At 52.8% G+C, this 274,980-nt stretch overlaps 13 protein-coding genes and 1 non-coding gene across 35 annotated transcripts in view; 9 read left to right on the forward strand and 5 right to left on the reverse strand.

Annotated features, from left to right (window-relative positions):
* HROB (homologous recombination factor with OB-fold) overlaps positions 1 to 9,217 on the reverse strand; it is a 12,940-nt gene extending 3,723 nt beyond the window's left edge. The window contains exons 1-8 of the mRNA XM_054592893.1: positions 9,144 to 9,217; positions 8,140 to 8,190; positions 4,297 to 5,478; positions 3,065 to 3,148; positions 1,709 to 1,849; positions 957 to 1,065; positions 682 to 767; positions 188 to 313 (exon numbers count right to left, since the gene is read on the reverse strand). Coding sequence (XP_054448868.1) covers positions 188 to 313; positions 682 to 767; positions 957 to 1,065; positions 1,709 to 1,849; positions 3,065 to 3,148; positions 4,297 to 5,478; positions 8,140 to 8,190; positions 9,144 to 9,146 — 1,782 coding nt within the window. The 5' untranslated portion in view covers positions 9,147 to 9,217. The remainder of the gene's footprint in view (positions 1 to 187; positions 314 to 681; positions 768 to 956; positions 1,066 to 1,708; positions 1,850 to 3,064; positions 3,149 to 4,296; positions 5,479 to 8,139; positions 8,191 to 9,143) is intronic.
* Positions 9,218 to 23,416: 14,199 nt separating this feature from the next.
* Positions 23,417 to 58,897, forward strand: HDAC5 (histone deacetylase 5). 10 transcript variants are annotated; one of them, XM_054593182.1, is made up of 27 exons: positions 23,417 to 23,567; positions 29,192 to 29,402; positions 36,277 to 36,351; positions 46,855 to 47,114; positions 47,199 to 47,337; positions 47,445 to 47,559; positions 47,839 to 47,969; positions 48,101 to 48,247; positions 48,335 to 48,447; positions 48,759 to 48,890; positions 49,115 to 49,337; positions 50,536 to 50,750; positions 51,012 to 51,299; positions 52,000 to 52,165; positions 53,010 to 53,143; positions 53,505 to 53,625; positions 54,129 to 54,178; positions 54,340 to 54,447; positions 54,884 to 54,939; positions 55,079 to 55,166; positions 56,117 to 56,236; positions 56,503 to 56,600; positions 56,774 to 56,892; positions 57,401 to 57,534; positions 57,796 to 57,880; positions 58,007 to 58,172; positions 58,253 to 58,893. In XM_054593182.1, the coding sequence occupies exons 2-27, from the start codon at positions 29,381 to 29,383 to the stop codon at positions 58,290 to 58,292; spliced, it is 3,345 nt and encodes a 1,114-aa protein (XP_054449157.1). In that variant the 5' UTR covers positions 23,417 to 23,567; positions 29,192 to 29,380; the 3' UTR covers positions 58,293 to 58,893. The 10 variants fall into 10 exon arrangements, 9 of the variants coding, with proteins under 9 accessions (XP_054449157.1, XP_054449158.1, XP_054449155.1 ...); XM_054593183.1 differs by having other exon boundaries at positions 47,196 to 47,337; positions 48,101 to 48,232; positions 58,253 to 58,890; XM_054593180.1 differs by having other exon boundaries at positions 47,196 to 47,337; positions 58,253 to 58,887.
* A 1,433-nt stretch (positions 58,898 to 60,330) lies between these two features.
* Positions 60,331 to 64,691, reverse strand: G6PC3 (glucose-6-phosphatase catalytic subunit 3). Of its 2 annotated transcripts, XM_054593308.1 has the most exons (7): positions 64,185 to 64,691; positions 62,280 to 62,386; positions 61,798 to 61,888; positions 61,505 to 61,623; positions 61,177 to 61,318; positions 60,804 to 60,942; positions 60,331 to 60,572 (listed from the first exon to the last, which is right to left on the reverse strand). In XM_054593308.1, the coding sequence occupies exons 1-7, from the start codon at positions 64,400 to 64,402 to the stop codon at positions 60,345 to 60,347; spliced, it is 1,044 nt and encodes a 347-aa protein (XP_054449283.1). In that variant the 5' UTR covers positions 64,403 to 64,691; the 3' UTR covers positions 60,331 to 60,344. The 2 variants fall into 2 exon arrangements, with proteins under 2 accessions (XP_054449283.1, XP_054449284.1); XM_054593309.1 differs by having other exon boundaries at positions 60,504 to 60,942.
* Positions 64,692 to 67,177: 2,486 nt separating this feature from the next.
* LSM12 (LSM12 homolog) lies at positions 67,178 to 88,183 on the forward strand. The gene is made up of 5 exons (XM_054593361.1): positions 67,178 to 67,380; positions 69,224 to 69,357; positions 84,149 to 84,258; positions 85,631 to 85,757; positions 86,517 to 88,183. Exons 1-5 carry the CDS (start codon positions 67,257 to 67,259, stop codon positions 86,607 to 86,609), a joined length of 588 nt encoding a protein of 195 aa, XP_054449336.1. The 5' UTR covers positions 67,178 to 67,256; the 3' UTR covers positions 86,610 to 88,183.
* Positions 88,184 to 97,206: 9,023 nt separating this feature from the next.
* Positions 97,207 to 101,419, forward strand: TMEM101 (transmembrane protein 101). 3 transcript variants are annotated; one of them, XM_054592950.1, is made up of 4 exons: positions 97,207 to 97,247; positions 97,675 to 97,855; positions 98,657 to 98,803; positions 99,579 to 101,419. In XM_054592950.1, the coding sequence occupies exons 2-4, from the start codon at positions 97,712 to 97,714 to the stop codon at positions 99,885 to 99,887; spliced, it is 600 nt and encodes a 199-aa protein (XP_054448925.1). In that variant the 5' UTR covers positions 97,207 to 97,247; positions 97,675 to 97,711; the 3' UTR covers positions 99,888 to 101,419. The 3 variants fall into 3 exon arrangements, with proteins under 3 accessions (XP_054448925.1, XP_054448923.1, XP_054448922.1); XM_054592948.1 differs by having other exon boundaries at positions 97,219 to 97,372; XM_054592947.1 differs by lacking the exons at positions 97,207 to 97,247; positions 97,675 to 97,855 and adding an exon at positions 98,077 to 98,538.
* Positions 101,420 to 101,568: 149 nt separating this feature from the next.
* NAGS (N-acetylglutamate synthase) lies at positions 101,569 to 105,978 on the reverse strand. The gene is made up of 7 exons (XM_054592946.1): positions 105,523 to 105,978; positions 104,712 to 104,986; positions 104,386 to 104,599; positions 103,956 to 104,136; positions 103,209 to 103,380; positions 102,930 to 103,112; positions 101,569 to 102,188 (listed from the first exon to the last, which is right to left on the reverse strand). Exons 1-7 carry the CDS (start codon positions 105,949 to 105,951, stop codon positions 102,035 to 102,037), a joined length of 1,608 nt encoding a protein of 535 aa, XP_054448921.1. The 5' UTR covers positions 105,952 to 105,978; the 3' UTR covers positions 101,569 to 102,034.
* A 4,709-nt stretch (positions 105,979 to 110,687) lies between these two features.
* Positions 110,688 to 135,783, forward strand: PPY (pancreatic polypeptide). The gene is made up of 4 exons (XM_054593105.1): positions 110,688 to 110,754; positions 135,147 to 135,337; positions 135,525 to 135,596; positions 135,759 to 135,783. The coding sequence occupies exons 2-4, from the start codon at positions 135,147 to 135,149 to the stop codon at positions 135,781 to 135,783; spliced, it is 288 nt and encodes a 95-aa protein (XP_054449080.1). The 5' UTR covers positions 110,688 to 110,754.
* LOC129086717 (small nucleolar RNA SNORA19) lies at positions 112,999 to 113,126 on the forward strand. Its single transcript, XR_008530839.1, has one exon. It is a non-coding gene; the product is annotated as a small nucleolar RNA SNORA19 (small nucleolar RNA).
* A 17,175-nt stretch (positions 135,784 to 152,958) lies between the features above and the next one.
* On the forward strand, positions 152,959 to 175,896 carry MPP2 (MAGUK p55 scaffold protein 2). Of its 3 annotated transcripts, XM_054593252.1 has the most exons (14): positions 152,959 to 153,042; positions 154,264 to 154,327; positions 155,297 to 155,359; positions 160,349 to 160,467; positions 169,895 to 170,047; positions 170,178 to 170,327; positions 170,707 to 170,934; positions 171,762 to 171,893; positions 172,002 to 172,107; positions 172,185 to 172,253; positions 172,476 to 172,637; positions 173,282 to 173,484; positions 173,854 to 173,982; positions 175,238 to 175,896. In XM_054593252.1, the coding sequence occupies exons 3-14, from the start codon at positions 155,329 to 155,331 to the stop codon at positions 175,412 to 175,414; spliced, it is 1,659 nt and encodes a 552-aa protein (XP_054449227.1). In that variant the 5' UTR covers positions 152,959 to 153,042; positions 154,264 to 154,327; positions 155,297 to 155,328; the 3' UTR covers positions 175,415 to 175,896. The 3 variants fall into 3 exon arrangements, with proteins under 3 accessions (XP_054449227.1, XP_054449225.1, XP_054449226.1); XM_054593250.1 differs by lacking the exons at positions 152,959 to 153,042; positions 154,264 to 154,327; positions 155,297 to 155,359 and adding an exon at positions 158,651 to 158,785; XM_054593251.1 differs by lacking the exons at positions 152,959 to 153,042; positions 154,264 to 154,327; positions 155,297 to 155,359 and adding an exon at positions 158,651 to 158,785 and having other exon boundaries at positions 160,349 to 160,449.
* A 6,709-nt stretch (positions 175,897 to 182,605) lies between these two features.
* On the reverse strand, positions 182,606 to 194,313 carry CD300LG (CD300 molecule like family member g). 7 transcript variants are annotated; one of them, XM_054593401.1, is made up of 8 exons: positions 194,169 to 194,312; positions 191,677 to 192,012; positions 188,983 to 189,081; positions 187,907 to 188,180; positions 187,138 to 187,250; positions 185,472 to 185,524; positions 183,551 to 183,673; positions 182,606 to 183,033 (listed from the first exon to the last, which is right to left on the reverse strand). In XM_054593401.1, exons 1-8 carry the CDS (start codon positions 194,209 to 194,211, stop codon positions 182,923 to 182,925), a joined length of 1,152 nt encoding a protein of 383 aa, XP_054449376.1. In that variant the 5' UTR covers positions 194,212 to 194,312; the 3' UTR covers positions 182,606 to 182,922. The 7 variants fall into 7 exon arrangements, 6 of the variants coding, with proteins under 6 accessions (XP_054449376.1, XP_054449379.1, XP_054449380.1 ...); XM_054593404.1 differs by having other exon boundaries at positions 187,907 to 188,045; positions 194,169 to 194,311; XM_054593405.1 differs by having other exon boundaries at positions 187,907 to 187,991; positions 194,169 to 194,310.
* A 1,694-nt stretch (positions 194,314 to 196,007) lies between these two features.
* MPP3 (MAGUK p55 scaffold protein 3) lies at positions 196,008 to 228,052 on the forward strand. Its single transcript, XM_054593106.1, is given in 21 exon segments — positions 196,008 to 196,016; positions 197,789 to 197,919; positions 205,075 to 205,297; positions 205,299 to 205,336; positions 205,338 to 205,464; positions 205,721 to 205,798; positions 206,939 to 207,019; positions 207,244 to 207,381; positions 210,519 to 210,600; positions 211,724 to 211,809; positions 213,353 to 213,427; positions 215,955 to 216,151; positions 217,915 to 217,979; positions 219,105 to 219,125; positions 219,755 to 219,796; positions 220,897 to 221,061; positions 221,166 to 221,246; positions 223,626 to 223,719; positions 223,930 to 224,038; positions 225,428 to 225,550; positions 227,749 to 228,052. Coding segments are annotated over 21 exon segments (2,142 nt in total). The 3' UTR covers positions 227,926 to 228,052.
* Positions 228,053 to 234,860: 6,808 nt separating this feature from the next.
* On the reverse strand, positions 234,861 to 238,226 carry CFAP97D1 (CFAP97 domain containing 1). 2 transcript variants are annotated; one of them, XM_054593226.1, is made up of 5 exons: positions 238,067 to 238,226; positions 237,451 to 237,521; positions 237,047 to 237,165; positions 235,463 to 235,519; positions 234,861 to 234,971 (listed from the first exon to the last, which is right to left on the reverse strand). In XM_054593226.1, the coding sequence occupies exons 1-5, from the start codon at positions 238,188 to 238,190 to the stop codon at positions 234,875 to 234,877; spliced, it is 468 nt and encodes a 155-aa protein (XP_054449201.1). In that variant the 5' UTR covers positions 238,191 to 238,226; the 3' UTR covers positions 234,861 to 234,874. The 2 variants fall into 2 exon arrangements, with proteins under 2 accessions (XP_054449201.1, XP_054449200.1); XM_054593225.1 differs by lacking the exon at positions 234,861 to 234,971 and adding an exon at positions 236,011 to 236,134.
* A 1,502-nt stretch (positions 238,227 to 239,728) lies between these two features.
* On the forward strand, positions 239,729 to 250,026 carry DUSP3 (dual specificity phosphatase 3). The gene is made up of 3 exons (XM_054593305.1): positions 239,729 to 239,930; positions 242,843 to 243,069; positions 246,384 to 250,026. The coding sequence occupies exons 1-3, from the start codon at positions 239,785 to 239,787 to the stop codon at positions 246,587 to 246,589; spliced, it is 579 nt and encodes a 192-aa protein (XP_054449280.1). The 5' UTR covers positions 239,729 to 239,784; the 3' UTR covers positions 246,590 to 250,026.
* A 4,245-nt stretch (positions 250,027 to 254,271) lies between these two features.
* SOST (sclerostin) lies at positions 254,272 to 257,697 on the forward strand. The gene is made up of 2 exons (XM_054593039.1): positions 254,272 to 254,536; positions 257,276 to 257,697. The coding sequence occupies exons 1-2, from the start codon at positions 254,317 to 254,319 to the stop codon at positions 257,695 to 257,697; spliced, it is 642 nt and encodes a 213-aa protein (XP_054449014.1). The 5' UTR covers positions 254,272 to 254,316.
* Positions 257,698 to 274,980: the final 17,283 nt, after the last annotated feature.

Here is a 274,980-nt window from a genome sequence, read left to right on the forward strand (position 1 = left end):
TCAGGGATCACTGGGAAGCCAGCTGTTCCTCTAGGTCCTGTTACTGTGCCATCTGGCAGGCAGCTGGACTAGGGACAGGAGGAGACGGCGCTGCCTCCAAAGGCATCTCGTCAGCGCAGGGTGGAGGAGGGGGAGAAATCAGAAGACTCAGGCAGAAAGTGGCACTACCAGTCCCCGTGCCCCTTACCTTGGGGAAGGGCTGAGGCAGCGTGAGGACGTTCCCATCCCCAGAATCTGGGCTGTAAATATGGACCAGGTTGTTGGGCGTCACGTTGAGGTAGTGGTTTCGGAGGGAAGGAGAAAATACTCCAATCTGGAGTCAAGAAGGGGAAAAGCAGTGCCATGATGAAGCAGTAGGCGCTGCTAAATGGCCACCTGGTCCCCGCCTGTTTCTCCCTTGGTGGCCTCTGCCCCCTGGGCCACATCAATCGCTCTTGCCTCAGTCCTGGTGTCAGAGTAGAACCACTTAAGACACGCGCTCTCCCCCCTCTCCCCCCACACAGCACAAATTGCCCTCCCACCCACTCCTAAAGAATAGGCTCAGCCTCTGCTCAGCTCCGGGAAGCCTGGGTCCAGCACCAGCCCAGCCACTCCTTGCCTGGGTCCTGGGAGGGAAGGAGCCACACACACAACCCAGGGGCCTCCTCCAGGGCAGGAGGGGTAGAGAGCAGCACCCTATACCTGCTTCAGCAGCAGCACGGAGCCAGGCTTCAGCTCATTCTGGCGTGTCTCAAGCAGCAGTCGGTGCACCGTGCCCTGCATCTCTCCTGCAAACACCACGTGGCCCGTCAGTCCCAGGGTCAAGGGCCGCACAGGGACTGGTTTGGGCCCCAGCTGGGAAGTGGGCTGCTCGCTATTTCAATTTTCCCAACTACAAACAGAAAGGGTGACTCCTCCTCATCTCCTGCCCTCAGTGAAGCCCACCCATCAGATACCGCCAGGACCTAACTCCTCACCCGTGGGGTCCTTGAAAACCACACTGGCATCCATCGTGCTCCGAGTCAGGGACTTGATCATCACTGCCATGTTGGGGACCTTGTTCCTGGGAAGCTGCTTCAGGGCTGCCTGGTTGCAAGGAGAGGCATTTGCTGAGCCAGCCACGTCCCATCTGTAAGTGTCCCATCTGTATGTAAGTTTCCCACATGTTCCAGGGCAAACTGGGAAGTGGTAGGGATGGGGTGGGGATAGACAGGGGGCAGAGTACAGGTGTGACAATGGCCTTCCTTTGTGAGCACAAAGAGGCAGTTTAAAGGGCTCACCTCATCTACCTCTGGCAGACCTTCATTTCTTTTCCCTGCCTCATTTCTTTTGTGTCTACGTATTTATAGAGAGATCTCTATCATGGCAGGCCATGGGCAAGGATATATTGGCACATGTACTAACATGTATGTGTCTGCACATGACACCTGACCTCTGGGCAACTCTAAGGGTGAGAGTGGGCTTATCCCACCCCATCTAGGCCCTGGATGTGCACAGACATGCCCATAATACATTCCCTCCTTCTGCCTGTGCCCAATGCTGTGAATAGTAGTGGACAGGTAGGTGAGTGGAAGGCATAACCAAAGGGACTTCATGCTGCTATTCAGAACAACACCTGTGGTCAGAGGAGGTAAACAGAGGCCCCATTTCTAAGGTGGAGTAGGGCAGATGGGTGATAAAAAGGACAAAAATGGTCTTCCTTTCAAGTCCTAGCACCCAGGACCCTTACCTTCCGCAGCACCATGACGATGCTGTAGGTACAGAGGAAGCAGGTGGGGTCTCTCTCATCCAGGCCCAGAGCAGATTTCATGGTCAGCCACGGCCCACGCCCAAAATCATCCTCCACTGATGCCTGGGAACTGGTAACAACCTGGCACCGCAGAGCAGAGGGGGAGCCTGCATGAATGGGTCCACCTCGCTACAGACCTCACCTGGGCCCGGGTGGAGGCGTGGAAGAGAAAGGGCAAGTTCCCTGTAGCATGGTGGCCCGTGTCTCCTTTCATTTATCTCCAAGGTCAGAAAATGATGTGTGAGGTCTTGCTGCGTATCACATCGTAATCACACTGAGCAGCAATAGCGAAGATACGCTTTGTTTTCTTTTATTTTAAATCAGGGCCTGCGCTGGCTGATGTGGCTCAGTGGACTGAGCGCCGGCCTGTGAACCAAAGGCTCACAGGTTCAATTCCCAGTCAGGGCACATGCCTGGGTTGGGGACCAGGTCCCCAGTAGGGGTCGTGCAAGAGGCAATCACACATCGATGCTTCTCTCCCTCTTTCTCCTTCCCTTCCCCTCTGTCTAAAAATAAATAAATAATCTTTTTGAAAATTTAAAAAATAAATAAATCAGGTCTTTACTGTAACTATATTGAAGCAAAATGCTATCCGTGCTCATTTCTTGTATTAGACTTGAAAAATCTCAGGGCTAGGGAGCCCCCACATACATCTATAGGCTTGCAGAGCGCCTTAGCCATTTTGAAACTAGTCATATTCTATTTGGGGTGCCTCTGGCTTTAATTATTAACCTTCTAATATTAAAAAAAAAAAAGATTCAATTCAGTTGAGTCTTTACTGCTTTGGATTTGAAATGGCCTGGTGGATCTGCGAAGCTGTGGCACAGAGAAAACCTGCTGTCGAGAATTAGAAGCAAAAGCAGGTCTGAGGGCAGAGCAGGTCAGCCAGGATGCCAGGGGGAGGGAGGCCGGGTCTCACCCACTGAAAGGAAGCCCACTTGAGGCAAGCTGAAGGCAGGCCCTTCTCAGATTGGTTCCCAGAAACCCGGGAAGGGTTCCTGAGATATAATTTCCTAATACTTATTCACTCTTCTCCCGAGAAAAGATGGCGTTGGCTGGGCCTTTCTTAGAGGGCAGAGATGGCTGGCTCATGGCATCACTTACCACTTGGTTGGCATCAGGATGGGCTTCATTTTATGCCAGTAAAATTGCCACCTCTGCAAACGCCCTGTGGTGTGTGACCCCAGAGAACAGGCCTAGTAGCACCAACTCTGATTCTCAACTCCTGAAACATGCATGGATGTCCCTCCCTCTTAAACAATGCCCAGGACACTAACATTGCACAGCATTAGTTACCTCTGTCCCCAGTTTAGCCAGAGCACCATGAGTCGGCGTGTGGGGCGTGGAAACCATGATCTCCTCGAGATTTTTCCCACTGTGCTGCAAGGAGAGAGGGAAGAAGGTGAGAGCAAGCTCAGCAGCTGTTATTTACAAGTGCAGCTTCTCATCTGGGTTACATAATGAGTTCAGGAAACTATCAGGGACAATTAACACATATTATGTCTCTCCTAACAAAGTCTCAGGAGCTTGTTGGTGGCTTAAAAAAGACACTTTGGGGATTGTTTTGGGAATGTGAGGAAGTTGGAGCTAGTCCAGGAGCAAAACCCTGAGCTTCCAGAAGTGGGCAATGACCTGAATAGAAACGCCTGTGATATGCAAAAGGACGGCTTTTGCCAAGGCCCTTCTCTGGGCCCTCACCCTTCCCTACGGAGACCTGGCCCAGGAGGAAAGCAGATGGCCTCCTTGGATTTCTCTGGAAGAGCTGGGGGAGAGCAACGAACAACTAGAAGCTGTTTCAAACACCTTTAAAACGCTCAGAAAGGGGCGCACCTACCGTGACCTGCAGAGATCCGAACTCCCAGCACAGCCCCAGCTTCCCAACGTGGACTCCACACTCATCACAAGGAACGGTTCTGTGGCCCTCTGAGAGCATCCCGCTCCTAGGCCTCTGTGCCTTTGCACACACTCTTCCCTGTCTCCCCACTGAAATGTCCTCCGAGGCCCAGTCTTCCGACACACGCACCTATTAACCTCCCACTTGTCCGTCCAAAACCCACTCAGCCAGCCCAGGGAGCCCTCTCAGCACCCAGGAAATGACCTCTGCTCACACTGCGCATTTTATACATAATCGTTTGTTTGCATCTGCTTCTTCCACTAGAAGTTCCTTAGGACAGGAACTATTTCTATTTTAATCTGTATTCTGTTCCAAGTAATTTGCCCAACTTAGCAAATATGAGTGAATGTTCCTGCCTCAGTGCTAGCAAACAGTAGGTGCTCAACAACGCATGAAGATTGTGAACGTAAGCACCCCTCTCGTGTGGCTTTTCAAACATTCAGTTCTTCCTTCCCACTTTGATTCTTCCACAGATCTGAAGAGCCCGCCCCCTCTGCACTCCCTTCCTCCACTTCCCCAGGGAGTGAAGATATTCTGGGACCGGACAGTGCTGGAACTCTGCTTCGTTCCCTCGCCCCCCCCCCCCCCCAACATCCTGGATGGCCCTGCTTCTGTCAGAGAAGCTGCCACTCACTTGGTGAGGTAGGATCCCTGCAGGGCCCGGGAAGCGGCGTGTTTTGGCTCGCGGAGCGGTGCGCGTGGGCTGCTGGGGTGTCCGGTTGGCAGCGGTGACCAGCTGAACCAGGTGGTTGGTGACTATGGGCGTCTGCAGAGCTGCCTGGGGAACCGGGGAGGAGTGAGGACCCTTGGGGGTGCTGACGGGAGACTCAACAGAAGACGCTGGCACTCGGGGTTGTAAGGGCCCCCGAGGGAAAAATCCAGAGACAGTCCTGGAGGGAGTAGAATCGTTTGAGTTGGGAGTTCGGGGAAAATTAGGTTTGCCACTCAAGTGGGCATTCGGAGACTGGAATGACTGCCTGGGGACACGATTTTGAGGGCTACTCTGAACAGGCCTGCCAGCAGCTTGAAGAGGCGAGGGTCCTCGAAGTGGGGAGCCTCTGGGACAGACTTCCCAGTGGGGTTGCTGAGCAGGAACTGTGGAGGCCGTTGGGACAGGAAGGTCACCCACGGCACCAGGTCTCAAGTGGGGCTGCGGAGACCTACAGCAGACGACAGGACCTGGAGGCGGAGCCCGGGCTGACATGCTACCAATTATGTGGGTGGCAGGCAAAGGCCCCTTTCGGCAAGATCTGTTCAGGTCAGCTACCCGAGCCTTTTTAGCCAGTATTAAGTCTTCCCGCTGCCCAGTGGGGAGAATTCTGGAGGCCTCGCTGTTGAATCCAAGTTCCAGCTCCGTGCCAGGCCCTTCCAGCTCCATGCTTGCCAGGACCCGATCAAATTCGTCTTGTTCAGGTCCCTCAAAGCCACCCATCACCTGCTGTTTGTTCTCAAAGGTAAGCAGGGGGTGAGATGCCGAGGGCTGGAGTCCGGCCGGCTCTCTGAGCGCTGCTGTCGGCGTCGCTCTCCTTTGATTGCCAGGCCAGCTGCCGGAAGCTGAGACGGGCCTGAGGGGGCTTGTTCCCGTGGAAGGTGGGCCCCTGGTGGCCCTGAGCACGCTGGAGGTAGGAAGGCTGAGTCCCAGGGTCGGTAGGGCCGAAGCCATGGCAGGAGCAGTGCGGCATGATGGCAGCGGCCCAGAAGACGGTGGCTGCGCAGTCTCTTGCGCCCTGGAAGGGACAGGTCTGAGGCATCCAGCATTCACAGGTCTTGGGCCAGCACACTGGTTCTCTGCATCCTCCACAGCAGACAAGAAATCCTACAAAGCAGCGGAGACAGTGGGAAATGAAGAAACACTCCTTTACTGTTTCAGGCATGTGGTGTGTATGTATGTGCAGATATGCACAAGCCATAAACCAAGGCAAGAAAAGCAATGGCAGAGTCTCCCCACCTTTGACCTTGCCTATGAGCCCACTACCAGGTTTCTACCAGAAACATTCCCAGGCTGAGTCTTTCAATAACTCCTCTTTCTTTATTCAATCTCAAGTGGGGGTTGGGAGGTGGGGAGTGGGCAGCGGTGCTAGTTGGGGGAGCAGCAGGAGAAGCAAATGTACCGGGGCACCAAGGAGTCAAAATCACCCAAGGTCACAAGGAGACTACCTTTTTGGTGTCCAGCTGGTCATGCTGCTTGTCCTCAACCCACTCCTCACCCCCACCATACACACACGCACCCTCAGTAAGCCAGAGAGGCCTAATAGGCAGAAGTTAAATATAGCTTTCCAGGCAAGTTATATTAAGTATGGATTCCAGTTGTGAAGCAAGGTGAGGCTGACACCTTCAAGAGCAACAGACCTGTTCCGAGGGTGTTTTTGAGTCAGAACTGCTGATTTAACTGACAGGAAGGTCCCCACGGCCCCCACCCCCTGCTGCTGCACTGGATTGTCTGGGCTCGAGAAATGTTTTTTCCCGCTTTGTGTATGATCAGGAGAGTAGCATAAGCCAGCACTACCTCAGGATGTAGCAGTAATAATAATAGTAACAGCAGAATTACTGCAACAATCAAATCCTGATGACCCTGGGGGTTGATGAATCCCCCTTTTCAGGAAGAGCGCACTTTCAGACACGATGCCACCTGACTTGGGAAGGGGGAAAGGGACTGGTTATGGACAGAAACTTGAGCTGCCAGAGTCTTCCTCTCTTAATTTCATTACTAGCCTAGCAGTCTTACCCTCCCTCACCCAGCAAGATCCAAGAGGGTCACTTTAACAGTCACTTTTCAGCCTGTAATCATCATACATCTCGAAAGCTGAAAGACAAAGACAAGGACACATCTCCTTGACAAAGCTGGCAGTTCTGTATTATTTGTAAAAATAACAGTCAAGTCCCTAAGTGATAACAAAAACAGTTAACATTTGAAATCTCACCGGGTGGCAGGTACCGTAAACATTTTACCAGAATTTCCTCAATGAATTCTCACATTGGCCCTATGAATAGGTGCTGTTATTTTTCCTGTTTCTTGGATGCAGAAACGAAGACTCAGAGAGGTTGAGTAACTTCACAGGATCAGCACTAGAACCTATATGTGCCCTTGTCACTATGTCTTAGGAACTCAGTGAATGGACTGATTTTTTTAAGAGGTCTGACGAAGGTTGTTTTTCCCCCTTCAAACCTCATGTCCCAAAGCCTCGGAGGAAGGGAATATGTTGGGACTGTCAGACGGGCCCCTGATGCAGCATTCACTGTCATACTCAGCACAAACTAGGCATCTGGACAAATTCTAAATGTGATTTTTAAAGCAAAGCACCAAGAGACGAAAAGTAGGTTTAAATGGCTTGTCATTGATAGAATAGAGCGATCTTATTCTATAAATGTAGTTTAGTAGCTTCCATGTATGTTAGACTCGAGTCAAAGGGCCAAGACCCCACCCTGGCTATTGGTGCTTTATTCTTAAGTAGGTTAACTTACCTTTTTGGCCTTTACTCACTCAAATCCTACTTCTCTGTGAAAAGGATTTGAGGTGGCAATTTTTGGCCTCCCAAATGAAACTATGGCCTTTGGATCTAAGCGGGAAGAGAGCTATGGTGATTACTAGCTCAGTGATCACTAGTCTCTAGCTGCACCCAAAGTTTAGAAATACCCCTGTGCCTGGGTCCGTCCCCAGGAATTATGATTTAATCGGTGTATGGCAGGCCCTCAGATGGGGTGATTCTCATGAGCCAGATTCAGATCCAGGCTAATCCCTTATCTTCTGAGGAGAGATAGGGAAGGAAAGAGCATTTGAGGCAAAAGAATACCTCGCATATTGCAGAAGAGAAAACAGAAGACCAGAGAATGAAGTAATCTGCCCTCGTTGACGTAGCCAGTTGGTGACCCCAGGCCTCCCCGCCATCTAATAACCGTGTTGTCTCTGGCTCTCCATTCTCCCTACTTCAAGTATGTCATCAAGAAGGTAAATCAGCCCTGGCTGGTGTGGCTCAGTGGATTGAGTGCTGGCCTGCAAACCAAAGGGTCACTGGTTTGATTCCCAGTCAAGGCACGTGCCTGGGTTGCGGGCCAGGTCCCCAGTAGGGGGCACATGAGAGACAATCACACATTGATGTTTCTCTCCCTCTCTTTTTCATTCCCTTCTCCTCTCTAAAAATAAATTAAAATCTGAAAGAAAGAAAGAAAGAAAGAAAGAAAGACTAATCCTTAAAAAAAATAAAAATAAAAAGGTGAATCAAATCATCCACAGACACAGCTTCCAGGCAAAGGCCCTTATAATTTAAAGGTATGACAATCAGGGAGCTCATCTCTCTGGCTTTTTATTTTTTTCTATGATGGTTAAACAGGTTTACATTTCTCATCATTCCTCAGCCTCTCACAGACCAAAAACAATGTGCACATCAAGTAAAAGGAGACTGCGGTAGATTGCTTCAAAATGTTCAGGGCCTGGGTGTTTACATCTTAAGGCCGCCTTGGTTCACCAACACTTCCTTACCTCATCTTCAAACTCCTCTTCCACAGCAAATAGCTTCTGCAAACTGCATGCCTGAAAGGAAAACAAAGCAATTGAGGTTGGAGGAGAAATACTGTTTGCAAGTACATTCTGTCTTCACGCTGCTTCTTCCTAATTGTGACAAGGCCATCAAGTGTACTGTTTTTGGTTTGTTTGTTTTGCTAGTGTTGCCGGAGGAATAAGGGATGCAGAGAGACTGAGACGATTTCAAATCCTTTTTCTGTAAAGTAATCCAGTCAGGTCCATCTGCACTAATCTTGGAACAGGAGGGAAGAGGTAAAGGAGAGATTGCCAAAGGAAGCATGGGTCATTCTTTAGACTCAGCACTGCACCAATGGGCATAAAAGGTTTTGCAACAAAGGTCTGGCCTGATGGACCTTTGTCAAACATATGACACAACCGTGAATCTCAGCGTGCAGAGCACCGTGGCCTTGTTTCTGAAAACCAAGCCAGGGCTTTCCTTCTATCTAATCCCATGCCCAAAGGCTGGGGTCCCAGGAAGGTGGGGTGCCCCAGACCACAGTTCCTTCTTTGGAGGCGGCAGGGCTGCCGAGGCCAGCTCTGAGATGTGTGTCAAACTCAGAACCAAGCGTTGTGCTTAACCCCAGATGCTCGAGTAGCAAGAGGTACAGTTAGGGACACCGACCCCCACACGTCCAAGGCTCAGATGGACGGGCTGGGGAGCGAGGGTCGGGCTCCGGAGGCGTGACGTTTGAGTCACGGGGGAGGACGAACAGGAATTCGCCAGGAAGGGAACGGGACCTAAAGAGGCAGAGGCCGAGAGGGAGGTGGGTGGGTAGAGACTGCCTACGGCCTGCGGGGCATCCCTGCCAAGCCCTGACTGGAGTCCAGGCCTCCCGACCTCACTGAATTCTCACCCAGACCCTAAACCGGCCCTGCTGCTCGCCCAAGCGAGCAGCTGGAACCTGGAAGGCAGTTCCCGGGCCCCGGGATCCCAGGCCAGGCGGCCCCGGGCGCGGTATTACCATGGCGAAGGCGGGTGGGCTTTCGGCCAGAGGGTTAGCCGGACAGGCCCCAACTCCAGTGGTCGCAGGGGCCTCAGACTAGGCCGGGCTCTGCGGCGAGGTCGGAGAGGTCCCTGCGACCGGGCGGGTACCAAGAGGGTCGTAGTTAAGCTGAGGGCCAGCGCCGCAGGCCGCATTCGAAGCCACCGCCACTTCAGCGTCTCCGCCCTCTTAAAGGGGCGGGCCTATTTTATCCCGCCGACACCAAGGCCCTTCATCCGCCAGTCTTCCGCCCTGGCCTTAAAGGGAAACTGATGGGCTCTCGGTCGCCCCCGAGCGGCCGCTCGGGCCGGATCGGCTGGTTCTACAAGCGTTCCTTGAGAGCAAGTTTGGCGATTTGGGCCCACTACGCCCCATTCTGCGCATCCTCCTTTCTTGTGTTAAGCACACCAGGCATTGAGTACTTGGGCGGGACTCATTCACACCAGAATCCACCCCTACCAGAAAACAGAATTGTTTTTTCTGTTCATCTATCATCCATCCATCCATCAATCCATCCTTCGATCTTCGCAACACATGTATTAAGTATCAGTGGTTATTTTTACTTTTATTGTTCAAAGACATTTGTCTCCATTTACCCGCCAGCACTTTCCCCTGCCCCACCCACCCCCACCTCCCTCCCTCAATCCTTCCCCACTTTGGTTTTGTCCATGTTCCTTGACTTGACCCTTCCCCTTTCTCTTCCGTTACCCTCCTCCCTCTTTCCCTCTCGTTTCTGTTGGTTTCTTTTTTCTTTCTATGGTGCTGGTTATATTTTCCTTGCTTGTTTGTTTTGTTGATTAGGTCCCACTTATAGGTGAGATAAGTAAAAGTGTTCTTAGTCTGACTCTTTTCAGCCTTCATGTTTCAGCTTAGATCTTGGATCTTCCCTGTCATCCATTCTTTCAGGTAACATCCCTCTCCCATCACTATTTCCTTTTCAGCACTTTATTGTGTCTTTCTCACTAGAATATGAGCTCCCTGAAGAAAGGGACCTTATCTGGCTCGTTCAAATTTGTATCCCCAGCACTTAGCACAATGCACAATGGGGTTATTGAATGACACAATGGCTAGTATGTATTAGGCACAGTGCTTGACACTGGGGATAGTGAAGTGAATGACTACTCGTGCCCTGAAGTTCACAAACAAGTCAGGGAGACACAGGTCAAAAGACAGAGTCCAGGAGAGTGTACAGAGAGATGGGCAGAGGCCTAGTGATCTGGGAGGGCCAGGTTTTGTCACTAAAACCTGCTATGGTTAGCGACCCTCAGTTTCTCTTCCTATTTGTCACTACAAGGCTAGTGAGAATGACAGCTAGGGCTGCACAGTTTTGAGGGCTCAAAAGGCAGGAGGAAAGTGGCTGATTTGAGTCCTTAACCATCTGATCTGAGCCAGCCCTGCATCTTCCCCAGGGTGGTCTGGCCTGGTTTCACCTCTGGCTGCCTATTGCTTCCATCATAGCTTCATGCGGATCAGTTTACTTGTCATACGTCTGAACGGAGGCCAGGAGGGCAATGGGAAAGGGACGCCGGGCTCCTAACTTTCTTCCAAGTTAGAAATCCCCTCAAGGCCTCTGGGCTTTTGAAATGGAGGACAAAATCCCAACCCTCCCATATACAGACCTCCTCTCTTCACAGGAACCCCAGGCACAGCTCACCCTGCACCACCGTGGGTAGTCCTGGACACCCAGCTACAGGACTCCCTGTGGATCTGACCTCTGCCAGCTCCGGCCCACAGCAGGTCGCAGAGCCCAAAAGACCAAGAAGAATAGTGATAACTCCTACCCACACCATACGCTGCAGCTTCCAATTTTAACCAATAGGTCATTTTGTCGGAATAAAAATCCTGTAGACTGGGGGCAGGTATTACTTTACGGATTAGGAAACTGAGGCCCAAAGAGGGAAGGGATTTTCTGAGGATCACACAGTCACTCAGTGGTGGATCTTCTGGTTGGAAATCCTATGCTTTCTCCATCACCTTTCTAAGTTAAATAAACTTGGCATCTGTTGCCCCCACCTCCTGTTAGAACCTGGATGGAGGCAGGGGCAGTACCTGGAGCAAATGGAAAATGTGGACCTGGGACATTTTATAGAGGGCCTGACAGAAAGTAGTATGGAGTTTGTCTGTGATTTTAGAGTTGGGAAGGACCCCCATGCTGAAGGGTTCTCCTCTAAATCAAATGTCTTCTCTTTCTCAGTACTGCAATCTTAAAGAAAAGGCAAGGACCAGGTCTCCATGGTGATGCGGCCCAAGTCCCCTTCCTCCTCTTAGGAGTCAGTGGGGTGAACTCCAACAACCAGGCTTTAGGGTAATGGAGACTCATAAAAAGGAAGGGGTGGCTCTGCCCTCTGTGGCTCACTGGTTGGAGCATTGTCCTGTAACCAAAAGGCTGCAGCCTCGATGCTTGGTTGGGACACACACCTAGGCTGCCTGATTTGATCCTGGCCTGGGAGCAGGCACATGCAGTGCCCCTCCCCCGCACCCCCGGCCCCCCCCACCCCATGCATATGGGAGGTAGGCAACCAATCAATGCTTCCCTTTCGCTTTGATGTTTCTCTCTCTCCCTTCCTCCGTGTCTGAAAGCAATGAAAAAAAAAAGTCCTCGAGTGAGGATAAAAAATAAAATAAAACGGAGCCCTGACCGATGTAGCATCAGCCCACAAAGTGAAAGGTCACCGGTTCGATTCCGGGTCAGGGCACATGCCTGGGTTGCAGCCAGGTCCCGGCCAGGACACACATCAATGTTTCTCTTCTTCTCTTTCTCCCTCCCTTCCCCTCTCTCTATGAATAAATAATTTTGTTTAAAAAATCTAAAAAATAAAAAAACAAATAAAGGAAGGGGTGAGTTCAGGGAAAGGGAGAAGTGGGTGCTGGGACTGGAGCAGGAGGACTCACATTGGAAGGCACTAGACCCCCAGCTGTGAAGTGGGGGATGAAGGAGAGTGAGTATAATGAGAGGGTCTCAACAGTATTGTGATATAACCTAGAATAATAGCAGCCAGTACCTCCTGAGCACCTTCTGTGTTCCAGGCAAGATCCGGAGGACTTTTCATGTGTCAACTTACTTGGCCATTGTAACAAGCTTCAAAGTAGGTGCGAGGATAACGTCTGCCTTCCAGAAGAAGAAAGAGTCAATGTCTTGCCCAGGCTCACATAACTAATAGGTGGTGGAGCTGAGATGATTAACCAGGCAGTCGGGCTGCAGCGCCCACAGGCTTAACCACTATGTTGTTTTGCCTCTTATAATTCCAAGGAACTGGGTTCTTATCCTGGGGATTCAAGAAATATAAGTCCCCTGTAATTTAGTGCAAAACAGCATGTGCCTATGCGCACGTGCCTCGTTCTGGGAGAGAATTATGGATTTCATTACATTTTCATGGATCAGAAGTCCGTGGCCTTGCTTTATTTCAGGACCAGAATACACCATACCCTTTCATCCCTCATTTTGTGTAGATGCCTCACTATCTCCTGCCTGGACTATTGCAGTAGCCTCCTACATGGTCTCCCTAATCCAAAAGCTCTCTTCCCTTCTGTCCATTTTTTCTCACATGCATCTGCTTCATTGCCCTCTTGCACCCTCAACCAACCTCCCAGTCAGTAACAACCCCTCTTCCCCCCACTCATTCTTCAGGCCCTAGTTCATGGGCTGCCTCCTCCAAGAAGCCTTAATGGCCCTCGGCAGACTCAGGTGTCCTTCTCCTTGGTTTCCTGCATTTGCGGCATAGCTTCGTGATAGCTTGGGTTTCTTTTTTCTTTTTTTTTTTGAAGTCATCAACTTTTTTAAAAAAAGATTTTATTTATTTTTAGAGAGAGGGGAAGGGAAGGAGAAAAAGAGAAACATCAATGTGTGGTTGCCTCTCACGCTCCCCCTACTGGGAACCTCGCCCACAACCCAGGCACATGCCCTGACTGGGAATCCAACCAACTGGTGATGCTTGAGTTCACAGGGCAGCACTCAATCCACTGAGCCACACCAAGCAGGGTGAGCTTGGGTTTCTTATATGCCCTGTATTGTCTTCAGGTTTCCTTCACACCTCCTTGCTGCACTTCAAACCCCTTCAGGGCAATGACTCTGGCTCTTCACTTTTGTGAAGCAGCACTTGGCACAGAACCTGGCACATGGGAGATGCTCAGCAAGCATTTGTTGAATGACTTAATGCCATTTGTCAGGAAGGAGTGCAAATGAGTCTTGGCAACTCCATGCTCACTTCTGCAAATACCTGCAGTGGCTGGATGAGGAGCTTCAACTTCTTAAGGACTAAGGAGAGCACACCTGGAGAGTGTGTGTGTGTGTGTGTGTGTGTGTGTGTGTGTAAAAAGCATTCTCCCCTTGGCTATGGAGTCAGACAAATCTTGGTTCATATTTGACCCTGCTGCTAGCTGGTTGTGTGACCTTGAGTAAGTTACTTTATCTCTCTGAACCTCAGTTTCTCATCCATGAAAATGGAATAATACATCTTTCTCACAGGATTGCTATGAGATTGAATGAATTAATGCACTGAAATGGCCAACGCCATGGCACGTTGGCAGGGGCTCAGCAATGTGGGTTCCTTTCCCCCTACTTGAGTTTGCAAACATGTGCTGAGATTTGTTAAGGGAACCACATGGCTTGAGTTTGTATCTATTTCAGCATATTTGCAAATGCATTTTGCCCCAATTTGTATTTTTATCATACGAATGGTTGTATGGGAGTCAGTGAGCTGATGGATGTGTTTATGTGTTTCCCTTGACATTTGCTTTGGTATGGAAAGCAGCGTACACTGACACCGAGAATCTTATGTGGTTTTGTTGGTGGGTGGACATTGCATGTTGAGTGAGTGTGTGAAGTGTGTGTGGAATGAAATGTGTATTGTGTGCTGCATACGAGGGTGGGGGTCTGCGTGTATGTGGGTGGGGAAGGGCTTGTCTGTTTGTGTGGCTTTGTGTGTCTGTGAAGGCTGGGCATACCAGCATAGTGGGATAGAACTTTCTGGGTTGATGAAAGCATTTTCTGTCTGCACTGTCCAATAGAGCGGCCACGAGTCACATGTGGCTATTGAGCACTGAAAATGTGGCTAGTGAGAGTGACTGAAGAACGAAGTTGTAATTGTATTTAATTTTAATTAGCTTGAATGGAAATAGCCATAGTAAACTACAGACAGAAACCTCAAACTTGTTCTCCACAGACCGGTAGTATTCATCCCCCTCCCTCTTAATACCGAAAACCCACCCAGCCAGTGTTCTGACCCCAGCAGCTAAGGGGACCGGCTGGAGCCCCGCCCCCGCGTATACGCGGTGTATGCGCGCGCGTGTGCGCACGTGTGAGGTGTACAGAGGGGGCCATCCGCCTCCGTCCTCCCTAAGTCCCCAGCCGAGCAGTGAATCAGCTTGACAATGAGGTGAGTCATTCATGAACTGCTTAGGCCGACCCAGCAGGCGGGAAGCGAACGTCAGCCAGCCACCCGACCCTCCCCTCCAACCCCCCGGTGGGATGGCTCAGCCCCACACACTGCAGATGTTGAAGAAACTGACGCCAGCGAATCCAGGCATCAAAGCTCCTCTCCTCAACCCCTCCCTCTGGCTTGCGATCCATTCATTCCCCAGCCCCTTTTTCCCCTCGGGTGGCTTGTGAATCATCTCAAGATCTACACCCCCTCCCCCATCCAACCCCCACCGCCCTCAGCGTCCCTGAGGTGGTCTTCCTCCAAGGCTGGGGTGTGGGGGCAGGGAGGCTGGCCCCCTGGTGGGGTGCTACCGCCTGCCTTTGGAAGAGGCTGGATCTCCAGAGCTGGCATCCAGTTTGCCTGGAGGAGCATCTCCACAAACATGGGGCCCTGGCTGGTGAGGCTCAGTGGACTGAGCATCCGCCTGCAGACCGAAAGGTTGCTGGTTCATTCCCAGTCAGGGCCCATGCCTGGGTTGTGGGCCAGGTCCCCCCACTCGGGGGCATGTGAGAGGCAACCAACTGATGTTTCTCTCCCTCTCTAGAAGTAAAATATTAAAAAACAAAAACAAAAAAACAAACAAACATGGGGACAGCAAGGAAGGAGTTGCTGAAATTGCTGCCTGGAGCACCTGTGGCTGGTGGCTGTGGCTGGTGGCGAGGAGGGGATTTGGAGGGGGCAAAAATATTCCCGTGGTCTCCAGGGAGTCCCACACAGTGTCTCCCCCGTACCTGACAGTCTTCAGAGTCTGAGGGCTTCTGTCCTCTGCCCTCCTTGCCCTGTGGCCCATGACCTGTACCCCACTACTCCCCATCAATTCGCCTTCTTCTCTTGGACTGAACTTTACCTGAGGGTTCTGACTTGGACGGCTGGGGCCCCTGGTGATGGCCTTTACCGGGTTAGAAAATATCACCAAAAGCCTTAAAAATGTGTGACCCCTTCTAAGGATTTATCCTAAAAAAAATAATTATTGATGTGTGCAAAGTTTTAGCTACAACAATGTGCATCACAGTATTACTTAAATTAGTGAAAATTGGAAACAGTCCAAATGCTTATCGAAAGGGGATTGAATAAAGTAACTGTAGTAAAATAGCACCGTGAAATACTAGGCAACACCTGAAGATTATATGGGAGGAGATTTGATGCCTGGGGATATTTTCACGAAAAATTAGATTGTAAGATACTCTGTACAGCGTAATACAGTTTTTCTTGAAAAAAAAAATGAGTATGGAAAAAAGATTAGAAAAGTATTTACGCAATTATTAAGTGTTCTCATTGGATTATGGATTTAGAGGTGATTTTTTTTTTCCTTTGGACTTCTCAGATGATTTCCCCCAGAATTTCTACATTAAGAGTTTGTGACTCTTTACAACAGAAAAAATAGTTTATCAAATGTTTTAAAAAGCCATTTGTGGATATGATAATGAGAATTAACTGTAATGGGCATTATATTGGGGTGATGAAATGTTTTAAAACTGGATTATGTGATGTTTGTCCAACTTGGTAAATTCAATAAAAAACGTTGAGTTGTACACTCAGAATGGGTAACTTTTATGTCATGTAAATTATACCTAAAGTTGTCTAAAAACTCTTAACCAAAGCCATCTTGCTACGCTGTCTGCCATTAAGGTCAGTTTTCCAGCCTGACCGCAAGGTCTGGGGGTAGGGGTAGCAGACAAAATACAGATACACGCTTAATTTCGAATTTCAGGGAAGCAGTGATTTTTAATTTAAGTATAAAATAAAGAATATAAGCTGAAAAAGTCATGAAGTCTTCATATAAGTGTTCTGCGAAATTATTACTTATCTGAAACTCACACTTAGCTGGGTTTTTATTTGCTAATTCTGGCATCCCTAGTCCAGGGTCCTTGCTCTTGCAGGCTCCCTGGGGCTGGGAAGCAGACTCGGGAATGGCCGCTGAGCTCGCACCGCTCCTTCCCCCAGGGCAATTCTGCGGAGGCTGGGAGAGGGAGGTGGAGCTCAGGAGCCGGAATCAGCAGGTGACAGAGGGCAGGGGTTGCTGTCATTTCTACTGTGGAAGGTCAGTACTTTGCTAGGAATGAACGTGGCCAATAGCGTCTCAGCTGGTTCACAACCAAGGAGTGGAAACGCCGAGGCTGGGGGAGAGGGGGCGCTTACCCTTGGCCGTGCTGTGCTGGCCCTTCACACAGGTCCTCTGTGTCATGCCCCAACAACCCAGTGAGGAGGGCGTCATCGTCCATTCTTACAGGTGAGAAAACAGATTCTAAGAGAGTAAGTACATTTCCAAGTTCAGAGCTAGTAAGTGTCAGAGCCTCAGTCAGATCCTTGCATCTACATTTTCTGGATTTGTGGCTTTTGGCAAGTTCGTAAACTCTCCTGAACCTCAGGCCCTTCATCTTACAACTGGGGATAATAGTCAGAATGCTAACACATCCTTTGTGGGGTTGGCAGATGAAATCCATGTCCATTGTCGGCTGCTCTGTCTCCTGGGCAGGAAATGTCCTCATAGACGTGCCACCGACCCTATTGCATAAGGATGGTGGAATGTGCTTTCTAGGCATGTGAATTGAAGACTTCCTGCCTGGGTATCCTGGGTCTTCAAAGAGTCCCAGAACAAAGAGGGCTTGGTTGTCTCTGTCTATTTGGGGGAGACCCTTCAAACGTGGGGAGACCTCATCTGGCACTGCGCCCAGGAAGCCTGGGTCCTGCCCTGGCCCTGCCACTCATTGTTTGACCTTTCTGGACCTCGGTCTCCTTATACATTGGAGTATATAATATCTACCTAATAGAACTGTGAGGATAATAACACATACGACGGGGCCTTTCAAAAAGAGGCTGATTAATAAATGTTTACGAAGAAAGAGGAGTGAAAGGTATGTCAGCTGAAGACTACGTGCTGGAAGAAAAGCAGCTGGGCCCATTTCTGTGTGGCTGTAGTCCACGTCCTGCCCTGTATCATGTAAGTGCACTCATCTTGTTCTCGCGTCTCATGACCTCAGGGCCAGGAAGGCCTTCAAGAATCACATGATACAACCCTCCAATGACAGAGGGGACACTGAGGCTCAGAGAAGAGAAATGATTTGCCTGAGCTTCTCTGGGTAGAGTTGGCCTGTGTCTCCCAGGCCCCTCCTCCACCCCCTCCACCCTGCTGCTTGGGGCTCTGTTGTTTTTATGGGATTTTAATCTCCCAGAGGGCAGGCACATTTGCACCCTCTGTCCCCTCCCTGACAAGCATGTTCTGCTCAGAAAAGACACTGAAGGAATCTGCGACGTGCAGGACGGGACTGGCCATAGCTGTGCTTGCACGGTTGTGTTCGTGTGGCCTTGTCTCATCAGGAGGCTGGTGGGGATCCTGCACAGTCCAGGAAACCCCGGGCCTCAGTTCCAGGTCCCCATCCAGGTCCCGGCTGGGAGGCAGGGGAGAGGAGAGGCTCCCTTTCCAGCTATCCCCTGGACCTCCTGATCTTCTTGCTGCTAGAGGGGTAAGAAGGTGGCATGTGGCCCACTCCATGTCCTTGAGGGGAACTGGGCTGAGAAGCTTTGTCCTCGGGTCCCACCTCTGTCCGAGGCCTCTTGGTCACCTGCTGTCTTTTAGCGGTATCTGGCTGCTATGAGGGGCTCTTGGTTGATGTGGGGCTGTAGACCAGGGGACTGGCAGCTTTCTTCTGCTCTCTCTCTTCTTCTTCCTTTTTAGGCACCAAGAAAAATGGTGGTAGCTGCATCCAGAATAGTTTTTTTGAATTTTTTTTTTTTTAAGAGAAAGGGGAAGGGAAGGAAGAGAGGTAAAGAAATACTGATGTGAAATAGATTTCCTCTCACATGTGCCTCTACTAGGGACTGAACCTGCAACCCAGGCCTGTGTCCTGACTGGGAATCGAACCTCTGATTTTTCAGTTTACAGGACAATGATCCAACCAACTGAGCCACACTGGCCAGGGCCAGAATAGTCTTCATTTTTAAAGAAATTCACAGATTGTTCTAGAAGCTATCATGTTGGTTTTCCCCAGGCTTGGCCATCGCTGAGTGTAGAGACAGTAGCCTGCTCACAATCTCTCAGCCACAATGCCGGAGCTAAGAGGCCTGGGGAGGGACAGGAAGGCCAAGGGCCAGGTAAGGCTGTCAAGTAAGGATTGACTGAGGCTCTCATCTCCAGGCAGGTCCTCCATTTTTGGTTATTTATTTATTTACTGGGCTACAACTCTAGAATTGTTAGTTATCAGAGCTAGCAAAGTCCTCCAAAGCCATCCATCCAATCTTGCCATTTTACAGTGAGCAAAATGAAGTCCAGAGGGGGCTTGCCTAGGAACCTGTCTGTGGCTTTTCTGCGAAACATCTCAGTCAAGTGTGACTGCTGGATGGTGCCCTCAGCGCAGAGGAGAAGGGGGCAGGGAGGAAGGAGAAGGGGGGGAGGAACAATTTTGCCACCCTTCCTTTTCATCTTCACCTGTGGGACCATCTGGAACTGTCTCCGGCTGGAAGGAAGGAATCCCATCCCACCCTCTCACCCTACAGGCAAACCAAAGGCCCACAGAAAGGAAGGGACTGGTCCAGGGTCACACAGGGACGCCTGGGCCAAACTCAGGCACCCTGAGTTACACTCTGCATGACTCAGTTCTCAAAGACATGCCTTTGCTTTGTGCCGTGGGCACAGGAGTTGTTTTCCCTGAAATAAACTCTCCTCTGGTCCTTGAGTACATTGTAAAAAGGTCGAAGGGCAGGACTGGCCCTTAAAGCATCCTGAAGAAATGAAGGCCCAGCCTGAACTTTGAAACCGAGTGCTGTGCTGGATGTGGTCACATCTGCCGTCACGTTGACTGGGAATTCACGAGGGTCAGAATTTAGGGACCTCAGAGACTAGAAGTCTGAGTTCTGTTTCCCAGGTAAAGACATTAAGTTCCAGAGAGGAAACGACTCCTCCAACAAGACACAGGGATGCAGCGGATCCTAAGACCCATGTTTTCTCACCTCCTGCCCTGTTTTCTTATTCATTCATTCATTCATTCATTCATTGTAGTCCCTACAGTAACTGGCATTGTGCTGGTCTCATAACTCTTCTTTCTTTATTTCTTTTTTGTAGCGGTAGTAAGGACCATTTATTACTATGCCTGGTTTTGGGCTGTGTTGGGGGCTTTTTGGTGTGTGATTTGTCACATAGCTCTCACCACAGACTTATAAAAGAAGTACCATTATCCCCATTCTACAGGTATGCACACTGAGGTGCCCGAGATCATGTAATTTAACAAAGCTGCACAGATAAGAAGTGGCACCATCAGTCTCCCACTTTCAGTAGCAGGCTTCACGCACACTAAGCCAAGACTCTCAGAACCCAGAGTTCTCCCCCAATCACCCCCCCCCCACCCTAACCCCGAGCTGACGGCAGGGCACCTCCAGACCCAGACCCCCGACCCGCCCTCAGAGCTTGGTGCTCAGGGGTGTGTCCTCAGCAGTGGTAGCCCTACCGCAGAGCCACAGCCCCCAGCTGGCTCCACGACTTCTCAGTTCGCTCTATAAAATCTTGCTGAGTGGGATAGGAACAAGGTGCTTTATGTACAAGCTGCCCTTGGTCAATGTAAAAGCTTTAAAGAATGCATATTTCTTTTCATAGATATCTAATGAATGCTCATCACTTGGGTTTGTCAGTTCCGTTCTCCCTGGTTCTGTATTATTTTCTGCCCGAGGCTGTATTTAGGCAGAACTGCACTGTTTCCATCCCAGGCACTCTTTGGAGGCCAGCGGGGCCACTTAAGGATGGGTCCACCAGGGACCAGAAATGTGGGCCCCACCACTCTGGCCAGAGCATCCCAGAGCCTCTAGGATCCTGCCCACGGGTCTGAGGATTTCGGCCCAAGAGAAATTCCGGGTGAGAGTCTGAAGGTGAGGGAGGGCTCGTTGGTACTCGGCGCCCTGCCTGTTCCCCAGGTAATGCTAACTTGACCGGACACCCTGGGTTCGTGAGAGGGGCTGCGGAGAGGGACGTCAGCTGCCACTACAGCTGCGTCCACCAAGCAGAGAGGAATGTTGCGCCCTCTGTCCTGCTCCAAGTGCTGGCCAGGACACTTCTCATGATTGCAGCTCCCTGAGTCCCTGACAGTGCTGCTCGCCCCTCCTCCTCCTCCTCCTCCCCGGGCTTGATGCCTCCTTCTCAAAGTCCAAACGGTGCCATCAACCTGCCAGCTTAAATGCCTGGCTCTCCTCCAAAACTGATTTTCTTTTACCAAGAAGCCAAATTCACCACTAGGTCCCAGGGGCAGAAGTTCTATATCGGGAAACTGAGGCAGTAGTTAACAAAACAGCCGCATCACACCTGTTTCCATGGTGAATGGTTCTACCAAGGGCTTACCCTATGGACTCATAACAAAAGACGTTTTATTTTCTCTGAGGAACTCTTAAGTTCCTTAAAGGCAGATTCATTTCTATATTCCCAGCACCTACTACACATACTCAAGAAAGATGTAGAATAAATGCGGAATTATTTAACCCCCACTTACCTGGGAAGGGGAAATCCAAAGGCTCATTGGGGCCCCATAGGGAGAATTCTATTAACTTCTGAGACATGTGACCACCGGAGACCAAGGTGATGATCCCAGGGGCCTCCAGAGAAGAGGGCCAGTGCGCTGGGCTTCAGAGCCCGGCTCCGCCAGGCCCTGCTCCTTGTGTTTGGGGGACAGGGAGAACGGGGGTTGGATCCCTGTTTTCGTTTACGTGAACTCAGTGACTTTGGGTAAGTTATTTACCTCCCTCATCAATGGAAGGGAAGTGCCAAGTGGAGGTGTCCCACGAGACAGTTATTGACATACTGTCATACCAGATGGAGAGATTCTTTACTCATGTTCTGAGATCTTGAGAGAAGAAATTCTAGTCTTCAGTGTCCCCAGCCTTCACTGAGTACCTGCTATGTGTGAGGTGATGTATCAGGTGCTGGAAAGGCAACAAGAAATATGATCTTATCTCTTTTCTCAGGGGGCTCATACTCCAATCGTGGAGGCACAACATAAACACTGAGAAAGCCAAATCCCAGCCCAATCCAACCAACAGCAAGGGACAACACAGGTTCTATAAAAATAATGGCAAATGGGTGGTACCATCATTACAAGACAGAGGCAAGAGGACCCCTGCCTTGGAGTGACATGGGATAACTTTGCAGGGACAGGCTTTCTGCTCAGAATTCATTTTCCAGTCAAGAAGTGCTCACCTTGGCTTAATATTTTAACACTCATTCATTTAATAAATATTCATTAAGTCTTTTTTCCCCCAGGTACTGTGTTGGGTGGAAATGTGTGGTTTCTGCACTTAAGGAGCTTCCAGAGATGGACACTGAACCATAAATAGCGGTATGTTTACAAATCGTTATCAGGATCAATAAAAGCATATATGAAGTAAGCTCTGGAGAGAGAGTTCAGGACTTAACATTTCGAACAGACTCCTCAGGTAATTCATAAGAACCCTAAAGTTTGAAAATCGCTCTTCTGGGCCAGATACAGATTTCAGTGAGAAAATTGCAAAGGTTTTAAACCCTCTCTTGATTAGGTTGTATTCTAAAAAAGGTAACTCTGGTTTTGGGAGAAGGCTAGGATGGATGCAGGGAGTGGACTAATTGAGGAGGCAGATACAGTATCTCAGGCGAGGGATAACTTGACCTAGTACAAGGGGTGTGGCTGGAGGTTTGTCAGAGGGAACTGACTCGTGAGATACTTTGTAGAAAGAACCTTTATTGTTTATACAGAAACATTTATGTATGTCATTTACTTTTTCTGATGAGATAAGTAATGTATGATAGTTGCAAAACTTGAGACATACAGGAAAAGAGAACAAAACAAAGGTAAATATTCTGGTATTTATTTTTCTGACTTTTTCTATACACACATACTCAGACATATGGATCTAGTTTGTTGTGGTTTTACTATGATGGAGCAATTCTGTAGTACTTGATTCCTGATTTTCAAGAAAACAATATATCATAAGCATCTTTTCAGGTGAGTATAGACGATATCATTTTGAGTATCTGAATGGCATTCCACCGAGTAAATGTGCCCCAGTTTGCCAATCTACTGATGAATATTTAAGTTGTTTCCAACTTTCCACATCATTACAAACAATCTCTTTCCTTCCACACTCGTTTTTGAACACATAAATGTTTACTTCCTTAGAATAAATTTTTGTTAGTGGGATTACGGGGTCATTGACAAATTGTCTAGGTTTAATCACACGTACTCACACTGTGTCCTAAGGGGAGTCTTAGATGAGGAGAACATCAAAGTCGGGGGCCGGAAGTCTTCCTTTTGAAGGCCTTGGACTGCTACAACCATACCCTGGCTTTTCCCAAACTTTCCATTCCCTGGCACAGACGTAGTGTGTGCGGTCCGAGCTCAAGACCAGTCCCAGCTCTCCACCCCCAGGCTGGCATTTTGGATGGGGCCTCCGCAGCCTTCCCAGCCCTTAGGAATCCGTCCCCCTGTTCCCCTCCCCCACCGCGGCAGGGCGTGTTAGGAAGCAGCTCAGGCAGGCAACGATTGCACCATCTACGGTTTGAAAAGGAAGTCGAGGAAGCGCGGGGAGGAAAATCAAGCGTCCCAAAGGCTGAGCCCCAGCAGCCAGACCAAGCCGCCTGCAGCTCTCCTTCCAGCCCTATTCGCTGGCCTCCGATCCCTCGCCTTCCACCCCCTCCCCAGCCCAGCCCCTTTGCTTAGGTACCAGCCCTTTAAGAAGCTGTCAGGGTGGCGCTGCTGGCCCCGCCCCGCAGGGAGGGCCTCGAGGGAGAGGAGGGGTTGGTGGTGGCTGAAGTTTGGGGGGGGGGGGTGGAGCGGGTTTGGGATCTATTTTTAGCTCCGGGTCGAGTCACGTGACGGGAGTGACGTCTCCGAATGTTGTTGTTGGTGGCGGCGGCGAGCGGAGCCGGAGGAGCCGCCGCAAAGATGGAGGAGCCGTCGGGGAGGCGCTGCCGCTGCTGCCGCCGCCGCTGCTGTCGCCGCCCCCCGCGAAGCCGGAGCTCGAGCCACAGGGGGTGAGCGCACCGCACCACCCCGTATCCCACCTTCCTCGGGCCCCCGGGACGCGAGGCGGCGCACCCTCCTCCTGCCGTCGCTGCCTGCGGGCGCCCAGCGCGCGCGCCGAGCTCCGCGCCCCCCTTCCTTCCTCCCGGCTCCCGGTGCCGGCCGGCGCCCCTCGGGAGCATCGCCAGTCCGGGAGCCGGGCCTCGGGGTTACTGCGCCTGCCCCTCCCCGCTCCTCCCTTGCAGGGGCGCCTTCCTGCAGGTAAGGGAGGGGCCCGCTTTCCCGGGACCCGCACTCCCAAATGGCTGGGACACGGCCGGGGCTGTCTGATTTGTCCCCTCCCGAGTGGCGCATGTTGCGTTGCAGAGCGATTTGAGCTCTGCACCCGGATTCTATGCAGACCCCTCTTCGCTGGACAACCCTTTCTCGGTACTCTGAGGTGAGGGGCGCTGCCCACTGCCCGGCGCTTCTTCCCGTACCTAAGAACGCATTCTTCATTTTGTGTCCTAGAGTTTCGTGCATGAGGAGGGGGCCTACGGGCCCATATTACTTCTCCTCTCTCTCATTATTCTCACCCCCCTCCCCCGTGAGGCGTTACTGCGTTTGTTCCCACCCTCTTCTCCCGTCTGACACCCTGAAGCGAGCGAGAGAGAGAGAGAGAGAGAGAGAGAGAGAGAGAGAGAAAGAGAGAGAGAGAGAGAGAAAAAGGAGAGAAGAGAGAGAAAGCTGGGAGATGCAAGCTCCCTGCTTCTTGTCTCGGGTAGATGCCCCCCATTTTTCATCCTGGGTCTGTATCTCATGGAGGCGGTGATACTGCCTGTGTCTTTTAACTTGGGGTAGGCTGCTTCCCTTCCCCACCCTTCTCTGGGGCCCTGGGGAAATGAGAACTGGCTGGATGATAAGTAATTAATTTGGGAGTCTGGTTGGTGGCGGGGAGAAGGGAAGGTGGGGATGTCCCATTTCGGGGAGGAGGGGACCACCTCCCCCTACTATTGGCCTTTTGAGATGATGTGATGGGTAGCAGTTGCAGTTGCTTTTAGGGGGCGATGCTCAAGAGACTCTGACAGTGACCACTGTTCTCCTGGGGCTTGGAATTAGGTCTAGCAATTGGGGTTGGTGGTGGTGGTGGTGGTGGTTGGGTTCAAGGTCCAGCAGGGAGGGAGGATGGAGCGAGATCGTAGGAACAAAAGGAGGCAGGGGATGGGAGGTCCAGGAGTCTTGGTTAGATAGACTCCTGACCAAACTGCCTTGCAGGACATCAGCTAGGGGCTGGGTCATGCCCTGGGCCTCTTCACGATCACAGGATATAGACAAGGCAGGTCCTCTCTCTGTGTTCCAGTCACCAGGTCCCCTGAGCCTATGCTGTTAAGATGCTGCGCTGGGGATGGTGGGTGAGCCATGTAGGGGGCCACCTGCTTCTCCATTCCAGTCTTCCCTCCTTCCTCTCCCTCCTAAACACAGCTTGGGGAGCTCTTGGTGTTCTCCAGCTCCTTTCCTTGAATCCTCTTTTCGCTCTGTCCCGGTTGGACTTGGATCTGGACTGTGTCTTGACAAGCCAGGCAGGGGTCTCTGTGAGTTAGAGGGGCGGGTGCCCGGCGTCTCCACCTCATCCTGGAACTGTGTGCTTGCCAGGGACCAGAGAGACAGATACCAGGTGCAAGTTACTTGGGGGCAAGGAAGGAGGAGGTGTTAACTCTGTGCCAGTTTTCCCTTCCTCCCCAACATTTCCTCCTCTGTGGCTGGACCCCATAATTTGGAGGAGGGGGGTGCAGCAGTATCACATGCCCCAGCCCCTCCAAGTAGTGCAGAGACAAAGGTTTGCTTTCCCTTCTCTAGGGGTGACATCTTAGCTGTGTGTTTAGAAATGGGGCCTGGGGATGGGGGGGTATTTTGTGTTTCTTCATAAGGGGGGAGGGGGGCCAGCTCTAGGAGCTGGGGGGGAGTACAGTCGGTGCTGAAGTACCAGCTGCTCTTTAATAATTAATTCTTCCTACTCACATCCCTTTGAGGAGGGATGTCTGGAACACGGCATCAGGCTGAGCCAGCCTGCTAGAGGACGCACTCCTGTTGGTGGGGGGGGGGGGAGAGACTGCAAGGGGGGGCGGTTCTTGGCATTTTTGGAGCACTGTCGCTTGCTCATGAATGAAAACCTGATGCAGCCTGTGAGGGGGCCTATTGTAGCCTGTAGCTGACTTTGGCTAATTAAACTTTCTCTGCCTTTCTTCTCCCCCACCCCACCTCACCCCAGTCCTGGCTTCAGCCCTCTCTTGAATGGGGACCCTGTCTGGTAGTGCTGGGGAGGGGGTATCATTCTGCCTGAGGTTTTAGGGCAAACAGTCCGGGTCTTCTGCCCTCTGTCTCTGCCTCCTCCCTCCTTTCCCTCTCACCCCCCCCCTTTTTTTTTCTAGAAATAGCAGCCTCCTCCATCTGGTTTGTGCAGATGCCTGGAGCTGCGTCTGAGCAGACAAACAGAAATGGGCCGGTTGCAAAAATGAATTTGTTAGCCTGGTGCCTTTTTTCCCTCCACTGTTGCCCTCCCCCTTCTCTTAGTTTGGGGCCTGGACATCCAAGTCGGCTACCCCTCATGGCTCTGGTGGTAACCCCAGGCTTCTGGTGGCCCAGCTGGGGGAAGGTACAAGGCGATGGAAGCTCTTGGAGGCTTGGGAAAACGGTCTCCCATGACTACAGTCAGGAGGAGTCAAGTTGAGAGGTCCTTTGTGCCGTGGGATGGGAGGTCTGGGCCGGTAGCTTTTTGGTGAAGTGTCTGGGGCCAGATCTCAGATTGTGGGCAACCTCAAGTTCACAGGATTTGGTTCAGATGGTTCACCTGGCTGCCTGTGACCTGGGGAGGGGACCCGGCCACAGTGCTCAGCCCTTGGGCTGCAGGGCCCGAGTTGGTGAGTTAGGAGAAGGCTGCCAAGCTGATGCTGGAGTCCAGGTTCCAGAGAGGCCTTCAGAGGGACACCTGAGTCCCCAGGAATTCCGGGGGAGCTGTTTGAGGGACAAGATCCCTGCAGGGCAACCCTGTAAACTCGTGGCCTCTGGGGCATTGCATTGCTCAGTGTCTCCCTCACTTGACTGCCCTTCTCCTCCCACCCTCTGCCAGAGTCTTTACTGCTCATGAATGGGGTGGGGGTGGGGGTGGGGGTGGGGTGTCCCCCTAGGGTTTTTGCCCTAACTCCCGTGTCTTAGCCGTGAGCTTAAAGGATGAAATGCTTCGCTCACTCCTTGCCCTGCCATCCTGGCTGGAGGCTGTAGGTGGGTTTGGATCCTGCGGTGGGACAGGGGCTGACTGAGAGAGTTGACAGGGTGCGGACATGGCATCTGCCTACATAGGATGTCGGGGGAGCCGGGCTGCTCCCTAGTTTGCGATCCAGGAGCCACACAGCTGTTGGTCCCCAAACTGCCTGATGAGACCCTCATAGAACAGTGGTCGGCAGTGATTATTATACAGCAGAGGAGGGACCAAGCGGCTCCGGGTTTAACCATCACGCTGCCCTTTCTCTACTTTGTGCCCCACCCCTGACAAGAATCTGTGCCTGTCCTGATCAGGCAGTGAATGCCGCTTTGTTTCCCACGGAGGCCCCTGTTCGCTGGGGAGGCTTGATGTGGGTATTGGCAGACACTCTGCAGGTGGACAGGGCCCAGGGATCTGCCGCATCCTTCAGGGTGGGGAGGTGTCCTGAGCCCTTGGGAGTTCTAGAAACCCACCCTTTCCTCATCTTCCCAGGGGTGAAGACCGTGGGGGCTCAGGACTTGGTATTGACTCAGTTTTTGTACCTTCGAGGCTCTGCCCCTTCTGAGCATCTTGCTGTGGAGGTGTCTTTTACTAGGCAGATGGGTTGGGCCACTTGGGCTGCTGGGAATCGTGGGAATTTCTGAAGCTGTGTTCCCCAGCCCACGGGAAAGGGTGTGAGCGGGACTGGGCGCCAGCCCCGGGTGGGCACGGGCTGAGCTGCCTGCCTACGCTGCCCTGCCAGAGCACCAGCAGCCCCACCTGCTGCATTCCTGAGCCTGGCCCCAGCCCTGCACAGCCTCTTTTGTCTCTGCCCCACACCTGCGTCTGTCAGGAGTCATTCAGCCCCTTCACTCTGCTCCCTTCCACCTCCTCAATCTGAGTGCATCTTTCTCCAGCTACAAAGTCCAAACCATGTGGGCAAGCAAGATCAAGGAGCAAGGAGGCCTGTGAAGACGTGAGGTTTTCCTAGTTTGTGTGTGCGTGTGTGTACGTGTGTGTGTACGTGTGAGTTCTTGTGTCCCCGCCATGGCTGACTCCCAGGCTGCTCTGCTCCATATGGACCTCACCCCTGGGAATCCTTGATGAGAATTCAAGGCTTACTGAGAATTTGTCTTGCCAGGGGGTGGGGCTATGCAGGGGCAGAGCTCATTGCCTGTTCCTCGCTGGGGGAGTGCAGTTGGGGCTTAAACATCCAGCTACTCTCAGCCTCATCTGATTGCTTTCTGCTGCCTCACTTACACTGGGTATTGGAGGGCTTACCTTCATTTGCAAGAAAATGAATGAGATCACGTCTGGGGTGGATCGTAGGCTGTTTAGGGATGGGCCCAGGTGGGTGCATGTGTAGTATCTGAGGCTTGAAGACTAGTTCTGGGAGGAGTGGGGACAGGTTGGCAAACTCATGGCCTTTTTTTTTTAAATCCTCGCATAAGAATCTGTATATTGATTTTAGAGGGGAGGAGGAGGGAGAAGGAGACAGAGAGAAAGAGAAAGAGGAACATCAGTAGGTTGTTTCCAGTATGTGCCCCCACTGGGATCAAACCTGCAACCTTTTGGAGTATGGGACAGTGCTCCCATCAGCTGAGCCCCCTGATAGTTTTTTTAACACTGGGACGCTGTCTATTACTACATCGGCCTTGGCAGGCCTACTGCGGGGCCTTTGGGTGCCTTATTCTGGTTAGATCCATAGCCTGGGAGGCAGAGCACTGCCTGGATTTCAGACCCTGCACAGGGCATAACTTACACAACACACATAGAGCCTTGGGCTTGGGTCCCCTGGACCCAAGTCTAGGGGGCGCTGGATGTGGGGTGAATGTCGCTGCCTTTCCAAATTCCTGGAAACAGCATGGGTTATGGGTAGAAGTGGGCTGCTCTCTTTCTCTGACCAATTGTTAAAAGGGGCACATTGCATTTCGAGAGTTGGGTGGCACAAGGATCAAAGAGTAGGGAGATGACACCTGGGAGTCCCAACACAGGCTGCTGGGCTGGGATACCAGCTTCTCCCTTAACTTTCACCAGAGACTCCCGGTCAGCCCTGCATCTCCCGTCCGCCATGGAAGGAGTGGAGTTCGGAAGCCTTTCTGCCCTTTGTTCTTTGTGCACATGCAGCCCCTTGGGAGTCTATGAGGTCTCTCCACCTGGCGGTGGGCACTGTCACCTGAAAAGGAATTTGTGGGGGTGTGACTACTGTAGCCATTTCCCTTCTCTTGAGCGCTGGCAGCCCGACCAGTTAGAAAGAGAAGAAACCCGGGTTTGGTCCAGTTCTGTTGATTCCCTCTGTGTCCCTAGGCAACTGTCCCTCCTCCTCTTCACCAGGTGTAAACTAACAAGCTCTGAGGTCTCCTTCAGCTCCCAGATTCCGGAGTTGGGGGCCTCTAACCCTGCTCCATCTCTCCCCAGGGATGCTGTTTTGAGTGCCTGACTGCCTCGCCCAGAAGGATGGCCTCGGATGGGCATTAGAGGCACAGCGGCCCCGGGCTCCTGTCCCGTCCGTCTGTCTGTTATCGTCTGTCTCGCTTGACATCATCGCAGCTCCATCCCCTCCTGTCCCAGCCCCCAGCGCCAGCTTCCTGCAGGCCCAGAGCCGGCATGAACTCTCCCACCGAGTCGGGTAAGAGCTGGGAGGCTGGAGAAGGGCGCCCCGGGGTGGCTTGGGCTGCGATGCACACACAGTGCGGGCTGGGAGCCCAGGCCCGTCTCAGCTGTGAGGGAACGAGGGGGTCAGGAGTGGAGGAGCATTGTGGGAAAGGGCAGAAGTGAACCCGAGGTTGCGGATCCCAGGGTACAACCGCGAATTGATGGGTCAGCAGCCTGAACTGGCCCTTGGAGGCCGTGGGTCCGACTGCTGTCCCCATGCCTGCCCTGAGAGGGGCTGCGGGTCCCTGAGTCTCTCTGGGGGGTCTGGGCATGATGTCGGAGGAAGTTCCCTACCATAGCTGAATGCCAGGCCTCCTTTTTGTGGTGATAGCTCTCTTCCTGGTGGCGTGTTTCTGTGTCTCATACTTTTCTTTTTTTTTAACAGAAGTTTGTGGGGTCTTGGCCTCGGTCCGTGTTGGGGCGTGTGGTGTTGGGGCGGGGTGCGATGCCATGTAGTTAGAGGGGTCTTGGCTTTGTCCTTTGAGTCAGGTGCACGACCCCTGCTCTGGTTGGGCCCTAGACGTGGTGGATTCCCAATTTGGGGTCTTTGACTCTGAGATTTCCTATTCCTCTCGGCTCTTAGGAGCCTGCCTCCAGCCGCCAGAAATAGTCTCTGGGTGGGACTCCAGGCCACTTTGTGTGTGGGTGGGTCTGGGTGTATGCCCGTGAGGATGTGTCCAAGTGGCCTGAGCTGGACCCTCAGGAGTTTCACAGAAGGGTCATGGGTCACTGTGGTCAAAGTAATAACTGCCTTCTCCCCTTGGCTGTCTCCTTCTGTGCGGCCTTAAAGGGTCAGAGTCCTTCTTGCTCAACAGCCTGTCCTGTCTCCCACGTCTTTTCCTGTAGGGGCGGAGGAGCAGTTTTCCTTCTTGTGGCGATGGGAAAACTAGGGTCTGGAGAGGAAAACCTGTTTGCAGGAGAGACGGAAGCGGCTTCAGGGAGCCGTCCGGGGCCCCCCCTTCTCGCCTCCTTCCCTGCTCTCAGTTTACTGGACCTGCTGCTTTCTGTTGTGGGGCCCCGGTGCTGGTGACATGTGGCAGAGGCCCTCACCAGGTCCTGGGGGTCCAGCAGACTCAGCGAAACTGGAAGCTGGTGGGGGTTGTTTGGCTTTGTGCCATTAGTTTTGGTCAAGGCTGCGCCCCCTCCCCCTTCCCTTTCCAGCATCACACGCCCGGGGCACAGGCTGCGGGCAGAGTGGAGTGCCCGCTGGAGAAGGCTGCGCTCCGAGACTCGCTGAGTCTGCTCCACCTGATGAGCCCCTTCTGCAGGGGTGGTGCTTTCCCTTGCCCTCGCCTTCATTTGACCTCTAGGGGCCGTGGCAGGCGATAGACATGGGGAGGTCGGGGTGGGCTGTTGAGCTCGGACTTCCTGCTTCCTCCTCTGAGAGAAGAGGCGGGGAGGGGGTGGGTGGTGGGGGGGGTTCTCATCACTTCCTGGGGCATCTCAGTGGGACACTGCCTCGAGCAGGGTTGTTGTCCTCAGCAGTAGCGCCAGCGGTACCTGCCCTCTGAGCTACTGTGTTGACCTGTCCTTGGAGCCACCTCCAGGCACAGGGGGGCTGGGGTCGGAGCCAGGGCCAGCGGAACAGAAGCTGCCCAGAGGCATCTGTTGGTGGCTTGGGAAGGACATTTCCCAGTTTTGGGATTTTATTCCCTTAAAAAAAAGAGGCTAAAATAATCAGCTTCGGATAGATGATGTCACCGGGTTGCCTTCCAGATGCTGGTGGTCCCAGTTTCCTTTGCAGCCACTTCTGCAGGGGTTAGTGGGAGTGTGGCAGTAGCTGAAGGCTTCCCCCAGCACAGGAGCCAGGTGGCCTGGGAGCGACCCCTGAGCCCGCCAGGTGGGGGCTCCTGAGTGGGGCCTGTGGAATAGGCTACGCCTGCGGGCCAGCTTTCCCGCTCCCCCCAGTAGGGGGAGATGCTGTCCTCTGGTGTCTGCGAAGGAAGGAGAGGAGGGGGCCAGAGGCCGGGGACCTCATTTTAGGACTGTGGAGAGGCCTCAGGTGGGATCATTGCTTGGGCGCACGCCGTGAGGCCCTTCGCCCCTGAATTTTCTTGGGGTTCCGGGCTGGCTCTCCCACTTGTGGAGTGAGAGCCGCTCTGGGGACGGCCACCTCCACAGGCTCACCCTTGTCAGCGGGCCCAGCATCTGCTATTCCCAGAGTTCAGGGTGGCATTGGGGCTGGGGCTGGGGGTGCCCAGCGCCAGGCAGAAGCTTGGATACCACGTGCCTTTGGACTCCACGGAAGTAAAATGAAACCATGAGTTGTAGCTAGAGCACGTGGGTGTCTACTTCCCCTGTAGACACCCTGTGGAGAGGCCTGGGAACAAAGGTGGGTACAATGAGCACCACTAGTCCCTGCGGCCTGGGGGGCCCGGCCCCTGAGCATTCCCACCGCCTCCCGGTCCCCGAAGGCCCGTTCCTCTTCCCTTCGGACGAGACCAGCACTGCTCTTGGCTTTCCCTCAATTCCTCCCAGGGCAGGAGCTTTCCTGTGCGTTAAGTCCTCCCTGACTGTCCCTAGTGTGTGAAGCCAGGAGCTCGGCCTGTGAGGAAGAATAGAAGGTGGTTCAACCCTGGCCTCGGAACAGACAAGTTGGGAAAAGGGAGTCCTGGGTGAGGGGCGGCAGGCAGGGACCCGGGGCCATTTGCCTCCGGGGCGTACCCCTCCCCCTCGGCATGTGGGAGCCGATCGCCTTACCTCTAGGCTGGGCTGAACGCCAGCATTTGACCTGATTTGCCTCTTTTCTAGTCCTGGGTATAGGCAGAGCCCCCTGAGGGGGCTGCCTGCTTTCCTGAGGGGGCCACTGCCTGGTGCCTGGCTTCTCTTCAGGCGAAAGGGGACTCCAGTTAGGCTTTCTTTATTTTTCTGGAACCGATCACTTCTGCTTCCCTCAGTGCGTTGAAGTGCTGGCAGAATCTGTGCCCTTCCTGGGTTTGGTCCCACTGATTGGAGGAGCTGCCATGAGCCCTGGGACCTAGGCCCGCTCTGCTGCCCAGAGGAGAGGGCAGGAGCGAAGCCCGCTGTGCGAGCCAGTCTAGATGGCGACAGGGCCCCAGGAGAAGGCGGCCAGCTTCCTTGTTCCCAGCGTGGGAGGGAGGCAAGCTTCATGACGACACCTGCTTGCCCAGTACCTCCCAGCACACTCCACACTTTCTCTCCTTCCCTTTCCCAGGAGGGAGGGAAGGAGGGCCGCTGCCCCCTCCTTTCTGGGTGACCAGAGAAACTGGGGCATGGGCGTGGGGTGGAGCCAGGAACCTCGGCGTCCTGCCTCCCGGTCTCCAGCTCAGGCTCTGCCTCTGAGCCCCTGGGGAAGGCGGGCGGCTGGCCCTGAGGAGGTGAAAGTGGGTCAGGGCCAGGGGTGGGGGGTTTGGGAGGTGGACTCCTGGCATCCCTTCCCCACTTAGGTGCCTCTGGCACACCTCTGTGCTCACCAGGGATGGGGGGGTCTACTCTGCTTCCTCTTCCCCACTCAATCATTCCAAAGGGATTGAAGGCTTAGAATGGGATGGTGGGAGGAGGCAGGGTCAACCTTGAGGGGATGTGGAAGATGCCAAAGTAGGTGTTCATGTTTTTGCTGGACTTGGTTTCAAGTGAGAGGGCTCAGCTAGCACCTAGCATGGGACCAGGCATACGGCAGCACCCAACCGAGACCAGCGGGCTCCAGCGCGACTGGGCTCAGAGGGCAGGAGAGGACTGGAGGGCGGGCGGGCCTCATGTCCCCAGGATCCCAGGGAAACTGGTGCCCCGCACTCCATCTGGGGTGCTCTTGGGCCAGCCTTCAGCTTTCGTACTGCCCGCAAAACACACTGCTTTTTTCCTTTTGGTTAGGCCGCACCCCAGCCATTTGGACCCAGGAAAGGGGAGACTAGAGGGGCCCAAGGAGCCTGGTTGGGTTCCCCTCCTCTACATGTACGGGTTAGGAGGTTTGACCCCAGCTTCCAAGGGACAGAACAAGGTCATTGTGGTTCTGAGGTGATGCTGGCTCCGAATGAGGCTCGTGCACCCCATGCTTGGTGGGCACTCGCTCTGTAAGATTTGTAGGGTGACATGTGGGAGCGCCGGACGGGTGCGGATGCAGGAGAGGCATGAAGCGCGAGGACAGGGGCTGTAGAGCAGGAAGGATTGAGGTTAGGCATCGGGAAGATCTTGTTGCATCACTGGAACCTCAGAAGTGAAAAAAGACACTTGTCCTTATCCCAGGCCTCCTCTCTGACTGCCCTGGAGGATCTTGGGAACTGCACTGAGGATTCCCTGGCTGTGTCTGATGCTTTGTTTCCCACTTCTTGCTGTTACTAGAAGTCATAACAGTGCTGGGAATTGCCCCAAGCCCGGGCTCTGGCCACTTTTGGGTGCCCAGTTTCCTGGGTGCTTTTATCTTCCCTAAGCAGAGACTTCTTTGCTTAGGTTTCTGGCCACTCGAGGTTCCGGGGGCCCTGCTTTGAGTCATTGTAACTGGTGACTTCCTCTCTTCCAGGACAGGGCTCCTCTGCCACACTCGCCTGTGCCTGGGGCAGGCAGAGAGAGCCAGGACAGGGTCAGCCAGCCCTTCCGGTTGCTCCCAGCGTGGGTGGGTGGAGTCCTGGGCTGGGAGGGGCTCCTGCCCCTGGCTTTCTGGGCTCCCTCGAGTCTGCTGCCCATCACCCCGCTGAGGGGACCCTGCCCTTCACTTCCCCTCCTTTTGAGAGAGCCAACTGGGCCAGGACGAGTTAGGGGTTGAGGGTGGGGAACGAGGTCCCCAGACCTACCCCGAAGGTGTCCCTCAACTGCAGACCCCCGTGAGGGCGCTGCCTCACCACCATTTTTCTAGAGGCAGCCTCGGCTAAGAAGCTGAGGCTCCAGATGCTTGTTTAGGTCCCGTTCCCCCCTCGCCCCCAAATATACATCTTGCCAGCCAGCCTGTGGCCTGGCAGTGGCCACCTCTGCCACCGCCCCTGTCCATGTGCACCTCCACCTGAGGGCAGGGGGCACCTTTGCGGTCCCAGGCTGAAGGAAGCTGACTGGGAAGATGGGCTCTAGGAGCCACAGCCACCGTGTCCTTGGTTGGCCAGCTCCTGTCGGACTCCCGACAAGAGGGTGAGGTCATCCAGTCCAGGGAGAGGACAGGTGTCCCTGGCTCCATGCCTGGAGTTGGGGGCAAGAAGGGGCCAGGAGGGGGCTCTAAAATAGCAACTGTGACATCAGGAAGGGGGAGGGGGACACCGACCCAGGAATAACCAAGCTATTAAAAGGCTCCAGTAAGGTCAGGGGGCCAAGCGGGATCTCTGTACCAGTGGGAGGCACAACCTGAGGAGAAGGGACGGGGTCCACAGTGGGCAGGGTAGGTGGGTAGCGCCGGTTCTCATGGGGCACCGGCCCCAGGTCCCAGGGGCACCCAGAACAGGAGCTGCTCTCAGGTGTGCGGCTGGTGGGGAAGAACTGGCTGCTGGCAGCCTCTTGGTTCTTCTTAGAGGGGCTCCAACCTCAAGTGTATTCTACATGGGTGCTGGGGGCCATCGCTCCCGTTAATGGGAACCCTGGGCAGCTTCGCACACTCCCTTATGCGGGACGCTGTGGTCTGTGGTAGTTAGAGCTAAGACGTTTCGGCCCGACGTTGAAGCGGTTATATGGCCAAGGGTGAGTGACTTCATCTCTCAGTTTCCCGATCTGCATCTATCTTGTGAGGTCATCGTGCAGAATAAATAAGTTGATGTATGTGCTGCTGTTAGCGTTACACCTGGCACGTTGCCGCTGAAGAGCTACCTGTGCTCTGAGAACGGGCAGGTGCTCCCAGGTCCCCTTCCCTGGACCGGTGTGGGGCCTGTCTAGGAAGAGTCTACTGTCCCCTGGAAGGGAGCTAAGCAGCCTCTGGAGGTGACCCCAGTAGGTAGGAGGGAGCTGCCATTTAGCTGCTGCCCAGGTGTCTCTCTGCTGGTTGAGGGGGTGAAGAGGCACCTCCCAGCTCTAGGGAGAGCAGAGGTTAAGTAAACTCCCTCCAGGCCCTGCGAAGGGCTCCAAGGGAGGAGGCCAGGTGGCCCTGTCCGCCATCCTCTTAGAAGTCCCTTCCTCTTCCTGTACCTGCTCTGGATGTGAAAGGGAAGATAGAGGATAGAATTGTTTTTTGGTCTCCAGCCCCTCACCTGCGAAGAGCAGGGCCAGAGCCGCTCTCAGATGCGTGGGTACTCTGGTGGTACCTTCCCCAGCCTCGCCTCTGGCCACCCGGCTCTGTGGCCTTGGCCCTGAGTGCAAGCCCTCCCCTGTTCCCATCCCCCTGCCTGGCGCTTCCTCCTGGGGTGGAACGCGCCTCCCCCCATGGGGCCTCCGCCAGGCCCGGGCTCCTGGCAGCCAGCCGGCGGCTCCCTGAGCATGCTCCACCTATTTATAGACAGGGCCCTCCCCCAACTGCTATTTCAGTCTCCTGCCAGCTGCCGGCGGCTCATTCGGGAAGGAGGAGCAGGGAGCCGGTTCCATAGCTGTCACCCAGGGCTGGGAGGGAACACAGAGAGCCCGCCTGCCTGCTGAGCTTCCCTTCCTGTCCCCTGAGTGCTCAGCCATACTCCAGCTCCTGAGAGCTGGGGACAAGCCGCTTGTCCAATGCCCCTCTAGGGGTGAGCTGGGCCTGTGACTCGGGCCTCTGGGCTCTCCCTGCCACTAGGGGTGCCTAGGCCGGATGAGGCACCTCCCCGAGTGTGGGTCCCGGCAGCAGCGGCCTGAGGGAATCCCTGAGCAGTGAGGGCCAGCCCGACCACCTTCCCTGTGTCTGACTCCCGCCTCGGGCGGCCCCCTCCCTGGCATGCTGCTGGTGCCCAAGGCTCAGGGGCTCGTGGAGATGCTGCAAACCATCTATGAGACGGAATCCTGTTTCTCAGCAGATGGGATGTCAGGCCGGGAACCATCCTTGGAAATCCTGCCTCGGACTGCTCTGCACGGCATCCCTGTGGCAGGTAAGTGCCTCGGTGTCCTCACCTGCCCTCTGCCATTGGGCACCCATTCCCTGGGGCTAAGCATCTGGCTCTGAGATTCACTTGGGGGGTCTGGCTGAGATCTCTCAGGGACGCTTTGTGCTGAGAATGTGGGTAGTCAGGGGAGTCGCACTCACTGAGGTGGGCTTTCCTGCCCTCCCTTCCGCTACACTGTGCTGCATCTCTTCAAACCCCTCCGGCGGGGCCGGCATTGGCTGCTGGGGGCTGTAGGTTGCTAGAGGATCCTGGCCTAGTTGGCACCGTGGTCAGCGGGGGGAAGTGGGTCAGTGACCTGCCTCCAGGCTGCCCGCCCCCCAGGCTTAGGTAGGGGAAGAGGCCAGAGCTGAGTGTTCACGCGAGTAAAGGCTGCCTTAGCTCCTCAGGCTGGGGGTTCTGAGGAGCAGAAGTCCAGTGCAGTGATTTTTGCAGGTCCCCAGTTGGGAGTCCCCTGGGGATAAGCCACCTGGGCAGGAGGCTTGTGCATCTGTGGTAGAGTTAGGCAGAGGCTGGCGGCTGGGATGTTGGGGGCCTTTGCTGCCTTAGGTCTTCGCTCCCCACGTCTTTCCTTTCTCGGGGCCTCAGTTTGTTCCCGTCGCATGAGAGCAAAGCAGGGTCTTCACATAGGCTTGAGGACCCCCTAGCCCTGTCACCTTCTGAGCAGGGACTTTCTTGGCTCTCGGCTGGAGGTGGGGTCCCCCAGACCTGGGCCACTCCCTCCCTCGCTCCCAGGAACCTGTTGGCAGCATCAGGCCTTTCTGGCACAGCCTTCCCACCAGGCCGGCACCACAAGATGCTTCCTCAAGGGAGGGGCCCGCTGGATCCATGCCCGCTTGGCCCCTCCTGGCAGTGGCTCGGCACTTGGGTGTGGGTGTCTGTGTGTGTGTATGGGGAGTCTTTGCCTCTGGGTACGTGGGTGTGGGTCCCAGGCTTTGAATTGGAAGGTGGGAGCCGTGATTTGGCTTTAAACCATCGAGGGATAAGGTTGCAGCTGAACTGGGATGTGTCAGAGGATAAATAAATGTTTTGGGTAGATTTGGAAAACTCTTGGAACAAGGCCTGCCATCTGCCTGGGCAGGGATGCCCATGCAGTCTCCTAGGGTAGGGGCATAACCCTGAGGGTCAGCCCTGCAAAGCCCTACATGGTCCCCTGGGAGGGAGTGTGAACATCGAGGGCTGGTCTAGCCCTGGTCTAGTTGAGTCTGTAGCTCTAGCTAAAGACCCTGCCCAGCGGCGCTTGTCCCAAAGCCTCTAGGAGTCAAGGTGGTCTCTCGGGAAGCAAAGGACTGACTCTGCAGCGCATCTGCTTGGGGGCAGCTCTATCCCATTTGGCAGATGCGTATCAGTCCACCCATCCTGCCCTGTTCCCGCAGTCCCTTGCCTCCCAGCAGGAGCTGGGGGTTGTCCTGAGGTTTCCCCTTCAGCTTGTTCTCTCACCTTCTTTCAAGGTAAACCCCAGAATCCTTACAGGAGGGAACCCCACTATCTCTGTCCGCGCCCCAAGGCTGCCCGTGGCTGCAGAGAACCCCGCAGCCAGCCTCTCTCTTCGGATCCCCGTCTCCGCACGCACCCCCAACACGCACACTGCCTAGCCTTCTGAGCGGTGGCGTGGTCAATGCTGGCAGGAGGGAGACATGAGTCACCTCAGCAGCTCGGGGAGAGGGCTAAGAATGTCCCCCCTGCGCAACTCTGATGCTGTGTCTGTGACGCGGCTGGGGACAGATATAGGCCGGGAGCTCGGCTGCCTTTTTTTTTTTTTTTTTGGACTCTGGAATGTAAATAGACGTTTCAAATAGAAACACTTTAACCTTTGGGTTAAAAAAAAATCCACCCCGGATAAACATGGCCATGAGGGCCCAGGCAGCTTGGTCTCCCCCCGCACCCCCACCCCAATCTCTTGATCAGTCTCCAGACAGGATGCAAGAGCCTGTGGCTAAAAAAGCAGGTGTCCAGGGACGCCTTTTGGGCAGTGTGTGTGGCCAGTCTTCTGCAGCACGGCAGGACGGGGAACAGGGGCTTTCCAGGGTGCACTCTGCCTGCTCCGGCAACAAGTGTGGAATCCCGTTTTAGGGGAATCCTTTGCGCCCTGGGCTGTCTTTCACGGCCATGTCCCAGCATTAGCACAGTGCCTGGCACACGGATGAATGAATGATGCTTGAGGGGCTGGCATCCAGGGCTGATGGCAGGACTCCTAGGCTCTATTCCGGGGCTTGGCCCTCGGGGTAAACAGACAGATGCGGTGAGTTGCCCGAGTCGGGGAGCCAGAGCCTTGGCAGGCAGAGCCTGTGACGGATGCGGGGTACACGCTGCCGTTCCTGCCTGGGGAGGGGGACAGAGTACAGCTTAGGTCCCCCTAGGTCTGGTGCCATCCCAGGTCTTCCTGAAGGGCCTCCCCACAACAGCCTGGCACACAGTGGGGCACCCCCTCAGCTGGGCTGGGTCCCAGTCTGGGGAGCCTAGGAGCTTGACCTCGGGGGTGAAATTCCCCAGGATGCAGTGCTGGGAGATCCCCTGCCTCCCTTCTGTGGGCCCTGGAGTCCCGTCCGGCCCAGGCTGGGCAGAGCTGGTGCTTGGGCGACGTGCAGGACATTATGAGCAGGCACGGAAGGGGATACTCCTTTCCCCAGCCAGGGCGGGCGTGTGTCCTGCCGGTGCCAGGAAGGGATACTGTGGATATTGGGACATGCACGAGTGCCATGGGGTGTGGGTTTGGTCTTGGGGTTTCCCCTGGATATTCTTGCTCATGTTCTTCAGACCATTCCAAGCTTGGCTGGGTGTGTGGGTGTGTAGGTTGAGGGTGTAGGGTGGGTAGGAAGGGTGAGACTGTGGTGGGAAGGGAACTAATATTATAGTGTATTAAGTGACAGGGTGTCAGGTGCTTTCCTTATCTCTTCTAGGAAGGTATTAATAGCCATGTTTTAAAATTGAGAAGGATCAGAGAGGTTAAGGAACATGTCCACGGTTGCAGAGTAAGCAACAGCTGAGACTCGGACTCGGGTCTCTGTTAGGGCCACTGCCAACACTCACAAGAGCTCCTTTGTGCAAATTTTAAAACGTGGCCCTTCTTTCAGGTGGATCCATTCTCATGCCAGCGTGCATGGCTTAGCGGTTGGATCATCAGCCAGATTCCAGCCCCAAATTTGCCCTCCCAGTCAGGTGCCCTGGTGCAGCACACAACCTGCACAGCCTCGCGTGGCGGGCCTGTCTCCATGCCTCCAAAGTTTCGGCTCCTGGAGAATAGAGACCAGTCTGCTTGGCGAGGCTCCTGAGAAGAGGCTGTTTTCCATAAATACTGGGGACCGCTTCGTCAGCTGTTCCCCTTCCTGCGAGGGTTTTGGCCCAACAGGAGAAGGGGGCTGAGGCACAGAGTTGTGCACCCTGTCCCATTCCGACAGCCTCCCCTGCCCCCATCCCCTCCTACCTCATCCCCTCTTCTTGTTTTTGAGACCCTCAGCTGTCCCTTTCCTGCTGCACAGCTGCCAGACAGGAAATCAGATTAACCGTGTCCACGCACACAGCTGTAACAGCTGTCAGGTTGGCAGCAAAAATGAGTGGAGCCAGCCCTGGGACACTGTGAGAAAGTAGTTCTCAAACTTTCAGTTGTATCAGAATTACCAGAGGAATGGCTTGAAATGCAGGTTCCCAAGCCTTGCCCCACCGCCAGGTTCAGGTCCTGTACAGTTGGCCGCAGACCAGCGTTTGAACGCATCTCGGGGGGTTCTCATGGCAGCAGACTCAGACCGTGCATGAGCAGGGGCTGTGTGGAGGCAGGGGTCATGTGGACAGTGGTCATGGGGCCTGCCAGCCTGCCCGTGGATGTCACCAGCCGCCCTGGGAGGCCCCGGTGGGCGTTAGGACTCTCGGGAGAAGAGCCTAGTACAAAAGGAGGGAGGTTGTTACCCCGGCCAGAATCAAATCCAGCTTCTAGCCTGGCAGTCTGGGGAGGGAGGATGTCTTGAGACGCTGGGGAGCAGGTGGCTACCCCCCTGCCGGGGTGGGGGATTGTGGCAGGCGGCCAGGTGGGCAGGTGGGCAGGCTGCCCTGCTGGACGCTCGTGGCTGGGTTGTGCCCTGAGGCCCCTGCTGTCCGCCCCAGGTGTGGAGTGAACAGCCCCAGCAGCAGCTGCAGGCTCGGAATGGTTAGTGGGCCTTTTCTTTGCCGCCAGCTTGGTGCCCAAGTGTTTCCTGGACGGCTGGGAGGCTGTTTCTCCTCCGCACAGCCGCCCGAGATCAGCGACGAACTCCAGTGAGAGCCGTTGTGCCTTCCACGTGGGCTCCGTACCCCTGAGGCTTAGGGTCCTTTGGAGACACGGCCTGCCTCCAGGTTTCCGGGGGCCCGCCCACATGGCTTCCCTCTCCCCTGTGCTCCTGGGCTGTCGTGTTTCGGGGGCCCTTAAGATCCCTGGATCTGTAATGTTGAGCTTGGCTCCTCACTCCGTCTCTCATTAAATTCAGGAGCAACCCTCAAGGTTTCTCCTATTTCGTAGCGGGAAGGAGAGAGAGAGCCAGGAGAGCTGGTGTTAAGCCCTGGCTGGCTCCTGTGCCTTCTTTCAGGTGACTTTGGACAAATCTCTTCCATTTGTGGCCCTGCTGTTCCCCTCTGTCAACTGGGGAAGTTAAGTTGCTGATTTGCAGCCCCTTCCTGTACTAACATTCTAAGAGTTTCTGAAGTTGGTTGCACATTGCTTGGGCTGTGCAAGAAGAGGGGCCTAGGAAGACGTGGAATAGAATGGGGAAGGGAAGTGTCGCCTGCGGTGGGCACAGTAAGGTTAGGTACCAGGGAACACTTTTTGGCTGCTTGGAACTGGGGCCCCGAGAGCAGGACTCAAAACTCACGCTCGTCTGTGCCAAGTAATGCTATTGAGGGAGAGGAGGGATTCCACCCCCGTGGGCTGAGCCACAGAGGACAGAGTGGCCTTTCTTGGAGGGAGTGAGGCAGGAGGGAGAGCCTGGAAGAGCCACCTTTGGAAGGAGTCTGTTCCCAGAGATTCCTTCTGCAGCCCTGGGACCCAGCTGCTGGCCACGCCAGCTGGTGCCGTACGGGGCCTGCAGGAAAGGCTTTGATTGGGACAGGACCGTAGTGTGACCTTGGGACAGTCTGAAAGCAGAGAGCTAAGGCCTCACTCTGGCAGAGGTCTGAGCCTGACTTCCTTAGAATTCAGGTGGTCTGTGAACTCGGCCCCACGTGATTCTAAGTATTTCATTTCATTCACTTTAGAAACATTCTGAGAAGTGGTCCATAGGTTTCCCTGGACTGCCAAAGGGGTCCAGGAAACATCAGGAGCCATTAATAATAGCCCTGACTAGCACCTCTTGAGACTTTTCCCAGGCCCTGTGCCAAACTGTTTTGCATGTGCTATCTCTCCTGAGCCAATGGCTCTGGGAGGCAGGTGCTATTCTTACTCCCATTTCACAGATGCCTGCACGGAGCACAGGGAGGTGCCTGGTCCCTTGTCCTAGGAAGTGGTAGAGCCTGATGTGAACCCTGGTTTTCTCCTACTCCAGAGCCATGCTCTTATTCAGTAGGCTACGTGTGTCACACATGTAGACCTTGGGAAAATTGCTAGGTGAGAATCATCCCCAGCCTGCACGTGTGGAAATGCCGTCTGAATTGTGGTAGTACCTGTTGAGCCTAAATTGGCCTTGCTAATCTTGTAAGAGCCCAGAAATAGATCCTGGGAAAGAGTCCTTAGTGGGGAGGGGTCATTGGCGTCATGGGGAGGAGTGTGAAATGCTGTTCCTTGCCTCCTTCCAAAGTCCCTCAAGACCAGGAAAGGGACAGGAGCCTTTTCCCATTCTCCAGAGGGACAGAATGAGGTCATTAGACATTTAAGGAATCTGCTGACGCCCCAGCTTGCTGCTGAGGGTGTTGGTGCCGGTAGAGGATGCTGCGCTTCCTGGGGCGCTGCCAGCCTGTTGCTCTCCTCCGGAGGGACCAGGCACCCAGGCCTGGTGTGCGCCGAGTCGCTGGGGTGCCTGCAGTGGGGCCAGGCGGCACAGGCTAGTGTCTGGAGGCAGCCTGCCTGAGCTGAGAGTCAGGGCGCCTGGGTTCGAGTCCCTGCTACTAAGCTGGTGGGACCTTCTGCACAGGAGCCTAAGAGGCTTGGTTTCTTTATCTGTGTAATGAGAGAGTTGAAACAGGCGATCTCAAAAGCCCCTTTTACCATCTCCCCAGATTTGTTAGGGTGACTCCTAAGATCGAGGGCTTATCAACAAAGGTCTCATTTTTGTCCTCTGTAGGAATTGCAAACAGTTTAATGCATGCCTCCGTCACATTCTACGTACCGTAGTCCCCTTAGGCCCCTTTTCTCCCTAGACCTCTGTGGCCTATGGCTCCTGGGAGCGGGGCCTTTTAGAGCCGCCTGTTAAGCTTTTTTGGTCTGCTCTGCAGGTCCACACACGGGGCCACCCTGTTCCCTCCAGGGCTTCTTCAAGGGAGACTGAAGGTCTCCATTTCCCTTTTTACCATTTACCATTTTTCCATTTACCATTTCCCTGCTGCCAGCGTTGGGGTCACAGGGATCCTGGAGCTGTTAATTTCTCCAAGAGAGGGCTCGGAGCCAGGACATGGCTTGTGATGTGTTCCTAGCAGGAGGGAGGCTTGGCCCTGAACTGTTACTCCCAAAGGTGCTGCTGAAACCTGCTCCTCATGTCCTAGAGCTACTTGGGTGCTTGGGGGTGGGTCCCTTTGCTTGGACAGTCTGCACACAGCCTAAGGCTGTGCTGGTGGATGTCCCAAAGATCACCCCGTAAGCACCTGCATTATCAGCCCCCGTCCCCCGAGGAAACAGGCTGTCCCAGGTTGTGCTGCCCGAAGAACCTGCTGTGGGAGCTCCCACTGGACTAAGGGGGCTTATGGAGAGGTAGGAGGCCCGGCTGGATGGGAAGAAAGTGTCATCACTGCCCAGTTGTGCCCATAGTCTGGGCAGGGAGGCTCCTTCTGAGCCAGAGCCTGGCATGTGTGGGCCACTGTGATGGCTGGGGGTACTCAGCCCTGCCCACCCAGCCACCTGGGCTGGGCTCCTCCACGGGGACAGTGTCGGTCACGCCTGCAGAAGGCCAGAGGACAAGATAGTGTTGCGGCTTGTTCCTAAGGCCACCACTCCCAGAGGAAGGGTGAGAGTCCCCAGGAGGGAGCAGAGTCTGGAGCAGGGGAGACGACGCTTCCATCTCCCCCTGGAGGAGGTTGCTGGTTGGCTGTCTGGCTTACCTTCTGTTCCCTGCAACTCTGTCGGAGGAGGTGTGAGGAGGTGTGAGTGTACGGGGAGGACCCAGGGCCTTGCCCTTCCACGTGACCCCTCCCCCGACCTTTCAGTGGTCTCCCTGCTAGCGGATTCCCAGCCCGTCCTCTAAGAAACAGGGCCCTTCTGCCCACTCTCCCCTTCCCAGGGGTTCTCCCACCTTCCTTGGTCCACCAGGAGGTGATCGGTCGACAGCTGCCTCTCGTGGCACACCCATTTCCCCTCCCAGGTGTTGGTTCTGATGGCAGCCACTGCCACCTGCTCTGCTCATGCCAAGCTGGCAGAGGGCACAGGTCCTTGAGGGGGTGCAAGGCTATCCAGGCTGTAGGTTTCGTGCCAAGGAGACTACTCAGGGGCTCTGTGCTTCTCCCCCACCCTTTCCTGGACTCCAGCTGCGCAGTTGCAGCCCCTTCCATCCTGGATGGAGCCAGGTTGCTACCTGGTAGACCCCTGGCTGCATCCTGTCTGGGCCCCATAGGGCCTGCAGATCAGCATTCTCCAGTCGCCCATGCTTCCTGCTTGTGTGGGAACAACACTGTGTGGTGGAGCCCACTGGCTGCCCCACCACCTGCATACCAGTGGGGCTGCGGTTCTCACGGCTGCACAGAGCCTAGCATCTCAGTGGCAGCAGTGGCGGCAATGGCTGTGCAGGAGCCCTGGTGGGAGATTCCCCTCCCCTGAACCCATGTCCTCTCTGCAGGGCTCCTGCAAAGGGAAGCCAGCGCTGCTGGTGGCAGCTCCGTCCTGGGCGGGACTATCTGCTGGGAGCCAGGGGTGCTTGGGCCCCTGCCCTTCCCTGGGTGGGCAGGCTGGCGTTGGCTCCCGCAGCCCCGGCATTGCCGGGAGCAGCAGGCCAAAGCCCGTCCACTTCTTGGCTGAGCGATGGGAGTGGCTCAGGCCAAGTCAGGCTTTCCTAGAAACAGATAACTGTCCCTCCAGCCTGGGGCCTCGATGACCGTTTCCAGGGCTGGGGAGACCCAAGGCTGGCTGCTGGCTCTTTGCTGCCACCCTGCTTTGTACCCTGGGTGGTGCTGGCCACCTCCAGGAGGGCCCTTTGCAGTTTTCTGGTGCTGGGACAGGCCATGGGTTAGGCGCAAAAGTGGATGAGAGAGAGAGTGGGGGGAGGCGGCAGAGGGGGAAGAGAGTGTGTGTAGCTCCACCCTCTTGGCCACATCTGGCCACTCCTGCAGATGTGGCTCTGGCCTCCTGGCCGCAGAGTCGTCAGTGTGGCTGGCGGGCAAACCACAGAGGAATGTGCCCAGCAGTGCAGGGGGGAGAAGGGGCTGGTGGGGACTGAAAGAGACACTCTGCTCAGGCTTCGCCACCCCGCCCCCAGTGGGTCCTAGGGGCCCTGTTCAGGCAGGAGGCTAGCAAGGCCTTGGCCTCAGCACGCCTAGGCCCTGCCTTGGCGACACTCTTGCAGTGCAGGCTTCTGGAGAGATCTAGGCTCACAGATTGCTCAGGGCACTGGAGCCCCTCCCTGCTCCCTGCGGACTCCCGAGGAGGGCGGCGGTGGGGGCCTGCTCACAGGGGCAGGGGACACAGCCCTCAGGATGTGGGGGTCCTTTCCTCTCTAGGCCCAGGCTGGAGTGGGCCCTTGCCACAGAAGTCCTCCGAGCTCCCTGCGGCCTCCCTGGGCTGGAGTGTGGAAAGTGAGGGCTTTCTTTGGAGAAAGAAATGGAAAAGAAACAAGATGGGTTGGCCTTGCTGCTCTCACTTCCTCCTTCCCGGCCAGTGGATAGCCTGCCTTCCCCTTCCTGCTGGCGTCAGGAGGCTTGTGTGGTGTGGGCTGGGTTTGGGGCTCCTTGCTGGTGTGGTGTTTGCCCTGGCAACCACAGGGCAGTCAGTGATGGGAAGTGACATTCAGTGACCAGTGGACGGTGTACAGGCATCAGGAGGGCAAGACCTATCCTTCTCATTGGAGTCTTTTGCCACTCCCTGGAGCCTGTCAGCCCACTGGCCATGTGGGGGCCTGGACCTAAGGTCTTGGGACCCAGTAGGCCCCTCGGCCCCTTTCCCCTTCCCAGCGGGTCGTCCCTGGGACGAGAGTTCTGAGCAATCTGCCTCAGCTCCTGCCTCCCCTTGCTGTTACCCTTCTTCCTGTCTGATTCCCTTTCCTTTCCTGTCTCCTCCTCCCACCTCCGCTCTGTGCATGCCCTCCTATTCTCCCATTCTCTCGTTCCCTCCTCCCCCTAGGCACAGCTGCTGTTTGGCTCACTCTATATATAGCGGCATTTGCAGGGTAATTACAATAAAACTGTTGAAAGGAGATAATCCAGCAAAGGAAGCAAGTCTGACTCCCAGCCCCCTCCTGTCCCTGGTTTGGTGCAGCCCTGAACCCCCTTTCCCTGAGGCCTCCTGCCCCCACCCCACCCCCAAATCTTAGCCTCTCCAGGTGGCCTCACCTTCCATCTGCCCTAGTCGGGCATGGGGAAGAGAAAAGGGGCGGGGGGTGGGGTGTCTAGAGGGTCCCCACAGGCCCCTCCTGGGTTTACCGAGGGCCATGGCTGCCAGCCCCATCAGTTCTAGAACCAGCTTCTGTGCCTCAATTCTTCTTCCAGTGTAGGCTTCTTGGCAAGGAGGAGTGTGTGGTGTCAAGAGGTCGGGGAGGAGGCACAGCGAGGACAGTGGTTAAAAGCATAGGGTTCGGATTCGCATCTTGGTTCATCAGTCACCTGGCTGTTTGCCTTTGGTCATGTTACTTGAACCTCTCAAAACCTCAGTTTCCTCATCAGTAAAGTAATTCTTAGAAAATACCCAGTGGCATTAACTATCAATGACAGTCGCGTGCACTCAGTCTTTTAGGTACTGTGCTTCACGCGTATGCATCTTTTCTTACTGAAGTTCATGACTTTGACCTCATTTAATTAAGGCAGAGGGCCGTATTCCCAGAGCAAGAGATTTGACTGCCCACCTCTCTCTGTTCTCTCTTCGTCTAGTAGCCCTGCCTGGTAGCTCTCTGAGCGCCAGGCATGGTTGCCAAGGCCTAGTGGGGTCTGGGATCAGGCCTCCCGAACCCTTTAAAAAATTTTTTTAAAAAAAATTATTTATTGATTTTAGAGAGCGGGGAAGGGAGAGAATGAGAGAGAAACCACTTTGTTGTTCCACTTACGCATTTATTGGTTGTCCCCTGTATGTGCCCTGACCAGGGATTGTGCCCTCACCCTTGGCATATCGGGGCGACGCTCTAACCAACTGAGCTAGCTGGCCAGGGCCTCCTGACCCGTTTCTGTCTCTTCTCCCCACAGTGGAGGTGAAGCCGGTGTTGCCAGGAGCCATGCCCAGCTCAATGGGGGGTGGGGGTGGAGGCAGCCCCAGCCCAGTGGAGCTGCGGGGTGCTCTGGCCGGTCCTGTGGACCCCGCGCTGCGGGAGCAGCAACTGCAGCAGGAGCTCCTGGCACTCAAGCAGCAGCAGCAGCTGCAGAAGCAGCTCCTATTCGCTGAGTTTCAGAAACAGCATGACCACCTGACACGGCAGCATGAGGTCCAGCTGCAGAAGCACCTCAAGGTGAGCAAGGGGGGCGTGGGGGGGCCACCCAGACCTTTGACCCCCGCCCGGACCTGCTCACCCTGCCTCCCTGTCCTGCAGCAGCAGCAGATGTTGGCAGCCAAGAGGCAGCAGGAGCTGGAGCAGCAGCGGCAGCGGGAGCAGCAGCGGCAGGAGGAGCTGGAGAAGCAGCGGCTAGAGCAGCAGCTGCTCATTCTGCGGAACAAGGAGAAGAGCAAAGAGAGTAAGGCCTGGGGCCTGCTGGGGCCAGCCGGGACTCCACCCTGCCCCCTCATCGGGCTTTGGGGACCTGGTCCCAATCACCCTGGTCAACTGTATCCTGTCTCGCAGGTGCCATCGCCAGCACTGAGGTGAAGCTGAGGCTCCAGGAGTTCCTCCTGTCGAAGTCAAAGGAGCCCACGCCAGGCGGCCTCAACCATTCCCTCCCGCAGCATCCCAAATGCTGGTAACGGCCCTGGGCAAGTGTGGGGAGCAGAGGTGCCCCGCTTCGGGGCTGCCCATCCATGGGCGGGAAAGGGGCTCCTGGCCTGAAGCCATGTATGGGCCCTCCAGTCTCCTAGGAAATCCTGCTCCTGGTTTCTCTCCTCGCTTCCCTCCTCTAGATCCATTTTTTAATCCCTACATAGAGTGGATATCTCATAAACGTAGATTGCTGGGGGTGGCAGGTCTAGCTGGCTGGGTGATAACTTAGATGTGTCTCTGTCCCCGTCCCCCAACCCTCCAGGGGAGCCCACCATGCTTCTTTGGACCAGAGTTCCCCTCCCCAGAGTGGCCCACCCGGGACGCCTCCCTCCTACAAACTGCCTTTGCTTGGGCCCTATGACAGCCGTGATGACTTCCCCCTCCGCAAAACAGGTGAGCGCCTGCTCAGCCTGGCCTCCCAGAACGTGGCTCCCGGGACGAGGTGGTGGGAACGCGGAGGGGCTGGGCTTCGGTGTGTGCCCATGCGTGCGGATGCGTCTGAGCCCCGGCTCCCCTCTCCCTAGCCTCCGAACCCAACTTGAAAGTGCGTTCAAGGCTAAAGCAGAAGGTGGCCGAGCGGAGAAGCAGTCCCCTCCTGCGTCGCAAGGATGGGACTGTCATCAGCACCTTTAAAAAGAGAGCTGTTGAGATCACAGGTGCCGGCCCTGGGGGTAAGGACTCCTCTCCCATCCCCGTTCTGAGGGCCGGGAGCAGAGGAGGCTCCCGGCAGGCCCAGCTGACGGCCGCTTCTCCCGTAGTGTCCTCGGTTTGTAACAGCGCGCCAGGCTCTGGCCCCAGCTCCCCCAACAGCTCCCACAGCACCATCGCCGAGAACGGCTTTACTGGCTCAGTCCCCAACATCCCCACCGAGGTACGGGGCTGCCGGGGCAGGGAGGGAGGGCCGGGGTGTTCCTTTTCCCTTGGAAGAGGGACAGCAGTGCCCTCCTGCCTGTCTTGCTGAGCGTGCCCAGCAGAGCCCTCTCTTCCCACGTAGGCAGGCTGGAGGGACCTGTTGCCCTGGTGTGGGGCAGGCCCCACAGGCCCCTGAAGGGCTGTGAATCTTAGCCCGCCCCGCAGGTGGGGCTCGGCGGGGGGAGCAGGGCACCTTTCAGAGCCTCAGCCTTGGCCCCAGTGGCCCCCCTGGGCCTGTGCTCACGCCTGTCTCTCCTGACTGCTCCCCAGATGCTCCCCCAGCACCGGGCGCTCCCCCTGGAGAGCTCCCCCAACCAGTTCAGCCTCTACACGTCTCCCTCTCTGCCCAACATCTCCCTAGGGCTGCAGGCCACGGTCACTGTCACCAACTCACACCTCACTGTAAGTATGGGCGCGTACCCTGTCTTCTCTCTGGTGTGGAGCTCCTTGGTCCTGGGTGTCCCCAGCTGGAGCTTTGGTCCTCCCGAGGCCCTGAGAGAGATCAGATGGCTCGCCCCAGAGCTGGGAGGTGGGCAGAGGGTAGTTGAGGGATGCTGGTCCACGGTTGGCGGGCTTGGGGCCACTCTACACCCCTCCCTCATCTCTGTCTTCCCTCTCTGTCCCAGGCCTCCCCCAAACTGTCGACACAGCAGGAGGCCGAGAGGCAGGCCCTCCAGTCCCTGCGGCAGGGTGGCGCACTGACTGGCAAGTTCATGAGCACATCCTCTATCCCCGGTTGCCTGCTGGGCGTGGCACTGGAGGGCGACACGAGCCCCCACGGGCATGCCTCTCTGCTGCAGCACGTGTTGCTGCTGGAGCAGGCCCGGCAGCAGAGCACCCTCATCGCTGGTGAGTGGGCGGGCGCTGTGCAGGCAGGGGCACGAGGCCCCCCCTGCTGGGGCTCGAGGCAGGACCGTCAGGGGGAAGCAGCCAGGGCTGATTCCCAGCCCTGCCATTGCTTTCGTCAGTGGCGTCATTGATCTCTTCATCTACAGATTTAGCACGTGCCTGCCAGGCACTGTTCTCCACAGCATCTGCTGCCGTGACGGAGCTCATGCTCCAGAGCAGCGCTGTCCAAGCCACACGTGTAAAGCTTTCTAGTAGCCACATGAAACATGTAAAAAGGAACAGGTGAAATTAATTTTACTAACATACTTAACTCCCTATATCTAGAATATTATCATTTCAACATAATCAATACAAAGAGTTATCAGTGAGATATTTTTCTTTGTGTTTCATACTGTCTTAAAATTTGTGTGTATCTCACACTGAGAGGATGTCTCAATTTATTTATTTATTTTTCTTTTAAAGATTTTAATTATGTATTCCTAGAGCGAGGGGAAGGGAGGGAGAATGAGAGGGAGAGAAACATCAATGTGTGGTTGCCTTTCATGTGTCTCCCCCCACCAGGGACCTGGCCCACAACCCAGGCATGTGCCCTGACTGGGAATTGAACCAGTGACCCTTTGGTTCGCAGGCCAGCACTCAATCTGCTGAGCCACACTGGCCAGGGCAGGACATCTCAATTTAGACAGGCCACATTTCATTCAAGTGCTCAGTAGTCACGTGTGGCTGGCAGCTGTGGGATTGGACAGCACAGCTGTGGACAGCCAGCCCTTAAGTAGCCAGTGACATCCGAAGAGGTTTTGCTTAAAAGACACATGATCCTGGCTCCCCGGCTCCCCGGCTCCCGGTCTCCCCAGCTTGGTAGGACCCACGTCTATGATCAGGGAGGTCTTGTAATTGGAGAGAACTAGTCATTGTTCACTGTAATGGAGGGCTTGAGACTATATGTGCACATGTTAAGTGGCTCAAAGGGAGAGAATGGAGAATCCAGGAAGGCTTGCCAGAGGTGGTGGCTCTGAGTTGTGAGACTGTTCACTTACAGGGAGGAAGAAGAATGGGGCTGAAGTTCAGGGACAGGGTGCTCCAGGCCCCTCCAGTTTTTCCTGTGTGGGTAGCTGGTGGTGTTTTAGGAGGGGGGAGTCTTGGGGTGGGATGCCGGGGTGCTGACAGTGATGGGTACTCCCCTCCCTGCACCCCACAGTGCCGCTCCACGGGCAGTCCCCATTGGTGACGGGTGAACGAGTGGCTACCGGCATGCGGACGGTGGGCAAACTCCCGAGGCACCGGCCCCTGAGCCGCACTCAGTCCTCACCGCTACCCCAGAGCCCCCAGGCCCTGCAGCAGCTGGTCATGCAACAGCAGCACCAGCAGTTCCTGGAGAAGCAGAAGCATCAGCAGCAGCTGCAGCTGGGCAAGGTGAGCTGGGAGAAGCAAATGTGCTGGGCTGTGCTGGCGGCAGGGCCAGGGTGGCAGGAAGGGAGAGGGGCTGATGCTCTAGGCCACTCCCTGGTGCCGCATCTGCTCAGAGGAGCCACCTTGCCTTTTTCTAATTCACAAAGCTCTGTTCGGGCTGGTTGGCTGCAGGGGCGCGGGGAGGGAAGGGCTGACCTTCCTGGGCCAGTGGCTGCACGGCTGCTCCCCCTCCCAGCTGCCGCGTTCCTGCTGCTCTGCCCTCAGATCCTCACGAAGACCGGGGAGCTGCCCCGACAGCCCACCACGCACCCCGAGGAGACGGAAGAGGAGCTGACAGAGCAGCAGGAGGCCTTGCTGGGGGAGGGGGCCCTCACCATCCCCCGAGAAGGCTCCACGGAGAGCGAGAGCACTCAGGAAGACCTGGAGGAGGAGGAAGGGGAGGAGGAGGAGGACGATGACGAGGAGGATTGTGTCCAGGTCAAGAATGAGGAGGGCGAGAGTGGTGGTGAAGAGGGGCCCGACTTGGAGGAGTCCAGCGCTGGTTACAAAAAGGTGCCCTTTCCCCCAGCCCTTGACCCCCACTCCTCTGCCCTCTCCCCTCCTTTCCACCCCCGGCTTCCCCTCTCCCGAGTCTGGGTGCCCAGGTGTGCAGGGGCAGCTTCCTGAAGAGAGAATGGGAGTCGGAACGAGACCAGGGGCTGTGGAAGGAGGGTGCTGCTGCTGTCGCTCTCAGAGCTGTCTGTCAACACCAGTCTGCCAGCCCCTCCCTGTGTCTGCGACTGCCCCCGCCTGTCTGCGCGCGCGCGTGTGTGTGTGTGTGTGTGGCGCTATCTGTGTTCCTGCCTCCATAGGGTGGGTTGTGCGCTGGTCCCTGTGCGTGCCTGTGTGCACGCGTACCTCCCCCCCACCCCCCGTTACTACAGTCTGCCCTGTGCCTAGCGTGCACTCCATTCATTGCGGACACAGCCCTCCGGGCCTGACTCATCCCACCCCCTCCCACACCCCCGTCCCTCTTACCTCCATGCTACTCTGGCATGACTCATTACTGTCCCCCCCCATCCCTCCCCGCCTCCTCCAAGGTGGAGACATCGAAGGCTGGAGCGTCTTCTCTTCCTGGAGGGAGGAGGTGGGGAGAAGAGGAGGCTTAGACAGGCTGGATTGGGGGCCCCCCTCGGAGGCCCTAGGGCACCTACCCTCACTCCCACTTAGGCTAAGCCTCACCCGGGCCCCCTCCCACTGTCCGCCTTCCCAGGTGTTCTCAGATGCCCAGCAGCTGCAGCCACTGCAGGTGTACCAGGCACCCCTCAGCCTGTCCACTGTGCCCCACCAGGCCCTGGGCCGAACCCAGTCCTCACCTGCTGCTCCTGGGGGCATGAAAAGCCCCCCAGACCAACTCACCAAGCACCTCTTCACCACAGGTGAGCCCCACCACTGCCGCTGTCCGTCCACCTTGTGCCAGGAGCCTGTGCACGGCATTTAGCTTAGAGGGAATCGGGAAGAGATAGTCCCTGTGCTGAAGGGACTTCTGGGCCCCCCAGAGTGTCCGGAAGGGAGGGAGAGCAGGCCTGCCTTCTCGCCCTGCGCACCACAGCCACCTGTGGAGGTGGGGCGGCCTCTGCCCCACTGGGAGGCAGGTGGTGAGTGCCCTGCCCCTACCCGCCAGGGCAGCATCCTTTTCAGGGTCTCACCCGGCGCTGCTGAGGGACCACCTGATTTTGTACCGTCACCGCACGAGCCTCCAGTGGGTGGATAAAGCCCACTGTCTCAGTTGGATCTTGCCCTTCTAGCTTCCCCTTTCTCCCTGCAAGGTCAAGAGTGAGGCCTCGGTCCATTCCAGAAGGATCTTCCATATAAAGTTGCCCTGTGCTGGGCTCTGAGGGGGCCACAGATGCCTGAGGATGGTTTCATCTGACCAGTGGGGAATGGGGGTGGGAGAGTGGCACACAGGCTGTGACAGGAGTTAGGCATAGAGGGTGTGCCCTGAGGGTACACGTCAGGGGCACGGTGGGCGGAGCTCAAACCCAGTACGGGTGTCCCCGGCAGGCCGGTTGAGTCTTGAGGAGCCAGGGAGGTTTGGACAACCAGTAGTGGAGGAAAACATTTCAGGAGAGAAGAGGGGCAAGTGTGTGGGAGGTGGCCCCGAGGGGGTGTGCGGGCCAGCGCAGCCTGGGAAGGGCTCGCTGAGCTCTGCTGAGGGGTGCGGTGGCCAGGCCGTGACACAGGCCGGAGCAGAGCTGGCTGACAGGCGTGTGTCTTGCTCAGGTGTGGTTTACGACACGTTCATGTTGAAGCACCAGTGCATGTGTGGGAACACACACGTGCACCCTGAGCACGCCGGCCGGATCCAGAGCATCTGGTCCCGGCTGCAGGAGACTGGCCTGCTTAGCAAGTGTGAGGTAAGGGAGCCCCTCCTTCCTCCAGCCCCCATCTCAGACCTGGCAAAGGCTTTTGTGTCTCCCTGTTGGTGGAGCCTCCCCTTGTGTCTCTGTTCACCCCTGACCTCAGGACCAGGCCCCCCAGCCACCTCCGAACCTACCCTTTGCAGCCTGTTTCTGCCATGGTCCGCAGCGGAATGGGGGAGGGCCCTGCGTTGGGGTCCCCAGTGGCCCGGGTATGCTTTCTCAAATGCCTTTGGATCTCCTGAGGCCAGAAGTAGCTCCGTGAGCCCCAGGCTGTGGTGCAGAGAGAGGGGTCCAGGTATGAGGCAGTGAGGCAGAACTGGGCCTTCAGTGTCACCCTTCTGCTCTCCTCTGCCAGCGGATCCGGGGTCGCAAAGCCACGCTGGACGAGATTCAGACGGTGCACTCCGAATACCACACCCTGCTCTATGGGACCAGCCCCCTCAACCGACAGAAGCTGGACAGCAAGAAGTTGCTTGGTGAGTGGGCAGGCTGACGGGCAGGGTGTGGACCAGCCCTGGTCTGCTGCCTGGGCGGGACAGGACGCTGTCAGGAAGACTGCCCTTGGAGTAGGCAAGTGGGTCCCGAGGAGCACAGGTCGTCCCACGGCAGAGTTGGCACAGTACCGCATGACACACCTCCAGGGGGCGCCATTCACACAGAATTAACATGATGAGAGCATGCTGCTGGGATGCGTTTGCAGGATGGAAGGTGACAAGGCAGGCTTGGTGATGGAGTGTGTTTTGCTCTTCTCCCTAACCAATCCTGACCCTTTCTCCCTGCCATCTGCCCCAGAGGTAGGATGTCACCCAGAACAGGGGACAGGCGTCTTCCAATTGGTATGGGCTGCAGAAGCCTGTCTTGTGCTTGGGTCTGGTCTTCTTTTTCTGTGACTGAGCTCACTGCCCTCAGCAGATGCAACCTGCAGTCCTGGTAGTAGTGGAGACAGCTTCCAGAACAGCCCTGTTTCTTTTCCCTGCAGGCCCCATCAGCCAGAAGATGTACGCCATGCTGCCTTGTGGAGGCATTGGGGTGAGCGGGGCACCTGCTGGTGGGGGTGGGTGGATGGCTCTCCCAGTTCTGGCTCCTCCTCCTGCCCCACACAGCCGCTGGCTGGCCGGCCAGGTGCCTACCCCGATTCTTGCCCTCCCCCTGCCAGGGGCACGCTGAAGCCTGCTCTCCTGCCCCTGCAGGTGGACAGCGACACCGTATGGAACGAGATGCACTCCTCCAGCGCCGTGCGGATGGCAGTAGGCTGCCTAGTGGAGCTGGCTTTCAAGGTGGCGGCTGGAGAGCTCAAGGTGAGCGTGGGCAGGGGGCTTCCGCACTGCACAGCTCGGGCTGGCCCTGCGCCCTCAGGAGGGGAGGGTGGGGCGGCCTTAGCTTCCCTTCAGGAAGGCGCAGGCCTTTGCGACGGCAGCTCTCAGATGCCAGAGTCTGGAGGAGGCGACAGTTCAGGGCAGCTGGGGGAGGAGGGGAAGAGAGGGCCTGGCGAAGTTTCTCTAAGATGCGGTGCACTCACGGGTGTCTCAAGGCCAGGGATGGGTCTGCCTGTCGGCCCACAGGGCCCACGGGGCCCACGGCTGGCATTCCTGTAGGCGTGTGTGATACATGTTTTTGATCTGTGTTCTCTTTCCTGCCGGGCTTACGCTTCTCTCCTTTTGTGTCCACCCCTCTGTGACCACCTTGCCTGCCTGTCTGTCTCTCGTCTCCGTCCCTCTGTCTGTACCTCTTCAGAATGGATTTGCCATCATCCGGCCCCCAGGACACCACGCTGAGGAATCCACAGCCATGTGAGTGCCACCCGGCCCTGTGCTGGGCCTGCCGCCCGCACCCCTTCTCCCTGTCTGCAGGGCGACGCGTGTGTCTGACTCACAGGGCGAACTGCTGCCGAGGCTGACCTCCCTGCCCTTTTCTCTTCCCTCCCTGCAGGGGATTCTGCTTCTTCAACTCTGTAGCCATCACAACCAAACTCTTGCAGCAGAAGCTGAACGTGGGCAAGGTTCTCATCGTGGACTGGGTAAGCATTGGGCTGCTGGCGCCGGGGTCACCCCCCAGGAAGCCCCCACCCGGCCTTGCCCCTCTCCCTCAGGCGCCCTCGCTGAAGCTGGGCCTGATGGCTTACTTTATGTCCTCCTCCTGCGCAGCGGCCCTGCCCTCCCTTTGTGCGGGGCTCCCTCCTCACTAGGAGACTCAAAAGTGGTTTTAGCCCATGGTCCATCTTGGCGCCGCCCCCCCCCCCCCTTTGCAGCCTCAAGCAGCTGAGGGGACTTTCTACCTTGAACAGTGGAGACCGATACCACCTTTGCTAGAGCCACTTCCAACTGGAGGCTGACTGTGTGTCAGGACATAGGGTGCTATTCACAGCCACCTCGCATAGTAAGAATTAGGATGTCCATTTCTACTAAGGAGACACTGAGGTGTCGGGTGACTTACCAAACCAAGGTTGCTTAGCGTGGGATATTTGCACTGGGGTTCAGATCAGGTCCTTGGGCCCCAACACTCCTGCTCTTGCTCCCACGCGGCGCTCCTCGAACCCGGCCTCTCCCGGTGGAGGGAACTGTATGCCCCCTCCCTGCGAGCCGGCGAAGTAGCCAGGAGCAGTCCTCATCGAGGTTGAAATCTCTCTGAAGCCCCACTTTGGCTTAAAATTTCATGTTAACGTTGCGTTTTTCTTCAGAGTGTATCTGTTTTTAATTTCTCACCAGCCTTAGTGTTGCCCTCCATCGCTTATGTGGGGCTCCGGGGGAGAGTTGCCACCTTCGTGCCGTGGCTTTGTGTCCTCCCTGCACAGACCCTGGTCACAGAAGCATGGGGCGGTGCTGGCGCGAACAGAACACAGATGCCCTGTAGCTAGCGGTGCGCTGCACCCCCAGGGCTGGCCATGTGGTGGGGTGGGAGGCAAGTGGAGTTCTGACCTTTGGGCCAGAACCGGGGCCCATCCCGGACGCTTTCATTCCACCCCACTAGGACATTCACCACGGCAATGGCACCCAGCAGGCGTTCTACAATGACCCCTCCGTGCTCTACATCTCCCTGCATCGCTATGACAATGGGAACTTCTTTCCAGGCTCTGGGGCTCCTGAGGAGGTACAGCTCCTGGGCTTAAACACGGGGCCCCTTGGGGAGGTAGCAGAGTGAGGCCTGGCAAGAAGTCCTGGAGACCCTCCCTGGTGCGGGGACCTGGGGCGTCTGGGCTCCTAGTGGGAGGACCGTGCCGGCCAGCTGCCCGCCCGTGCAGAGCAGAGGTCAGTGCAGTGAGGGCTGGAGGCAGGGCTGGAGGCAGGGCTGAGGGCGGGGGCAACGTCTGGGATCCCCAGGCGGTGCAAGTAACCACTCCCCCACCATGCTGCCAGGTTGGCGGAGGGCCGGGCGTGGGGTACAATGTGAACGTGGCATGGACGGGCGGTGTGGACCCCCCCATCGGAGACGTGGAATACCTAACAGCCTTCAGGTGGGGACTGAGAAGGGCCAAGGGCGGGGTGGGGGCCGCCGCGCGGGCCCTGCCGTGGGACGGGTAGAGCCACTCAGTTTGGTGTAGGTGGAGGGGGTTGTCTTGGGGGGACACAGCGGGGCTCCGCCTGGCTCAGCCTCCCGCCAGGGTCAGCTTGGGCCCTCCCTTTGCAGGACAGTGGTGATGCCCATTGCCCACGAGTTCTCACCTGACATGGTCCTAGTCTCCGCCGGGTTTGATGCTGTTGAGGGACACCTGTCTCCGCTGGGTGGCTACTCTGTCACCGCCAGATGTGAGCCTGCTGAGGGATTAAGGGAGGCTGTGGAACAGTAAGGACGGGGTTGAGTGGGGGCGTGGAGCAGCTGCAGACTGACACTGCGCAGCTGGAAGGAGACCTGGGGAGGCCCAAGACTGGAGTCAGGCTGACGGTGCCCCCGGTCTCCTCCTTCTATCGGCCCTGGCCTTGAGGGGCTGGCAAGGAAAGGGTGTGGGGGGGTAGCAGATGCTGCATCTCCCCCCCGGAGTCGAATGGATGGAGCTTGTTGATCCTCCCATTTCAATGGTGTTCCTTATAAAACATGTAATTGCATTTTTTTAGCCAGTCCGTTATGTTTTGTCTTTAACGGAGCATTTAATTCATGGATATTAAATTTGTTACGGATACACATACACATTTGAGTTTAAATCTACCATCTTATTTTGTGCTGCTTGTCCCACCTCTTGTCTCTATTTCTTTCCTTTCTTACCTTCTCTAGTTGATTTTTTTTAACCATTTAATTTCCCCTTACTCATCCCTAAAGGTTTTGGCCACCTGACCAGGCAGCTGATGACGTTGGCAGGGGGCCGGGTGGTGCTGGCCCTGGAGGGAGGCCACGACTTGACCGCCATCTGTGATGCCTCTGAGGCCTGTGTCTCAGCTCTGCTCAGCGTGGAGGTGAGGGGTACGGGGAGGGGCCGGGGGTGTGGGCCTAGGCCAGGGGCTGAGTGGCTGGGAGGGAGGGCCCCTCCCTAGGTTAGGCAGCACCCAGGGTCCCTGGGAAGGTTGTCCTGGGTCCTGAGGACAGCTGGTGGCCAGGGAGGGCTTTCTGAGTGGGGGTGCCTCCTGTCATGAGAGATGTCTGAGGCTGAATATGCGGGGAGAGCGGCAGGGACCACCTGTCTCCCACCCTGAGCCTTCTCTTCTCTCCCTTTTCAGCTACAGCCCTTGGACGAGACAGTCTTACAGCAAAAGCCCAACATGAACGCGGTGGCCACGCTAGAGAAAGTCATCGAGATCCAGAGTGTGTGGGGACAGGTGGAGGGGCTCAGGCCTTGCCGAGGGGGCGGGACTTAAAGGCGCACCTGGGATGGGCGTGTACACGGAGGGGTTTCTGCCCTCTGATCCCTTGCTTGTTTCTCATCCACAGGCAAACACTGGAGTTGCGTGCAGAGGTTCGCCGCCGGCCTGGGTCGTTCCCTACGGGAGGCCCAGGCGGGTGAGGTGGAGGAGGCCGAGACTGTGAGCGCCATGGCCTTGCTGTCAGTGGGGGCCGAGCAGGCCCAGGCTGCCGTGGCCAGGGAGCACAGCCCCAGGTGAGGCTCCTCCCACCCCTCTGCCCTCACGCCGGGCTGGGGAACCCACTCAATGCCCGTCCCTGTGCTTGTCCCCACAGGCCAGCAGAGGAGCCTATGGAGCAGGAGCCTGCCCTGTGATACCCCGGCCCCCACCCCTCTGGGCTTCATCATTGTGATTTTGTTTATTTTTTCTATTAAAAACAAAAAGTCACACATTCAACGACGTGTGCCGTGTGGGTCTCTCAGCCTCGCCCCTCCTGCTCCTCTAAGCTGTCTCAGGCCCCCGCCCCTGTGGCCATCTCAGCTCTAGAACTTTGTTCCCTCTGTAGGGTGCGGGGGTGCCCTCTGCAGCCCCTCCCCCACGTTGTATCTCACACTCAGTTTCCCGAATTATGTCCTTTTCCCCCTTGGAGCCTGGGCCAGCTCAAGGTGAGCATGGGGGCCCAACTAGTACCTTCTGGTTCCGGAGTTTGCCTGAGTGAGGAGGGAACAGGAAGTTCGGTGCCTTGGATTCAGCTGACTTGGGGGGAATTGCCTTAATTTCACCCTCCTCCCCTCTCTAGCCCTGGGAGGTTCTGGAGGGTCCCTCTACAGTCTAGGATGTAGAGTGGAGGGGAGGTGGGCTCCTGCCTGATGATTCCCCGTCATTCCTTCCCTCTGTTGTTTTCACCATCTCTGCACAGACTTCTCTCCCCCCCTTCCTTCTGGCCTTAGCGCCAAGGGAGGGGAAGGCTTGTGCCCTAGGATGTGGGCCTGAGGTCTGTAGGCAGGGCTGTCTTGCTTTACACTCCTTAGGGCCTGTTTCCCTTCCCAGGGGCTGGAGAGGGTGGGGAGGGTTGGGGCTGGACTCCTGGGCCGAGAGGAGCCGCAGATCAAGGCCTGCTTCCTACCTTACTCTGTCGGCCTCCCTGCCCCTCTGCTGGCCCGGACTGAGCCGTAGGGAAGTGGTCCCTGCACGGGGTGCTCCAGGCTGGCGAGAGCGCCCCTGCTGTCCGGGACCAGATTTCCCCAGTCACCCAGCCCCCTGCAGGAAGGGTCAGGGGCCCGCCCGCCTCCCTCCTGGGACCTTTTGCTCTGAAACCTAGGGATGGTGAGAATGGGGGCTGTAGATGGGGCAGGGCCGGAACCCAGAAACCCAGGAGTCTGCCTTCAGCTGGAGCCTCCCTTCCTGGGCTTCCTTAGCTGGCCACCAGGCCAAGGGGGCTAAGACCAGGAGGGGGTCCATCCTTTCTCTTTCCCAGGAGCCTAGCCTAGCTGTTTCTCGGGCTGGGGGCCCACAAGGCTTCTAGGGAACACTGTCCAGCCTGTAGGAAACCAAAGATGGGAAGTGGTTCCTAGGGGGCTGAGTCTTCCCTCCTTCCAGCAGCACATACACTTTCTTTTGCCCCATCCCTAGGGCCCCACCAATCTGTTTACATATTTATTACCCTAACGGGGGCCTGAGCAGGGTTGAGGGAGCCAGGGGAGGGGCAGGAGTCCCACCACCATCAGTTCATTGTGTGCTTGTGTCTGTGTCGTTAGTTCTAGATCCCCCTGGGGGCTGGGGCTGGGGCTGGGGCTGGGGCTGGGCTCAGCGTGTCAGGCCTCCTATGCTGAGCTCCACCTCCGGACTCCTTCCCCTCCATCTTCCCGTGGCTGGTCTGGCGCTCATGTAAACCCACTCCTTGCTTTGTCTCCCTGGTTATGGTTTTCAGTTAAGTATTTTGTAACCCATTACATTGTGTGTCCTTGCATAAATAAATTTGTTTCTGGCAGTGCCTTCTGGGGCCAGTGTCTCTGTTCTCTGGGCTCCCAAGTAGAGTAGAGAGTCTTATTTACCCTCTTGGTCACAAAACAAACAAACAAAGCTCTCCTCTCCAACCCCTGAACTAACCAACTTAGGAAATAGGAGGCTGGGGTGGGACGGGGTGAGTATCTGTCCAGCAGGTTAAAGACAAGGTTTCACTGAATGTAGCCACAGCACCATATGGGACCTGTCATATGGCCTAGGTGGTCATGGTACCCAGGGCTGAAGGTCTTAACTGAGTACACAGCCCTCCCTTTTCCTTTGACTCTGCCTCTGCAGAGACAGGGTTGGAGAGGGTGGAGAACAGGCAGCCCAGCCAGGATGCTGTCTGCACACACAGGCGAGTTCAGGGAACTACACACAGGTGAGAGTCCAAAAGTGTTCAAGGGCTTTATTGGGGCCACTCAACCCCTCACAGTGATGCAGGAACCCACTGGCCTTGCTGTTGTCTTTGTTTTTTTGGGGACTTTGAAGGAAAAGGAGGAGGGCCAGCCTTTCTGGGAGAGAGGAGGCCCTTCTTTGGGGCTAAGCCAGGTGGTGGGAAAAGTGGGAAATTCAAGATAAGCAGGGCCTTCGGGGGGGCTGGGAGGGGTTGGAGCTGTCTCCTGGAGTGTCGGCTTTGTAGGAGGCACCTGCAGTTAGGAAGAGCGGATGGGCGGTGCTTCCTGGGCACTGAACGTGAGCACCACCCAGGGCACGAGGGCCAGGACCACGCATGGCCAGAAGGTGTATTTGAGGAAATTGAAGATGTAGAAAAGGCTGATCTGAGGGGGGTAGCCCAGCCAATTCAGAGGGCCCAGGAGCGCCATGGCCAGCACAAGGCACGCTACCTTCTGGCCATTTCCCAGGTATGCTCGCCGTACCTGAGCATAGCAGGGAGAGTGCAGGGCGATGCCCAGACCCAGGCTGGCCCCCGAGTCGCGGCTCAGGGAGGCAAAGGGCCGGCTGTCCACGTGCACCCACTCCGGCCGCTCACACCACTTGGAAGCTAGGTGGATGGACCTGCGGGGAAGAAGAGCCTTGGCCAGGAGAGACATTCCCCTAGAACCTAGAGAGCCAACGGCTCTCGCCTCCGTTGGGGTCTACACCCCCCAGCCCCCGTGTTCTGCTGAGACCCCAGGACAGTCTGTGTTTGCGAACACACAGTGTGTCCTCTGCAGTGGGCCAGAGACCCACCAGGCTAGGTAAAGTGAGGAGGCCGGGCCTGGCCTGCCCACGCTTCAGGGCAGGACTTACCAGGAGAGATCCAAGCCCAGTGTAAAGAGGGTCCAGTAGATGAGGCTGGCACCCAGCAAGAGGGCCAGTGAGGTCAGCCCGTAGAAGCTTAGCTCTCGCTCCGTGGGCACCCGGGGGGCCATCAGCCAGCCCAGGACAGCACCTGGGGGAGTGGGATGACAGCAGATTCAAGGAGTTTGGGGACATGACCCCTCAGAGTTACAGCGCAGCTTGGCAAAACAGACATAAGGGAAGCCTTGGGGTTGGCTGTACAATGGGAAGATCCTGGACTGGTCCTCCCACTGCCAACAGCACCCTCTGGGCCCCTCCTGCTGTCCCAGGTGCTCACCAGTTATCAGGCCAGCCAACACCTGGTGGGGGAAATGTGCTAAGAGAAAGATCCGGGACAGACCGACAGCCAGCAAGAAGGTGCAGTAAGCCAGGCTTGGCATCATCCTCACCCAGCGGCTAAAAAGAGAGGCAAAGGGTCCAGGGAATGTCCCGACACAGCTCGGCTTCTCACCACACAAACGCCCAAGGTCCTGAGAACTCCAGCTCCCCGGCTGCCCTGCTGCTGGGTCTCTCAGGTCCAGGGAACCACTGCCCCCGCCCCCGCTGTACCAGGTGGCTACTCGTGTGTACCTGTGGGCCCGAGTAGCCATCTGGGAAGAGATGGCTGTCATTATAGGCCAGAGGGCTGCTCCTGTGATCATGCAGTGTCCAGAAGGGCTGCCTGTGGGGGAGACAGAAGCTTGTGGTGAGAGAATGGGGCAGAACCCAGAGGCCCCAGGTGATAGCTCAACACAGCTCCCTGCCCCTGGCTAGAAGGGAGCCTTCCCCCCGCACTGGCCCATAGCTCCCTCTTCGCTTCTCTCTGAGGCCCCTGCTCTCAGGCTTCTACCTTGCCCCGTGTCTCCTGACTCCCTAAATAAGGCGGGCAGCTGGCTCACCGGTATGGGCGCTCTTCTCCCAGAATTCAACTCATTTTTCCTGGGGTTTCTTTGTTCTCTGGTCTGTTAACTGTGAGGCTGGGCCTCTGGTTGGACCACTCTGGCTGAAAAGTACTCTGAAACACTCACCCAAAACCTAACCACACTGGGCAAGCGAGGTTTGATGCTTCTCACCTGGACCAGTTTCACAAGAAGACGGGAACTGGTGAACCTGGGCTGGGGCCTGGCTGTAGTACCCAGACTCATGGATCCACCAAAAAGGCCTGTCCCCAAAAAGAAACCTAGAAGAGAACAGAAGCAAAATGACATTATGCGCAGCCAGAGCCAGGGGTACAGGAGAGGGGAAAAAGAACACCTGGGAGTACTGGAGGGCCTGCACGGTGGGGTCAGAAAGGCAGCCCAATTCTGCGCTGTTACACTGCCATGGATTTTTATCTTGGAATAGGAGAAAGCACACTTATTTTTAAAAAAGTGATAAAGAGGTAAGAGATTGTGGTTGGTGGGGGGGGGGTGTGTGCGCATGCTCAAGATGCTCAAAAGTCCTCCTCTCGCCCCTCCCACTGCAGGACCAGTTCTGCTCTTCTAATCCAAGGAGAGCCCAGGACCTCTCCCTGGGCTCCTCCCAGAGCTGCCTCCTGCTTCTCCCTCTCTCCATTTCCCAAATTCCAGCCTGAATTACTTAGGTAAGCTTATGTCTGAAAGTGGGAGTGAGGAATGGACAGAGGAGGCTGAGAGAGAATGAGGAGGACAAAACATTCAAAATTTCCTGGCCTAGGAGGTGCACGGCTGGGCCCTGGGAAATCACAGTGAAGAGGCTGCTGTGGCCAGAAAGAGAAGAGGTGGGAGAGCAGAAGAGAGGCTGGCGGAAAATCAAGTGCTGGGGAACAGAAGGAACTGCTGCTCCCTACCCAAAACTGAGCCTTGTTCTTACCCCAACCAAGTGCTCAATACATACTTAGCCAATGAATTGGGGTTTTGCCAAGTGGGGTGGGGGAGGGGGAGGCGGGCATTAAGAGTGTCTACCTAAGGGGGTGGTCTGACTGTTAGGGGAACAGGACTAGAGAGGGAGGCTTATCCAGACGCTGGGGTAGGCGAGAACACAAAGCAACGGGCAATTAGAAGAAAATTATTAGACAACCCTTTTTCCATTTACAGTAGGGGCAGAAGTCTTGCAGAGAAGAGTAAAAGGGAAGGTAACTCTAATTCCGTTTTTCAGCAAGTCACTCCAGCTCATTCAAGCATCTCCTATGAGCCTCCCTTCCCTCCGCCAGGCTGGGGGTCTGGCAACAGGGGCTGAGGTGCCCCCAAGAGAGAACAAGTGCACAGAGAGAAGCCACAAGGGCCCCATCCGCTTGCCTGGGATTCCTGGCGTCTAGATCTGTGTGAAGAGCCTCCTAGTGAATGAAGGGAAAAAGCAGAAGTGCTCTCTGGAAGGCATGCTGGAGCCCAAGGCTTTTCAGACTTTACGCACAAATCACCCGAGGTTCTTGTTAAAATGCAGATTCTATACAGTAATTCCGGCCCTGGACCTGAGATTCTACATTTCTAGCAAGTTTTCAAGTGCTCCCTGTGCTGCTGGTCATGTTCTGGGGACCACACTGTAACCTGCAGGCCGCCTGACTTTAGCAGAGAGCGCAGAGCCTGGTACAAAGCATGCTTCTTAAAAACTATGTCATGTAAATGACTGAATAGATGAATGAAAGTGAGCTGAGAAGCAGGACTATAGGCTACTTAAGTCACCATAAATACTTGTGAAAATATACATTTCCAGCCCCTCCACGGGAGTTTCTAAATCAGTATGTTTTAGGTGGGATGGGTTATTTGCATTTTAAACATTCCCCTTAGGCGATTTCTTATAAGGGCATTCTGAGAAACACTGGTCTAATGAGTAGGTGGGGACTCTGAGGTCAGAATCTAAGATGGGAGGTCTTAAGGCCATGGGGTTCACTGGTGGGGAGTGGGGGTGGCAGGTGGGGGGGATCAGGTCTTTGGGGCACCTGCTGAAAGGTGAGGGCTTGCACAGGAGTCGGGGCCCTTGGGGGTGGGGGAGGAGGACGCCGGAGAGCTTCGCTATCTCACCACTTGAAGACGAGGTTGAGCCACTCGACGATGAGGCTGATCCAGAGCACTGCGATGCCCACGCGGCGAGAGGCGTAGTAGGCCGCGGGGAAGTAGAACAGAAAAAGGCTCTTGGGATCGCCCAGAAAGGTGACCCAGAGCCACACTTTCTCCAGCCAGGGCAGCTGGTTCTGTAGCGCCTCGGCCATCGCGATGCCCGCGCCCAGGGCGGACTCCATGGCCACCCAGGGGTTTACTCTGGGGCAGAAGCCGAGGAGTCCGGGCGACAAGGATGTGACTACTTCACCGCGCTCCAAAGCCCACCGTGGCGAGACCCAGGCCCCACCTTTCCCGCCAGCGGCCGGTTTAAGCCCCGCCCCCGGCAATCCTCGGCTCCCGCGAGCCTGGTCCTTAACCGGTACCGTTTCCTCCAGCGCACTTCTTCGGCCTTCCTCTCTACTGGGCAGCGCAGGGGACAAATCTTTGCGAAGGCGTTTCCGCAGATTTCCACGTGGCCGCTGTTGCTGGCACGTGGGTTTCGGGCGTAGAGAAGGGGCTACCGTTCTGGATCAAGGATGGACTATCCTGAGGGTCTGCAGCACGCTGAGGGTCCCTGCATTGCTCCTGCGAAGATGGATAATTTCCAGGGCCGGGATTCCTTCCAGATCGGACCTCCCCTCTTCAGTACCGCTACCCTCCAAGTATATTCTGAGATCTCTTGGAGAGGGGGCTACGGACACCTCCTCCACCCAGGAGCCAGGCATTTCCGGTTGGCGTTGAAGTGGGATCCTAAATTTACACACATCACTAAAACAGTCCGTGCCTTCCTTCCCAAGCCCGAAACTCTCCCGCCCGAATTCATCCACTATTGATTTGGAGGCTGACAGATAAGCCTTTTGATTTTGAGGAGTCTTTTCTAAAGACTTGAGAATTCTTACACACAGGACCGTCTAAGTCGCTACCAGTTCTAAGCTTGCCTCACTCCCTCCCTTGCATCCTCTTGTCTTCCAAAACCCGCGGAGCAGATAAACCATAAGATAATAAATGTGTTGGAAGAGAAGGGGCACACCCCCCCAACAAAATTTGGAATAATCTCATGGAGGATCACACACAGGAAATAGAAATCTCAGCTCTTCTGGGCGAGTCCCTGCTAGACAGGGGGCAAGGCAGGAGAGTGATGAAGTGACTCCTCAGTTCCTTCTTACCTCAAACAACTTTGTTCTTGGAGTGTTTTCTGATGGATGGATAAAAATGAGAATGTAAATCTGGATTCTTCTTGGAAAGAGATCAATTTCATGAATTAAATAGTTGTGGGAAAGCAAGCTGGATATAAATCTGATTTCACACACTTATATGTTTTTCAGTTGCTCCATGGACAAAGCCTAAGTTGTTTTTCTTTTTCTTCAAGTTTTACTTATTTATTTTTAGAATGAGGGGAAGGAAGGAAGAGGGGCAGAAACATTGATGGCCCCATCCAGGGACCGGGCCCACAATGCAGGCGTGTGACCTGACCAGGAATCTTATTGAACAGCTTTGTGGGACAATGCTCAACTAACTGAGTCATGCCGGTCACAGTGAAAGCCTAAATTTTCTGTCTTTGAGAGTTTGCTCTGGGTTCTAGTCAGTCCAACTTTGACAGTCTACCCCTACACTCCATTTCATAATATTTTGGAGCTACTCTATATTCCTTGGAATCACCAAACTCTCTCATCTTAAGGTGTCCTGGCACAGGTTGTTCCTTCTGTGTAGAACACTCCTTCCCTACTTTTCCTTCAGATCTTAGATTTTTCACTTCCTCCAGGAAGCCTTTCCTAACAGCGTCTGGCAGCTATACATGGAAACCTATAATCGCCATGCTACATAAAAAACGGAATGGTAGTTACATATGACTTGTTATGGGAACCAGACATGAAAGATCTCTGAATAAACACAGGTATGAGAGAGCAGTGTGTTTATTGTACTAATAGCATACACTCAACATTAGGAAGTTGATGTCTCTTGCAGGGCAAGGAGGCACTTATGAACTTTGTTCAGGTTAAGTGGTGCCAGGGCTGGCTCTTTGCCTCCCTCTGGTCTAGAGAAAGGTCAACCTTCTGTTACTCATATGCGAGGCTTCAGAATTTCTATATGGGGGTTGGAGGGTAGGTAGGTTAGGGATGGCAATTGGTGATGATAGGGCTTAAAAATTAATCTACATAGTACTTACATATACTATATGGGTGGGCCCCAAACTGTTGCCCCAAAGCACACTTTCTCACCACCACTGCTCCTTCCGGCTTTCCAGAGAAGAGGGCAAGACAGGATGGAGATGGAGAAGCATCCGGAGTTCCAAGAGTGATGAGTGATCATAGAGTAACTGCCATTTATCTACCTACTACACGTCATGCACTTATGCACTTTATCTCATTTAACCTCCTAACTATGAGGTCTTATCTAATCTAATATAGTGTAAATAGCACCGTTTTTGGAAACAGGTAGACCAAATCCTTGCTAGCTGTGCGACCTTGGACAAGTTTAGTTTCTGTGACTTAGTTTCTTCATCTGTAAAATGATGATATTGATTCCTACCTCAAAGGGTTGTTGGGTGCTCAGTAAGTGTTAATACAGAAGGAATAAAGAAATAGGATCAGAAAAAAGAAAACGGAATGAAAAGTTCCCACTACTATTTTGTAACTAAGTATAGTCATTTTGGGCAAGTTTCGTGTTAAGTGTTCTGGATCACAGATTCCTCACATGTGGAATACAGAGTTCATTCATTAAACTCTTGTGTCAAGGCGTGGATATAATGGAGCCTGCAGTTCCCCCCTCCTTTCCTTTTTCATTCCACGTAGGTCATTTATCTTTAACTTCTGAAACGTACGGTACAAGTACTTTACCAAGAGGGCACAGCAGCACAGACATAATTATTCAGCGTCCCCTTTATTTTCTCTTCCTTCCTCTTCCACCTAGGCTCCCGACCCACCCAGCGCCAGGCCACGCCCCCGGCGTATGACGTCATCACGCCCGTGCGTCGCGTCGCGGCGCTCACTGGGCGCCCGGCTTTCGCCCGCTGCTGCCGCCGCCGCCGCCGCCGGCCGCGGCTGCTCTCCCAAGATGGCGGCTCCTCCGGGCGAGTACTTCAGCGTTGGGAGCCAGGTGTCGTGCCGGACGTGCCAGGAGCAGCGGCTGCAGGGCGAGGTGGTAGCCTTCGACTACCAGTCCAAAATGCTGGCTTTAAGTATCCTTCCCTGCGCAGAGCCCGAGGCCGGGCAGGCGTGGATGTGCGGTGGTGGAAGGGTGGGGGACGACGGCGGAGGCTGGGGCCCTCTCCGGGCCTAGGGGCGACCGGCCACCGCGGCGCCCGGAGCGCATGCGCACGGCCCTGAGCTCCCCTCCCCCTCTGTGGGTCCCTCGATCCGCTTTGGGGACCCTGTCTCCTTCTCCCCCTTATGGGAGCTGGGCCCCGTGCGAGGGTCGGTGGGTGGAGGGGGGCTTGACACGCGATGGCTTTAGCGGGGGGAGCGATATGAGAGGGGACACAGTGATCTGGAGAGGGGATGGTCGTAGGAGGGGGTTGGGGGGTTGAAACCTGGATAGAAGGGGGGCGGATAAAATGAAGTGGGGATGGGGTGTGTAGAGTAAGGAACTGCTAGTAGGGCAGGAGAAGAATATGCAGTTTAGGACCGGGGTGTCTACTGATGGGATTTGGTCCAAGGAACGGCGGTGGGGTGGTGACCAAATGGGCCTTGCCTGTTTGCTGGGGGATAGTAACTGAGGGGCCGAGTTTGTATCTGAACTGGGGATAAGGACTTGTTTTGCTGGTTCGTGTGTGTATGCATGCTGCCTTTGGGGGCGAGGAGTGCTGAATTTTAGGGTTCTCAGTCATTTGAAAATTGCTGTTTGCGGCATGTTTACATTGGAAAACTGGTCGAGACAGAGGACCACGTTTTTCTGGGGCTTATGTTGATGTGTGCGTTACAGGTGAAAGAGTAAGTTATGCTCTCTTGCTGAGCCGAACACACAGGGAGTCCTGACTTTTCCATAGAAGTAGCCTCCCCTTTTGAAAGTAGCCGTGATAAATAGAATGGAAAAGGTGGCCTGCGTCTTTGGGCTGGAAATGATTTCTGAATTATTCCAGGAAACTCAGTCTTGGAAACAAAATAATTCCTGGTTGTAATAAATATGCCACCCCTTCCTTTTATCTGAGCCACAAGTGAGTTTATTTGGATTTTATTTTATTTTATTTTTTTGAGGAGTAATCCTTTATAGCATATTTCAAAAGGAAGTTTCCTACTGAGTCTACTGAATTTAAGTGGCAGGTATTTTAATTCATTTAACCACTAGTTGTAGATTTCTAGCTTAGGAAGATGGCCTCTGAAACTGATACAGCAAGAACAATTACTTTTATAGACATATACACACAAGAATTCATACCTGGACCAGATAAAACCTTTTTATATTAAGTGGTTTAGTTGGAAGGGTTTGGGAATGAGAAATTACTCTGCTTTTCATTGGCATACAGTATGCTCTTAATAAGCTGTTGGAGATGGAGTGAATGAATGAATGAATGAATGAGTTAACTAGCTGGGTCACCTTGAGTCAGCTTCTTTTCTCGTGTTATAGTTCAGTAGTTTTCTCCTCTGCTCAATGGGAATTCTCAAATCTGAAAAAGTGATAAGAGCTCTGTGCAGATAAAGGGAGTATTACACCAAGAGCAGAAAGCACTGCCTCTTCTGTGTGGTTCCTTAGGTTCAAGACAGATAGTGTACATAAAGGCATTAAAACTATATTAGGCCTTTATACAACCGGTAGAGAGAAGGTGACAGAAATCCTTTTGAGGCTCCCAATTTTAATTGTATATGGCTTTGAAAAGCTTGAGATCTTTTGGTTATGAGGTTGAATGGGAGGAAGGTGACAGGCAGAGGTTTCATGAGGAGCGTGTGGTTCTCGTAAGGCTCCCCCCTCTTCTTCATGGCACGCCTTTTACGCAAGCCTTGTGTGAACTGTGTTTTCCATGCCCCTTTCCGGATGTGTCAGCGCTCTGCTTGCCTGTGTTTTCCTTAATTTTGTTTTCTCACCAGAATGTCCCTCTTCCAGTGGAAAGCCCAACCATGCAGACATCTTGCTTATAAACTTACAGTATGTTTCAGAAGTGGAAATAATTAATGACCGAACAGAAACCCCTCCTCCCCTAGCTTCACTCAATGTTAGTAAGGTAAGGACCTGAGGGTCGCTCTGGCGCTCTAAAGTGGTGGGGAAGTTGAGTCCCATGGACTCTTGGTAATACGTACTTTGTTCATTGTTTGTTTGTCATTTTTTTTCATTGACTTAAAATTGCTGCTTCTGATAAACGTTTTTTTAAAGGAGTTTTTTTTCTTATTTTTTTTAATTGGTTAGAGAGAGAGGAAGGGAGAGAAAGAAGAGAAACACCGATTTTTGTTGTTCATCCATTCATGCATTCATTGGTTGATTCCCATACCCATGTTAATGCCCAAACAGAGAAACAGAGTTGAGAGCTTGCCTTTGTCCTTTGTGAAAGAGGGCTTAAAAAAGAAAAAAAAAGGCTGGAGTCCGTTAGTGAACTTCTGCAGTTGGTGGGGTTGGGTAGGGGCGTTGCCTGTGAAACTCCTGAGATTGCATGTGTGTGCACACATGAATAGATGTTTGTCCGGGGTGAAGATACAGAGTATTTGTCAAATGCTTAGGGATTCGTGACCTATAAAAATTTCCAAACCACTGCCTGGGAGCTTGCTTTTGGCCTCTATGTTTGAATTTTGAGCTCTAACAAAATTAGAGGTTTAGGCTATTTTAATCTTGGATGTACAGATTAATCTCTGGGAACCCCCAAATCACTTTTTTGACTCTTTGGTTCTATCAGCCAAAGTACATATTGATTAATATAATAATGATAACAACCCAACCCTTGTTGTAGCCTTTGTTGTCTCCTGCGCTTAGAACACTCCTTACAAAATGACTGGAGCCTTATCCATCAGGACTTAGTTAAATGGCACTTCTTCTACGAAGTCTTTGCTTACCCAGGTTAAAGTAATTTGCCTCCATTATTCTCTCTTTTAATACCTTATCCTTTGAGGTAAAGTGACATATCATTTATAGTCCAACCTGGGACATTCTCCGTGTTTTATACTGAGACAGGTATAGCTCAGTGTGTCCTGGGCATGTTGGGACTTACAGTTACCCTGTTCATAGCCTTTTTGTAATTATAATTGTATATCATTTGTTTACTCTTCTAGCTCATCAAACCTTTTTTTGTCAGGATGGGAACTATACCTGTTTTGTTCATCACTGAATATACAGAACATTGCACAGAGTAGGTGTTTAATAAATATTTGTTGAATGAGTAAGTTAGGTTTTCACTTTTAGTAGCATCTGCTTTTCCTTAAGTCTTTTGGACTAGTGTGGTAGAAGTGTTTCCCTCCAGAGGCGTCTTTTAATAATGTATATTCTTTCTCTCTCTTTTTAAGATTTTGCATATTTATTTATTTATTTTTTAGAGAGAGGAGAAGAGAGGGAGAAAGAGAGGGAGAGAAACATCGATCAGCTGCCTCCTACAGGCCCCCAACTGGGAGCCTGGCCTGCAGCCCAGGCATGTGCCCTGACCATGAATCGAACTGGCGACCTTGCGGTTTGCAGGCCGGTGCTCAATCCACTGAGCCACACCAGCCAGGGCATAATGTATATTCTTTTGCCTGTCTTGGGAAAGTGGTGTTTTTGCTAAGAATTGAGCAAAGCAAGGAGATACTTGGACAGCCGAAACACTGGATGGTGGCTGAGGTTAGCAGAATGTAGTTACCTCGGATGCAGAACTCCCTTCTTTCCAGATTCCAGGGAGTTACCACTTTTTTTAGTGATGGCTGAGGACAGATTTGGAAGCATCTTGGGTTTCACATTAAAGGCTGTTGTGTACAGAACATCCCATTCTTAGAAACGTAAATATTTTTGAAACCTTGACTTAGTCAGGTACCTTCTCCTACAGTATAGGAACTCTTTGGGTTGTCTTTTATTTCTAGTATGTTGAGAAAAATACGTTTTAAGTTATTCTTAGGTGTTTATATGGTATATGAAGTCTGTCACTAAATAAACCTTTAATCTTGGATGAACAAATTAAGACCTTTAGTGAGTAGTGGAGGAAAGATTACCTGAGAGATGATCTCCCCAAATTTAAAAGATACTAATTTCTGCTCTGTGACCAGCGAGTGCCACCATTTATCTGAGAGGACTTGGAGTGGTATGGGTGGGATTGTTAAGAAGTTCTCACATATTCGGCCTCAGATATAAATACAGGGTGGGGCAAAGTAGGTTTACAATTGTTTATATGGAAAATAATACAGTAATTAATAGATATTACAAGAATCTGTTTTGTGTACTTCCAACTGTAAACCTACTTTCGCCACACCCTGTAGTTTGTGGTTATTTAGTTTGTAGTTTACTTTTGCCTTTATGATTGTGCTTTCTGCTGGTCAGTTTTAGCTGTTTACTAGCATTGTTGTAAACTAGTAGTAGTCCCTTGTTCAAGAAAGCAATACGAAGCAATAGGTTGGGGAATACCAGAAATCTTTACTTTTCTTAAGATTGTGGCCTGCTTGCCAAGTCTTGAAAAAGGTTTACTGAGAAGAGGAGCCAGAAACTAAAAACTAAAATTAGTTTGGAGGGCTGTCTTCGGATTCCTTTCTAATTCTTCCTATTTGTAAAGTTGTTTATGAGTAAGTTATATGGGTTTCCCCTTGAAACCAACCTGCGAGGCTGCTTTGTGATTCCTCCTTGAACTCTTTTCATTAAAGGCTAGAAAAGCCTGCTGGGCTGTCACTGAAAACAGCTAATCTGGGCAGCTGTTAACAAGTTGCTTAAATGACATGGAAAGATCATCTTATTTAAGAGCATGGACTTTGGGTGTTTTAAGATGGAGGATTGTTTAAGCACGTTAGAAGGAGCCGGAGTACCCTGAGGTCCGTGAAAGAAAACTGTTGATGCTCGCAGTCTAGGGGAGTACAGTCTGTGACGGCCACGTCCCGTGGAAGATACCATCACATATTGGCTCATCTTGCTGCTGTAGTACTTGCTCTGTTTAATTAAACCTGTTGATGTAAACTGTATATTTGTTTACTCCGACCCAGCAGGAAATGGAAGAGAAGGCCTTTTAAAGGAAATACTAAATTCCAGCCCAACTAGAGAAGGTATGAACTAGCAGTTGGAGATGAGCCTGTTTTGCTTTCTGTTGGCAGTTCACTGCGGGCTAAGAAGTCCTATGTCTCTGTCCACAGCAGTGGGATGTAAGAGGAAGAGGACAGTGGAGTTGCCTAAGGTGGAAGTTTTGAATATCATTTTCTCCACAGTAACGGAAGTTTTCAATATCGTTTTATCTTTTCCACAGTAACATGGTACCTCTCAAGATGTTCCAAAGTTTCCTGAGGATAAGACAAAAGCATTTAAATAAAAGTAGAAAAACATACAAAGGCCAAACATAAGTGAGGTTCAGTTCATTTGCCATGTGGCTTATTAGTTTACTGTGTCATGAGGAAAGTTTAAATACTGCTTGAGGGTGAGAGCCCTGGAGTCCTCATGGAAGGGTGACTTAAGGTGATTCTTAACAAGTTCCTTTGGATTGACCTCATTTCTTGTTTTCTGGGGATGAGGAATGGGCATGTGTTACTAGTGCTCTCAGAAGGCGAATCGGGCCCCAACGGTGTGGCTCGGTTGGGCCTTGTCTCGCAAAGTGGAAGGTCGCTGGTTTGGTTCTTGGTCAGGGCACATGCCTGGGTTGTGGGCTTGGTCCCCGGTCAGGGTGCTTGTGAGAGACAACCAATCCATGTTTCTCTCACATCTATGTTTTTCTCTCACTCTTTCTCCCTCCTCCTTTCCCTCTCTCTTAAAAAAAAAAAAAAAAAAAAAGTGGGGACATGTCAACATTAACAAAGTTCTTTTAATGTAGCATTTATCAAAGTTCTTTTAATGTAGGATTTACTGAAATCCGTTTTGTGCAAGGCACTGCGGTAAGCTGGGGACCATACCTCACATTTTTCTAGTGCTCTGTAGTTTACAAATCTGTAGTTTCATTTCATCCTCACAACCACACTGCATGATCTTTAGAGTGTAGTCTTTTCCTTTTAGTTTAACAGATGACAACAACATTCTTACCTGTTTATGTGGTTTGAGATTATATGGCTAGTAATGTGGGAAGTAATACTTTCACATACTAGCCCCTGAACTAGCAATTGTTGGACATCTCATTTCATCCTAACACCAGTTCTTACGGTGTGGGCATCATCACCATCTTTAGAGAAAAATAAACCGAGACTCAGAGGGGATGAGCCACCAGCTTAAGGTCATACAGCTAGTAAGCAGTAGAGCTGGGATTTGAACCCACATCTGATATGTTGACGTCAGAGTCCCGTGTTTTTTCTGTTTGTGTTTTTAGCCCAGGGAGCTTATAGCATCTTGTGGTGAAATAAAATGAGTACCTAAATATCTGTAATCCCAAGGAATGTTTCTAAGTAAAGAGAAATATCTGTGTTGTGTGATCCGGACCACCAGTGTGGTCTAGTAGAAAGAGCATTGGAACCAAGCAGATAAGTCTTTTTTCTTTTTACTTTATTTAAAAAAAGATTTTATTTATTTAGAGATAGGGAAGGGAGTGAGAAAGAGAGGGAGAGAAACATTGATATGTGAGAGATACATTGATTGGTTGACTCTCGCATGTCCCAACGAGGGGCCTGGCCCGCAACCCAGGCATGTGCCCTGACTGGGAATCAAACTGGCAACCTTTCGGTTTGCAAGCCGGTGCTCAATCCACTGAGCCACACCAGCCGGGGCAGATGAGTCTTTAAAAGTCACTTCTCTGGCTCTTTAACCTTATCGAACATCAGTTTCCTCACTGTAAAAATGAGAAAATGTTGGTACCTACTTCATAGACTTGTTATGAGGATTGGGTCAAGGTGACAAGACTTAACAGATGTTAGTTCTATTCTCCCACATCAACTGTGTGTAGTCAACTGATATCCCTTGAATTATGGAATAAGGGGCAAGATAGGGGGAAGGGTGGCAGTATGACAAAGGGAATGCAGCTAAGAGCGTTGATACTATTACTAGTCAGTCTTTCCTGGCATTGGATTTACATCCATTCAGATGTTGGAACTTGCCAACCCAAGATTGGGGAAAATCAAAGTTGTATCGGGTACCATTAATATGTAATATCTTATACTTAAAAGAAGTTTTTAATAAGAGACTTCCTGGTGTCCAGAATGAACTTGAATTGCCAGGGCAGTGTTACAGTGTGGTATAGTTAAGTGAACACTTGCCTGAGGGCTGGAGGTTAGCGTGAGCGGTCACAGGGCCTGGGAGACTGTGCTTCCCACCTCTGCGACTCCTAGGAAAGAACTCGTTGACACAGCCAAGACAGGTGTATGAGTTCATGTGTTCAGCCAAATTCATCTAGTACAGTGAATGAGATGTAAGTCTTCTTATTGCTTTGCTGAATTGGAGAGCACTTTCTGGAAGAGCTGTTTGTGTGTTGGGGAGGCAGGAAAAGGGACAAAGCATAGAAAATTGAAATCCACAGATAAGCTGTCAGCCCCTTTTATTGTTTTATTACCTGTTTAAATCTTACAAGCATACAGTGAATGACCAAAGGAAACCAGGAAGAGATTCAAAGATTTTATCATCAGTTCCTGGTAATGAAGAATGAGTTGGCTGCCTTTGGATAAAAGTGATATTTGGAGATTGGTCAGTGAGTGGAGGGGCCTGGTAAGGCTGAGAAAGTGGAAGAGTCACAGAGTTCGCTTTTAAAAGAAATGGACATCAGTGCCTTACCTTCGGGTATGATGTCCCACTGAAGGAAGTTCTGCAAGTTTCAAAGCTAAGATTTAGCATAATCTTATGACTTCCTGGTTATTTGAGGGCTAATTCTCAAGTATGAGTGAATTCCTAGGGGAGTTGATGGACACTGCGTCGTGGCCTATGTTCATGGACCTGTCCTGTTAGCTAGGCCCTTGACTGTATATCTTGATCCTAACATGTTCATGTATGGAGGTATCACCACGGATAATCAGGTAACCTGGCCACCCTGTGTTTAGGTATGTGTATGTTGCTAGGAGGTCAAAGGTTTCCTATGTGTATATGTGGGAAGGGAAGTAACCACTTGTGTAAAGAAAGCAAGGCTTTTTTGCTAAATAAAATTCTTCTGGCTTCTAGAAGCTATACTATATAACCTGTTAGCTCACTTGATTAAGGCTACACTCCCAGGTTAGAGTCCACCGGGAAGTTTTGTTCCTGGCTCTGAGCAGGTAGTTGTTTCCTTACAGAAGTGTGATGAAGGTACAAATGAGAGATGAAGGGGAAGAGCCCATCACTGATAAGTAGTGGAAGTGTCAGATGAAGTCAAAGAGGTGGAGTGATTGCCATTTTAGAAATCACTGGCCTGAGGAAGCAGGTCGCATTCAGTGACATTCAAACTTTGGGGCTAACGTGACAGCCATAGTTGGGGGTGTAGCGCTCCAGGCCAGGGCTCACGACTCGACTCAGGCAGGAGCGCGTGGCAGCCAGCCAGCTCGCTCAGCCCTGAGGGCCCCAGTGAGGCTTTCCCTCATTAGGTCAAGAGTTTGGCTCCTAGGAGGGCTTTCTTTCCTTTTCTCTTTTCTTCTTTCGAAACATCGATGTGGGAGAGATAATTGATCGGTTGCCTCACACACGCCCCCAGCTGGGGACCTGGCCCACAACCCAGGCCTGTGCCCTGACCAGGAATTACACTGGCTACCTTTTGCTTTGCGGGACGACACCCAACCAACTGAGCCACGCTGGTCAGGGCTGAAGGGGGCTTTCTTGGTGTCATGGGAGTCTGGAGAGAACAGCTGTCTACCTGAAAAGACAAGTTGCTGAGCCCAAGTACTCGGGCAGGGTTGTGCCATAGGTGTGTTGTTGCAGCCTCCTCTGCGCTCTACGTCTTTGACATGGAGACAGTTCAAAAAAAGGACTTAACTACTGATCAGTGGTGGCATCTCTTCCAGTGTTGAGAAAAGGACATTTAACTGGTTTAATTTTCCTGGCGGAGAACAGGCATGGGGGGAAATGGTGCAGTTGTCCTAGCATTGGAATTTTGAAACCAGCTTAGGTTAATACCAGAAGGTATCCTAGAGAGCGAAGCAAATTTTACCTCAACCAGAAAATGTAAAGAACCTGTGCAGTGCACCGAGCGCTAGCAGTGTGGGGTGGTGGGGTGTGGGGAGTTGGAAGGACTGAAGTCTTTTTCGAGCTGGGCTGCTAACGAATTGCGTGACCTTGTGTTAGTCACGTAACCTCTGGGGACTGTTAGTTCTGTGAACCACTAATAACAAGGTTTTCTTTTCCTTTTATCCACCATCCCCGTTGTTGCTCCTCTCCTCTAGGTGCTGGGAATGTCAGATGATGAAGGCTCCGCCTTTGCCCTTAAGAATCTTGTGCCTGTTGGGAGTAGGGAGGGAGAGCAGCGTTCACCTTAGCGGGACCGCTGTGGCAGGGTCAGGGGTAATGGAGGTGTGCGCAAGATGCGTGATGGCACAGAGCAGGGGCAGCAGCATTTTCTGTGAAGGTCCCAGTAGCAGATATTTTAGGCTTTGTGGGCTCTACATTATCTGTTATAAATACCCAACTTTGCCCTTGTAGCAAAAGTAGCCATAGATCATATGTAAACAGATGGGCATGGTCATTCCAATAAAACTGAACTGAAACAGGTGGTTGGCTGAATTTGACTCCCAGGCTGTTATTTGCCCACTCCTGGCATTGAGTAGCGGACATTTTAGGGAAGGCTTCTCAGATGTAGCATTGAGATAGGATCTTGAAGAATAAATGGTAATTTATTAGATGAAGGGAGGGAAGTTAATGGAATTGATTTGCAAGGTGCTCAATTCATTCATCTCTGCGACTTAGAAACTTGCTTTTCTGTCATTGAGCTAAACTGGAGGTCGTTCTAAAAAGGATGGGAAGGGCTAGTTACGTGCCAGTATTGGTGTTAGGTGCTTTCCATGGACAGTTGACCCATAAACAACATGGGGTTAGGGTCAGCAATCCATGCAGTTGACAACCTCCCATGCAGTTGAAAACCTGGATATAACTACAGTGGCCCTCCACGTGTGCGGGACTATGTGCGTCAGTTGAACAAAATCTGCATATAATTGAAACTTGTTCAAGGGTCCACTGTATGTGTTATTGAACTCCCAACAATAGCCTTTCAGGCCCTGGCCAGGTGGCTCAGTTGGTTAGAGCATCCTACCAATAACGCCAAGGTTGTGGGTTCGGTCCTCAGTAAGGGCACATAGAAGAATCAGCCAATGAATGCATAAATAAATGGAACAATAAATCGATGTTTCTCTCCCTTTCTCTCTCTCTCTCTTCCTCCCTCCCCCCACTTTTTCTTTCTCTATAAAAATAAAAATTTAAAAAAAAAAACCCTTCAGGGTGGGCCCCAGATGAATGGACAAAGGCTCAGGAGAGGTTGTCTTGCTCAGGTTCGTTCATATAGCTAGTAAGTAGTAGGCAGGGATTTGAGCTGTCATCTGTGTGTGTGTGGGGCGGGGGGGGGGTTGTTCTATTTTACTTTCCTTTCTCTGCTCTCTTCAGAGCCCAGGAAGCAGTAGTGTATGGCGTTTTCACTGTCATTGAATAAAATCAACCCTTTACTCAGTAAGTGAAGCCCCCATTTTGTCACACAAAGTTAAAAGCATTTTTCAACTTACTTCAGTTATATTTTGGGAGATACTCTATGTAGGACTTAGAGCCTCTTTAGCAGCTCTTAGAGAAGCCAGAAGGGAGAACACTAAACTCATTGGCTAAAGAAAGGTTGGATTATATGGATTTTTCTGAAAGGACCCACAAGCTCCTTTCTCTGCTAATAATGAGGATGTTACAATAGCAGTGCTAATGGCTCGTATGCTGTGCAGAGCCTGACGGCTCTGCTCGTGCTGTCACGCCCGCCGTCGCCCTCACCCCTCCCGGCTCGTGTGAGATGGCCAGTGTGAGCAGATGCTTCAGAGGCAGGTACGGTCAAATTTCGACTCCCATCCCAGCCAGTTTTCTCAGGGACAGAGCCATGTGGAAGTTATGCCGCAGGACTGGTTTCAGGGTCTCAGGACTAGGAAATGACACTGCTCCTGTCCAGGTCTGTCATAGTTTTGCTGACAATTAGTTTTTGTTTCAAACCATGTGAGAGAGAAAACTTTGCTTATGGCATGTACTGACGGACTGGATGCTGGTCTGTATTGTAACAGCAGCATCGTGATGGTTTGACAAGTACCGTGTTGAAGTCTGGAGACTGAGGAGGTGCTATGGCCCCTGGATTTGAGCTATTCATCATGGCTCATAGCACTCAACGTATCTTTTTTTTTAACTTTTAAAAAAAATCCTCACCCAAGGATATGTGTTTATTGATTTTGGAGAGAAAGGAAGTGTGTGTGTGTGGTGGGGGGGAGATGTGAGAGAGAAGCAGCAATTGGTTGCCTCCTGCATGTGCCCCCACTGGGAATTGAACACGCACTCTTTTCGTATGTGGGATGATGCTCCAACCAACTGAGCAACCTGGCCAGGGCTCGACATCTTCACATTTAAGTGCAGGAGAGCTGCTTGACTTACCTTCACTAGTCTTGGTACATGAGAAAATGATGGATCCAGGGCTACCTATCAGTCATTGACCTGAAATGCTTTCTTACCCAGGATGGGTTCTCTTGAAAGCATTGCTGTGAATTACCTTCAGCAAAAGAAATAAAGGATGGCCTTGACGTTTAGGGTAAGGCTGGGGCTCTTTTCAGAAAGAGGGGCCCTTTGCTGAAAGGCAGGCTATTGTGTTCTGTGGGGACATTGATGGAAATGCCAGAATTCACTAATAAAAAGAGAAGGTGGCATCTGAGTCTTAAGATAGTTTCACTTTTAAAAAATGTTTTCTCCCTGGCTAGTGGGTTGGGGCATTGTCCCCTGCACCAAAAGTTGCAGGTTCGATCACTGGTCAGGGCACTTTTGTACAGGTGGCAACCAATCAATGTTTCCCTCCCTTCCTCCTTCCCTCTCGCTAAAATCAATAAACGTGTCCTCTGGTGAGGATTAAAAGAATTTTTTTTTCTTTTACATTCAGATTGGTAACTTTTTCACAATAATTCAGGCTCGTTTCTCTTTGATGGAACTGTTTGAGTGTAGTGCAGGGTTAAGGACACGGCCTCTGGAATCAGACTGGGTTCAAATCCACTCTCCCACTTGTATAGCTTGGTAAACTTCGGCAAGTTCTTAACAGCTGTGCCTAGTTTCTACAACTACTAAGTAGGAGTAATTTTAGTTCCTATTTCATAGGATTGTTGTGTAGAGAAAATGTTGTTTTTTTTTTTGTTACTGTTTTTTAAAGATTTTATTTATTTTTAGAGATAGGGGAAAAGAAGGAGAAAGAGAAGGAGAGAAACATCGATGTGAGAGAGAAACATAGATCAGTTGCCTCTGGTGCCCCTAACTGGGGACCGGGTCCGCAACCCAGGCACGTGCCCTGATCAGGAACTGAGTCGGCAGCCTTTCAGGTGACAGGCTGGTGCTCAGTCCACTGAGCCACACAAGGCAGGGCTAGATAAATGTTTAATACATGTAAAATGTGCAGCTTTGTGCCTAGCATGGAATAAACTCTTGCTTAACAAGTATAGCTCATAGAATTTTAGCGTTCACTACCAGGCCTTTTTGGCTCTACCATTCTGGTGTTTGATTCAATGTTTTGATTTATTTTTATGTATTCTAGGGCACAACTTCAAGTGGGATACTCTATTTTTTGTGTTCCCAACTATCCAAGGTTGTAAAGAACAGTATATTATTAGAAACTTTCAGACAAGAGCTTTCAGCTAGGAAACAAGAAGACTTGGGGGTATTGGTGGTTAGAAGAAATACTTTTTAAGAGAGTGCTTTGTTGCAAAGAATGAGGACTTTCCAAGAGTGCACCCCAGGATTGAAGTAGCAGGAGCACGCGTGGGCCCTTAGCCTGACAGTTGTCCTTGGCTGCGCTGGCCAGCCTCCCCCCCGGCCTCGCAGGCAGCTCTGGCAGTTCCAGGGCAGCAGCTGCCATGCCTCCTAACCCCTCTGTGGGGGCAGCTGGGGAAGGCCTGCATACACGGGGAGACAAACTGAGAATGGCTCACTGGAGTCGGTAGGTCACATCAAGCAGGTTCCTCTCTCGGCCACGCTTCCCTTGTTCTATCAGCTGTCACAGCCTGCTAAATACTTGCGGGAAGAATCCCTCTGGATTTCCCATGGCACCTGCACTTTCCTGGACTTGGTGTGTGGAAATAAGATGGCCTAGCTGATGACTGACTAACAAGATGAAGTGTGTATTTGGGTTTTGTTGTTGTGGCTGCTTCCTCTACTCCATGTCACTTAGTACAGAAAGGGATGTGTGCCATTGGTATTTATTAATTCATTGACTCAAGGGGTAGCCAGCAGCAGGCATGACTAGCAGCCTTTTAATATTGATGTGCTTTGGTGTCAGGTTCATGCACTTTTCTGTTGCCCCCATCAAGTGCTATATATAAAATGGCCCTAGGAAGAAACACAGGTTCGTAGACTGGGAATAATTTTTTACTAGGTAACGTGCAAAATGAAAGAAGAGGCAGGTAAGCACAGGTTGTCTTGTGCAGTCATTTCAGTTGATCCACATGCACATTAGTAACAAATATCTGTAGGTTTGTTCTTTTTGGTTTGCCTGAGCCAATTGTACTCTTGAAGTTGGTGCCTTTAATATTCTTGGAGATTCTAAGCAGTTAGTGGTTCAGTTTTGATTTAGGAGAAGCCAGCAGCCTACATGTTGGCATTGAAAATGGGTGTAGTATGGTGATCGTCATTGAATTTAAGAAATTGCAGTCCTGATGACCGTCCCACCTCCTTTACTAAGGGCAACTTATTGGTTCCCTCTGGCAGTTTGACAGTACACAAGCTTACTAATTTGGGGTAACTGGGCCATTTATGGATGTGCGTTAGTTTACAGAAATATAATGTGGGGAAATTTAGATCTGCATAGCAGCTAACGTGAGCCTTGCAAAAGGAGGCTCATCCACGTTTTTGTTTGATCCTCACTCAAGGACATGCTTATTGATTTTAGAGAGAGGGAAAAGGAGGGGGGAGAGGTGGGGAGAGAGACATTGATCTGTTGCCACACACCAGCACGCACACCAGCCAGGGACGAACCTGCAACCCTTTGGTTTGCAGGAGGGTGCACAACTGGCCGGGGGGCTTACCCTCATTTCTCATCTGTTGTTTGGGAACATGCCTGAAAAGAACAAGGTCATCTCCCTCTCCTCTCACCCTCAATTTTGAGAAGAAACACTTCTCGATTCTTTTTGTGAGGGTGATCTTCCTCATGCCTGGTTGATGGGGTCTCTGGAAGAAATTTACCCCGTACAGCTTCCTGGTGAAAACGGATCTGTTGAATATAAGATATTAACATTTTTCAGATTGCCATGAAAATACAGTATGTAAACTGACAGCTGGAGGTGTCAGGGTTTGCGGTGAGACCCGACCCTCCCAAAGCACAGTTGCAGGCACGGGTAGAGTGGCTGAGGATATTGGAGCAGATAGAATGTCATCAGCATAACACTGATTTCTGTTTGGTTTTCCAAGGCTCTCCTTTAGGTCATTGAGCTTTTGGGACCTGCTTGCACTATGAATTGACATGGAGAATGATCTCTTCTACTTTGCTTTCAGAGTTTTTAGAAGAGATTTTGCAACTGGTATCTGCGGTGGGAGAGTAGGGGTATATTTGGAAATAATTGTTCTCTAATTATTGTGTTGCCGTTATTCCGGCTGTCCAAAATAATCACCTCTGGCTGAGATTTACATCCATTTTATTCTGCCTATAGCAAAAATTTAAAAGTGACTCCTCTCTCAGCCTCCTCTCCTCACCGCCCTCTTTTGGCTTAATGTGTAAGTTCCATTCTTAAATATCCTGCATAGATGCCTAGTTTCCCGAGCCAGCTCTTCTCTCCTACTGAATGGGTGACGTTATGTTTTTAACCTACTGTGTAGGTGACAAGGATATTTTTTTTACTCTGAGCACCCAGACTATGTAGTCAACACAAGCTTCATAAGGGCAACTTCGACCCAACATTGGGAGATATTTTCGGTTTTCAGAGATGAAAAGCCCTCAAAGTGAGACTCCCCTGCACACCCATAGAGTTCCGCCTGCCTGACCACCGGGCGCCCCCCCGGCACTCTGCAGGGGCTTGGCTGGCCGGCGGGGGAGCGCTGCTGCCCTCCAGCTTTTCCTTCTTTCCTTGGAGACTTCAGGTTTTCTGCCGGGTTGGTGAGAAAGGGAGACTCAAGGAGAATCCTTGTTACCAGGGTTTTCTTGGTGACTGAGTAAGCTTTGCTTGTTGCCACTTAAAATACACCACCAACAGCTCTTTTTCCATAGAAAGTAAGTGCTTTCAAGTTACAAGGCTTTCTCGCTGTGGCTGGGATTGCCAGGGCTCAGAGGAGTGCTGCCAGCCTGTGCTTTTCTTTCTTTGTGAAGTTGTAGCTTGGTGGGGCCAAATGGCAGGGCCGGGCTTGGAAGATGACTTACTGTTGCTCTCTCTTCTCGTGTCCTGGGGACCATGTGAAAATGGAGCTCACCTCAGAGCCCTGGCCTGTCTTCCCTCATTGACCGAGGGAGACTGCCGTGACAGGGTGTATGACCAGCTCTCTGTGCTCGAGCCCCTGCGCCCTCGGACAGGCTTCTGCAGGTCAGAGGCAGGGATGAGACGCCCCAGTTCTAATAACCTAAGTGAAAGCCTCCTTTTCTCCTCTTCAAACCCACACCTCAATAAAGTGCTTCATTTTACCAGCAAACAGTTAAGATACTTGGCTAATTTTTCCCCCTGTAGAAAAATACTTGGTTCCTAGTTTGAAGGGTCACTGTTAAAGCAGAACACACATGTTTAAGAACTCCCCAGTATCTAGGTACTATGGGACTGTGCTGGAAGTATGACTACCTCTCTTTGTATTTAGGGAGCTGGTGTTTCAGGACACACTGTATTGGCTTGCGCATATGTCTTTAGTGAGCAGCATCAGTATACTAAGCTGTTCATGTGCCTGAAAATCTCCAGATCATTTGACTTTCAGATGCATTATCTATCTTTTGTTTTAACCATCTTGTCCAGCCTATTTGTTTTGTCTTAACTCAAAACAAATTTGTACTTCAAAACTCTAGCAACCAACAGTGTGGAGGGGGGATCCGAAACGCATTAGAGGAGCAACAGGGTTGACAGGGTCCCACCCCTGTTGGGAGGTTAAGGAGAATTTCTTTTGATCAGTTTGCCATTGTTCCACTAGAGGGCAGCTAAGGAACAGTCAGGAGGTAGGATGCAGACCCCTCCTTTTCCAAAGAGCAGGATCGCCTTTCTGGTCACATTGAAGGTGGATGATATCCATGGTCAGGTTCACTTGACTCTTGGCTCCCTGTGTGAGCACAGATGATGATGCTAGAAACGTAGAGTCTTTAGAGCTTCCAGTTGTGGTTGTGAAGGTGTGGTCGATGTCAGTTTCCAAACGTGAGGCTCCAGCACAGTAGCTGATAAATAGTCTTCATTCTCTTCTTCCACAGAAATGTTTGTATGGCCTTTCATCTCTGACCGCCGCTTTCCCATCAGGTAGCTCCCCAGTCACACTCTGGCACGTTGCTCTGCTCTGTTTTCTTTCTAGCACTTACCACTGTGTAAAGTTGCCTTGTTTGTGCTTTTGTTTATAGTCTGTCTCCCCTGCCCCCTTCTCTGCTGTATCTCTAGCTTAGCACAGTGAGTGTCTGGCACGTGGTAGACATTCATAATATTGGAAGGAAGGAATCTGTGCCAGGAAAAGCAGTAACTATTCAGGTATAGTGTGTGTATTTGTTTCACTTTTGATCGCTGAGAAAACTGAAACTACCCAAACCTATCTTTTCTGGCCTCCTTTCTTCAACTTTGGTCCTGTCTGTTGGGAAGAATGAAGATGAATGCTTGTCTAAGTCTCTCTTCTCTCCCCCACTCTAGCTTGCCAGCAAAGCACGGACAGAGAAGGAGGAGAAACTGAGCCAGGCCTATGCAATCAGTGCTGGTGTCTCCCTAGAGGGCCAGCAGCTCTTCCAAACCATTCACAAGACGTGAGTTGGGGAATCACAGGGGTCCCTTGTCCTGGGGTGATGCTGCCTGGCTGTGCTCTCTCGTGGCTGACTTTCAGGTTGTCGTGTTCCTGAAAGTCACCAGGGAAGCTGGGTAGTGTGCTGGCAATGCCTCGGCATTCAGGGGTGTGGGTGCTTGTCGCCATTCCATACAGAAGGCTGGTGTAATCACGGACAAGTTGTCCCCTGTGGGCGTCAGTTTTGCGGTTTCCTCTGTGAGACTTAGTTTTGGATTAGATTATCCCTGGGAGTCCCTTCCAGACCTAGTATTCCTTAATTCGGAACTAGTGATTTCTTTGTCCTTTATTATTTTCATCTTGTACCTCTCTCTAAAAGCTTACTAAGGAAACGTTCTATTATACTCTTCTCAATTGTACATTGGGGTAAACACAAGGAGTTCGGGAGAGCAGAAGGCTACCTTATTACCACCTCCTGAAAGACATTTTGTCACAGCACAAGTCATTTGACTCTCCACCAGCTTCCCTAGTTGCTGAAAAACTGAAACATTTGACACTCCCCCGCCCCCCTGCTGCCTTCTGTCACCTTATTTAACCACCTGGGTCTGGTGCACAGATGGCAGCTGGCAGCAGAGTTGTTTGTGGCCATGGTGTGAGTATCTGAACATTTACAGGTATGTGAAGGGACTCTCTTAGTAGTATCAGCTGTCCTGGGCTTCCCCAAGTGTGAACTAGAATGGGTTTTCCCAGCCTGGCCAGTGCCCAGCTGTCTGATAATTGAGAGGGACCGGTTTGAGGAGCAGCTTCCATTGTAGGTGGTGGGCAGAGTACAAATCACAGTAAGATGGGGCGTTTGTTCTCCTACGTTTTCCCTAAAAGTGGCACTTCCCCCTAGGCCAAAGGTTGGCAGACTAGATAGAGCCAGCAGGCCAGATCTGCTTATTCGTGTGTTGTCTGTGGCTGCTTTTTTGGTACAGTGGCACAGTTCAGTAGTTGTGGCAGAGATTGTATGGCCTGCAAAGCCTAAAATACTTGCTATCTGATCTTTTATGTATCCTGCCCTGGACTGTTACTTAAGTCGCATCTAGTGGCCTGAGCCCAGCTCTTTATTTGTAACTCAATTTGGTTTGGACTTCTGGGGCTGCCCGCAAGTTTTCTATGGTTTTGCAGGCACCTAATGCTTCCGAGCAATTCTTCTGGGCCTTCCTCAGAGCAGATGTGCCTCAGTTTCATGGCTTTGCCTAGGCAGCGGTGCCCAGGAAATGTTTCTTGGCTCCTCTTCCTAATGGGCTGCTAGCAACTAGTGTTGGCCGAGTGGTGAGCTGGGAACTTGGGGTCAGCAGGAGGTGTGGGATACCCACAGGAGGTAACTTTCCCCTGCTCTTTTTTCCTTCCAGCATTAAAGACTGTAAATGGCAAGAAAAAAACATCATAGTCATGGAAGAAGTTGTTATTACACCCCCATATCAAGTGGAAAACTGTAAAGGCAAAGAGGGGAGTGCACTGAGCCATGTACGCAAAATAGTAAGTAAAGGAGCCACGAAACTTTAGGTAGAGGATGAGTCCTTGGCCTTCACCCTCCAGCATCAGGGCAGGACAGTGCGCTGCAGCCCCTGCCTCTGACGCAGCCAGCTTTCAAGTAGCCCTGCTTAGCCGCCTGCCTCCCTACAGGGCGCTGCCCTCCCGCTGTGGCTCGGACGCTCCTGCGGGGGTAGAACCACGGGGTAGTATGGAATAAAGTGAGTGGTCATCTGCAGTGTGGTCCTGTGTGTGTGGCTTTTTGGAATTCCTCTCATCTCAGGCTGGATTCTTCTCAGGAAGGGCTGGTTGGAATAAATCAGTTGCCATTGGCATCTCTGACCCTGCATATGTCACCTGACTTTTTAGATTGAGTTGTAGCATTTATAAAAAAACGTTGACAGACCAACATTGTGGATGTGAAAAGTTTTAAAGACTATAACCCCCCACCGACTTTCCATTCCGTATTTGTGTGAAGAGGGGAGAGGGATTTGGGGATCATCATAATCTCTCTTCAGTTTCTGTTTTAGTTTATAGATTCACTTTCTTTTATCCAATCTTAGCTGAAGCTGCAAAAAATGTGACTGACACAGGAGACCCCCCCACCTGCCTTGTTGGAAGGGCCAACAGACAGCAAGGGCAAAGCACCTGACTAATCCGTGGGCTGGTCAGCCAGGATGGGGCTGTTGAAACCTGGAATGGACTGTTTGAGAGGCCCTGCGTGCCTGGCTCCTTTTCTGACCTAGGCTGACTGGTCTCTTTCAGGTTGAAAAACATTTTAGAGATGTGGAAAGCCAAAAGATACTGCAGCGTTCACAAGCCCAGCAACCACAGAAGGAGGCTGCCCTGTCATCCTGAGCCCACATACATGGAGGGCTCTTCCAGCGTCCAGCCGAGGCGGCGGCGGCGGTGGCTTCAGCGGAAGCAGGCCGGGGGAGGGGAGGGGTCCTGTGTTTCCTGCTGGCTCTTGTTCACCAGGGGTCAGCGTTTCCAAATCTTAGACTTGAACAAACAAAACACCCAACAAAAAAGAACAAGAGAATAATTTAAAAGTTGAATCATTACTTGACTAACAGACTTTGGTGTCCACCATGTCCTTTTCACAGCCCCCTTCTGGAACAGTCACCTTGTTAATTTTATTTTTGAAAATTTCTTTCTGGCTCTGCCCTTCCACCCTGACTTTCCTTTCCTAGTCTGTCCCTGCCATTCTGTTTTTATAAGTGGCTACATTTGCCTTCTGAATGAAACTTCTACAAGAAACTTCTGAAAGAAACTTCTACACCTTTTCCAAAATAAAAGTAACAAGCTGACTGTGATACTTAAGTTGAGACTAGAACAGCAGACAGGTCTCACTTTAAATTTTTCTTTTTTTCTTTTTCTTTTTTTGCACAGGGCATGGCTTGAATTAGTTTTATTTTTCTTAACTTTAAATATATATATGAAAATATATATTAAAATGTTCTCTAAATATTTTCTGCTTCTTGCAGGTCTCTTTTTACTAGATCATGGCCACTCTTCCCACCTCATCCCTCTGAAAATAAAAATGTATTGCCCCCCTACCGTCCACAGTCAGGCAACTAACTTGACTTAGTTCACAGCAAGAATCTCTGGCAGCACTTGGTAGAGCCAGTGTATTCAGATGAGAGTTGGCTTTGAGGGGTCCTGATGGCTTTTAGTTCTTAGTTTTTATGTGTGTACCAGTCTCACATTTGGCTGAAACCTCAGGATTCTCCCCCTGTCTTCTGTCTTACTTCATGGTACTAGAAGAACCTCTTCAGCACTCTCCAGTCTCCTCGATGGGAGCGCCAACTGACCCTTCTCCTGTGTCCTCTGCAGAACTATTTTGCATGGCACATCTCCGCTCCTCCTCAAGGGACGATACTCTTTCACCAGAAACCTGGGGTCCACCTGTCCTGACCTCTCTTTAAGTGTGTATCCAGAGTCCCTAGCCTAGAAAACGGCTGGGTTACCTATAGTTTCTCTTCTGCCAACCTCCTGCTCTTATGCCCGTCCCACCCCCTTTAAATTTTACAAGCTTATGACAGTTTGTATGTGCTCAGCCAATGGGCAGAAAACCTGGAAAGAATTCTGGACTTTAGCCCACCAGTTTGTCTGGTTTGAGTAACCTGCTGAGAGCTAAAACTGGCACCCATTGCCCCATGCCTTCAGGGCAGTCCAGTGGGGCAGAACGTGCCACCATCTGAGTACCAGGCACTGAGTGGGATGTGGGTGATGCTCATGTGACTGGCTAGAGCTTTGGGGGTGGGGTGGGGATTAACTACTATTTTTTTGGCCATGATCTCTTTCCCCTCTTTTTTTTAATTAAATAAATGGATCGAAATTAAATAATTCAAGCCCTGCCTTCAAAATGAAATTTTTTTTTTTTTTTTTAGTATTGTTTAGCAAAAACAATAAAAACCCAAATTTTTTTAACCATCACTTATGTCTCGGGTTTGTGCGTGCTTTAGACTCCCCAGAGGGAGGGGATCTGAGAATATGTGTGTTTGGTTTGACTTTTCCCTTTAGATTCTTTGCTTCCTACTCTACCCTCTCTCCTCCCCTCCCTGAGAACTCATCCAGAAATAACGGTCCAAGTGTAATTTAAGAAGGGCGCCCAGGGTTGGCAGTTGTAAGTAGAGTAGGAGAATAAAGGGGCTGGGTACGTGCATATGGCCGTTTGCAACAAGACTGCTTAGAGGAAAGATGAGAGAAGACAGAAGCAAACTTACATATTCACCTGCCATTGGGCAGAGAGTACCATGCCTTTGATTTAGTCCGCATGCAAATGTAGGCTTCTGGAGAAGGGAAAAGAGACCTTGTGAGATCGAGAACACTAAGAGGTATGACTGAAGGCGATCAGTGGGAAATAGCAAGCCCAGGAGGAAGCTCTGTCATGCGTCCTGTGTTGTCACTTATTCCTTATTAGACTCTAGGTCTGTGAATGGGAGACAGTGGATACTAACTCTTGCTGGTAGGAAGCACTTTTGACTCCTTGGCTTCAGCTTACATGATGTGGGGGAACTAAGCAGTTCAAGAGAGTGTGATGGGAAAGACAAGCAGTGAGGTGTAGAAGAACAAAGGCTTTGGAGGTAAGTGGTTGGGTTCCAATCCTTACATCTTTATTTCCTCTACTTTGCGACTGGGTAAGTCATTTCACCTGTCTGGACCTTAGTTTCCCCAACTGCAAACACTGAACTAACAACCATCTAGAGTTGGTGCGAAGGGTTACATGAGGTATTCTAAATGCCTAATACTTTGAAGGTGCTCTGCAAATGTTAATATAAATGTGAGTTTGGTCCTAGGATGGTTAAATCTGGAGATAAGGTTGGATTAGGTGATTCCCCGAGGCTCCAGCTGTGTTTTAGAAGTCTCCGTTTAGATGGCATTTTAAGTGAGGCTCCTGTGTAAAGCCTTGGGGCAGGGGCCTCAGAGCCCTGCCCTCTCCTCTCTCAGCCCTGGCCCCTGCCCCTTCCCTGGAGTCCCTGAGGAATTCCTTAGACTATACTTTGAAAACCACCCGCTTTACAGAAAAAAAGGGAGTGACCTGCTGTGGGTCCCGCTGGCAGAGCTGGAGCAGAACCCCGGGCCTTGTCCCCTCCTGGGCTCCACACGTGCTCTGTGAGTTTCCACACTGTTGGCATGTGTACTGCTCACGTGTTTGCCAGGTTTAGGATGGAGCACAGAGGAGACAGGTGAGTGTCAGAGACTGCCCCCAGGACTGGAAGAACATTGAACTGTTGAAGGGTGTGGTGCAGGTCTCCTGTTAATGATGGAACGTACAGGTAGTCAGGCTCTTTGTCTCCTTGGCTTTGAGACATTCCCATTTCTCTCTCAACGCACACGCGCCTCCACAACCCAGCACCTGGTTACCTCTTTGTGTCCGCTGTTCAGAGCATCCCGTCCGTTCGGTATAAACAGCCTTACCGCACTGAGCTGGTACTGAACCCGCTGTGTGAGTCCGAGCGGCTCATCGCCTGAGTCCTGTCCGGCGTTGGACACTGCTCAGGCCCTTCGGTGCTAGGTCAGAGGTTTCGGCCCGGGAACCCCTTTGCCAGGCAAAGGTTTCTCGGCACTTTCGAAGCTAAGAATGTTTGTGTCAAAATCTGTTCCCCCATAAGACATGCTGGTTAAGGGAGGAGAGGGTTTTCAGCCATACGCAGCAGTAGAATCTGTCCAGTGGATAGGAAGGGCGCTGTGGTGAGGACGTACGATGCCGGACGCAGCGGTATACAGTACAGAAGCCGAGGTGAAAAGTGACCCAGTACTGACCAGGTGTTGAAGGAAGCTTACAGCCAAGTTTCGAAGAGGACACGGGATCAATAAAGGACACAGAAGGCGGCCTCCTTCCAGCTGGAGAAGCAGCCGGGACAAAGGCTGGTTAGGTTGTGGCCTCCCTTTCCCATTTTCTTCTAATTTTCAATTTTGTTGAAAAGTCTAAAGTGGAACAGAATTTTTTCCTGAACTAAGTTGAGGGTAAGGCATATTTCTAGTGACTTCTCAACAACCTCTCCTCCGTTCCTCCCAACCAGTCACTCCGATGCTGACTCCGGCCGGTTGTCCGCAGTGGAGGGACGGACAAGTGGTGTCTTTTTCTAACCTGGCCCACTTTATTCTGGTCTTTGGTTTGAAGTGGTTGCTTATGCTTTACTATAGGAAGGTGCGTATACTGCTTTGAAGGGGGTACTCTGAGGTGGCCTCTGAGATGTGATTTAAGCTGAAATTTGAAGGACAAGGTGCAAGCAAAGAGTTCTCAGGAACAGCAAGTGCTAAAGTTGAGGTTGACAAGAGCTTGGAGTGTTTAGGAACTGCTGGAAGGTAGGTGGCTGAAGCCTTGTCAGCGGGAGGAGGAGTGGGCAGGAGCCACATTACGCAGGGCCTTATGGCCATTGGAGGGACTGGAACCCATTCTTGGCACAGTGGGGAACTGTTTAACCAGGGATTTAATCTGATGTGAGGTTAGTTAAGAGACTGTTGCAGTCTAGGCAAGAGACGGTGGTGACAAGCGATTTCAGGACTGATAGGACTTGCTGATGGGCTGGATGTGCGGGAAAGGTGGTGAGGGAAAGAGGAACTAAGAATGACTTACGGGGGGGCGGTGACGAACCGTGGGAGAGGGGGTGCTTTGTGGAAAGGCCATAAATCCTGTGTTGCCATTTGTCTTGCTCAGGAAACACTGGAGAGGGGGTGGCCGCTGGGTAGCTGGAGAATGAGTCTGGAATTTATAGAGGACTGGGCTGGAGCTAGACATTTAGTTGTTACATTGTCATAAACTCCATGAAGATGGGGGATGAGATCCATGGCCTCAGTAGATATTTAGGCCTGTGATAGGAGGGGGCCCTTCCTTCATTGTATAGAGGAAGGAGGGAGAACAGGTCTTCAACCAAGTCTGCAGGTTTGCAGGGAGGAGAGGGGGAGTGAGGACGTGCCCTGTGGCTCAGTGAACATGTGAGGGAAATACTTAAGATTGCCAAGTTCCCTCTAGGGTTGTGTGCTCATGCATTTGGGTGCAGCCGGCCAGGTGTGCGTTGTGTGACTTCGTGTCACCTGTGTTGAGTGAATGGGGTGCAGACACAGGAAGTGGGTAGTTGGTACAGCCAGGACGTTCATTGGGTCTGTATAGAGGAAGAAGGTGTTTCAGCTGAGGGTATTTGCAAGGGAGTAATTATAGCGACTGGCCTGTCACCCCTGCAGGTGGACGCTGTCCTCAAGTACCCATCAGCGTTTGTTCAGGGTAGCCTTTCTGAGAGTGCTTTGCCGTTACCACCCTGTTCCAGCTCTAGGAAAAGTATGCAGCCGTGCGACTGGAGCGTCAGGATGGGTACAGTGTGCCTCTGGTGCCGGGGATGGCCCAGAGATGGCCCGGGCGTGGTGTCGGAAGCTCGGCACGAACATCCCAGCACTTGGAAATGCCATGGGTCTCAAGCTCGTGTGGAATAGTCCAGCCTCCCAGTTTAAACCTCTCTAGCGTCAGCCACAGACTGCCCCTACGTAAGCACTTTGGCTGATGAGGAGCTTCCTGCCTTGAGAAACAGCATGTGATAGTTGTGCCCTTTTAGCCTCCAAGCAGCTGCTTATTTCTAGAACTAAGGCTAGACTGGATCACGTCTCCTGCACGCTAGTCCTTGCCCTTTAGGATGTTTCCTTCTCTTGTCAGCCCTTGGGTGAGGGGCACAAGAGTTGCTAAACTGGCAGGTGTGACTGGGAGCTGTCTTATATTCTGTTAAATAACTTTTTAGCCAACAATATCAGCCTATTAGGGCTTTTAAAAAATCTTGACACTGTAATATACTAGTTATCCTTCCCAATGTTACATCGGTTCCAATTTTTATAAACTGTCTTCCAAAGGGCTATCATGGGAGACTTTAATAACATCCAGATGTTTGTTCATGGCAGCCATCTAGTAACCCTGTTAAAAAAGGAAATCAAGCCCTGGCCGGTGGTTCTGTTGGAGCATTGTCTCACACCATAAGGTTGCAGGTTCGATTCCCGGTTAGGGCACATATCCAGGTTGCGAGTTTGATCCCCAGTCAAGGTGTGTATTGGAGGCAACTGGTTGATGTTTCTGTCTCATATCAATGTTTTTTTCCTCTCCCTTTTCCTTTTTAAAATCAATGACCATATGCTCAGGTAAGGGGTTAAAAAAGAATTTTTTTTTTTTTTTTTCAAGAAATCAGATGGTTTGGTTATCACTTATTTTTAGTGAAGTCATGTGGGCACCTAGTGGTGGCCATCATGTTTTAGGTAACTAGTCAGACAACGTGCTCAATGAGCCGTTTTTGAATTTTTTAAATTGTTACACTTATTTGTCTGACTGGAAAACTGGAACTTCTGCTGAGCTTGTTTCTGGCAACCTTCTGTTTGCAATGTTCAAAGATTATTGGCAGTGATTTCTTAAGTTTTTCCAGTATAATTTGCTTGAACAAAATCACTTGAATTAATTTGAAGGGCGCAGATTCACGTCCTAGGTTGGTTGGTGGTGGTTCAGCTATTTATTCTTAGAGGGGTGTTTGGCTGGCATTGGGAACAGTGGCCCAGTCTCCCGGGCACTGTAGCTTGCTTAGTGGCGAGGAGCATGGCTGGACTCAGACAGGCCTGAATTGTGTCAGATTTCACCTCTGCCACCAATTAGCAGTATAACTTGGCAACTTACTTGCATTTACCAAGCATCAGTTTCCTCATCTGTAAAGTGTCTCAGTTGAGGATTAAATGAAGCCTTTAATGAGACGCTTTGCCCTTAGTAATCTTTTCTTCCAAATGCCATTATTTTTTTTAAGAATTTGCTGGGTGGCGCTAATGAGCACACTAGGGAACAGAGAGAAAGTAATTCGGCCTCCTAGGACGAGGCAGAAGCACTGGGTACAGACACCTGGCCCCAGATCCTTCTGTTGCAGGAGATACTGGGCATTCTTTGAAAGCTAGAGTGGAGCATCTTGACCTTTGGTCTAGTGAGAATGAGAGAGCATTCCCTTCCTTTGTGTCTAGACAAGAGCTAGGTGAACTCTAGATGCAAGGAGACACCTGGCTCCTTCCTGACTTGAGGGTGGGCTCCAAAGGGCCTCATGCTGCCATCCTGAGGAGCAGAGTGGGGGGTTCCAGAAGGGACGGGGGGGGGGGCTGTTCTTAGAAAAACAGGGCAGGGTCCTGCTTTCTAGATATAAGACCACAAGGCCTTGGAGAGTTCCTCATCCTGTGTCTTACCCCACTCTCAGGGCTCTGGCTTCCCAGAGAGCTGATCTCTTTGCTTTTGGGGGTGGGACTCTGGCCAGAGGTCAGGAGGGCAGGTGACTACAGCTGACATTCTTTCCATTGCCATTCCTGGGCTGGGGCTGCGTTCCAACAGGAGGTGCCAGAAATACAGGTGAGTGCATTGAGCTTCTGAGGCCTGATGCCTTGATTGCAATGGCTAGATTATGCCAGGATGTAGCTGGGGCCCTATTCTGCAGGCAGGGGAAGGCAACAGTTCTGCCAGGGTCATGTGGGAAATACATGAGGTGGGGTGGAAGGTTGGAGTGAAAAAGGAACCTGGAGGGTTAAAAAGGCCTCTTCGTGATCGCTTTTCATTCTAGTAGCAATAAGAGTAGGAAAGGTGACTGGGGGTGGGGGGCACTGGAGTCTCCTCCAGCTGAGTATGGCTCCTGCCAGAAACCTAGACAGCAGATAAAATCATGGAGGGTGGAGGGGAGAGTCCTTGAGACCATATTGGGGGACCTGGAAACTGATAAGATCCCTGAATAATGTCTCTTTTTTTTTTTTTTTTTAAAGGATTTTTATCTATTCATTTTTAGAGAGAGGGGAAGGGAGGGAGAAAGAGAGGGAGAGAAACATCAGTGTGTGGTTGCCTCTTCTGCACCCCATACTGGGGACCTGGCCCTCTACCCAGGCATGTGCCCTGACCAGGAATCGAACTGGCGACCCTTTGGTTCACAGACCCAGCACTCAACCCACCGAGCCACACCAGCTGGGGCTGAAGTCTTTCTGTTCTCTCCTAGCTCCCATGCTTGCCCAGGGTTCTGGGTAGAGGGGTGAGGCACAAGGTCTCAGCATCCACAAGTGCCTGATGCCATGCTCACCCCAGCCCCTCATAGGGCAAGGATGGGGCAGATGTGGCCACTCCTTCCTCGCAGTGGCCGTGGCCACAACAGTGGCATCAGCCTTGCTTGGGAACCTGGTGGCAGCATGCCCAGTACTACATACCTACCTAGCCACGGGCAGTGTGGTGGATTGTGGGGGGCTCCATCTGCTCAGACTATCCCCCAGGCTTCCGGACAAGAGTCTGGCTCTTGGAGTTGAGCCACAATAACCTCAGCCGCCTGTCAGGTAGCTCCTTCCAGGCTGTGGGGTCTGCGGGTGCAGCTGCTTTCTCACAATGTCCTACAGGATCTGGCTGGTGGAGCGCTGGGTGGGGAGGGGGTGTGGGTTTCCTGTAGTGGCTGGACAAACAGATGGCCTGCCTGCCCACCCCCAGACTTCTCAGCCACCCTGGGCTCTCTGCTCTGCCTAGACCTCTCACAGCCTGCTTGCCACTCTGGACCCCTGCAGCACGTGGGGCCTGGAAAACCTGGAACAGCTTGACGTGAGCCACAACCAGCTGGCTGAGCTGGGCACAGCTGGGTTTGGGGGCCTCTTCTGCTTGCACTGGCTCTCACTGGCTGGGAACCAGCTGCAGCAAGTTGGCAGTGAGGACCTGGCCACCATGCCAAGCCTGGCAAGCTGGAATCCAAGGCCTTTGCACGGGCCTCTTCTCTCTCGTAGGCAACAGGCTGCGGTACCCTTAAGTTCAAGGTGATGGTGGGTATCCAGGCAGTGGGCATGGCGCTGTTGCTGGCAATAACCTGCAGGTATGCGACTGTGACCAGCAGACCTTTGGGAAGCTGGACCATCTGCCATATTTGCTTATGCTGAACCTGGGAGGCTGGTGGGGGCAGTGCTGAGCAGTGTGGAGGCCAGGCTTTGGCCAAGACAGCTACTGTGCTGGGTATCATGGGCATCATGCTTGTCTCTTGTGATTGGCTGTGATCATGGCCGAGTAGAAGTATAGTTGGGGTCCCCAGAGGAGCTGGGGAGCAGGGGCTGTTGGAGAGGGAAGTTGATGCAGCTGGAATGGGGAAAGCAGATGGAGCGGTCGGAGAGGAAAACGGATGTTCCTCATAAGTCTTAAGGGCTCAGTTGTCTGCCCATGCAGGTGTGGGAGGAATGGTGGTGGTGGGAGGGACAAATGGCTGCATTCATCTCTCAGGTGCTTGCAGAGTCTTAACTTGAGTGTTGGAAGGTTAATTTGTGTTATAGGATGGTGGGTGGGGTGTAGGAAGATAGTTTGGAGCAGCTTTGCTGTGGCAATCCAAGAATGCCCATAAATTTTACCCATTTTTAAATTCAGCCCTGGCTGGTGTGGCTCAGTGGATTGACCACTGGCCTATGAACCAAAGGGTCGCAGGTTCAATCCCCAGTCAGGGCACATGCCTGGGTTGTGGGCCAGGTCGCCAGTAGGGGGCATGCAAGAAGCAACCACACATTGATGTTTCCCTTTCTCCTCCCTCCCTCTCTGTCTAAAAGTAAATGAATATTTACTTTAAAAAATAAAAAATAAAATTAAAGGATGTAAAAAAATAAATTCAACAAATACTAAATACCTACAATGAATAAGACATAGTGGCAACACCTTTTGTTCATTTTATCCAGCACATAGTTCCTGACCACATCATATATGCTAGGCCCTGAGGATACAGTAGTAAACAGAAACCAGACACTGTCCTTGGCCTAGAGCTCACAATCTGGTGTTAATCTACATATTAATAGAAGAATGACAGATTTATAAATTTGCCAATGCAATTAGTGATTCGAAGGAAAGGTACCTGACAATTATGAAAACAATAGGGGAGCTGAGGTACATTTACACAATGGAATACTATGCAGCAGAAAGAACTCCTATCCTTTGTGGCAGCATGGATGGAACTGGAGAGTATTACGCAAAGTGAAAGACAAACACAGTATGATCTCACCTATAAGTGGTACCTAGTGAACAAAATAAATGAACGCACAAAATAGCACCAGAGGCATGGAAACAAGGAACTGACAGGGACCAGAGGGAAGGGGGGAGGGCGATAAGAGAGGAAAGGAAGGGCCTAGTTAGAGAACAAATATGCATGACCCATGGACATGGACAACAGGGTGGGGACTGACGGCGGGGGGAGGGGAGAGCAACGGGGAAAATTCAGATAACTGTACTAGAACCACAATAAAAATATATACATATAGGAGAGCTGAGCACAAATGAGGAGGCCAAAGGACAAGTGAGGGGGACCGATTGGAAACCTGCTGCAGTTAAACCCACAAAAGATGGCAGTTGGGGCTAGAGTGGGAGTATGGCAGCTGAAGAAAATGGACTGAGTAGAGATGTCCCACATGTCCACACCAGAGCTCTTAGGGGATGTAGAAAAGGCAGACCAAGACCGAGCTTTTCAACAGGTGACCCTTAGGAAAACCCCTTACTATGAAATTAAAGAGAAGCAGAGGATTTCCTCTCGCTTGAGTGTGTACGAACCTACTATGCGCTAGAACCAACGATGTCACATTTAAACCTCAAAACAACCCTGAGGTAAATGTCACTTCCATTTCACAGATGAATCTTGGAAAAAGTGTAGGCAATATGCTCAAAGTAACAGGGTTGGAGCCCGGGTCTAGCTGCGTTCAAACACTAACTTGCTTCATCTTATGGCTCAGGGCTTCTCATGTCCTGAACCCACTGTTCCTTCCTCTAGTTTTCAATTTTGCAGCTACATGGATGGGTCCTTAAGACTCCATGGGCAGAGGGAAAGGCTGAACTTCGCTGGTAGAACACCTCCTTGGGGCCAGAACTAGAGAACGAGCCTTGTTTCCCGACGGAAGGGAAAAAAGCCAACTCCCCGAGACCGGAAGTTGCGTGTCGCAACCCCGCTCCGGCCTCCCTGCCCGGGTTGAGGCCGCAGCGGACTGCCCTTCCCCAAAATGGCGTCAAAGGTGGGTTCGCGGCGGTGGTTACTGCAGCTGCTTATGCAGCTGGGCTCGGTGTTACTCACACGCTGCCCCTTCTGGGGCTGTTTCAGCCAGCTCATGCTATACGCCGAGAGGGCCGAGGCGCGCCGGTAAGCGGGCCCCTGAGGTGGGAGGCGGTACGGCGCGTCCCAGGAACGGGGGTGCGGTGAGGTGGGGGAAGGCGTGGGGGCCAAGAAGTTGGGACCCTCGGGCTGGGAGGAATTGGGATCTCAGAGTTGTTAGGGTGTCTGGCCCGGAGCAAGGCGGGCATCGAGCATAGTGCCGGGGTACCTGGCCATGAGAAGGGGTTCCGGTTTGGGGGAGCAGTGGAGCTGGCGGGAATTCAGGGGGTCTCAAGGCTTTTCTTTCCACTTCATTCTGCCCTCGTTGCGTACCCCCTTCCGGTTTGCAGGAAGCCCGACATCCCAGTGCCTTACCTGTACTTCGACATGGGGGCGGCCGTGCTGTGCGCTAGCTTCATGTCCTTCGGAGTGAAGCGGCGCTGGTTCGCCCTGGGGGCCGCACTCCAGCTAGCCATTAGCACCTACGCTGCCTACATCGGGGGCTACGTACACTATGGGGACTGGCTGAAGGTGAGCGCCTCGGCCCTCGGCAGGACCTGTCTAGGGTGATGGGGAGCCCAAGGCGTGTGGAGATTATTACAGACTGCAAGAATGGAAGGACCTTAGAGACCACACAAGTCTTCCTTTCCGACTGTGGAAACTGAGGTCCACAGATGGGAAACAGAATTACCCAAACTCAGGCCACAGCATTACAGGTGGGACCAGCACCCGGATCACCTGGTTTTCAGAACCCTTTAAACCATTAGTTTACTAATGTCAGACTCATAGGGCAAAATGAACCTTGGAGAGTACCTGGTCCAGCGATCTGATTTTATGAAATTTAAGTAATCCTAGTGCAGCATTTAAGCTTGTATATGAGAGAACCTGTGCCAGGCACTGTGGACTTGGAGATGGGCCTGGACAAAAGGCACTACCCTCAAGGAATGGGCTGTCTGTCCAGTAGGGGTGGCAGATGTGTGAGCAGCTGCAGGACAGTGAGATCAATGGGTTTTTTAGGGAACAGACTATATTATATAGCAGAAAGAACATCGGATTCTAGTCTGCAGGTCTGGGGGTGGGAAGGAGACAGTGCTTGGCATCTGGGTTCTGCCACTTTCTGTAGGATCTTGGACAATTTTATTAACCCCTCTGGGCCACTTCTGATAAAAAGAATTATCTGTTTCTGCTGTACCTGCCCACCACACCTGGAAAAGGTAAGACGGTTCATCAGATGGAAGGGGATGTGTAGAGAGGACAGTTCTGTGTTCTGGGCAGTCAGGAGATAAATGGCAGTTGCAGTTCCTGACTGGGGTCCCCCTTGTCTTGGCCCAGGTCCGTATGTACTCGCGCACAGTTGCCATCATCGGCGGCTTTCTTGTGCTGGCCAGCGGCGCTGGGGAGCTCTATCGTCGGAAACCCCGCAGCCGTTCCCTCCAGTCCACTGGCCAGGTCTTCCTGGGCATCTACCTCATCTGCGTGGTAGGTTGGGGGACTGTTGACTAGAGGTGCTTGACTGGGAATAAAATGTGAGCGCACGCTTGGCAGAACCCAGGGAGGTGGGCAGAAGGAGGCCTTGCATTGGTCCTGAGCCCTGACTTTGGGAGTTGCCCCTGCCAGCACTGGGCCTCACAGGCCCTGCAAGTGCCTGAGACCTGGACAGTATTCTTTCCATATTATTTCTGCCAGGGGGAGAAAAGTTTGGATTGGCCATTCAGTCCCAAGCCTGAGAGCCAGGAGAGCAAGATGGATTGTTTTTCTCAAGGCTCCAGCTCCCAGAGGACTGGGAGAGGAGACAAAGGAGAGGTTTGGTGGGGTTCAGGCCCCAGCTGAGACTCCATCAATTAGAGCTGATGGCGGCTGCCTAGGGTAGCCAATTATGGTCCTCCCTGGTGCTCTTAGGGGAGGCCAGCGTGGATGGAGACGTGAACAGGCCCCAGGCTGCTTGGCCTCATCTTAGGTACTGGGCACCATATTGCATGCATAGCTCTGGATTGGGAGGCGAGAGCCTCAGTCTGACTGTGGAGACACACCTCCTATGTTCTGAGCTCCGAGGGTCAGGAGAGACATAGGCCCTATTTTCACAAAGCTCCCCAGTCTGAGGGGGATATGCAGGCCTTACTTTCAGAGAACCCCGAGTCTGAGAGGAGAGTCAGAAGCCCACCTTGCAGTGGCTGACTTACAGGTGCCATCTCAGGTGGGCTTCCGACAGGCTGAGAACAGAGTAGGACAGTCTTACAAGATGGTGTGTTCCTAGGCCTACTCGCTGCAGTACAGCAAGGAGGACCGGCTGGCGTATCTGAACCACCTCCCAGGAGGGGAGCTCATGATCCAGCTGTTCTTCGTGCTGTATGGCATCCTGGCCCTGGCCTTCCTGTCTGGCTACTACGTGACCTTGGCGGCCCAGATCCTGGCTATACTGCTGCCCCCAGTCATGCTGCTCATCGATGGCAATGTTGCCTACTGGCACAACACGCGGCGCGTTGAGTTCTGGAACCAGATGAAGCTCCTTGGAGAGAATGTGGGCATCTTTGGAGCAGCTGTCATCCTGGCCACTGATGGCTGAGTTGCACAGGGAGAGGCTGACATAGGTGCAGGGAGCCACTGAAGGCCACCCTACCTTCCTTCTTGCTGGCCCAGTTATGTTTATTTATGCTTTTTGGTTGGTTGGTTTGATCCTTTCCTCTGTGTATGTGTGTGTGTGTTGGTAATAGGCAGATCTGTTCCCCAGTTCCTGGGCTCAACCCAGGGTGGGGGAGCCCTGACGATGATGCCTACAGGTTTCTTTTTTTCTTTTCCTGTTTGTTAGGAGGAGAGCTGAGGCCAGCTGCTCCCCTGGGTCTCATGTCTCAGAGAAGAGAGTAAGGCAGGGCTAGGGTGGGGGTACGGAGAGTGGGAGGCAGAGGAAGGAAGACGAACAGTCAGAAGTGAGCAAGAGTAAAAAATGCCTTTTGAACCTGGCAGATGAAACCAGGCTTTGCAGTGCTCTTTGGAGACCAAGAGTGAGCATGCGTGTTGACACGTGGATCAGGCCCAGGAGGAGCAGAGACTGGGCCTCACAGAAGTCACATGGGTTCTCAGGATGGGCCAGGGGCAGAAATGGTACTAGCTGTCACCCACCTTGAGAACAGGGCAGGCCCCAGACGACTCAGGTGCGAGGGGTGGGGCAGGCGGCGGTCAGCGTCCCGCCTTCTGCCTTCTGTTCCCAGTTCCGTGGTCGGCCTGGTGGGAGTGAGTGCCCTCCCAAATACCAGACCACACAGTCTTCCAAAAATAAACACTTTATACAGACATTTGGCTTTGCTTCTCTGTTCTCACAGGGCACTTTGCCATTGGCTGGGATTGATCTTGGTTTTCTAGAAGGGCCATATCCGGTTAAACCCCACCTTGGTCCTCCTGTGATCTTTCCCCTATTCTGAGGGTTCCCACAGTCCCCTGGCTCTTTCCAAGGATCTCCTATTCCTCCCTGTAGTATATTCTTTTGACCTGTCACTTCAATCCCCCTTGTAGCTTATTTTCCCTCCCCATTTGATTTCAGTTTAATGAAATCCTTGGTGAGGGCAAGTAGAGGGAGAGAACTAATATTGAGTGTCCAAGGATTTTACATTTTACAGATGAGAAAATGGAGACCCAGAGAAGGTAAGCAGCTTGCCTCAAACCACAGGGCAAACCCAGCCAGAGAGCTGGGTTCCAGGTCAGGTCTGTCCGTGCCCATGCCTGGATGTGTACTGACCACCACCCCTCTCCTGAGGGAGCACAGGGGCTGCTCTCGGGGTTGGGTTCCCTCACCAGCCCCTGCTGTGCCCTGGTGGCCTCTTAATTGAACTCTCCCTGCCTGTCTGGCACTTCCTGGCAGAAAGTAGCCCCAGCAACCAGTATGGTGCCTGGCACATCATGGGGGTCAAAAATAGTCAATGAAACCAGCTTTGGGCTGCTGCCTTTCGGCTTCCACAAAGATGGAGACCCAACCTCTAGGGGCCCAAGGGGAAAAGACCCAAGTCTGGGCTTGGTTCTGAGCCCTGCCTGAGAGGGAGCTGGGGCTGCTGCTATTGGCCTGGTCTGTGGAATGGAGGGTTTCCCAGCTTAGGAGTAGGGGACGCCCTCTGGGGGCTGCGTGGAGCGAAGTGGTTGCAGCGTTCATCCGTCAGCTGCTCTGTGCTCTCTAGGAGGGCCCCGTTCTCCAGCCCTCAAGATCTCACTCCCAGAGGGCCACTGCTCATTTCCTTCCAAGCGTGAGCTAACTCTCAGTCAAGAATTTGCATTTTAATCAAAGCCTCCTGCAAAGTTGCAAGACCCAAAGGAATTAAAATGAGTGGTGGAATATCAGGCAGATTGGGGTGATATTTGGGTCAAGCGAGCCTCAAAACACAGCACAGAGGCCACAGAAACTGACCTGTTCTTAAAGTTAGTCCTGAGTAGAATACTTGAAGGCAAGTCCTCCCCTGCCCCTCCCCACCAAGTCCCTCGACTGAAAGTTGAAGGCCATTTTGTTGTGGCTTTGGAGCAAGTAGGGGTCTTGGGTGGACTCTTCTCCTTCCTGTGCTTGCCCCACTTTGCCCTCCGCCTCCGGGCAGAGTAGGGGCTGCTTCTTCCTCTGCAGGACACTCGGCCAACAAACCAGGTCCAGCCTGTGGCTGCCTGGAGTTACCTCCAGCAGACATGGCTTTCAGTCCACCCTGGCTGTCCCAGGGCCTGCAGGGCTGGTGGTGAGGGTCAGCTGCCTGGGTCAGAAGCCGGCTTGCAAAAGGAGTCTGGCAGCCCCTTTGCATGGTTGACCAGCTCATAGGAGTCTCGGATATCAGCCAGGCCAAACCAGAAGAAGATCCACTGCTTGTTGGAAAAGCTGCCATCACAGTGCTTGAAGTACCTGGTGGTGGTGGGAGCTTTCAGTGCAAGGCCAGTGCTCATTTCTCACTGGTTTGCTTATTGTGGTCCTCCTGCTTGCTAGACACTCTGCTAGGACCTGCTGTCTGTTACTGGATTTTATCCTCATGGCAGCAGCTAAGAGCTCGGGGGTGGGACGCTTTGACAAAGCAGCAGCTAAGAAGGCTCAGAGAAGTTCGGTAGCTTGCCAGAGCCACATGGCTGTGGTAAGAAGGAGGACACCCCTGGCGCTCTATACACTGCCTTGGCTTTGCAGCCGGGGAAGGGGTCCTTGTTCAACTCTCGGTGCCCACATAGCAGGATAACGGGGAGTGAGAGGATAGTTGCTGAAGGAAAGAGAGGAGAGGGGCTTCTGCTGGAGACGAGTGAGTCTGAGGTCAGAGTGGGCAGCTGGGCCTGGTGTGGAGCCTAAAGGATCAGGATTCTTGGGACCCTGAGAGAGGTGGCAGTGTTGCTTCAAGGAATCCACTGTTGCAGGGTGGGGGTCGGGGCGGGGGGTGTTCTATGTGGCCTGCCTCTCAGGAACTCTCAGGCTCTGTGTGTGGTCCTGGGAAATGCGGGGCCACAGCAGGAAGGGCCTTTCTGTGGGGAAGGGCAGCTAGTAAAAAGAAGGGGGCGCCCAGCCTTTCTGGCTGGTGGACCCCGGGGTGTGGCTGGCAAAGGCTGGAGAGAGGAGGGGGCGGTGCCCAGCCCAGAGCTGGCGGGGGGCGGGGGTAGGACTTACCAGGGATTGATGGGGTTAGTTACTCGGGAGCGCCAGAAAAGCGTCTTCAGGTCCTGACGCAGACATTCCCACAGCATCTGGCCAGAGCCTTGACCCTGGCGGCTGGAGCTCACCACAAACTTGTCCAGATACGGGGTGCCCCCCAGTACAGGCTCTGTGGTCAGAATGGCGGCAGCGTTGTACCTGGGGCAGCAGGGGAGAGTCAGGCTGGGACTTCTCCTTGGTCCAAGGGCCCCGCTCTGACCTTTGGTCCCTGCTCTCTGGGGCCCGCAGGCTCACCCTTCAGAGAAGTAGATAGAGTGTAGCCGCAGGCGCAACGAGGCCAAGTAGTCATCTCGGAGCTTCTTGCCGAAGCTGGTGTTGACCAGGTGCACCAGGCGGTCCTGGTCCAGGTTGTCCAGGCTGCACACCCGCAGCATCCGCTCAGCGTTCTTGAACAGGGTCCCGGACCCTGGGCGTGGGATGGAAGAGGAGGGGTTAGTTCGAGAGCGAGGTCCCATCCTCTCTCTCCTTTGCTTGGGTGGCCTGGTGGGGGTTCAAGACAGAATAGGACAAGGGGCTGGTGGAACAGTCACCCTCATTGGGAGAGCTCCCCAGCGAAATGCTCTCTGTGGTCTGCGTAGATTTTGAATGCGATTTTCACTCAGGGAGATGCATGTCCCAGGTAGTTTGTCCCTGAAGTTCAGTCCACTGCCTGTAGTCCCACCTACTTCCCCTAGTCCCACCCCCCAACTCCACATCTAGTCTGGTCCATTCCACTTGGTTCCGGCCCCCCAAGCTCCGCCCTCTGGGTCCCCCAAGTCACGCCCATCTGTCTAGTTCCATCCAAGTTGCAAACCAGACTCATGCACCTTGCTCACCTCCGCCAGGTTCTGCAAGAGCTGGAAGCTTTTGAGGCGGAGTCCCCTCTGGTCCCCTTACTGGCGTGGAGGCCGCCACCGCCGCTGCTGCTTCCCCCTTCCCAGTTGGCTGGTGCTCACTCCGCAACCCAGGACCCCCCCACCCTGCCCCCCGCACTGTCCTTACCTTTGTTGCTGAAGAGCTCCGTGAGCAGCATGCTGGCGGCGGTGATGGCAGCCGAGGAGTGGTGGGGCAGTCGGCTGAGCACGTCCACGATGAGCCTAATCTGCTGCCGCTCCTTGGTGCTCACCCACTCGGCACTGGTCACCAGGTCCAGATCAGCGGGCAGGTTCACGTTACTTATGACCTGCATCCGGGGCTAGGGAGTGAGCCTCCAGCCCGCAGCCGGCCATGGACCACGCTACCTGAGGGACCCCTCCTTGCCCGACCCTTATAACCCTCACCTCCTCCCAGAGTCCTTGGCCAGGGAGGTCTCAGATCTGGGCACTGCAGGCCGAACCCCTCTCTGACACTCCCTTTTGGACCCACTTGGCTCGAGAGGGCCTCAGCTAGGCCAGGAGTTGCAGGGCGTGAGGCCTGAAAGGAGGGGACACACCTTGTGACTGCTGTCGCGCAGGCCGCCCGTGTTATTGAGGACGATGATCTTGGTGGGCTGCAGCTCCTTGGCCAGGGCTGCCGTCACCTCCAGTGAGTCGAGGAGCACTGAGCGGCGCGCGGTCGTTTCCCCAATGGGGCAAAGGATGGGGATGCTGCCCGACTCCAGGCACCACTGTAGCAGGTCCGTCTCCACCCAGACGATGTCCCCGTAGCTGTGGGCCACACGCAGTGTTCAAGGGGGCCGCCTCCAGGCACGCCAGCCAGGGCAGGATGGGCGGGGTCGTGCCATCTGAGTACTCCGCAGCGGGCAGGGCGGGCACTAACCTGGTGTGGGGCGCTGGCTCAGAGGCACCTAGCACCGACCCGCCACCAAAAAAAGGCACAGCTGTGGCGGCATTGTGCCGCAGCTCATCCACCAGCACCTTGCAATTCTGGGCAAGCTGTGCCTTGGCCTCCCAGAAGGAAATACAGCCCGAGGGCGCTGTGGGAGAGGGCAGCCCCAGGACCACCAAGGGCTTCATGTCCATGCGCTGCAGGAAGGCCAGTGCGAAGGCCAGGCTGGAGACGCCCTGCCGGCACTTGAGCACCTCCTCCTCCACCTGCGGAGGACGGGGGCGTTCAGATGGTGGCCCGGGTCCGGCCTCCTGCAGCACCCTCAAGGTCCTCTAGGTGCCCCCATGCTGCCTAGCAGCTGTCGGGCCCCATTTTTGGCTACTGGCGCCCACCTGCGTCGCCCTTTGCCCCGTTGGGTCTTGCCATCCCCTTATCTCACACTGGTGTTCCTCCCCTCCGCTCCTCCCTGCGACCTTGGACTCTAGGACACCTTGGGGGGAGGGGTGACGCAAGTGGCTCCTGTCCAGGTCCTCACTTGCCATCCTTACTGTGCCCATGGTGGAGGCCTCCAGCGCATCACGCTTGGTTAATATGCCAGGCTCTGCACTCAGGCCAGGTGCTAGACTTTCGGAAGAGCTCAAAGCCTCGCCCAGCCCTGGGCACTCGTCGGTGTCTGGGATCCTCAGGCCCCTTACTGGTTCCGCTGTGCAGCATCTGCTGTCGGCCCAGCCTGCCTGGCGACAAGTCGCCACACAACCCCCATACCCTCGCTGTGACACAGCAGACGCTGGGCTCCTCTCACCTCGATAACAGCAAAGGGCTTGTCCGCAGAGTGGTGGGAGGTCTGGAACTGCGTGAGCCAGTGGCGCGCCTCCCCAGGGCTGGCCCCGCACTGGTTCAGGAAGGCTTGGATGTCCCTCTGCACCAACGAGCGGCCGCCTGGGGGCCCGGGAGGTTCGGGAGGCACCGGGGCCGCGGGGGGTGTCATCCATGATGGCTTGTCGTCTGCAGGTGAGTGGGCATCGTCCTCGGCACCCACGGCCTCCTCCAGCGCTGGCTGGGCAGGTGCCCAGGCGGTGCTGAGCCGGCGCCCCGGGCTGGCGCCCCTCGCCGCCCGCCACCGCCCGCTGCAGCTCAGCCTTCTCCGGGCGCCCCCGGTGCCTCCAGGACTGCATAGCCTCCCGGCCGCAGTAGAGGCCCGAAGGGCCCAGGCCAACTGCATCATCGCCATGACAACCAAACCAGCTCTCCCCCCCACGAGGGACTGTCTGTCCAGAGTTCTGGGCTCTGGGGGACTCTTAACCTGCCGGGGGGCGGGGCTGGCTGGTGGCAGGGGGCTCGGCGTTGGCCCTGGGTGTGTTTGAAGAGGTTCAGACCACGGTTCAGGAGGCGGGGCCCACCACATCCCCCGCCCCGTGGGGGAGGATGGAACCCATTAGCGAGGGTCACATGGCCGAGATAAAGGATGGCGGCTTCTTTAATCTGCTGCCAAGGCTGGTTGCAGGAAGGGATCCGTGGACCCAGGGGTGACTTTGGATAATTAAAGGGGAGTCTGACTACAGCAAGAGGAGAGAGCAGGTGGCATTTACCTCCCCCTCTCGGCCCCACCCCGTCCCGGACTGAGGGCCTGAGGGAAGGCACTGGATAGGAGAGGTGGGGGAAGAGGGAAAGGAGGGTGGGAGGGTGCAGCCCTGCTGGGGGGTGGGGCGCCTTTGTCCTGTTGTCCTGGCTCAACCAAGACTGGGACCATGAAGTTACTGGGGTTGCCACACTCCAGCCATTGAGTACCACCTCGAAGAATTTTGTCATATCCTTAAATTACCCCTTATTAGCATTAAAGGTTTTTTTTAAACTTTTCCTTTACCTATAGCAGAACTGCACCCAGAAGGACAGGATCATGCACCCTAAACTGAGCAAAGCCTTAAGAATAAAGCACAAAGCAATGTTATTAAATTCTGGCTGGACAGTGTTACCTGTTCTCTTGATGACACGGGATGAGTGGTGTTGTTATCCCCATTTTTACAGATGAGGAGCCCGAGGCACAGAAGTATGTCAGGGCCCGGGTCACTCTGCTCATAAGCAGCGGGGTCGGTCTTCGAAGCCAGGCAGGTATGCTGCAGACCCACGCTCTGATGCAAGAATTAAAACGAGTTTGCAAACTTTCACAGGGTGTGACTCATTGTTACTTGTTGTTGTATCCTGGTGTTGCCTCAAAGTACCTAGTGTACCATCAGTTGTACGTACCCTACACTGGGCACATGCTGATCGATGGAGTTCCACTGTCTTGTACAGGAAGACACAAGAACTGTAGAGGGGTGGTGTCACGGCCAGACCCTGGGCACCCTATGTCCCCACCCCCTGTTCGTTTGTTCCTGACTCACAGATCTGAGCCTCCCCCCTGCCCCTGCTGACCCCGTGCTAGGAGACAGGACTCCAGGGGCTCTGCCTAAATGGGGATCAATGGCCTGGGCTTTTTCTCTCCCGCGTGTCCCAGAGGATGCTGGGTGAGCACACCGACCCCTTCTGGGGATCCCCCACCAGCACGCACACATACACACAGGCACACACAGGAGACTTTTGACAGGGTGGCGGGGGCTGACCTTTGTGACCTCCTCCATTAACTTTTTTCTTTTCCTACCTAGAAAGCCTGGGTCCCAACGGAGTGAAGCAGTGGAGTAGAGGGTCTGTACCTCCTACCCTGTGGGGCCACCACCAGGACCTTCTTTTATTTCCCCACTTTAGTGCTGCTCTTTCCACCCCCAACACACACACACACCCCACCCCTACCCCCCCAGAATCCACCAGAGGCGGTGGTTCTAGGCCCTGGGGCACAGTCCTTTTCCTCTCGTTTTCAGAGCCCCTAACCTCCGATGTGCCCACCCACACCATCTGTGGGAGGCCCTCCCCAGAGCACCCATCTTCCCTGCCCGCTGCACTCGGGACCACCTCCCCCTTGTGCTTCTCGAGGTCTCCGCCCCTGCGCTGGCCTTTCTCTACTCCTTCCCAGCCAAATGTGCACGCCTTCCAAGTCCTTCCCTCCAGCTGCGGCTGAGCCCTGCTCAGGGGCCCCTGTGAGGGCAAGGATGGTCTCTCCCTTCAAACTGGGGCTCTTTGAGGCCCGGGCTGATGTGTCTCTCCTCAAATTGGGGGCTTCCTCAGGGCCCACTCGTTTCAGCATCAGCCCCTTTCCCCTGCACATGGGGCAGGCACTGGCTGGGGAGCTGCTTCCCAGTCTGGGCTCTGGCCCAGAGGGCCGTGGCCCTAGGCAGCCAATGGGGCACAGGGATAGCCCATGTAGATGATTAACTCCAGGCCCAGCAAGTGACCCTCGGTCACTGTGTCACCACCGCCTCTCTGCGGAGAAGTCCAGCACCTGGCTGGTGAACGGCCCTGCTTTCTGGAGGAGATGGGTGTAGGAGGTCAGCTGCCCTCCCTGACTACGCCCCTCAGAACTGAGGGCCCGCAGGATCATTGTTGGTCTGTGGTTCTATTCCAATGTCCTGTTTTCCTCTCTGAAGCTGGCTGTTTAGTTTTGTTTTTTAGGACAAAGCCTATTGTCAGTTTGCTCAAAGTCAGGTTGCTGGCTGCTCACCAGGCCACCAGGCCACCAGCCCAGAGTGTTGGGGATGCTGGGAGCAGACACAGCCTTCCGACCCCTGTGGGCACCTGCCCTCAGTGGGGACCTCAGCCCTGCCACGGGAGCTGATCACGTGGGCCAAGCTTCCTCTTCTATCAGAGCCCTCCTCAGCTGCCACTCAGTATAGGCTGGCGTGGAAGTGACAGGAATCTGCACAGGTGAGGCGCCGGGGTTGGAAACTGAGAGCCCCAGTCACAGTGCCTGAGAGGAGACACATCCACAGATACACAGAGCACACGAACGTAGGGACCCACACCGCCTGCTGAGACGCACCCCAATACACAGGTGTGCATGCACAGAGGTGTACAGAGGCACATAGAGTGCACACAGATGTGACCATCTGTCATCACAGAGACACCCATGCGCACGGAGAGATGCGTGTATTGACACACAGCTGCATAGAAGCAGTTTCTCTCAGACTCGTTTGCGTATAGAATTGTGTACGTTCACAGAGGCTCTCTCAGCCACTGTGTCACACATAGGAACACATGCACACGCATGAAAGAGAGAACACACAAATGTACCCCTATATACCCAGCTGTGGTCATCGACGACTGCAGGGACACTTAGATCTGGAGACATGAAGGTACACTTGTGTAAATGCACACGTGCACCATTAGCAGATACGCCCCCTGAGACCATACCCACCTATCCTCGCACAGAGGCACTCGGCTACACTCAATCACGCGCCAGACACCACTCTGGTGTATGAGCAGCGTTCAGTGAGTATTTATAGAACGAATGAATGAACAAGGAGAGGGCAGAGGCAGAAGTGGAGGCTGTGCAAAGTGAATTATGGCTCTGGTTCGCAGAGTCTGTGGACACGTGCTGGTGGGCTGGGCCCAGCACTGCCAGGCAGCCCTCTCCGCCCGTGAGGAGGCAGAGGCCAGTGGGTGCTCTCTCAAGTTGCACCTGGTGGCTGTGACAAGGGAGTGTAAGAAAGGCCTTTTCAGTCAGGCACTTCTTTTTTTAATCCTCAGCCAAGGACATTTTCATTTGCTTTTTTTTTTTTTTTTTAAGAGAGAGAAGAGAGAGGAAGGGAGAGAGAGAAACAGTGGAGCGAGAGAAGCATCGATTGGTTGCCTTTGTATGCACCCAGTCTGGGGATCATAAGCATCCAGACCAGGAGTCGTACACACCCACCCCTGGACTGGGGATGAACCTGAACCTAGATTTGTGCCCTGACTGGGAATCGAACCTGCAACCCTTCAGTTATGGGATGGAACTCCAACCACGGAGCCATGCTGGCGAGGGCCAACCACATTTTTTTTTGAGCGCAGGCTGCATACCAGGTGCTGGACTAGGTGCTCTGAGGATGCAGTCCCACTTTTCCTGGCTGGAGGACAGGACGCCTTTTCTCCGCCACTTCCTAGGCTGCAAAGGTTTGGGCAAGGTGTTTAGCTTCTCCAAGCATTTAACTTTTCAGTTTTCTTACCTGTAAAATAGGCGAAAGAGAATAAAAGTTAACCTCATCGCACTGTGGTGAAAACGAGAAGTTCTCCGTGGGCACGCAGTCACCAAGTCGAGACTGTGGAGAACTTTATAAGACACACAACTTGGTCTCTTCAACAAATAAACTGCAAGAAAAAGAGTAGGAGTAGATAGGATGAAGGTATAGAGTAAAAGATGTGTTTTTACAGTCTCTTTTAATCCTATTTTGATTCTGATTCAACAAAACCATAAAACATTAGGGGCATTTGAGCACAGAGGGTATTTGATACATTATTTTAGGTGTGATAATGATTGTGTGTTACATTTTAAAAAATACTCCGTATCTTTTAGTCCACCGACTGAAAATTTACAGATGACATGGTATGATGAATTTGCTTCAAAATAACCCTGGAGGGGAGAAAGCGGCTTGGGACGGAGGCAGCCAGACTGACCATGACTTAGGAGCTGGTATTTGTCGAAGGTGGACCATGGATTCTGGGGAGTCATTATACTACTTCACTTTTATGTATGCTTGGACATCTTCCAAATGAAAACAATCCAAAGAATTTCCTATGTGCAAGTCTCCAGTCTAACATAATGTAAATACCCAATAAAAGTTAGTTTGCTTCTTCCAGGCATAGTTTTCCTGCAAGGCATAAATCTGTGGGGTGTTACTAGATGCTGCACAAATGCAGAGCTCTGCACAAGGTCCGGGAGGCAGCCCCCTGTGACCACTGATTTTAAGACTGTCAGTTCCAAGTGTGCTATGAGTTTCTTGTCCAGCAGAGGGCTCCCTCCTCCCTGCTGCTCTCTGGCTACTGCCCTGGGGTCCGCGGCGGGCGGGGGTGGGTGGCCGCGGGCGGGGTTGTTAAAAGGAAGAGATTATCAGGAGCGTAACAGAGATACTGCTGACCGGTTGGCGTCTGAAGAGAGTCCTCTCAGAGATGATTAGGAGAAAAGAGACAGGTAGGTAGGTAGGTAGGTAGGTAGGTAGATAAAAGAATGTGTCAAGGCTACAATCTCTGGAGATTGGGGGTACTTGGCAAAGGCTACTATCTTGAGGATAGTAATAGCAACCTCTCCCTCAGGGGCTGTCTCAAGCATGTGGCATGTATCAGCTTGTTTACTTCTCACAGCAATGCCCTGAAGAAGCTGTTACCATTATTATGGAAATCCCAGGAGGCTGGTTGTAGACGAGTGGAGATAAGGTGCTTTCAGGGCGCAGCGGGGGCTTCCTCACAGCCGGGAGCGTGCACAGGAGCTGCCCGGGAACCCGCAGTGCATGTCGGAGGAATCGGAGGAGGAAGCCCACTAGGAAGCACCCAGAACCCACAGGTGGGGAGATTCCAGGAAGGAAGGGGCAGCCCACAGTGCAGACACTCCAAAGCCCGAGTAAAGGCCCTTGGCTTCACTCACTACAGACTCTTCTGAGCCAGTGGGGTGGTGGGGAGCTGGGGTGGCGAAGCCAGGTGGCAGAGGGGTGGGGCAGGGCCCTGGATGAGACCCCAGCGTGGAGCTCCTGGGAAACGGTGGTCAGAGAGAGACGCGGAGCCTGGTTACTCAGCGTGCGGGGCCATGGCACCCCCTGGGACCGACTGGAAATGCGGAGCCTGGGGCCCAGCCTTGGCCTACTGAACAGGAACTTGCATTTTCGTTGGATCCCAGGGAATTCTCTGTGTATTCAAGTTCAAAAAATAGTGGAGCAGAGATGTGCGCTGGTCCCCAGAAAGTGGTGTTCGATATGAGGATGTCCCTGGTGAATCTGAGGCCAAGGAGGAGCTGGGCTGACGCGTGGTGCGGGTGCCTTTCAGGGCTGCGCGGGGCCGGGGCGCCGTGCGGGCCCTGCGGTGAAGGCGGTGCCCGGTGGTATGGCCAACCCCGCCCCACGGCAGGAAGCTCCCCGCTGAGTGCTGTCCGTCTGTGTGCTCCGCGGAGGAGAGGGGAGCGTGCGGAGGTATTGCGTGTCTGCGTGTGTATGAGCGTGACGCGTGAGGCAGAGTTTATGGGTATCTTATGTATGTTTTGTGTGCTTTCACATATTAACAGTCAACTAATGGAAATTTCATATGGTTAATCCTATTATGTGCGTGTCCCAAGGGGAGGCCATGTGTAGGTAGGGGGCCTAGGGGTATCAGGGCTCAGGGAACTGTCATAGTTTGATGAATAGTCAGCCTCTTGAACTTAGCGAACTCAGGGCACAGGTCCAGATCCCAAATTACCGGTTCTGTCCTCTGTGCGTGGAGGACGAAGACTTGGGCGCCGGCAGGTTGTAGTTCCACGCTATTGCCACAAGGGGGCAATGCCGGCCAGGCCACGCGGTGCCAGGTCCGGGTGAATCCCTGCAGGCAGAGTTGGGTCTGCGGGCCGTGCCAAGACTCATCCGAGGGACGAGTGGAATCGCGCTCTGGGTGACGGGTGTGGGGGTCCATTCCTGGTCCCCTTGTGACCCAGCTTACCGCTTCTTCCCGCGGGTTCTGGCCACCTCCACCCCCGCCCCTTACGCACACTCCAATCAAGGCCCTCGTGGAGCCACCCCATCTCCGTGCGCCTCTCTTGGATCCGGATAGCCCAGCCCTCCTCCGTGAAAGTCCAGCTCGAGGGCAGGGGCAGAGTGAGGATGCGGCCTAAGGAGGGAGTCCAGGGCAAAGGCCTTAGGAGGAGTGGGAGGTTTCATTTGGGATAAAGGTGGGACGGGGGCCTCAAGCATCCTCAGTCGGGACACTTAATGGAGCACTGGCCATGGTACAGGCAGCACAGTACAGACAGGGTGTGGGGCGCGTGGACCCCTGGATAGGGCATGGCCCTTACCATGATCTGGGGTCAGGATACGAGGGTTCAAGTCCAAGCCTCATAGACTGGCCTCAGGCCGGCTTTGAGAAGGACTTGCACTTCCACAGTAGATCCTCCGCGTGCATCTTCTTGGTGGGGAGAAAGGTCGCTTCACCAGCTACCTTAGTGCGGTGGGGCGGGGACAGGGCAAAGCAGAAGGGAGGTTGAGGTCACTGGTCTGGGTGCCAGTTAAGGAGACCTGGGGAGCCACGGCAGGATTTTGAGGAGAGTGGCCTGATCCCAGCTGGACTCTTAGAAAGTAGGGAATGGATCGAGGGATGGGGTGGGGGGGCGTGGATTTCAGACAGAGAGACCAGGGACAGTGGGACTGGTAAGTGCAGCCGGTGGTCACAGTTAGGATAGACTTAAAAAAAATCAATAGTGCACATTTCATTGACCTGCTTTCTCATACATGTGAGCAGTGTTATTTCTTATGTGCTATACAAATAGTTGAAGGTTAATTAGCAGTATAACTAAATAGTAATGCTGCCAGTCTCCTTCAGACAAATAATTAAAAAAAAATAAAAAAATCAAAAAATCAAAAAAATAAAAAATTAAAAAAATAAAAAAATAAAAATAAATAAAAATAAATAAAATAAAAATAAAAATAAATAAAAATAAAAAAATAAAAAAATCAATAAAACTGGGGGAGGAGGTTGAAGAGGGTAAAGGGGATCAAATACATGGCGATGGAAAGAGAATAAACTTTGAGTGGGGAGCACACAATGCAATATACGGATGATGTATTATAATAGTGTACACTTGAAACATATAATCTTACTACCCAATTTATTGAATTTAATAATTTAAAAACCCAACAAAAATAAATAAAAATTTTCCACTATAAAAGTAATTTAGGAAAATTACTGAAACTAGATAAATGAAACCTGTCTAAACTACTAATACAGCTGCTATTTGCATTTGGTCTATTTCCAAGCTCCTTTTTATACATTTAGAAAAAACACAGCTGTGTTATTGTGTACATAAAATTAATTTTCCTGATTTTCTACTTATCAGAATGTCATAAACATTTTTTTCAAGAGAACAAATCCATTTTTATTTATTTACTTTTCAATAAGTTTAACTTTTTGAGAGTTACAGCAGTACACGGGTCCCGTGTCCAATGGCCTCCCCAGCACGGTGACTTGGGAATTTAGCCTGAGCCGCGCCACTGTTTCCGTGAGCGGGAGCTGTCTACCTTCCCCCAGGGGACTCTGGTTTTGTTTCACTTGCCACCAGGAGTCACTGTGTGGCTCTTTCCTTTGTACCCAGAAGCACACCTTTTGCCTAGAGAGCATTCAGTGTCAAAGCAAACGTAAACACCTTCAGTCTTAAGAAGAGCTGTGTGCTCCCTCTGGTTCTAAGGACCTCGCAAAAATGGCCTCGGACCACAGCGTTCCAGACATATTTGTTGTTTTAGAAGACCTGTTCCAGCAGCCTCTACGGGCTCTAAGATGGAAAGAGGAAGATAAACATTGAAAAAAACCCTCACCTGAGGCTACGTTTATTGATTTTAGAGAGAGGGGAAGGGGGGAGAGAGAGAAAGGAAGAGAAGCATCAATGTGAGAGGGAAACATACATTGGTTGCCTCCTGTATGCGCCCTGACTGCAACCTAGGTACATGCCCTGACAGGGAACCACATCCACAGCCTTTTGGTCTATAGGATGATGCTCCAGCCAGCTGAGCCACCAGCCAGGGCAAGAGAAACATTTTTTATATTATTCCTGCCTACCACAAACTGGGTGGCTTAAAACTACAGAAATTGATGGTCTCACGGTTCTGGAGGCTAGAAGTCCAAGATCAAGCCGTCGTCAGGGCTGCACACCCTCTGAAGTCTATGGGAGAGAATCTTTCCTTGTCTCTTCTAGTTTTGGTGTTCGCTGGCAATCCTAGGCACTCCTTGGCCGGTAGATCTACCGCTCCAGCCTCTGATTCCATGGTCACACAGCTACCTTCTCCCTGTGGATGTCTCCTCTTCTTATAAGAGCACCAGCCATATTGGCTTAAGTGCCACCCTACTGCCGTGTGACCTTAACTAATTATATCTGCAATGACCCTGTTTCCAAATCAGGTCATATTCTGAGGTACTGGAGGCTTAGGACTTCATATCTTTTGGGGTGGATACAACACAACCCATAACACTTTCTAACTTGCCTTTAGTGACCGCCTAAGATTTCAACAAGAGTAAAATTCTATTTATTTAATCAAATTTTAAAATTATTAAACACTTGATTTGTATCCAATTTATATACGATTATAAATAATGTAATTAGCACCTTACGCATAAAATTTCCCTCATATGGTTGAACTGTTTTTGTTTTTTTTTTTTAAGAATAGATATTTAGAGGCTCTCTTCCTCGAGGATGGCCAGATGATTGTGCAGCAGCCACCCGTGCTTCCCTAATGATGGTATTTTGGATGGGAAGGAACTCTGGGTGCAGCCTAGGATCGGGCTGGCCTGGCGGAGGGGGGCAGGGTTACTACTCTTTGGGATTCTAGAGGGGACAAGCTCTGAAGCAGACGCCTGCCATTCTTCCAAGATTGTGTAACTTTTGTATCTCATGTTGTTTTCCTTTGTAAACTAATCCTATAGAAATAAAATAAAAACTAACAGGGGGACTGATAGAACTCAGGTGTTAAAGACTTTAGCCTAATTGATAGGCTTAAGTGCTTAAAGCTCTAACGAGAGAGTTAATGACTTTAGCCTTAACTGATAGGCTTAAGTGCTTAAAGCTCTAACTAAAGAGTTAAAGACTTTAGCCTTAACTGATAGGCTTAAGTGATTAAAGCTCTAACTAAAGAGTTTTCATAAACTTTTCATAAAGTTTATGAAAAGTTTTAATTATATTGTGTGTTTGGGAAGAGGTGTGGTGTGAAGAAAGGAAGCACAGACAAGCAAATTGAGAAAAGAAGAATTACCCCCAGGCCCATCAGCCAGAGTTTGCTCCTGCCAGTCTGCCATGTATTTTTCTACACTCCCTACCCACGTGTTCTCCCTCGCTGAGATCTCATTGCAGGTTACAGTTTGTGTCCTGCTTTTCCCACATACCGTTAAATCCTAAACAATTTCTCATCTCATAAACTTTACAGTCACCTTTTGGGTGACTGCATAATGTTATAGTGTAGGAACATTGCAAAATTTAATATTGAATATATGCTCTTAGGTATTTATGTTGCTTGCAAGTTTTTACTATTATAAATAAACTGCAGCGCCCATTTTTGTGCTTATATATGTGTATTGGGTTTATTTCAATAAGGGCCCAGAAACTGAGTTTCCCGGTTAAAGTGCATGAATCATTTTAATGCTCTTGAGTCTTTGAAAGTTGTTTTTCAAAAGGATTGTGCTAACTCACAGGCACGCTCACCAGCCATGAGTGCGTGAGGGTGGCTTTTTGCCAGCACCGTTGCCAGCACTGCCTTTTTTACTTTTTTCTTTTTTTTAAATTTTGCAACCTTACCAGGCAAAATACGGTATCCTCCTGTTTTGTCTTTTTTGGTTGCCAGTGATGCTGACTATTTGTTCTTATGCCCTTTTTCCTCTTTTGGAGCCATCTGTTCATGTCCATTTATCTTTTGGGGGTCCTAATGTTTTACTTAGACATTTGTATCTTCATTTTATATATAAAAGATATTAACTCTTTGTCATAGCTGCCATGTGGATTATTTTTGGGTTGTTGACTCTTATTAAAAAAAATAGTTATTGGGAAATACAAATCAAAACGACAGTGAGGTACCACCTCACACCTATTAGGATGGCTACGGCCAAAACCCCCCAAAATAGGTTTTGAGAAGGATGAGGAGAAATGGGAACCCTTGTGTACTGTTAGTGGAGATGTAAAATGGTAGAGCTATGAAAATAATATGGCAGTTCCTCAAGAAACTGAGATGGTTAATTTTATATTATGTGTATTGTAACTACAATTTAACCAAAAGCTTTTTTAACTGGAAAATATAATAGATATCCACCAAAAAAAAAAAAAGTTATTGAGTTCCACTCTGTGCGAAGTTCTCCATCTCTATGCTGGGCATGGAGAATATAAAAATAATAAGATGTCAGGGTGCCCGTGGACCATCAGGATCAAAAGAGAAACCAACATGCAGGCACGATTTCATCTACGCTTTGACAGGGATTTGAGCAGCGCTGCTGGGAGCCCTCAGTGGCAACAGACAGCCCGGAGTCCTGCGGCGAGGGCTGGGGTGGTCATGGAGAGTTCCTTGTGGATCTGAATCTGGGACAAATTAGGTGTTAACATGGCAAAGAGAGTTGGTCAGTTGGTCATTTCAGTTACATGCCTATGACACGCACACACATTTACCGGTTACGTAGTAAGGCTGTTGACCTTTGTCTTTGTGATTTCTTCCCGTGTTTTTACGCTCCTTAAGCTCTCTTACACTTGGGAGGTCTGATCATCTTATGTCTTCCTGGTTTTCTACGGGGCAGTCGATTTTTACATTTAATTCTACCCAGAAGTTATTTTGGTGGTTGGTAAGGGGCCCCCGTGGAAGGGTGGAGAAGCAGAAGGGGAGGCTGGGCTGCTGCGGGGAACCCTGTTTCCATCCTGCTGCCCCCTTAACGGCATGATGGCTCTGGGGCGCCTACGCTCACCGTCTCTCCTCCCTGTGGCTGTTCTAGGTGACGGGGTAAGGTGGGGGTGTGGCCGAAGCCTGGGTGGTTGGAGGCCATGATCCAGGAAGACCGGTTGGCCTTGAAGTCGGAGGAAGGCCGAGCAGACAGACTGCTGTAAGGACTTCCGACACAGCGGTCGAACAGGATGAGACGGGGCGTGCGCCGTCTTCCCCTCTCATCGCCTCCTACCCAAGCTACCCCAGAAATGGACCTGCGCTCTCACCTCCCCTCCTTGCCATAACTTTATTTATCTTTTCATTCACTTGTTCTGGGCCGTGTTCTGGCCAGGTCATAAGCTCCTGGAGTGCACACGCCTTGTCTCTCTTGCCCGCTGTCATAGTCTCCGGGCCTGGAGCAGGGACTGGCACAGAACATGTGCTCAGGGAGCACCGGGGTGAAAGAATGAGAAGGAACAGTGGCCACGTGGCGCTGGCCCCACAGGGGTGCGGGCCCTAGAAAGCTAGGAGGAGCTGTGTCCAGAGCGCTCAGCACCATGCCTGGGGGCAGATTGCTGGGTGAGGGGCTGGGGATCAGGACCTCTGACCTAGAGCAGACCCTTGGCGGTCGGGCCTTAGGGTCTGCCTTCAGTCCGGGGCAGGGAGATGGCAGGGCTGGGAGCCTCTCGCCCACAGATGCCCCCTCTGCAGCTGAAGCGGAGGCTGGGCCAGCCTAGGTTCAAAGGGCAGGGCTGGGGGAAAGGGGCTGAGCCAGGGAGGTGCCACTCCTGCTGAAGCTTCCGGCCTCAGGGGCTCGGAGACATTCATTACAGCCAGGAGAAGTAATTAAGCCAGAGAGCAGGGGGCGGGGAGAGAGGGAGGGCTGATTTCCTCAGGAGGCTCCTGGTGCAATTAATAAGGGCAGGGGAGGGGGAGCTCTGCCCAGTCTGGGAATATCGGGAGTAGAGACGGGGCGGCAGGGCCACAGCCACCCACATCTGTGCTGACCTCAGGGGGAGGAGTGGCCGCAGGGGCCGCTGGGGTCTGGCTCCACGAGGCCTGAGAGAGAGGAAGGGCCGGCCATGCCTGAACTTGAGCCCTGGCGTTGCCACTTCCCTGCTACAGAACTGGGGTGAGAGGCAGGTTGCTCACTGCACCCCAATTTCCTCATCAGAAACGAGCTAATACCACGGACCTCGTGGGGTTGCTCTGGAGGTGAAATGTGAAATGCTCAACAGTGTGCCTGGCCTGCAACAAACATGTGTAGAGCTGGGATTCAGAAAGTAGTTTGTGTGGCTGGGCATGAGATTTGCATGTAAGCGGGCGACTGGGCAGAGGGGTAGGGACAGGCGGGCTCCCCGGACAGTGGCCGGTGGCGCTGAGTCCTGGGACAGGCACAGCAGCCTCGGGTACGGTTTAAGGGGAGCTACTTAGGGTTTGTTCTCCATTCTCTGTGGTCCTCACCGTGGCCCTGCAAGCATTATTCTTATCCCCATGTACAGATGAGAAAACTGAGGCTGAGAGAGCAGAGAGGCTGGCTGAAAGTCAGTGGGCTGTAGAGCTGGGATTCTAGTTTAGGCCTTGTGCACGTCACAGTCCTCAGAGGGTCCTTTCCTTTAGACTGCAAGACTGTAGAAACTCAGGGTGCACCAGGCACAGAAATGACCTGAGCCCGTCCACAGTGAGCCGTGGGGAGTGATGGCCAACTAGCCTCCTCCGCAGGCGCCCCCAGCACCGTCCATCCTGAACGTACACGTGGGACGTGTCTTCAGAAGAGAAAAACCTGGACACTCACCTCTCTTAATGGGCCACAGGGGTGTCCCCACTCTGTTGCCTTATCTTGAAGACTCTGAAATCTGACTTTCCGGGCTCTGGGCGTGGCCTCTGCCTTGTTCCTGCTGAGATCAGAGTCCCTGAGGCCCTCGTTCCTGGCCAGAGGCTGGAACGGGGCTTTGGCACTGGGGCTGGGGGCAGTGATGGTGGTTGTCTTCCTGAGGTCTCATGACAAGATCAGGGGAGAGGGGACAGGGAGCTGCTGGACAGAACAAACCCCTGCCTCACAGACAGAGGCAGGAGAGAAGGCCAGGGCAGCAGGCAGAGTTGGGGCGGGAAGCTTCTGCGGCCTGGCCAGCCTGAGGGCAGCTTTCAGGGAACCTGGGGCCCCCCAACGGAGCAAGTGAGGTCTCCTAGCCCTGCGCAGACTTTAAGACCTAGTTCCCTGGCCCAGACTGCCAAAAACGCAAAGGAAACAGTGCTTTGTGGATCATACATATTTTTTGTTCTCATTTCTTGTTGTTTTTTTTTAAACATTTTTTTATCCTCACCCAAGGACATTTTCTTTTTTCATTGCTTTAGAGAGAGGAAGGGAGAGAGAAACAGTGACATGAGAGAGAAACAGCAGTTGCTTGCCTCCCACATGCGCCCGATGGGCTGGGGATCACAGGCACGCTGACCGGGGATGGGACGCGCAACCTACGTCTGTGCCCTGAGCAGGAGTCAAACTGAAACCTTTTGGTTACAGGTCAGCTCTCCCACCAGCTGAGTCACACTAGCCAGGGCTCGTTTCTTGTTTGTTTTTAATTTTCTCAGTTAAAACTTTTCTGATTATAAAGGTAATACTTATTGTAAAGTATAAAAATTACAGAGAAATATAAAGGAAAAAATCACCTGTAATGCCATTCCAAGAAATAACTACTCTTAACATTTTTATGTATAAAATATCCTTACTGGATTTAAAAAAATTTTTATTTATTGATTTTTTTAGAGTGACAGAGGAAGGGTGGGAAGGGGGGGGGAGAGAGAGAGAGAGAGAGAAACATTGATTTGTTGTGTTGTCTACTTAATCGTGCATCCATTGGTTGCTTTCTGTGTGTGCCCTGACCAGGGATTGAACTGGCAACCTTGGTGTATCAGGACGATGCTGTAACCAACTGAGCCATCCGGCCAGAACCCTACAGGATTTCTTCATATATTTATAGACTTGAAATCATCCTGTATGTACTATTTTTTGCACTATGCTTTTTTCCCCCAGCAAGCATATTTATTTCATAATATTTCATAATATGTCATAAATATTTCATGTCATTTAACATTTTTCTAAAACATGATCATTTAAAAACAGACTATTTATTTAGAGAGAGAGGGGATGGGAGGGAGAAAGAGAAGGAGAAAAACATCAATGGGTGGTTACCTCTAACACACCCCCTACCAGGAACCTGGCCTGCAACCCAGGCATGTGCCCTGACTGGGAATCAAACCAGCGACCCTTTGGTTCGCAGGCTGGCACTCAATCCACTAAGCCACACCAGCCAGGGCTTAAGCATGATTTTTAATGGCTCCACAAAAATAGTACATCTTTCATACATCCTAGAATTTACCTGTTTTTGGACATTTTGAATATTTATATTGTGTCCCTCTTTGTGTGTGTTTTTGTTGATTGCTGCTGAGATAGGTACCCTGCTGCGTATCTCTGGGTGTGTCCACTGGTTACACTCACAGAAATGGCAGCCCAGGCACAGAGAGTACACAGACGTTACTCTCAACTAGCCTCCCCGAAAGGCCTCTTAGAGTCTCATCTCCAGTGTTTTTGAAGGAGCTCACCGTGGCCTGGGCAAATGATGATGATACATGGTATTATCATTTGTAAAAATCTTTCCCCAAATTTTTATTTAATAAAGTAGGTCTTTGTTTAGTTTGTACCTTTTGATTAACAGAGAGATTGAATAAATACTTTACACGTTTATTAGTCATTTGTGTATTGTACTTGCTTACCTTTGAAAATGGGGGTCTCTGTCATTTTCTTATTGATTTGTAGGTACTCCCCATATACTCCAGACCTTAATGCTTTTCTGGTTGTATATGCTGTGACTGTTTTCTTAATCTTGAGGCCTGCTTTTTAACTTAGTTTTTTATTGACTAGAGAAGTGTTACATTTTAATGCAGTTCAATTTATATAAATTTTCTTTATATTTCTCACATTTGTTTTTGTATTTAGAAGCGTCTTTTCTTTTTCACTATAAAAGCCATATAACCATTTTTCTATAACTTTGGAAGAGAAACAACAATTTCATGCCTGCTACCACCCCCTCCTGCCACCAGGCGGGATGTAATTAGGGGCAAAATTGAGATCAACGATTCGGCAGGGCCCTGGCCTAGGCTTCGGACCACAATCGCAGCAACCGCAGGGCGCACTGGTGCCTGACACCCAGACGCAGGGGAAGGGCACAAGAAGGGCCTCGCAGAAGCCTTCCTCCCTGCTGCTTACCAGCTAGGCCTCAGCTTCCTCGCCAGCGAGCTGGGGAGGCTGGGCCAACCCACTAGCTCCTACACTAGGAGGAGGCCAGAGCAGGCTCTGGGGTCAGAGAGCAGCAGGTTCAAATCCGTGTGCGGAGGTTAACTCTGCAAGATGGGAACGATAACAGGGCCCATCTCACTGAGTTGTTGGGAAAGTGTTGGGAACATGAAATCAAACGACAGTAATGCTTCTCAGGCAGCCCTGTGCCCCGGTTAAGCCTCAGTCAAGGTAGATGTTATTATTATAATTAACAGAAGCTGTGGTGGTGGTAGTAGTGTTTGGGAATTCCTCAAGGGCTTCATGCTCCCACCTGCTGGGAATCCAGGTCAAGACCTGGGTTCACAGCGGGAGGCCAGGACAGACAGGTGTATTGCCGCCTGGGCTGGTGGCTGCAGTACCATGGGGGTGGGGGGTGCGGGCAGGGGAAGGCAGGGGAGAGGACGCCCCCGCCCCCGCCCCCACCCGGAGCTGGACGAGCCCCAGAGCGGAGGCGCTGGAAAGGCTCCCGGCCTCCCCCCAGATGGGGGCCCCTTAACAGCGACCCCGTCATTTCTCCAAATCTGCGGGGGATCAGGATGGGTAGGAGGCCGCGAGTGGCGGGCCCCTCCGCTCCCTCCGGTCCTTATCAGCGATGCCAGATAAGAGCCACGGGACGGGGTTCCGGCTGTGCCGCTAATGGAGGCTGCGGGCGGGCGGGCTCGTGGGCGCCGTGTTTGCGGAGATAAGTGCTCGGTCTGGCCGCTGGGCCGCTCTGTACACAGACCACACTTAGCTGGGCAAACACCCGCCGCTCACCTCGGGACTCTCAGGCCCGGCCTGTCCCTCGGTGGCGGAGGGCCCCGGGGACCGTGGGCAGGCGCCCGTGTGGGGTGAGGAGTGGGAGAGCATGGCAGGGGGGGGGAGCGGGGGGGGGGGGGGCGGTGAGTGAGCTCGTGAGTGTTGGCACGTCTGTGTGTGGCCATGCACGCGTGTGCTCTGAGTGGAGGCGTGGGTCACGGTGCAGCCTCCCAGTCCCTGAGGGTCAGAGTTGGGTGTCTGAGCTGGGGACAGTGGGCAGAAGGTGCACTGGTCCGGATCCGAGGGGCTGTTCCTGCAGCATGTGACCCCCTGGGCAGAGCCCTCACAGCGTCCCCTGCAGTGTCCCTTCCAGCCAGGCCCCGCTCCCCTCTGCTCCTAACAGGGGACCTCTCTCCACTGTTCCCTAACAGACCTCGCCCGCTTCCCCCTGGGCACAGGTGGCCAGACCTCTGCTCTCCCCCGAGCGCAGGCCCAGGCTGCCTGCGCCGGGGCAGGGCTGGGCCTGTGGGCCCCAGAGCTGGGGTACATCAGGCAGGGGGCCCCTGGCGGAAGAGCCCCTGGCTCTCCCTGCCTCCGTCACCCAGGGCTGTCAGCTCTGCCCCCAGACGCCTCATCAGCCCCTCTCTTTGGCTGCCAGCTGCATTCAGGATCTCCGTCTCCTTAGGACACCCCACGCCCAAGGCTGTCCGAGGGAGAAGCCGCCTTATCTAGGACATGGGCAGCTGCCCCCAGACCGGGAAGCCAGCCGGGCACCAACCGGCCACAGGCAGCAGACCCAGATCCTCGGCTGGGCGATGAATCCCCCTTGGCGCAGCTTCAAGCAGAGCCTTAGTGACATCTCATTAGATTGACAGACTGTCCGGTTTTGTCCAGTCGTGCCTGTTCCGGTTACATGCCCAAATCTGGCTTTTCCCCGCTCATTTTCCTGATTCTGTCTCAACCTTGGCTAAACTTTCCCGGGTTTTGTCTGACTCCCGCCGGCCGCAGGGCCCGGAGCGCCAGCGTTCAGACTACCCGCCACGCCGGAGGCCTGCCTGCAGGAGAGGCCTGAGTGCGGATGGACGCCGCGGGCACTTGTCCCCGCCAAGGTGTACTTCAACACAGATTTTGCCATGCCACTTCAAGGGGCTCAGAGACCGCTGAAGCCCACTGAAGGGTCTCAGTTAGGAACTGCTGCCACAGAGAAAAATCTCCCTCTTGGCCAGTGGCGGTTTTCAGGAGCTCTGAGCTCCAGAACTGCAGTTTCCAGAGGTTTTCCTGAGTGTGAACTCTGGAGCCAAGAATGTAAGCAGCAAAATCCCTGTGGCAGAGGTGACTGAGGCTGGGCGGCAGTTTCAGGGGACCCCAGTGCTGGGTAGAGTAGAAGGGGAGGAAGCAAGAGAACGAAGAGGAAAAGGAGAAAGGCCAGGACGGCGCAAATGCCCCCGGGGCCAAGGACCAGACAGGCTTGAGGTGCGGGGCGGGTCGGGTGGGGGGCGCGGGGCGGGTGGGGTGGGGGGCGCGGGGGGCGCTGAGTCGGCATCAGAACAGGCTTCAGCCAGTGTCCTCCGGCCAGGGCAGCACCCCAGGTCCTGTAAGAGGTGAGAAATCCTGGTGCCGGAGGGTGTCAAGGCGAGGCCCTCGGAACCCTGGCTTCTGTGCATCTGGCCAGGACCTGGGTCTCCCTGGGAGGTGCCAGGAGGACAGGGAGCGGGGTTGTTTCTTGTTTTCTCCTCTCTCTGCTGTCACCCTCCACCCCCTCTCTGATCGGTGGCACAGGCTGTCACAAGTAGGGCTTTCTGTGGAGCCCTTAGAACTAATGAAGCTGCTAACAAGCAATGCGGTGAATGAGTGACACCACTTTCTAGCTCTCCCCACCCCACGTCCTCCCTCCGCCAAGGGCCATGGGGGAGGCCACGGACCACACTGCAGCGCATGGACACTGGGGCCAAAGAGTGGGGTGGGGGTGGAGCCTGTCCCTCGAGCTGGGCAGGGGAGGTGGGGGAGGAGAGAAGGGGGAGGCAGGTATAGGTGAGGGAGGAGGGGAAAATAACATAGGAAGGGGTTGGTGAGAAGGGTAGAGAGAGGTGGGGAGACGCAGGTAGCAGAGATTGGGAGAGAGGAGGAGAAGAGATATTTGGGGTAGGGGGTGAAGGGAGGGTCCCTCTCAGTTACTGCCACTGGAGTGCAAAGATAGGAAGCCCCAGGCTGCGGACACTGCAGTTTGGGTGGAGAGGGAGACAGATATAGCCATTATTGTTGTTGTCAAAGGAAGCCTGTGGCACAAGCTTCATTGTTCCCCTTTTATGGTCAGGCTCAGAGAGGTCAGGCAACTTTCCCCAAGTCACACAGCTGGGAAATCCAAGTCAAATGCAAACACAGAGCAGCCTGACTCCAGAATCCAGGCTCTTTTCCACCACCCCTGTCTTGTAAGAATGAGGAAAGGGAAGAACAGAACATTCTGGCGTTATCTGATTTGGCTAGTTAATGGAATTATTTGGCTGGGGGTGGAGGTGCCACACCCTCCTCATGTCTGGACTTCAGCAAGGCCATTCGCAAAGTCTGGTCTGACACTCTGCGGACACAGGTTGGTGATGTATGGCAGTCGCTGCAGAGCCAGGCTGCCAGAGGGAGGCAGTGGCCTCGGGCTGTGGGGCTCTGTCTTTGGGTCTGTTCTGGTTAACACTTTTTCCTCCCTGCCAAACCCTGTATTTATTTTTTATTACTCAAGTGATATATGTTTGCTGTAGAAAAATATAAAATATAGAGAAGCAAAAAGAAAGAAAAAACATCCTAAATCTCACCAGCAACACCCACTGAACAGTCTTTGCAACTTGGTGTAACTTTGAAAATTTTCATAATAAAATATCGGGGATAAAAATTCGACAACAAAAGGTAATCTGCTATTCACATTTAAAGTGCATCCTGCCAGCCTTTCCTTTAAAAAGAAAAAGTTTTTATTGAATTTATTGAGGTGACTTTGGTTAATAAAATGATCTGGGTTTCAAATAAAAAGTTTTATCTGCCAATCTCTTTATTGCAAATACTAGCATAAAATGTAGCATTTTATTGGGTGCTTACAATGAGCTGGCATCATATCATTAAACCCTCATGACCCTTTAGAAGCACTTTTATGGTCTGCTTTTTACGTGCCAACGCTCAGCTCAGAGATGAAACAACTCGCTCTGGCCACGGCTGGGTGGGCCACTAAAGCCGAGTTTGAACCAGGGTTTGCCTGAGTCCAGAGCTGCTCTCTGAGCAACTGTGTGACCCTGCACTCCCTCGAGTGAGCAGACCCGCCCTGACCCCCGAGGCAGCCCCTCCCCGCCTCACCCCACCGCCAGGCTCTAGTTGCTTTGATGCTTCCTGTCTGCTTGGTTCACACCTTCTAGGGACACCACCTCGGACGTGACCCTGCAGGAGACACACATCTTAGTAAAGCCTGAGACTCTGGTCTTTTGTTCTTTTAATTTTTCAATTACAGTTATCGTTCAATATTATTTTGTATTAGTTTGAGGCCTAGGCATAGTGGTTAGGTGCTAATATAATTTACCAAGTGATCCCTCCGATAATTCCAGTACCCGCTTGGCACCATACATAGTAATTACAGTATTATTAACTCTATTCCCCATGATGTGTACATCGCCGTGACTATTTTGTAACCACCAATTTATACTTCTTAATCCCTTCCCCCTTTCACCCAGTCTCCCAACCCCTCTCCCACCTGGAATAGAGGGCCAATAGACATACGAAAAGATACTCAACATCACTAATCTTCAGAGCAGCGCAAATTAAAACCATAATGAGATACCACCTCACACGTATCAGACAAGTGCTGGCGAGGATGTGGAGAAAAGGGAACTCTGGTGCACTGTTGGTGGGGTTGGAAATCGGTACAGCCACTGTGGAAAACAGTATGGAGGTTCCTCAGAAAATTAAAAATGGAGCTACCTTATGACCCAGCAATTCCACTGCTGGGTATATATCTGAAGAAATCCAAAACACTAATTTGAAAAGACATGCGTACCCCGTGTTCATTGCAGCATCATTTACAATAGCCAAGACACAGAAATAACCCAGGCGCCTATCGACAGATGAGCGGGCACAGGAGATGTGGTACATATATACAATGGACTATTACTCAGTCGTAAAAGGAATGAAATCTTACCGTTTGTGAAAACATGCATGGACCTAGAGAGTATTACGTTACGTGAAGTAAGTCGGACAGAGTAACACAAATACCATATAATTTCACCATATAATGTGCCCGCTAAAGACAAAATAAACAAACACAATAGAAACTGCCTCCTGGCCTTTAAGGAACCCCCAGTGGGCATTTCTCATGTTTCCTATTCAAGTAGGTGCCTCAGCTCTTGGAAAAGCCAGGGATTTATTTTCTTTTTATGTAGCAAACACTTTTAAAAGCTTACTATTTTCCAGGCACTGTTTAAAGTGCTTTAGAGATAGGGACCTAAAATTTTTTTTTAATTAATATGCAAAAATGTTGACTTCCTTGGTTGATGTATGGTTCTGGGTTTGAATGCAGGTATAGATTCCTGTAATTACCACCATAGTCAAGGTTCAGAATAGTTACATTACTCGGAAGGACTCCCTCGTACAAAGGACTTCTTTCGCAGCCACCCTTCCTCCTGGCCCTAATCTTTTGCAACGACTGATCTGTTCTCCATCACTATAGTTTTATCTTTTTGAAAATGTCATATAAATGTAATTATACAACATATTAACCTTGTGAGACAGGCTTTGTTCACTCAGCCTAATATCTTTGACATTAATTCAATTTCTCCTGTGTATCAGTGGTTCATTCCTTTTCATTGCTGAGTAGAAAATACCTCAAAATATGAATATCCATAGTTTGTTTATTCAGTCACTCATAGAAGGACATTTGGGTGCTTTCCAGTTTGGGGCAATTATAAACAGAGTTGCTATAAACATTCATGTACAGGTTTTTGTGTGGGCATATGTATTCATTTCTCTAGGATAAATACCTTGGAGTGGGATCATCCATAACTGTATGTAACTTTAGAAGAAAACGCCAATGTCTTTAGCGCTTCCTTTGGCCATTCTTTTCTTGCAGAACTGCTGGCAACCATCTCTCCCAGTTTTATTTCGCTTTCATACTTGAAGGATATCTGTACTGGATGTGGAATTCTGGGTTGATGTTTATTTTCTTTGAGCACTTAAAATATATCCTACTTCTTTCTGGTCTTGTGGCTGCTGGTGAGAAATCTGAGGTCACTTGCATAGTTGTTTTCCTACAAGCAACACATTATTTTCCCTTGGCTGTCCCCTAACCTCTCAGAGCAACCATTTACTCATCTGTAAACTGGGTACAAAGTCAGTTTGTGGCGCTTGTGGGCCTGAAAGTGTGTACTGCCTGGTGCACGGTACCTGCTTAGTAAATGGTAGTCCTTTCTCTCTCCTTTGAGGGCCCTGGGTGACGATCTTCACCCCAGAACCCAGTGGAGACTGCAGTGGCCTGGGGACGGGGGCACAGGTTGGGGGGGGCAGGAAGGCAGGGCTCATGCATCCCTGATGGATGCGGAAACTGAGGCCAGAGATGGTGCAGTGCCCGAGAACACACAGCCAGTTGGTTGGCACCTGCCCCTGATGGCCGCCTCAGTCTCCCGCCATCGGGGGTCGAGGCTCGGGGTGACCCGCACTCCAATGCTACTTCTGCAGATGGTGCCGGTGCACAGGTAGTGGCCCGCAATGGTCACAGTGCTGCTGGCCTTGCTGGTGTGCCTGGTGGCGCCGGCCGATGCCTACTCACTTCTACCCCAGACCCTGGGTGAAGGCGCCACGCCAAGGAGCAGAGCCCCTCCAAGCCGCGCCAGCACCTCCACCGGATCACTCGGCAGCTGTGAGAGCGTGTGCCTGGGGCGCCGAGCGGGGTCTTTGGGGTTCCCACCCTCCGTCAAACTTCACCGGGGCTGTGGCCATGCCTGGCCACGCCCATCTCTGACCCCGCCCCCAGGCTCGCCTAGAAATCTGTCTCCTGGGCCACGCATGCAAGTGGCGGTAAAAGCACCCTCCTCGCCGCTCGCCCTGCCCCTAGGGCGCAGCCTGGTCTTGCTGCCCCGCAGAACAACCCCCTGCACCGCCATCCAAAACTTCCCTCAATCTCGCGTTCCTAGGCCGGGCTCCTTGCGATTCCTCTCCTTTCCCTCCTACAGGCCAGGAGGCTCCCTCGGGGGCTGACATCCCAAGGCCCCTGGGAGAGGCGCTACCTACATCGGCTTCAATTGCAGGTTTGCTCCAGGCCGCGGACCCTGGATTCCAACCCCTGCCTGTCCTCTTTTCCATTTCTCCCTGCCCCGCCCCGACTGCGATGGAAGGCTGTGTGTGGTCCTTCCCTGATCTCCAAATAAAGAACAAATTTCATTGAATCGGAATGTGTGCCTTTGTCTTTCGCTTCTCCTTCGTGGAGGTGGCGTCCTGCTGGGAGTGGAGGGTGGAGGTGCGGGAGAGCCAGAAGAAGGCAGGGCCTCAGAGTAAAGGCTTCCCAGGGCTGGGATGGTGTGGGGGCTCCCGCCGCCCTTAGCTAAGAGAAGGCATTTCTGCCCAGCCCGGGGAGTGGACAGCGCCGGACAGTGACCTCTGCGGAACTCTCCAGTAGGCTGGCAGGGGGGCAGGATGAAAGCCCTTGAAAAGGGGTAGTGAGAAGCAGGAAGGAGAGTCAGCTGGAGGAGGGGAGGGGAGCAAAGAGCATGCTGGGCAGCCCGGGAGAAGAGAGGGAGACACCGCACCCTCGCAGATGAAGGTGGTTGGGGGCACCAGCTAGGCAGAACCCTCATGCTGGTCACCCTGCGGAGATGTACTTCTAGCCCCCCGGGCTGTCGTGGCCGGGGGCGGAGATGGGCTCCAGGATGGGGCTGCTGCGGAGGAAGAGTCCTTTGGGAGGCAAGCTGGGGGCGGAGGCGGGGTCATCGCTAAACCCCGCACTCCCTCTGCAGCAGGAGCAGTGGGGGGGGGGGGGGGGGCGGCTCTTTCCCTCAGCAACCGCCCTCCCCCACCTTGCTGAATTCACACTCAGTGCTTAAGTTGCTAACTGGGTCTTTCTGGGACAAGGCCATGGGGACGCCCTCCCGTGCGCCCCCTCCCTTCCTCTGGAGTTCACGCTGAAGGCTGACGGCGCTGCGGATGTTTGAACTAGAGTCTCAGTGTCATCCCTCCACACCTTTGCGAGCAACCTTTGCTTGCAGGCTGATCTTCCTTGAAACCCTTCCTCCCCAGCCCTTTTCCTCCAGGAAGCTTGCCTTGATCGTCCCTGATGTGTAGTCTTCCTACCCGCTGGGCCTGTCCAGCTTTCATGGACGCTGCTCTGTTCTGCCTGTGCCTCTGTGTCTGTCTTGCTTCTAGGTCTGGGAGGCCCGGGAAGGGAGAGCCTAGGTCTCCCTGGTCAGACACAGGCTCCTTTGTCTGTGGGCTCTCTCCTGGGCCTCTAGTTCAGCAGGGCCTGGCTGAGCCTGAGGTGGGCAGCTGGGGAATGAACGGGAGGATCCGGCTGAGGCCAGATCCTCAGATTCGTAGAGGGTAAAAGGGGCAGGAAGGCTGGGTGTTGTCACTTTGGAGGGTAGGGACCGTGCACAGAACCCACAGTTGGGTGGCTCTCAGAGAAGACCTTAAAGCCCTAGCTACAGGAGAGGCTCCTGCGGGGACGCAGCCTGCCTGAGGGGGCGCCAGAGCTCTGACCCCCGTGCTCCCCTGCGCGGCGGTCCTGCCTCCCTCGAGACAGGGCTAGAAGCAGGAGGTGGAGGCAGGTCTTGGGGCTGGGGCAGGTCACAAGCTGTGTGGACTCTGATGCCCTAAGCCTCTGCCCAGGCCACACCCCCTGCCTGCAGAGCCATTTCTCTTTCTTCGGTCTGGAAAACATCTTCAGGGTAGTGTTCGCCTCCTCCCAGAAGCCTTTCCTGATTTCTCAGGGTAGAGTTAGTTTCTCTGCTCTATTCTCTCTACTGTATAATCATTGTCTGAGACCCACTTCCTATCTCATCTCCCTCTTATCTTCTCTTCTCCAATCCCACTCTCCCGGCACCGGGAGAGGTAGGATGGGAACAAAAATGGCTGCCATGAGCCTTGGTTTATTTTGTTGTCAGGTGAGTGGGAGGATATGTGTCTATGTTGTTGTCCATAGTTCCTTATCTGTTGTCCGGTCTGGGAGGACTGTGGCCAGTCTGAGACTGTGACAGACCCTTGGTATGAATTCTTCGCAACCACAATTTCTGCCCAGCTCGACAGGTCTGGCTGATCCTCAGTGACGTGGGCTAAGTTCTCGTTTACACGGAAGAATGCTGCGAAAGTGGTTAATCCACTGCTGACCAGGCTCAGCCAACGCTGGAGCAGAGGGAGCCTTCGATGTAGTTTTTAAATTTTTTAAATTTATTTTTTGAGAGAGAGAGAGAGAGAGAAAGACAGACATTGATTTGTTGTTCCACTTATTTATGCATTCACTGGTTGCTTCTTGTATGCACCCTGATGGGAGATTGAACCTGCAGCCTTGGTGGATCGGGACAGTGCTCTAACCAACTGAGCCACCGGGCCAGGGCAGATGTGCTATCAACGATGATAGCAATAGATACCTTTTTAAAAAAGCACTTATACAATAGACACTGAGCTATTTGTTTTAAACATGCATTATATTACTAAGATATTGATTTGGCTTCTTAAATAGAGACAGAGTTAATAGTGGCTTAAACAAGATATAAGTTTGTTTCTCTCTTACATAAAATGTGAGTGGCATCTGGGGAGTCGGCAGCTCTGCTCCAGGAGGACATCCAAGGGCCCAGGGTGCTATTTTGTGACTTCCCTATACCTTCATCTACATGACTGAAGGTGGCCCACCATCGCCCCTTCTGGTGGTCCAGCCAGTGGGAAGGAGGGGTGGAGAAATGGTAGGTGTGCTGGTAACTATGCTGCACAACAAGTTTCCCTAAAACGTAGGAGCTTAGAACAACCATTATATTTTATTCATGATTTTGTAGGTCCGGTTGGAAGGGCTGGACGAGGCAGGTGCCACTTAGAGGCTCTCACACAGGGACCGTCCGAGGCTGGCTGGGGCTGCGGCCATCTGAAGGCTCCCCCGGGCTGACGTCCAGGGAGGCTCGCCCGCACATCTGGTGGGGGCTGCTGGCTGCCGGCAGGGAGCTCCGCTGGGGTTGGTGACGCAGCACCTACACGGGGCCTCTCTGGCGTGGTGTTCCTGGGTAGGCGGGCCTACACGGTAGCTTTGGAGACACTCTTGTGAGAGGGGGCATGGAGGACATGATGTTGGTCAAACTCCTCGCAGCCTCCTATGTGGGGACCTCCGTCCCCCTCGCGGCTATACGCTCACCTTTAAGCTGTGACCCCAGGGGTTCCCGGGGTGTTCCTTTCCTAGTTTCATCGCAGCCCTCACTCCACCCTCCACATTGCCCTGTGGCCACGCCCTGTCCCAGGGACATGGGGATGGGTGGGGGGAGGGTCGCTCTCATTTCCATTTAGTCCATCTCAAGTAAGGACTCGGTGCCTTCTCTAAGCAGGGCTCATTGACTCGCTCTGGAACTTAGGAAGGTGAGTGAGTGCGAACCAACCACTGCTCTTCTGGACATGGTCATGCTGTTTAGAAAGCACATCCACATCTTCCCCCTCGATTGTCCCAACATCCGGAGAGGACCCAGAAGAGGAATCTGTTGTTTGCAAAGGAGAAAAAGGAAAGCTACAGGTTCAGTTGACATTGTGAAGTACCTGTCATTTCTTAGGCAGTGACAGAACTGTTTACAAAACTCTAAATGGCCTCAGCACTTGAGTCAATCCCCAGATCCGCCATCTGTCCGTGGGGGCTGGTACCTGATGAGCGTCGCCAGAACAGGTCCTACCAGGCTGTAGTCCCGGGGGATCGCAGACCTTTCCAACTAGGGCTGGGGCTTGGCGCCCCCTGGTGGCACGCTGCAGCCTCTGCCTGCCTCGCTAGAGGCCCCACCTGGGACCCGTCACTAATTCACCTCCCTTGTTTCGCCGAGTCAGAACCGAGGACCAGATGCAGGGGCTTAACGGAGGCAGAACCACCTCCATATTTGCTTTGTGGAAAGTAAGTTGCCGGTTGAAGCATTATTGTTCTTGCCAGGAGTGAGAGCAATAAGCCGAACATCGCTGTTTCCTCGCTGTCTCCAGGAAAAGCGACGCTCAGATCCCTGTGCTATCCAATTTACAATAGCCAAGTGTTGGAAGCAACCTAAATGCCCATTAGTAGATGATTGGATCAAAAAATTATGGTACATATACACAATGGAATACTACGCAGCAGAAAGAAAAAAAGAAGTACTAAACTTTGCGACAGCATGGATGGAACCGGAGAGCATCATGATAAGCGAAATAAGCCAGGGGGCAAAAGACAAATACCATATGATCTCACCTATAAGCGGAACCTAACCAACAATGCAAAGATGCAAGGAAAATATGGCCAGCAACACTGAAAGGAAAAGAAATCAACAGAGACAAGAGGGAAGGGGGGGGGCAGGGAAAGGGAAGGGAAGGGGAAAGTCAAGGAACATATAGCAAGGACTCATGGACAAAACCAAAGGGGAAGAGCTGAGGAAGGGAAGGTGGGAGGGGGCAAGGGAAAGAGGTGGGGGGGGAGGCAGAGACAAATGTATTTGAAAAGTAAATAAATTTTTTAAAAAATGGTGGAAAAAAAAATCCCTGTGCTATCACCTCCAGTCCCTACCCCCGTACCCCAACTCCTCTCCTAACACCCGCTTGTGGTGTCTTGATCCGGGACAGCAGAACCTCAGGGTCCTTTGTTCCCTTCGCAGGCTCCTGTGTGTCAGTCAGACGCAGCCCCGTGCTGCTCCTTGGCCTGGGGTGGAAAAGGACACAGCGGGGGAGAGGGGAGGCTCCTGCGTGGGGGTGGCGGGCCGCTGGGATGGGGGCGGGGTTTGGACCCAGGCCAGAACTTGGGTGATCTTGGGCAAGCGTCTCACCTCTGTGAACCTCAGGTTTCTCAGACAAAAGGCGGGGGAGTCCAGCAAAACTTTGACAGCCCCACTTAGAAAAATAGAATCGGATTTTGAAGTTGGACTTTATTTCAAACCCTGAATCCACGACTGACTAGTTACGTCAGGCTTCATGGCTCTGAGTCTTCGTTTCTGAATCTGCAAGATGGGTTTTCACAGGGACTCAGCAAGGTGGCTGAGCTGGGGACACTCTGGAAAATGCAAGACTTTACAAATGATGTGGGCTTTAAAAAAAAAGATTTTATTTATTTATTCTTAGAGAGAGGGGAACGGAAGAGAGAGAGGGAGAGAAACATCAATGTGTGGCTGCCTCTCACACACCCCCCCCCACCAGGGACTTGGCCCACAACCCAGGCATGAGCCCTGACTGGGAATCAAACCGGCCACCCTTTGGTTCGCAGGCTGGTGCTCAATCCACCCAGCCACACCAGCCGGGGTGATGCTGACTTTTATCACACCCCTGGAATGGGGGCTCTGAAGCAGCTACCAGTAATTGGCACCCCCATTTTCCCTGGGCCCAGGCACCTCATTTTTAGTTTTGCCTCCTGCCCACCAGCCAGGGAGCGGGCTTCTCCTTGCCTGGGTCCCTACCTCTTTCCACGTTGCCTAGTTACCTGAGGCATGTCCCCCATTTCCACCTCGTTCTAATTGCAGACTTTAAGGAAGTCTCAGGCCTCCACCCCTCACCCCTGGCCTCAGAGCCCCAGCATCATCCCTCTGGCCCAAGGAAACTCCGTTGGTGCTTTGGGTTAGCCCTTGAGGGCGGGGGCTGCTCCAGGGCTTGCAGCCAGAGCTGCTCGTTCCTCGGAGACCTCAGAGCCCCATCCCCCTTGGACAAGCCTGCTCTGGTGCCCAAAGGCAGACAGGGGCCCACGGGAGACTTACAATAGTTTTTTACCCGTCACACTGCTACACCTGGCACTTGCAACACTGCCCGATCCCTCTCCTGTCCCTGGCCCCCATGAGCTGGCATTGCAGGCACCAGGGAGACTGTGGGAGGCGGGCGTGAGGGCGGGGGAGAGAGGCTGACAGAGGGCGGGGACTCTGGGGGGCTGGGGACTATAAAGGGGCGAGGCTGAGCGCAGGGGACCATCCAGCCCAAGGCAGGCACCTGCTTGGTCCAGAGCCCACTTGCTCGGGACTCAGGGTAAGTGGGCTCAGCCTGCCCCAAGGTCCGGAGGACTTTGGGGGATTCCCTGGGGCTCGGGCCTGGGGTGGGGGGAAAGAGTGGGTGCTTTGCTGAGCAGGGGGCTCCGGAGGCCTGGGTCTGGCTCTATATCTGACAAATCTGTCACCCTGGAAGGGCAGTTGACTAGAAGGCTGTAAATGTGTGTGGTGAGTGGTTGGCGGTGGCTGTCAATACAAATGTGTGAGTGACTTCGACCCTGTGACGGATTGGGATCCATGTGTGTGACCGTGACTGCCTGTCTCTGTGTGTCTATCTCTGGTGGGGGTCAGGGGCAGACCCACAGGACACTGATTTCTGTCCTTTGGTCCCCAGCTCATTCTGTGTGCCCTGCCCTGCAGGTGAGGAGCGCCCTTACTTCTACCACCCCCTGCCCCTAACCCACGCCCCACACTTGCCTCCTCAGAGCCACGACGCCTTGGACATTTGCGCCCTGCGTCTCCTGCCCCATGCCCTCATTTTCTCTGCTACACTTTTCTCCTTTGCTGAGGCCCTGGCTGAGCTCCGGCCTCCGCGCTGCTCATGAGAGGAGCTCTCTATGCTTTCTAGGGCAGCGTCCCGGAGGTGGGGTGCTGGGTCGAATGGCTCTTTGCTCCGCCTCCTTGTCCCCAGGCTTGGAGAAATGGGCAATGGGCTAAGGGCTGGGCCGGTGAGCTCTGCTCTGCCTCCATCTCCCCCCCCTCCCTTGCTCCTCAGATGGCTGCCGCGCGCCGCTGCCTCTCCCTGCTGCTCCTGTCCACATGTGTGGCTGTGCTGCTGCAGCCACCACTGGGGGCCTGTGGGGCCCCGCTGGAGCCAGTGTATCCAGGGGACAACGCCACACCGGAGCAGATGGCCCAGTATGCGGCTGAGCTCCGCAGATACATCAACATGCTGACCAGGCCCAGGTGCGTACGTGAGCCAGGGAGAGGCCCAGCCCCTTCCCCTTCCACGTTCTTGGGAAAGCAGAGCCTCCCTGCTGCCCAGGCCTGGGCCGGGGCCCCTGGCAGAATGGTGCCCAGGGGCAGGAGTGGAGCGGGTGGTCTGGCACCCGGGCACAGTGCTCGGTTGCCCCAGTTGCCTCTCCCCTCCTAGATACGGGAAAAGAGACAAAGAAGACACACTGAGCTACTTGGAGTGGGGCTCCCCCAACAGAGCGGCCCCCAGGTGCGTTTGATCCCCTGCCCTGAATGCCAGCTCCTAGGGGCTGAAATGCGGGTGCAGGGGAGTGGGGGTGGGGAGGGGAACAAGGACCCAGGGCTGGCTGGGGTCTCCTGGGGGTGTGAGGGCTGCTCGCTCACACTGCCGTGTCCTGCCCTCTCCTCACAGGGAGCTCGGCCAGATGGACGCGTGATGCCGCCTCCCGCTGCCTCCCGCCGCCTCCGACTCCAGGGGCGGTGCCGCCCGGCTCTGCCCTTCGCACCCTTGGCTCTGGCCTGAGCTTGCTCCTCGCGCCCACACGGGCTAAATAAAGCAAATCAAAGACATAGGCTCTGTCTGTGGACCTTCGGCGGGGACAGGGGTAGCCCAAGGTTCAGGAGGGAAGGAGGACCGGAGGCAGGAGAAGGGCGAGGAGGGCGTTCCGAATGATCTGGAACATCTATAGGTCATCAGGGCCAAACCGCTCACCCTCTCCGCTTCACAGAGGGGCAAGCTGTGGCCTGGCGGGAGTCAGGGACCGGCCCACGGTCACTCAGCCAGTCAGCGAAGTGGCAGCCTTGAGCGTGAATCTTCCCTTTCGGCACGTACAGATTTTCCTGATCACCAGCCCGATGACAGTCCTGTCCTCGCCAATTCTTTCCTATAGTTTAGTGTCCTTGGCATGGGGGCAGGGGGGACAGCCCCTCCCAGAGGAATGACTGGCACAAAGACGGTCACACGGGTGGCATCAGAGCAGCCCCCTGGGCAGGCCACGGGGCGTGTTCAGTTGGGGCACAGCCCACTGGGGGTTGTGGAGCTGAGCGGGGCCGGCTGTGACGGGGAGGGGTCTGGAGACCTGTCAGGTGCAGATTGTTGGGGGAAGGAGCCTACTGTGTGCCAGGGGGTTTTAATCCTCTCAGCGACCCTGTGAGGGTGGTAACTGTTACCCTCACTCTATAGAGGAGGAAACCGAGGCTCACGGAGGTCCAGCAGTTTGTCCAAGGTCCTGGCTCAGGTGACAATCTGATAGCGGGATCCGGCATTGGTGACAGAGTCCAGGGAACCTAGGTTCAAATAGGGACCTGCCACTTTCTGTCTGTGTGCTTTTCAGGCAGGGATAGAACCTCCCTGAGCCGCAGGTTCCGCATCTGTGAAATGGGCGGTAGTGAGCAGGACATGAGACAACGCATGTGCAAATTTTAGCACAGCCCTTGACCCAGGGAAACGCTCCGTGGATGGGGGCTTTCAAGGGGCAGACTGGCGACACAGCCACCAGCCAGCTAGCGGTTTCCACGGATACGCTGGAAAGGCGCACAGAGAAATAATTTGCTGTCTTCAAGCAGAGAAGGACGGGGACAGGCCCGTGGCAGGGGCTCTGGAAGGCAGGCTTTAGGCGACTGTAGGAAATATCTTTGAAGAACCAGAAATTTGGAAATAACTTGTCCTGAAAGAATGTGAACTCCGGGACACCGGAGCCATTCAAACAGTGGCAGGAGGGGAGGCCTTGGGGGGAATCAGGTTCGGGGGGGAGGCTGACCTGCGGGTTCCGCGCTCCAGCAATGGGAGGGCTCAGAAGATGTCCTGCCCAGAGGGGCCTGCGCTGAGGAGTCCCCGTGGGGCCCAGTGGCCTTTGCCAGCCCGTCCCCTTCTCAGGCACCAGCACGGGTGGGGACGGGGCCGGGCAGGGGTGTGTTTGATAGGTGGAGGAGCTTGTCTCTCTCCCCTTTTCCTGGGCTAGGAGCGCCTGTGGATGAGAAGTAGTCATGGGGTAGGGGTGGGAGGAAGAAGGAAGAGAAGCAGAAATTTTCTGGCTTCTCTGGCCTCTCCCACATGCTCCACCTACAGAGATGGGGCTTGTGGGTTTGGTGGATGAGGGGGTCCACTCTCCTGGGCTCAGCATCTCACGCTGACCCCTGGCAACGACACCACATCATGTTTTCCCTCCAGTCCTGACTGTGTCTGGTGCGCGCAAATGCCCTGGAATTGGGACCAGGCCCTACAAGGCGAAGCCCGGAGAGGAGGCAGATACCAGGCAAATGCATGGCTCAGGCTGATTCTTAAGTCCAAGGGGTGTCTGGGAGCGGGGCTGGTTTCAGCAGAAGATCAGAATTCGGGCCTGGATGATGGAGCCTGAAGTCCTGCCCCAGAATTTTCTCTGGCAGCTAAGGGATGGGTACTGAGCAGGGAGAGCTGTAGATGCTCTCAGGGGCAGGAATTAGGACCCTGCTCAGGATATCCCTGCATGTGAATTGGACCTGCTTCTGCCCAGGCCTCTCTCTCGGCCACCAGCTGGCTCTCAGAGAAGAACGCCACCCTCTCATCCCGCTTCACAGAGACAGGCCTGGCTGGGCAGCCACCCCCTGCCCCACTCCGCTCACTTCCAGTGGGGCTGAGAGGGTCCCAGAGGCAAAGGCGGTGCCTCAGGATCTGCTCACTGAGGGACGGGCCAAGACAGGCTGCCGCTGTCCCGGTGCCAGCGCCGAGGTCCCAGCGCTGCCATGGGAGCTGCCCTGCTCCGTGCAGAAATATGAGGTGGGGGTCTGGCTGAAGCCCCTCCTTTGAGGATGCTGGAACCCGATACTCTCACTCTGTTCTCCCTCTGGGTTAGAGCCCCAACCCTGGTAGTGGGGGGTGGGGTGGGGGTGGGGGTAGATGGGAGGAGGCAGAAGCCCCTGCAGCTGAGGTCTTTCTCTCAGCAGGGGCTCCGGGGTCCTCTCTCACTTGAAGGACTGGTAGGCAGGTCCCTTCCTGTTCAGGACCCACATTAGTCACGGACGCAACAGAGATTCTATTTCTCTTTATTATACTCACTGGGAGGTGGGGTGGGAGGAGTTAGGGCTCCTCTCCTAATACAAAGCGGGTGGGCAGGCGGGGAGATTTGGGCGGGGCATCTGGACGTGGAAGCCCAGCCTGGACCAGGAAGACCCTGTGGCCCTGGTATCTACCCCGCCCTCCCACCACTGGGCTTCCTTTCGCCCCCGTCCCATCTGCCCCCAGTTCCCAAGCCCCTGACTGGTGCCAGCTGGGCCCAGGCTGACTGGTGCCATCTGGGACCCTAGGGGGAAATCGGTGGTCCGGGTTTCGCGGTGTTCTGCGGGGAGGGGTCGTGGGGTTCTGCGGTGGGAATCCCGCGGGGTTCGGTGGAGGGGTTGCCGTGGCGTTCGCTGGTGGAATTTGTGTGCTGTTTGCAGTTTTCTTGGGGTTTTTAACGCCTTTAGATTTCTTGGTGTTTTTAGACTTCGAGCTGGGGAACACGTCTTTGCAGAGGTCACGGGGCGGCGAGGCGCGCGGCAGCAGGGTGTGTGCGGAGGGTGGCGTCCGTCTCCCCCTCCCCCCTCCTCCGTCCCTCCGGCTCTCCGCCGCCTACCTGCCGTGGAAGAGCTTCTCCAAGTACTTGTTGAGCTGGCCGAAGGTGCTCAGCCAATAGGCCGCCCTGGGCTCACGTGGCTGCTGCAGTTGCGTCTCCTCCCCCAGGGCACCCTCGGGCCTCTGCAGTAGCACCGCCAGGCACGTCAGGGCCAGTGCGCACGCGCAGCGCAGAGCCGGCGTCTGGAGGGGACAGAGCAGACCGAGCCGCGGGTGGTCAAGCGAGGCACGCCGCCGCTCTGATGCTTGGAGGGTGGGCGAGCTACGGGCCCGGCCCTCAGACCCAGGGAGGCGTCTGCCTCTGGGGTGGACACAGGTGCACGAGCGCCGTTAGGAACATCCAGGTGCCCCTGCTGAGGGGTGCACCCCTGGACTTGCACAGTGACGCACAGAAAGCACCAGGCAAACAGGGACGTGGGGTGGGCCCTGAGTAGCGCGGGGATGGCATAGAGCCATTGGTCAGCCCCTAACCACTGACTTCTTCCATAACTCCGCTCACCCCACTCCTGCCTCTCCTGCCTCCTGGCTGTTCCTCAAAAAATGTTGCTTTCTGCCTTGAAGACGCTTCCTCCAGGTATCTTCACGGGCAACTCCGCGGGGCCTTCAGACGTCAGCTCACCTTCCAGTGGGTCCTATTCTGACACCTTTATTTAAAATTGCATCCCATCTCTTCACCTTGCTCTGCTCCCCCGACCCCGTTGCACCTTCTAACTTCCTATATTATATGCTTCTTTAAATTGTCTTCGTCCCTCTGCAGTGCCCCTGCCCGTATAAGCACCATTATAGCTCTTTGCCTATTTTGTTCACTGATGTATCACAAAAACTGAGAACAGTGCCTGACACTTAGTAGGTGTTAAATAAAGCATGTTAAATCAAGGACTACTAACACGGTTATATAAACCTACATTCACAGCCCCAGCAATGCACAGAGATTTTTGTGCCGGCACACCCAGGCACACATAGCAATTCAAATATCATGATGCCCCTAAACATGATATAAACCCCCTCCCCCACCCCTGAGCCCCTGAGACGCTCAGCTCTCTCTTGACCAGGAAATCCCACTGCTGACAGGGGCAACTAGACATTACCATGGCGCTGAGCAGATGCAGGGCAGCACAGCGGAAGGGTCTCTGGCTGGTCCTCCGAGGCCCTTTATGTTCCTCTGCATCTGTGCCCCTTTGCCCTCTAAGGCCCGCCCCCAGCCTGGCCTCCTTACCCTGCCCCTGTGTTATACCCTGGGAGTTGGGAACAAGCAGAGGGTGGGGGTGGAAGCACAGGGACTTCCAGCTGTCCTGACGGGGGCACAGTCCCTGCCAGGGGACCAGAGGCGTGGGTGGCAGAGTGGGGAGGCGCAGGCAAGTAAGGTAACTTTTTCCTTCAAGTCTCCAGCTCCTAACCAGGGCCTAGGTCACCTGTGTTGGGAGGGGCTGTGCTTTCCCCGGGGCTGCTCTCAGAGTTGGGGGCGGGGGCTGTGCCCAGAGCCCAGGCCTTCCCGTCCAGCTGGGTCAGCGCCTCCCTTCCCTGCTGAGCAGCTGTGAGGCCTCGGCACCCTCATTCCTGCCTGTAGGCTTGCGAGGATGGGGAGGGGTGAGGTTGAGGTCTCTGTCTGCAGGTGCAGGCCCTGCTGCTCAGCTTGGAGATTTCCTTGGCCACTTCATGGCCCCTGATGGGTGGGCGACCTGTGGAGCCTTCTGAAGGGCCGTGGGTCTTGGCTGCCTGAAGGAGGAACTCGGGCTCTGGGCTGCTTCGGGTCACAGAGCTGTGGCTGTGTGGCCTGTCAGGGTCCCCTGCATGTTCAACAATTGCTGCCTTTCTGGGGCAAGGGTACATAGTGTGGGCTGATGCTTTCTCATGCCCAGCCTGCCCCTAGAAGGCACACGGTAGGAAGAGCAGGGACTTCGGGTAGGAACTCTGACTTGACCACTTCCTGGCTGTGTAACCTTGATGAAGGGATATTACATCCTTGAGCCTCTGTGTCCTCATCTGTGAAATGGAGCCAACTGCACCTACAGCATGGACTGTCATGAGGACTGAGTGGATGACGTAGCTGAAGTCCTTGGGCAGCTCCTGGCACATACCAGGTGCTTAATATGTGGGAGCCCCTCCACTCCTGGGTTCACCCTTTCCCCTCTGTCTCGGGGAGAGGGGTGAGGAACTTGGTGTCAGTCAAGAACCTCCACAAAACAAGTGAGATTTCTATGATAAAATTCCAGAGCCCAGGTGGGAGGAGAGATCTAGGGACCGGTGCCCCCCAAACCCCAGCACACAGGCCATCGTTTATTCCACAGAGGCACGAGGTCAATGCTGACGCCCCCATTCCCAGAACAGTTCCAATCACGTATCCCTCTTGCAGCCTTGGCTGTGAGAACCCAACGTTCTTAGCTTGACATTTAAAGGCCTTAACCATTTGACCTCCACCTTAAAAGAAAACCTTTTAAATCAGCTTCATAATTTACACACAATAAAATGTGCCCATTTTAAGCATACAGCTGGATGGGTTTTGACAAATAAGAACCCGCCCCACAGCCAAGGCACGGAACGTTTCCGTCACCCCGGCGAGTTCCCTCCTGCCCCTCTCCAGTCTGTCTGGCCCCCGGCAGCTGCTGATCTGATCTCTATGGATTAGTTTTGCCAGTTTTAGAACTTCATATAAATGGCATCAAACAGTATGTTCTTTTTCTGCCTGACTTCTTTCACTCAACACAATGCTTTTGACATTTCTCTGTGCTCTTAGGCATATCGGCCATTTGTTCTCTTTCATTGCTGACCGTAGGGAGGACAGAACGGTTTGTTTATTTCTCCCCTGTTCTGGGTGTTTGTGTCTCCGCCCACTCGCTTCAGCTGCATCCTCTGCTCTTGCTCCCCCCCCCCCCCCCGCCCACTGCACCTGCCTGACCCTCCACCTGGAGACTCCAGGGGTCTGAGCCACCCCACATGTTCGTCCCCCAGCCTTTGCTTGTGCTGTTTCTTCTGCGTCAAACGAGCTGCTTTTACCCCTCTCCCTGGCAAAACCCCACGGGGACCCGTTTCTGGCAATTCCCCTTCTGCGAAGAGGGCTTCCTGGTCCCCTCCCTGCCTTGCCCTGGGCTAGTGGGGCTCTTGTTCTGCTCAGGTGGCTGTGATGGCATTTGTTGTGTCTTCTGCCAGGTGATGCCCACGTCTGGCACCTGTACCAGACTGAACTCCAGGCGAGGAGGCGGAACCGTGTCTTACTCCGCGTCCCACAGACACTGCCGGCGAAGCCTGGAATAGAATAGATGCCTGGGGCTGGTTGAGTGAACCCGTGTTACCTATCTTGCCTGAGAAACAGAATACATAAAATCAGAGTGTGGATTTCACTTCCTTGCCCACTCTGCAGGTGGGTAAGGGAGGACGGGGCAAATCACCTCCCAGCCAGGGCCGGGGAATGAGGGGGCTCATAGAGAAAGGAGGAAGTCGGCGCTTGAGCCTGGCTCGTCCTTCCTGAGCTTGGTTAGAGGGTCCCGTACCCCTTGCCCCAGGGCCGAGACTTTCTGAAGGAGACAGCCCTGGGTCCCTCCTCACTTCCCTTGAGTCTGAGACTGAGGGGGTCCCTTTGATGTTTGGGCTAACCCTTGGGAAGCTGGAGGAGCTGTTCTGAGGCCTGGGCCCCAGTATGTTAATCTTCTCGATGGCGTCACCCATCACCCTTTGTCCTCTCACCTCTAGGCCACCAGCCTTGACCTTTTGGCTGGATCCCAAAGCAGAGTGAGGGCTCAGGGACTCTAAGAAGAACTCTTGCTTTTGCAAAGGAGAGTAGCCTGGAAAATTCCAGACTGGGAGTGCTCTGGGGCTTCAGTTCCTGGAGTCACTTGACGTATTTATTGCATAGTATTTATTGAGCACCTGTATTCCCAGAAGGATTGCAGGCACTGGGGACACACCAGTGAATGCAACAAAGTCTCTCGTTCAATAGCTTCAAAAATTTTGTTTGAGACTAACTCACATACCGTACAATTCACCCACTTAGTGTGCTACTCCGGGGTTTTGGAGACATTTTCAGAGCTGTGCAATCATTACCACAATCGACTTTAGGACATTTTGAATGTTCTTTAAAGAACATTTAAATATAAAGGTCACATACTCTGTCGGTCACCTCCCATTTCCCCCCTGCCCTAGCCAACCAGCAGTGTGTCTTCTGTGTAGATTTGTCTATTCTAGACGTCCCCGATACACGCAATCATGTGACAGGTGGTCTTTTGTGACTGGCTTCTTTCACGTGCCATGTTTTCAAGGTTCACACATGTAGCATTTGTTATTCTGTGAAGTTGGAGGGACAGTTCAAAGTCCACACTCACTTTTTTTTTTTAAGTAATAAAAAGAGTCGAATTTAATCTTTATTTACAGGACACAGCAGGCTATGAAATTCCACACAGAAATAAGACCCATTGAGAGGAGAAACTTTATACCATATGTGCAGTTTGGAACCGTTCAAGTATAGTTCCATTGTAAAAATTGCTACAATAACAAACCACACTTATTTAATTTTAAAAATCTTTCTTTAAAAATTGAATTTATCGGGGGTGACATTGGTTAATAAAATCATGTACGTTTTAGGTGTACAGTTCTCTAATACATCCTCTGTACGTTGTATTGTGAGTTCGCCACCCCAAGCAAAGTCTCCTTCTATCACCGCTTACCCCCCCAGTACCCTCTTCTACCTCCCCCCACCTTCCTTACCCTCTTATAATCACCATGCTGCTGTCTGTATCTGAGGTTTTTTTCTTTGCTGAATCTCTTCACCTTCTTCACTCAGCCCCACCAACCCCCTCCCCTCTGGCAGCTGCCAGCCTGTTCTCTGTATCTATGAGTCTGTTTCTGTTTTGTTTGTTAGTTTATTTTGTTCATTAGATTCCACACATAAGTGAAATCATATGCTATTTGTCTTTCTCTCACTGACTTATTGCACTTAGCATAATGTTCTCCAGGTCCATTCATGCTGTTGCACAAACCACATTTAAAAAGAATTCTTAGTAGAGAAAGTAAGACAAACTTCTACCGAGCAGAGTACCCAACACAGTCCTTTATGCCTCCGCTGTGCAATCTAAACTTAAAGGCCCCAGGAGTGCCGTCGTGAACTTGGAAGGTATAGCCTTCAGAGGTAGTTTCTGGCACAACATTTCGATCTTCTTGTTCCTCTGCAGAGAAATACTTCTCAATCAAGTTTAATGGAGCTACACAGACGCATTTTCATGGTTTTGTAGAACTTCAGTTTTGTCCAAACCTCCACATTTTTCAAATCTAATTTTCAGTATCTAAGTTTCTCAGCAGCCTGAAAGATATTTGAAATGGCATCCAGAATAACCAGGATAATTGTGGCATCTTTGGCAGTTAAGACATTCATCAGTGGTCTTATGATGCCGCGGTGGGCGACGCATGCCATTTGTTCAGCTGTTCCACCATTCGGAGGGCCGCTCGAGGCCCACACAGCTTCCTTGTGTGCCTCAAGATCTGCCCGAGAGAGAATGCCAGTGAGGAGTGGACTAACCCCCGATCCACAACCTGCTGTATCAGCTCCCGGAGGCCAGCTCTAGTGTTCGACACTGTCCCTTCCTTCGGGCAGGTCCTCAAAAGGTCAAACTGAGAGTTATCATAGGCCCAGCAACCCTACTCCTAGAGAAATGAAAACATACATCCACACAACAACTTGTACACAAACGATCACAGTAGCATTAGTCATAATAGCCAAAGAGTGGAAAGAAACCAAATGTCTATCAGCTGATGAAGGAATAAATAAAATGTGGTATATCCACACACTGGAATATTATTCAGCTATAAAGGAGTGTGTATAGCAAAGAATTTAACCTTGCCTAGAGAGAGGCTGGCCTTTGTCCCTTGCCTTCTGAGAAACCCTAAGCCTGTGCAATGTCATACCTGATAGGAGTGGTTTTATTTGCCGGGGTCAGGGGGCCTTGGGTCATTGCAGGTTGTCTAACAATGAAATTTGCAATGCGGGGGTCGCGTGGTATCATCTCAGCCTCTGGAGGGGCCGGATGGAGACAGGCAGCCACAGGGGCAGTCGGCCGGGCCTTGTGATGGAGCGCCAATGAAACCCTGGACACCGGGGCTCTGGTGACCGCCCCTGGCTGGCCACACTTATGCATACTGTCACTGTCAATGCTGGGAAAGCAATGCTGTCCATAACTCCATGGGACTGGACACCTGGAAGCTCATGTTCCCAGCTTTCCTGGATTCTGCCATATATGCCTTTTCCTTCCCTTCCTTTCCCTTCCCTTCCCTTCCCTTCCCTTCCCTTCCCTTCCCTTCCCTTCCCTTCCCTTTCCTTTCCTTCCCTTCCCTTTCCTTCCTTTCCTTTCCTTTCCTTTTTCTTTCTCTCTTTTCTTCTTCCTTCTTCTTCTTCTTTTTTTGACTTTAAGCTGTATCCTTTAGCTGTAATATACAATAACCATTAGCATAACAGCTTGCCATGTGTCATGTGAGTCCTTCTAGCAAATCGTCAACTGTAATGGTGGCCTTAGGAATCCCTGAACTTACAATTGAGGTCGGAATTGAGGGTGGTCTTGACACCATCTTTGGGCTGATCCATGGTGGGTGTTTTCAGAGCCGCCCAGCCATAGCTGGTGCACCCTGCACCATGTCCTGTGGAAGCCTGGGCCGGCTCTGCAGCACCCTCCCTTCGTCTCATAACCACGTCCACCAGTGAGAACGCTAACTCCCCGGCTGCCCGCCTTAACAGCCTCAGGAACAAGGGGAAAGAGTACAGACGCGAGGCTTCGCCAAACAGAGGCTATCGTGGGGCTGAGGAACTAAGCAGGATGCCCAGAGGCTGAAAAGGAGAAATGGAAGCTCGTTTCCTGATGACAACGCTCCTCCCCTGTGTGCCAAGGCAGCAGCCAGGGCGTAAATGGAACTGTTGAGGACGTTGTCAAAGGCATAAATAGCAACAGTTTGGAAAGCCAGCTCCAAACTACTCAAGCTGCTGGCAAACGTCTTTCTAGGGAAAAGCAGCCACCCAGAGACAACCTAACCTGGGCTGGTTTGATTGCCAAATTTGTGACCTTCTTGGGCAGAGCAGATTGTAGCCCCGCTCAGTTCAAATCCACTTGGGCCCTTGCTTACATTGCCTTCTGGGCTTCGGAACACACCAGGGCCATTCTATTTCAAATTCACGTGAAGAAACAGCTTTTATTATGCACATGTTGATCAGCTGTTCTTAGACAGCCCTTTTCAAGGACAGGACAGTCTCCCCTGAGTTAGGGGACAGAGCTAACTCCCGTCGATGGCATCAGCTCTGTCCCTGCTCTTCGATGCTATGCCAGGGACCAGGAGACCTTGAAGCCCCCAGCTGGGCGTGGTCAGGGCTTCTGTGTCCTTAGACACCAAAGAGAAGCTCCCTTCTCAGAGTAGGCACTGAGGAGCAGGGAGGAGCCATCAGTTCTTGGAGTCCTCTTCACTTTCCTCGGTCTGAAGGGCACATTTGTCTCACTCTGCTTGGGTTCCTGCAGCTCCTTCTGCTGCCCTGAGCGCCTTCTACCTCTGCAGCTGCCTCAGGGGTCCTCTCCGCAACCCCCACCTGGGCACGCGCCAGCCCCAGTCTGACACCCAAGGGCCATGGGCCACCTCTCCTGCTGACAATCCCTCGCCCACAGCTTTTTCCAGGTTTGGCCATATATTGGCATCACCTGAAAGCTTCCCAAACTACTGTTATGGCGCTCCGCCCCCAGAGTCTGCACCAGGTGTTAACTACGTGCCCACTGGGCAGCGGCGCTGCGCGAGGTGCTGGAGTCACAGTGGCGGGGAGATACAGTCTCTGTCCTCCAAGGACTTCACAGCAGTAGTAATAGGTATATATTGAGTGGTATAATCAATATTTTAAAAAATATCTACCAGTCCTTGGCTGGGTGGTTCAGTTGGTTGGAGTGTCATCCCATACATCAAAAGGTTGCGGGTTCGATCCTTGGTCAGGACACATACCTGGGTTGTGGGTGTAATCCCTGGCCAGGGTGCATATGGAAGGCAACTGACGGATGTCTCTCTCTGACAGCACTGTTTCTCTCTCTCTCTCTCTCTCTCATCAATGAAAACATACTTTTAAGTATTAAAAAAAATCTACCAAGAGGTGGATTTGCCACTGTGTCCTGGGGAACCTTATCTGTGTCATGGAGCTAGGATCTCTCTGGAATTCTACTTTACTGTTAGATTCTTCGGGTCCCTCACGTGAGCCAGGGTTGCGGGAGGGGTGGAGGCAGAAGGAATTAGGAAAAGAAAGCCTTTTGAGCACTGGGAGACTGGAAAGGTCGTTGACTGGATTCAGACCTGGGGGCAGCCAGAAGCAGGGGAGGAAGGGCGAGCCAGAGGACAGCAAGCCCTCCGGGAGCCGGTGCCGGCACAGTAGACAGAAGGGGAGAGTGGGGATGAGACAGGGAGGCAAACGCGAGAGGAGCTCAGGCCACAGCAGGCTGTGAAGATGGCGGACTGAAGCTCACATCCCAAAAGCACAGGAGAGAAGAGGAAGTCCCAAGAGTTCAGGCTTCACGGCCACAGTCCTTAGGGAAAATTCACTCGGACCCTTGGACTATAGCAAAGAAGTTTCTGGCAGCGGGGACTCAGGGGTTGGGGGCGTGTGATGAGCTGCTTTAGCCAAGCCCTCCTCAAAAGAATTAAGATTCCAGTGAAGAAGGGAGAGCGATGGGAGACACAGGGGCCAGGGAATGCAGTGGGCTGGGGAGGAAGGCCCGGGGAAGGAGATAGTCCGTACCAGGAAGGACAGGGATGGGTCCAGCGAGACTCTTTCAGGGTGCCTGAGACGCAGCCTCCTCCACTTCCTATCCCCAACCCCAAAACTGATTCGCGCAGGCTCCCACGATGGCTCCCTTCCTCCAGGACAGTGGAGGCTGGGTGTTCACCACTCCAGGGTCCTGGGTCTGGCTGCCCAAAGTCCTGTGGTGGACTTGAGGAGGGGAGACCTTGGGCGCTGGACAAAACTGTCCCAGGATCTAACTGGGAAATGCAGTGGAGGAAGACAGAGCAGGTTGCCAGGGAAGGGGACTCAGGGTCCCACAGTGGCAGGAACCAGGATTCCCCCACAGCACACACAAGCACGCACACATACAGGTCCGTCGCTGGCCACATGTGCAGATGTGTGCGCATGCGTACACAGCACACTGCCACCCCCATGTGTGCCCCAGGGCACATATCCACACAGACACACGAATGCATCACAAACATGCTTACGTACATGTAAACACATATGCACAGACACACCCCTGTACACACTCTGGGCACACGCAGGACCAAGCTCGCAGTCCGCTGGGGCCCGAGCTGGCCTCCCAGGTGCCTGCCCACCTGGCTCAGGAGTGGGGCTCTGCAGCCTGGGTCCTGCACCCCCGTGCTGGTCCTCTGGGCGGGATGGGGGGTGGCCGGAAGGGGCGTGCCTGGGATGTCCTAACCATAAGTGCTGACCATGCCCCTCCCCCGTACTTCTGACACAGACCTCAAGGCCTGCTGCCCAGCGGCTGCGCACTCCCAGTCTGCTTGGGGGGACGGGAATGGCGAGCCCTTCCCCACCCTGTACTGGTGGGAGCGGGAGGGCAGCCCCTCGCGGTGACTCTGGCCTACAGAAGGGCAGTGGCGGGGGAGGGCACAGGTGGCCTGGACTCCTCCCCCTCCCGCCCTGCCTGCCTTCCACGCCAGCACCTCAGGGCAGGGAGCTGAAAGAGGAGGAGCCAGAAGGCTTAGAGCCCCCATGGGTTGCGCAAGAGGTCCCCCATTTTGTCTTCTGGCGCCTCAGAGAGGAGAGGTGCACAAGGTGGGCCCACCATGGCTCAGCTCCGATACTGAGGGCAGGAGAAGACCTTGGGGTGGGGCTTGGAGCTGAGCGGTTGGAGCAGAGGAGGCCTGGGGAGGAAGGGCTGGTGTGCGGTAGAGGCAGGGAAGCAGCACAGGGCGTGTGGGCTGCCTGCAGTCCCCCTCCAGGTAACCATCTGGGGACGCTCCTCCCTCTTTTCTTTCCATTGAAAAATAGCGACTCCAGCAGCTCGCACAGCCCCATGGGCATTGGTCACCCCACTGCCTTACCTTTGACACTCCCTCCCTCCCCTGTCCGGGGTCTTCAGGGATACTTGAGGCACAGTTGGCTTAGAGAGTCTCTAGCAACAGACACAGGGCTATTAGGGTGGCCAGCAGGGCTCCTCATCCCCATGGTCTGCGCCGCCTTTTGCAAGCTCATCCTCACTCTGGCCACGGCCTGGCTATTCCTGGGCCCCTTACAGGATGCTCGCAGCAATGCTCTTGGCGCCTCGGTGGGGGCACTGGTGGGAGGGGACGGTGAGGGAAGTGGGTGGCACAGATAGGGCTGGGCGAGATACCACTAATGGGCGTGTGGCCGCAGGAAGAGGACACGCTATCTGTATCAGGTACCCGGGGTTCCAGAAGCCCTGGGGTGGACCCCGCCTTCCCTGGGAAAACCTGAGGTCGGTTACGGGCACAGCAGACAGTCAAAAACAGAGACTAACGCCCCACTCCCCAGCTGGCGCCTGGCTAGAGCCTGCTCAGACCTACCCCTAGGAGGGAACCACATTTGCAGAGCACCTTCTGTGTGTGTGCTTGGCAGGTGGCGGCTACTCTACGTCTGTCTTCTCCAAGGTGGATGCTGTTGCCTCCATTGTACAGACGAAGAAATTGAGGCTCAGAGGGGTTATGTGACTGGCCTAGTGCACACGCACAATGTAGCCAAACCAGGATTTCAACACAAAATTGTCTAGTTCTAGAACTTTCCAGCCCATGGTTTTGTGGTGGAGTGAAGCGAGGAGGCAGGATGAAGTGTCAGCGTTGGGCCAGGGTTGGGGTGGGGGCGGAAAGGGCAAGGAGGCTGCTTCTGGGAGAGGTTTCGAGTCTTCATCCTCTAGATCAGCGACCTGATGTGGGTACAGGTGGTCTGGTGTGAGACTGGCTCGAGGGGGCGGTGGTGGCGGTGGAGGGGGTGTCAGGCTGTCATGAGGTTGTGAGGGGAGCAAGTGGTCAGGGCGCTCAGTCCCCCGGGGAGGGTTTGATCTGGTCCTGGGGCGGGAGGCAGAGCCGCCTGTACGGTGCCCTGCTGAAGCTGGGATTAAGCTGGGAGGTGCGGCTTTTCCTTTGGAAATGTGACTTCCAAAGTGGGGATGCACCTAGATAATCCTGCGGGATGTAGTAACAAAATACTGGAACTTCTATTTATAGTTTTAAAAGAACCAATTAAAAATTTTTTTTCTCTGTGTGTGTTTTTGATATACATATTAGTTCAACAGCACAGGTATAGTACTATATAAATATAAACGTACATGCATTGAAGGTTCCAAACTTTTTTTTTTTTTTACTGAGAGTTACAGCCAATAGAAAAAGTTTTCACAGCTTCTTCGCTTTTTGGCTAAGATCAAGTGCAAAAGCGTTTCAGAACACGTCTCCAGTGAGTTGCGGGGGCGGGGGAGAGGAATCAGAAGAGGTGGAGGTAGAAAAGAGACTCGGGAGAGCTGTTGACGGCCCCTGCTGGCCATTACCGGAAGTGCAACATTACTCAATACAGCGCCGGATGGGCTGGAAATTCAGAATAGGCACTCTCGTCTTATTTCTCTCTGTGACCCGATTCCCAAAGCTCTGGGATGAACATCAACCAGAAGAAAACCTTGATGTTAGGGGATGCACAGACACTGCCTTCATATTTGTAAGCTCTGGGGGGGGGGGAGGAAGGAAGGAAGACAGAGCGAATTGCAGACCCCAGAGGGGAAGTACTCGTGACTTCACTTCTTTATCCCCACCCCACTGCATCCCCGCAGGACAGGCAGTGCTTAACTGCCCTGCATTGCGAACCCTGCAAACTCGCTTCACTTCCCAGATACCCTATTTCCCACCAGTAGCGCCCTCATTCCTCTGGGCCCAGCTTAGAATGTTTCTGGCTCTTACTGCACCTGTGTTGTGATGTCCAATTACGCTACTAGAAAGTGCTTTTGGTGTCTGACACCCTGCGCCCGGCCTCCACCCCAGACTGTGAGCTCCAAGAAGTCAGGAATCTGTGAAACCGTCTTCAGAGCTGCTATCTGCCTCCACAGCTGGCACCTTGTCTGGAACAGAATAGGAGCATCCAGAAATGTTTCTCCCTGCTCTGTGACCTCATAAGGCTGGCGTGAGAATCAAACAGCTTATAAGGTCCTGAATAGTTGGGAGCAGCTAGCCTGCTACAAAGCCCTTAATAGAAAGATGATGTTGAATGGCTTAATTCAGGGAGGTGGCTTGTAAGAATAGTGAGTTGGGCTCCACCCCCCTAGTGGGCCAGAATCTGGGCTCCCACCTTGACTTGGAGATCCAGAAGGGAATTGAAGCAGTGGGTTGCTGTGGGGTAACAGTTACTTGATTGAGAAGTAACTAATCTTTTGGAGGAATTCAAGATCCTTCCACTTCCCAATGAAACGCAAATAGCAGGGGGATTCCTTGCCCAGAGGTGGTCAGGTGAGAGTGGAGGGTAGCCTTTATAATGGGAAGGGGACTTCTTACTGAGTTGAATTAGGAGCACCTTCTAGCTTGAAAGCAGAGGAGAGAGCTGGAAGCATTGTGCTCCAGGAAGCCTCTTTGGTTAGAGACCAAAGCCTGGAATCCAGTCTCTGCCATCTGGGGTCACTAGTTCTTTTCTCTTCCCTCAGTAAAGGCAGAGAGGGCTTTCAGTAGAGGATGGCCAGGCTCTACAGCTTTTGCCTTTACCTATACATAGATCTATGCCTTCCAGAGCTCAAGGGCAAGCCGAGTTTCCAGGGACCTGGGGACCAGTCAGTCTCCTGCTTCCCGGATAGATTCCCAAGTGAAACCCATTTCTGCGATTTCCAAGCAAGTTTTCCGAATAAGTCCCTTAGGAACCCAGGAAGCATGGAAGAGGGTTAACTCCTGCCTATTCCGGAGGACCACTGAAGGGGGTGGGGAGACACCCAGGCCAGAGCAGTATCACTGCGGGCCCCGAAGGCTCCACGCTCTGAACGAAGGGTGGCCACCGGGAGCCTCTAGTATTCCTAGGCCTTACAATATCTTTCTCTAGCAGATCTGGGGTGGAGCCAGAGGCTGGGCGAAGGCGGGCAACTGGGTTTAACCCTTTATTTACTTCTAGAGATGAGACCGATGAGAGATATCAAATGACTTCTTCCTGTATTACGTAGGGAGGAGTACGAACCAGCTCTCTGGTTCAGGATTAAAACAGGATCTCGAATCCCTCCGCGAAGACACCCCATCCCACTTTTTTTGCAAATTCTTCCAGAGTGTCAGAGACCCAGGTATTACTCGAGTCCTTAAAAGCTGCCCCTGAGCCCGAAGCCCTGTTGGGGTGCGTGTCTCTTGCTCTTTGGAGCCCTCCCGAAGCTCCTTCTGTTCCCTTTCCCAATTGGGAAGCGGGATAAGAAGGAAAAGTGAGGCGGCCGCAGGGTCTGAGCTGAGGGAAAGGGGAGGGGTAATCTTTCACCATCGCCCTTTTAAGGGATCGCTGGGAGACGAGCGACTCTAGAGGATACAGGTCCCAGTTCGTGCTTCCCCGGGTGGGCAGGAAGCAGGGGATCGTGGGCTGTGCGGTCTCTCTCAAACCGCTACCTCCCTGCTTATCCACTAGCTGCTCGGAAAAGCGACTGTCCGAGGGGGTGTCCCGCGGCGTCCAAGTCCCCCCTCCCCTCCGCTCTAGGTCTCCGCCCCCTCGCGCCGCGGCGGCCTCGCCGCTTTAAGAGCCGGGGTGAAGCGATTGACAAGCAATAAACGCCGAGCGCCGGGCTGCACTGGAGCCGCCTGAGCTAGGGGCTGCCCTGCGTGCAGGTAGGCGACCCCGACCCCCGGGCCAGGACCCACCTCAGGGTCCCTGTGTCCTCCACGTCCAGGCACAGCACTTGGGGTCCTATTCTCTAGGTCCAGTCTCCCCGGGCCCCTTTCCCCAGGTCCGTCTTCTCCTTCTTCACCTACTGCCCCCCCCCCCGCCCTTGGTGCTGCTAGAGAGAAGCAAACCCCACTGCCGCTGACGCTGACCCCCACCCTGCGGTATAGGCTCCAACGTGACGGCGGGCGCCGAGCTGGTGAGCTGTGCGGGGACGGAGGCTGTGCAGATTCGGGGTACTTCGGAGCCCGGCATTACGTAAGAACTGCGCTGCTAGCACTTCCGGGGGGTAGGGGCGCAAAGCAGAGGTTGCGTGGGTCCCTATGGCTCCCCGGTTCTCTTGGGAGGCTAACTCCTCACTCTTCCCTGGGAGTGGGTCCTGGGGCGCGTTTCTTCTCCCTCCTCCCAGGCTGTGGCTGGTCGGGTCGCGGTCGGGGGCCAGGGTTTAGGGCCTGGAGACTTAGGAGGGGGTCGGTGTCAGGAGCAAGAAGCCAGGGTCAGAAAGTTAGGTCAACTAAGGGAGCAGAATGAGGACCGGGTGGGGTACAGCCATTCAGTGACCTCATCTCTCGGTCTCCCGCGGGCGCGCGAGCAAAGAGCCTTCTTTGATGGCTCGCAACACGCCCCCCTATCCCCAGGTCCTAGCGCCCCGCGTGTTAGGGCTGGGCGCTTGGGGCCGGGGCGCGCTGACTGTCGCTGCGCGCAGTCCGCCCGGCCTCTAGAACCCCATCCCTCAGGCTGTTTCCCCCTCCCTGAGACCTGTCGGTCTTCAAAGCGCCTTTGTCAGACCTTTCTCTGCCACATCTCTTTGTATCGGCATTGATGGAGGGGTGGATGGGAGGTCGGAGAAAACCTCCCCTTTTCATCCCGGGTCCACAGCACCTCGGACCCTGAGTCACGTGGACAGCCGGGAGGCAGGGGTGAGAGGGTACCGGGGTCCAGGCTTTGGAAGCCGCGGTGCGAGTTCCCGGACGCCTGGGCCCCGGCCCTTGGCCCGAGGCCAGCCTGGCTTGCCTGGCACTGCTGTTCTCCTGTGGGCACAGCCGGACCCCGCCCTCTCCCAGGCTTGTGTGGGGGTGGGGCCGAGCTAGCTGCTGCCGTGGGAACCGACTCCTCAGGGAGAAAAACCCAGGCAGGCTGGGCAAAACTTCTGGGGACGCGATCCCTCCTGCCTCTCTGCCCACCCTCCACCCTCCACCCTCCACTCTCTAGGCAGGTGGAGATCGGAGTCCTCTGGGTCATCCCTCTGTCAGGGAGAAGGGCGCCAGGTTCCAAGCTGTTAGGACCTGGGATGGGAAAGGAAGGGAACCCTTCTCGATGCTCTCTAGGAACGGGAACAGCAGGGGTTGGCACCGCGGTCGCTGGCTGGCACCAGGGGCCCTAGGCCTGTCTCCCAGCCTGGGTGCTAGCCTCGCCGCTAGCCTCGCAGGGGGCGGGGGCGTTCCTCTTCCTGAAAGCTGCTTCCTTTCACACCTTCAGGGGCGAATCCAGGAGGAAGAGGGGCCGTCCTGCCACCGTTGCAATTTCTGTTATCTGAGCTCAGGTGAGCTGCTCGGGAATGGGAGTAGAGAGGATTTTGTTAAAATCAGGTAGTCACCCCTCTGGGAAGAATCCTTTTTGGGGGAGGGAGGTGAAGTTATGGCTCCCCTACCCCCTGGGCCCAGCGTGCATTCAGTCCTAAAGTGGGCACTGCCAGCTATTTGCCTCCACCCCCCACCCCTGCTGTGAGCCACTGCCTCTGGTTGTCATGGCAACTGGGAATTAAGGTTTTCTCCTGCAGCACTTGCCCAGGAAGGCAAAGGGAGGAGGGCAACCCCCCACCCCGCCACCCCCTTTCCTGAAGAATGGGGAGCCAGCACTGGCTTGGGAGGTCCTGGGATGGGAACTGGGGCTGTGAACTTCATACCTGGTTCTGCCCAGAGCCCCTGCTCTCCTGGCCCCAGCTCTGGGCTAAGAAGGGGGTAAGGAGGTGGGGGGGAGGGGAACCCAGAGAAGCCTTGGGGAGTTATCATCAGACAGATTGACAAATGTTTGTGGAGCATCTGTGTACACCACGTTAGGCCGAGGATCCGGAGGCAAAACACAGCAGCTGTGGTTCTTGACTTCAAGGAGCTTAAAGTCTGGGAACACCTCTCTTTCCTGCTCTTGACTCAAATCCTGTATTCTTATCCAACCCCTCTAAGGAAAGGGGGGGGGGAATACAGATGGCAGGCAGAAACACTTAAATTTTTGTTAAGAGTCTTAAAACTTAGATTTTCTTTGTAGCTCTCTTTATTAGCTTTGTGACCTTGGGCAAATCAATTAATTTTTCTGATCCGCTGTCTCCTCCTCCTTGAAGAAATGGGCACGAAACAGCCGCTCTTTCTGCCTCCCAGGACTGTGGGGTCATCCGTTGCTGGGCAATGTCCTCTTTCCTGCCTTGTTGGCTGATCCCAGGGGAGAGGCCCTTCCTAATTCCTTTCCCATTGCTTTGCCCTTTCACCTTCTCATCCTCCTTCTGCCCCTCCTCCAGGAGAGCCATTTCAGACCCTTGCCAGCCTCGCCATGCCAGTGGCCGCCACCAACTCCGAGACTGGTAAGAGCGGGGAGAGGATGTCAGTTTATAGCAGCGGTTCAGGGGGTAACAGGCAGGATGGGGAGCTCCTGCAGGTGCCTGTAAAAACAGCTACTCCGCGCAGCCACTCAGCCATTCATTCAGGCAGCGGCTATGGCCTGAGCGGGGGAGGGCTGGAGACACAGTGCAACTCACTGCCGTGGACTGGGGGGGGGTACATGTGCTCCCCAGGTTAATGCGCACTCATCAGTGCCGGGGGGGGGGCGGGGGGCGGGGACAACGGCCTGGGGCCTGGCTGGTAAGAAAGTGGCCCCTAGGAGCTGGGCCTTAGAGGACAGCTAGGGTGGAGGGACAACAGTGGCCCATCCTGGGATGAAGAATCCAGGATGCAGGGCCCAGGGGGGTGGAGTAGACCGGCATATGCCACAGAGGGGTGTGTGTGCGGGGGCACAGGAGGCTGTGTGTGGAGAATGCCAGGCCAGGAGGCCTCAACTTGGTTCTGTAGGGTTCGTTGTTTTTTTTTTTTTCTTTTAGGACTTATTTATTTATTTTTAAAGAGACGGGAAGGGAAGAGAAAGAGAGGGAGAGAAACATCAATGTGTGGTTGTCTCTTGCACCCCCTGTACTGGGGACCTGGCCCATAACCCAGGCATGTGCCCTGGCTGAGAATTGAACCAGCAACCCTTTGGTTCGCAGGCTGGCACTCAATCCACTGAGCCACAGCAGCCAGGGCTCTAGGAGGATTTGGGGCAAGGGAATGGGCAGCCCAGACAACCTCGGAAGCCCCAGGAGCAAGCTGCCTAACCTCGCAGGGCCTCGTCTCCTCCCCTGTAAGGAGGCTGATGAGAGACCAGTAAGAGTTACCCTTAGGGGCGATCACAATTATCATGCTGTGCTCTCGGTTATTACCTCTTTAACCTGTGACCTTGAGCCGATCGCGTCCCTTTTGAGACCTAGGTTTCCCCATTTGTAAGATGAGGTGAGGGGACAAGATCAGTGTTCCTAACTTTCGTTGGTCCTGGGGACCTGATGACAGCCATGGGTGCTCATCATAAAACGGGTGCTTCTCGGCACAAAAACTGCATCCCACTCTGGGGTTCGTGGATCCCTGAGGCGCATTCAGGGACCCATCAGGTAAAGTTTCCAGTGCTGGAAGCTAACAGCGCTAACAACTGTAAACTGCTCCGATTTTGCTCTGATTTGTCTGCCTTTCCCACGGCCTAGATACCTCCCTCCCATGCAGCCCCTTGCTCGGGGCCTTGCTGCTGCCTCCGCAAGATGTTCCAGGCCTCCTAACTTGGTTAAAGTGACTGTTCCTCCTCTCTGAGAAAGGGAACCAGAAAAGCGAAGGCTGCTGTCAGGGGGGCAGAGCTAAACTGTGACACTGTTGTCCCCCAGGAAAAGCCTCTTCTTCTCTCAGTGGAGGGATGTACCAATGTCCCCCAGCTTCTGCAGCCTTGGAGGGCTCAGTGCCTCTTCCTCCTGTCCAGCTTGCTGGGCCCCGGGGCCCCCCTGCTCCTGCCTGCCTGAGCCCCACTGTAAGCGGCTTAGGGGTTAATGAAGCCCAACCCTGAGCCTGTGATTAAAGGCCTCACAATCTGGGCCTGCCTGGTAAACTCATTAATTGTGCCTGGCACCGGTGTAGGGAGAGGAAAAGGCCCTGCAGTTTAGCTTCCTTGCTGCAGGCCACTTGATGGGGGCGTAGTGGGGATGAGGTGGGGGACAGGGCAGGGAGTGGAGCCCAGGGGTGTGGCTATGAGGACTCTTGGGGCCCCTGCTTCCCTGGGCTGCTTCTGCCTTCTCAGAACTAAAGGTAGAACAGGAGCAAGTTTTTTAACCTCTTGGAGCCTGCGTTTCCTCTTCTGTAAAAAGGTGATGTGTGATTCAAAGGCTGCGAGTCCCTTAGCCCTTCCTTCAGGCAGCCCTCTGTGCTCACCCTGGGCCGGATTGGCTCCTGGCTTCAAAAACCTAATGGTGCGTTCTGCCCCTTCTCATTTGGTGGCCATTGCCCTTCCTACAGGCCTGAGACAACTTACCCCGCGCCTCTTACTTCCCGGGGACATCAACCTTGGGCCCTACAGAGAGAGAAGCTAGCATGGTCCTTGTCCCGCCCTTCCCAAGGGGTCTACAAGATCATTGTCATTATGGGCGTGGTGGTGGTGTGAGTGTGTTCCTCTTGCAGAGAGACCCCAGTTCTACTTCTAGTAAGGTGGAGGGCCGGGTTTGGGTTGAGAGATATGTGGGTGATGGCAGGGGCCGAGAGCTGAGAGAACTTGCCCCTGGAGCCTCTGGACCTGCAGCCTTGCTCCTTCTTCTCCCTTTACCTAATTTTCTCCTTTCTTTGAATGGGACGGGGGAGGGGAGGCGTAGACTGCTTTCAGGTGGAGCTGTCCCTTTAAATCTCTCTTGCATCCCAGGGTTAATGTCCTGGTGTGTAATCCCTCCTGTTGTCATGGCAACCTGGTGCCACTCCTCAGGGAATTGCTGTCTGGGGGCAGGAGCAGTGCCTGGTGGTGGTCTCCCGGGTACAGGGTTTGAGAGTAATGGAAGCACTGGGCTGGGGTAACTGCCATGTCTCTCTCTCTCCTGCCTATCCTTGTCCCTGCTGCAAAAATGCTCTTACCTGTTCCCTTCCCAGTTCTAAAATGCCTGACTTGCCTACCGGGCAGTACCTCTCACCCAAGGGGAGGGGCTAAAATGGGAGATGGGGGAGGGGGAGAAGCTGCAGCTGAGCTGTGGGGTCCGGAGGGCTTGAGGTACCCTTCCTGGTCACAGTGGTGCCACTGCTCCAGGTGAAGGACTGAGAGTCGTTCTCGGAGGCTTCCTCTGATCCTGAAAGGGTCATTGTAAATGACACTAGGCCTGGAGATGGGACATAGAGCAGACGTTGGAGGGCACGGGGAGGAGGTGGCGTGGGGGTGTTTTAGGTGGAGGACGGACTTTCAGAAGAGAGAGCAGGGACAAGGTGGGGCCAAGTCCCCACCCGCCTGCGGTTTCCTGCAGCGAGGCTGTGAGGGGACTGTCTGAGCACCGCCCCAGATCCGAAGGGGCAGCAGGCGTAACCGCCTCGCCTCTCTCAGCCTCCTCCTGCCCACTCCCACAGGCTGGTACTAAACCCGCTGTGGGGGTCAGGGGCTGGCGTCGGGCCGGGGTAGGATGGGACTCTCTCTTTCCCACCGCCCCCGCCTTTGGCCAATCAGGAAGGCGGTCAGGGTGGCTGAGCCTTGTTATTGGTTAATCCTGCAGAGGGCGCTTCCCGAGTCCCGCCGCCTCCAGCGCTGCCAGGTTCGGGCTCGGAAGGCGGCCCAAAGCGCAAGTGAAGGTTGGCTACTCCCTGAGCCCGGGGCCGGGGATGGGGGACAGCCATGGCGGGCAGCCCAGGTAGCCGGGTTTCCTTGGAGGGTATATCCCTGGTCTCCTCTGAGGAAGCCGACCTCCAGAGGGAAGGTAGGGAAAGGTGGGCCGGAGGCTGGGGGAAAAGCTGGCACTGGGAGGTTTGGGGGCATCTGGAGAGTGTGCCCTGGGCACGGGCTTTTTGGAGCCTAAGGGTCTGGCGGGACGGCCCGTCCGGAGAGCTGTCCTAGGCAGATGGCGCCAACTCCCCTGGCTCAGTCCTTCCGCAGGGCGGGCAGGCTGGGGAGTCAGTGTGTGCGGGTAGCTGGGGAAGGCGGACCCCAGGATACCCTGCAGAGTGGGAAGGGTTCGTGCCCTGGCCTCTTTCCGAGCCCGCTAAGGGCCTTGCAGGTCTCTGACTAATGCTGAGCCCAGGCTGGGGCAGGAAGGGTCTGGGGGACAGGCTAGGATGTTGTTTTCTGGAAAAGGTGGGGTGAAGGAGCAGGGAAGGGGATGGGAGTCCAGGAGCCCCTGAGCCATGTCTGCCAGTGGCAGTTGCAGTGCCCCCTCCTCCCATCCCCATTCCTTTTTGGAGGGGGGCCACTGACAAGAGCCCTAAGAGGTGCCGGGGACTGTACCCACCCCTGCTCCTCCGTGGCTGGGGAGCTGTTATGCAGATGTAGGCGTGGGTGGCAGGGTGGCAGATTAATGATACCCCCTGCCCATCTCTGCCCCCAGCTGGGCACACTCTGCTTCTCCTTTCCTCCCCCAGAACCTGCCACAGCTGGGAGCTCCTTCCCCTGCTCGTGGGTGATTCTAACACCTGCCTCAGATCTCAGCAGCCGCTGCTGGGGCCCAGCATCAGGTGTTCTCATGTCCTTGGTTGTATCCTGTCCCAGGCTGAGGGTTTGCTGATCCCCGTGATGACTGCGTCTGGCTTCTGTCACCGGGTGCCCACAGCCATCCCAGGCTCCAGTGTCCCTGTTTTCCCAGCCCCTGCCATTGTTCTGGGCCTCTGCTTTGGCTTCCTATGATCTATATTAATTGCTCGATTATTATAGATCATTGTCAAAACGGAAGCGCCTGTAGATACCATCTAATCCCACCCACCCATTATATAGGTGGGAAAGACTAAGGCCAGTGAGAGACAGTGATTTGTGCAAAATCACGCTGAGTTAGTGGCACATCTTCTACCGGATGCTGTGTAGGCCCTGGCTTCCTGCATGGCTGTCTGCTTGACCCTAGGCCTGCTCTCAGGGACACGCTCCAGAACCGTCTCTCCCATTCCTGAGTCCTTCTGGTGCAGGCGGCTGAGTCCTGGGACTAAAGCCTATGCACAGGTTGTGTGAGGAGCCTGTGGTTCTCTGGTTCAGGGCGGAACCTGGAACCTGATGCCTGCTTCCCTTTCTCATCAGAGTCTACTTCCTGCTGCCTGGAGCTACCCACCTGCCCAGGCCGGCATTACCTAGGGCCTGTAGAGCAGGCCAAGGAAACGCCCTGCTCCCTGCGAGAGCCTCTGCCTCGGGAATTCCCATGCCTGGCAGGGAGGGGAGTGCCGCTGGGCAGGAACTGTCTTCTGCGGGACGTGGGGTGGGAGGGGTGGAGTTGTGGTGTTTTGGTCTCTTGTGCCCACTTGGCACCTGTGTGTGTGTCTCACTGCCTGTCCCTTCCCCCCAGCCATGCAGCAAGTCTTGGACAACTTGGGATCCCTCCCCAATGCCACAGGGGCTGCAGAACTGGACCTGATCTTCCTTCGAGGCATTATGGAAAGTCCCATAGTAAGATCCCTGGCCAAGGTATAGTGCTCTTGGGGGCGGGCACAAGGACACTGTGTCTGGGGAGGCACGCAGGGCCCCGGGAATGGGGCAAGTGGCACCGGAGATCCCCGGAGGGGCGTATGCGTGAACTTCAGCGTCCAGATGATGAATCTGAGTGACCCTGGGTAGGGGGGAGAGCCCTAGGCATGGCTGGTGACTGTGAGGACATGCCCCTGTGGATGTCTCTTGGTGACTGCTGGCAGGGGGGTGAGCATGCCTGTGTACCGGAATCTCCAGAGTCCATCCTTCCTATTACTCTGTCGTTGGGCATTTTGTGCAGCTGTTTTTACAAGGTCAACTGCCATGCGTCGGGTGGGGAAGAAACTCATTAAAAGAGAAAGTTATAAAACAATTGGGTAAGAGCAGTGATGGGGCAGATGCAGTAGGCATTTTGGAGTGTGAGGTATAGATGCCTAACACAGCCTCGGCTAGGCAGGGGAGGCTTCCTGGAGGAGGGGCCATTTAAGCTGAGTCTTGAAGGATGAGGAGGAGGGAGGGGGAGGACATTCTGGGTCAGGGGAAGCTTGAGCTCAAGCAGAGGTGAAAAAGGGCCAGAAGTACACAGGCGGCCGGTGTGAGGCTGGGGCTTTAGGTGCGAGACAGGGAGCGGAGGGCACTGGGACTGTGCTTAGGCACCTGGGCATTGCTCTGTGATGTCCTGTGAGAGACGTGGAGCCTTTCCTGGGTTTTGAGCAGGGGTGTGATGATGGCATGTAGGCAATTTAGGAACATCCGTCTGGCAACCACGTGGAAGATAGTCGGAGGGTCATAGCTGAAGCTGGAGAGGCCAGAGTTGGGGTGGCTCTGAACTAGGCATCTGGAAACAGGGCTTGAGGGAGGGGAAGGTGAAAGGAATATTTAGGAAGTACGTTGGCAGTACCTGGTGTTGGGCATGGAAGGGGAGGGGAGGGGGCGGCAAGGCACCCTGCATTCTGTGGAGGGAAAGTGTTCTGCTGCCTTAGACTGAGAGCACCAGCTTGGGGGAGGGGGGAGGGGCGGATGAAGAAGGAGCCCGCCCTCCTGAGGCGGAGGAGAGGAGGGAGAATGGTGTCAGAAGCCAGGCTCCAGGCTGTGTGTTTCACGGAATCCTGCCCAATTGCTCAGATTTCCCAGCGGGGGTGGGGCAGTTGTCTGCTGGGAATCAGGGATCCAGGGTACAGCAGGAAGGTGGGAGGGATTTGGAAGTAAAGATTCAAGTAATCACTGAAGGGGAAGAGAGAGGGAACCCATCAAAGCCAGAGAGCAGGACTGACAGGGCCTAGACTGCCTGTCGCAGGTGCTGGGTTTGGGGCGGGGCGCGGGGTGACTCAGTCCAGGGAGCAGAGATAAAGGGAATGGCTGAGCTGCAGGACTTGTGCTGGATGGCGCTGCGGGAGGCTGAGAGGCAGGGCCAGTGTGAAGGGGACAGGTGAGAGCAGCTCAGAGGGCCACCTCTGGAACCCAGACTGGGAGGGATGGGGAGGGGACCAGGGGGAGGCACAGAGTCAGGGAGAAAAGGCAGGTGAAGGCCTGGGGTGCTCTGCAGTCACCGTGTTTGGGGAGAGAGTGATTGCTGGAAGAGGAAGAGGCCGCGCAGAGAGAGGGAGGGGAGGTGAAAGGTTTCCAGGGAGGGCAGCTCTGGAGGATACCATGACAACCCAGGGTGCGGGCGCTGTGGACAGGAGGTCGTGGGTGCTGAAGAGGTCCAGGAATGAGGTCTTGGGTGCAGGTGAGTGGTCTGCACAGACATTGGAACCTAGGGGTATGGCGGGCGGGGGCGGGGACGGAGAGGACTGAGGCAGTTCCGGGGTCTTCAGTGACAACCTTCAGTCGGGGCAACCAGGGAGTCGGCGGTGACCGCCATGGTTGGGGGGGGGAGGGTGCTGTAACAGGGGAGGGGGTGACCGGGGTCGGGGGTGGCAGGCCCTGGCGTTGGGGTGTGGAAGGGGACCAGGCCTCACTTGAGGGAGCGAACTTCTGCAGGGGACGCTGGGTCCCTGGGTCACAGCCTGGGAAAATGCTATGACCTATGGAACGGAGGAGACCCGGAAGGCTGTTCACAGGGGGAGATGAAATGTGTGAGAGGCTTAACAGTGGGAGGATCGGGGGAAGGGAACACTGAGCAGATTGGGTGAGACTGGCGAAGGGCAGGCTGCTCTCCACTTGGTAGTCGGGGGCTGTATTCATGCATTAAAAGTGAAACTGCGGAATTATGCATGTTTCAAATAGGGAGTGTGAGCTCCATGAGGACAGGGAAGTCTCTTTGGATCTCTACTGTGTTCTGAGAGCCTAGAACAGTGCCTGGAACATAGTAGTTGCTCACTGAATCTTTGTCAAATGACTGAATACAGAAAAGCGTGGGAAATAACAGCAGATCTCTGAGAGCCCAGCTCCAGGATGTGGATGCTGGCCATATTTGCTATTGCTCTTTCTTTTTAACAAATAAAAAGTATAATACAGTTCCTACCTCTCCCCCCTTCCTTCTTTCCACCGCTTTCCCTCCCCACAGGTAACTACCACTGACTTGAACTTGTTGGTGTTAATTAACGATACTATAGCCCTGAATGGCATATCTTGCCTATGTATGTGTTTAGATGTCAACAATGTGCCCCATTACATGTTTTTAAACTTTATATAATAGATTGAGAATGTAAAGGTGCTTACATTTTTGAGATTTCTAGTTCATGTAAGTAGTACCATTGTTGACATAAGTATGGATATAGATAGGTTTATTTTAAACACTGCTTGGTACTCCGTTATGTGTGTGGAGCCTGGTGTCTTTATTCGTTGGTTCCCATACTGAAGGGCAGGTCCTTTGTGGCTGGTTTGCCCCCATTAAGGACAGCGCTGCATGAGGATGTGAACCGCCTCACGTCCATCTGCTGCTGCCGGTGGGTGAAAGTTTCTCCAAGGTGGGCCCTTGGCAATGGAATTGAATATGTGCATTTCGAATCTCACCATCTGTAACCTTCCAAGGCTGATTTCCGAGTTGGATTTATGCGACCACATCATCTCTGGGTCACTTTAGCTATTGGTTCAACAGTGAGACAGCTCGTGACACAAGGAGAGTCATTCCGATGACGGAATCTCAGGGTGGAGCGGTCCTCTGGCCGGCCGCCTCCGAAGCATGAGCCCCCTCCGCAGCCTCCGCCTCTGGTGGCTTTGTCTAATCGCTCGGACAGCGCGTCAGGGGTGGGGCTGCTGGAAGGACTGCCCTGTCGCCCGCTCAGTCGTTCAGTCACTCAGTGATCCGCCATCTATGCAGCAGGTGTCTGCTGTGTGCTCACCGAGTACCAGGCACAGTGCTAGGGCTGCGGCGATGGGCCGTCAGAAGGTTGGTTCTTCTGGCGAAGCCCAAGCCTGCCATCTCCTCCCCTGCAATGTCCTCATCCTGGAACCTAATGGAGAGGTTACCAGGGTGCTGTGTCAGACTCTAAATAAACGGCCTTCTCCTGTCTGAGCGCAGGAAAGTCCCCCGTCTCTGCAGGTGTCACGCTTTGCAATGTAACTGAGCCGCTTCTCACACCAGCAGGCAGTCCGCACTCTTCAGTCTGGGCTTGGCCACAGGACTTGCTTTGGATAACAAGACCTACTTCTTACTCCTTGTCACCAGCTTTAGTGATGATGTCTATAGCAGAGTATTTCTAAGCTAAGAGACAAACTACTTTTATCCAAGGTCCAGCTGTAAAAACGTGGTGAAGTGGCCCAGAAACCCACAGGAACAGAGTCAAAGTGGAACCACATGTGGTAGCTACTGATCTTTTCCTCTAATCCTTGTGGAGTTGGGCTTGACTCTCCTCTCTGACGTGTGGCAGACAGCGTGGGAAGGTCCAGGCTGGTTAGACCTGGGACCAAGGAGGGGCAGGTCCTGAGGGGACAAACGCAGGGAGTGAAAGGCTCCGGAGGGAAGTCAAATCTGGCAGAGAGATGATAAATCCAGGGGTTTGGCCGCAGGCAGCAGGTGGCTGGCAGGTGATTGGCCGCTGGGAAGGCCGACTCGACTTGGATCCAGCAGCAGGTGTTCCGACAGGGGAGGCTAAGGTGAGGAATCCAAGGCAGGTGGCATTCAGGAATTCAGGCAAACTGTTATCAGCAGGCACAGCTGCCAGCTGGGAGGCCTATGAACTAATCCGCAGGAAGTAATTAAGAAGAAAGAACACAGGGTTTGGAGTCAGAAGATTCACCTGCTGGCTCTGTGGCTTTAGTACATCTGACAACTCTGAGCTCCAGTTATTTCTTCTGAGAAGTGGGGATAATGATGCCAGTCTCTCAGAGTCGTGGTGGGGAGAGGTGGGGAGGTCGTGGAGGTGGAGGTGCTTTTGAAATCGTAAAGAGTTGTTATATGTAGTCTTAGCCACTGGGCTGGAGCTCACGGGAAGGACTCCGCCCCTGGGGTGGGGGGCAGGGAGAGAGAGGTGGCAAAGCAAGGCAGGGCCTTGGAAGAAGGAGAGCCCAGGGTGAGCCACTGAGAGGCTCTGACCAGCAGACATGACGAGCAGAGGCTACAGCGGTGGGGACCGCAGGGAAGCAGTTAGCCTTCGCTGTGTACCAAACCACCTCAGGGCAGAGCGGCCTAAAACAGTCCTCATTTATTTCTCATGGTTTTGTGGATCGGTTGGGCAGTTTTGCGGGTCTGGGCTTGCCGAGTCGGGGCTGGGGGCTCTAGCATGGCCTTGCTCACAGGTCCTCTGTCTCAGCCGGGAGGACGCAGCGCCTCGGGTGGCCAGGCCTCTCATCCTTTAGGAGGGCGGCCCTGGTTTCTTCGCACGGCAGGCTCAGCAACAAGGACAGGCTCCAAATGCCAAGCACTTTCCAAGCCTGCACTTGCATCACGGGTGGCGACGTCCTAGTGGCCGAAGCAAATCATAGGGTCAGGTACGGACTGAGGAGGGGGTGACATGACTTTATGGCACATCGATCTCTGGGACTTCTTTCAGTTTTCGGACTATTTAATTATGAGCCTAGGCTTCCAGTGAGAATTCCCTGTCCTCAGCCAAGATCAGAGAGGTTGGAGTGGGAGGGCAGAGGGAGAAGCTTTTAAAGAATTGGCAGGGTGGCATTTCTGCATTGGCAGTTGGCTTATGGTTCGAGAGCAGTGGCTGGTGTGCCTGGGTTCAAGTCCAGGCTCTCCCTTAACTAGCTGTGAACCTGGCTGAGCTTCTGGTCTACAGTGAACGTGAGTCCCTGCTGTGCTAAAGATGATTTCCAGAGCATAATTAAACAAATTGTTACCATAGAAATTCAAAGCTACTCTGCTGGTTGCGGAGCCTGGTGCCTCTAATACCGCAGTGTGCGCTGTACCAAGAATGTACTTGCTAAAAATAGGGGCCCAGGTAGCAACACCACAGCTGTGGGCGACCTCAGAGAGTGAGGGCGCTTTGGGGTCCCTGAGGCACACTGCTCAGTTGTACACGGCTAAGGAATGTATTGTACGCATCCGAGTCTCATACTTAATTGGGAAAATGACCTTAGTGTTGCTAACCTCAGGGTTGTTGTGACTTTTCAATGGGATCATCTTTTGCAAATGTGATGCTTCGTCATCGGACGTACACGCACCCCATGACCCAGATTCTGTTCCTGGGAGACGTTCTCACGTGTGCACCAGGAGACACAGACTAGAATGTTCATGTCAGCGTTGTTCGCAATGGCAAAGACCTGAAGTGACCCAGGCGCTTCCCCAAGAGTGAGGAAGTGAACGAAATGTGGGGCAGTCACACAGTGGAGCATAATACAGCCATTAAGATGAATGACCCAATGCGATGTGGGAGAAAAGAATGAATTGTAGCGAAACAGTGTTAAGTGAAAAAGAATATTGAATGAAATACATGGGTGGGCAAAAGTAGGTTTACAGTTGTTTGTGTGGAAATAGACACACAGGTTATGATTATTACAGTAGCTTTATTAACTCAAAAGAATGTCATAATGGCACAGTCCACTTAGGTACAATCTTGTGAGTGCTCAAACTGCTGGCCTTCATTATTATTTTTTTTTAAAGATTTTATTTATTTTCAGAGAGAGGGGAAAGGAGGGAGAGAGGGAAGGAAACATTGATGTGCAGGGGAGGGGGGAGGAATATCAATCAACAATCGGTTGCCTCTTAAAAGCCCCCAACTGGGGACCTGGCCCACAACCCAGGCATGTGCCTTCACTGGGAATTGAACTGGTGACCTTTCGGTTCACAGGCCAACGCTCAATCCACTGAGCCACACCAGCCGGGTCCCAGCCTTCGTTCTTGTAGCCTACTTGCTAATACTAAAGCACACTTTTGTAAACCTCCTTTGCCAATGCCTGTTTGTTGTCTCCTATGTGACAAAGGAGAGTAAATTTTAGCAAAGTATTAGTGGGTAAAAAATAGTAACTGAAATATTTTAATATTAACTGAAAAATATATTAAGTGAAAAAATTAATATTAAGTGGAATTTTATTAATTTAAATAACGTTAGGTGAAAAAACTCTGACCCCCAGAGATTGTATATGTAGAGTAATTTCCCCTTTTTGAGAGTAAAAATAACTAAAAGCAATTTTCATTTTAGGAATATGTAGAAAACAAGTAGATACAATAAGACTGTGTAAAATGGGAAGCTGGAGCCCAGTGAACACAGGGACTCAAGACAGTGCTTTCTGTGGGTGGATGGGGGTGGGGAGGAGCACGTGCTTAGACGTAGGATAGAGTCATGACCCTCCTCTATGGTTTGAGTGGTAGATCCTTAAATCCTTGTTATATTATTACAAAAATATCCAATTTAATACCAACTAACTAAAAGGAAGTCATGCACAAACTAATGATGAGAACATACCATGAACTAAAGCTACGACTAATCCAATTCTGAGTTTCCAAAGTCCCAGAAACACTTGTTGCAAGTTGTGATACAAACCGGGTGTTCTCAGCGCTGGTCAATCAGCTGTTTAGATCAGCCTGCTAGAGTGTTTCTTTTGTATTACAATGATTAAATGTTTAAAGTTCTGTTTCCCCTGGGCCAGGAAGATTGAGCTTGGAGAGCTATGCTTTTACAGCTGTAGGTGAGACGTCCAGGGGCAGCCCCAGGAGGTGGAATGGAACAGCCTGGGGGAGGGGCTGTTAAATCAAGGATGGGAAGTAGTAGCTTGGGAGGAGCCCTGGCTTCCCACGCGGCCAGGTGAAGGCTCCTGGGGAAATTTGTCTTCCCCATCAACGGGAGCAGAAGATGCTGAAGCTAAAATGGGTGACCTGTATGCTCATATCCTGTCCCCTGGGTCAGAGTCAGCTCCTTTGTCCTGAAAGAGCCCTGCCAGGGTGATCGTGGTGATGTGGTCGCATGCCTGAGTCACCCTTGAAACACAGTTCCTGGGCTCTGGACTCCCAGCATTGACCTCTATGCACAGTCGGGAAGCTCTGTGGGCTGTGCTGAGCTAAATGACAGAGGATCACATAGAGCTTGGTGGAAACCTCCTGGGCATGTCCTTGCTCTCTAACTTCTGAGGAACATCGAAGCACAATGGCCTTGGATGCTACCCCTTTTCGCCTTTGACTGTTTTTCCCACAGGTGCACTCTGTGCAGCCAGACTGTGGGAGTCAGTCTGGAACGCTGCCCACCTGCTGGACGATGGTGTAGGTGACGGTGGGGCCAACATGCCTCCCCATGGGGGACGCTGTTCTCCTGCCTGTTTGGGGAAGAGAAGGCAGAGAGGGGCCAGCCTTTAATGAGCACCTGCTGCGTGCCAGGCACTGGGTCCATCCCTCCAAATCCTGAGTACCCTTATGAAGTGTTATTGAAATCTCCCCATCTCTTGGGTTTGAAAACTTTCTAATTATGGAAATTTATTTTTTTTAATTTTAAAAGAGTTTATTTATTCATTTTTAGAGACAGGGGAAGGGAAGGAGAAAGAGAGGGAGAGAAACATCAATGTGTAGTTGCCTCTTCTGAGCCCTCGGCTGGGGACCTGGCCCGCATGTGTCCTGACTGGGAATTGAACTCGTGACCCTTTGATCCATGGGATGATGCTCAAACTAACTGAGCCACACGGGCCAGGGCTTCCTAAGCATTTTTAAAAATTTTTATTTTTCAATTACAGTTTGCATTAAATATTATCTTGTATTAGTTGCAGGTGTACAGCATAGTGGTTAGACACCATGTACTTTACAAAGTGGTTCCCCATGTTTCAAGTACCCATCTGACACCATAGATAGTTTTTACAGTATTATTGCCTATATTCCCTGTGCTGTAACTTCTATCCCTGTGACCATTTTGCAGCTGCCAATTTGTACTTCTTAATCCCTTTTCCTTCTTCACCCAGCCCCGCAACCCCCTTATGGTTTTTAATAGATGGTATTGCGACAGCTGGAGAGTTGATTGGAAAGACATCAAAGTAGGTCCATAGCTCGTACCATACATCAGAATAAACCAAGCAGATCAGAGATCTAGATGTGAAAGAATAAACCTTACTGTCTAGAAGGAAACATGGATCTGGGGCAGGGCGGGGAGGGGGGAAAGTCTTTTCTAAAAACTATGTCTCAAAATTCAAATTCATAAAATATTAATAAACTTACTTATGTTAAATATTTATATTTTGCATTGCCAAAGAACTATAAGCAGAGTCAACAGACAAATGACAACGGGGAAAAATATCTGCCAGTGATATCACAGATAAAGGGCTTCTCTTCCCTACATAGAGGACATTTAAAAAATGGGAAAGGAGAACAAATCAAGGCCTGATAGAAAAATTGGCAGGAGACACGGACAATTCACAGAAAACGACACACAGATGGTCCTGAAACATATGAAGAGATGCTCAACTTCTCTCAGGAAGCAAATTGCACATTAAGCCCCACTGGGAGATCGTTGCTCGTCCCTGTGACTGGCAGACGTTTCAGGGTTTGATCACATTCTCCAGTGGCGAGGCTTCCGGAAAGTCTCTCCCCCAGGGCTCGTGGGAGGGCAAAGCCGCCCAAGCTCCATGGAGGGGAGTTTGTCCAAACCACGGACGTATTTACTGTTTGACCCAGCAAGAATTCTAGATATTTACACGGAAGATCTATCTCCTCCACAGGTTCTAAACAGCTGTGCCGGCGTTATTCACTGCAGCTTTATTTACTGTATTAAAACATTAGAACAACCTATATACCTGTGGAGACTGATTGAATAAGTTATGGTACTCCAAACATACAATAGGTCAAATACAGTAGTAGTAATAATAATAATAATAGATCAAGTAGCATAGAGTGGTTTCCAGAGCACATTAAGTTAAAAACCAAATAATAAATTAAACCAATTAAACAAACAAAACCCCCAAAGTATCAAAGAGTGTATATAGCATTCTACCTTTTGTGTAAGGGTCTAAAATTAGGATTTGGGGGTGGCGCGATGCCCGGGGGGAGGGGGTGGGGCACTGTTTGGTGCCTGGGCTCTGGGGAAGCATCAGGCTTTACCTGTTCCGCCCCCACACCCAGGCCCACGAGAGGCTGGAGGAGACGAAGCTGGAGGCTGTTCGGGACAACAACCTGGAGCTAGTGCAGGAGATCCTGCGGGACCTGGCGCAGCTAGCGGAGCAGAGCAGCACAGCCGCTGAGCTGGCCCGCATCCTCCAGGAGCCCCACTTCCAGGTTTCCTCCCAGATGGGGTGGCAGCTAGGGCAGGACGTTGGGGGAGGGGCCGGCAGGGAGTTGGAGGTGGGATGGGAAGGGACCGCAGGGCACATCTGCAAGGTCCCTCCTCTTCCCACCACCGCTGCAGTCTCTTCTGGAGACGCATGACTCTGTGGCCTCAAAGACCTATGAGACACCGCCCCCCAGCCCTGGCCTGGACCCCACGTTCAGCAACCAGCCGGTGCCTCCCGACGCTGTGCGCATGGTGGGCATCCGCAAGACGGCTGGAGAGCATCTGGTGAGGGTGCTGGGCAGGGCCAGAGGTGGGGAATGGAAGTGGGGATTGAGAGTAACCAGCAGGGGGCAAACGCGGTCTGGAGAGGGCTGAAGACCCAGGCGGGTTCAGCTTTGCCCAGGGATCGGCCGTGCAGGCCCAGGAGGCCGCAGGCACTGTGCCCATGAGCTGCATGGGTACCTGTGCAAGGACCCTCATCGTTCTGCCCGCCTTGCCCCCTTTACTGCTCCTGTAAGCGAAGAATTGGGCAGAGGATGGAAGAGGAGAAGGCTGTAAGGGAGGGGTGGGAGCGTGGATGGAAAGGGGAGTGTTGGGGGGTCCCATTCAAAGATTCTGATGTGGAGCAGTTGGGGCCTTATCTTACGCACCCTCCGTCGCCCAGGGAGTGACGTTCCGTGTCGAGGGTGGCGAACTGGTGATCGCGCGCATTCTGCACGGTGGCATGGTAGCTCAGCAAGGCCTGTTGCACGTGGGCGACATCATCAAAGAGGTGAATGGGCACCCGGTGGGCAGCGACCCCCGCGCGCTGCAGGAGCTCCTGCGCAATGCCAGCGGCAGCGTCATCCTTAAGATCCTGCCCAGCTATCAGGAGCCCCATCTGCCCCGCCAGGTGAGTCCCTCCGCCAAGGTCTCCATCTAGCACAAGGCCTAAGGGGTAGCTGAACCTCCTAGCTGTCAGGGTCACAGGCCTGGGGTGGCAGCAACTCTTCTGCCAGCCCTGCAAAGCAAGATTGGGGGTGGGGCCTGCAGCTGGGGGTGGGGTGGCGCGTGACCCAGCCTCCTACAGGCATCTGCTTCTGTGCACGCGCTCTCTCTTCCCATTGGCCCTGGCCTTGGGCACTCATGTGCATGTGCAAGGGATGTGCGCGTTCAAGGCCTATGGTGCCTGAGAGTACAAGTGAGTGCCTGTATTGTGTGTAGCCGTCTGCATGCCTGTGTGTCTGTGGGTGCGCAGAGTCAGAGAGCGGGGTGTCCTGCACAGCTGCCTCCTGGCTGGTGGATCATGGAGGTCTGGCTGCTTTGCTCACTTCTCCTATTGGCTCACCAGAGCCCCTACCTCCAAGGGGAGGGTGCTTGGATGGAGAGATTCTGCCTCAGGTGTCAGGGTCTCCTACTTGACCCAGAGATCCTGGCTCCTTGGTGGGCGGGGCCAGGGGCCAGGGCCCCAGGCCCGAGCAGATCCCCATCCCTCTGATTGAGTCCTTTTGTTCTAGATGCAAAGAGAGGCTGGTACCAGGGAGGCAGGCCTGAAGGCATCAAGCCTTTAAAGGCGCAGTGCCAGGGCCTCATCTTCGTGAGGGAAGTGGGGGAGGGTGGACTGTGTGACACCACTCTCCACAGCAGGTGGGAGCTGTGAGGGGGGGACAGGAGAGGAGGGCACATGCACTCTAGCCTTGCCCTGCTTCTTCCCTTGCCCCTCCCCTGCTCTCTGGTCAGGTATTTGTGAAATGCCACTTTGACTATGACCCGGTCCGAGACAGCCTCATCCCCTGCAAGGAAGCGGGCCTGCGCTTCAACGCTGGGGACTTACTCCAGATTGTAAACCAGGATGATGCCAATTGGTGGCAGGTGAGCCCTGGGTGCCCACGGAGTCTCTCCAGGTGTGGTGTGCGGGGGAGGCGAGGGCTTGGGGGGTGTCCTCTCACTGAGGCCGAGCATTGCCCGCGTCCATTTCAGGCGTGCCACGTGGGCGGAGGCAGTGCAGGGCTCATCCCGAGCCAGCTTCTGGAGGAGAAGCGGAAAGCCTTTGTCAAGCGGGACCTGGAGCTGACCCCCACCTCAGGTATAAGCCCCCGCCTCCCAACCTGGGGCATGACGGTGTCCCAGCCTGGCCTTACTTGCCCATCTCTTTGCGGCCAGGGACCCTATGCGGCAGCCTTTCAGGAAAGAAAAAGAAGCGAATGATGTATCTGACCACCAAGAATGCAGGTGCGTGTGGGAGGCCCCCTCCCCCGTCCTCCTTTAACATGACATGTCCCCTCTCTGCCCTCACCAATGACTTGTGCGTCTGCTGTCCTTGTTCTGATGCTGCCAGTCTTGTCCCCAGGCCCTGCCCAGTTTCTTCCTGCTGCCCCTGGCCCGTGAGAACCCAGCCCCACCCCTTTCACCTGATGAACGGCCTGATGAGCAGTGCCATCTCCCTGTGTCCAGAGTTTGACCGCCATGAGCTGCTCATTTATGAGGAGGTGGCCCGCATGCCCCCATTCCGCCGGAAAACCCTGGTGCTGATCGGGGCTCAGGGTGTGGGTCGGCGCAGCCTGAAGAACAAGCTCATCATGTGGGACCCAGACCGCTATGGCACCACGGTGCCCTGTGAGTGGGAGTTGGGCCCTGCTGGGTGGGGAGCAGGAATCTGGAGTGCCCTGAGGGCCAGCTCCGGGTCCACTGGGCATAGGCATGGGTACCACCTCAGGTAGCCCTTTTGGGTGATAGGCGTGGGACAAGCGCCCTCTGTGGGCTGATGGGGGAATTGCAGGCTGGGAAGGGTTTTGCAGGAGCTGTCCTTTGAGCCTGTGGTCAGGCGGGCTGAACTAGCCTTGCCTTTCCTCCTCTCATGTTTTACTTGTGAAACACCCAGCTGGGCATCCATGTGAAACAGGGCAATGAGCTGTGTGTGGCCTTGTGAAAGACAGGGCTTCCTGGGGACAGAATCTATTGGGGTGGCAAAAGCTCCTGCTTCCTGGAAGCAGGAACATGAATGCTGACCCCAGATCAGCTTGGCCTTGCTGTGTGGCTGCTCACGGTCCTCTCTGGGCCTCAGCGCCCCATCTGGGAGCACTGGGTTGGAGGAGTGGCCTCTGAAGTGTCTCCCAATACTGAAGCCTAAGTCTCGTGTGTACGCCTGTGGTGAGGGTGAAGGCCCGAGGTGTGTGGGCTGCGTGACATGGAGAACACGCGCACGTGTGTCTGAGGTACAGTGGCTTGCCTGTGCTCATTCAGCCCCTCCTCCTCTGTAGACACATCCCGGCGGCCCAAGGATTCAGAGCGGGAAGGCCAGGGCTACAGCTTTGTGTCCCGAGCGGAGATGGAGGCTGACATCCGTGCTGGGCGCTACCTGGAACATGGTGAATACGAGGGCAACCTATATGGCACACGTATCGATTCCATCCGGGGTGTGGTTGCTGCCGGCAAGGTGTGCGTGCTGGATGTCAACCCCCAGGTACCGTCCGGCCCGCTCTTTCCCAGCCTGCCCGGTGTGCCCTCTGGGTGCTCTGATTCCCTCAGTACTCCTCCCGGTGTCTCCACGCACTTGGCTCCCAAGCACCCCCATGTAACCCCTCAACTACTGCTAGGGACCAAGCCCCCCGAGACGCTCTTTTTCAGCCTCCCCAACCCCCCACTCCTCTGGTTTCCTCTAGCTACCCCATCCCCAGATACTTGCCAGCTGTTCCCCTAATATTTGTCTTCAGGACTGATGTCCCAGAATCCCAGGTACCCTTTTCTCATTCATTCCCAGGTGCCTGTCCTCACCCCCATCACCCCAGATGTAAGTGGGGATATACTCCTTGACCCTTCTCTCCTTCTGCAGGCGGTGAAGGTGCTGAGAACGGCTGAGTTTGTCCCTTATGTGGTGTTCATTGAGGCTCCCGACTTTGAGACCCTTCGGGCCATGAACAGGGCTGCACTGGAGAGTGGGGTGTCTACCAAGCAGCTCACGGTGAGGGGCTCTGAGGTGCAGTGGGAGGGGTCTGATGGCTGCCTGGGGTGGGAGGGGGAAGACCGGAGCTGATGAAGGGGAGAACGGGGTGTTGGGAGGGGGAGTCACCCATCCAAGGCATCAGCGAGGGAGGACTTGGGGTTCCTGCTGTATAGATGTGGAAGTGGAGGTCTGAGCGAGGAAGTGAAGTGCTCAGATTCTCATAGAGTCAGGGACATGGCTAGTCAGAGGCGCAGGGGCTTCTGTCAGGCCCACTGCTCCGTCCACTCTGCAGGGATAGAGTGCCGAGCAAAGGAAGCCCAGAGGGCCCATGGGAGATCCCAGGGCCGAGGCAGGCTAGGTGGGCTCAGGGCTGTTTACAGCTGGGGGAAAGGCTGAAGGGAGGGAGGGAGACAGAGGCTGGCGGGCTGGCTGGAGGGATGAGTTAGCATTAGGGAGGGGGCAGCGCTGGGAGGAGAGGCTGCAAGTCAGGTGTTGCAAGACTCCAGGGCACCCCACTCCTAGGAACCCCTTGGAGCATCCTTCCCCAAGAGGTATAAGGGTCTGGCAGAGCTCTGAGCGCCGGTGGCCTCTGCTGGCCATATCTGGTACTGCAGCTCCCAAGGCCAGATCACAGCATTGCTTAGGCCTTGGAGAGGCTGCCTGGGGTGGGCTCCCCTCTGCGGCACGTCCCCTGGCCTGCTGCTGCTGCGGCACAGCTGGGCCAGCCCGAGATCCTGCCTGGGCTTATTTAAGCCAATGTTCAAGTTCCCTTCCCACCCCTGCCTGGCCAGCTTGGACTGAGTCTGGGGTGGGGCTTGCCTCCAGCACCGGTGTGTTACCCTAGATCCCCACGTGGCACGTGCCTCTTAGGCTGCTTAGGCACCGGCGCCTAGTCAGACTGGAGGGAGCACTGGCTTTGGAGTTAGGCACTCTGTGTAGACACTGGCTGGCCGTGTGAGCTCTCTGTACCTCAATTAAACGAGGAATTGAGTTGTGCCTTGCGGAGCTGTAGTGGAGATTACATGGGTTATAAAGAGCTTAGTGCCCTGTCTGGCACTTACTAAGTGCTATTTTCTCCCTCCCTCCCTCCTTCCTTTACCTGCCCAACTGTCCATGGTTGCAGAGCAGCCACCTTGGGACATGCAGCGAGGGAGTCTGTACCCACCATGGCTGGGCGTTGGGGAGCGGGCCAGACAGGGCAGGCTGCAGATGCCCCTGACGATGGGGGTGAGTGGGGGCCATTGACCGGCCGGAGGTCACCTTGTGTTGTCAGGAGGCAGACCTGAGACGGACAGTGGAGGAGAGCAACCGCATCCAGAGAGGCTACGGGCACTACTTTGACCTCAGCCTAGTCAACAGCAACCTGGAGAGGACCTTCCGGGAGCTCCAGGCCGCCATGGAGAAGCTACGAACAGAGCCCCAGTGGGTGCCTGTCAGCTGGGTGTACTGAGCCTGCTCGCCTGGACCTTGTCCCCTCTGGGTTGTGATCCAGGAACCTGAACCCATCCCTTCCCCCACCATGACCCTCAGCCATGACCCTTAGCTCCAGTCCCTGGCACTCTGGCTCCCTGGGTAGCAGCTTCTAGCAGAGGCCCTGAGGCTGGCTTCGGGCACAGGCGTGCACTGTCAGGGAGGTGGGTGTTCAAGGGGTCCCTCTGTGCCCAGGTGCTGCCCCCTCCTGATGCCCAATGGCCACCGGCTATTCCTCTCTGAGGGCCAAGCAGGGCCCACGAGTGTGTCAGAGCCACCTCCAAAAGGTTCAGTCCAGGGAAGAGAAGAGCTGCTTTGGGACCATGTGATCAGTAGGTACACTGCCCCTGCCACCTCTCTCCCGTCACATTTTTCTCCTCCGGTCTGGCCACACCCACCCCCTTCCTGAGCCCCTCCCCCTCCCCCCTCCCCCTGGGTCCTAGGAGCAGGACTTAGGCTTTATCTACGTGGCCAGGGCAGTGCAAGGCCCCCCGGCAGCCAGGCAGGCCTGGGCAGTGGTGCCAGCCGGGAGCCGTCCTGAAGGCTGCAGGACCCGCAGTACGAGCCACTTGTCCCAGCCTGGGACCAGTGCAGCTCTCTGCTCCCCTGGAACGAGGTGGAGTCCCACGAGTGGACGCTGCCCCGCGTTTCCCTCATCCACAGCTTTTCACTGCCGAAGTCTCTCCACAGACTCCTCCGAGGCGCCGTGACAGGTCGGCTCTTCTCCCTGCGGGGCACGGCCGGCGGGGGTGCGCAGGCTCAGCCCACCTCAGGGTGGGTTGGAGGCTGAGCTCTGCCGCCAGGGGCCGGCTCCTACTGACCGAAGAGCCCCAAGCTCTCCGTGGCCCACGCTGGGGACATGTCTGTGCTCCCTGCCCATGACCATTGTCCATTTTGATCTTTGCTCTGGCCGGGTCCGTGTGGTTCGCTAGGGTCAGGGCTGGCCGGGGGGCTGCGGGGGGGCGGGGCGGAACTCGTGAGCGCCGGGCGCGGAGGATTGTGCTCGGGCACGCCCCTCGTTGCCCGATTCCGGGGGGCACCTCCTGTGCTGTTTCTGTGCAGTCCGTGTCCCACATGCGACACACCCTGTCTGGGTTTCTGCCACTGGCCTGTGTGTGTCAGTTGGTTTTTGGAGAGAAGCTTTGGAGGACCCTCTTTGGGGCCCCTTTTTCAGGGTTCCCCATCAGCCCCCATGTCTTAAGAGATCCTTATCCCAGATTCTAGAACCTTGGCCCTCCCCAATGTCTTCCTCCAGCTCTCCTATTGTCCCCTGACCCCGAATGGCACTCTCCGGTCCTTGGGGAGCACAATTGTGTAAAATAGGAGAATCCCTTTTAAGAGAAGAATGCTGTCCTCAATCTCTCATCCTTCCTGCGGTCCTTCCTGGCGCGAGCCTTTCCTTGTAGGCGGCCACCCGGGCCCCTCACTTCCCAGTCCTTCCGAACAGAACGTCTGATCGGTGTTCGCTGCAGAGCCAGCCCGAGCTGGCCCTTGAACCACTGTGTGCCCGTTTCCTAGGGAAGGGGAGGGAGAAGAAACAGAATATTTATTACAAAGTTAGAAATATATTTATTATATTAGGGATCTCATTGCATTTGCATAGGATATGCAAATGAGATGTCAAAGTCGAGACCCCTCCCATCTCTTTTGCATAGCTCTGCATCCACTATGCAGTCATCTTTATAGTCCTCTTTTCCCTTTAGTCGGCCTTCTTTTTATCTTTAATTCCGCTCTTACCTCACCCTTGCCCTCAGCCCATGGGCACTGGGAGTGGGAGGAAGGTGGGGCGTTCCGCGGGCCTGAGGCCAAGATGTACTTTGCCAGTTCCCACCTCATTTAGGGGACTTTGGGGTGGAGGTAGCAAAGGATCTGTTATTGCAGCTGCCCGCTCCCCCTCAATTAACCTCTAAAGCTCTCCGACCAAAAGATGGGGGTCAGGGCAGCTGGGGACCTTGCTGGGGAGTTGGCACGTGGCCCTTTAGGGTAAATCTCCAGTGTTGATGCTGTTCTGGCACCTTTGCCTCTAGTGATGCCCGGGGCAGGGCTGGGCCCCTCCCCTGTCCCCATCCCTCTCTGAACAGCAGGCCAGCTCTCCTGCATAAGCCCCGCTCCAGGGAACAGGCGTGTTCTCACAGTGTTAGCTCTGACTCTCCTTCCTCCTCCCACTGTGGACACTTATATTTGAGGGGCCTCAGGACAATGAGGCCCCTGTCCCCCACTCTCCACACTCAGTGTGAGCCCAGTTGCCCTTCCCTTCTCCCCTCCCTCAGGCATCCAATTCCCGAGCTTTCTCTCTGACTGGTTTTCTTTCCTTTCCTTTGATTAAATGTGAAAGCAAAGGCTTCTGGGCTGCTTGTCTCTGGTGGGGGTTGAATGGATGAGTACGGGGGCGGGGGTCAGAGCAGGGGACACTGCACAGCTGATTCTAGAATGCGTTCGAGTGACACGTCTTGTGCTCTGGGATGTCTTCTGAAATTTCCATCCCCTGAAGATGCCCTTTCTCAATGATTGTATCCAGTAGTCTGGGAGCATTCGTGGGGACAGGAGGCTCAGGGACTCCATGGCTAACCCACTGAGCTCCGCCTGGAGCTTGCTGTGTGGCTTCCAGCAGGTACCTCTGCTGCTCTGGGCCTTGGCAAGCTTTTGCTTTTCTTTTTTTCTTTTTCTTTCTTTCTTTTTTTTTTTTTTGATATAAATTGGAAAACCCATGGGGTCCAGTCAACATGGCAGGTCTGCTGCTTTTGCACAGACTTGGGGGCCCCGCACTCAGATCACTGTGGCACCACCCCCAGCCGCCAGCATGGGGTGCCTGCCACAGTCTGAAAGCGCTGTAGGTGAAGAGCACTGCCCTCTTACTTGAGAGGCGCCCCAAAGCGCACCACACCCCCTGGCACTCTTAGGGGCCTTCCGCCTTCTCTGCTGTTTCCCCCCTCCCCCACCCCCGCCTCCTGGATGAACTCAGGAATCTCCCCTCAGGGCACCTCAGTGGATTAGGATCCTAAAGTCCAATTGTCAAGGGGCGGGGTAAGGAAGGGAGAGCTTCCCTTTTTTTTCCCTTTTTCACTTTTTTCTCTTTTTGTTTTACTTTGTTTTAAGAAACAAATTAATATTATTTTGTTAGCATCCCCATTTTGCAAAACTAAGCATTAGCAACTCTTTGATGTTTCCCTCATTTTTCCTGAAGTTTTTACCTCTTAGCAAGTCTCCCAATGGGAAACCCTGGCTTTCAGGATGGGTGAGCAGTGGCTTTGTTCAAGGGGATTGGACAGAGTCTTATACGTCTGCAGAAGATGGCAGAGCTGAACATTCTGGTGTCCAGACGTAACACCAAGGTGCAGGAAGCTGGGGGGTCGCAGAGTAGCAACCGGTGAGGGAGCGTCTTGCTCTCCCGCTGGGAGGGCCGAGCTGCAGAGGCCCCTGGCCGTGTTGGGTGTTAGGAGAGTGTGTGGGCACACAGGATACTCGAGTGACAAATCCAGAGGAACTTGGAATCGCATGGTTCCCTTGGAGAGAGCTCAACCACAAAAGCCATCGATCTGTTTAGTGGGCACATGGCCTGAGAATGGGCAAGGGGTGGCACTGGGATGACCTGGTGGCCGTAGGTGACAGGTGGAGAGGAGAGGAGGGTTCTGTCCCTTCTGGCCGCCCCAGTTCTCATTAGCTCCAGCCTAGGGATTTCTCAAGGGGGAGGTCTGCTCTGGGTGAATTCTTTGGGGGTCTCCCTGACACCATCTGAAACTTGCTGCTCCTTATCCCCCCCAATATCTGGACACACACTGTGCCTGGATCTGGGGGCAGAGCCCGCAGGGATCACACCTGGGCCCCCCCCTTCCCCTGGACAAGGTAAGCAGTGCTCCCCCCGCCCCAGGGCCTCAGGCGCTGGCTGGCAGCTTCTGGTGGGCTTCCCCTGCTTCCTCAGACCGGCTCCATCACCTCCAGCACCCCCCTCCGCCCTCCAGGGTCTCCCTGCAGGGGCATTCCTGAGTGGTTTTCTTACTGGTCCAAGAGGAGCGCAAATGTGCAGTAGTTGCCAGCCAAAGACAGCTCCACGATGATTTTATGAAAAGAATCTTTATTGCAAGCTAGCAAGCAAGAAATACACCAGGGCTTACTCCCAGCACGTGTCCCCCTGAACAGAGCATTTGACCCATCTTTATGGGGGGAAATCACCCATAAACGTCAAGGTGAGTTTTGTAATTGCAGATATAGATGGAGACATTCCCATGCATGCAGTTAGAAAACCTCTCTCTCTCTCTCTCTCTCTCTCCCCCCCCTCCCTCTCTCTCTCCATTGCCTGTTCCAAAACGGCGGAGACTTTAGTATAATACGATGAGGGTGTAAATGAAGAAAGTTCCTGAGGAGGTGCCCTTCAGGCTACTTTTCAGCTGGTCACCCCCTGGCCCTTCAAAAGATCGCAGCCTTGGTCCTGCCAAACAGTCCTGGAAATCATCGGTGTCAGGGATTGCGGTTGTTATGGAAGGAATTTTAGCTGGTTAGTCTTTCCTGGTCTTTCTGTGAAACTTTTAGCAAATTACAAGACACACATTACACAAACCTTATAAATTTTAGGGAGATTCTAGGGTTACATCAAGGCAAAGTTACAAACTCTACATAGAAGTTTAATCCAGCCCTGGCTGGGTGGCTCAGCTGGTTGGCGTGTCATGCTGTATGTCAAAAAGTTGTGGGTTCGATCCCTGGTGGGGGTGTGTACAGGAGGCAACCAAGGGATGTCTCTCTCCCTTCCTCTCTCCCTGAAATCAATAAGTATGTCCTTGGGTGAGGATTTTTAAAAAAGGTTTATCAATGCTAGACTACCTGCTAGGCTACATATATAGGTCAGGTTCGGTGACAGTTTCTCCCTCCACACCCCCCGGGATGGGCGTCGAGGCTGAGGAGGACTTTGAGAAATGCTGATTCTGAGGCCCTGGGTGGGAGTGCCATTGACTCTGCCATTCAGAAAGCCGTGTTAAACAACCACAAAAAAAACTAACCTTCCATGGCTGAACACCTTCCCCCCCCCCCCCCCCCAAAAAAAAGAAAGGGTTGATTGGGCCACATTTCTAGCCAAAAAAGGCCTCGGGCCCTGAAGCATGAAGTCTAAACCCCCACCAGTGTGTCTGCCATCCTGGATTGATGGCATTTTTATGCATTTTTATATTATATGTTTTAGGGAAGAAATGTAATTTGGGAAGAATTTACATTGGCTACAGAGAAGGGGGCTGAGATAAGGTGAAGCAGGGGCAGTTCTGAGATAGGCGCACATTCTGGGGAAGGAAGAAATACTTGCTCCTTTTGATTGGTTACAGGCAACCATCCTGCAAGCTCATGCACGGGCACCGAGGGATGTCTGGTGGGCTGGCAGGGGCCTGGAGGTGGATTCACAGCTCCAACAAACATTCAGGAATGTCGGCACTCTTTTGTCAGCTGGCCCACAGCTATTAACTGGTTAATTAATTAATCAGTATAATAATTGGTTAATTATTCCTGTCATTTTTACTCCCTCTCTGGCCCCCTATAATTTAATTTAGAACATCTCAGAATTGTTCTTTTGTCAGCTTAGCAGTGGATACCAACAACTTCAAAAATATTCACATCCAAAGACCTGGCACTTTCACCTTCTTAAAGAAATCTCTAAATGCAGCCCCAGCTGGTGTGGCTCATTGGACTGAGTGCCAGCCTGTGAACAGAAAGGATGCTGTTTGGTTTGATTCCCAGTCAGGGCACATGCCTGGGTTGTGGCCAGGTCCCCAGTTGAGGGGCATGCGACAGGAGATCAGTTGATGTATCTCTCACACATTGATCTTTCCCTCTCTTCCTCCCTCCCTTCTCCCCCTGTAAGAAGTAAATGAATAAAATCATTAAAAATTTAAAAAAAAATTTAAAAAGGAAATCTCCAAATGCAAATAAAGCCTTGTGCAAAGATTTGCTACAAGCTGTTATTTATAAAGCGATAGGAAATAATTATCTAGTGTAAGAGAACAATCAAATGGAAGCATGCTGATATTTTTAAAAAAAGCTTTGTAAAAACATGCAGAAGTGCTTATATGCTATAATAATTAAGGGGGAAAAGCAGGATATAGTGTATATGCAAAATAATTTGTAAATGTTGTGAAGAAAAAATATAAATGAAATACAACAAAACGCACTAACGATGGGCTCCGTGTAGCAGCAAGATGAGCGGTGACTTGTTTTCTTTTTCGCTCCATCTAAGTTTTGTATTCTGGGCACTCCGCTCATCTGCGCCCGCGCCCCGCCCCGCCCCCCTCCATTTTACCTTTAAAATAATAGGAAATGAAAAAACTAGTAATTCAGGAGATCAGGCTCAGGGTCACCTTGAGGTGCCCTTTAGGTTCCTGCCCTGACCCTTCTATTTTATTTTTAAATTTTATTTATTTTTAGAGAGAGGGGAAGGGAGGGAGAAAGAAGAAGAGAAACATCGATAGGCTGCTTCATGCACGCCCCCAACCAGGGACCTGGCCCATAACCCAGGAATGCGCCCCGACTGGGAATTGAACCAGCAACCTTTGGGTTCTTAGGCCAATGCTCAATCAACTGAGCCACACCAGCCAGGGCCCTCCTCCATTTTAGACACCTACCTGCACCAGTGATTTCCTACCCCTCACCGTCACCCTTCCCCCAACAGAACCCACGGGCAATGAACCCTTTCTGGACAAAGAGCCACGCTTTCCCACAGAGCCTGGAATGAACGCCTAGCTGGGTGGGGAGATCGGAAAGGCAACTCCTCCCTGACTCCCAGTGTGTACCTGCCCTGGGCCTAGACTCAGGCAGGCTTAGGACAGCCTCCAGCTGGTCACAGTTTCGTGGGCAGAACGGCCCCTGGAGGGGCAGGTGGAAGACCCCACACTCCAAATGGAGACTCTAAGCTGGAGGGACCTGACTGTTCATCAGGCCCAGGCCTTCTCCACCTCAAATCACTAGGCACGGGTTAGAAATGCAGCGTCCTGAGCCCAGCCCCAGGGATGGTTTTGGAAGGTTTGAGTGGAGCGCAGGAATCATGTTTTGAACCAGTTTCCTGAAAGACTGGTGTGTGGGTGGTTAGCGGCCACACTTCAAGAAAGCAGAACCCATTGATCCCAGCATGCTGGCTCCTCCTCCCCAGCTTCCTCAGGAGAAAGCGAGTCTGAGGGTGGAAGGGAGGAGACCTGGGGAGAACCTGTTGCTGGACACCCAGGCCTGGGGGGTTGCCCGCAGCAGATACAACTCAAACCGGGTGAGGGCCCAGCAGCTGCGCACCTGCCTGGGCGTGTGGCCGTTTAGGCAAGGTGCCAGCGCTCGCTGGAACTGGGAAGCCCCCCCGGGGCAGGCTGACAAAGGCTTCCAGGTCAAGCTGGGGCAGGAGGAGAGCCTGGGGCAGGCGGGGAGGGCCCTGGGGTCTGGCCCGTGGACTCTGAAGCCAGGGCAGAAAGCTTATTCCAATCAGCTGAGGTCCAGGGGTCCCGGCAGGCCTGGCCGGGAGGGCGCGCTCTGCTAGACCGAGATGAACACCGAGCGTCTGAACTCCTCAGACATGTGGAGGGGAGGCCCTGGGCTTGCTTTGCCCTCCGGGTCCTGGAAAGAGGCTTCCTCTTGCTCTGAAGCCTGTAAAAACAAGTGGGGTTGAAAGTAGAGCCTAGTGGGGGGTCTCCACGTAACTGCTGAACCCACCCCCAGCCTTTCCCACAGTTCCAGCTTCTGTCCATCTGAGGGGACACAGGAACTAATAATGTCTCCCCACAATCCCCAGGCTTTGATTCATCCCCCTGACCCCCCCACCCCAAGCCATCCATCCCCAGAGGGAAGCTCAGGCCAGGTTCTGGCTTTAGATATAGGAATCCTGCCAGCCCAGAGCCCTTCAAGCTGTGATTCCCAACAAGCTATTGAAGAATTTTCGGGATGGGGACAAAGAGGATGTAAGGTCAAGAGCTCTGGCTCCCGCTCTGGCTCCCAAGTGAACCGGCCCGCCTGGCCGCGGTGGCCTGCGGTTGTTGTGGGGTAGGCGGCATGTGGGGAGCAGAGTTCGGGGAGCGGATGCTGAGGAAAGATGCTTTCCTCACATCCTGGTGCTGTCGAAGAGCCAGACTAGGTGGCTCCGGACCCCAGCGCCCTCTGCCCACACCTGGCTTAGGCACCGGATCTGCGCGAAGGGGCTGGTGGAGGGCTTGGGGCTGGCGGCTGGCCCAGCGGGGGCTTCCACGACGTTTATCACAGTGTACTCCGGGACCTGGCCCTTCCCCGGAGGCTGAAACAGAGGCTCGAGTCAGAACAGCCTGTTCTTGGGAGCAGAAGCAGAGAAGGGAAGTGCGGGGGGGAGGGGCAAGGGGAAGATGGTGGGTTTTGGAGTCAGAGTCCTTAGGTTCCATTTCCTGTCTCAATGTGACCTTGGGCAAGCCACCTAACCTCCTCCCCAAAGCTGTTTCCGAAACTGTAGAATTTTTTTCCTCAGGGTCATAATGACTATTCATGATAATGTTTTACTAAACAACTGGGGACTCGTGGAGTGATAAGTGTGTTACCATTATGATTATTTTGGACACCACAGAGATTCACCAAATAACAGAGAGCATGGGGAGGAATTCTTCAGAGATCATCGACCAACCAGAGGTCATCAGTTTGAGTAACCAACGCCTCCTTGACTGAATGAGGAGACTGAGGCCCAAGGAAGAGAGGTGGGGGGCCATGTGCCCCTCCCACAGGTGCAGGGGCGGGACAAGTGGCCCAGGCAGCCCTCCCAGTGTGGCCTGGATGGCAGCAGAGCCGGGGTCAAGGCTGACGCAGGCACTCTTGGCCTCCCTGCGGCCTCCTCACAGCATCCTGGGGGTTCTCCCTCCTACGCCAGCCCCATTCTGGCATTGGGCGGGCGTGAGTCCCGGGAGGAACAGCCAGAGGGCAAGCTCTGAAAGAGGCCAGTGGCAGCCTCCGTCCATCTCCTTGACCTTTCCCTCACTCCTGTCAGCCATCTTTGGCCTTGTAGAGCTTCCGGAGACAACAGCTGCTTCCTAAGCCAAGCCCAGTACCCCATTCCCACCCCCACTTCTCCCAAGAGGGATTAGGCCTGAGTCTTTTGTCTTCACTGGCGCTGGCGCCAGGAAAAAAGGCAAGATTATCCCCCTTTCCTGCCCCCGCGTGGAAGGGAATTGGAGTGGAGGTATCTCAGTAAACAGCTGAGGGAGGGGCAGTTGGATGACGCCGTGGGGCTTTGGTTTCCTGGACCCGTGATTCTGCAGCCCTCTCCTCACGTGGAAAGGGTCGGTCTCTCTTCGCAGGGGTCAGGGAGGGGCCCTGCAGTAGGCAGCCCTGGGGCAGAGTCCCCTCTCCAGGAAGATGGGCAAGGGACCCCCCATTCCTTCTGCCCCCTGGTTCCCAGAGCACCACCTTCAGCCTGTGTCTCAGAGCCAAGGAAAGCACAGAGGAAGCGTCAGAGTGCTCCGCAAGGGGGAGAGATGGAGCGGAGAGATCTGGGTCCTCTTCTCCATTGGGGCTACCACTTGCCATGTGACCTTGGGCAAGATTTTGACCTTCTCTGGACCTCAGTTTCCTCTCCTGCAAAAGCAGACTAGAGCCTGTAGCTGCCATACTCTCATGTGCCACCAGAATATCCAGGGGCAGTGTTTCAAATCCAGGCTCCTGGGCCCCCGCCCTCTAGAGGTTTTGGTTGGGAGACTGTTTCTAACGGCACCTGCCCACCGACCCTGACCCCGGGCGCTCTGGAAGGAGCCATGCGCCAAACTTAGAGGAAGGTCAGACTGAGTGGCCCCGAGGCCTGCTCTGGAGCCAGCTCTGATCTTCTCCGGTTATAAGAGGGGGACAGGAGGAGGGTGCTGGGCCGAGGGAAGAATGCTGCCTGGACCCGGCAGGGAGTCAGGGCGAGGAGGGACGCCGACAGCTCGGGGCTCACAGGTCCCCCGGAGGTGGGAAACAATCCCTGCCTTGAGATCGGCCATGGAGGACCAGTGGGGAGACGTAGAGATGGAGCCCAGGAGTCCTGATTTCCAGGCCTCAGGGTCCAGGCCTGGGCTTTGGCCTGCCTCCCGTCTTACCAAGTGGGAGTAGTGAGCCTTCTCGTTCCTTGGTGTCCCCACAGCCAGTTGAGCTGAAAGAGACCAGAAGGAACACCTTGAGGCCAGGAGTAGCCAGGAGTAGCCTGCAGCTGCTCCCACAGAGAAGGACGGGACCCCCTGCAGCTTTGAACAGGGGCTTTTTAGCAGGCAGATTGGGCAGAAAGTCCCCACTAGATCAACCCCTTGACAATGGCCTGGCCTTTTGAGATCAGTACATGGAAACCGCCTCATGCGGGCCAGAATCGGACTGGGGACGTAAAACTGTGTGCTCAGTCAGTGCTTCTTAAAACTCAGTGGGCATCCAGGGCCCCAGGAAGTGTTATTGAAATATAGATTGCAATTCATTAGGTTGGCCTGGGGGCTGTGAGTCCGCATTACCAACAGGCTAACAAGGGATGTCACCACTGCTAACTGGGGACCACAATTTGAGAGGATCTGAGGTTGTGACCAGGAATGCTCCCATGCTGCGTGCTCCGTCCCAACTCCTCTGGGGGGGCCTGGGGACTTGGGCAAAGCTGACGTTGCTTCCTGGAGCCACACAGGGAGGAGTGGGAGGCGGGCCCAGGATGTTCCCACGGCCATCTGCACAGGGACAACATTGCCAGCTTGCAAAGTGCTTCCCCACATATCTTCCTGGCTCCGTGACTTCCTACACAGGGCCAGCCGCTTGCCCACTCTGTGCCTCAGTTTCCTCCCTTGTGTAACAGGAGTACTTGTCATCAGTAGTTCCTGACTCCACAGCACTGAGGGGATTAGAGGAGATGGAAGAGAGTGGGAGGGGGTAAGTAACAATAGAAAAAAATACAATACAAATAAACTATTAAAAACTAAATCATGTCTTATTAGCTGGGAAAATTAAAAGGCCATATAAGCCACACAGTGGTGCCTGGCACATGATAGCTATTATTACTGTTATTTCAGTCATTTCCTGCACTGTCCCACACAGGAGCCGCCAGCCACACATGGTCATCGAGCACTGGAGCTGTGACTACTCCAAATTATGCAGGGTTTCAAAGACTCAGTATGAAAAAAAAAGAATGTAGACTATGATATCATTCATGTTTTTATACTGTTTCTATGTTGAAATGATCGGGTTAAAGTATACGGTTAAAATTAACTTCACTAGTTTCTTTTTCCTTTTCATGTGACTATTAGAGAATTGTAAATTACACGCATGGCTTGCATTCTATTTCAGTTGGACACATATCTGTAACCTGGAGAAGCCAGGGCTCAGGGAAGTCAGATGATTTCCCTGCGGCTACACGGCTTAAAAAGTGTTAGACCTGGGATCCGAAGCCAAGCCCCGAAAGAAGCCAAGCACCTCTGGGGACCGAGCGGCCATGATGTCCATCCTGCCCACGTCCAAGTCCTCAGTCTGCCTCCCCCCCTCCAGTCAGTCCTCACACAAGGAGCTGGACCTGCAGAGACTGAACATGGCGTCTCTGGAACCTAGAGGGAGAGAAGCGGCTCATGAGCTCAGACGGAGGCGAGCAAGCCGAGAGTCCCCACTCTCCCTCAGCTCCCTCGGAAGCGTGGAGCAGGTGGACGGAGCCACACGGATTCTCTGGCGTGGAGCGGAGGACTGCAGGTCTGAGTGACGTCCCCGGCTGAGAGCCCCCGCCCGCTCCCATCGACCTTCGCTCACCTTTCTTCCTCCACTGGAAGAGGTACCTGCCGAGGGCGCTCAGCCCTGAAACCAGCAGAAGGGCCAGCAGCACCAGGACCGGCGCCAAGATGCGGATAGTTTTGGGGCACACCCTGCGGAAGGGACCCAGTGGCTGTCACCAGATATCAGCGGATGCTGTGCACCACAACATGCTTATTCTGAATCCCAGCCACGTCCCTTGTCTCTCCAAGGACATCGGAGGGCACCAGGGACCAAACATCTAGTCAGTCCCAAAAGAAAGGATCCCAGGCCCGACCGCCAACCCCAGGAGACACTTTCAGATGGGTCTGCACTTGCCAGCAGCCACCTGGAAGCCAGCAGCCGGCTGAGGTTGTGTACAACCCGCCCCCTCTGCCCCCTACACCAATCCTATGGGTTAGGGCTCCAGTTGGGTAGGAAAATATTTTTTTTGTTCCACATTTTCATGCTTGGCACAGGGCCTAGTGCGAAGTGTACAGGCAAAAGCTACTGAGCTGGGGTGGCTGCCGCTGGAGCTGAGGCGGGGAGAGGGGTGGACCCTTCTCCCTGGGGGGCCCTGTGTTTCCAGGGCAACAGGGCTGCTGGCCCAGGGCTCTGCTGAGGGATGGCGTGGGGGTTGAATAGGCCCTCAGAGCCTCAGGTGCGGAGCCTACGAGAGGCTGTGTTCCCCTGAGGAAGGCGTGCTAGGTTCTCTTAGGTTCTTATTTGCTCAAAGGCCCCTCATGGCTTGGCGATGGCCTGAAAGTGACCCTGGTCGCCTGGAGCTCACCTGGACTTGGAGCCGCTGCTGCTGGGCAACATGTAGGTGTCTTTTGCCGAGGTGGGGTCCAGGTGTGTGGATGGGCGCGTAGTCCCTGCATGAGGAGAAGTTGCTTTGTGAGGAGAGGTCTCTTCCCGTGGAGAGGTCCCTGAATATGGAGAGGTTCCTGTGTACAGAGGCGTTCCTGGGTGCGTGGGCGGGGACGTTCCTGTGAATCGAGAGGCCTCGGCCTCTGTCTTCCCCTGCTTGGCTGTGGTAACTCTTGGGTGGACACCAGGAGAAGCTATAAGTCCAAAAGCAATGCCTCAGCGCCTTCCCTGACCCTTGAATCCCAGCATCCCCAGACCTCTGAGCCTTGAACCCTGAACCTCACCTCCCCGGACCAGCTTTTCAGAACACCCCCAGGCGAAGGACACCCCAGGAAGCAAACAGAGGCCCAGATAAAGCCCTTTGGAGCGAGCAGGCCATATCTCATGCACGCCCCACACCCACGCACAGCTTTCCGCTCCTTTTCCTGCCCGCGGCCTGTTCTTGGTGTGGAGGCGCACTCCCCGCTCCCACCGCCACGACCCATCCCCGTGACCCCCGGGTAGCTGCCTACCTGCTGCCCCCTGCGCCCTCCCCACCCCTGCAGTCCTGTGACCTGAAGAAGCCAGAGCTCTGGGAAGTAAGATGCCTTCCAGTTGTCCCCTCTGGCCTCACCTGGAAGTCCTCATGTCAACATCACACGCCCACCCCCACCACCTATGCCTCAGTGGGCCTCGACCTCCTTCAATAGCCATGGGGTTGACAGGGCAGGGTGACAGGGGCAGAGGGCAGGGCGAAAGGCCCGGCTTCTCCTTCTCGCCCCTCGGCCCGGGTTGAATACACAGGAGCTTTGCCATCAGGCTGGATCTGCCTCTGGGCTCTGCTGCTTCCTGTGGGGCCTCGAGCGAGGGACCTGGCCCTGCAGAGCCTCTCCGTCCTCAGCGGGCCCTTCTGCGCCCAGGGTGGGCCGTAAAGCGCAGCGTCGGACGCCAGGCAGGCGCTCACTGGTTGTTTCGCTACAGAGGGGACAAAGAGGGGCAGAAAGACCATCCACTCACTCAGTGCTGGGGGCTGAGTTTGCCAAGCTTTGGCCTTGGGCTGGAGGCTTGTAGCAAGAGGCTGGACGAACGGGGTGGGGGAGGGAAGACAGCAGGGACCTAGAGGAAAGGGAAGGCTGGTCTCAGGGAAGCAGGGGTCACTGCTGTGAGCCAGATTTCCTGCCTTGGGAGCGGCCAGCAGCCTCCTCCTACCCGGCCCGCCATTTCTGCTCAGAGCATCACTGTCTTCTCTCCGCAGCCCCTTGGGGCCAGGCGGTGGGTCCAGCACGCTGCTGGCCTCGCCCTCCTGCAGGCCCCTTGGCCTCCCGCTGGGCTCGGGCCTTCAGCTTCCCTTGTCCCCCGCTGTCCACCGGCCTCTTTCCATGCCACCCTTCAGACCAATGCCAGTTTTGTCTCTAAAATATACACGGGATCCCATCACCTTCTGCTGTGGAACAGTCGGTGGCTCCCCACTGCCCCTAAGCTGAAGTTCAAACCTTTCCTCGTGCCTTTCACAGCCTTTTAAACTCAGAAATAACCCACTTTGCTAACTTCCCCTCTTCCGATCCCGTGCTACAGCCACAGGGAGTTGCCCTCCAGGGCCGCGTGAGCGAGCCTGCCGCCTGCCCCCACGCCTGTGGCAGGCCGCTCCTCTGCGCGGGCGCCTTTCCTTGCCACCGCTACCTAGCACGCTTCTTTCTGTCCTTCAAGCGCTGGCTCCGAAGTCAATTCTTCCACAACGGCTTCCCTGGGAGGAGCAAACCCTTTGTCTTTTGTGTACCCCCAGTACCCTGTGCACGTCACCAGGGAAGCAATACTCAGTTTGCGGCAATAACTTGTTTACAGGGTCTCCCCACTAGGCTGAGGCTTCTCAAGGGCAAAATGCTTAGCCTCTGTGCCCAGCACAGTGGGCAGAAACCTTGTGTGGCAGAACCCCCAGGAGCCACCGGGCCCCCCGACTCCCCACGTCCACGAGTCACCTCCTTTCTGACTTGCGTGCCATCCTGGCCTTCCTTCCTTCCCCATCATTTTTTAAATCTGGTCCAGGTCTCCAATTTTTCTCAGTAAATGATCAAATCTCCTACAGATAAAGAGTATTTTTTTTTCTTTTCCTTTCCAATATGTATACTCCTTAATCTCCTCCTGTCTCATGGCCTAGGGCCTCCAGGTAATGACGATAAGCAGTGCCAGTGGCACTTTTGTCTTGCTCCGACCTTCCTAGAAATTCCTCTCATGCTTCACCGCGCGCTGTGGGGTGCCGAGACACTCACGCCGGCTCGTGAGAGCTCCTTTTAGCCTTCTGGGAATTTTGCGAGCCAGTCGTTAAACTGTTGTGGGCAGAAATTGGCCGTGGCAGGGGCATTTATAGGACAGAAATGAACAAACATTGTAAGCTGGGGATTTCCCAGCCAGTTGTTAAATATCCGCCGGCACACCACGGACTTTAGCCTTCGTTATTTTCAATATCTCAGCTGTCCGCAGAGAGAGTCCAGCAGGAGGATGCTATAATGATGCACATGTTATACACAAATACATATAAATGAAGGTTAGGAGACAAACAGGAGAGCCCCAAATACAGGTAAAAATTGATCACCACCGGGTAAAAATGAGGTCTGAATGCTAAGAACTGGAAGACATTAGAGAACCTTATAAGTAATGGAGAAGAGGCTCGATGTGGGTTTGATGCTGCTGTTACTGTTTGGTGAGTTCATCTTTGTTCCCCTGAATTAAACTAAAGGCCCGTGGATGATGGGGTCTGGCAGCGGGGGTGGGCTTGGGACGGGATGGGTCCCAGCTCTCGGGCCAGGGGAGGGAAAGAGAGCTGCTAAAGCCAGAAATGACCTGCTTTTGAAACCTGGCTCTGTCACTTCCTGCTGTGACATGCGGGGCAAATGATTTCACTTTTCCGAGCCTCAGCGCCCATCTGTGAAATGGGACACAAAGACCCCCCCCTCTCGCCCTCCCTGACCCTCAGCCTGGGGCTGCCCACTCCCCTGAGACCTTTGAGACCTTTCTGGCCTCTTTCTCCACAGCTCAGCAGGTCTGGGGGGCATTCCAGGTACCCGGAGGGGCACTCTATCCCTAGCCCGAGCCCCCTCATGTCCCCGAGCTAAGCAAGCACCTGGGAGGCTGGTCCCCCGGCATTCCTCACGCCTGTCTGGGGGACTTCAGGATCTGGAGAGGAGGAGGAGGCGAGGAGGAAGAGCCGAGGCTGCGGGCAGCCGAGGTGAGTGTGGCCATGGCTTAAGGGGCACTGAGGGTGGGCCCGGGGCACGGGGACCATGGGCCTAGCCTGAGGAGCCCTCCGGCATCTCCCTGACTCCAGGGAGGGAGGGCCTCTTTTTTATTCTGCGGGAGGTCCATTTTGTCCCCAGCTCACAGCCATCTCTCTCCCACGTCTGGGCAGAGAGGAAAGGTGCTGAGCCTCGAGTTGGACAGATCTGGGTTTAATGCTGCTCTGCCACCTGCTAGTGGTGTGACCTCAGGCAGCAAGAGAGAAAGAACAGCTGAGGCTTGTGTGGCAGCATCCGTGCCCCAAATACTGCTGCGCATTCAACCTGTGTGACCCCACCGAGTCCTGGAGATGCCCCTCCGCCACGAGGCATCCCGCACTTTGCGTTGGGAAAACTGCATCATCCACTGACTGCCTCCCCACTGCTCCCCTCCCCCCTGCCCCTCCTGCCCTCCAGCCAGGGAAGGAGAGACGTTCGTTACCTGGAAGGACTGTCAGAGAGACCAGGAAAACCTCATCAAAGCCCAGTATTTTGACGCCACACCAGTATTCTCCCGAGTCCTTCGGGGTGAGCTTCCTCAGGGTCACGTTGAACTGGAGCTTGCTGGGGCTGTCTTGGATGGACAGCCTGCCCTCTGTACTCTCCTGGCCATCTTCTCTTGCGTAGATAGTGCCGGAGCAGCGGGTGATAAGGATCCCAGCCTTCCTGCACCAGTATTTCTTGTGATCCCTCAGCTTCTCCCCGTAGGTGCACTGTAGGGACACAGTGTCGCCTTCGAATGCTCTTATGCTCTTTGGGCCCGTCAGGGCTTCATAACCTGAAAGCACAGCAGATGCAGAGGTTGGAATTCCCTGGATTCAAGCACCAGGGTCAAAACCAGTAGGTTTTCCTCAGTCGCCACTAGCACTAGGTGACCTTGGGACAGGGCTGTTGAGATAAATATAATTCTATATCATCATTTCCCTAAACCTGGCATGTTAAGCGTTGTGGGCAGGGAAGCTCTAGTTTCAGCCAGCCTGGAGTTGGAATCCCAGCACTGCCACTTAGTAGCTGTGTGTCCTTGGGGAAGTTGCTTGACTTCTCTGGGCCTCTAAGTTTTCTCACCTATGGGTGATGACAATGTCCTATTTCATTTAGTTCCTGTTGAAAATAATTATTTTTATTGGTAAGCATAATAACTTAAAGGTGCATATTTGTTTATCCACACAACCCCCTATCTTTCCTGACCAGTGTGGTTCAGTTGGTTAGGCGTCGTATCCCAAAGAGAAGGGTCACCGGTTCGATTCCCAGTCAGGGCACAGGCCTGGGTTGTGGGTTTGGTCCCCAGTAGGGGTATGTGCGAGAGGCAACTGATCAATGTTTCTCACCCTCTCTTTCTCCCTCCCTTTCCTTCTCTTTAAAAGTAAATAAATAACATCTTTAAAAAACGCCAGCCCTTTCTGTTTGTAGAGTCTGTGGAAACCGTCGGCCACATGGCCCGTGACAACGGGCTGCTCCAGCTGGGGTTTGGAAAGGGGCTCTCACAGCTGGAACCAGGGAACTCCGCTGCCTCTGGAAAGTCCCCCACTCCACCCCAGGCAGCGCGAAGTGAGGACTTGGTCCTGGCGGCTGCATTTTGCGGGGAACTGACCCCCTGCCAAAACGGGATGGGGTGGCATGGTGGCTTCTCTCCTCATATGGACTCTGGAGTCTTTCTGGTGCCTAACGGGTGGTCATGTTAGTAACTGGAGATGCAGACTTAAATATGGGCTCCCAAAATGATAATAAAGGAAAAGGCAGGATACGAAAGTATATGTACTGAATTATCTGTTTTGTTTCTTAAGAAAAAAAATTCTTTTAATATACACACTCAGCCAACCTATTAACATTGGTTATCTCTGTTGCCGACATGTTTTCTTCTCTACAGTAAACACTTGGTCATTTGCTCTTTTTAAAACCTTATTTTATTTTTTAATTTTTCAATTACAGTTTACATTCAGTATTATTTTGTACATGTATTCGTGTGCACAGCGTGGTGGTTAGACAGTCATCTACTTTACCAAGTGCTCCCCCCCCAATACCTCCAGTACCGCGTGACACCGCACAGAGTTGTCACAGTGGTACTGACTGTGTTCCCTACGCTGGACTTTTCATCCCTGTGACTATTCTGTAACTACCAGTTTGTAGTTCTTAACCCCTTCACCTTTTCCACTACCGGGCAACCATCGGTCTGTTCTCTGTATCTATGAGTCAGCTTCAATTTTGTTTGTTTCTTTTGTTCTTTAGATTCCACATATAAGTGAAATCCTATGGGGTTTGTCTTTCTCTGACTGACTTATTTCACTGAGCATAATACCCTCTAGGTCCATCCATGCTGTTGCAAATGCTAAGATTTCATTCTCATTTAATTTAATTGCTATCATGTGTAAGATACACTATCATTTTATATATTGCTAAAAATTGTCAATTGAACAATGGACATCGCTCATAAGGCGCCCCCTGATTTTTGATGTTAAAAGGTTAAACAAAGCAGGTCTGTGCATTGATAAAACAGAATAAATCTTTACCTCTCAGGGTGTTCTGAGGGGTATAGCAGAAGCTCAAAAAAATATTAGCGGGGTCTAAGGTGGCAACTGTAAAGGGGACATCTTGCCTGCCTCCAGGCTGGGCGCAGATTGGGAAAACAATGGGAGAGGCAGTGCTTCTCTCAAAGCTACGCCACCACGAAGAAGCTGGAAGCCCTGGGTCTGGGCAGCACCTGGCTCTGGGCTTCGCCACCCCCAAGTGGCCGTGGCTCTGAGGGCTTAGGAGGCTGAGGACAGCTGAGGTGGGACGAAGCCTGGAGGGTCAAGCCGGGCTGCATCCAAGCCGGGCTGCCTCCCAGCCGCGCACAGGAAAGGAAATGTAGGCTCAGGAGGCGCTCTTTCTGCAGACCCAGGAGCGAGCTTGGGCCAGCCCCACATCCCTCCACGGCTCCCTCTGTCCCCATCTCACCTGGGAGCACGAGGCAGCCCCACAGCAGGACCAGGGGCCTCATGGTGGATGCCGGACAGCAGGAGCACACGCGCACCGGGAGCAGGGAGCGCCTCTGGGGGCTTTAACTTCCTCCAGATGAACGAGGTCAAAACAAGGAAGGCAGAGGTGGAGCCCCGTGGGTCACCTCTGGGCGCCCAGCCTAGGGGGACGCCTCTGCCATTCCCTTTACTTATCTCCCCCGCCCCCGCCCCCCCCCCGCCTGAAAACCCCACCAGGAAGTCTTAATGGTGGCCAAGGGCGCGCACCCAAGGGGGCAGGGTTGGTGTGTAAAAGTCAGGAAGTCTGCCCATTGGGATGGGAAAGGCTACGACGTACTGACTTGCCATAACCTTTTAAGTAGTATCATTTCCTTCTATTAAGAATGTTAGCAGGACCCGTGACTTTGTCACTAGTAAAAATCACAGGCGTTAGCACATCGAGTTGTCACCAATAGCTCAAAATATCGTGGGCGCTCCTCGCTGCTTAGAAAATCTTTATTTACTATACTTGCCACTAAAGCTTGTTATTTAAAGCGCTAATTAAGATGCACGTTTATTCTTATATTGCACACTTGTAAATATATACATCAATATATAGTTGATTGCAAAGTTCATACAGGTTGTAAGGAAAATTTTATGCAATACAAGAAGGAGGTGGGAAAGGGGGAGGAGTCAGGGGAAGGGGAAGCAGGGGAGAAGAATAGGAATGTTTCCTGTAATTGTCCTCCTCCCTCAGAAGACCCCTGTTTACATTTTGGCATATATACGGTTGGAATTTTATCCACTTGGCAGGCTCATATTTGAAGCAATAACTCAGTGGTTCTGAGAGAGAAGATTGTGTGTGTGTGCTATTCTGGCGATGTGGGAGGTACGTTTAATGTCACGGGGACTGAGGGCACTGCAGGGCAGAGACGAGGCTCACACAGTGACTACCCTGTAAGAGCGATCCCAGCCCAGGACCCTGCTGCTGTTGCGTGTCTAGACTGCAGAAGATAATCTGTTTTTGCAGTTTTAAAAACCACAGATTAAAATACTATTTATTCTAGTGTTTGATAGTATATCTCCGTTCTTTCATTTTTGTTTTGTCCTTGTACAGAATAATTTCTGATCTTCCTAGTTCTCTTAAATCCTAACTTATTTATTGTAAGCAGGGGCAGGCATCTGACACTTTTATGTTTTCTAGTGTCACAGGGCCTGTGCGTTGACACTTTGAAATATGTGTGATTTGGTGACAAGTTGTTTTCTTTTCATTTTTTCCCCTGCTTCTCTTATGGCTCAGGCATCATATTATGATTTTTTAAAAATAAATACTTTATTTATTTATTTTTAGAGAGGGGAAGGAGATAGGGAGAGGAACATCCATGTGTCGTTGCCTCTCGAGTGCCCCCTACTTGGGACCTGGCCAGCAACCCAGGCACGTTCCCTGACTGGGAATCGAACTAGTGACCTTTTGGTTTGCAGGCCAGCACTCAGTCCACTGAGCCACACCAGCCAGGGCTATATTGTGATTTTTTAAAAGTAAGTGTGAGAAGGCATATTATTTATGACTGCATTTCAGGGGAGTGAAAGAAGTGTTACCAAAATTTTAATTTTTACGTAGAGGGTGTTGGGTCTAATCATATGCATCACCTTTGCTCCCTCCGCGTGTATGGTGAGGTTCTTCCCTCCACAGCCCCACCCCTAGCCAGGAGCTCTGTCAGAACGGGTCCTCCAGGCCTGAAGGTATGGCGAGAGTTGGGGAGAAGGGCCTAGAGTGAGAGGCTGGCATGGGCCCTGCACCTGGTCCTGCCTCACAGAGTTTACAGGGGGCAACGGACGGATGCCCCTGGTAAGTCTGGGGGTCTGAGAGGAGAGAACACTCATTTCTTGTTTCTTACCAAGGAGGTAAAAGTCAAGCTTGAAATTTTGGGCAGACAACTGGAAGGCATAAGAAAAACAAAAAGAAATGGCCCAGCAGTTTTGAAAAAGAACAACATAAAATTCTAGGACTGAAAAAAAAATTACAATAATTAGACCTAAGAATTCAAGAAACAAGTTTTAGGGAGACACAATTAAAACGATAATAATGAACCAAAGAAATCATCCGGAATGAAGCAGAGAGAAACAAAAGAAGGGGAAAGAGAGACGAGAGGGTAAAGGGAATGGGGGATAAAGCGAGAACACCCAACATTCATTGTCTTTCTGTTGTATTGGAGACACAGAATGAAAGAGGACAGAGGATGTGACACAAGCGGTAATCAAATAAATAATTGTGAGGAGGATGTTCCAAATGTGAAGAAACATACCACGGGCCCTGGCTGGGTAGCTCAGTTGGTTAGAGCGTTGTCCCCATACGCCAAGGGTCACGGTTCCATCCCCAGCCAGGGCGCACAGAAGAAGCAACCAATGATGCACAAATAAGTGGAACAACAAATTGATATTTCTCTCTCTCTCTCTCTCATATCAATTTAAAAAATTAAAAAAAAAACCCCACGCCACGAGTCCTTTATATATGTGCGTGATTATAACATGCAGGGAGCTAAAGCCTGTGGCCCAGGGCATGGGCCCCGCTTGCCTGGGTGCAGTGTGGACACCTGGTCTGTGACGAAGGAGTAACAGCAGAGTAGTGGGGTGAGGGGAGGTGGGCTTTTCCGTGTTGGGACGCGTGGAAAAAATGTGAGATGTGATCCTTGCCTCCCAGCACCTACGAAAATCGGTTTTAGGTGGCTTACAGAACTCAATGAAAAATGCAAAATGATTGAGCTTTTTGAAGATAATGTAGCACACGTCCATGGCCTGGGGCCTGGGGAAAGTGTTCTTAAACAGGAAACAAAAAGCACAGGCCACAGAGGAAAATACTGATACATTAGACTACGTTAAAATGAAAAACTTTGCCCAAAGACACCACGAAGAGTGAAAAGACATAACCAAAGGGTGGGGGAAATGGCAACCACACACATCACAGAACATGAAGAAATTGTAAAATTAAAAAAGAAAATTGTAATATTGAGTGAAAGGAGCCAGGCGTACAAAAGACAAAAGACATCTTGTATGATTCTGTTGAAATGCTGTTTGAAAGCAGAGCCAACGGCCCGGTGTTGATTGTATACTTAGATGGTAAAACCAGACCGCGGAAGTGATCACGGGAAAAGTCAGGGCCGCGAGATGTTGGGGTCTGTGGGGGCCTTCTGAGGCTGGCAGAGTTTATTTCTTCATCAGCGTGGTGGCTGCATAGGCGTTCCTTTATTTGTGAAGTTGTCTTGTTTACACGCTTTCCTGTGTGTCTAACAGTCTAGTTCACAAATCTAAACTTTTTTTTTTGAGATGGAGTAACAAAAACAACGGATAGGAAAAGTTATCAGAAATCTCCGCTCCTCCCCCACATGTAGTTGCACTTTCCCTATTTTTCACTGAGATGGAAGATGGACTGAGCTGCCCTTTCTTCCTACCCCCCGGCTCACCCTCTTGCAGTATGTCTGGGAGTGAGCCCACTTCTCCTCCTGGAATTTTTCCCTGTTCCCCTCGGTGTCTGGGCTGAATGCCAAGAGAAGCAGACCTGTAGCCTGAAGCAGATTCCTTCTGCCACCTCTTGGAGGATCGCTGACATTCTGTCTTTTCCAGAGCCTGCCGCCTGTGCTCTCCTCTCTCTGTAAAGGTGGACCCCAAGTCATTCGTTCCTCCGGCCTCGAGTTCAGCTTCCTGCCCCATCGGTGGCTGCCCTGCCCCGAGCACCTTAGCCAAGGCCTGGCTGGGTGAGGCGGCCCCTGCCTGGCTTCCAGCTGTCGTGGACACGTCTGCCCCGCGTCACCGTCTCTGTCCGGGGTGCCGCGTTCTCCCCAGCATTCTCGTTCTAAACCCTCATTCACCTGAACATCTCTCTCTTTTCCTGTGCTTCCTTTTCATTCTAACCTCCCTCCCCAAATATCCTTTGGGCTAAAGGACAGGTACATATAAACGTTTTAGTACACAATGCTAAAGTATCTTCTAGAAAGTTTACACCAGTTAACAGTCCCTGAAGCTGTGTCAATGATGGGTGTCAACAAACTTAAACATTTTTGTCTGAATAGGTGAAAAGGGTCATCATTTTATTTTGGTTTGAATTTATTGATTATGAGTAAAGCCCTGAATTTTTTTGTATGTTTATTGTCTGTATGTATGTCTTTTGTAGCAAACCACCTATTGTCTTTGACCATTTTTCTGTTTTCATCTTTTGTTTAAAGTGTGTGTGAGCTATTAAATTAAGGAATTGAACTGTTTATCATATTGCATTTGATGTAATATCATGTTACAAATAGGATTTCTGTCTATGAAAGTGTTTACCTTTTATTGAGTCCCACATATCTATCTTTTTCTTTATAGATCTGGGTTTAGACCCTGCTTAGAAAGGCTTTTCTAACTCCACTGGGTAAGTATTTTGGTGTGTGGAGTGAGGTAGGGATTCGGCTTTTTTCCTTTTTGCATAAAGAATAGCTAGTTTTCCCCACATTATTTTTTTAATAACCTCCCCCCCACATTTACATGTACATATTTGTATAGGACATGTCCAGAAAGTATCCAGCCATGTACTATGAAAAATACAATATGTATATTTATAAAGTCATCTTTACAAAAAGTTAAATTACCGTATACAGGAAGACTATTTCTGTACTTTCTGTCTTGTTCTGTCTAGTTGGTGGTGGTTTCTTCAGCACTAACCTTTAAATAATTATTTTCATATCAAAAATGTTTCTGATAGTGCTCTCCCCACCCCATCTGGTCTATTTTTTTCAGAATTTTCTTGCTATTCATCAATGCTTGTCTTTTCTGATGAGTTTCAGTAGCATTTAATAAGTTCCCTCTGAAAAGCCATTTTATATTTTAATTGAGATTGAATTGTGTTTGAAGATTATTTTAGAATGAATTGACATACTTCCAATATTGAACTGTCCTTTTTTTCTGAGTTAGCTTGTTGTGAATGTCCTTTACTAGTGTTTTAAAAGTCCCTCCCCCCATATATCAATAGATTCTTCACCTTCTCTATAAGTGTATAACTTAGTATTTAATTCTTTGTTTGCTGTTTTTGTTTGGAATTTTTTTCATTATACTTTAGAACTATTTTTGTTCATAAGGAAATCACTGCATTTTTCATATCAATCTGTGTACTCTGCCATCTTATTTAATTTTCCTCATCATTTCTATTTTTAGTCAATACTTTTGAGTTTCTAGGTATAGTGTGTATCACCCGAGCTGCCTCCTTCTAGTATCTGTCTGTTATTTCTTTTCCTCGTCTGCTCATATTGGCCAGCACACCCAGAGCGATGTTAAATGATTCTGGTATTGAGGGACACCTTGAGGTTTAATTGTCGCATTCATGCACATTTAAGCTTGAAATGTCTGGTTGGTCAACTGATTCCTTTTCATTATGAAATATCTCCCCTTATCCCTGGTGATAATTCTTGTTTTGAAGTCTATTTTGCCCTCTATTAATGTAGTCACTTCAGCTTTATTAACTGGTATTTCCGTGGTAAATTTTTAAAATTCTTCTTTTTTTAATATCACTATATCTTCATGCTTAAAGTGAGTTTCTGCTAGCTAGCACCCAGTTAAATTTTGCTCTTTTAAAGAATTCAATCTGACAATCTCTGTCTTTTATTTAGAGGATTTAGATTATTTACTTTTTATGAAAACAACTTTATTGAGATATAATTTACACACCATAAAATTCATCCCTTTAAAGTGTACAATTCAATGGTTCTTAGTATATTCATGGAATTATAAAACTGTCACCATAATCTAATTTTAGGACATTTTCATCACCTTAGAAAGAAACCTGGTCCCCATTAGCAGTCAGTCCTCACCTCTACCCACCAAGCCGTGGGGACCCCTAATCCCCTGGTCTCGAAAGATTTGCTTATTCTAGATTTTTCTTGCTAATGAATCATACAATAAGCAGTCTTTTGGGACTGATTTTTTTCACATTGCATAATATTTTGAGGTTCTTCAATGTTGAGTCATGTATTAGTACTTCATTTCTTTTTTTACTAAATAATATGTCATTGAATGGTTATGCCCTATTTTATTTATCCATCTATCAGTTGATGACATTTGAGTTTTTTCCTACCTTTTGGTTATTACAAATAACACCACTTGAATATTCTTGTACAAATTTTTGTGTTTTTATTTTCATTTCTCATGTATATATTTAGGAGTGGAGTTGCTGGATCCTATGGTAACTTTAATCTTTTGTTCACCTTCATTTTTGAAAGATATTTTAAAAAATCATGCATGGGTGCCTTTTCAAGCATCTATGGAGGCCATATTAATTTTTCACTTTTCATCCTATTAATAGATTGCCTTATGTGAAGTTATAGTAATAGATCTCCAAATATTAAACCATTTATTTTCCAGGTATTGAGCCATTTTTAGAATATACCATGGTGTATTATTCTTTCGATGTTCTGGTGAAATCACCAGCTAAAATAGTTTCTAGGATTTTTCTTCATAAGTGAGACTGGTTTGTGGGATTGGTTTTTTGCTTTCTTTAACAGGTTTTAGTGTCAATGCTATGTTTACTTTATAAAAAGAATTTTGAAGATTTCCTTCTATTTACATATTTTTAGAACAGCGATTTTCAACCTTCTTTATCTCATGGCACACAAACTAATTACTAAAATTCTGCTGCACACCAAAAAATATATTTTTCACACATCTGCCCCCCCCCCAAAATAAGACAGGTATAATTTTTATTCATTTACACAAAACAGCTATTGTTGTATTGGCTGCTGTCATTTTTTAAATTTTGCAATCTAAGGGAAAAGAGGTCAGTGCCCCTGATGAGTTGCATATTTGAAAAGTTCTTGTGGCACACTGGTTGAAAATTGCTCTTCTGGAAGAGGTAAAGATAACTGTTTTTGGTTTTTTTTTTTTAAGGTTTTAGGTATTTATTTTTAGAGAGGAGAAGAGAGGGAGTAGGAGAGGGGAAAAAACATCAGTGTGTGGTTGTAGTTCACACTGCCCCTGCTGGGGACCTGGCCTGCAACCCAGGCGTGTGCCCTACACTGGGAATTGAACCAGTAACGCTTTGGTTCGCAGGCTGGTGCTCAATCCACTGAGCCACACCAGCCAGGGATAATAACTATTCTTTTAATTTGGTAGAATTCTTCTGAAGAACTGTCTGGCGTTTCTTGAGGGAGCAATTCTTTGACAGCTCTACTCTATTGAAATCAGCCTGTTAATATTTCTGTGTCTTCTGGAGCATTTTAGATAATTTGTGTAGGATGACAAATGAGTCTCTGGACCAGCCAAGTTCAAGTCCAGGTCTGTGAGTCAGTGACAGCATCAAGATCACAACACCCCAGGATCACACAGTCCAGATCTTTCACCTCTGCCTCTCATTCACTATAACACATGTGACATTCATCCATGTTGGTGCATGGGAGGAATAATCTTTGATAGTAGTTTGTTTCTTTTTACTAATGAGTGAATATACCAGTATACAGACATACCACAATTTATTTACCATTCACTTGTTGATGAACATCTGGGTTGTTTTTTGTTTGGAGCTATTATGAATAAGTTACATTAAATATTCTTGTTCGGGTGTTGTGGACAGATGGTTTTATTTCTCTTGGATAAATACCTAGGAGTGGAGTTGCTGGAGCGTGGGGTAGATGTATGGTGATACCTGCTTGTGGCTTTAATGTGCATTTCCCTGATAACAAATAATATTGACAAACATTTTGTCATATGCTTATCTTTTGTGAGATATGGGTTCACACCTTTTGCTCTTTATTTTGGTTATGATTATTGTTTAGTTGCAGGAGTTCTTTATTGCAGACACAAGTTCTTTGTCAGATATACTTGTTATGAATGTTTCAGTCTTTGGCTCGCTTACTTATTTTCTTGATAGCGTTTTTTGATAAACAAAAGTTTTAAATTTTTATGAAGTTCCTTTATCAATTTTTTAGGTTCTATGCTTTTTATGTTTTTTTTCCTAAGACATGTTTGCCTACTGAAAGTCTGAGAAGGTAATCTCCTAATTTTTTTTTTTTTCCTGGAAGCTTTACCAGTTTATGTTTAGGTCTATGGTCCCTCTTAAATTGAACTTTGTGTGTGGTGTAAAATAGGGATTCAGTCCCCTCTGCCCCTTCCCCCACATATACGCGTGAATATCCAGTTGTCCCAGCATCATGCATTGGTGCCCTTGTCAAAAATTATTTGACCCTTGCCCTGGATGATGTGGCTCACTGAAGAGTCACAGGTTCAATTCCCTGTCAGAGCATATGCCAGGGTTGCAGGCTGAGTCCCCATTTGGGGGCAAACAAGAGTCAGCCAATTAATGTTTCTCTCCCTCTCTTTCTCTCTCCCTGAAAATAATAAATAAAGTCTTTAAAAAAATCATTTGACCCTCCATCAGACGGCTCTTGATATCGAACACTAAACACCCCAGGTAAAACTGTGTCTCCGGTAGTCTTTCTTTACTCAAAGTGAGGTCCTAAGACAAGGAACATCCCTCCGCCCGCCCCCCCTCAACTTGTTAGAAATGCAGAATCTGGCAGGGCTCCAGCCCTACACAACCCCTAGGTAATTCACAGGCACCTTACATTTGGAGAAGCGCTGGTATAGACGTTTGAGGAAGGAAGGGAAATGGGGAAATGCAATCATGACCTACTCTGCCATGGACAGCCTCCCCATCATGCACTGCAGGTTACTGGGAGCGGGTGGGGTTGGAGGTGCCGTGGACCCATTTCCTCTCCAGCCCCTTCTTTGCTGCTGGGGAGGAGGGGGGGACTCACCCTCCAATCGCCACAACCAGCTGCTCACTCCCCCATACACAGCCTTCCACCCCTGAGCCTCAGTTTCCTCAGTTACAGAGCAGAGATAATAATGGTCTCTACCTCAGGGGTTTATGTGATGCGAAGGGATTTGAGGAGTACCTGGGGCACAGGGACAGCACAATAAAAGTCAGTGATCGTCATGGCCGTGTCCGAGTCCCTGAACACAAGCTGTCCCCCTTCCCCCTCGGTCCCTTTCCTCTCGGTCCCTTCCTTCCCGCACCGGGGCAGAACTGAGCCTTGCGGTCTCGCCAGCCCAACTTCTCCCGCCCTTATTTCTCCTCGCCCCCAGGGCAGCGTGCACCGATAAATCTCCAGCACGTTGCATTGTTACCGCGAGCTGCCCTCGCCTCTGACCGGCCTCCCGCCCCGCCTGGGAGTCCCTCAAATCCAGGATATCTGTCTCCGTCATCTTTGAACCCCTAGCCCCTGGCACAGTGCCTGGCACTTGGAGGGCGCTCCATAAATGTTTGCAAAATTTAATTATATGTTCAGCAAGCGTCCGCCCCACCGCGCGCTGGGGGTGGGCACGAGGGGGCGGTGGGGGCGGGATGAAAGGCTGGCTGTGTGCCCGGGTTGTGGGGGGACACAGGCAGGGGGCTCCTCGCGTGGGAGTACACTGAGGAGGCGATACGACGCAGAAGAGCGAAGAGCTGGCGGTGCCAGACGCCGGGGACGGCCTCCGCTCCTCCCCCACTCCCTCTCCGGCGCCCCCTGCTCCCTCCTCCTCCTCCTCGCGCTCGCCTCCTCCCGCTCCACCGCCCCCGCCCCGCGCGGCTGCTGCAGGGAGGGGCCGGGAAGGCGGAGCCAGCGGCGGCCGAGGCTCCGCGCCCCCGAGCGTCTCCCCGGCTAGAGCGGAGATTCCGGCGCGCCCAGGTAGGAACCCGCGGGGAGGGAACAGACAAGGGACTGGGGCCGTGGCGGGAGGGGCCAGGCGGGGGCGTGGATCAGGAGCCGAAACCCGCCCCTCGTGCCCACAGCAGCCTCGCGGCCCACCGAGTCCCCAGCTGGGGGTAAGGGGAAGCTCAGTCCCCTCCCCACGGCCCCGGCCTTTCCTCCCGCACTCCCCACCCGCTGCGCCCCACTCCTTTCCAGCTCCTCAGCATCCTCCTTCCGAGGCCGCCCTGCCAGCGTCCCCTCAGGTCTCGCCTCTCCTTAGCCCAACCTCGCTCCTTGTTCGTCCCACAGGTTCCTTCCGAAAGCGAGCTGGAGTCTGTGCTTGGCCGCCTCGGGGTGGGGGGCCAAGGTGGGGGGCTCAGCTAGGAGGAGCCAGTAGGTTAGTCCCAGCTTGGGGTGGGGGGTGCGGTGGCGGGAGGGCCGAGTACCATTCTTTTGCATCTTAGTGTCACCCTTGCTCGGGCGCAGAGGGGCTGGCCCCAGGTTATCCGAATGAATGAATCATTACTCTCCTAGTCCCCTTCTGAAGGAGGACTTTTTGAGGTCCACGTGCTGCAGAGCACGTTGGGGGGCCGTCTGAGCCAGGGCTCCTCCACCGGCGCTCTCCGTTCCCCACCTCCTCTCTGCGCTCCATTCTAGGGGGAGGTTCCCTTCGGATTGGGGCTGGAGGGATGGAGGGGAAGGAAGGAGCTTGTCGGCCCAGCCAGGTACTTGTTGAAGGTGTGACAAGAAAGGGACTTGATCAAGGCCTCTTAGAAGGTCACAGGAGGAGGGGGCTGCTTCGGAGGAGAGCGCCCACCTTCAGAGACGGGCCTCTTGGATTCGGGCCCTTAAGTAACTGAATTCCTCCAAGCTTCTGTTTCTTTATCAGTAAAATGGTAATATTAGTATTCCTTCCTCAGAGCTTCGTGCAGATTAAGAAAAACGTCACATGAAATCACCCAGGACCCAATGCTTGGCACACTGGGGGCACTCTGCAAATCTCAGTTTTCTCTCCTTTCTGAAAAAAAAGTGAGCAGAGAGTTATTTGTTCCCATCTCCTCTGTCCCCATATTGGCCATGGACGGACACAGTAGATGTGTAATCACTGTTGGATGAATAAGCTTGATGGAACTTCACCCCCTCCCCCTTTTCCCCCCAGAATCCACAGGCAGAGCTGGGGATCTGATCAGCACAGACATGCCCGTGCTGACCGAGGACTCTGGTGAGTGCCTCCCTGGGGCTGGGCCTCCAGGGCTCTGAGGACAAGAACCTGACCAGCAGCCAGGCTGGGAAGAAAGCAGGCGGCTCTCAGCGTTGGTTCTCAGGAGCTGCGGGGCCTCCAAGCCCCGGGAATGAGGGCCCGGGAAGAGAGTGTTCACAGGATCGGGCTCAAGTGTTGTCTGAGGGTCCGCTGGGGGTTCCCACTGGGAGTGCCAGTGGAGGTACCGTTGCATTTGCTGTACTTCGTTTCCCTGACACTCCTCAGGCTTGCATGAGACCCTGGCGCTGCTGACCTCTCAGCTCAGACCCGACTCCAACCACAAGGAAGAGATGGGCTTCCTGCGGGATGTTTTCAGTGAGAAAAGCCTCAGTTACTTAATGAAGGTATAGCCCTGTTTCATCCCCCCCGGTGAGGGTTTCTAGAGGTCTTCCTAGCTAGCTGTGGCCCATGGAAGCCATCCTAGCCGGCCCCCTGCCCCAGAAAGGTCTTTGTTAGCCCACTGTGCAGGGTTTTCTCTTACGCTGTCCTGTGGATGACCCAGTTTGCAGCCCCACAGCCGTGGGCGGGCTGTGTGGCGTCCAGGGTAAACCTCGGCAGCTGGCTTGGGAGGCTCCAGCCAGAAATCGGCTGTCTTTGCAGATTCACGAGAAGCTTCGCTACTACGAGAGGCAAAGTCCGACCCCTGTTCTGCACAGCGCTGTGGCCCTCGCAGAGGACGTAAGCCCTGGCTTTTCCTTCCCGGTGTCAGCCCTTCCCCCAGGCCGCAGTGCCCCCCCCCCCCCCCCTTGTCTCACCACCATTGCTTAGCCAGGGAACACCGGGAAGGGAAGCCTCAGGGTGAAGAGGGTCTTCTTCCCTGCTCCTCCTTGAGCCTCGTAACAGTCTGGGAGGAGCTTGTGGGCCTCGGACTGGGCTGGGGGACATGGTGACACTATGACGCCTACTCACTGTGTGTTCCCGAGAAAGTCTGTTTCTCCGGCTGTGAGGTGAGAGCATTTGGATCAGACCCGCGGTTCCCAGACCGCTGAGGACTGGCAGTACCGAATAGGTCGAACAAGCCAGGGTGTCTGCGGAGGCCCCTTGTGAAGTCCTGGGGGCAACGAGTCTGTCCTCCTTTCCTGGCTCAGCCTTCTTGTTTTTTAAAGGGATGCTTCCTCATTTCTTGCGGACCTGTCCTCTCTGTTGCATTGCCTGGGGAAAGCAGTCTCTGTTGATTACGAAGCCCAGCTCCTGAATAAACCCACCTAAGCCCAGGCCTGCTGAGGGAGGGGTGCAGCCCACGGGTGGGTGCGGTTTCTCCTCCATGGAGTGTGAGAGCCTCCCTGCTAGGCTCCCAGGAGCAGCACTGCCTTTACTACTAGCTCTGTGACCTCAAGCTCTCTGAGCCCCAATTTGCTCATCTATAAAACAGTGCAGTGGGGAGGGTGCAGATAAGAGAGTCAGAGAAGGCCAGGTTCAAGTCCTAGCTGTGCCACGTACGAGCTTTGTGACGTTGGGTAAGCTATTTAATCTCTCCTTTAATTCTCATCTGTAAAATGGCAAGATAACAGGGCCTGCTACATCCAGTTCATTGTGAGAGTTAAGTGAGGAGGTCCACATAAAGCAAATGACACCCCGTAAGGGCTTCGTAAGTTAGCGCGTGTTCGGATTGTCCTGTGGAGCTGCTCAGGGTCTTCCGGTCCTTGGTGTGATTTCCCTGGGAGCTCCAGTCCTGGGTGGCTGAGGGTCCAGTGCGCCCCTGGGTGCTGCAGCAGTCACTGGGGGGGCCCTGGGGTCTGAGGTCCGAGGAGCAGGGTTTGCCCGGCTGCCCCCAGCAGGCTGGAAGCACCCACAGCCTCCCGTCTCTTTGCCCGGCAGGTGATGGAGGAGCTGCAAGCCGCCTCCGTGCGCAGCGACGAGAGGGAGCTGCTCCAGCTGCTGTCCACCCCCCACCTCAGGGTAGTCACGCCGCAGTCCCTGCCCGCCCACGCTGCTCATGTCCCCTGAGATGGGGGCAGAGGGAACATTCAGTCGTGCGACAGAGGAAAGGAGGCTTCTGAGTGGGGGATCCTCTGTGTCGGTGTCCGGGGTGAAATCTGAGACCCCCGGCCATGGCCCACCCAAGGCCCCCGGGCCCCCGGGAGCCCTGGGCCAGCCTTTCATTCGTTTTGCTTTCCTGACAGGCCATGCTCATGGTTCATGACACGGTTGCCCAGAAGAATTTTGACCCTGTTCTCCCGCCTCTGCCTGATAATATCGATGAGGATTTCGATGAAGAATCAGTGAAGATTGTCCGCCTGGTGAAGAACAAGGAACCCTTGGTAAGTGGCACCCTCCCCGTGCCACCCTTTCCTTCTTCCACCCAGAAAATGAGGAAGGGACCCTCCTGAAGCCCTTGGAGTGAGTGATGGCAGCTTTGTCAGGGTGTCAGTGTCCCCGCAATGCTTTTGTGTGCAGGGCGCCCCTTTCTCTGGGTGGGTGCATCCTTCCTCAGCTGTGGCCGAGCTCCTGTGCATAGCAAGTAACCTGCACAACTGCACGGTGCGGCCCCGACCAGCAGGCTCTGAATTGGCAAACTGCAGTCCAAGGGCCAAACCCAGCCCACCGCCAGATTTTTGTAAATAAAGTTTTATTGGCACACAGCCATTCTGTTCATTTTCATATTGTTTGCAGCTCTCTTTACATTGCAACGGCAGAGTTGAGTAGTTGCAAAGAAGACCGTGCGGCCCCCAAAACCTAAAATGTTTACCTTTGGCCCTTTATAGAGAAAGTTTGCCAGCCCCTTCTCTGAGTACCCAGGAAGCACAGGGCAGCAGCCTTTTCTGCAGCTGACAGATGGTTATCATTTTCATCCTGGTTCAGCACTGACTTACCAAGCAAAGAGACAGGTTGTTGATTAAACGGAGGGAAGTGGGGGAAGTCCAGGGAATTGAGTGCCTGCCCTGAAGAATACCACAGCTGGCAACTCTTCGTCGTCTGCTTTCGGCAAGCGACTTCAGATGAGCCACTTCTGCAAACAGGGCGGGATCTCTCCTCTGCCTCTTGCCTGCCCTTCAAAATGGGGCTGTCGCCCATCCACGCAGCAAGCACCTCGGGCGCCCTTCTGTGTGCCAGGCACCTTGTTGGGTGCAGGTTGTCCAGAGATGATTAAGTCCTTGCTCTCTGGGAGTTCACAGGAGCTCACGCCTGGGGGTTTCCTGGAAGGGGTACATTCCAAAAAAAGAAACGGGGTTTTCCAGAAGGAAAGGGGAGAGGAAGGGCATTCCACACAATAGGCTGCGTGAGCGAAGCCCAGGGAAGGTAGCCAGCATGGCATGGTCAGGCGGCTCTGGCGGCCTGGTGTGGACATAGGATGCCAGGTTCGAGGGGAGCAGCAACCCGGGGGAGGCCAGAGCGGTGGCGGATCAGCCCTTCATAAAGGTCCTGATTGTCCGTCCACGCAGGGTGACTTAGCTTGACCCCAAAGGCAGCGGGGAGCCACGGAAAGGTTTCAAGTAGGAAAGAGCGAGGCCAGGTTTGCAGTGTAGGAAGAGCACAGCGGCTTCCACGTAGAATGTGATCTGGAGAGTGAGGCCAGAGGCAGAAAACCAATCTGCAGGCGGGGGCCAGGTACATGAGGTTTAGAAAGGGGGCTGACAGGGAACAGAAATCCAAAAAATATTTCAGAAATAAAGTTAACATCCCTTTGCGACTGCCGCAGTTTGGGCAGGAGACTGGGAAGGCACCGAGGATAATGCCCAGGTGTCCTGCTGGGACTACTGGGTGGGCGCTGCAGCCGTTCTAGGGGCGGGATTAGGAGGGGCGTAGGGCTCATTGAGTTCGAGAGGCCTGTGTGACTCACAAGTGGAGGTGACCCGGAGGTGGAAGGCTTATGTGTCCAGAGACCTAAATCTGGCAGCCCCCAGCTTCCGGGAGGGGTTAAAATTACACCCGAGAGATCAAGACCTCGTGGGTGAAGATATACAGAGTGAGACAAGGAGAGGACTGGGCTGAGTCCTAGCCCTTCAGTCATTATTTAAAGGCAAAGAGAGGAGGGCTCAGCAAAGGAGATGACTTGTCATTGGGAAGAACTGGGAGAGAGGAGTCCCCGGGGCCCAGGCCAGGAGAGAATTCCACTGGGATGGGAGCCCCGGCATAAGACAGGAGGGTGATCGGGAGAGAAGACGGAAGGGGGCAACTGGCCGGTCGGCAGGTGCTTCTGCGGTGCATTTGAGGCCGCAGGGGTGCGTGACTCAGAGGGCAGGAGGCAGAGAGAGCAGACGCATGCTGCTTCTTAAGAAGCTTGCTCCAAGGGAAGGGAGACTGGCTTCTGCTGGATGGGCGCGCAGGCTTGTTCATGATGGGAGGGACGTGATAAAGCTTTTTAGGGCCTGGAGAAGGAGCCAGTAGAGAAACAGCACAGAGGACGCAGGAGCGGGAGGGAGGGGAAGAGGGACCAGCCCGGACAGGAGCCGCCCGTCTGCGGAGCTGGGGAAAGGGCAGCAGACGGGCGGACGCTGGAAACCCTGAGGTTCTTCGGGGCAGGAAGCCACAGAGCTCTCAGGTAACAACCTCTCTTTCCAGCAGTGTTTATCTTCCCGTAGTTCAAACAGACGACACGCACGGAATTCATAATAAGTGTACCAATGTGCTTGCAGTTACAACCAATAATGAAGGGTTAGCATTTATTGAGTGCTTATTGTATGCTAAGTGCCTGCGTGCATTACCTGATGTAAACCTTGGCACAGCTCCGTGAGTTAAATGCTACCTCACACCCCAGAGGACACAGGCTCGGAGAGGATAAGGGGCTTCCTTGCTAAGGCTTTGCTTTTAGTAAATGGCAGGGTGGATTCAAACCCAGGGCTGTCCCACCGCGGGCCTTGGCTCTTGACCTGACTGCCGCCCTGCCCTGCTGCTGCCAGCCTGCATGGTATATGAAACTGAGGGATCTTTCTCATCCTAGATAACCTCTCTTGTGGGCTCCATGGGCCAAGTCCCGGTCCCAAAGCTCTGGCTGGGGCGTAATTGGTTCCCTTCGGCAGCAGAAGGCCCGGTAACCCTGTGATTGGTTAGAGGCAGGATGAGAATTTGCTGGCACACACTCGCCCCATCATTAAGTGTCTTAGCAAAAGGCAGGGGCTGTGATGGGATAGAGGAAGCTCTGAATTCTGCATCACAAAAAGCTTTACTGCTTCTCAGCTGAGTGACCTGGAAGATGCTTACTGTCTCCGAGCGCCCGCCCCGCATCCCTAACATGAGATCGTTGCTGCGTTATTGTGCTTTGTTTAAACTGTAAAGCGCTGTGCTATACTAATGAGAGATGTCAGTTTTATTGAGTCCTCGGTATCGGAAAGGCCCCTGCTGAGCTGCTCTGTGGGTGACAGAGGGAGGGACGGGACGGCTCTTTTGGGTCCAGAGCATTGGGGCCTGAGGTTTGGGGGTGCTTCTGAGGAGCCTGCCCGCTCTGTCTCTGATGCAGGGCGCCACTATCCGACGGGATGAGCACTCGGGGGCTGTCGTGGTGGCCAGGATCATGCGAGGCGGCGCAGCAGACCGCAGTGGTGAGTGGCGTCGGTGCCCCCCTGGCCAAGGGAGCGGCTTTCATCCCCTGGCCTCCCCGCCTCGGCCACAGGTCTCATTTCCCCCTCCTATCCCGTCACCTGTTTGGGATGCACTGAGAGTTGGGGAGCGGGGCTGGAATTCTCTTTCACAAGCCAGGGAGAAATTTTAATTGCTTGCATAAGAGATTGAATTGGTTGACTCTCTCAGGCATGGAGTGCTCTGCGGGGATCAGAGGGACTCATGCATTGGCTTGGCCCTGGGACTGCGGTGGTTACGCACACGGCGTGGGCCTGGTGGGTGATTCCTACCTGCGGAGCAGCGGCCCCCTTCCCCACCACCCAGCTGCCGCTACTATTAAGGGGAGGGTTCGTGTCCCCGATTGGTTTGGGTGGAAAACAAGTTGCAAGCCACTGCGTGGGGAAGAACTCCTGAGTCGGAGGCAAACCTCTGGGGAGCGGGGCATTGCCCCAAACGTCTGGGGATCACTGATGTGGAGGGTCCTAGACCAGAGCTTCTCAAACACGAGCAAGCACGGGAACCCTGGCCCCCCCCCGCCCTGTCGTCTTGTTAAAGGGTGATGCTGATTCAGCAAGTCTTAGGAGGGCCCCAGACCCTTCAGCCCTAGCCACCCCTGCTGGCTAATGCTGTCGGGCCAGTGTCTACTTTGAGTAGCAAATGGGGCCCCCTCTGCAGAGACACTTGCCATTAAAGCGCAGGCCAACAGACAGGTGTGTTTAACCCTCTTGCTGACATCTTCCCCGGGGCTCCCAAGTTTTCCTGTTAAGATTTGAGAAGGACATTCTTTGAGTGTGTCTGTAAACGCAGAGAAGTGAAAAGTTAATGACTTTTTTTTTAAGAAGCAGAGGTTTCAGCAGAAAGAACACAGTTTTTCTATATTATTTCTTAGCAGTTTGGCCTCGGGCAAGCTGCATAATTTTTCTGGGTCTCAGCTGCCAACTTGTAAACTGGAGATGTCCCCGGGGGCCGTGAGGCTGAGATGCCCAGTGAGGCGCCCAGCACACAGCAGGGACTCAGTGTACCCCACTCCCAGCGGTGCCCAGAGCTTCGAGGGCCGAGGCCCCCTCCTGGGCTGATGGCCGTGGTCGCTGCTGTGTCTCCTAGGCCTGGTCCACGTCGGGGATGAGCTCCGGGAAGTGAATGGGATCACAGTCCTGCACAAGCGGCCCGACGAGATCAGCCAGATTCTGGTCTGTGATGCGTGCGCGCGCTGGCGGTTTGGTGGTGCTTCGTGAGGCCGGGTGGATACGGCTCAGTCTCCCTGTTTTTTTAATTTCTATTTTAAAGATTTTATTTATTTTTAGAGGGAGGGGAAGGGAGGGAGAAAGAGAGAGAGAGAGAGAAACATCGATGTGCAAGAGAAACATCGATTGGTTGCCTCTTGCATGCCTCCAACCGGAGACTAAACCTGGAACCTAAGCACGTGCCCCGACCAGTAATCGAACTGGCGACCCTTCAGTTTGCAGGGTGATGCTCAACCAACTGAGCCACGCCAGCCAGGGCTCAGTCTCCCTGTTTTTATGGGCGGGCCTCAGGGCATGGGTGGGGGACAGTCGGAATTGAGCTTCTAGTCCACCTGCCTCCTGTGGACCCTCTCTTCAGCACAGCCACGCCCCCGGTCCCTAGCTCCCTTTCCTGAGGATTCTCCTGGGAGACCCCCCTCAAAAGGGTCTCCTCTTCCAGAGGGTCAAGGAATGTAAGAGGCTGCAGCACAAGGAGGACCCAAACAAGGGCTTTGGGTTCAGCCAGCCCTGGGTTTGAATCCTGCCTCCGCCACTTTCTAGCTCTGCAACCTGGGGCAAGTCATCAAATCATTCTGAGCGTCAGTTCCTTTCCTGGCCAGTAAGGACAGGGCTGGTTTCTCATCCTATGAGTGGCGATTATTAGCACATAAACATCTGGAGAAGGATACAGCACTTCACATCTGGGCTGGGGCGTAAACAGCCTCCAGAGCCCATCCTGGGAGTTCAAGTGGAAACTGAAATTGTGAAGAGCCCCAGTCATAGTTTTGTCCTCTGTATCTTCAGCGTTCTTCCCCGGGGTGACACTCCTTGCCAACTTCTGATGGCGTGGGGACCGAAACGGGGTGAGACCTGAAGAGAGGAGGCTGGCGCTTTAAGGCCCCACTGCAGGGCGGCCTCTTCAGTCTTCCTGTCTCACCGCCCTTCCCTGGCTCTGGGCGCTGACCTCCTCGCGGTCCAGGGTGATGCAGGGCCAGCGAGACCGGGGCGAGAGGCACTCTCGTGGGCTGACAGCGTTCTTCCTCGCGCGCCCCCCACACGGGGGTGCAGGGTCACTGTCAGGCCGAGGGAAGGGGAACACTGGGGAAGATGGACGCCAAGAGGGAAGTGCTGATTGGGAACCAGCCCCAAATCAGGTTGGAAGGGGAAAAAGGAAAATGGATGAGGTTATTCAAAATAACCCAAAAGGAAGGAAAGCAGGGCAGCCCTTTGGGGCACTAGAGGTCAAGAGGGACAGATGAGTTCGGTGCATGCATTGTCCTTGGGGTCTCGTTTAAAATCTTATGTCCCTGTGTCTGAAAATGCAGGTACCTGGGTTTTGAATTTTGCTTTGTTAACTCAGCCGCTGCCACCATAGAAGGGTGGGTCACAGAGGAGGCAGGGGCGAGTCTGACTTTCTTCTGAACGTGAGTTTCAGACCTGGGAAGTCAGATGTGAACTCGTGGAGGGCGAGACGTGGGAGACAGTAAGCCTGTGCGCCCTCTCCCCCCAGGCTCAGTCCCAGGGATCCATCACCCTGAAAATCATCCCAGCCACCCAGGAGGAGGACCGGTTAAGGGAGAGCAAGGTATGGGGGCGGGGCTGCAGGCAGGGCGAGGGCGCCAGCCCGGCCTTGGAAACGGTCATTCGGGAATAGACCACACAGCTGGCCTCGGAACGTGTGCTCCGTAGACTCATTCCATCACAAACATTTATTTGTACCCTGCCTCTTTTTAACAGGATGTGACCTAGCTTGCTAATGAATTTTAATTGAAATAGAAAATCAGGGCCATAGGGAGGAAGGAAAGATACCAAATGTGCTGTGCTTTGGGACCAATTAAGTAACTGCCATTTGTTTAATTCTTTGCGAAGCCTACCTTTTTTGGGTACCTCCTCTGTGCCAGGTGCTGTGCCAGATGCTGGCGACAGGATCGATTAGGAGCTTTGAGGATTCCTAGCGTAGAAGGGGAGGCCGGAGGGCAAGTCTTTTATTGCCCCGTGGCAAGTGCCACGGGAAGATTCTGTACAGAGTTACAGGTGCCGTGGCAGGTGTCACAGAGCACGCCTGAGGAAGTGAGGCTTGAGGAAGGTGAAGACGAGCAGGTCCCTGGTGAGGAAGAGGTGTAGGGAAGTTGCATAGGCGGACGCTCAAAGTAATGGAGAGGAGTATGTTTGGGGGTTGGTGAGAAAGACCACCGAGGTGGGTCCCGGGGGTGGGAAGAGGTGGGTTAGGCTGTCTTCTGAATGACCTTCAAGCTTTTTTTTTAAGGGGAGTGTTGCAACCACAGTTGTGTTTGTGTGCCTCCCCCGGGGCAGCCACCCGGGCGAGGGCAGCCGGTGGAGGCGGGCGGCAGGGAGGCCTGGTTGGAGGCCGTCTAAAAGCCCAGCGAAGCGTTGGGGAGACCTTGAGCTGAGGTGGTTGGTGGTGGAGAGGATGGGAGAGGATATTGTTTGATTTCCAGTAAATCTGGATCTGAGCTTCCCTGGCAGCCAAGGTAGAAAGGAGAGCGTAATGAATTACACACTTTCACTGGTGGATGGAAGGAAACATGCCAAGTTTTCAAGAAAGCCGATCCCCAGCCCCGGCCTCCCAGTACTCAGTGAGAGGGGACATTCCAGCACCTGGCACAGGATAGATGTAAATCAATATTTTGATGAATGGGGATTAAGAATGGACAATGCCTTTGATGTCAGTTTATTTTTTTTCTATAGCAAATGAAGAAATGATGGTTTTTTTGTGTCTTGTTTCTTATTTGCACTCTTCCTTTGGATCCCAGGGTGCACGCAATGGGGACTCTTACCTGATGGAAGGTGTTTCTTCTGGGGACAAGTTAGTGTGGCCCCCTACGCAGCTTCTGAAGGCTTTAACTTGATACAGGGAGAGAACTTGGTTTTCCTGTTCCTTAGTGCATCCTTCCTAAATATTTCTCCTTAAGCCAGAAGCCTGAGCTGGGCTAGCCATTTAAGATTGTACTCTCTTCTGAGTGCCTGGGACCCTGCTGGCATCTGCGGCTTAATGAGGGTGTCTGTCGTCCCAATTTCTGGCCAGAAAGTTCTTACTGTTGTCTAACTGAATCTTTCTTGGTGGGCATATAAAGGAATATGATTTGCATCTGTGTAAGGCAGCGATTTTCAACAGGTGCGCTAGAAGAATTTTTAAAGCATGCACTACCTGACTATTTAGTCAGGGGCACTGACCTCTTTTCCCTTAGATTGTCAAATGAGAAAATGACAGCAGCCAACACAACAATAGCTGTCCACTGTAGATGAATAAAAATCATACCTGTTTTTTGTCAGATTGGAAAAGATCTATTTTTGGCATGCCACAGAGTTTCAGTCATGAGTTTCTGTGTGCCATGAGATGGAAAAGGTTGAAAATCGCCCCCTGCCCCCCGCCCTTTTTTTTGGGTCTATTTGTTGTTAAAGTAATTGAGTCCAAATAGAAATAAACCCATACCACCGAATTATAGAGAGGAGCAAGGAAGTGTGGCAAAATGCTGTGTCTTCCCACCATCTTCTCTAGAGGTGGTGACCGCAGGGGGAAGGGGAGAGTTGGGGGCTCGCTGGGCGTGTGACGGGTGAGCGGGGATCGAACTGTGAAAAATGTGGGTGTCAAGTACCCATTGAAAAGTGGTGGCGAGGACTCAGCAGCAGTAGTGTTATGGAGATTTGTGTTCTTACCAAAACATCTCGTTTAGTTATCTAACAGATGGCTGCTGACTTCATGAGGCGCAGCTGGCGTGTCGAAAGTCACATCTGAGTCACAGGCTGAGCTTGCCTTTACTTTTTGTTCCCAGGACTAACTGTTGCGTCGTGCAAGCTAAGGACAGCAGATCAGCTAACTAAGGAGATGTTTAGGTTGGAAAAAGAAATTCAGACATGGGGTCCCATCTATTAGTTTTCTGATTCTTGAGGGATTCCCTGACTATAACGTCCAAAACGGTTGAAGAACAATGAGAAAGGATGTGTGTTGTGTTTCCGATTAGCTTTCTGTTCTCAAGACTGCTGATTCTTCCTAATCGTGAATGGTAGTTGTCATCTGGCCTTGGACGCGGCATAGGCACGTCCGCGCCTCCACGGCGAAGGGCCGCCTCACCCGAGCCTGTGCCCTGCAGGTGTTCATGCGGGCCCTCTTCCACTACAACCCGCGGGAGGACCGGGCCATCCCCTGCCAGGAGGCAGGCCTGCCCTTCCAGCGCGGGCAGGTGCTGGAGGTGGTGAGCCAGGATGACCCCACGTGGTGGCAGGCCAAACGAGTGGGGGACACCAACCTTCGAGCTGGCCTTATTCCCTCCAAGCAGTTCCAGGAAAGGTGGGTCTGGGGTGTGTTGTAAGGGGTGGTTCTGGAGTGGCAGGGGCGTAGGCACGTGACAAACCCCCAAATCTCCGCCGCCACAGCCAGAGGGGCACCCTGTGTGTTGTTCCCTCAGGTGAGTACCTACTGCACTTGTGTTCGTTCTTCTTGGCCCCTGACCACTGGTGACGAGTGAGATTTAGGTAAATATATGAAAGTCTATGTTACTAAGTTAATGTATATTGTGTAATACGTACTTAGAGAAAGTTGACAAATAAAATCTAAAAATAAGGGAGAGGAGGACATGGAAAAGAAAATTACCCAGAGTCTTCCCACAATCTAAACAGCATAATTTATTTCCTTACTGTGCTTTTTTATATGAATGTGGCATAGAGAGTTTGAGGTCTCGGGATTGTTTTTTTTAACTACACATTTTGACATCAGCATTTTCCACTTACTACCTGGTAGTTATTGGCTGATTTTAGTGGCTATGTAATAGTTCACCGGGAGCTACGACATTCATTCAGAGGCAGCACGATTGTATTTATCATGAATGGGGCTGGCCGGTGCCCCCATCTTGCGGGCTGCTTATAGTTTAGCTGAGAAGTCACACACGTGGTTCAAACGAATACTTTATATAAATGTGATGGGGGCGAGGGAGGAGAACACAGTGCTCTTCACGGTCATAGCACAAGGTTTGGCCCATGTCTGGGTGTCCAGGGAAAGCTTCTCGGAGGGAGGGTCGTGCCTGAGTGACTTCACTCCTTCCCTGCTTCTCAGTCTTCTCCAGTGTTTCGCTGCTGTAAGGCTGCGGTTATGATCTTGCACATAGACTGTTCCCCATATTTCAAACTATTTCCTTAGGATAGATTTCCAAAAATATAAATCCTGGGTCAGAGAGGCTGGCAGTGAATTCCGTCGCCTCCCCTGAGGTTTGACGCCCTTCTCCAGCTGTTGGGTGTGGAATCACGGGCCTCGTTCATCCGTTCCAGCGGCCCTCGTGATGTGGGCCCCAGGTGAGGATGGCAGCATCCCCCGAGAACCTGTGAGAAATGCAGACTCCTGGGCCCGGCCCCAGACCTGCTGAGTAAGAAACTCGAGCAGCGGGCCCTGGGCTCTGTGTTCTCAACTGATGTTCCAGGGGATTCTGTGGCGCTGCAGCTTAACTGCTGCTCTGGCTCCTCAGGGAAGCCTCAGGCCCATCCGCATCTTTGGTTTCACAGGTCTTGGGGCAGAGTGTCTGAGGGGACACTCTTTAGTTGCATGTAAATGTGGAAATCAAACACCTCCAAGAGCCCTGGGCATTTCCTCAGGTCAGAAGGTCAGAGGTGAGACCTTGGCAGCTGCCTCTCCAGTAACAGCCATATTGGAACATACAGGGCCTCCGCTGGGAGAGGGCGGTTCATTCAGGGCCACTTTTATCCTCAGCCTCTCCTGGGAGCCCCCCCATTTCCCGGCTTCTTCAGGGAGGGGGGCTGAGGGGCGAAGGGGCCTCCCTTCCTCGAGGATCAGTAGGGAAGTAACAACCAGTGGCTGACCACGGGCACCAGGCTGGATCCTGTGTGTGACCACCTTGGGCTGAGCGACCTTCTTCCAGAGCAAGAGACTCAGCTCGTTCCCCGTGTGGACCAGTGGGCAGCCCTGAACTGGGACGCAGTGCGAAGCCGGAGGCTGGGCCCCGCCGCACAGCCCAGCCTGCAGTTTCTCCAGGTTTTCTGTAAGACTCCCCTTGACGGGTCCCATGGCCCCGCTCATGGCCCTGTCCCTCTCCTTGTCCATAGACGCCTAAGCTACCGGAGAGCCACGGGCACCCTGCCGAGCCCCCAGAGCCTCAAGAAACCCCCTTGTGAGTAGATTGGCAAGGATGATACTTTGGGGAGGGGCTGGGCTTAGGACTGAGGGGCCTTGTGCCAGGAGGAAGCAGGGGCTGGGCTGAAGGGAGAACCAAGGGCCTTGGAGCTCCGAGAAAGGATGGGGTGCGGAGAGGGATGAGCAGGGGAAATGGGGACAGGTTGCGGGGACTAGTCTCTGGAGAGGAGCTTCTCTATTTGGGGCCCATCGACGACACCAGGGGGCGCTTATTAACACCTCTCCCAAAATTGCGTGCAGACTTCTGTGTGTGCGCGCGTGCGCTTGGCTGTCTCTGTGTGGGAGAAGGTCCACAGCTTTCACTCAATTTCCAGAGGGCTCTCTGATGCCCCCCACTTAAGAACCTCCAATTGTGGGAGGGACGGGAGTGGCTACGAAGGATCCTGTGCCTCGGTGTGAGGAGCCAAATTTGGCAAAGAAAAATAAAGGATGCTCAATTTATTTTGAATTTCATATAAACAACCAATAATTGCTTAGCTCGTCCCGACTATAGCATGGGATATCCTTATACTAAACACTGACTCCTTGTTTTCCTGGAATTCAGATTTAACCCAGTGTTTTGTATTTTATCTGCCCACTCTACCCTGTGCTAACACTTTACCTTTTAGAAGACGCATCCACCTACCTTCCTACCTTCTCTCTGTATAGCAGCCCTGGAAGTAGTGGGGTCAGGGGTCAGGAGGCCGAGGGAGCAGGACCGGGTCGCATTTTCAGAGGGCCTGCCATCGGAGTCCCCAACGAGGGTATGGAGAGGAAGCTGGCCCACTGCGGGCGCCCCCCATGTGGTGGCTCTGTGCGCGGCCACCCTTCTCCATGTGCTCTCAATCGGAAGGGCTGCTGAATACGTTGGCCTTGAGGCCGCTTATGCCAGGGATGAGCTGGCTTCCTTGGGGCTGCTAATGAGACACACACAGGAAGACTAATTAGAGCCAGTCTTGGTTTCATAATGCCCTCAGCTTGGATCCCAGGTTTGCTGGAGGAGAGGAGGAGGGGGCAGATGGAGGGCCCCTCAGGCACCCGGGGCGTGGCTGTCTCTCAGCCACAGGGCCTCCTGGTTCCCCTCCACTAACGCTGTTCCATCTGTCTTTTGTGCAAACCGCAGATGATCAGCCTTGTGACAAAGGTAGGCCTGGTGTTTGTCCCCTGTGCGCACGGACAAGGCCCCTTTTCTGCGGGATGTCTGGTGCTGGAGGGGCCTGCCCCTCCCTTCCCCCACCCCGCGCTGGGTGGCTGCGCCCTCCTGCTCTGTGCACACCTGTCCCTGCTCTGCCAGCTGGACCGGCCTGCTCCTTGAGGCTGCAGAGCTTGGGCGGGGAGCCGGGGGGGGGGGGCAGAAGACAGCGCCCCTCCCTGCCCGCTTGGCACACAGGGCTCAGCCTCTCCGCCTTCCCAGGCCTCGGGCCGGGCTGACTGTGCCTGGGCTGGGCAGGAGGCAAGAGACAGGAGGGGGGCCAGGGCTTGTGAATCTTCTCTCCTTATTCACACCGGTCCTAACTCAGGGGGACTGGAGTGGGGCCTGCTGGCGCAGAACCCCTGCGGGGGCCTGGAAAGGCCATGTGGGGTCTGAGTTTGGGGAACTGAGCTGAGCAGAGTAATCTGTTTTTCTGTGGTGGCCCGGACATGGGATTTCTCTCGAGCCCCCCTGAGACGCCGTTCCAGAGGGCTCTTCCTGACCACCCAGGGGCCGGGCACCTCCGGGCTGGGGTCTGTGTCCGGCCGAGCTCACTGGCCTCCCCTCTCTTTGATTCCCAGAGACCTGTGACTGTGAGGGGTACCTCAAAGGGCATTATGTGGGTAAGTAGCAGGGGCCCTCCCCCCAGTACCCTCTCCCCCACCCATGCACGGCCTGCCTCGGGCTCTTGGGTCCCAAAGCGGAGTAACCTGAGCCCTGGGAACCTTTCAAGAGCAGCTCTGCCTGTGGGACCCACATTGCTCCTCGTCTCTGTAGCAGAGGAAGGGGGCTGACATGCCCAGGCTGTGGGCCTCCCACCTCAGCATTCACCCATCCCCTCAGAGCAGAGAGCCCTGGCCGGCAAGGGACAAGGACCCCGACACTAACGCTGGTCTTACTATTGTGACCGCAGCTGTGGTCTGAGGTTACGCGGACTCCACAGGTCACGCCACCACTAGTGAACAGCAGTGGAGCCTGTTACCGTCTCCAAAGTGCCCTCCCTTCTTTTGTTTTGGTCAGTCTTTTCAAAGAACTTAGAGAGAGGCAACGAATTTGTCTAACTTTTGATTTTGGAGTCATTTCAAACTCACTGAAAAGCTGTAAGACTTGTACAAAGAACCCCCATATACCCTGCACCCAGACTCACTGCCTGTTATTTGCCGAGTTTGCTTTATCATTTCCTTTTTCTGCGTGTCTACATTTTTTTCCTGAGTCATGTGAGAGTTCGCTGTAGGCATCATGTCCCTCCACCCTTACATGCCTCAGCATGTATTCCCTAAGGACAAGGACTTTCTCTTACATAACCCAGGGGCCATGATCAAATTCTGGGAACTTAACATGCGTACAATTCTAGTATCTAGTATATGGTTTATATTAAAACTTTGCCAATTGTCCCAACAATATCCTTTAGGTCATTTTCCCCTGATCCAGGATCCAATCCATACGTTGCATTTGTAGATTTATATTTCCATTTCACAGGCAAGGAAACTGAGGCTCAGAGAGGTGATGGCCTGTTCAAGGCCAGTCACATGCCAAGTAAAACAGTGACCCTGAACCCTATTTTTGGGTGCCAGGAGGTCACTCTTTCATCATATTACCGTGTGTCTTGATCAACCCCTTCCTGTAGCAGGAGGAGGTTAGGAGAGGCCAGTGGGACTCAGTCCCCCCTCCAGGCCTGGCCAGGTGGACAGTTGTCATGGTACCCCCTGCCCTTCCCCCAAAGCTGGTCTTCGGAGGAGCTTCCGGCTGGGCCGCAGGGAGAGACTGGGAAGCCTGCAGGAAGGGAAGATGTCCACAGCAGCCGAGGCTCTGGAGCTGCTGACCTACGAGGAGGTGACCAGGTACCAGCACCAACCCAGTAAGCGGCCCCGCCTGGTGGTTCTGATCGGTAGGTGACGTCCTGCGTCTCCAGGGAGTGGGCTGGTTTCCTCCCTGGAGGAGCGGGGAGGGCACTCAGCAGGGTCCCTGGTCAGCCTTCCCTTCATTTCCCAGGGTCTCTGGGAGCCCGGCTGCACGAGCTGAAGCAGAAGGTGGTGGCAGAGAACCCGCAGCACTTTGGTGTTGCCGTTCCACGTAAGAGGGCCCCCGTGTGTGTGGGAGGTGGTGCGTGCCTACACGTGAATCATTTCACGGGGGCTCGACTCGCAGTATCCATGGTCACCCTTACTTTGGGTCTGAGGGACGGCCAAGCGCTGCCTGCTGCAGGCAGATCGTGGGACCTAGGCATGATGCGGGGTGGGGGGGGGCCATTATCATAAGTGGCCCCTAGCGGTCCACTAGGAGGACCACTCAGCGGCCCACCGAGGCAGAAGCTGGAGGATCACTTGCCCAGTTCCTGCCTGAGACAGGAGGTGAGTCTAGAGCACACTGCAGGCAAAGTGGCAACCTCGCCCCAACAGCGAAGGGGCCCACAGCAACGGGCGCCATTCCGGCCGCCTCTTCCACAGGGCTGGCTCGATGGCCCCTGCCCTCTGCGTGAGTAGGAGAGCAGGGCAGGGAAGCCAGGGACCCCGATGAGCAGTGTTGCTCGGGCACTCCCTTGTCGTGGGACCTGGCCCGTCAGGGTGGCCCCTGAGTCTAGAGGCAGCCAGGGGGGCTGAAGCCCGGCAGGCGGGAGGCCCTTGTTCTGAATGGGATGAGGAAGAAGAGAACGAAGAGTGCTGGGAACCACGCCAAGGGCTCTCATGGGAGTAACTTGGTCAGCCTTCCCGGTGCCCCGACAGATTATGGTCGTCCTGTACTGCAGAGGAGGACATGAGGCTTAGAGAGGTTGAGTTACTTGCCCGATGTCACGCAGTTGTTAAGCGGTAGAGTCAGGATTCAAACGCAGGCACCTGCCCCGGTCGCATTCTTACCCAGGCCGCATGGCAGCCCGCCCCTTCCTGCCCGTGGCTGTCCCTTTCCTTTCTGTGGGGCCCTCTGTCCGTCCCTCTGGCCTCAGTGGGATACGGTGTGGGCAACTGGTGACCACCAAGAGGGGATGCTGTGGTGGCAGCTATGGGACCTTTCCAGAATGTTCTGAGGAAGGGCAGCTACAAAGCCGCTCCCCTGGGCTTCAGGGCCCATAGCCCAGGCTATGGGTTGTCAGAATTGCCTTCCAGAGCCCGACCGGAAGTGGCAGGAATGGGGACAGGGCGTGGGGCTGGGGAGGCCATTCCGGCCACACACCTGTAACGGGCCTGGAAGGTCTCAGGGGCCGAGAGAATGGGCTGAAACAGGACATGCGGAATTTGCTCGCACAGAGATCCTCTGAAGCCCTCGGTCTGTCCCTGGGGGGCACCTGGATGGTCAGGCCTGCCTGCTTCCAGGTACCACGCAGAGAGGCGACTTCCCCCTTGCATTTAAGAACTGGGGGAATCGGCGGAGACCTCCCAGAGGCAGTGGCCTTTATGCTGGGTTTGAAGGAGTAAATAGGAGTTTTCCAAGCAGAGAAGAAAGGAAGAATTCTCTTAACAGAGGGAACAACGTGTGCGAAGGGCTGAAGGCGTGGCCTGGTGTAGCAGTGTTGGGGGCTGGGGGAGCTGGTGTGGACGATGCGGGAGACATGAGGCTGAGCTGGAGGCTGGGTGGGTCACGAAGGCCTCACATACTCACCTCAGGTCTTTAGAGTGTGATCAGTGGGTGAATAAAAGTTTTAAAGCAAGGGGTTGACATGGTCAAAAAAGTGGCTCTAGTAGCCCTGCCATAGGTCAGCTGAAGACACACATGCAGGATGCAGATGGGTGACTTCCTAGGGCCAGAAAACAGTCTTCCAAGACCCCACATCTTTCCTTTTGGAATGCTCGAGAAAAAGCTGTGTGTTGCTTCGTGTGCGCTCTTGTTCTGTGGGGGACCTTCTTTTCCCCGGGAGTGGGGATCTCGGTTCTCTTATGAAAGCCCGCCGGAAACGCTGTGTGCGCAAAGCTGTGTGAGGGCCAGCTCTGCCGAAGCCCGTCTCGTCCCTGAAGGGACTGCCTGGCTTCTAGTCTCCTCCTCCCTCAAAGGGAGAAGTAGTTGAATAAAGAATTAAAAGCATACAGCGCAGCCATCTGTGTGCGCGCCTCCTCTGCTCTGAAAAAGCAGTTAGGACTGGGGAATAATAAAAGTTTAGGGTGAGGGAGCTCCATGGTGCTCTAAAAGCCACGGCATCGGCAAGGCCGCTCGGCAGGGCGGTGAGGGCACGCACCTGGCACGAGACAGAGGGTTCAGGCTTCGACTCTGCCACCTGCCGGCTCTGGGTCATTGGCTTGGGGCTCCACCCCTGCTTCCTCTCCTGCAAAATGGGGGGCCTCCTTTGCCTACATCAAAAAGTTGTGCCAATCACGGATTCACATGAGGACCCTGGATGAGTGGAAGATGTCGGTTCATAAGCAAATGAGCAGTGAACTCTGAAGAAGGGCACAGGCTCGCTGCTCTTCTCACTCTCTGTACTGTGACACCTCTGCCCAGCTTTCCCTCTTCTTTCTTTAAAAGATACCACCAGGCCTCGGAGGAGCCATGAGAAGGAGGGGGTGGAATATCACTTTGTCTCTAAGCAAGCATTTGAGGCCGACATACATCACAACAAGTATGTTTGCTTGATGGGCCAGCTGGCCCTCTGTGCAGTGTACCGGTCTTAGCATCTGACCGGCATTTCCCTTGAACCCCCGCGAGGGCCTCTGGGAGAGGTGGGAGAGAAGGTGGGAGAGACCTCACAGTGGGAAGTCCGCTCACGTGTCTGTGCTAACTTATGCGAGCTTAGGAATTAAAGGCCTTTTCTCCTCCGGCGGTGGTTTAGGTTCCTGGAGCATGGCGAATACAAGGAAAATCTCTATGGAACCAGCCTGGACGCCATTCAGGCTGTGATGGCCAAAAACAAAGTTTGTTTGGTGGACGTGGAGCCGGACGTGAGTTCCTGGGCCAGTTGGGCATGTTTTCTTCATGGAGTGTATAAACTAGGAGATTGTACATTTTATAGAATATTTGATCTCAGTCTAAGAAAGTTTTAGTCTAGAGCATTGGATATTAAAATTTCCTGGGGGCTCCCTTTGAGAATTGCATGAAAGCTTTGCATCCCAAAGTATGCACCTTTATACAAAAAAGAAAAAATGCGTAAAATTAGAGGGAGGTCACGGACCCCCCCGACGGGCACGGAGTGAGTCATGCCGTCGGCAGGGGTACGGATTGGCCAGTTGTGATGTGACAGGGAATTAGATGTCCGTGCCCAGGTGGGGGCTGGGGCACAGCTCTTGGCGTCGGGGCACCTCTTCCTTGACCAGCACACGTGAAGTCGGCGGCTTGGGAACCCGTGAGGGTAGCGGCCAGGAGAGCGGAGTGGAAGGAAAGTGGGAAGGAGACGTGATCCTGTGAGGTGCTTCAGAAACACTTTCAGCTCTGCACACCCTTCCTGCTGGGTTCTCGACAGGGGCTTGCCCATCTTTTTAACCTTGTCTTTGAGAAAGACTTCTAAGCTTTGACCTCAGTCCTGTGTGTTCTTTTATTTCTCTATAGAAATAGGGCTCTGGTTTTATGATATAAGCTGTAGGCTTTATTTTATAGAAGTTTGTTTCAAACAGATTCCAAAAAGCACATTACATAGAAGGAAAACTCTCACTACTTTAGACTGCCTGGGAGTTGGTAGTTAAAATTAAAAGTCTAAATTTCAAGATTTTATTGGGAAAATGATTCTATTGTTTTGGCGGCAGATTGTACACAGAGCAGTTTAATACCAGTGTTTCCAAACAGACGCTCTTAAAAGGAATGCAATTAGAGGATGCTGTGCTTGCTGAAAACCTTCTAAAGCCTTTATAGTTTGTTTCAAGTTCTTAGTCTCTTCATTTGCTCTGCAAACCATTTCTTCTTTGAGTCGCATAAGGAGGCCTCTGCGATAGCACATGTTCTGCGTTAGTGTGGTCCCAACCGATGACGTTTGACTAAAAGGCTACACACTGAACCCTGCTGGTGCATCCGTCAGGACTGGGCAGGTAGAGAAGGGCATAAGAAGGTTAATTAGAGCTTGCGGGGTCACAGCCAAGAAAGATGGTAACGCTTGGAGCTGAGCCTTCGGCACCTCCGTTCTCAGCGGTCTCAGGGCCCAGCTGAGGCCAGAGTCAAAGTGGAGAGAGAAAACGCGCAGTTGATCTTCCCAGCTGAAGTTCATCGTCTTAGGACCGTGTAATCAGAGACTTGGCCATGGAGGTCATGGGACGAGGCACACCGTGACTGAGCATTTGAAAAGCATGTTTCACAATAAAATATTTTCAAAGGATGTAATATTTTTTAACTTTCTTCCCCAGGCATTGAGACAGCTGAGGACCTCGGAGTTCAAACCCTATATTATATTTGTAAGGCCTGCAATTCAGGAAAAAAGGAAGACGTCACCCTTGTCCCCAGCTTGTGATGACACAGCAGCCCCGCTTGTAAGTTTATCAGTTGATCTCTTTTCTAAAGGCCTAACAGGCCCGTTGCCATTACACAAGGGTGCTCTACCTCCTGCGCATGATCATCTTTCCATGCTGCCGATGGGTCAGACTTACTTGGTCAAGTGACCAGAAGGCTCAAGGCGGGGCAGCTGGAAGTGCCTTACAATGCAGACAAGGTGGCTTTGCCTGGGTTCCCCACCCGCCCTCAACTCCCTCACATAAGCACTGTCCCTGAAAACAGGGACCTGTATCTATAGGGACCTGAGTGTGACCAACCACACAAATCTGTTGAACTTGGAAGCCAAACTCAAGTAGTTTTTAACTGAAACTTTAAATGAAACCGAGTTCAGATCCAGTAAACTAAGCCAACATGGGGCAACAGGCAGCACGAGGGAACCTTTCCCATATGCTTGCTGTTCAGGTCTGTGAGTCTCTTGCGGAAGCTGCAGGCGGTTGAACATTTCACCTTTACAGGCCCGGGAAAGGATGCAGGGGATTTGTGGCTGCGAAACAGATGTCACACATTTTACTCCATTTAGCGATTTGAATTCCGTCAAGATGCAGATGTTTATTAGGGAGATTGAGGCGCTCAGTGGCAAAAATGTTCCTTGTGTAATTTCTCAAATAGCCAAATGCTTCCAGGATGGACGACAGGGGTCCCGGAGGAGGGGAAGCCCCAGCAGCAGCAGGCAGGCCTGCAGGACGTGTGTGTGAGGGCCGGGCGAGGCGGGGTTGCAGGCCCACGGGTGGCACCAGGAGACTGCGAGTGCTTTTGAGGGCCAGAGGGCCCTGCAAGATCCAGTACAGCACTGGGAGGCTCCTCGCAACTGCATCAGGTTTTTCCTCTCCTGGGGGAAAGAAGGAAGGAGAAGGGATGACCTAAGCCTTCTCTCAGGTCCAGCGGTCTTCGTGGCAGCACGTACAAAAACTGCTCCCTAGCCCTTTCGAGCATATCTTCTGAAACAGCAGGGGCTCTCCCTGTCTTAGGAGTCAGGCTGTGGTGGGTGGCAGAGTGAAGGGGAGGAGGAACCATTTTGGAAGGTGAGTGTCTGGGGGAGGACAGCTCCCCACCCTCCGTGGCAGAATCAAAACACTGAGGTCCTAGAAGCAGGGGAGAGTACACACGGGACTGGGAAGAGACAGAGAGGAGGTGGGTGAATGCCAGTGAGAAATTTGCTTTGCAATTTTACTTAGAGTGGATCTGCCACTTTCCTTTCTTCCCCAAATCAAACTAATTGCTAGTCAACTGTCTGCTTTAAATTCTACTTCAGGGTTTTTTTGAACGAAGCAGCCAACCTTGTGTGGGTTTGGTAAAGAAGGGATCATTGTCTATCTAGACCTTGGTGTTAAGTGCAGGAAAGCAATCTGGTTAAAGAAGGCAGGTGCTGTAAGGAAAAAAGGAAATGGGGGATTTGGTTGGGGTTGTCCCAGCTACGTGGGTGCCCCACCTTCTGGCGTCTCTGGGCCACAGTGGAAGAAGAAGAGTTGTCTTGGGCCCCGCATTAAATACACAAACGCTAAAGAAAAGTGATGAGCAAAAAAATAGGTTTTAAGTAAATTTACGATTTAGTGTTGGGCCGCATTCACAGCCATCCTGGGCCGTGGGTTGGATTCCTCTCTACTCTGTCTCCTGTGCTCCTGTTTGGCGCCGGTATGAAGAAATGAAAGAATAACATTGTTCTACAGTATGAAGTTAGGAGTCTTCAGAGGGCATTGCTGTTCCTTATTCGCCTTCCTTTTCCCCCACTTGATTCCAGAAATTTTTTTTTGCTTTTATATTGTTATTATTTATAGATCTTTCCTGTAATTATTTAACTAAATTGCCACACAACACAATAGTACCATTTCTTTGAAAATACCTTGGGACTGGAAGTGTGATGTTGACACAGATACAGAATCAGCATCCCTGCCCCGAGAGCACTTCCTACCATGGCTTGCAGTTAACAGGTCCTGAGGAGGCATTTTGTGAGTGAACAACTGAACTGTGATTTCGTCTACTGCCCATTAACTTTCTTGCCAAGTTGATAGGATGTTGTTACTCCACTCTGTTCTTTGTGTACCCAGTTGGTTATCCATGGACCGTAGCCTCATCACTTCAAAAGCAGAGGTTGGAACATTGCCCAAGACACCAGCTGTAGGTTTCTTACTTGGGGGGAGAACCACCCTATTGCTCCCTAAGTGTCCCTTTCTTGCAGGATGAGGAGCAGCAGGAGATGTCTGCTTCTGCCGCCTTCATAGACCAGCATTATGGGCACCTGGTGGACGCCGTGCTGGTGAAGGAGGACCTCCAGAGCGCGTACAGCCAGCTCAGAGTGCTCTTAGAGAGGCTGAGCAAGGACACTCACTGGGTTCCTGTTAGCTGGGTCAGGTAACTCCATCCCAGAACATCCAGGTTGGCGAGCACCTGGACGACCACCTCGTCCAGCCACGTTGCCCTCAAGGAATCGCACGTGTACAGAGGGGCAGACTTTTCCGTTAACTCCATCATTAAGAAGAATACATGAGGGAAGTCCGTTTTCTTGCATCCTTTTTTGTCATTTTCCACTAAAACCCTCTGGAGCAGAAAACTTGAGTTGTAAGGGGGCGTGACACAAAGTAACACATTTCATTCATTAAAGGATCACAGGCAAGTTGACCCGGATTGTTTGTACCAAAGTTAGGTGGCCACTGTCTTTTTGGGGTGGGGGTGGTGAATTTATACAGCACCGGTTTGCAGGGATGTAAGCTTTAGAGAGAGGGTGACAATTCATGTATCCAGCTTTGTTGGAAATTGAGTTGTTTTACCCAAGAGGACTTTTTAAAGACTTTTTAAAAAGATTTTATTTATTTATTTTTAGAGAGAGGGGAAGGGAGGGAGAGAGGGAGAGAAACATCAACGTGTGAGAGATACATCGATCAGTTGTCTCCCACACACCCCCAGCTGGGGACCTGGCCCGCATCCCAGGCACCTGCCCTGATGGGGAATCGAACCGGCGATCCTTCAGTTCTCAGGCCGGCACTGAACCCACTGAGCCACACCGGCTGGGGCTCAAGGGGGTTTTCCCATGCAACTGAAGTTCCCCTGGCTTCAAGTACCAAAATGTTGATGGCGAGTACTTGCCTGGCACTGGAAAACTGGTTCTCTGCTTTCTTAAGTAGTGAGCACACATGAACTTCTGTGGAAGACTGAGGCGCACTTCACTGTCAGTATGAATTTCTGCACTGTTCTGTGATACAGGGGTGTTTTCAGGGACTCTTGAGGAAGGTAAGGCTGTTTGTCCTCTTTCTAAATACTCTCAGACCCCTACAATTGAGTCTTGGCTTTGTTCGATGTGTTCTGTCTCACCACTTGTTCCTCTCATTACTGCCAGCTGTCCTGTCCTTGCCTGTCCCTACCTTCAGACGATAGGGACCTCTGTCATGCTAGATCATGGGAAACCAGGTGATACCTCTTGTGGAAACTACGTCTCAGCCACAATACATCAGTCCTGACTGTGAAATCCAATTATATAGGCTCTGAGCGTGGGCCTGCGGGGTGGTCTCTGAACAAAGCTGTTTGTCATATAGGATTTGTGAGACATCTTCACTCAGAGAATTTTATTTCTTATTAATAGCGAGTGTGTGTAAATCTTTATTCTGTGCTGGGAGCTATGCTGAGGTCTTTAGGTGCATTATTTTGACAGATACTCAAAAACAGGATTCTTACCATACCTATTATACAATAAGAAAAACAAGGCTTAGCAAGTTTTAAAAATTTTAAATTATTAAAAAAACCAACAACAAAAGGAAGTTTAAATAACATGGCCAAGCTCACAGAGCTTTAAATAAATGGCAGAGCTGTGGTATTTGAGCCCAAGTCTCTCTAATACCAGAGATGGTCATTAATCACTATCCTATATTACTTCATTCTTTTCGTGGTCCCATAATTGAGGCTACCTGTTAAATAGTTGGTTATAATGAGGAATGCATTCATGGGTAGAATTTACAGTAATATGCAGTGTGGCTATAACTTCTAATACTGAAAATCATTAAAAGTTCACATGTATAAAAGTATTAGAAATTTACTTGTGCACATTTTCAAGCTCTTTTCCTCATGGGGAGAAAAGGAGGCCGGTGAAAGGTGAAGCACCAGGGAAAAAATTTGCTGCCCATTTAGGAATTTCCATGTTGCCTTGTTAGGTTCACCGAACAAGAACACAGTTTTAGACCTTTCTAGCGGAAGGATGAGGACTTCTTTGTACTCCCAGAGTACTGGATTCTTGTCATGTGAAATGAGTCTTGTGTCGTTTCACATAGAACCAGGGCGGGGCGGACGGGCAGCCGCCCTTCGAAGTGAGAACGGCACATGCAGAGCTGGGTGTATTTCACAGGAGAGCTACGGCCTAGAGTCAGCTCTCAGGCAGAAAGCATGCAAGTCAAAAGTACTCTCGACAAATCCCCTAGGGGGGCACCTTGTTGGAGATCCTAACCACCTCCTAGCAAGTCCCATCCGGGTGGTTTTCCCTCCAGCGTAGGGACACAGTGGTGGAGCACCAGGTGACTTTTTATTTTTTTATTTCATGCTACTCAACAGACATTTTCTGCTGCTTAATATTTTTCCATAATTGCCCGTTGAAATGGTAATAATTCTCTTTGTGTACATTATGAAGCAAGGCATTGAAGTGATGCCTGCTTTGTTTCCTGTCACAGTAGCTTTTTTCCCACCCCCAAGACATGCTGTGTCTACAGCTGTGTGTCGGAGACCACGTGTGAGAGCAGAGTGAATAGGGCCCTGGAGACAGAGGGTCCATTTGCAAAGCGTTCCTGCTGTTTGTGAAAAGCAGAAAAGTGTTGTTGAAAAAAATGCATCTGTTTACAAATATAGATTGGGGGATGTGTGTAAATGCAATTCTAGCTCCCATTTCAGCTGTCAATGTATACAGTCTGCGCTCCTGGGCAAAAACTCCACAAAGTCCATCAGCCTGGGCCTCCACGCTCAGAAAGCTCCCTGTTACGTACCCTTGAGATGTATCTTGTTTTCTCCCCCCTGACCTTTCAAACTCGGGTAAGTCCTCTGCCCGTAGGGCTTGCAGGACGCTCAGGACTCTTCGAGGTCCCGGATGTCGACCGGGTGGGGCATGCGCACTGCAGCCGCCCAGCGCTGCCCTCATTGGTCACGCGCTCTCCTGCCGCATCTAAGCGCTGCTTTTGGACCTTCCAGGATACAACATCCAGTATCAGTTGGGCAGAATTAGCCAGTGAGTCGATCCTGTTTGCCATCCTTGATCCAGAAATGTGTGACCTTCTCTGCCACCCACTCCACTCCGCGCGGGAGGTGGGTTTAAGAAAGTTACAACCATTCGTCCCTCGCAGGCAGTGCTCGGCTATGTTAAATGGTAGCCGATCGTGCTTGTACCGTTATATTTTCAAATACATACATTCTAAGACATGTGGCCCATCAAATTTTGCACCCACTTATCAGTGTTACATCATTTATGCAGGGTCATGCATCCAAAAAAAATGACAGCACTTGTCAATTTATTTCATAACTGTAGACCAGCATATATGGGGTCCAGCAGAAGTAACGTCTGCTTGAGTGTGGGTGGTAGGGTAATAATATGGGTGTCATAATTTATAGTTTTAATTTGAACATTTCACCTAAAATGTCATATGGTGTGCTTGAGTGTGATATTGTTATGTTACAGAATTACATGCTTATGATTTTGTAATAAAAGGTTTTTGTAATAAAAAACAGGTGTTATTTGTGCTGGACCCTGTATATTATGCGAACAGTTTTTAAAAAGCATTAGTGGCTACATTATTATCAGACAAAGTTGACTTTAGAGAAAGAAAATTAGTGGAAACAAAGAGGGACATTATATAATGGTAAAAAGATCACTCCACCAGAAAGATACAGCAATCCTATACGGATATGCACCGAACAAGAGAACTTTGAAATACATTGAGCAAAAATTGATAGAGCTGAGAGGAGAAATAGATAAATCCTCAATTAAAATTGGGGATTTCAATATTCTATTATCAGCAACTGATAGAACAGAAAGTCAATGAGAATATGGAAGAAATAAACATCATCAGCCGACAGGACCTAACTGACATTTATAGAACAGCTCTCCACACCAACAACATTACTATAAACATTCTTTTCAAATGCCCATGGAATGTTCACCTAGACAGACTATATTAACACATTTAAAATAATTGAAATGATAGAATATGCTCTCTGACCATAATGGAAGCAAACTAGAAATCAATAATACATCAGAAAAATCTCCAAACTGTTGAAAGTATATCTAATATAAGGAACCACTTCCTAGAGGATGGACTGTCTTGTATAAACAATGAATAGGTGTTGTCCAGGTGAAGAGGTAGAACTATGGACTTTTTCTAGGTGGACGGGGCAACAGAAAAATAAATGGGATGAGAGGAAGACATGTCTTATGTTAGTTGAAAAAGGCAAGGAGTACCACTAATGAGCTATAAGGTTGCCAATGTTTGTCATTTTCATGAAATTCTAGTACCTGAGCCTCATTTAATTTGGGGAAATTTCCTATCTTACGAATTCTGGTGAGAAGCAGAACCTGTGTCTACACATGGAAAAAAGTCAGTTGCTCATTTTCCCAGCCTCCCTTGCACCTACCGGAGTGGACATATGATCTAAGTTACACCAGTCAGATATACCTTTACTGACTTGGAATTGGGAGCTAGTGACACAGAATGGCAGAAACAATGGAGACTTTTCAGACACAGCAGTGGAGGTCAGGGAGATCTAGTCTGAGGCGGAATGGGGCTGCAACACCCACCGACCAGTTCTACAGCTAGATTTTGGGAGTTGTTCCTTGATCCGCAGCTTGAATCTTGGTTCTGCAGTTTTCTAGCAAGCATCGTTACTTTGTATTCTTTTAATAAATTGTTTCACTACTTAGATAAAGTCAGTTTCTGTTGCTTGAAACCAGGAATTTCTATTGATGGAGGCTGCAAAAGCAGGATCATGGGGGCCATGTTAACACACTTTTCATGCCATATTAAAAGTATGGCTCATTCTGGAAGGAATGGCAAGTGACAGAAGGTGTTAAATTAGAAACTGATAGAGGCATGTTTTTGCATTAATAATACCAGTTGATAATCACAGGTTCCTGAAATATGGGCAGCAACACACACAGAGACCGAGGAGTAGGACTGGTAGCTTTAAAATATGTAGGGAGGGGGAAGGGGTAAACCAGAGGGAGTGAAGGAAAAGATGGCCACCAAGTCTCTCACCTGGATGCCTAGAAAATGTTGGTTCTGCAAACTGAGATAAACTGGAACCAGTTCAATAATGAATTTATATTTAGACATATTGATTTTTCTTTAAACTTTTTATATTGAGATAACTGTAGATTTAATACAGAGAGATCCCATGTACCCCTTCCCCAGTTTCCCACATGTAAAAACGAGCACAACCAGGGTATTGATATTGATACAGTCAAGATACAGAATACATCATTGATAAGTTGGATGTCATCAAAATTAAAATACTTTGCTCTGTGAAAGATCCTGTTAGGATGACAGAGCGACAAGTTACAAACTGAAGGAAAATATTTTGCAAATCACCTATCCAAAAAAGAGCTTGTATCCACAATGTATAAAGAACTTTCAAAATTCAGTATTTCAAAAAAGAAAAATCCAGTTAGAAGATAGGCAAAAGATATGCAGAGACGTTTCACCTAAGAGGATAGATAGATGGCAAATAAGCAGATGAAAGATGTTCAACTTCATTAGTTAGAGAAATGCAATTTAAAATCACATGAGCTGTCACTACACGTATATTAGAATGACTAAAATGAAACGGTGATAATGTCAAGCGCTGGTGAGCATGTGGGAATGCTGGATTACTTACCCATTGTTGGCGGGACTGTAACATGGTATAGCTACTCTGGCACGTAATTTTGTAGCTCTTTTTAAATGAACTTATACAACTCAGCAATTGCACTCTTGGGCATTTTCCCCAGAGAAGTCAAACTTATTTTCATGCAGAAAGTCATCCACAAATGTTCATAGCAGCTTTATTCATAGCAATCAAAAAACTAAAAACTGCCCAACGTCCTTCAATGGGTGAATGGTTAAATAAACTTAAGTGTGTCCATAGCATGGAATACTAGTCAGCAATGAACAGGAATGAATTATTGGTGCACACAACCTGTATGAACCTCAAGGAAATTATACAAAATGAAAAAAGCCAATCTCAGAAGAGTGGATACATACTGCGTGATGTAACACTCATGGAATGACATAATGATAGAGATGGAAAACAGATTTGTGATTTGCCAGGGGTTAGGGATGGGAGGGAGAGGGTGGCTGTGGCTAAGAAGTGCTACAGTGAAGTCTTTGGATAAGGGGACAGTTAACTGTCTTGAATGTGGTTGTAGTTACACACAGCTGCACATGATACAATTGCATAGAGCTGCACACACAAAGTGAGAACATGTATAATGGGTGAAATGTGTGTGTGTGCTATGGATTGTCCCACGCTGATTTCCTGGTTTGATACTGTGCTGTGGCTACGCGAGATGCTGCCACTGGGGGGAGTTGAGTGAAGGGCGCAGGAGGAGCACCGCCCCCAGCCCCATGCATTTATCCGCAACTTCCTGTGAATCTAAGTATTTTAAAATAAAAAATGTACGTATGATGAGAACATTTAAGATTTACTGTCTTTCAAAAGAAGTCAGGCTCAGAACCAGCACAACCAGTCACGGAAGCCATGCAACGAAAGCTGCCTTTTCCAGTTCCGCATATTCCCAGAGGGACCGATGGCATTAGTTCTCCGTGTTGTCTGAACCTGAATCTCACTGGGTGCTCTCGTTTTCCATTCTGACAGAGCTGGACTTGTGGCCGGATCATCTCACCCTACCTTTTCTTACCCCCAGAATAGTGGTGGTGGTGTATGTCTTAAAAAGTTCTCTTGCTTTCTTTTCCTTTTTTTTTTTTTTTAAAGATTTTATTTATTTATTTTTAGACGGAGGGGAAGGGAGGGAGAAAGAGAGCGAGAGAAACATCCGTGTGTGGTTGCCTCTCACGTGACCACAACTGGAGACCTGGCCCGCAACCCAGGCATGGGCCTTGACCGCGAATCGAACTGGCAACCCTTTGGTTCACAAGCCGGCACTCAATCCACTGAGCCACATCAGCCAGGGATCTTGCTTTCTTTTTATCTCATTAAAAGTTCATAGCCCCAAATAAAAATGCTTGTTGCCTCTTTCCTTCTGCCCGCCCCATTCTGTCTCCACTTTGGGATGGGACTTAGAGTCAGTGGGTACCTAAAATGTAACTTACTCATTTCATGTTCCAAGCTTTATTGAAGCATCCCTAAGATTGAGCCTTCAGCCATTTAGGAGTGTCTTGAGATTCTAAGCAGCTAAGAAATCCTAGGGCCTTCTCTTGTATCTTTTCCATGGTGAGTAACCTTGTATTCAGGGAGAAGAGAGGAAGAAAAATGGAGAACTATCAATTATACGGAACTATCCTTTAGAAAGCTTGAGTGTCCATTTATCCTTCTCCCAGAGGGGGGAAAACCAAACTTAACCATTGCTAATAATGTTCAATAACACAAAAAGCCAACACAACAGTACTTTTGAATAGTGACAGAGACCTGTAATCTAACTTTGGCACAACATTAAAGCCACAAGACCTCCTGTTTATATCGTTCTTGGAACAAGTCACTTCCCCTTAGATTCCTGTAAAGCCTCAAAGCCGATGACAAAAGACAGTCATTTCCTCCTTAAATGGAGAGAGAACAAGGGCAAATCTCTCAGCTCCCTGAATGGATGACCAGTTGATTTCATGGAAGAGCGAATTCCCCTCACTGGGCCCTTCGCTCTCTATACAGTTCTCAGGGCTTGGGATCAAGTGTGGTCACCATGTCCAATAGCAAAGAGCAGCTGGGGTAAGACATACCTATTCATCTCGGGAGAGAAGATACCTTGTTGTATTTCTGATGTAACGTCTTGAATTCTTAAAGGAAAAAAAAAAATCAGAAAGCTTTATGTCAAAGCCAGTGTGTTGGTGCGAGAGTTGAAGTTCTAAATTCTAAGTTTGGCTCGGAAAGTCTTACCAATTAAAGCCATGGAAAGGAGGTTTTAAAAACTACTGCAAGTGGCTTTTTTTTTCCCTTCTTGAAGGGTCATTCCTAAATAAAGCGTATTAACCGCGTTCTGGACCATACACCCACTGTCCACTTCGCTTGGACATTCGGCCTTTCTGAATGATTGAGGGGCGAGGGAAGATGCTCCTGGGTATTTTTCTGAACCGGATTCATAGTGGCTTTGCTACCAATGAGACGTTCTTGGCTCCTGGATGGTTTGCTTTGGGCAGTTTTTTACTGATTATTGTATTTCTCATGATCTCGTCCTCAGTCACCTAGGGGTCCCCCCTGAGACTGACGCTACTCTGAACACAGACACGTTCTATGCACACACAGGAAGACCCCCAGAGTCCCCACGTGCCTCCCAGTCCATCTCGGATGACCTGCGGTCATAGTGGGGTTTGCGATCGCTGAGCCTCTTCAGAATGCCCTGGTTTTCCATGGTGATTCTCATCAGGTCCCGGTTCCTTGTTTCTCTGTTTAAGCTGGAAAAAAAACAAAAACAAAAACCAAATCCTGAGATGGATGAAAAATAAAATTCTCCTCCTAGATGGGAACAGGGCGGGGCAGGGGGTGATACCATAAGCCCAGGCTGCCTAAGTGCAGGGCGCAAGCCGTGCTGCCGAGCCGAGGCCTGGCCTGCCTCCCAGACCAGACTGCTCTCTCTGGGAAATGTGAGCAGCATCGGCAGGTTTAGATCAGTGGTCCTCAGTCCCACTGTTCACTAGAAGCTTCTGCTTGATTAGTCTGGGGTGCAGCTTGTAAAAAGCATTTTGTAAACACCCTTTGGGAATTACGTGAAGCAAGAATGGAGTGTCTCATTTCTGTGATGAGGGAAGATCTTCCCTACGGATAAATCTCAAACGGCTGGTGGCCAGTTTTGCTTCACCTCAATTCCCCTCACCTTGCAAGTCAATTTCAGACACACACGGACACAGGAAAGGCATTTTGACTCTTCCCCTGCACACTCCTGTAGCCCTGGCCACATCGCATTTTTACATGAATGTCTCTCCTATCAGACCTGAGTTCTTTGAGGTTAGGAAATATATATCTTATTTGATCTCTGTATTCCTGGCGCTGAGCACACAGCAGCTCAGGAAATATTTGTGGAACTGATTCTTAAGAATGCTGTGTTACAGTCCTAGCTATGTTCACCGTGTTATAAAAGCATGCAGTGCTTCCCTGTGACAAACTCTGAATAGGACTCCGAAATCAGTCTCTCAGATGATACAAAAGATCTTCAGCGCTAGGAAAGTTCCCCATTTGTTTTGGTGGTTTCCATCCTCCTTAACATGGTCTCTTTGGTTATCCCTCAAGGAGAACCTTGCACTACAACGTAACAAGGGAAGAGTCATTTTTGACTTTCAAATCATGACATGGAGAGGAAAGAACACTACCTCTTGGAAAAATATTCGTTCCAGCAGTCCACCTGGGCAGGGCCGCGATGGGCGTTGGCAATTTTCTGACACAGTTGCTTGTTTTCATACTCGATTTTGTCGATCCTCTTTTGTTCACCCTGGTGAGAGAGCCCACCCCTCCATGGCGACATCATTGCTACACTGTGTTCCAACACACAGGGTTTAACACCCTTCTCTTCTGGGACTGTGGGAAAGGGCAGGCGGAGGGGGGGCACCGTGGAGACTGGGGGGCAGAGCCTAAGAAACTGGGGGTGATGCGTGTGGGGAGAAGGGGAATTAATCTTTTGGGTAGGTTGCTATTTAGAAGGCCCCGGGAAACGAGACCTCTGTGGGACACAGATAAAAATCAGTAAGGTACATCTGCAGACGGCAAGAACAAGTACCTGTATTTTGCTCAGTTTTAAAATGTGATGTGTGTGCGCCACCGGAGGTTTGGTATCAACAGCAGGTTTCACTGGAGAAGGGCAGAAGAGAGCAATTTTACATGATGGATGTCCTCTTAGCAGCCTCAGAGAACCGCGCATCCTAGACAAGGATCCTGACTAGTAAACATTAGGATTTTGAATTCTGACCTTAATCCAGTTCAGGCATTTTAGTTTAACTTCCCAAAATGATGTCTTGGAAGGATTTTGAGCAGAAATGAAAGAACAGAAGAGTTAGAAAAAGTGAAATTTGGGGAGATAACGTGTTCTTTGAAGCCCGCGAAAGAGCCTCCCCCCCCTTTTTCCCAACAGGACTAGCTTGCCTATCATGTGCTGAAGCCCTAGCCTCTTTCTAGCTTACTTTGGCTTTGAAGAGTTTAAATGAGCATTTCTATCAAATGAACTGCCTGGTGGAAGACAAATTTTCTCACTGATGCTAACACCCTCTTGAGCCAGTTCAGCAGGTAAGGCCACATCATTGCACAGTTATGTGCTGGTCTGCTTTACTGTCAACGCCTGTAGGGGGGACTTTACCTGAACCCCTAACAGCAGCATCCAACCCAAACTGCCCACGTACCTATTTCTATCCTATTCTTGTGAGATATATAGTTGCCAAAGTCCAGTTTCTTCCTGAAGGCTGTGCTCTGCCTGTGATTAGAGACAATTACAGGATAGGCTAGGTAATCCAAGGAACTGTTCATCTTCTCTTCCCAGCCTCACTTCAGAAATGAGGCAACGAGGCTCCTCTGTGAGGTACTTAGCTGTCCCCATGATGGGTTGTCATAGTTACCCAGTTGTGACATCACGGGCAGGTCTCAGGGAAGGAAGGGCAGTAGCAGAGCATGCCTGCTTGTCCTCGGGACTCTCTTTTATAAAGCTGGCCTAGGCCCAAGTCAAGATGAAGACCACGGAACTTGGAAGCGTTCTCGCCCGCCTGGAATGCAGATGCCACCAGCATGAGCCGGAAGAGGTGTGAGGTGCTGCGGGGGTGAGGGGGTGAAGAAAGCCGTACCTTTATGGCTAAGTAGTCTCCACTGCAATGCTTCCCCTAAAAGTGTGACACCATTAGCTTTCCGGGGAGGTGAACGATGACCTGAATGATACTCTGATCCAATTTCTTCACTTTGCAAGTGAGGAAACCAAAGTCCAGAGCAGCAGCCAAGCTGCTCAAGATCCAAGTTAGCCGCAGAGCTGGGCTCAGACTGTGGGTTTCCTGAATTCCCAGGGCCGCATTTGCTGTTTGGGAGGGGTGGGTGAATCTCCCATTTTCACGACAGTGGGAGAGGACAGAGACTTGTGCCTTTTGCTCCCAAGATCTCAGTAAACGATGAATTGCTGACACTCTGAGGCTCACAGCCGGCCGGCAGCTGCTCCGGAAGGTCAGCGAAGGAGACAGATTTATCTCCACAGTGGCACAGGGAGTAGCACCTGGGTGCTCCACACACTTGCTGATGGAGAGGGAGAATAACACCCATTCGGTGCTCCCTATTAATGCTGGGCTCCTTCCGGAAGTGTCACACTTAATCCTCCAAACAGCCCTAGGAGTTAGGAACTAGTGTTATTACCCCACTCTCCCCTTTTCTTTTTCAACAAACAGGCTCAGAGAATTCCCCGGGGTCGGAATGCCAAGCCTGGTTGCACAGAGCCCATGCCTTTAAGCACCAGGCTGACTCTCAATGAATGTTGAAAAAAAATGTGCCCCAGAGTGGGGCTCCTCAAACTTGAACACTCCGAGGACCTATAAAATGCACGTCGACAATCAGAGGGCCTGCCCTGGGGCAGAGATGCTTTTTGACGTGCTCAAGGGAGTGCTTCCAATGCTGCTGGGGGGCAGCCGGAAGAGTCAGAGCTCTCTGGCAGAACCCCCGTGTCCCTATAATCTGAAAAAAAAGAAAAAAAGAAAAAAAAAGAGCGACATGCGGTTGCACCCCAGTCAATAGGAACATTTATTGTGCCCTGCATTTGGTCCGATGAAGTTACCACACTTCCCAGTATATAATGATAAAGAAAATGCCTTATCTAGCGGTGAGATAAGACCCCCACCCCCAGCGCCGAAACTCCAAATTGGTGGCATTTGCGCCCCTGGGTACAGGCCCAGAGGTCTTCGAAACGCTTGTTCGCTGGGCGCCGGGCGGCGCGCGTACTTCCTGGGAGTAAAGCACGCGTGGCCATCCGCGCTCCGCCGCTTTCAGCGCCTGGCAGATCCGCCTCCGGGGCGGGGCGGGGCGGGGCCGGGCTCGGGAGCCCCCGCCCAGCTGACCGGACCGCTCTCCCCTCGCTGGTGGCCGCCCCGGCATGCAGGGCCCGGCCGCCGCCATGTCTGGCCCGTACGAACTATCGGTGCAGGACCTCAACGACCTGCTCTCGGACGGCAGCGGCTGCTACAGCCTCCCGAGCCAGCCTTGCAACGAGGTCACCCCCAGGATCTACGTGGGCAACGCGTGAGTCGCTGCTCCGGAGTCCCGGCTCCGCTGGGCCCTCCCCGGGGCGTACCGCTCACCCGCGAGCTGGGGAGGGGGCGTCGGCAAGTTGCCGGCTGGGGGGAGCCGGGGCGTGGTCGCCCCTCCCCAGGTGTGGCGGGGGCTGGGCAGGGGCTGGGCAGGGGCTGGAGTCGCCGCCCACCCCAGCCCGGGGGAGTGGAAGGGTGGTCCCCGCCCCCGTCCCCGCGTGGTCCTTCTCTTCCGGGGGCGCACTGAACCTTGGAGGCCGCTCGGCCAGCCCCCCACATTCACCCCGCAGTCGCCATCCGCTAGGGACTCGCCTTGGGCGGGGTCGGGCCTACCATGTTCACTAAACAGGTGGCCCTCTGTCGCCCCGCCGGCCCCCGGCCCGCGCATCATGTGACAGCTGCCTGGTTCTGCAGTGAGGTCACCGTGGAATGTCTGCCTTCGCTGCCCTGGCAACGGGCTGACGTCACAATTTGGGCGTGGAACTTTTCCCGGCTGGGCAGGTTCAGATTTGGGAATCGAAATACCCCAAATGAGAGGGGCATCCAGAGAGCTAGGCTAGGGCTTCCTCGCTCTGTCCCCGCCTTCCAGATGGGTTTGATTTACATGGATTCTAGAATGATCCAATGATATACCCCGTAAGGACCTGAGCTATCACTTAGAAAAGGCTTCCACCTTCTCCTGACCAGGAAATGAATTATCTATCACTGATGAGTTCCTAACAAATTGGCTTTCCCATTTTCTGTTAGTCAAATTACTATAGGAAGAAATTCTCAGCAGCAGGAGAGAACCTGTGTTAACCATTCTGAGAGGTGCTGAAACAGTATGTAAAGAATAGATTACCAAGCCTATACAGCCTTAGGAGGGCTCAGGTTGGACTTTGATTAAGTCCCTGAGGACCAGTTTCCAGTGCCCTGAGACCCATGGGCCCCGCCCAGGGACTGCGTTTTAGAAAACCAGAACTGCTCTCCTTGTTGGGCCTGGACTAGGACCTGATGCTTACTCTGCCAAAGGCTGCCACAGACGTGGGGGTCATCTTGGAGTCAGAAGGGGTCCAAAAGGCAGGTCCCAGCCTCTTGGGGACTGTCTTGTTCATTCCATCATTCAGTAACTCCTATTGAGTACCTATGTGTCAGGCAGTCTCCAGTGTTCACTCATAGTAATAATGATAATGGTATATTAATTGAATATTGAATTAGTATTAGGGATGGGGGAGATGAATGGCAGTGACTCTTCAAAGTTACTTCATTTTTAAAAAAATGAGTCACTGCTTTACCATTGCATGCAGTGTCGTGAGTAGGGACAGGTAAAATGGAGTCCCAGGGTCCCAGCCAAAAGCCCTAGTCATGGCAGAGTTCTGAGGATACCTCTCCGGCCACCCAAGCAGCAAGTGCCCTTGGCACCCTTGGAAAGCCCTGATCTCTTGGGCAGTTTGGCACATGCAGCTGCCACCATTTCCCAAGTGGAAACTAAGACTGTGAACATCTGGTGGCAGCCAGAGTGCAAGAGCTGATGGCCACTGTAGAAAAGACATTCTTGCCCTCTAAGCAAATTTGACCTTGACTTAGCCAGGGACGTGTGGAGGGCTTGGCAGGAAGGAGTGACTAAGGACCTGCTGCTCCCCGACCCATCAGGAGCCCCTTAACAAAATCAGGGCTCTGGGTGGGGGCTCACAGGGCAGAGGGGGACCTGGGTGAGCCCCGTTTTCTGGATGTTGGGATTTGCGGTGAAATGGGCCGGGGAGCCAGAGTCAGGGGGCAGGCAGAGCAGCGTGGTTGGTGTTGGGAGCAAGGCTCCTCCCACCCAGGTCGGCGCTGGGCAGCCCCTTCGAGCACATGCACACCCTTCGGCCACCCTGTCAGGCCAGAGGGGTCCTTCCTTCCCCACAGGACTGACGCTGTGATAGGCAAACGAGATCATGTAGGACAAGGCGTTTCGTAATATATGAACGGCCGTTTGAATTGGGATGTTGTTGTGAGATGAAATAAAGGAGCCCTTTGACTATTCAGATCAAATGTTTTGTAACGCCCGTAGTTCCGCTGGGGCCAATGCTCCCAAAGTGTTTACTCACCCAAGACGGCGTCAGCAATGTGGCTAGTGTACTGTGGCAAGAAGGACCCCTTGGGGGATGGGAGGGGACTGCTGTACTTAATAATCCAAGGAAGGAGGCTGCCTGGGATGTGCAGACTTCATTCTTCCTCACTGATTTGCCACGTATTTACTCAGTACCTACTGTGTGCCAGGCACCGTACCAGATGCTGGGCGTACAGACCTGGAGCAGAGAGGCTTCCTCTGTCACAGAGCTCATAGCCTGGACATTAAACACGATCAACTGTTAGAATAGTAGTGCCGACTCAGTGCCCTGCTCTGTCTCTGGAATAGCTCATTTCATGTAGAAATCCCAGGGGTTAGGCACTCTTACTGTCCCTATTTTACAGACAGGGAAACTGAGTCACAGAAAGGTTAAGCGACTTGCTCAGCGTTGCCTGGCTGGTAAGGGGCGGGGCTGGATAGAGACTCAGGCAAGCAAGCTCCAGAGCGCTTTCTCAGGCACTGGGCCGTACCACCCCCACGGGATAGGGAGCATCATGCCAACTGGAATGGAGAAAATCAGCAAATACTGCAGAGGGTGTGAAAAATGAGAGGGTGCACGTCCACGGAGCAGGGCATCCTAGGCAGAGGAAACCGCTCAGGCATGAAGCCGCCCGGTCTATTTGGGGCAGCTGCCGGTAATCAGATACAGCGGGGGTGAGAAACTCGGCTCATCAGACGGGAGAAGCTCGGGCCCAGGCCAGAGCATGGAGTGTTTCTCACTTTGCCAAGAGACTTAGAATCTTCTTCATCTTCCTCCCTCTGAGGATGCCGGTTGGTCAGTTAAGCACCCCCTGCTGCTGTCCCCTGTCCAGGTCTGTGGCTCAAGACATCCCCAAGCTGCAGAGACTGGGCATCACCCATGTCCTGAACGCTGCTGAGGGCAGGTCCTTCATGCACGTCAACACCAATGCCAACTTCTACAAGGACTCTGGCATCACCTACCTGGGCATCAAGGCCAACGACACGCAGGAATTCAACCTTAGCGCCTACTTTGAAAGGGCTGCAGACTTCATCGACCAGGCATTGGCTCAAAAGAATGGTAAGGGACTCACCATCCAGGAAACAGTGGGAGGCAGCTTGGACTGGACTTTTTCTTGGACAACCTGTTGTTTCCTGTCTCCTGTGGTGAATGGCTGAGACCTTTAAGTCTCTCTCTGGCTGCCTGTCCAGAGGCCTCACATTACACAAGATGTACAAACCTTGCACACAGTGGCAGCCTTGGGGTTTTTGTGTTTGATTTGACTCTCACTGAGGGTTAATTTCCAGCCCACCCCCAATTCAAAGAGCTTCAATAACGAACATTTATTTAAGGAGTCCTAGGGCGAAGGAACTCCAGGCTGGGTTGAGTCAACAGCTCAATGGTGGCATCAGACCAGGTGCTTTCCCTCTCTCCCTTCTGCTGCCCTCAGGGTTGGGCACGCCCCTGAGGGTCCCATGATGGCTATAGCATTCTGGTTACCACCTCCCAACGGGACAAAATGCAGCAAAAGATGCAGCAGCCATCTCTTCCTCGTGTTTCTCTCATTTTTGAAGAGCAAGTAAAACATTTCCCTGAAAATCCTCTAGTGGAATTCCCTTCACATCTCACTGGCTGGAGCTGGGCAATAGGAGTACCTGGAGCGGAGGGGCGGGGGGCTGGGGCAGCCATGACGGGCTTAGGCTGCGGGGTCAGCAAACGACAGCCTACAGTGAAATCTTCCGGTCAGATTTTAAATGCTTCCAGCAGCTCCCAAACATAAACTAAGACTGCAGCAGACCTGCTGAGGTGCTGGCGGGCGGGCAAAGCTTTCTGGCGAGAAACCCTAGAAGGCCACAGGGCATTGCTGAGCCAATGGGGCCACTTGCCCTTTCTGCTTTGAGCGTGTTTCTCTCAGCAGCTGCCTTTACCTTCATGCTGCCTCCAGCCTCTTCCTTCCTCCCCACCCCCAACCTCCCCAGGGGAAGTGACCGCCACCGAGGCATGATTGGCCCTGTCCCCTGATACTGACCTGTCTCTGCTGCGCCGATGCTGCTTGCGCCAGCAGCCTCTCTGCTGCCATGATTCCCAGTGAACAGAATTTATTAGACGCTGGGTATCTCACATTCAGGGCCCAGAAGGGAAGTTTTCTTGCCCAGGGAGTGCGCAGACTTCACTGTCAGCCCTTCTGTGGTTCCTCATGGTCTTATATGTGTCACCGCCCTGCACTCCAGCTGTTCGGAGCTCCTTTGTAGATGAGAACGAGGGTCCCAGTAAGGGGACGGATGTTGCTCTTATGCGTCGGTTGGTCATTCAGGGCTCTCTGACTTTGTGTCCTCTTTCCATACAGCTAGGAGCACACCCTGACTTTTTGTGACCTCCTGCCTTAGCCCACATGGGCTAGGTCGTTAGCCCAGAAAGCTCTCCCTGCCTCTCCCGAAGCTGTCCTCTGGCAAACCCTGCTGTGAGCTTTAGCGTTGGGCAGTGTCCTCTCGTCCATGAAGCCTGTCCTCAGGCTGGGTCCGCTGTGTCTTTTGTCTGTCTCCCCAGCACCTGATGTAGCATTGGACACATAGTAGGGATGCTTTAGGTGATTACTGAATGAGTGACAAAAATGAATTCTGTGGGCTCTAATGCCAAGTGTAAATACTTCTAAGATTGATTGGTGAAGTGGGTCAACACAGTGTGTAGGGCTCAGGGGAGCTGGGGGCCTGTCACTTAGGAGAGCTGCGGGGGACAGCCAGGAGTGCTCAGGATGGAGCAGTCACTTCCAGTCTTGGTGATCAAGGGAGGCTTCACAGAGGAGGTAGCGTTTGGGTGGGGCCTGGAAGATGGGCTTTGAACCCTCCCCTTCCTCACTGGCTCTGACAGCCCTGGGTAGGCTGAGTGTGGCCCAGGGGGAGAGGCAGCTGCTCTGCAGAGGGTCCCGTGGCCAGGGCAGGGCCCAGGAAAGCCAAAATGAGTACTTCGGGTACACTGGCCAGAGAGTGAATGCGCAGGAAAGTGGAGGACTTCCCCTTCCTGCTTTGGGAGGCTCTGGGAAAGTAGAGTTGTGTTTGAGGGATAGAATGATGGGAAGAGGAAAGGGAGAGGAGGAGGCGACGTCAAATGGGGACCAGATGCTGCAGGGCCTCGTGGGTCATTTGAGGAGCCATGCGAGATGATGTTTTTGTTTGTGTGTTTGATTTTTTTTGCCTTGGTTTGTTTTGTATTTGACATTTATGTTCCTTTTATTTTTTTTAACTGCTTTGTTGATGTATAATTGATATTTAATCAGCCATACATTATACAATTTGGCAAGTTTTGACATATGTATACACTTGTGAAGTCATCACCATAACCAAGATAGTGAGCATATCCAACACCCCCCCAATTTTCCTCTGTCCCTTTGTGACCTCTCCCTTCTGCCCACTCTCCCTTCCATCCCTAAGCAACCACTGATCTGCTTTCTGTCACTAGACACCAGTACCTCAGTAGAGTTTTATATAACAGGAATTACACAGTACGCACGCCTTTCTAGTCCGGCCGTCTTCACTCAGCCTAGTTACTTTGCGTTTCAGCCGTGTTGTTGCATATATCAGTAGTTCATCCTTTTTAATGCTGAGTAGGATTTAGTCATTTGGATGTACCACAATTGATTTATCCATTCACCTTTTGATGGACATTTGGGTTGTTTCCATGTTTTGCTTTGGATTGAAATACAAGAGTCATATAGAGAAGTGGCCATATCACAAGTATGTAAATCAGTGCGCTGCACACACCCATATACCAGCCCCCAGACTAGAAACAAACCCGGCCAGCCCCCCCAGAAAGCCCAGCCCCAAACCCCTCTGCTCCCAGCTCTTCATCACTGCCCGCACTTCTGACAGCATGGATCAGTTTGCCTGCTCTCCTGCTCTGTGGGATCATATACCTCCTGCTGGTGTGCACCATCCATGTTGTTTCTGATAACTTGCAGACTGTACATTCTTGTCATTTATCTCCTCTGCTGTCCCTGAGCCTTGGGAGCCTGCAGATTGGGGCTCTTAGGGGTGGTGCTGCCTGGGAACGTTCTGATGCGTGTCTTCCAGGGAACATGGGTGCGCCTTCCCGCTGGCCCTGGAGCTGGGATGGAATCGCTGGGCCGCGGGGGCTGCGAGGGTTTAGCTTGAGCAGCTGCTGCTTCACAGCTCCCCAGAGCGGTGTGCCGACCCGCGGCCCCGCCCCAGCCACATGTCCAAGTGCTGGCTGCTGCCCATCTTCCCCGAAGCTTTGTATTTTGCGTCTTTCTCTTTTTAACCATTCTGGTGGGTACAGAACGGCCTTGCATTTCACTTGTCACTCGTTGGGAGGGTTTTGTCGGGAGTCACGGTGCGATTGGATGGCCCCAGCTCACCGTGGTGCCCCATTTCCTACAGGCCGTGTGCTCGTCCACTGCCGCGAAGGTTACAGCCGCTCCCCAACTCTAGTCATCGCGTACCTCATGCTGCGCCAGAAGATGGACGTCAAGTCTGCCCTGAGCATCGTGAGGCAGAACCGTGAGATCGGCCCCAACGATGGCTTCCTGGCCCAGCTCTGCCAGCTCAATGACAGACTAGTCAAGGAGGGGAAATTGAAACTCTAGGGTACTCCCCCGCCTCTTCTCTAGAGGTTGGAATGGGGGGCCCTGGTTGAGGTGTCCCAAACTGCCATGTTTAGGAAACACAATGTACCCTGCTCCCAGCATCACCAGGCACCTGCCCATGAATCTGCCCCAAAACAGCCCTGGGTCCCTTTACCCCGGGGGAGCATGTAAAGAAGCTTGCTAAGGAAGACATTCTCACTCCCTGCTGCGTCCTGTGCCTGCAGTTTATGATGTCCTCCCCCTGGGGTGGGGCCGCAGAGGGGAGGACGTGTAACGTGCATGCTTCCGGGTGACCCAGGGCAGCGGGTCTGTGGAAGTGGAAGGTCTGAGACACTCACAGGAGGCCCTCCTGACCTCCTCCGCTCCTGACCCCTGGGTCCTCTCCTGAGTGGGAACCGTAGCACCTCAAGCCTTGTAAAGGAACTATGCAAACTTGGGCCCCTCTTTCCCCCCACATCTGTCTCCCCCGTCTCCTCGCAGCCACCCGCACCCTGCTCATAGGCAGAGACGCTCTGAGGCCTGAAGCTGGCGTCGGAGAAGCTGTCGGATGTTAGTAGGTGGAAATTCCCGCGAAGAGACCACATTTTAATTATTTCCTTAGGATTAGAGATATCTAAACAACGAGGCCCTGAGGTGGGCAGACAGATTCCCCTGGGGGTCTCTCCGGAATCAGTAGTTTCGGCACTGTGGACCCGCGGAAGGCTTGAGTTCCGAATCCACTGGAATATTTCCCTGGGACCGCTCTGGTCACTTGGTTTGTTACAGGAGCGATGCCTTGGGCATGGTGTATTTGTCTTTTTTAGAAAACAGGGTGTTGAAGTCCAGCCTATTTAAAAACCCCACCATTTGGAGAATTACAAGGGTTTTGTCCTGAATTATAGTGTTGGCGAGCCCAAGCCACTCGTGCGAGCTGCTTTTTGTCTCGGTTGCTATTCCAAGATCAGGAGGAGGAAGTTGGCCAATTACAGCGTGTATGTGGGGGTGTGTGTGTGGGGGGTGTGTCTCAGAAACACAGCCAGAGGACAGATGAGTGGGGAGATGAACGGCCCCAGGCTCACACCCTGCCCACTTACAGGTATTTCTTATGGCTCGCTGGTGCCAGAAAAGACCCTGGACCCCGGGGAGCAAAAATGACTCAGCCAGGCAGAAATGAAACATGACGGAGTGTCCAAATGGAACTTTTATTGGTGGTGGAGCAAACAAACAAACGAAAAGAAACAACTTTTTTTTAGGAGAATGTTGAAATGCACTTGTTCGCACATGTGTGCGCACAGTTGTCAGAATGTAGAATTTTATTCTCGATACAGTTTTGTTAGGACTTTGCATGATTGTCGTCATGGAAAGTGATACAATTCTGTCATCTTCAGGTTCCCTAATGGCAGAGAGGTGGTCCTCTGCCATGCCCCCTATGCCTAGCATATAGGTGTCTGATAATAGTTTGTGGAATTAAACTTTTTTTTTTTTTTGAGCACCAAATATACGTAGGGCGTTGTTCTGGTGGGTGTATCAGGCTCCCAGAATCCTGAGTTTGTGGTAGGATCCCTTGCAAGGGTTTGCAGAGGAGTCTTACCTGAAATGAAATATCAGGGACTTTTGTTAAATATTTAAAATTGTTTTAAATTTGAATCCAGCCAGTGTTGACAAGTTCAAGTGCGGACTGTGCCTTTTTCAGCTGACCAGGAGCTGTGGGCCAGGACCAGGGAAGCAGGCGGGCCTGTGGACTCCCTCGCGTGTGATGGTCTCTATCTCAGCAGGGCGGCGCTGTGCAGCCCGGCCCGCCCCGCTCCTCTGTGACCACAGCGGCCCTGAACCAACCAGGATCTGTCGCCTTTTTCAGATACTGGTTGCCCAGATAGAGCCACCTAAGCGAAATGGCCATTCTCTACACTCTGTACCTCACAGTTTTCAGATAACCCTCCCACTCGGTCTAACTTGATCCTAGCAATGACCCTTGTTGGTAGATATTCAGGTATTGTTATCTAAAAAAAAGAAGTTGGGGGTCAGAGTGATTATGGGCCTGGCGCCCAGGGCTTCCCAGCTCAAGGCAGAGCTGAAGCAATGTTTCCAGTGTGCTGCTCCCTGAAGCTGAATTCTTTCTCTCGTACTACACTTCTCCTCAACAAACAAGCCGCCTGGGAGTGTCCAGGTGCACTGCACCTGCCCGGACCCAGCCTGCGTGCACAAGGGCCACTTAGCTTTAGGGACAGAGTACAACGAGTCAAGCTGTGGTGTGAAGGGAGGCCTGGATGAGGGCGGGGCGAAGTTGGCACAAACCCAGCCCGGCTCCAGAAGGAAGGAAAAGCGTGTGGCTCTTCTCCCAGGAATCACGTAGCACCCCTGAGTCGCAGCTTTGTGCTCCATCTCTGGAAGAGGCTCAGGAGATGGGTCTGGGGCTCCCCTCCCACGCCCAGGCGGGGGTCGCCCCGCAGGGTAGCCACAGCTCCTTAGGGGCTCTGGAAGGCCTGTTTGTGGGGGTATGAGGGAGAACAGGTAAGTGGGAGAATTACTGCCTTTACTTTGGGACTACTTTTATGCTGATGACTTGGGATTTCTTGATAGTCTGTAGTCTCAGAAATTTGCTTCACAAGATTTAGCTCCTAGTTCGAGTAAATAAATTCTATCGTGTAAGAGTCAGCACGTGCCCAGCACTGAGTAGAAGCTGTCTCTGGACAGAGTTTTACGCCTGGGAAGTGATGAAATAGGAACTCAGGGCACCCTCAGTCCCTCCCCTGCCCTGATCCCTTTCCTTGACTAGCAGACCCCAAAAGTAGAACACCAAGCGTTTCTTCTCTATTTTAAAGCAGTACACATACCACAGGCTGCTCTGTTTCCCTGCCACTCTGAGTTACCTGGAGAGGGAATCACCGTCTACCAAACAAGGCCTCTAAGGTCCCTTTGGCTCTGACACTGTAGGGTTCTCTAAGAAACCCCACTTAGAATTGAACACCGCCTGGAAATTAGAGAGGCTGTAACTATTACGGTGACCGGCAGGGGGCGCTGTGTTCCACCGGTGGTGATGGATGATTCGAAAATGGATGCTGGTGCCTTTTGTGTCACAAGTTAATGTTAAGATGCTAATATTTTAATCGAAATAAGCACTCTCATAACAAAGATGTAAGCTTTACTCACAGGAAATTTTCTATCATAAAACCGGTGTCAAGTATCCCTGAAGAGCCAACAATGATGGTCCTTCCAAGTCAAGATTTTATCCTGATTGGAAATAGAGGCTATGTCTCCGGTTGTGAGAGGAGATTGGTTGGAAGCTTAACTTACCTCCTGTCAGCTTTTAGGGTAATTTGATTGTGAAAGCGTGAGTTTTCTGGACAGAAAGGGTGAAGGTATTAAATTTTATTTTTTAAAAAGTTTAATGTCATATCACAAATCAATATTAAAATACTAATTCTGTAACCGAAATAAATGTCGTATGTTACCAAAAATGGTTTCTCTCTCTCTCTCTTTTTTTTTTTTTTTGCTTCCTCTCATCACAGTTGCTTGCTTTTATGTTTGCTTTTTCTTTTTAAAAGATCTAAAAAATTAGCCCTCCTGAGCTAGTTATCAATTCCATGATGATTATATTTATGCTGTAGATATTTATTGAACATCCCTCCAGTACCAGGAATTTCCTGTCTTAAGAAAGAGCAAGAGAGAGAGACACATTGATTGGTTGCCTCCCGTAAGCGCCCTGACCGGGGATTGAACCCACCACCTAGAAATGTGCCTTGACCGGGGAATCAAACCCGCAAACTTTTGGTGCACGGGACAACACTCCAACCAACCAAGCCATATGGCCGCGTCTTATTTACTTAATTTTATTTTAAAATTTCAGCTTTATTGAGGTATAATTGACTGGAATATTTAATACAGTGGCCCACCCCAGGTGAAGGAGGCAAGATTTATGGTCCTACGAAAACAGAGGGCTGGGGTGGCCGTCTCCAGGTGGGCTCACGAGAAGATGACTGGGTAGAATTTTAGGATTTGTTATCCTGCAGGTGGGCAGCCCCAAAACATATCTCTGCCCCGAGACGTTTTAAATTCCACCATTAGCATTATCTCCCCTATGATCAGCACTGCCTTTTTTCCTCTGAATAAGAAACCCCGAGTTGGGTACCTTGCAAAGTCTGGGCAGGAAAAGAGCTTCTCTGGTCTCTGGTTCCCCATAACATGAGGCACTTAGATTAGCTCATTATTTGTCAGACCTCTGTGGTAACTTCATCAGCTTCCTCCTCCTTCACCCCCCCCCCGCCCCGTGAAGCCTGAGCACCCTTGCCTGCCTTCAGCAAGAATCCCGTTAAATTGGGTTAGCCAGAACCCCCCATCCCCGACCCGTAAAGTCTCCTCTTGGTAATGTTCCTTCCACTGACTTCCCCCCCGCCCCCCCGCACTTACCCCTTTGCAATCAGTATGTCAAATCCTAAACCCTAGTACCTGCGAATGGGACCTTACTTGGAAGTAGGGTCATTGCAGGTGTAATTAGTCAAGATGACATCATTAGAATGGGCCCTAATCCAGTGTGACAGATACCCTTATAAAAAGGGGAAATGAGGACACAGGCATGCACACAGAACACCATGTGAAGATGAAGGCATGGATTAGGGATAAAGCTTCTTGACGTGCCAAGGACAGCCGAAGATTCCAGCAAGGCCCCAGCCACTCGGGCAGAGCACAGCACAGACTTCCTCAGCTCTCCGAAGGAACCAACATGCCAACACTCTGATCTCACAGTTCCAGCCTCCGGAACTGTGAGACAATACATTTCTGTTGTTTAAGCCACCCAGTGTGTGGCGCTTTGTTTCAGCAGCCCCAGGAAACCAATGCACGTGCCCACTTACAGGTTGCTAGCAGGACCAGGGGGCCTTGCTGGGCTTTCTGGAGAACAACCCTGCAATATGTAGCAAACTGTTCACCCTCTTAGACCAGCACTCACTTCTGGAAATAACCCTGAAGTTAAAAAAAAAAAAGTTACTTGCAGAACAGTACTTGGCAATAAAAAGAATAAATTGTTGAAGTATGCAATAGCTGGGATGAATCTCCAGGGAATTAAGCTGAGTGAAAAAAGCTAATCTGAAAAGGTTACATACTGGTTCATTTCTTTATAGAACATTTCTGAAATGACAAAGTTACAGAAATGGAGAACAGATCAGTGGTACCCTGGGTTTGAGGTGAAGAGGAAGGGGCACGGGAGAAGGGGTATAAAAGGAAAATGAGTGGAATCTCTTCCGTCACAGAGTTGTTCTTTATCTTGGCTGTGTGGTGGATAACTGGCCCTGCTTATGTGATAAAATGTCATAGAACCAAAGGCATACACATGCACGAGGAAAACTGGGGAAATCTGAGTAAGATCGGTGAATTGTATCAATGTCAATATCTAGGTTTTGATATTATGCTATAATTTTGCAAGATGTTACCATTGAGAGAAACTCGGTACATGGAATTGTCTCGGTATTATTCCTTACAAATGCATGTAAATTTACGATTATTTCAAAATTTAAAAGTTTAATTTTAAAAAATTGCTTTGTATGGAATGTTCATAGCATCCCTACCCTACTGAGGCTCGGGGAACATTGGATATAACCCACACTACCCACAACAGAAGTCAGACAAAACCCTAGGGGTTTAACCATCGTCTAGCTCTGAACAATGTCAAGCTTGTGGACTGGGTAAACATGAAGTTGACTTTACGTTAGGTGAAAAAGGAGTTGGCTTCATTGCATGGTGTCTCTGAGCCATTCTGCAGAAAGCATGAGAAAGCAGAAAATAGTTCAAAAGTGTGGAGATAATTTAAAGATTCAAGCCCACTGGATTCTCCTACCTCTCTCTTTTAAAATACTACTTTCTTTTCAAGTTAAATAATGAAGTAAAATCCGGACCTTCGCCAGCCTCTAGGAGCTGGCTTCTCTTTGCATCTCCAGCAGGTGGCAGAAGTGTTCCGAGGATGGTCCCCACGCCTTGCTAGATGGGCCTACAGCTTCCAACAGCAGGTGGGGCTCCCGCATCAATGCCACCAGCTCCAGGACTGCAGGCATCAGAACAGCCTTCTCTGAAGTCCAGGGCAAGAAGGCAGTGGTCCGGCCGCAACAGGGTTAACAGTCCACATTCCAGAGCCAGGGAAGAGGAGGCTAGAGGGTCACAGACAGGGGGAGGGCGCATGAAGGACCAGCTTCTCACAACATACAGGCTCTGGTGGGAGAGATAGATCACCCCCAACAATGGCCACAGCTGTTTTTGTCTGCCCTGAAGGAAAGACGAAGGAAGCAGGTATCAGAGAGGGCCCTTCCTGCAGGCGCTTCTGTCTGGCTTGTAAAACTGTCAGAGCAGCTGCATTCATGTGTTGAGTGATGGATGATGGAAAGAAGGAGGGACAGACGGCCGCAGATGGACACAGAGACTTACAAGTTGAGGCAGGTGGCAGAAGCCGCATAGAGGCTCTGCAGGTGGGGCCTCCTGATTCATTGCCTGGTGAAAATACCAAGGAGGCCTGGGCCACAGCCCTCTTCCCAGTCTCTGTCAGGGCCAGGAGTGGCCGCTGCCGCCTCCATCCATCTGCAATGAAAGCTTCCGCTGGCCCTCCTTTCTTTTCCTGCACCTCAGGTGTGAACCTCCTTCCCCCACGCCTCCGCCCCTCCCAGGCTCCTCATTCTGCTCCAGGGCTGAGGGAGCAGATCCTTCTTTTGTTTCTTTGTGGCTGCCTGGACCAGGGATGGCTCCGTGGAAGGCACCCTCTTGCCTTCAGCAATCAGATTTTCCATCTCGGACCGCAAAGCTGGGTTTTCAAAATGTAGTGGCCTCGGAGCTCAGGAAGAAAAAAAAAAAATGTCAGCACTAAAAATGTTGGCCTTGGCTTTCGCTAAGAAATGGAATTTTGTGCTGGCCACTCGTACCGAAAGCCTGACTAGGGAAATAACTGCCTTTAGAACATCAGCCTACAAGCCTCTGTGAGTGTCCTGGCCACAGAGTCCTTGCCACCATGTGCAGGGTCTCTGAGGAGCATGAGCTGAGGTTTTCTCCTTGAGCCCCACCGCCGGGGCCTGTTAACTAGCCCATCTTGGCCTGGTAACCAGAATCCCCGCCCCCCTGCCCAGGCAGATGGCCCTCGGTTTTCTATCCTGCCGTCCAGAGATGCCAAGAGGCGTTTTCTTGGCCAGGATAATCAAGGGACCAGTGAGATTTCTTAGAAAGCATCCTTGGGGCTCTGTCTGGGCCTGTGGGAGCCAAACTGACACCCATAGGGCCCTTTGTTGGGGTGACAAATGAACTTGGCCTGAGAAACGGCACCGGCCGGGCTCAGTCCTGCCGAGGACTCAGAGCTGCAGTGAGCCTTTGTGAAGCTGGTCCGAAGTTTGTTTTGAGAAAGCCTGAGGGGCCCAGGGAGGTAGAGATTAAGATCCAGAGTTCATCTGATATACAGAAACCACAGCCGCCTGCACAGGGTGGGGGGGGGGGGGTGCCGGAGAGTGGGCTTGCCTCGCGCGCCCCTCTCTCTGGGTCACCTGGGAGCACAGGCAGCAATTTGGGAGTTTGCCGCGCTTGAGGAGCAGTCTTTAGAGAGGGCTTGCTCTGAGCACACCCTGTTCCCTCCCCCTGGGCTGAGGGAAGCATGGGACCAGCCCTGCCCCAGCCTGTCATTGGCTGGCACGAGGCAGAGGGGGCTTTAAAAAGGCAAACGTGTCTGGGCTGGGGACTGGAGCCCGTGCTACCGGAAGGCCAGGTGCCCTCCTGCAGCTGGCACCATGCAGCTCTCTCTGGCCCTGTGTCTTGTCTGCCTGCTGGTGCACGCAGCCTTCCGGACAGCGGAGACCCAGGGGTGGCAGGCCTTCAAGAACGATGCCACAGAAATCATCCCCGAGCTGGGCGAGTACCCCGAACCCCCACCAGAGCCGGAGAACAACAAGACCATGAACCGGGCAGAGAACGGCGGGAGGCCTCCCCACCACCCCTTTGAGACCAAAGGTATGGGGTGGAAGGGGGTGCTTTTAGCATGAGGGTCCTCTGGTGGGAGGGTTCCCTCTGGGACATGTTGAAGATCACAGCAGACCCTCAGGCGCTGCCAGCAAAAGGCGGAGGCACTTTCTTGCCCGGAGGCGGGAGAAGGATGGCCTGCCAGCGTAGCCCTGGAATCTGAGTGCCGGGACCGGGGGCTGGCAGCGAGCGAGGGGCAGGATGGAGGTGGTGGGCACAGCACCGGCACAGGCTCAGGGGCTGGGAAAGGAGAAGGGTTCAAGGAATCCCCTCCTGAGAATTCAGGAGCCAGTGCCAGCTGCCAGCACCCTGGGACAGGGCAGTCCCCCGCCTGTGAGCACCTGCTGGACGCCAGATGCTCTACAGGGGCTGTGCATGTACTACACTCTGGGGACCCACCATGCCGGAGCCGCGGGAGTTGAACTCCCAGTTTGAAGGAGAAGAAATGGAGGCCCCAGAAGTTAAGTAGTCTGGTAGTAAATGGAAGAACTGAGATTTGAACAGTTTGATCCAATCCCAAGGCAACCCTGGCGGGGGATTGTGACTGCGGTCTTGGGGGCCAAGAGCCAGAGCAAATCTCCCCAAAGCAGTAGGGAAGGGACAGCAGAGAAGCACCCCACCAGTTCCCCCTGCCCATGGTCTGCCCAGTGAGCTGGCGCTTGAATGGGAGTGTGGGCGCAGTGTCAGCTTCTAACGCAGGTGGCCGCTGGGCCCAGGTCCTGGAGGGGCGGCAGCATCCTCTGTGCAGGGAGGAGGCACAGGTGTCTACTGCGTCCGGCATCCGTCCCGAGTCCCCGCCTCAGAGGTGGCCCTGCCACGTTCCTGGGGAGGGCGCCTGACCCTAGTGAAGAGTGAATGGCCCAGTGGCGGGCACACGGGGTTCCGGTCAGGCCTGCAGGGTGCACACAGCTGGCTGTGCAGCTGCAGGAACGGCTGGGGGCAGGGGCTGGGATGACACTTCAGAGTGAGGCCCCCTTGCCCTCTGGCCATTGTCCAGGTGGGAGAGGAGCCCACTGCCCAGGCTCCCGTATCCTATCCCTCCCTGTCTCCCAACCAGCGGGGGACATGGGTCTCTGCAAAGAACACCACCAGAGGAGGCCGGGGGACCCTTGGGTCTTCCTGCCTGGAGGGTGGATGTGCCCCGCTGCTGCTACCCCCGCCCCCAGGGACGGTCAACTAGGCTCAAGGATCGGGTCGTAGGACACTCAGGTATGAGGTGTCCACTTCTCAGGGCTCCTATGAGAGGCTACAAGCCCTGAGGGAGCCACTTGCTCAAAACAAAATCACCCTCTGCAGAGGAAGTGCCTGACCTTGGGACACTATTCTTGGAAAGCCCCAAACCCTCCCCTGGGCAAATATGCCGCCCTCACACACCACCCCTGCGGCCTGGGAACAGGAGCCAGGATGCCCAGCCAACCCAGAAACCAGAAGGCCAGCCAGGGGGAAGGCAAGCCCCACACCTCCCCTGCTGGGCTCGCTCTCCAGCGCCTGGGGGCGGCTGCCTGGCCTCCTCTGCCCCTTCTCTGGTTTTGGTCTTAGGACTGTTTTTCATTCCTTTGTGCCATATGGGAATGTTCCCCATGAGACCCTGGGGTATGGACCGGTGCTCACACGAGCACCAGCTATTTTAAAAGCTCCCACCCGTGTAAGTCCACAGTAGAAGGGGACCGAGTCAGGCCTCAGAGCCCAGTCTCCCCCCACCCAGGAAGCAAGCCTGTGCCACCATCAGGCACCCATTCAAACAGCACACACCAGAGATGTGACCAGCAGAGAGCTTGGCACACAGCAGGTCCTTCATACATGTGGCAGCTGAACCTGTAGATTTTCAGTCAGAGTGTGGTTCCCCTCTAGCAGGGAAGTACTGTTGTAAAAAGCAGCCCTTTGTGCCCCCTTCCCAAGCCCCCAGCCCAGCCTGGGCACATAGCTCCCTCCCACGTGGGAGCCAAGTCGTGCTGGGCCCCGGGGGAAATGGAGCAGGGAGACCTAGCTCTTCTCTTTTTTGGGGGGGGGGGGGGGGGTGCTTTTCCCTCTCTGAGCCTCAGTCCCCTCAGTGCTAATGAGGGGGTGGACATGCCGCCTTTGCTTCCTTTCAAGCCTAATGGCTTCTCCTCCTCTCCCCCTCCCTTCCCATCGCTCTCCTCCCAGGCAGCTGCCCTGATTTACTACCTTCAATTAACCCCTACTCCGTCCCCTCACCGCCCCTCCCAAGTGGCTGGAAAAGGAATTTGGGATAAGCCAGAGCCATCAGCCCTGCCATGGCCAGGGACCCTGTGGCAGAGGTGTGACTCAGGTCTGGCAAAGAGGTCCCCGTTGGAGAGGAATAGTAACAACACATATTAACAGCCAGCACCTCCAGATCTTATTGCATGCTCGGGGTGCTCCCTGCCTTCCATGTGTAACGGATTAACTCGCTGAATCCCCAGGACAATCCAGGTCACAGACGGGAAGTGCGGGGAGGTTAAGTAGCTTGCCCAAGGTCACACAACGATGGAGCTGGTATTTGAACCGCAGCAAAACAAACAAACAAATAAACAAGATACCACCTTGGCTCCAAGGTTTTAGGGGATCTTTCCACCAGCTGGGCTCTTCCCATAATAGATGCCCGTAGGCAAAAGGCAAAAGCCTCTGGAGAGAGGCAGGTTTGGGGACGGCAGGGTGGTGTGGAGGGAGCGGGCCGGCGGGAGGGTGGCTGGGTCGCGCTGCTGCCCTCATGCGCGCCTCTCCCCGCAGACGTGTCGGAGTACAGCTGCCGCGAGCTGCACTTCACCCGCTACGTGACCGACGGGCCCTGCCGCAGCGCCAAGCCGGTCACCGAGCTGGTGTGCTCCGGCCAGTGCGGCCCTGCGCACCTGCTGCCCAACGCAATTGGCCGGGGCAAGTGGTGGCGCCCGAACGGGCCTGATTTCCGCTGCATCCCTGACCGTTACCGCGCGCAGCGGGTGCAGCTGCTGTGTCCCGGCGGCGCGGCGCCGCGCGCCCGCAAGGTGCGCCTGGTGGCCTCGTGCAAGTGCAAGCGCCTCACCCGCTTCCACAACCAGTCGGAGCTCAAGGACTTCGGGCCAGAGGCGGCGCGGCCGCAGAAGGGCCGGAAGCCGCGGCCCCGCGCCCGGGGCGCCAAAGCCAACCAAGCCGAGCTGGAGAACGCCTACTAGAGCTACCTGCCCACCGCGCCTCCCCAGCGGGCGCCCCGAACCGGGCGCCCCAGGTTTCTGCCCTCTGCGCGCGGTTTGATTGTTTGTATTTCATTTTAAATGCCTGCAGCCCAGGGCAGGGGGCTCCGACCTGCCTGGCTTTGCAGGAGGTAGCCAGGTCCTGCGGATCCCGGGTGCCAGCAAAGCCTCGCTCTCCCCACCCGCGCCGCCGAGGGTTCCCGCAGGGCAGGGGAGGGAGCTGAGGGTCACAGACACTGAGCCATGCAGCCCCGCCCACGGGGGCCGCCTACTTTTGCAGGTCCCACTTCAGAGCAGCGAGAAAAGGAAGCATTTTACTGCCTGAGGGGGTTTTAGGGAGCAGTGAGAAAAGTCTGGGGACTGGTATGAAAGTTCGCAACATCCCTGTCCACCTCTCTGCCCGTCATAAAGCATAGTGCCATGCAGTGCCAAGAGCACAGGACTTGGGTCCCTAGGTAGGGTTTCTAGTCCTAGCTCTTCCACTAACTTGCTGAGTGACCTTGACTTTCTGTCTGTAAAGTGCACGTGAGGGCGGGATTACAATCTGAAGGAACCCACCGTCATAGGATTCCAAGGGCCCTGCGCCTTTTGAATGGGCAGGGGGAGAGAGGTTGGACTGAGTCACTGCCATGGTCATGCCCAGAATTCGGAGTTGTAACCCCGGGAAACGACAGCCAAAGGCGAAAAACAAGCAGGGGAAACGCAGTCCGTTTATGCCTGACAAGTCGTGAACGGTGCTGCTCCGTTTCCCCGCCTGGCCTCCCCTGGCGTGTGGCTGCCTCCACCCCGCCATCGCAGAGGATGCAGGAACACCATCCATTGGGGTAGAGAAGGAGAAGGTCCCAAGGGTGGTGGGAGGGACAGGACTGACCCCCCTATTCCCCAAAAGCAACACCCTCCCCCTGTGGCCGTATTTTAAAGCCACGTTTTGCAGAGAAGCCCAAGGTCCCAGGACACTGGGCTTGCAGACCCAAGGGACCACACCTTTTCAAAGGCCAGCAGGTTCCTTCAGAGTAACCCCCTCCTGCCCGCCTGCCACTCACAGACACGTTTCTGTCTAGGAAATTGCTTTTTAATGCTATTACATGTGATGGCATATCTTACATTAAAATAAAATTATTGGGGGGGATTATAAGTGCTGTATATATGCTGAGAAGCCGCAAACCCTCCTAGCTACCATCCAGAAATCTTTTTGAAAATCATTTCCAGTCACCTCTTACTTTCTGCGTAGTTTCTAATTGTTAAAAAAGGTTAAAAAGAAAAAAAAGAAGCAGCAGCAGCACATGCCGTGTGAAAGCCTGCTGGGCTGGTCATTTTTTGCAACCTTTTCATGTGGGATTCGTCCACAAGAATGAAAGTTGTGGTTTTTTAAAAAGAGTTAAGTTACATATTTATTTTCTCACTTAAGTTATTTATGCCGAAGTTTTTCTTGTAGAGAATGACAACATTAATATTGCTTTATGAAATACCAGTCTGTTCTTTCAGAATCCAGAGGCATTGTTAATAAAGACAATGAGTCGTTATGGAGAGGATGTGGTCTCAATTTGTCAACCGCACACAGACATTTCTGTCAAAGTTAACATGGTCACTATCATTCCTTGGGCTGCGCTATGGTGGCCCTTGTGGCAATTATGTCCCTCCTTTGAAAAGCTGTGTCCATCCCTCCCTTCCCAAACCTAGACCTCATTCCTTCACTGCGGCCACTGTAATAACCTCAGCCCGGTCTCCCTCGAGCGGCCTGCCCCTCACACTGTTCCAAAAACACGGTTCTCATAGCGTCATAGCCATGTTCAGGATCCCTTAACAGCTCCCCCTTGCCCAGGATCAAGTGCAGACTTCCACGTTTCTACCTCCCCGCTTCCCATCCCCCACGCCGCCAAGCTTCCTTCATGGCTCCAAGTGGCCGAGGGCTCTTCTGATGATCCCCGCCTCCTTAGTTTGCCACCCACTACCCCCCACAATGCCTGCTCTTTCCTTAGGGTTCCCATTCCTTGTCATCTCTTCCCTGAACCTTCCAGAGGTGTTCCAGTCCCCACTGATCCCTCTCTCCTTGGCTGTCCAGCCCCTTTTGTCCACACCTCTACTTTTGCTCCTGAGTCTTTCATTGGACATTCGTTCAAGGACCGCCTGTCTCACCTGGCCACACCCTCCTTAGTCCTGGGATAGACTCAAAGCCACCTGCCATTCAGGACCAGCTCACAGAGCGCTCAGCCAAGCTTTTTCCCAAACGGGAGTTTTCTGCCTCTCTAGTGAAGGTGTAAACAGGGACAAGGCCTTGCTCTTCTCTCACAGTGCCAGGCGCTAGCTGAGACTCAAGAAATATCCTTCAGTTGCCATAAGGATAGATAATCAGAGTTTTAAATCAAAACCAGCCCGCCTCAGGGTAACCCCACCCCGAGAGCCTTCCTTACCCCCAAGGTAAGCTGAGGTCTTCGCTGGTAACTTTAACTCCCAAAGGACCCTCCTAAATCCATTAGCGTCACCGACAAGCCTGTGCTGGGTGTCAGTGCGTGTTCCTGCCTCAGGCCCCAAGAGGCCTCTGTGAGACCCCGCAGGGCGTCTGCACGTGTGCGGAGTGCCCCAGAGCCCAGCCCCCAGGAAGAGGTAGGCCGTGGAGATGTTACCTGGCTCCCAGAGGTAAGGTGCTTTGGTGGGTGCGACACGAGCTCTGGAGCCATGTTGGAGTTGGAATCTGAGGACACGGAGGCACCAAAGGGTTCAGTGCTTTGCCCACAGCTGGACAGGAGCTCAGTTCCCCGCCCTGACACTCACTCAAGCTGCTCAGAGCCTGGTGGGCACGTGGGCAGATGACTAGATCAAGTTGTTCTGTACCAAGTGTTGTGGGACCAAAGACAGGAGTAATTGGCTCTGTGGTGGGGACAAGGGATAAAAGTTAGGGAAAGTCTCACAGAGGTGGGTGCTGCTTAGAGGTGCACAGGTGCAGAAGGGAGCACAGACGTTCTAGGCAGACGGCACGGCTCAAGCAAAGGCCTGGCGGCTGAGGGGGTAGGGCTGTCCACGGCGGACCAGACGCGGTCTACCACTCTGCAGCACGTACTGAGCCCTCACCCTGGGCCATACCGCGTGGGGCACTGGGAATTCTAAGCGATGCCTCCCACCAGGTATACCTAGGGTCTGCTTTCTGGGACCCAGAGATCCAGGAGGGATCAGTCCAGGCTACAATCCCATTACCACGAGGGGAAAAAAACCCAAAAGCTAAATTGTAGGTCAGACTAGGGGTTATTTATGGAAAGTTATATTCTACCTACATGGGGTCAATGAGCCTGGCGCCGATCAGAAACAGAACAGACAACAGGCTCAGCTGAGAGGGGCGGGATTCTGCTGCCGGGAGCATATGTTCTGGGGGTGCAGCCAGACATGGGGCTTGTATTAATAGTCTGAGAGTCAGACAGAGGGGTAGAGAGAAATAGGTCTCTCTCTCTCTCTCTCTCTCTCTCTCACACACACACACACACACATGTCCATGGGGCTCTACCTATATTCCAAGTACAAATCAGGCCACTTTTGCACAAGGAGGTACAGCAAAAGAAGTCACAGGGAGCTGTTCCCTCGAAGCAGGTGGGACTTGGGCAGCTGGAGAGGGTGGAGAGCTTGCAAAGCCACCGGTGTGTGAGCGAACTTAGAGTCACAGCAACAGAGAGCCGGCGCCTCTCTCACACCTGTCTGCCTCCTGCCGGCGCCCCAGCGCACGGCCCGCTCTAGCTCCTGATCTTTGGTTCTAGCTCTGGGGCCCGCACAGTCCTTCTGGCACCACCCCCACCTCGTTCCTGGGGCGCAGCCTCTGCCTTCTCTCTTGTCTACAGGAAGGCGCAGGCTCAGGTCTCTGGCAGCACTGCCAGTAGCTGAGGTTCCTGTCATGGTAGAGGGGCAGGAGGCAGGGGACTGTCACTCTTAAAGTAGTGTGACCACGCGCCAGGTTTGCCTAGGCATCGACATGTATTGGCCTAGCATAATTATTAACAGCTCCCACTTTTTCCCTTAAAAATGTCCCAGTTTGGGCAATAAATTATATGGTCGTTGGCTATTAAGAGCTGCAACTCTCTCTGGAATGACTGGGGTCCAACTGCCCATTTCCAACGCTCATCCTTCTGTCTGGGATGCTTCCTAATTAAATTCATCCTTGAGGTCTCAGACAAATGGTGCTTTTCCTGATCAATGGGGCCAGTCCAAATCCTTTTGCCTTCTCTTTCATAAGCAAAGCTCCCTTCCTTCAGAGAACGTATCTCAGGAGTTACATAATTATAGATTTATTCATGTAAGTATCTGATCTTTCTTCCCTCCCAGACGACAAGACCCAGGAAAGCAGAGACTCTTGTCTGTCACTGCCCACAGGGACGCCCCCAGTACCCAGCATACAGCATGTGCCTCACATGCGCTGTGATTGTTTGGTTGTTGTTTAACCTACTTAGGATCTCTTCTCTTGTGAGATTAATGGGTGGAATGGACTGGGATGTATGGATGGTGGTGGAAAGAGGGAGGGGAAGATCTGACACCCGTGAAGAGAAGCTGTTTTCCCAGGTCACTTTCTCCTGAGTCTCTGAGGATGAGACACAGCTCCTACCCTCAAGCAGTTTATAATCTTGCTGGCGAGTCAAGTGGAAAATGGGGGCATGAGATGCCACTGTGGCACATGCACGATCATTTGCCACTAGAGTGTTGGAGACCCAAGGAGGGGGGCGCTTCAGAAGAGCAAGGCAGGGGTGTGGTCCTGCTGAGCAGCCGGGATGCAGACGGGCAGAGAGAAGAGGCGGTGGAAGGGAAGGGGCACCCATCAGGGGTGGGGCAGTGCCAGCGTGTGACCTGGCATGCAGCGGGCACTCCCTATCCAAGTTTATTACACAAGGAAGCAGCAGGAGTCAGGGAGAAGAGGAGGTGGGGTGGGGGTAGAGCTGGATACCGTCACTTCCGGCAGGAGAGAGGAAGCAGAGAGTGAAAAGGAGAGAGGGGCTGAGTCCCCATAGTGGTGTCATAGGCTCCTGTGGGAAAGAAGCTGGGTCGTGGGTGCTGAAAGGTGCCTCGGATGACAGTCTGTTCTCCATGAGCCTGACAGGGACCGAGCCCTGCCTTTTTTTTACAGCCTTACCCCACCCTCTAGTTCCTAATTTCCATAGAGTCATCTGGGGTGCCTGAGCTTGGGTCCCATGCACCAGAGCTGGCAGTGGGCAGCTGCAGGTGGGAGGTCGGCGCAGGGCGGTGGGGGGGGCGGGCAGGAAAGGGGGATGGAAGGAAAGGAGGCCAGGCAACAAGCCTCCTCTTCCTGACAAGTTCCTAAGGGCTGATCCTGCCTGCAGGCTTCAGGTGGAGGCAGGGAGGATGGGGCAGGAGAGGAAGGAGGGGGAAAGAGAGGGTGAACATGGGAGGAAAGGAAGGGTAAGCATTTACCATTCCACTAATACTGGCTGAGTGCCAGCTGTGGGCCAGGCACCGCCCGAGGCTCCAGGAGTGTGGCTGCGGGTGTGGAGCCTCACACAGCTCTGCTCGGTGCCCACAGGGAGATGGAGGCCCGACAGATGACAAAGCAATGCGGAGCGCGGTGCCCGGGAATGCTAAGTTCTGTAACACAGAATGAAGCTGCTGAGCAGACAGAGAGCCAGGCCTCTCTGAGGAGGTGGCATTTAAGCTGCGACCTACATGCAGTGAAGGAGTGAGCCACACAGGCCTGGGGTGCGGGGGTGGGGGGTGTATGTGCCAGGAGGGGGAATAGCAAGTGCAAAGGCCCGGAAAGTATGTAGGGTGGTGGATAAGGGACACCACTAATTGCCTTGGGTGTCTTTCAGGCGTCTTCATGCCAAGGCCGCTAACCCCATCTGGAAGCCGGCATAGTAATTATAATTATAGTGGGGAGGCTTGTGTGTGCGAGTGTCTTTTTGTTCTCCTGGCTCTATATGTTAAAGAACACAGAGCCCCAGAGAAGAATAATTTGCATGGTATTAATTATGCAGCTATGCATGCCTTTGTTCTTAAAGTGCACCATACATTTGTCTAGGTAAGGCTGTGGGCATTGGAGTGGTGTGTTCTTTCCACATACATTACGAAATCAGTAAGTAACTGGGGGAGAGTCGCAGTTTTCCGCCGGGGCCCGCCGAGTTCCAGCTGGGCCGAAAGCGAGGATCAGCTCGGCCCGGGGGTGTTGGCGTTCTTTCCAGCTCCGGCTTCAGCGCAGACACACAGATATATGTTGAGGTATACATGGTTATTCTGCAGGTCAGGGGAGTGCGGTCTGAAAGATAAAGAGTCCAGAATTCCTCCTGGAAAGGTCCGTTTATACTTCTCTGAAGGGTGTAAGAGCATTCCCTTCTGTGAGCACGCGCCAGTCCTGGCATTCACTGCAGGTCCCCTTCTAGAAGCCTCGCTTTCACGCCGATCTTCGGCTTTGCGCATGCGCATGCTGTCACACGCGCACCCGCCATCTTTATTCTGGGTACACAATACCAAACATTCCCCCGTATTCTAGCCGCCTCCTGTCCCTGCCCCTTGGTTAGCAGGTGTTTGAGTACTGGCACCCGGGGACTGTCAACAACACTGCGACCTAGAAGTCTGGTCAGATCAGAGGGGCGGCCGTGTCTGGGCAAAAGGCTCCTTGTCGTCCAGGGACACCAAACAAGAGGCAGGACTGCACCTCAGCTCTGCCCATAGGCCACTGGCAGCCCCCAAAGGAGGGGCATTTTCTGTATGCGCTGCCCTCGGGGGCCACCGCCGTCTGTCTCCGGCTCTGTTCGTCCATGAGGAGCGGTGGGTGGGGGGCGCAATGGGCCCAGCTCCCGGCCCCTTCGCGCAGTCTCCTCCCTTCCGTCCGCTACAGCTGTACCGGATGGACCTTTCTCTGTTTTTTAAATAAAGGTCACATGTTTTTAAATGCAGGAAATTTAACGTTTTAGCACTTTTGCTCCATTATTTCTTTTTTATATATAAAACAAATAGAACATTATTAATAAAATGCTTTTTGTATTTCTCCCCTTCCCTGCACGTTTCTTTCCTCTCCAAAAGCAACAATCCATGTTTTTACATATATATGTTATTTGTAAATGATACACAAACGTGTGGTTTTAGATTTACATACACTTTATCATACTATACATATTCTGAAACTTACCTTTTCTTACCAAAAGTTGTGTCTTTAAGATTTAGCCATGTTGGATTATTTTTAACTTTGAACTTCACTATATTTTATCACTATATCCTTATTTATTTATGCAGTTTTCTACTGGTGGACATTTAGTTTCCAATGTTTTCACCAACACAAGCAATGCTAGAAAGAAGTCGCCGGCATCGGTCTCTTAATATGACATATGGTAGAGTTTCTTCAAGACAGAAAGGAGTGAATATTATAATACAAAAATCTAATCACATCACTTCCCTGCTCAAAATTACTCCGTGGCTCCCTATTACCTAAAGGATAGACTTTTTCATTTACAAGGATGTAATCTGGTTTCTGCCAGGTAGACGATTAACCAGTGGCCTCTTTAGCAGTATATTCTGTACAATATTGTATTTCTTTTAATTTCCAAAAAGTCCAGGCAGTTCCAAGCCTCTGTGCTTTTGCACATTCTGTTTCATCTTCCTAGTACACCCTCCTCCTTCATCTTTGGTCCGGAAAATCCTCTTCACCTTCAAGCTAACCCTCAAATGCTGCCCATCCCGTGGGGGCAGACCACTGTGCCATGTACATACTGCGTTGCAGGGACTGCCAATTTGACTCCCTTCCCCCTGGACTGGGAGTCTGTTGAGGGCTGGGCCCCAGCCTTTGCACATCTGTAGCCTCAGTGCCTTTGCACAGGCTTGGCCAGAGTCAGCGCTCCATAACTATTTGTTGAATTAATGGATGCTTGGCCAGCAGGATGTGATTTGAGCAGCAGGAACGAGAAGTCCAGCTTTCTAGTTCGGCAGGAGGCAAGAGCTCCGGGACATTTTCAAAAGCTTGTCTTTCATTCGAGTCCCTCTGTCGCTTTGCAACGGTGCTGGGGGGAGAAGGGCCCCTCCCAAGAAACCAAGTCCGTGGTTGTTTACCCAGAACATTATCAAGCGCCCAAATTACAGATACCTCTATCACTTGGCCAGCAATTTGGTGTTGCGGTGTTAGGTTATTTCTATGTCTGAAGAAAACAGCTCAGCTCGGACTAAAGAAATAAATGATATCATTTTTCATTCAGGCAACCAGATTCCTCAGTACAAAGGGCTCCCTGGGGAGGAGCACTGGGACAGCGTGGCTCCTCTGAGGCTATTTACATCTGTCAGCTTCTCTAATCTCTCGCCTTCCTTCCTCCTGGCCCGCTTCCTTCCCTGGCCCAGAGGCCCTTCCAGCCCCAGACTTGCAGGGAGGGTGGCAGAGCCGCCGGCCTCACGTATGTGCTGGGGGTGTGTGGGGGTGAGGTTTTGGCTCAACGGCACGGGTTGTTTTTTTTTTTCCTCTTTTTCTTTTTTCTTAGAAACCAGTCTCAATTTAAGATAATGACTCTCCTCGTTCGCCAATGATCGCTATTTGTAGGGACTTATTTTCCCTGGATAATTTGGCTAAGAGAAGTTGGACCTAAAAGGGAACATTTTCTAAAAATGTTGCTGGACAGCTTGCAGGGCACCAAGAGCCATCATCTGGATCACCTGTTCCATGAGAGCCTGCGTGTCACCTGTTCCATGTGTGCCTGGGTCCCCGCTCTTCTTAAAGGAGAGCTGGAGATGGAACAGACTCTGACCGAGCCTTTCATGGACAGACGTAGCCAGGCCGGCTCCTTAAAATGTCATTGAAACCTGGGGGAACAAGGGCCCTGGGAAATCATTTGGCCTGGACGTTGCCAAAATATCTCAATTTCTGCACAGTCAACCGCACCTCCTCTCCAGCCCGGTCTCCCATCCATGTCCCCCACACCCACCCTGGCTCTGGCTCCCCCGTCACCCACACTGCCTCTTCTGCAGTTCCTCGAAAGCATAGGCTCGTCACTCACAGCGATGCTGTTCCCTCTGCCCGGGATGCTCTTCCTGGGTTCCCGGCCTCCAATCTTAGCTCAAATGCCGCCTCTCCAGAGGCCTTCCACGACCGCCCCATCTGAGACAGGACCCCGCTCTTCTCTTTCCCAGCCCTCATCAGGATTTACCATTTCATTTTGGTGTCACAGCATGTCTGCTCCTGCCGCCCACTCTTAAGCACCATTAGTCAGGGACCGAGCCGGCTACCCCCGCTCCCCCCCCACCCCCGCCGTGTACCTCAGCCGGGCCCCAGGCTAGGCCTCATCAGACTTCCCAGCTTTCCAACTTCTCCTCTTCCCACTGCTTGACAGCCACCTAGGTGCCTCTCTGGGCAGCCCTCAGTCACCCCAAGTCCCACATTCTCTCCGGTCTCCAGCCTTTATGCAGCTGGGTCCTTACCTTTCCTGTGTCACCTGCCACCCTTGCCTCGGTTCCTCTTGGAACCTCCCCCGCCCGAGTCTCCCTCTAGCCTGCGTGAGGACACTTCCCTGTATTCTCACGGCAAATTGTAGTGTCCCTCATATTGCCCTTGGCGTAGTGCCCTGTGATTGCCAACTTGCTCTCTCTGTTTCCTCTGTTGGAAGCCTGGGAGCTTTATGAGGACAGAGCTGGCTGTCATGCCCAGGGCTGTAGAGAGGATGCTGATTGGAGAATCCTGGGACTTAGACATTCAGGAGCAGCCAGACTGGAAGGATATAAATCCAACCCACCACACCTCAGGATCCCAGCCAGGAGGACTGAACCCTCCGACCACGTTCCCGAAGTAGAAACCGTGCAGTAGCTCTCAAAGACTTTGAGAGCCCCCGAAGCCTGAAGAAGCCCCTCTCCTGAAGGGCTGGACCCACCTTCCCCTCCAGTTGGCAGGCAGCCTGGAGGAGGGCACAGCTCTCTCAAGAGGACCTCTCCTTCTCCGGCCCCGCTGGCTATTTGGAGGTCTACCCCAAGTGAGCCGTGTATGCACGCCCGTGTGTTGGGGAAGATGCTCATGGACCAGGTTTTCTTTGCTCTTCAAGATGCACCCATGATAAGGACTAGAGTGATCAGGGTCTAGCCAGGAAGCAGTGTATATGGAAATAAGTGTTTTCTATAGGCTTTACATGCTCCGGGTGCCGGAGGAGCTGGGGAAATGACATCCTGAAAGGGGGTCTGGATGATCAGAGAAAGTATCACTAACCGGTCTTGCCATGGGTGACAAGTCAGAACTCGCAGAGACCTTCGAGGTATCAAGTGCATCCAGCTGCCCAAGGCGGACCGTGGAGAGCCATTGCTCAGCAAGGCCAGCGGGCCAGACGCCTCTGCCTGTGTCCATCACGGTGTCTGAGAGTCACGGTGTTGCTGCATCTTCCAAGTCTCCCGTAAATTTCTCTGCTCACCAACTCTACCCCAAACCCATTTGCGAAAGGGGATTCTGGAAAGCATTGTTCCCAGATTAAACAAGTTGAAATAACACAAACCAGCATGGAGTCCTGCCCCCACTCACTTCTTCAGCCTCCTCTCCTCCCCTTACCCAGGCCCTGGCCCCATCTATTTACCCTGCCCGTGTGCCTGGCTCATGCTGTGCCCTGGATCTGGAATGTCCTTGCTCCCTTCTTTAGCTGGCCAACTTCACTTCAGCTTCAGGATCCGACCCTGAGACCTGTTCCTTGAGAAATCTTTCCTCTCTGAGAGTCCCCCTCTCCTCTGTGCTCCCGGAGTACCTGGCACAAACCCGTGGTACATCCCCTGCGGCCCCTTGTCTTCCTCATCCCCAGGTCACGGAATATCTTAGGAACCAGGAGCGCAGGTGTTGCGGTGGCGGCAGCTCCCAGGGAGGGAGCCCGGCTGCCCTGGCATACGAGCTACTCAGCCACCAGTTTACTGCACTTCAGGATGACCTACGGAGCTTGTTAAAAAGTCAGACTCCCAGTCAGTCCTCAGCGCCCTCAGGTTCTGGTTTGGTGGCTCTGGAGCTGGGCCCAGGCCCCTGCATTTTTTAGCAAATATCTTGAGTGATTTGCCATCATGCCGGCTTGACTCTGTCTGGGCTGAAGGTGTTTTTAACAGTTTTAAGTCTGATGCTTTTGCCGAGGAAAGTTCTGCCTCTTCCCACAGAGAAATAAGTGACTTTCTCATAGTTTGCTAACAGTACTTACCGTCAAAATATTTATAAGTCTCTATAGGTCCTATTCTGCTTTCATTGGAAGCCCTGAAGCTCAGACTAAGCGACCTGGGAGTTCACACATTTCCTGAAGGGTTAGCGTGGGGGTGCCAGGGAGGAGGCTGTGGAGTCCAATGTGGAGTTTAGATGCGGGACCCTGCGAGGGCCCTGACCTGGACACAGAGGCCCAGAAATGCCTCAGCCCCCAGAAGATCTCCTGGGAACGCCAAGCAGCACTGAGGAGGCACCGGCTGGGAAGGGCTGGGTGGCTGAGGGCCGGGCCAGGTTTTTGGGAGGGGGCTCAGCACACGCCACAGCAGCCTGCGCTCCGAAGCTCTCCCCTGGGAGCCTCCTGGGGAGCTGGAACAGGGAGCAGATTCTTGCCTCTACCCATGAAGAAGATGGTGTCGTGGAGGTGCCCTGGGCCCAGTGGGCTGGGAAAGTGGACAACTGTGGGGTGGGGGCAGCCAGCTGGAAGGCTGCTTAGGGTGACAGCAAAGGAGCTGGGACCAGGACAGGAGTCACAGCATGCTGACTCCCACACAGCTGGGCTTTGCCAGCTTCAACATCTGTCCCTATTATCCCTGCCTGGTGCACCAAGGAATGTGGCTTCAGATCCGTGGCTCAGGGCCCCAGGAGAGGGACAGAAAGACTCTTGGCCCTCTCGGGCCTCCCCGGCTCGGTGGTGGGAATTTGGCGCTCTCCGGGCATCTCCCTGGGGGCTGGAGGCTGCTGGATGAGGCGCGGACTAAATTATCTCCTGACCTGGGTCATTATTTTATTTAAAAATACAGAGTAAATAAACCTTCCCACAATCCCACCCTTCCCAGTCAACACAAGTGTGGCTTGCGTTTAGGTGTAATTCCTTCCAGTCTTGCTTACTGTGCATGCACGTGTCGCTGCGTGTTTGTGGTGTAGGTCCACAGTTGCATCTCCTGCACGGTAGCGTAAGCATTCCCCACATTGCTGCAGAGTCCCCATGGCCACTATTCTTAAGGGCTGCCTGTACCATTGAGATGATGGGTCAGGGTTCCCTTAAAGGCTGTCTGTTGGCTGCTGACACACGTAGAGCCCACTGGGGCTCGACGTCCTGCCCTGATGCCGGGCTCCTGCTCCGTGGACCCAGCCAACCCGGCAGGCCCTTTCGCCTCTCCAGCCACACCCCTCCTGGAGATGGAGTCTTTGAACAGGACAGATCATTAGAGTGACACAGTGAGAATCCACCCTAACCAGATTAGGTCAAGGGTCTTCCACTCAGAGGGTGGGGGGAGTACAGGGCAGGTGGTTGTGTTCACCTTGGGCACAGAGGTCACAAGGAACAACCCAGATTTGCGGGCTCCGGACCAAAGGAGATGGAGCCGATTTTCTAAGAGAAGAATGTTAGGAAAGGAGGAAGCAGGAGAGGGGGAGCAGGGCACACGGGGGTTATTGGGCATCGTGGAGCTGCTCTCTGGAGGCAGCCCAACTGAAACCGTGGGAATCTCCTGCATCCTGAGTGGTACTTGCTGGTGGTGGATTGAGCCTGTACCCAAATTTGGACATTGAACATCTTTGCCCAAATAGAGTTTTCTGTATTTAGGATTTGTTTTTCCCAGAAGGGGGCCGTTTCTTACTCGGCCTGACTGCTTTCCAGAGGGTAAGTACCACTATACAGTCCCATGGCCCAAACTGGCTGAGAGAGGGTCTCGTTCCTGGCACATATTAATATGCAATAGTAAATGTTTAATAGCAAGAAGAACAGAAAATCTGTGGAGCAGCAGTGCTGTTGCTTGAGAGAGAACATTCAGATTTGTAATCCCTGGGGGCCACTTCAAATACATTTGCACAGGATTTAAGGGTCATTACTAGATGTTGCCAAACTGAATCGATAAATGGATATGGCAAAGGCTGTCTGCGGACCTCAGAGCAGGGCAGATGGAGTGAGATTCTCAAAACCCCCACTGGCCCGAGATAGACATGGCGGCGTGATCCTCAAGGCAGGAATAAACTCCTAGCCCCACAGTAGGAAGGCTCTGCAACCACTGCTCTCTCCTTCTGATGGTTGGGGTGGGAGGGGCTGAGAGTTGCATCAGGACCACAGGAAACAGGAGAGAGGTAATGAATCAAAGAAAAGCGAGGGCGGAGTCCCGGCCATTGAGGCTCAGTTGGTTGGAGCATCTTCCGGTAACCGAAAGGTCCGAGGTTTCCGGCTGTGTGCACACGTTCCTTCCCGGGTCCCGCCCCAGTCCGGGTGCACTGTGATCCCTGGTCCTGGAGCAACCAATATATGCTTCTCTGTTACATCGATGTTTCTCTCTCTCCCTTCCTTTCTCTCTAAAAAGCAATTTTAAAAAAAAGTGCTCAGGTGAGGATAAAAAAGAGAAAGAAAGACAAACTAAGGTGAAGGCAAAAGCAACAGCTTACTACTAGCTCAGCTGCTAGAACCCTCGAGATAGCCATATGCTAGGCCTCTGTCTTTTTTTTTTTTTTTAGTTTTTTATTTTTACACCCTGTGATCTAAGAATGGTTTTACGGATGAACATTTGTAATAAATTTGATGAATCCAATGTATGGATTTACAGAAGCTTTTAAAAACTAATTTTAAGTTCTAGAAAGTTCCATCATAGTCCTGGAACTTCACTTACAAGTGTGTTCTTGTGACTTATTTTGAACCAAGGGCAACATATTCTTTGTGCATCTCAAAGAGTACTTAAAATTATTTTTTAAAAGCTTCTATAAATCCATACATGTCTGGTCAATTGATTTAAAATTTTTTTAATTGTCATAAAATACATATAACATAAAATTTACCATCTTAATCTTTTTTAAAAAAAGATTTTATTTACTTATTTTTTAGAGATTTTTTTTAAATTTTGTATTGTTCAAAGACATTTGTCTCCATTCTCCTGCCCCCACTTTCCGCTGCCCCACCCCCCCCACCTCCCTCCCTCCCTCCCTCCCTCCCTCCCTCCCTCCCTCCTTCCCTCCCTCAATCCTTCCCCCCTCCCTCAATCCTTCCCCACTTATTTTTACAGAGAGGGGAACGGAGGGAGAAAGAAAGGGACAGAAACATCAGCGTGTGGTTCCCTCTTGCGCGCCCCCTACTGGGGACCTGGCCCGCAATCCAGGCATGTGCCCTGACTGGGACTTGAACCAGAGACCCTGTGGTTCACAGGGTAGCACTCAGTCCAGTGAGCCACACCAGCCAGGTCCCATCTTCATCTTTTTAAATGTAGAGGTCCATGGCATTAAGTAAGTTCACATTGTTCTGTAACCCCAGTTGCCATCTATCTCCAAAACTCCTTTTATCTTGTAAAACTGAAACTCTACATCCATTAAACTTTTTCACTAGTACCTCTTTCAAATTATTTTTCTCATCAAAGTCAATGAGAGAATAGAGTTCCCGAGAAGAAACAGCTGCAAACAATTAAGACCTAACACATTAGTAATGCGAGGACTCCACGATGGGCTCGTGGGATCAGCAACAGACCTGGACTGGCTATTTTGACTGGCTGACTTATCAAGAAACGAATGATGCCAGAAACAATCAAATACCGCATGGAAAAAAATTTATAGCGCCTTTTGTGTTTGTGGTCTGAATGACCGCGGATGTGGTGAAGTCAGAATGTGTATCGGCAGCCACAAAATACATTTAGGTTTTTGTCTTGCAAAATCCATCTGAATTTTGTGGCTCTACTCCCTGGGCCCAGAGATTAAGTCATCATCCCGGGCAGGGTTTCAGCGAGGGCTGAATCAGAGGCAGCGCGCAGCATAGTGTCTCGCTTGCAGGGATGTTCAAGAAATGTCAAAATACAATTCGCCAGTGTTTCGCTGTTGCTGGAACGGAGTAAGCTGGAGAGCACAGGAAAGCTAAGAAAAAGGAATGCAGGTTCCCCAAACACCCAAGGGGAAGCTGTACCCTGATTCTGCTGCCACATCCCTTGTGCTTTAAAGAGAAGGCACATCCTTCTCTTTGGATGTCCTGGGTGTGCATCTAAGCCTTTTACCTGAATTTCAGTGTCTGCAGAGGACGAACCAGGAAGAACCAACTGACCTTCTGCTCCTAGGAGTGAGCATTTTCTGTCTCTCCTTGGCTCGGCTACCTTGGCTCCAACCGCTCCCCCCCCAACTCCCGCCCCAATACACAGGGTCGGGCAAAAGTAGGTTTACAGTTGTTCATATGGAAAATAACACAATAATTAATGAATAATAATACAAGAATGAACTCACAACTGTAAATCTATGCAGGCTGCTTTATAGCTGCTCTTTATTTTTAAATTTTATTTTTATTTTTGGTTTTAGAGAGAGGGTAAGGGAGGGAGAGAGAGAGGGAGAGAAACATTGATGTGAGAAACATCTGCCCTGACCGAGAATCAAACCAGTGACCTCTCAGTTTACAGGACAACACCCAACTGGTCTACACTTGCCAGGCTGCTGCTCTTTATATTTTGAAAGGAAGCATCTTTGGTGACCCAGCATGACATGTGAAAGTTGAGATTGCGTGACCAAGGGGGCCTGGGCCTTGGAGAATTCAGGCCCGCCTCAGTCTCTGCCAGATTATTTTTCCAGAATCCCAGTTACTAATCCTATCACTCATCTTCTCATAAACTTTCTATGACTCCCAGACACCAACCAAATAAAGTCCAACTCTTGAATCAGCCATTCATAAATCTAGTGCTGCAACAGTCCAATGCAATTTGACAATACCTGGAGTCAGTGCAGACTCTACAGGGTAAGAGCGCTGTCCCCAACAAGACTGCCCTCATTCTAGACACTGGCCACAATTTGGGGGGGATCCTCAGGTTACCTGAACTTCTGCCCAACTGGCTATAATTTTGCAGTTTCCATGATCCCCTCAGCTTTAATAATTTGCTAGAATGATTCACAGAACTCAGGAAAGCACTCTACTTAACAATTATACTTTTATTATAAAGGATACAAATCAGGACAAGACAAATGAAGAGATCTGTAGGGTGTGGTCTCACAGGGTCCACAACACAGAGATTCTTTGTCCTCCCCCCTAACCCGCCCTCCCCAGCAGAGTCAGGATAGTCACCCTCCCAGCACATGGATGTGGTCACCAACCAGGAAGCTCAACCATGCTTTTTTTTTTTTTAACCCCCAGAGTTTTTATTGAGTTTTCCTACACAGGCATTAGTGATTGAACTCAATCTCCAGCCCCCTTCCCTCCCCAGAGGTCAGGCTGATACCACCTGGCTCAAAGCCCCAACTCTCTCATCACATGGTTAGTCTTTGATGGAGAGCCCCCGAAACTGAAATTATCGAAGGGTCCACCGAGTCATGTCATGAGCATAACTTGGGGTGGTCCCAGGGATCTATCATGAATATTAAAGCTACCTTTATCACTAGGGAAATCCCAAAGGGCTAGAGCTCCCTCCCAGCAGCCCAGGACAAGGATCAAAGTCTTCCCAACCAACTCTTATCCCTGTGTACTCCAGGACCCCTCTCGACACACTCTTAGCTCAGGTCAGACAGACCTTCTTGCTGTTCTTTACATGTACTCAGAGTTTCTCCACCTAATTTCTTCTATGGACTGAGCTGTGTCCTCCAACATCCCCCAATTACCACCCCCCACAAATTCTTATGTTGAAGCCCTAACCCCCAATGTGTCTATTTGGAGATGAGGTCTCTAAGGCAGTAATTAAAGTTAACTGAGGTCATAAGGGTGGGACCCTGAACCCACAGGATTAGTATCCTTATCAGGCGTGACATCAGAGTTTGCACTCTCCTGTCTTCCTCTCTCTCTCTCTCTCTCTCTCTCTCACTCTCTCTCTCTCTCTCTCTCTCCCCCTAACACCCCCTCTCCACCAAGGGAGGACATATCAAGAAGGAGGCCATCTGCAAACCAGGAAGAGGGATCTCACCAGACACCCACATGGCTGGACCTTCCTAAGGCTTTCCAGCCTCCAGAGCTGTGGGAAGATAAATACCTGCTGTCAGGCCACCCCGCTTACAGTATTTTGTTATGGCGGCCCCAGCAGACTAAGACAGTTCCTCTGCCAAAACTGATTCCTTTGTCTGAAATTCTCTCTGTAATCCTACTCATCTTTCGTGTAAATATAATTGTCTTGTTTTAGATAAGAAAGTTGAAGACTAGAGGATTAAGTAACTTTTCTCTATGGCAGAACCAGAGCCTAAATCCAGGC

This window comes from Pteronotus mesoamericanus, unplaced genomic scaffold (genome assembly GCF_021234165.1).
Source record: "Pteronotus mesoamericanus isolate MK-2021 breed Mesoamerican mustached bat unplaced genomic scaffold, CSHL_Meso_final scaffold_408, whole genome shotgun sequence".
Lineage (NCBI taxonomy): Eukaryota > Metazoa > Chordata > Mammalia > Chiroptera > Mormoopidae > Pteronotus > Pteronotus mesoamericanus.

Excerpts from the sequence above, each read along its gene's own strand:
- HDAC5 (XM_054593176.1), top strand. The coding sequence starts at position 29,381 with ATGAACTCTCCCACCGAGTCGG. Across the intron at positions 48,448-48,758 it reads TCCCCAACATCCCCACCGAG|ATGCTCCCCCAGCACCGGGC; the intron begins GTACGGGGCTGC and ends ACTGCTCCCCAG. Across the intron at positions 54,448-54,883 it reads TGGCGGCTGGAGAGCTCAAG|AATGGATTTGCCATCATCCG; the intron begins GTGAGCGTGGGC and ends GTACCTCTTCAG.
- G6PC3 (XM_054593308.1), bottom strand. The coding sequence starts at position 64,402 with ATGGAGTCCGCCCTGGGCGCGGGCATCGCGATGGCCGAGGCGCTACAG. Across the intron at positions 62,387-64,184 it reads CTCAACCTCGTCTTCAAGTG|GTTTCTTTTTGGGGACAGGC; the intron begins GTGAGATAGCGA and ends GTTCTCTTCTAG. Across the intron at positions 61,624-61,797 it reads ATGGCTACTCGGGCCCACAG|CCGCTGGGTGAGGATGATGC; the intron begins GTACACACGAGT and ends CTCTCTTTTTAG.
- LSM12 (XM_054593361.1), top strand. The coding sequence starts at position 67,257 with ATGGCGGCTCCTCCGGGCGAGTACTTCAGCGTTGGGAGCCAGGTGTCG. Across the intron at positions 67,381-69,223 it reads GTCCAAAATGCTGGCTTTAA|AATGTCCCTCTTCCAGTGGA; the intron begins GTATCCTTCCCT and ends TTTTCTCACCAG. Across the intron at positions 85,758-86,516 it reads TGAGCCATGTACGCAAAATA|GTTGAAAAACATTTTAGAGA; the intron begins GTAAGTAAAGGA and ends GGTCTCTTTCAG.
- TMEM101 (XM_054592947.1), top strand. The coding sequence starts at position 98,200 with ATGAGAGAACCTGTGCCAGGCACTGTGGACTTGGAGATGGGCCTGGAC. Across the intron at positions 98,539-98,656 it reads GCCCACCACACCTGGAAAAG|GTCCGTATGTACTCGCGCAC; the intron begins GTAAGACGGTTC and ends GTCTTGGCCCAG. Across the intron at positions 98,804-99,578 it reads GCATCTACCTCATCTGCGTG|GCCTACTCGCTGCAGTACAG; the intron begins GTAGGTTGGGGG and ends GTGTGTTCCTAG.
- NAGS (XM_054592946.1), bottom strand. The coding sequence starts at position 105,951 with ATGGCGATGATGCAGTTGGCCTGGGCCCTTCGGGCCTCTACTGCGGCC. Across the intron at positions 104,987-105,522 it reads AGCCCTTTGCTGTTATCGAG|GTGGAGGAGGAGGTGCTCAA; the intron begins GTGAGAGGAGCC and ends CGTCCTCCGCAG. Across the intron at positions 104,600-104,711 it reads GAGCCAGCGCCCCACACCAG|CTACGGGGACATCGTCTGGG; the intron begins GTTAGTGCCCGC and ends TGTGGCCCACAG.
- PPY (XM_054593105.1), top strand. The coding sequence starts at position 135,147 with ATGGCTGCCGCGCGCCGCTGCCTCTCCCTGCTGCTCCTGTCCACATGT. Across the intron at positions 135,338-135,524 it reads AACATGCTGACCAGGCCCAG|ATACGGGAAAAGAGACAAAG; the intron begins GTGCGTACGTGA and ends CTCCCCTCCTAG. Across the intron at positions 135,597-135,758 it reads CCCAACAGAGCGGCCCCCAG|GGAGCTCGGCCAGATGGACG; the intron begins GTGCGTTTGATC and ends CTCTCCTCACAG.
- MPP2 (XM_054593250.1), top strand. The coding sequence starts at position 158,704 with ATGGCGGGCAGCCCAGGTAGCCGGGTTTCCTTGGAGGGTATATCCCTG. Across the intron at positions 173,485-173,853 it reads TGCTGGATGTCAACCCCCAG|GCGGTGAAGGTGCTGAGAAC; the intron begins GTACCGTCCGGC and ends CTCCTTCTGCAG. Across the intron at positions 173,983-175,237 it reads TGTCTACCAAGCAGCTCACG|GAGGCAGACCTGAGACGGAC; the intron begins GTGAGGGGCTCT and ends TTGTGTTGTCAG.
- CD300LG (XM_054593401.1), bottom strand. The coding sequence starts at position 194,211 with ATGAGGCCCCTGGTCCTGCTGTGGGGCTGCCTCGTGCTCCCAG. Across the intron at positions 189,082-191,676 it reads CTCTCTGACAGTCCTTCCAG|GTCCCTGCTGTCTTCCCTCC; the intron begins GTAACGAACGTC and ends CCTTTCCTCTAG. Across the intron at positions 183,674-185,471 it reads AGGCTCACTACTCCCACTTG|CCTCCGGGGAAGGGCCAGGT; the intron begins GTAAGACGGGAG and ends CCTCTGTTTCAG.
- CFAP97D1 (XM_054593225.1), bottom strand. The coding sequence starts at position 238,190 with ATGAACAGTTCCTTGGATTACCTAGCCTATCCTGTAATTGTCTCTAAT. Across the intron at positions 236,135-237,046 it reads AACGAATATTTTTCCAAGAG|CTTAAACAGAGAAACAAGGA; the intron begins GTAGTGTTCTTT and ends TTTTTTTTCCAG. Across the intron at positions 235,520-236,010 it reads CATCCGAGATGGACTGGGAG|AATTCAAGACGTTACATCAG; the intron begins GCACGTGGGGAC and ends TTTTCCTTTAAG.
- DUSP3 (XM_054593305.1), top strand. The coding sequence starts at position 239,785 with ATGCAGGGCCCGGCCGCCGCCATGTCTGGCCCGTACGAACTATCGGTG. Across the intron at positions 239,931-242,842 it reads AGGATCTACGTGGGCAACGC|GTCTGTGGCTCAAGACATCC; the intron begins GTGAGTCGCTGC and ends TCCCCTGTCCAG. Across the intron at positions 243,070-246,383 it reads GGCATTGGCTCAAAAGAATG|GCCGTGTGCTCGTCCACTGC; the intron begins GTAAGGGACTCA and ends CATTTCCTACAG.
- SOST (XM_054593039.1), top strand. The coding sequence starts at position 254,317 with ATGCAGCTCTCTCTGGCCCTGTGTCTTGTCTGCCTGCTGGTGCACGCA. Across the intron at positions 254,537-257,275 it reads CCACCCCTTTGAGACCAAAG|ACGTGTCGGAGTACAGCTGC; the intron begins GTATGGGGTGGA and ends CTCTCCCCGCAG.